Source organism: Hippoglossus stenolepis, chromosome 12, assembly GCF_022539355.2.
Source record: "Hippoglossus stenolepis isolate QCI-W04-F060 chromosome 12, HSTE1.2, whole genome shotgun sequence".
NCBI lineage: Eukaryota > Metazoa > Chordata > Actinopteri > Pleuronectiformes > Pleuronectidae > Hippoglossus > Hippoglossus stenolepis.
This window is the reverse complement of record NC_061494.1, coordinates 15,385,684-15,629,476: the sequence shown is the minus strand read 5'-3', so window position 1 is coordinate 15,629,476 and position 243,793 is coordinate 15,385,684. Positions and strand designations below refer to the sequence as shown.

At 41.7% G+C, this 243,793-nt stretch overlaps 14 protein-coding genes and 2 non-coding genes across 20 annotated transcripts in view; 7 read left to right on the top strand and 9 right to left on the bottom strand.

Moving 5' to 3' along the window:
- The first annotated feature begins 631 nt into the window (after positions 1 to 631).
- Positions 632 to 5,512, top strand: plek (pleckstrin). Its single transcript, XM_035173485.2, has 9 exons — positions 632 to 1,059; positions 2,882 to 3,037; positions 3,172 to 3,353; positions 3,639 to 3,730; positions 3,841 to 4,025; positions 4,450 to 4,554; positions 4,862 to 4,945; positions 5,044 to 5,113; positions 5,252 to 5,512. The coding sequence occupies exons 1-9, from the start codon at positions 1,018 to 1,020 to the stop codon at positions 5,389 to 5,391; spliced, it is 1,056 nt and encodes a 351-aa protein (XP_035029376.1). The 5' UTR covers positions 632 to 1,017; the 3' UTR covers positions 5,392 to 5,512.
- A 12,639-nt stretch (positions 5,513 to 18,151) lies between these two features.
- On the bottom strand, positions 18,152 to 24,639 carry prokr1b (prokineticin receptor 1b). Its single transcript, XM_035172918.2, has 3 exons — positions 24,476 to 24,639; positions 23,186 to 23,797; positions 18,152 to 20,305 (listed from the first exon to the last, which is right to left on the bottom strand). The coding sequence occupies exons 2-3, from the start codon at positions 23,650 to 23,652 to the stop codon at positions 19,600 to 19,602; spliced, it is 1,173 nt and encodes a 390-aa protein (XP_035028809.2). The 5' UTR covers positions 23,653 to 23,797; positions 24,476 to 24,639; the 3' UTR covers positions 18,152 to 19,599.
- A 5,935-nt stretch (positions 24,640 to 30,574) lies between these two features.
- LOC118119406 (filensin) lies at positions 30,575 to 39,180 on the top strand. The gene is made up of 8 exons (XM_035173364.1): positions 30,575 to 30,948; positions 32,029 to 32,089; positions 32,557 to 32,652; positions 34,269 to 34,361; positions 35,844 to 35,957; positions 36,743 to 36,963; positions 37,405 to 37,496; positions 37,735 to 39,180. The coding sequence occupies exons 1-8, from the start codon at positions 30,575 to 30,577 to the stop codon at positions 38,724 to 38,726; spliced, it is 2,043 nt and encodes a 680-aa protein (XP_035029255.1). The 3' UTR covers positions 38,727 to 39,180.
- Positions 39,181 to 40,967: 1,787 nt separating this feature from the next.
- On the bottom strand, positions 40,968 to 69,409 carry pcsk2 (proprotein convertase subtilisin/kexin type 2). The gene is made up of 12 exons (XM_035173365.2): positions 68,879 to 69,409; positions 66,817 to 66,921; positions 61,663 to 61,776; positions 61,085 to 61,193; positions 60,097 to 60,134; positions 55,115 to 55,191; positions 54,035 to 54,123; positions 53,135 to 53,310; positions 50,926 to 51,141; positions 48,546 to 48,646; positions 47,030 to 47,257; positions 40,968 to 42,064 (listed from the first exon to the last, which is right to left on the bottom strand). The coding sequence occupies exons 1-12, from the start codon at positions 69,077 to 69,079 to the stop codon at positions 41,575 to 41,577; spliced, it is 1,944 nt and encodes a 647-aa protein (XP_035029256.1). The 5' UTR covers positions 69,080 to 69,409; the 3' UTR covers positions 40,968 to 41,574.
- A 19,083-nt stretch (positions 69,410 to 88,492) lies between these two features.
- Positions 88,493 to 89,741, bottom strand: LOC118119038 (otoraplin). Its single transcript, XM_035172694.2, has 4 exons — positions 89,531 to 89,741; positions 89,232 to 89,371; positions 88,859 to 88,969; positions 88,493 to 88,748 (listed from the first exon to the last, which is right to left on the bottom strand). Exons 1-4 carry the CDS (start codon positions 89,643 to 89,645, stop codon positions 88,725 to 88,727), a joined length of 390 nt encoding a protein of 129 aa, XP_035028585.1. The 5' UTR covers positions 89,646 to 89,741; the 3' UTR covers positions 88,493 to 88,724.
- Positions 89,742 to 92,134: 2,393 nt separating this feature from the next.
- On the top strand, positions 92,135 to 101,779 carry LOC118118630 (GTP-binding protein 2). Its single transcript, XM_047342258.1, has 12 exons — positions 92,135 to 92,570; positions 93,584 to 93,610; positions 94,027 to 94,211; positions 94,405 to 94,513; positions 94,633 to 94,827; positions 94,932 to 95,106; positions 98,145 to 98,364; positions 98,501 to 98,636; positions 98,765 to 98,823; positions 98,909 to 99,080; positions 99,215 to 99,379; positions 99,520 to 101,779. Exons 1-12 carry the CDS (start codon positions 92,376 to 92,378, stop codon positions 99,700 to 99,702), a joined length of 1,821 nt encoding a protein of 606 aa, XP_047198214.1. The 5' UTR covers positions 92,135 to 92,375; the 3' UTR covers positions 99,703 to 101,779.
- trnal-cag lies at positions 96,268 to 96,350 on the bottom strand. The gene has a single exon. It is a non-coding gene; the product is annotated as a tRNA-Leu (tRNA).
- Positions 101,780 to 102,625: 846 nt separating the features above from the next.
- On the bottom strand, positions 102,626 to 115,730 carry polh (polymerase (DNA directed), eta). 3 transcript variants are annotated; one of them, XM_047342255.1, is made up of 13 exons: positions 115,339 to 115,729; positions 114,666 to 114,800; positions 114,349 to 114,581; positions 114,047 to 114,225; positions 113,830 to 113,933; positions 113,587 to 113,706; positions 113,194 to 113,317; positions 113,015 to 113,080; positions 112,700 to 112,872; positions 112,046 to 112,598; positions 107,672 to 107,680; positions 107,048 to 107,063; positions 102,626 to 102,981 (listed from the first exon to the last, which is right to left on the bottom strand). In XM_047342255.1, exons 1-13 carry the CDS (start codon positions 115,473 to 115,475, stop codon positions 102,626 to 102,628), a joined length of 2,205 nt encoding a protein of 734 aa, XP_047198211.1. In that variant the 5' UTR covers positions 115,476 to 115,729. The 3 variants fall into 3 exon arrangements, with proteins under 3 accessions (XP_047198211.1, XP_035027660.1, XP_035027659.2); XM_035171769.2 differs by lacking the exons at positions 107,048 to 107,063; positions 107,672 to 107,680 and having other exon boundaries at positions 102,626 to 103,132; positions 112,133 to 112,598; positions 115,339 to 115,730; XM_035171768.2 differs by lacking the exons at positions 102,626 to 102,981; positions 107,048 to 107,063; positions 107,672 to 107,680 and having other exon boundaries at positions 111,566 to 112,598; positions 115,339 to 115,724.
- LOC118118633 (GTP-binding protein 2-like) lies at positions 103,886 to 110,699 on the top strand. 2 transcript variants are annotated; one of them, XM_047342256.1, is made up of 7 exons: positions 103,886 to 104,138; positions 105,349 to 105,375; positions 106,633 to 106,811; positions 107,005 to 107,113; positions 107,231 to 107,428; positions 107,534 to 107,708; positions 110,560 to 110,699. In XM_047342256.1, exons 1-7 carry the CDS (start codon positions 103,950 to 103,952, stop codon positions 110,565 to 110,567), a joined length of 885 nt encoding a protein of 294 aa, XP_047198212.1. In that variant the 5' UTR covers positions 103,886 to 103,949; the 3' UTR covers positions 110,568 to 110,699. The 2 variants fall into 2 exon arrangements, with proteins under 2 accessions (XP_047198212.1, XP_047198213.1); XM_047342257.1 differs by lacking the exon at positions 103,886 to 104,138 and adding an exon at positions 104,876 to 105,035.
- trnal-cag lies at positions 108,870 to 108,952 on the bottom strand. Its single transcript has one exon. It is a non-coding gene; the product is annotated as a tRNA-Leu (tRNA).
- A 1,023-nt stretch (positions 115,731 to 116,753) lies between the features above and the next one.
- Positions 116,754 to 119,955, top strand: LOC118118631. 2 transcript variants are annotated; one of them, XM_035171772.2, is made up of 10 exons: positions 116,754 to 117,202; positions 117,356 to 117,679; positions 117,859 to 118,158; positions 118,285 to 118,330; positions 118,547 to 118,644; positions 118,781 to 118,815; positions 119,215 to 119,271; positions 119,378 to 119,389; positions 119,589 to 119,663; positions 119,809 to 119,955. In XM_035171772.2, exons 1-10 carry the CDS (start codon positions 117,157 to 117,159, stop codon positions 119,869 to 119,871), a joined length of 1,056 nt encoding a protein of 351 aa, XP_035027663.1. In that variant the 5' UTR covers positions 116,754 to 117,156; the 3' UTR covers positions 119,872 to 119,955. The 2 variants fall into 2 exon arrangements, with proteins under 2 accessions (XP_035027663.1, XP_035027662.2); XM_035171771.2 differs by having other exon boundaries at positions 116,756 to 117,202; positions 119,378 to 119,428.
- Positions 119,956 to 121,193: 1,238 nt separating this feature from the next.
- Positions 121,194 to 128,141, top strand: vdac2 (voltage-dependent anion channel 2). Its single transcript, XM_035172632.2, has 9 exons — positions 121,194 to 121,348; positions 122,565 to 122,636; positions 122,745 to 122,794; positions 123,545 to 123,697; positions 123,822 to 123,874; positions 124,880 to 125,107; positions 125,978 to 126,128; positions 126,232 to 126,289; positions 127,195 to 128,141. The coding sequence occupies exons 2-9, from the start codon at positions 122,570 to 122,572 to the stop codon at positions 127,284 to 127,286; spliced, it is 852 nt and encodes a 283-aa protein (XP_035028523.1). The 5' UTR covers positions 121,194 to 121,348; positions 122,565 to 122,569; the 3' UTR covers positions 127,287 to 128,141.
- Positions 128,142 to 128,861: 720 nt separating this feature from the next.
- LOC118119001 (neurofilament light polypeptide) lies at positions 128,862 to 132,486 on the bottom strand. Its single transcript, XM_035172631.1, has 3 exons — positions 131,489 to 132,486; positions 131,278 to 131,402; positions 128,862 to 130,757 (listed from the first exon to the last, which is right to left on the bottom strand). The coding sequence occupies exons 1-3, from the start codon at positions 132,389 to 132,391 to the stop codon at positions 129,545 to 129,547; spliced, it is 2,241 nt and encodes a 746-aa protein (XP_035028522.1). The 5' UTR covers positions 132,392 to 132,486; the 3' UTR covers positions 128,862 to 129,544.
- Positions 132,487 to 133,618: 1,132 nt separating this feature from the next.
- comtd1 (catechol-O-methyltransferase domain containing 1) lies at positions 133,619 to 136,375 on the bottom strand. Its single transcript, XM_035172836.1, has 7 exons — positions 136,265 to 136,375; positions 136,053 to 136,171; positions 135,152 to 135,257; positions 134,627 to 134,745; positions 134,129 to 134,183; positions 133,911 to 134,044; positions 133,619 to 133,813 (listed from the first exon to the last, which is right to left on the bottom strand). Exons 1-7 carry the CDS (start codon positions 136,317 to 136,319, stop codon positions 133,661 to 133,663), a joined length of 741 nt encoding a protein of 246 aa, XP_035028727.1. The 5' UTR covers positions 136,320 to 136,375; the 3' UTR covers positions 133,619 to 133,660.
- Positions 136,376 to 198,953: 62,578 nt separating this feature from the next.
- On the bottom strand, positions 198,954 to 201,941 carry znf503 (zinc finger protein 503). The gene is made up of 2 exons (XM_035172771.2): positions 201,229 to 201,941; positions 198,954 to 200,904 (listed from the first exon to the last, which is right to left on the bottom strand). Exons 1-2 carry the CDS (start codon positions 201,526 to 201,528, stop codon positions 199,483 to 199,485), a joined length of 1,722 nt encoding a protein of 573 aa, XP_035028662.1. The 5' UTR covers positions 201,529 to 201,941; the 3' UTR covers positions 198,954 to 199,482.
- A 7,300-nt stretch (positions 201,942 to 209,241) lies between these two features.
- lrmda (leucine rich melanocyte differentiation associated) overlaps positions 209,242 to 243,793 on the top strand; it is a 201,039-nt gene continuing 166,487 nt past the window's right edge. Inside the window, exons 1-2 of the mRNA XM_035172075.2 lie at positions 209,242 to 209,573; positions 210,625 to 210,725. Of these exons, the coding sequence (XP_035027966.1) occupies positions 209,532 to 209,573; positions 210,625 to 210,725 (143 nt within the window). The 5' untranslated portion in view covers positions 209,242 to 209,531. The remainder of the gene's footprint in view (positions 209,574 to 210,624; positions 210,726 to 243,793) is intronic.

Genomic DNA, 243,793 nt, shown 5'->3' with positions numbered 1-243,793 from the left:
CTACTGTTTATCTCTGGTGGTTTTTCTAGTTTCTTTCATGTTACAGAACAGTGAAGAAAAAAACGCATCAGACAAAATAACAAGGCAAATACTCTCTATCATACACAGAAATGAAAGAAGCATAGGAGTACAGATCAAATGCATAAAAACATTTTTTAAATTATACAAACAGAATAAAAGCTCAAGTAATCAAACGATTACAAATTTTAAATCTAATTAAAGTGCAAGAAATTAAGTCATTAAGTGAAGGCACTGGAAAATAGATTACAATTTTAATATAAAGCATAAAATATATATTTTGTGAATATTTATATATATTTATTTTCAATATTTAAAAAAATATATTAGTAATACAAATTACATCATAAAAAAGTAATAGAAAAAGTAACAGTTAAATAATAATAACAAAAATATAAGAACATATCAGCACAAATTGATGAAAGCCAATTTAGGAAATAAAAGTCAATTTAAATACAGATGGATAGCACAGAGCTAACGGATATGATTGGTTGGTCAAAGCACAGACACAATACGAAAAGTGCCTTAAAATGTGGGAGGGAGGGGCGTAGAAAAAAGAGGACATCAAGCAGAAATAGCTTGAGAGGAAGTCCAGTGAAGGGAATTACTCAACCATAGCCACAGAGGAGAAGATTAATCTATATTTGAATGTGGTTAAACTTGGCACATTTACTGTAAGACCATTGGTAAGATAAGTATTTTAGACCAAATTAAAAATGTCCATAGGCTAATCATGCCTATTTAACCCTAATTTATTCAATTTAAAGACATTAGTGAAAGAGCAGCACGAAGCTGTAACTAAAAACAGAGAAGAGGAAGCTGGGACACCTTTCAGTGCTGTCAGACACCAGCACAACTTCCTGCTTGTGAGTCAGTTCGTGTGTATTTTGTGGTTTTGACACGGACGCAGAGGTAGAGAGAGATAGAAAGAGAGGATTGTTGAGTGCAGTTCGACAGTCACTAAAAGAGTTGCAGCCGACAGCAGCGGAGAGCAGAAGAATGGAGCCAGAGGAGATCAGGGAGGGATATTTGGTGAAAAAGGTAAGAGCTGCCAGAAAACACTGTACGAGTCCAAGTTCCTCCTTCAGCTCCTGCATTTGTTTGACCTTGTTCAAGTCTAACAATTAAATTTAAGCAGAAATAACATTAAAATTGGAAACTGTATTGCTGCTAGAATAAAAAAGTTAAGACATTCTGACATTTTAAATCACCAGAGATACTTCACAGTAATACACTCAATATTTATCAGTGTATTAGATACAAAATACTGGATTCAAAGTTGCAATAAAAAGTGTGGGTCACAGAATAATACTACCACTTTTAAGTTTGCAAACCAAGATTAGGTTAGTATTGTTTCACATCACACCACCTACAGGAATAGTTGTGCCGGTGATGAAAGTTGCTGCATAATTCTCACAAATAGTATTCTGTTCCTCAGTTGCAACAAAAACTCAAGTTCCTGCTTCTCTTCAGAAACCACATTAAAACGAGGAACACGTTTTCTACCTACATTTCGTTTTATAGACTGAGCCAGGTGTGACTTTTTGTTTCACCAACACCCTCAACATGAAAACCTCATATATCTATTAACTTTACTTTAATCAACTTGCTTTCCATGCCCAGTTTTAATATTCTTAAAAATGTGTGAATCTTACTGTATTACCCTGTGTACACTTTATGTTGTTTTCATTTCGTTCCAAAGCACTTTGGTAAATCTTCTGCATTTTAACGTTATGGGCGCCACAACTGTGCGTAATGGGCACAGCTAAAGGCGTTGTCATAAAACATTCATCATCAAGGACAGAGTGGTGGAACAGTCAGAGGTGTCAGGAAGAGGTTGATGAGTGGTGTGTGAGCTCACACTTACAAAACAGATGTGTAAGTAACACAACATGTGTTAATTTTTAACACTAGTGTGTCTAGTTAAGGACAACACGTTTTGTGTTGCTTTTAACACAATCAGTGTGTTAGAAAATTTAACACATGACGTTGTTACATATTTAAACACAAAAATTTGGTAAGAATAACACAAATATGTGTTAAAAGTAACACAAAAATGTTTATATAATTTTTTTTTATTGTTGCTATGCTAAAATTGCAATAAAATGCTCAAATTAAAACAACTGCATAACATTCAGGTGACTTTTATTTAAACCATTAAATCATCTTACATACAAAACTGATATACAGATCAAATCAATTTCATTCACACAAAAATAATAATTTTCAAGCCAACAAACTCCCCCAACCAATCTTTTACAATATCTGTGGGATACAGCAACATACATTCTTGGTCAGTAGATGGATAATAACCCAATGTAAACTGGAATAAAGGTCTGTTTGACAAAAATGACCACTGTACACAAACCCTTTACAGGCATACAATATAGTAAATATAGTAACAACTCATTTGCAATTGTCAAGTTAGGTTTTATTTGTATCTATATTGTATATAAAGCACTTTGAGCTGCATTTCTTGTATGAAAGGTGCTATACAAATAAAGTTGTTTATTATTATTATTACTATTATTATAATTATTATAGGCTAAATACCAGTAAGGATCGATCAGGCTAACAAGTAAATTCTGTGCAGCTAAACCCTGGCTACAGTTGCCTGTTCTATATCAGCGTCAAATATACATCTATGTGCCACATTTACTCCCAAAGTTAGAATGAGACGTTCTGTGATATTTGAGACGAATATCCAGATCAAAATATGAGACACAAATACCTTCAGTGATTACAATGAGACGTTAGAATAGGTAGATCAAATACAACATGACCTTTGTAACAACTACTTCAACCTTCACTTGTGCACTTTAGCTAAAGGCCGCACACGGTCACCTGTCTCATTCATCTCCAGGGTACAGTGCTAAACTCTTGGAAGGCCGTGTGGGTGGTGCTGTCAGAAGATGGCGTGGAATTCTTCAAAAAGAAAACTGACCGTTCTCCGAAAGGAATGATCCCAATGAAGGGAGCAACACTCGTCAGTCCGTGTCAGGATTTTGGCAAAAGGACGGTAAGAAAGTCTTGAGTATACGCTATAACAACAAAGAACAACAGGAATTGTCACTGTTGTTGATTTTCCTCATATCTAAGACGAGAAGGAGAAAACATTTTAACAGCCTGACTGACTGATAATGCTCCGTTTAGCTGGTTTTCAAGTTGACCACGGAAAAGAAGCAGGATCACTTCTTCCAAGCTTCACATGTGGAGGAGAGAGAGTTTTGGGTCAAGGACATCAAGAGAGCCATGACCTGCCTGCAGGGGGGGAAAAAGTTTGCCAGGAAGTCGACCAGACGCTCCATCCGCCTGGCCGACACGATTAACCTCACGTACGTTCTGTGACATCTTGCTTGTGAAATGCTAACTGTTGCCAATCAAGACATTGAGTCACAGTTAAACTTAAGCCAACGTAACTGAAAAGTCAGAAGCTGATGAGAAACCTGCAAAAGGGATCCTATTATTTACTCACAAACATGATATGTGTTTCTGAACATCACACATTCACATGGTGTTATTTTATACACGGGGGGTTTTAACACAGGGGTTTAGTAAATGGTACATTTGTTGTACTTTGTAGTGACTAAAGACAAGTTGGGTTTACATTGCGTTTGCAGTGAGCTGTACACACTAATGAAAGACCAGGATGATGGAGTGAAAGAGTTGAAACTGGAGCAGGAGAACCGAGTCTTCAATCACTGTTTCACAGGTACTGTTGTCTGGGTTTTATTGATGCTACATGTTTGAAAGAATTTCTGTTTCTCTTTATAACCTCATAATGGCCTCACCATTTTTCTCTCCTTCACTGTTTTGTCTCAGGTGTGACGGTGGTGGATTGGCTGATTTCAATGGAGAAAGCAAGAAACAGGCCTGAGGCCCTTATGTTAGCAGCAGGGCTCCTGAATGAGGGTTTTGTGCAGCCTGCAGGTGACCGGGCCAAAGACGGGGCAGAGAGCGCAGAGCTGACGACCTTCTTAGATCAGACAGACGCTCTGTACTACTTTGTAAGTTCAGATGAGAGTCAAAAAGTACTCTCTGACAAAATATGTTGATATATATGATTGGAAATGATTTATTTGTCTTTTTCCTGCAAGACAAATACAGGAGAGCAATGGAAATCTGTATTCATGTGATTGGAAAAGAGCTCAAATATGAAAACTTGTTTGACAGAATAATATAAAATAATATAAAAAATATATTTCGTAGTATCTTCAAGTTCTATATATTTGGTTGTTTGTATTTTATATTTTATTAGTAGTTATCCATTATAAAGTTTATGGTTAAAATAACAAGCCCAAAATACATTAGCCTACTTAGTCATGAAGCTTTGGCACCTATAATATATATATATACTCTCTAAAATCGGTACAGGTGTTAGAGAGTAATCTATATCGGTCGGGTTCTTATATGTATGTATTTTTGTGACAGGCCGACAGTGGGTTCTTCTGTGAAGGCTACTCCAGTGATGAAGATGTGCTTCTGAAGGAGGAATTCAGAGGAAATATCATAAAACAAGGGTGTTTACTTAAACAGGTGAATTTTACTGTGTTTTTCTGATTTGACACTGTTGATTTACACGACTTAGATCTTTGACTTAGATCAAATATTATAATAAGTATCTCCAGATGAAAGGCCATCTCTGCTATACTGTCCAAATGCAAAACATGACACAGATTATATTAGCCGTCACATTTATACACTATTATGTAGAGTAAAAATAACACACACAGCTGGCCAGCTACAGTTATCTCAAGTAACATGTTACATCTGCTGTAAGAGGAAGTGTGCTTCACATTTTCTTTTTTACACTTCCTGCAACTGTTGTGTTCTTTTATCACAGGGACACAGGCGAAAAAACTGGAAGGTGCGAAAGTTCATCCTGAGAGATGACCCTGCTTTTATGCATTATTATGATCCCACCAAGGTAAAGAGGCAGTCAGCCATTACCCTCACCCACATACAGTGCTAAAATCTAGAAATGAGAAAGTCTGTGTATTTTCTTCCTTTCTTTCTCTGTGTCAGGGCGATGACCCTCTGGGCTCCATCCATCTCCGTGGCTCTGTGATTACAGCGGTGGAGTTTGTCCCTGATGGTGAGTGACAACAATGCCACGGGACACATGTAGCCCGCCTGCTTCCCCTCTGCGGCCGGGAAATATAAATAGTGTTTACTGCCAGTGTGTTTCTCTTCCCCTTCTCTCCCTTTTTAACACCCTTTCTCGTCTCTTCAGCCAAAAAATACGACGTTGACGGCAACCTCTTCGAGATCATCACATCGGATGAGGTCCACTACTTCCTCCAAGCTGCCACCATCGAGGAGAGAAAGGAGTGGATCAAGGCGATACAGGCGGTGTCAAAGAGTGGCAAATAACAGGAGCAGCGGTGCGGAGCAGCCACGGTTAAACCTACTGATTGTAAAAGCTTGATAGATCACTCATTACATTAAACTGTGTGTCAAACATAGACTGTATATAAACAACTCACAACTAAAACATCTTAATCTTTCTGCCTTCTAAATCAAACAATCTTTCTGTGAAGTATGTAACTCACCAAAAGAGAAATGAACGTTATATCATCAAATCTAACTGTATTGAAATGTCGAACTAATGCCTGATTTAAGTTTAGTGTGTCACAGTTCAGTGATATATTGTTAAACCTGTAGCACTTTACACTCCAGCTCAGTAATAACAAGGTTATAAGGTTTAACATCTTGGGAGCAAAGACCTGATAACATCATGGACATTACACAGTGAATTACATTCATATTTTGAAAACAATGACAATGTTTTAAGGTTAAGTATGATGTTTTTTTTATTTTCTATAATACAGCAACATTAGGGCAAGAACCTGAAAGTAACACAGGGAAGAACAGCTTTATAAAAAAGGAACAGAAAAATGGATGTAAATCCTATCGTAGAACAACAGTTAATACTAATAGTGAGACAACTAAAGGTTTTATTAATAGTGACACTACACAGTTAAGAGCAACCATGCTGTTATCTCTTTCATATAAATACCTTGAAATAATACCCTATTACAGAATTCAAACCTCATTATTATCAACAAGATATGACCTGTGTAATTACCCAGTATTTCTGTGTCCCCTAAATATAAGCCCATATTACCTTGTCAATAAAGACTCAAATTATTCTGTCCAAATACAATCATATTTTATAACTCATGCATCTGTACATACACAGTGTATTACAAGATACATGCGATAGTTTACTGGCTTGTTAAAATAGCGACTATTTCCTGAGATATATTACAAACATAGAAGAAATATAAAGCAGCTGTTTTTTCCTTGAACAACCAAACTGTCAGACACTGGAAACACTGCCTGTTTAAATATTAAAGGCAGTGACACAGTAAAAAAAAAAAATAGTTTTTTAGGTTCAAGGCCTTTTTTTCTGCCTGGTGTGGTTTTACTGATTCCTCCGTGTTCACTCATCTTTCTTCCTGAGTGTGAACTGAATCATTCACCGCCCTCACAGCTCAGTGTCACATTGTGGCTTGCACGCCTCCTGCATATGTGAGAACATTTATCAGTGACAAAAATGACTGGCTCAAGCCACAGTATGACTACATCAAAATGGCTACACTAAGAAAATACTTTGGTAGCATTTAAAATGATGGTAACTGAGGTCAAAATACAGGGGATGAATTCCAGTTCATTATTATTTCAATAATTTCAAAGTTTTCTTTTAATAGTAACAACATAATACCCTGACACTGAGCATAGCATAGTGTCATAAAATAATATAGTTATGTGTTTTGATTTGATCATACATGTACTTTTTGCTCATGTTTTGTAACCTTTAATAAAACTGTTTCCTCCAACATGTCATGCTGTATCACTATAGAGCACAACTCATTTTCTGTGACAATACCCAATGACACCAATCACCCACTTGCTCACTCACACAACTCGTGTTTCTTCTTCTTCTTCTTCTTCTTCTTCTTCTTCTTCTTCTTCTTCTTCTTCTTCTTCTTCTTCTTCTTCTTCTTCTGTTCGGTTTATTGGCGGGTGGCAACCAATGACAAGGTGCATTATTTACATCTACTGGATCTCAAATGTTGTTTTCTCAGTGCCTACTCTCCACTCTTCATGTGGCAGAGACCGGATTCCTTTGATTCAAAGGAAAAATTCAGAGATGTGAATTTGTTATATAAACTAAATAATATTATTCATGTTTGATGGAGGATGTTTTTTCATGAGAAGATGAAGAAGAAGACACAGTTGATGGCGGTGATAATGCACCTTGATGTTGGTTGCCAACCGCCAATAAACCAAAGAGTGTTTCATGGATTTTAACCATAATTATTGAATGTGTAGCTTATTTATAGATTCAGTGTGTTTTTTATAGGCATAAGCTAGTTTCAACTGCTGGTTTTAAAGCCATTGCCATAATCTCTTTTGAACAGAGTGTTTTTAGATTAATAAATTACTATCAAATATTATTGAATAAAACTAAAAAGAAATCACATGATGATAAATTTGCTTTTTTTTTCAAATAATTGTTATTGTTAATCGATCCAAAAACAAACATCAGTGTGGCTGCCAGCATGTGTGTGTGTTTTACCATTTAAACACATGAGGTCACTATACATCAACTTAAGTCTGCTGCTGTGACTCACAGCAAAGTGGGTTCTTACTTTCATTGGTTAGTGGACAATTTGCTGTACTTAGAAAACATGGTGAAAAGTAGGTGAGACTAATCAAACTGCGTACAGATTTGATGTACACAGGCTGTGATATATCAACACCCCGTGGGGCAGATCCCACATATTGTCTCATGACCTGGGTTTTGTACGTAGCTGCAGACAAATCAGAACAAACAAGTTACATTAAATTGGACCCCCCGGTGGTCAAATTCACACAACTAGGGATGTGGAGCCCATCACACTGGGAAGAAAACACAAACAATTCAATAAGGATGCTATCCCAGAATGGTCGCCAACTCACACATTCAGTCTTTGGTGGTTGTCGATAAAAGTCCTGAGTTCAACAACTGATGCCGTGACTATAAACCCCCACAACAATTGCTGAGTTCCCTGATGAAAACTATGTGAAAATACAGAATGCGGCTGAATGTGTTGTGTAGAAAATAAAGCCAAAGATGTTCTGTTGCACAGTGGGGCTTGATAGTTTCACAAATTGATTTTCAGAGGTTTAACCCTGTCTCTGCTATACAAAGTGAAGAAAAAGCAGAATCTATTAAAGCTCCCTCACTTGACACAAGGGAGAAATAAATAAACAAACAAGCCGACACACACACAGGAGAGCACTGTTCTCTCAAATCCTGCTCATGTGGATGTTTAAAAATGATTGTTTTTGTCTTCTGTTTCCAGCTCAACTTGGCCAAGTTGCCTACAATCATGTACCAGCAGCATTAATTATTAAAAAAAAATCGATTTTGTTTTAAATAACACTTTTTTAAAACACAGTTACAAAGTGCTTCACAATCAGCAAGTACAACAAATCTAAAAAAGACACGATGAAACAAATTAATTAGCTAGATCAAATCAAGAAAGGCTTTCAGAAGTATGTTTTGAAGTACTCATTTATACCTGGATAGATTTTACAACAACTCACATAAAATAATAATTGACTTTCTTGTTGAAGGACGTTCTGAGGTACTTCTATTAGCATTAAATATGGTAAATAAAATTAAAATAATTGACGTAAACAAACAACTCAGATAAAATAATAATTGACTTTCTGGTAGAAGGATGTTCTGAGGTACTACTTTCCGTATAAATAAGGTATATAGATAAAATTATTAAAGTAAGCAAACCATTAGGAAAAATCAGGCGTTTCAGTAGAAGTGTGTTTTAAAAAGGGGTCCAAATTAAGAGGTCATCATTGTGCTTCCTCCAGCTGTCAAGATCTTTTAATCTCGTTGTCATTAATTACACAATAATCATGATGCATCTTTGCGTCTCTCGAGTCATTTGACTGCACAAGTATAAAATATTGTTAAGTCTCAGTGCAGCATTGACTTACCTGGTTTGACAGATAGCATTTAAAGTGAGCAATACAATCTTTGTCTCGCCCATTAATACGAGTTGTGTTGGACCTCTACTGTGTGACTGACACTAAGGAAACACCAAAACAGAGATGACACATACTGCCATAGTAGATAACCAAGGTGACGCTTTGTAAATGAAATAAACAAACAATTATTTTTGTTGTTGAACCAAATGAGTTGCAAGTACAAAAGGTCTCGGATAAGGTCAACACTCTTTTGCGGCCTTGACACAGGCAAATTGTTCATTGTGAGTTTGTGTGGAAGTGCAGTCACAGAGCAGATAACTGAAATGACACGAAATATTAAACAACAGGTTTAGCAAGGAATACCACGTCTTTCTCTCTGGCCTGCAAAGAAACAACAAAAGTTTGTGTGTGGGATCGATGCAGAGTTTAATACAAGGGAGGAGTTACTTTCTCTGCAAGTCATACATGGCACTACCAAAGTCGAGGATATTTTGGGGCAAGGTGTTTTGAATGAAACCATCTGTGAGTAGCATCATCACTACCATGTGCCATCAGACATCTTGCTAAAGAGAAGCAGTTCCAACTGATTACGGGCGTTAGTGTGATATATGTTCATAAAATTGGTATGGCCTGTGAAGGATGTTGTGAATACTGAAATAGCCCTTGTTATGACAGAAAGCTCCTGATCCGCGGCTTAGTGCAAAATGGAAATGGTCCGAAAACATTCAGAGCCCTGTTTCGCTTGTAAATGGCCTTTTCAATGTACGCATTTATACCGAGATAGCATCAGGGACGTCAGACAGCTTCTGACTCATCTCTGAGGTTGTTCTGCTCTTAAACAACTTGGGCTTTTAGACTGAATCTGCACCCTGCTGTTGGATCATAGATTCTGCCCAGGCGGACTCTTTAAAGCATCTTCCACTAGCTGTTCAACATACACTGAATATGTCTGCGAGAGTGGACCTGTCACCAATAGAAACTAAAATGAGTGTGTGCTTTCTTTCTTTTATCTTCAAAGGTTGTGATGTGGGACTCACTGACAAACACATCGTCGTGGAGATGACGTTTTCTTTGCTCCACGGAAAGATGTACGTCATAATTGATCGTAAAAAAGTCATGTAGGTAGAAAAGAACACTACTATTGACATACTCTCATTGTTTCACAGGATATACTTTCCTACCCTGTCAAACATGACTACACAATGATATGCCACATGAAAACTGAGAGACATGACTTACTGATCTACAATGGGGCACTACCGTGTCTTTGATGAAAAGTAATATATTCAATTTGAAGCTGAGCTTTAATTCAATCATTCAATCCCACGCTTGAGAAAACAATGAATCCACAAAAACCTTCAATCAGAATTTAAAACAAAAGATCTGCAGAGTGAAGAGGTCTAACTGTTGAGATCAGGGCTAGACTTGCTATAGCTCGAGGTGGGACTCTGCTGAATGATGTGAAACGTTTACTTTGATCATCACAGACAAAAGATCTCTACCCAGTCAAACTGAGATTGATAGAGGCATAAATCAGTGTTGCATTATGAGCAGAGGACACAAAAGGAGGATGGGTGCAGCCACTTGGAAGAAAAGCAGAGGAAGATGTGGAGGGGATAGAAGGGAAGGAGGCTCCCTCCTGCATCTAAAGCAGATATGGAAAAAGAGAAAATTTCAGATCAACCATAGGCCAGTTTGACCTCCTGAAGATCTGGCTGAGGTGCAGCCTTGAGCTTCTTCATCACATGGTGACATTCAACATGTTTGCTCCTCCATGTGGAAATACTCAAGGTTCCCCATGGGAGGACACACTGTGGCTGATCCATTCCACCGGAAAGAGCTGTTTTACATATTAATGCCTCAGGTTTGCCGGGGAGAAGCTGCTTAGCATGATGTTTGGAAATAATATATCAAGTCTGCTGCCATTGATGGATACAAAAATCTTTAATGAAAGGACAGATTTGATTGAATTTTGTGCAAAAGTGAACACATGATTCGAAATAAATCTTTCCTCTTATCCCATTTATGTCCCTCCATTTGTCCTTGTCTACCTGCAAAACCAATTAATTAATGACGTGATCTCTCCCCTGACCTCTGACCTGTAATAATAACCCTTTTGAAACAGTGCCTTATCACAAGTGCACCTGTGATACTGTGTTGAAAATCCTTTTCCATCCCTGCCATCTCGATCCTAAACACAAAACAACTTATTTATCTTTCCAATATTACTATAACACCGTTTACCCTTTCCTCGACAGAGAGAGGGTGGTCATTATTTCAAGAGGAAGCTGCTTGTTAGAGACCAAAGCCAACATGTTTTTTGTCCTTTTTTCTGAGCAGTACAGTCACCCAGTGTAATGCACTTTGAGCTGCCATGTTTGATTTTACAACGAGGAACAGGTGAACAAGGTCATGGTGGAAGCTACCTCAGTCTGAAATATCTACTTTACACTCAATAAATATATATATTCTGACTGGATGACATCTCCTCGGTTTGTCTTTGAATATGAACCAAGAGCCACAATTCTATTATATTAATCATAGTATTGACATAGGCTCCTATTTCATGTTAATTATATCATACCTACAATAATGAAAATGATGTTGGTTACAGCACTTGGCAACAAGTGGATTAAAGTTGATGTTTACTTTACCAGAACGTGAATAACAAGAAGGCAATACTTCCTCAGTATGACTTTAATAGGATCACATTCAGAGGTTCATCTATTGACTGTAACATTGAGACTTAAAACCATTTTCTGTCGTGTTAAGTTACAAAATTCACAATTTGCTTTTTATCTCAACAACTTGAATTCTGTACTAACTGTCTGGATTGAAAGTCTAGTTGATATCCCATTAAAATTATCCACAAACAGAGCGTGTGTGTATGTTTATGACACTGTTCTGACCCATATTGTTATATATTATTAATTTAAGTTAACTCTTCTCTAATAGTCCTATTATTAATCTATCATAATTATTTACAAAGGATGTGATACATTTGTATCTGTATACCTCAATGCAACGCTATACATACATATACAAGCAACAGAATCAAGCATTTCTGTCGGAATGGGTAAGTATTTTTATTTGTACTATTATCCTGTAGGATCTTAAACATTTCACACTCACACACACACATGCACATGCACTATGTCTCTTATTTTTCTTTTCCCCTCTCTTATTCCTGGAAGGAGAAGCTATTTCCAAAGCCAACAAACCAAAACACTTAATTTTCCATTGCTCTGAACGCCTCTCTTTTGCACCAGAGGGGCTCATTGGATTTGTGCTGCAACTGTCCAGCCCGCAATAAATGACCGAAACAATAGAGTGTAAAGAAACGAGCTTGGTCAAAACAGCACGTACATGATAACAAATGTCAAAATAGTGCTCTTAATTATTAACCTTTTTGTTTAAGTTGAATATATAAACAATTGTTACGTTTTATCCAATGTACCTGAATATGTTGGATCACAATAGGACTAAAGGAAATTTTAAATTATGATAGAAGATTAAGGATAGAAAATCTCCGACAAATAGAAATCTTTTTTACGCTTTGATACACTCGCTATCCTAAAGTAATCAGAAATAAATTCCTCATATCAACAGAGTGTCTGACTATGTCTTTCTCTTTACTGCAGATGGTAACAAACAGATGTAATCGACACAGGCCTCAATCCTGCAGGTGTTTGAGCTGGTGAGATTGATATTGATGGAAGGTGCTGGCAGGGAATTGATACGTGATGAGAACACCTGCTTTGCTTTGCTTACTTGTTCCACAGTGGTTACCATCAGGACCTTGACAGGCTGTCATCACTACGCTGTCAACATCCTTAGAGCATGGAGCCACAGATACTTCTCATGACATCGTGGGACGGATGATTTATGATTGATGAGTCTAAAACAGTATATTTTGCTCAGCTGGAGGAAGATTTGAATGACATCTACACTGTGCCTTATTTACGCCCTGCAACATTATCACGGTTGAGTTTTTCCATGTGAAAAATTGTAATTATTGACAAACAGGACATTTTAATCAACCGTATGGTCGACATGTGCAGTACTGCAGGATCAATTTTCAAACGCCCCCTAAAAAAAGCAAAAAAATTTTTAAAGATCGTGAAACTCAGACAACATGGAGTAAATGCCGACCTAGTTTGATTTTAAAGAGCAAACATGTTATATCTTATATGTAAGTGAAAAATACGACCAATTTTAAGAACAATCAATAACAGGGTTGTGCTTCAAAATAAAAAGACATAACTTCCTCTGAGTTCAACCATTGACGTTTGGAGACGCCAGTAGAACAAAGGTCAGGGGGACAAATGGGCGGTTGTTCATTTAAGCTGTTGAAGAAACAGTATTGATCTAATTGTTCTCTGGTTAGCTCAAACCGAGCCTGAAATCAGGATCATTATTCATGATCGACCAATGATTTGCTGTCACACGACGTCTTCTTGCCGGCAAAGCTTTGGGCCATGTGAGGTTAGGGAAGAGCACATTAAACTGCTATTAAGAGATGGGGGCCTCGATGGCCTGGTTTGATGTCTAATTGTCATTTGTCTGCTGATCATGGTCGCTCCTGGCAAGATGTACTGATGATCTGCAGAGGAGAACCATGCCTCTGTTTCTTCATGAAAGGGAACGGAGAGTGGAGGGAAAAAGCATATTTTCCTTCCTTTAGAGGAAGCACTCTCCTCCTGGTCTTTTAGGAAGAGGCAGACGATGGTTGGCTTACCTATAATCATAAGAAAACGTTTTTCATTTCAGTCTTGAAACCAATAATTGTGCTACTTTCGAGCTTGCAGAGGATTAATGCACTAACAGAGCTTTGTGCAGTGAGAATTTGGAACAAATGAAACAAACAGAACGAGGGCAGAGAAGTGGGTTATGCTTTGTAATCCTGATTCGTGTTGACAGGGCTTTTTGCCGAGAGTCTGGGTCAACATTGGTGTGAATCCAAGCTGACTGCAGCTGTCAGCGAATATTCCAGCTAAGTTTTTAGAGCCAACTAACAGACATGCTGATTGCAAGACTTAATGCTGGATTTTCAGTGGATATGTTTCATGCAGAAATTACTTATCACAGTTGGTGGCATAATCAGGCTCATTGTAAGAAGTTGAGTCACACTGAAGATAGATGTGGCAGAATAAAGGAAGACCAGGGAAAATACAACTCATCAACCAGCAGATCGACATCGGCACTGATTGTATAGGATGCAGATTGAGCCCCTTGCTGAAGGTCAAGCATTGTCAGAATGCCACATGATATCTGCACAGTGTTTTCAGTCAGGTGTGTCCCGTCATGGCAGGAGTTCATCCACCTGCAACATGAGTATTTCCTGGTGCCCAACAAAAAGAATCACTCCAGAAACGTCAAAAAAAATACAATTAAGGGAATGTTGTGCCAGGTTTGTGATATTTTAATCCAATCTGGAATGTTACCTCACTTTACAGAAGATACAACTCAGGTTTGACCAGGAAATGTCGTACGTACTGACGTATTCCCACAAAATCCAATATTCATTCTTTTAACTCCTCAGTACGCATTGAACCCAATGGAAATACATGACACAGCATTGATTATAGTACAGCCTGCCACCAAAATCCCCAGTTGCTGGGGGGTACATGGATATACTGTCAGATGTAATCTTATAGAATTGTAATCCTGCATTTCTGCTGTAATGGGAAACAGGGGAAAAAAACACCTCAGTCAGGGGCCAGTGCACACAGACTAATGGGGACAATAAGCAAGGGCTCCGATGATGATACATAAACATTTCCCAGCATTGAGCAACAAGGCTGCGAGAAAATGTGCATAAGAGGCGACAATCCTCACAAGCTGTTGACAAACTAAACAGCAATGTAATGGGTCAGTTTGGAGAAACATGACTAATCTCATAGCGAAACAATAAGAGTGACACACACCATGCATTAGTCTGATAAGAAAAAAGGTCAGCGTGTGCAAGTCAATTTCTTCCAGCTAATATCTTACTAATACTGTTCACAGGCGGCAGCTTGTTAATCTGTCTGTGTGTGAATGAGACTCTGAATGCTCTGAAAAATGGTTGTAAGACCAGATTCTTATAATTCTACATAATTATTTCAATTCATTGTTCAAACTATTTGTAATTAATGAATTGTAATGAGATTGAAGCTTGAAGGTTCACCACTTCTCTGGTGGTTCACATCCAAGAGCAACTATAAAAGCACTGCTACTTTACTGGCAATATAGAACATGCTGTAATAGTCAACAAATCCCATGAAAGGACTGACACCTACTGTGCATTAGTCCACATCTCCCAACATGCATTTAGCTTCAAGCCGCAAGACCATGTGTGGCTAAAATACATATCACAAAGAGCCAGAGCTCAACATGAGTGAGCCTTTTGGGAACATTGAACATTGAAATGCTCCTGGTATTTCTGTCTAACATGTGTACATTCAAGTTTGTAGAAATATTTTTACTACAAATATTTGGCAATTAACAGTACAGAAAAACTATATATTTCTAAATGTTTTGGTCCTTCTTTTTTAAATCTATTTTAATCCTTTGTAAATTGGCTTTGAGTTTCCTTGAGAAGGGCTATATAAATAAAATGAAATTTTTCTTATATTATTACATTTGTATATGTAGTTAAACGATTAGAAATGCTTTTTTAATGACTGTAGTTAGTTGCAATTAATCACAAATTTATTTCAGCTTAATTTTGATTAATGAATAAATCCAAAAACGTGGTAGTGAGGTAATGTGAAGAGGAGTGGATATAATATTCTTCATGAAAATGTATTTAACAAGTTGGGTTACATGTTAAATATTAAAAACACATTCAAATATATAAGATAAAATACAATACATAAGACATGTCGACTGTACAGATTTATTCACCCACAAGGTTATGCAATATACATGAAAACACAAATTAAACATGTGAGATAAATAACACAAATGTACTCAAACTAACATTTGTCCATGTTTTGCTAAATCATGCTCAATAAATCTCACTCAAAATCTTACAGGAATAAAATGGACCACAATTAAAAGATATTTCCAGGTTGGTCTTTTTATGTTTTAAGATACACAATTTTACACCAGTTATACTGAGTTCAACCAGTTGCTGGGACACGTGTTGCCATTATTTCAAATGACAAAGGCAGCTCGCTTCTTCAGCACAGTTTTCCCAGAGAGGAAAAGCTAACTCACAAAGCACTGATGTGGCAGCTGTTGCCACCTGCTTGTGAGCAAGGCAGGGCACCTCGTCGCATGTGCTCCAGTGTGTTTGGATCACCGCAGTAGGGAACAATCCTCCATGCTAATGTCGAGCTCTACTTTGTAGCAGTGCACACGTTTGTTAATACAGTCTCTGTCCTTGAGGGATTCAGACTCAGAGATTCTTTATTCTGTGGAGGTTCAATCGTTTCCACTGCACCTCAGCTCCGTACATCCTTAAACCCAGAACCAGCAATGAACTTGTTTCATTGTTTTGTCCTTGTGTTTCTATATATCTACGGTGAGGGTCTGCTTGAACCTCAGTGTGAAGTGCCATAAAGTGGGAAGCACCACTGACCCTCTAAAACCTCTCTTACTTACTCTGCTGATAATGTCGCTGAAAGTGATGAGTCTCACCTGAGAGAGAGAGAGAGAGGGGAGGGAGGAGAGAGACGGGGAGAGGGTGAGGGTTACCTGCAAGGCTCCAGCAGTTTGTCCAGCTCAGCCTTTGTTGGCATGGTGACGCTGGTTTCCTGCACAGTGCCAGTGGATGAATTAGTGGCTGTTGCTTTCACTTAGACTCGCTTCCCCATCTCCAGAGTAGAGTTCCATCTCGTCGACAAATCTTGGGGGGACATGAGTCTTCAGCTAATGTGCAACTTGCTGTTTGTTGGAGTGCTGCGGGGATGTGCCTGAAGGGCAGAGAAGCTGTGACAGAGCTTTGGATGCTACTTGTGATGCATGGCAAGCGTTCACATGGCAGCTGTCTTTCCACTGCAATTTCATTGGAGGAACTCTGTGCTGAGTGCGTTCACTTTATTTTCAACGCCGCTGCTCTGCCACAGCCATACATTGTTTGGGTCACCTCAGCATGGTGCTTGCTTTGCACGACTGTTGAAGGATTTGATGGGAGTTTCCACCGTTAATTGATCTGATGAACTGTAACCTCAAAGTAGCCACGATTTTCCTAGTGATTTTTACACAGTGTGAGCCCCACCTACTTAGTTTGTTTTGTCCTCTCTGTTTCGAACACCTCCTGCATCCTGGTCAGTGGGTAAATGTTTACAACTAAGGGAGATGTGTTAGATGTGTACTTGGTTTGCATGTGTTAGTGTGGATGTTCTCCTGTGATAATTAAACTCAGCTTGACAGTAACCAGACACAGCTTCAGTTGAAAGGCTTTTCGCCATCGTGCACTAATTCAAATAGTAAAGACAGACTTCTTTTTCAATCCGCTTGCCGCTTGAACTGCAGGTGATTCCCGGTGTTAAATAAATCTTGCATTAACAGCTGCATATGTACATATTGTATTAAGAAATAAATGTATCGATGTCGAAAAGTAATGTCTGGGAGATGAGACATGTGTAAAGACAAGGATGATAGTTTGAAAGATATCTATTTTCCTATGGTGGCAGTGAACTGAATATTAATGTTTTGTGTGCGTGAGTGTGTTCCTAAGTTGATGGAATTCCAGTGTATGAAAGAGCAGATGTTGTTTGTCTGTTTGACAGTATTGTTGCACTGTTTCTAGAGGGAAAAAAGTAAACAGGCATCGAGTCATTAAAGTCACACGGCCGACATGAAAAAACTGTCCATGTCACATCTGAAAAGGTGAAGCGCTGTGCCTGAGGGACGGCAGGATGGTGATGACAGTAGCTGATACGCAGTGTCGTCACCTTCCCCTTAGGGTTGTTGAACTCTGACTCAGATGTTCTCCTGCTCGTCTTAATAGATTGGCGGCTGACCCATCGTGTATCATGCCTCTTAACCCTGTGTGCTGAAACAGGTTCAAATCCGACCACGAGCAGGAGAAGTGGTTTAAGATAGCCTGCTTCACATCTTTATCTCTGACCCTTGTGATCCTCAGAGAACTGCCCCAAACCCCCTTACATGTGAGGTAAATTACTTCATCTTGAGGGAAAAGAGAAGCTGAAAGCTTCAGCTGCTTTTTCCAGCATGAAAGTACATGATTCTAAACGCTTACCGCAAAGGAGAGAAGAACCAGGCAAGCACTTCTATCATTATTTAAATTAATTTACATGCCAAACATATTCAGTTTCATCAGTTTCCCATATTCCCCCCCACAAAAAACAATGTTCATAAGCTCTTGACAGTCCCACAAACGCAGCCATGCATAATCAGGTTAAAGTAAAATGTATGTGTTTCTACCCCGGCCTTCATGTACAACACAGATCTGACTACGAACAGACGAGAGACCAAGTGTCACAAACTGTTGTAAAACAGATTTGAAACATATATAGAATGTGAAGTACACATGTCCTAATAATTATCTTAAAACCAATAATATCAGCATTTCTCACATTTTAATCGAAAATACTAATATTTGGAATAAGGCCCGATGCAGATTATTCAAAGTGGATATGCCGTGTAGATGATCTTTGTCAAGTAACAATTCTTTGCAGCTCTCCAGACAGATGCTCAGAATAATAGTGTAACTCTATAGTGTACAATTAAATGTACTGTGTAAAATACACAATGCACCCAACAGCAGTTGAAAACTAAATTTACAGTTGCTAACTAGCTCTATTAGAACTCTTCTGGGCCTCCAAGGTGCATCAGCCCACAAATACTTTAGGCCAGGGTCAATGCTGTATGCAGTGAAGTATTATGCATTTGAAGACAACGGATAACTATGATAACTAATGATACGTTACACGTAACTTACACACAGTACATGAATTGTAAAGAGTTTTTCTCCCCAGTATCTTGTCATTTATTAAGCGTTTCTCTACAAAGAAAACATGCAAGCAAATGGTCTCTTTTTAAAGACACATTATCAGAAAAATAAATGAATCTATATTTCCCACTCTTTAAAAGAAGTGGGAAATATGCTGGATGTTTCCTGTACCTCAGTACACACAATTACACAATAATTACATCTCTACAGAAAAAGCCTGAGTATTTCCCTCTAGACAAAACATAACATTTAAAATAGGAAAGCGTCACTCAATAAAAGCATTTCTTTAACATTAATAGTTATTTGACATTACTGAAATTACAACAAAACAGGTAAAGGAAATACAATACAATCGATAGAAGCATCAAGATCTTCTATATATTTCAGAAATACAACAAGTTACAATATTTCCTAATGCATGCACAACAATCACATTCACATGATGGCCCGAACAAAAGAATTGTATGTACTAACCAACAAAGTTTGAGCTCTGCTGCCCCATTAAGCCTTGTAGTGTTCGGTTTCCACTTTTCTCTCTGGTTCATGGTGCTTGAAATCTATACCAACTATTTTAAACATGAGGGAATTGCACCATCGTTACTGTCGGTTATGTAATTTCTGTAGATCAATAGTCCCAATGACTCTGACTGTTCGATAACAGGTCTTCCTCGTCTTCATCTCAGCTGAATACATTCAATCTCCTCTGTCACAGGCATGGAGGAGGTCCTAATCTCCATCTCATCCACAGTCTTACTGGGGGCATACGTCGACCTCCAGCGCAGCAGCACGATCTTCTTCAGGTGCTTCACTGTGTTATTCTTGACGCTTACAAAACAGAAGGTATTGATCATGCTGTTGCTCATGGCGATGCACTCGATGATGTAGAAGGCCACCAGTGAGTTCTTCTGTCTTGAGATTAGTGTCGGATGGAAGTCCCTCAGGATGGTGTAGCCGTAATACGGGGCCCAGCACAGGATGTATGCCGTCAAGATCCCGATGAGGACCATCACCGTCTTGCGGCGACAACGCAGCCGCTTCCTAATCTGCTCCGTCTGGAAACCCGGGACATTCTTGAACCAGAGCTCACGGGAGATTTGGGCGTAACAAATCGCCATGACGATCACAGGCCCCACAAACTCCACGGCAAAAACAACCAAGAAGTAGGAGCGGTAGTAGGCCTGCTTGTCCACAGGCCAGATCTGCGCACAGAAGACTTTGTGAGTGGTCGGGCTGGTGCCACCATGAGGGTACATGGTCTCAGAGGCAAAGTAGGCAGAGGGAATCGAGATTAGAATGGGAACAACCCAGACTCCTGTTATCAGGCAGTAGGCGGTTTGGTACTTCATACGAGGCCGGAGTGGATGGACTATAGCCATGTACCTGCAGAACACAGACACATTGTTGCATTGAGTATATATAATATAATATATAACACAGTACAATGAAGCACTCTATATAACAGTCTGAGTGCATCTGGACGCAACAGATTTTGCTCTGACTCATCCATAGAAGATTGAAGTTCAATGCACCATGCTCCATTATTCAGTGAAGAGAATTTTCATATTGGTAATAAAGTTATTTTTATGGAGCTTTAGGCCCAAGCTGTAATCTAAATCTAGGTGAGATGAAAAGATTCATATGGATCAAATTTTTACTTCCACCAAAAAAAATGATGTTTATTGTATTTGGATTACCGTTTTTTTCACTTTCTTTAACATTTTGAGATAGGGTGTTTTTTTTGTTTTTTTTATAATTCAGGCATCTTGATTTAAAAATGAGGAACATATAAGGGACTGATATTTATGAGTTATGTCTGACGTCAAGTGAATTTAAATGTGGTTTAATAAGGGCACTGGGGAGGTATGCTCACTATAATGCCATTCTAGTTCTGCATTTACAGAGCTGGAGATGGGAGGTGTAAAGAATAGAAATGGGGGAGGGAGCTTGTTAGTCTGGCTCTGACATGATTGAAAAAAGTTATTTATCAGCGAGTGTGCTGTGTTTTTACATAATGTTCCTGTTTTTTAACCTTTACTTACACTGGAATAAAACAAACATCTACTTTAAATTCTCATGGCAGATGTTTCTCTGTGCTGAGGATGCTGTGGAATTATATTGTGTATAATGTATAATGTAATGTGTAAGTATTCAAATACAAGATATATTCTTAATTAGTGCAATCTTAAAATTGTTTAGTGGCCAAGACGTGTGATTGAAATGTATATTTTAATATTTCAAATTAATTATATTTTCCTGGTCTTGTCAACATGATCAAAATATAAATTTCTGATGTTTTCCTAATCAGTAATTTCAAAGTACTCTACAATAAACACTTCCCTTGAATACATAACATTTGATTATACAGAACACAACCACACAGATAGGTGATTGTCACTAGTTTGGCTGCAGCGCTGTGGATTCTCTGAATCAAGCTGCAGTCAGTAAGCTGCTGCTGTTTGTCAACACCTGAATGCTCCAACAGTCACAGAGAAATTATAGACTTTACAATAATTCATAGTCATTATTTTGGGGACAACATTCTCCGGCCTCAGCGTCGTGTTTCAGGCTCAAAACAAACACTCTTTCTCACTAAAGCATCTAAAAATCGGAGCCATGCTTCTTACGACTCCTCAGGTGTTAAGTGCACTCATGCTCAGAGCGAGAAGGAGTGTTATTATGGGCTGGGTTACTATGATCTGTTCCTCTCAAAGACAATGCAACAAACTTTGCTGTTGTTGCTCCAGTGGCCTTTTCAGTTTCTGTGAATATAGACGTTTTTCACCGCAGATGTTTTGTTAGCAGGAGAAGCACAGATTATGGCTCCGTTCTTCTCAAGTGCCCGAGGCCATGCTTGTACAATGATGAGAAACATGCACAATACCAGGACCCTTAAATCACAGAACGCGAATGAAACCCAGCCATCATTAAGCATATTATTTATACCTGATCTATTCTTTGATGAGTCAAGATGTCTGCTGGCCATTTGTGTTTCGGGACTGTTATTTCCTCTGTCCTCTAACTAATGGAACATTGATTGCACCTGAGCCCTGTTTTTCGAAGGCCCCCTGCGAAAAGCACTGACTCACATCTGACGGAGGGTGGGTGTTTCCTCACTTTTTATTGCTCCTGTTCCTACATGAAACTCTGTGAGCTTATCATCCACAGTATTGACTTGAGGGAGTCAGATCCATTCATTAAAAACACTCTGCTTGTGTGTCCACTAATGCATTTGACTTGGCACTTAAGAGACAATGCTTGAATGAAGACATGTGGACTCGAATTTAATCTGCTTCAATTGTATTAGCATGAGTAATGTCAAGACCTTACAAAATTATACAGAAACCCAACAGTTCCCTCAACGAGCAAACACAGATCAGAACCAGACTCAATGTGGGGATGAGTGCAAAATAATTTAATCTTGGCCTATTCTCTAAAGTCTTTTAATATTGGATATTTCTGCATGGAAACTACATGTGTTCCATGCGTACATGTTTTAGATACGTCTAAAGAATGTTTCAACCTGTGCCAGAGCGCTGCATGGACATAGCTGGCAAAGATAGAGAAGGAAACACAAATGAACTCAAGATACCTGTTGCATGCTGAGCCGAGTAGCAGGGGAGCTGATTATATGGGAAACTCGCAATCAAAAATGAATCAAGGCACATGTTTGTGGTCTCTGAAGTACTGGTGATAGCGTGCATACATTTATAAACAATAAATAAAATACTAAATCTGAACACTCAAATATAAGTGGCAGCATGGTGCCAAGAAAAGGATTTAATCACTGATGGAACACATCCGCTCCAGTGTGAAAATAACAAGTGGCTGTGGAGCAGTACGGAGTTGAACCCCTGTGACTAAGCTCGCAGTATGGGGCGGTTTACAGCAGCTTTGTGGTTCTTTTATAACACGCTCATAAAAGCCATCTTCATTCAAAAGAACAAGATCAAATCTGTTGCCGGTTTTAAATATAAAAAATCTTTGTTAATCTCTCAAAATCTCATGGATATGGCTACATTGATAATGTCAAACAAAAACCTGATGTCCAAAAGAGGAAATATTGCAGGAATAAAAAGCTATAGCTGTAGAGCAGTGTGATTATTCAGTCTTTGTGAGGACCCTTGGGGAGAGAGGAGAACACTGACACAAAAACATGGATTCAAATCTTTGTCAACAACGCCACAAGATATTTGTAAGAAGCAGAGACTCATTGACTTGAACACGAGGGCATGGTCACAGGGACATACTAACAAGACTCACCTGTCAACCGCGATGGCGAGCAGTGCGTTTGTGGACACGTAGAGTGACACAGTCCGCAGGTAGTTGACGGAGGAGCACAGCACCAGTCCGTGGCTCCAGGAAAGCTGTTTCACCACGTAGTAGTCCACCAGGAACGGGCAGCACACCACCGCCACAATGAAGTCTGAGATGGCCAGGTTGGCGAGGAGCAGGTTGGTGAGGTTGCGGAGCTTTTTGTAGCGGGTCAGCGTGGCAATGAATATGAAGTTTCCCATCCCACAGACGAGCATTATGCAGACGAGGACCGCTCCAATAACAATGGTGGCCACAAAGAAGGCCTGGCCCTGCGTGGTGTCTGGGATGTCATCAGGAGGGATGCCATAGTCCATATCGTAGCTGTCCATATAGTGATTCATTTCTCCTGTTGGGTGACTCTCCTGCATCTCTGTATATGCTGCGACCAAGTGGCTGATGTTGGAGTCCCCCATGTCTTGGTACACGCTCTTATTTTGGTTTAAAGGAACAAACAGATCCAACACATCAGGCGGAAAATGCTCATGGTTTCCTCAATTAAGTTGTGTGAGCACATATGACAGCGTGTCCATGTCTGAGTCATCAGCAGCACCTATTCACCTGGAACAGGAAGTTCCAATTTCAGCATTACTCATGCAAGAGCAACAGATCATCAAAAGAAATGACATGTTCTCGGCGCTGGCATGATTGACATTTCTGCAATATTTTTTGAAAGAAAAGCATTGGCTGGCTGAGGTAATTATATCTAACAAAGGTCTTTGTGTTATTGATTAGGTCAGCGAGCCAACGTCTGAGAGGAGGCTCAGCAGGACGGCAGGGCTGCAAAGGGGGTCACTTAAACACAGCCTGCCTGTTAACCTCAGCTAACCAGAAGTATAATGATTTACAAAAATAATTTAAAAGAATAAATTTACCAGATAAAGATAAAGCAAGATATGATCACAGATTTAAAATCCTGATCTTTGTGATCTGAGGTATTTCTGGATAAAATACACCTAAGTTTCTCTTGAGGACGTCACACACACGATATATAATACATAGTAGTGCTAATAAAATAAAATAAAGAAGCACCTGCTGAGCTGGATAAAAAATGGCACTAAGGGCTGTATTACGCTGAGGGGGGTCTCCATTTGGAGTATTAAGCTCTTCATCTCAGAAAGGAAATAACAGTGTGTAAATCTAAATTAAACAGCATGGAAAAGGTGATTCTGTTGTTTTCTTTGAAATAACACAAATAATCAAAACACAACACAAATCTTAAATATTTCAGACACTTACCAGAAAATGTTGCAGATGCTCCTTCAGCGCTAAACACTGTCAGGTTGATAATAATATTTTCTCTGTGTGTGTCAGATCCTGTATCATCCCTGCACACACACACACACACACACTGCTGCTGCTGCTGCTGCTCCTGCTGGACCGCGTCTTTCCTGTGAGGAGAGAGAGAGAGAGAGAGAGAGAGAGAGAGAGAGAGAGAGAGAGAGAGAGAAAAGGAAAAGTTGCCCGTTTTATTCTCCTCCTCTGCCTGACGAGCGCTCAAGTGAAGGAACAACATGTAACGCCTCTAATCGTGAGTGAGAGAGGATGCTGCGCGCGTGCGTCCGTGCGTGTGTGTGGGTGGTCACAGGAGTGAAATCAGTTAAAAGTTACATGCGTGTCTATAAATAACAAGCAGACTGTGCACAGGGTCATCTTTAGCTTCGTCTGATTGAAGAAACATCAACCAGAACACAAAAGGTGTATATCGGAGCTGCTTTCACATCTGAGGTGCATGTGTCATTTTTTACATGTATGAGCGTCACAGTGAACTTCTCTATAGGTGGAGATGTTGACTGGATCCCACTGAATGATGCTTTTAATCCACGTTCATTATACGGATAACCTGAAAGAACTGCTAAACTAAAAATATATTTTGAATTTACAGTGAGCAAACACTTGCCTCATATACAGCAGATATGGTGAAATACTAGCATACGGCTATCAGGTGAATTGAATGCACCCTCTAGTATTAGCTCCTATTCATCTCCTGAGGAAATGATCTTCCTGTTGTGCTGTTAAAAGCATGTACGTTTTCCAGGACTTTTGCTGCCAGCCCCCGCGTAAAATGTCTGGAAAATGTCAGAGGGAGCTCGTGTGAGAATACAGCAGCAAAATTCACAACAACATTTCTAATATGTGACAGACACCCGAATATCTCAGGGTTTAAAAGGTGTCTGATACATGTAGAAGACGCCAAAGACAATGTCAACTTGAAATGATGACAAGATTCAAGAGCTTTTTGTGGTTTTCATATGTGAAAGGAAAATGTCCTGAACCAATTTCCGGAGTTCATGTCGGAAACAACTTAAATTTCGACCCCAAATGCGCATCCAGTAGCATTTCATTACCCCAGTGAAGGCTCACTGGGAGCAAACCAGTCCCCTCCACTTCCCACTTGTTGCTGTGGACATGTTGGTGCTTGAAAGTTGGCGAGTAGCTAGCTCTCATGTAAATAAGCAACATGTACGAACATGTGATATTTTTGCCAAGTAGCATTTTGCATTTTGTTGTATCTGTAATCCTGTAGGATAGGAATCTTCCCCTTCACGTTTCAGACATGCTTCCTTATGGGATAAATATTAACTGCATTGCTTTCTGTTATCAGTTTTCCGGCAGAATGTTGCAGCTGCAGGCAAATTTCTCCCTCATTTGAATAGAATTGAGATTTTCCAACTTTTAAATTCTCCCTTTTTTGTCACATCTCTGCTCAGTCTTGGCTTGATGCACATTGTTTTGCAAGGTTTGTAATATTTTCCAAAGCAATTCACTTGTGCAACCAAGGAGAAATTTTGTGACACATTACACTTTGCTTAGTGGGTCTTCACCGTGACTATGTTTATTTCACTGCAGGGTGAACAGGGTGGAGAAATCAATTTCATGTGTATCTGAGTTTGTGGAGTAAAAAAGATATCGAAAAAGAAAATATCCATTCTCTACATCCACTCAACTCAACAATGTAGAAATGTAGAAATGTTTTTAGTTGCTTTGCCCCTATTTCGCCTCGTGCCCGTAATAATGATATTAAAGTTGTAAAAATGATTCTTTAAATCCACGGTACAGTTCTAAACCTCGATTTTTGCCCTCACTGTGAAGAGAATAATAACCTCATTCTTTACATATGTCAGAGTTTTAATCATACAATAAAAAAAAGTTTCTTTAACAGCAGTAAAGTAATTGGAGCTCAGTGGTGGCAGTGGTTCCAACATGAAATTGTGGATTTCTGGTGGGTGGGTTTCCATGACTACAGACGTGTGCCTGGGGGGTCTGCAATCTCAGAGTTATTAGTCCTCTTCACATAATCACGATTGAATAACTTATTTCTTTAAATAGAAATAATGACATTTTATTTAAATTTGTTACAAATTGAATTGTGACATGTGAACTTTAGTAAATTTGGAAATGAATGAGAGCTCAACATGCTGCTTCTAGAGCAGTGGCTGTGGGCTGGGGTATCATGGTTCTATTTCAGAATCTTTAGTATTTAAACCTCTTAAAATAGACATGTAACAAGAAGGAAATGCCAGCATGCATTATCAACACAATGAGCTTAAGAATGATTGAAAACGTCCAAGAGCTGAGGAGAACCGACTCATTTACTTGTGTAATGCTAATCCTGAGTACCTAGCTACCCATCATCATCGGGCCATTATGATTTTCCAATCTTTCGTGAACCGGATGTCATGTAAGTATTTAATTGTGATCCCTGGTGGCTGGTGCTCTCCTCCATATATTTAAAACAGTAAGATTAAGTGACTTTATATAGATTCCCCCCCCATTCTAATAACCCTTTGTTTAGGTTGAATGGATTCAGGATGAACTGCACCGCAGCATCAATAAGCCTGATTAGCGAGACATAATTACAACTGGTCTCATCTTCCTCGTTTTTCTGCGGCGGGTCAATGTGTGGACAGAGCTGTGAAAGGCTGTCAGGACCATATCTCTGTGGTCAACCATCCCGAACGGCAGATAAACAGGCCGAGGCAGCAGGACTGATGGCTTGTTAGGATCAATTTCTTTTTGTGCTTGTAAGGTAGTGCAGCTGTCTTTCATTTTCCCCCTGACAATTATTTGTCAATAGAGGCAAGATGGCTTTTCCCATCCTCTCTCCCTGACAGCAGCAGGCAAGCACATAGCATAGTTGTTGAAGTTCAAAGATAATAACGCACAAAACAACAAAAGATACAAGTCAACAACTCCCTCTGTCATCTATAATAGACACAGGTGGATACATCTACAGAACACAACACAACATATCCTTCCTCTGAGCTCACACGAGATGAGAGAACAGCTTCAGCATGTTCCTCTTAGTCTTTATTACCCTTTAGATATTAGCGGCTACTTCTTCAGCTTCGCTAGCATCTATCCCTTTGGCCCACGAGGTCTCAGCTCCGGATAAACTCCACACTCTCATTTCCAACCGGACAGCTCTCTAATCTCACCCAGGCCTCGGATTTACTGCCTCTCGTAACAGCTGAATATAGATGAAAATGTGAAAGTAGGACGTGAGATACTGGCATTCTCTCCTCATCCATGGAGAACATGCGTAAGACCTATAACTCATGGCGTCAAGGGTGAACAGAGAGAGAGGTAGTTTATTGATGTAAATGTTACAGGGGAATAAGCAGCGGTTAATCCATATAGATATATATGCGTGAAGGTTTAAATCTGAGGAGAGGGACTCTGATTTAAGCAAATGTTCCTTCATCTGACTTTGTTTGCTTGTTGGTTGATTTTTTTTGGGGGGTTCGTTTAAGCAAAAAGTACAGAACAAACGTCAGCAAAACTTGGTGGAAGGATGGAACGTGGAGATAGAAAGAACCCATTTAATTTTAGTGCGGATCTGGACAAAGGGGCAGATCCATGAACTTTGTTTCACTTTCTATAATGTTCATTTTTGACATTTTCACCAATAATTCATGGATCTAAATGAAATCTGGTGTATTTATTTATCTATTTATCTATTTATCTATTTATTTATTTATTTATTATTTAGGGATCTGGGCAGTACGGTGATGTATTGTTTAGCACTGTTGCTTCACAGAAAGAAGGTTCCCAGGTTGACTGAGGAGTTTGCCCATTCACCCCATGTTTGTGACTCCAGCTTCCTCCCACAGTCCAAAGACAAGGTGGAGGTTTGATTGTGAGTGTGACTGGTCTCTGTAGGTTGTCCCTGCGATATGCTGGCAACCTGTCCAGCATGTACCTCTTCTTTTGCCCAATATCAACTGGGATTGCTCCAGCTCCACCCACGACCCTCAAAAGGACAATGGATGGATGGATGGATATTAGGCCTTTGAAAAGGTAGGTACTTGACTGAGTGTCATTCTAGTTAACCCACCTTTTCCTTCTATGTTATGTGAGTGGCAGCAAATAACTGGGTGTACTGGGTTTACTTGCCTCTATTAGACATATTAATCTGCTTGTTTGAGTTCTTCACTTTCTTGGAGAATCACACGGAAATCAACTTTTTGTAATTGTCTACACGTTGAGGTATTACAGTACATTTCCTTCCATAAAAACCCCACCAGCGTACAGTAATATGAAAAACAGTGTACCCACAGTGACATGATTTTAAAACGTGTGCGGTCCTTGGGCGAAGATGTGTCTCAGTGGGATTTTCTCTGTAATGAGTGCAAATGCCACCACACACACGAGGAGAGACTCATATTTAATGAATGCATCTAGTGCATTAGCTGACTGGTACCGACTGGTGGTGATTCACACAGGCACAGTGTAGCATCCTGGGAGAGTTTCTGTTCATTAGCTGGAAGCAACATTCATGGGTTTGGTGCTGTGGGAAATAACTGAATGCTAAATAATATAAATCACGGTGGATGTAATTTTCAATGGGTAAGAGAATTGGTCTCTTGATCTAAGGGAGTTAATCTCCAAGATTAACAAATGTTGACAAATCTTAATAACTGTTGATTGCATTTTCTAACATTGCTCGTTTTTCGTTAAAAGAGAAATAAATAGGCTCATTTGTCAGTTAAATCTTCAAACATACTTTGAGGAGTTGAAGGTTATCACATAGACATATATGATTATACAGTATTGGTTTGATCAATTAACTCGTAACTGACTGACTAATGAGAAATTATACAGTTATTTTAAATCCGTTAAAGCGTCTATTTTGTTTTTGTTAAAATCACAGCCTGCCCTCGAGCCGCAGGCTTTGCTGGGGCCAAAATAGGCTGAAGTGCTGATCCAAAGCCATTTGACACGTGTAACATTCAGCTGTTTTACAGACAGCTTGCTGCTGGATGTGTCCAGAGGGACGTTTACTGACCTTGAACCACAGAGAGCGAGCCAACGCAGAAGCTGCTGTTCGCCCGACGCTGCCTCGCTCTCCTCTTTGCAGATTGTAACAATGGGTGTGTGAGGAATAATGAAAATATGAATGGGAAATAAAGAAATGTAGAGATGGTGGGCAAAATCACCTTGATGAAAACAACTACAGGCTCTTGTTATTGTTATCAAAAATACAAAAGAGTATCTTTGCCTCTGAGCCATTTTCCCAGCATTGCCACTCACTTTGCATTTTGAAAATTGGCTGTTTGATTGTTTCTGTTTAAACAAACAACATAATGTGTAGAGATAGAGAATTGAAACTTATTCTCAAATACTTAGTTTTTCAGTGCATTCTTATCTTCTTGTTTGTAATGTTTTTTTCATTATATTTTGGCAACAGATAAAACTGAAACAATAATTGAACATCCCTGTTTTGAGTAACCATGCATCTGTGCAACTGGGCTTGACTTCTAATCACCAATAAGGAACATGTTTCTGTAATGCAAGTGTTTTGTGAAATGCTTTTGAGGTTATGAGCCAAAACACAATTAGCTTCCACCTTTTAGCACAGCTCAGTGTGTCAACACTGAGCCACTTACGTCAGGAATAGTTTTCCACAGTCCACACAATTTACACTGCACGAAATTTCCTCTCTGTCCAGTGCTGGGCCAGCATCCAATCTGCTATATCAAACAGGGATCTAGAAAGCAGCTGACTAAGAACCCAAATAATGGTGTGTGACCACCCAGTGTTTTCGCGGTTCAGTCAATTGTTTGCATTTGGGGTTCTGCTTTGTCATCAACAGCATGGCTTTTGTAAGCCACAAAGGAAACAATGCTCCCTGGAAGGTCCCAGGCCCGCAGCGTGCGTGGCCACAGCCAGGGGGAGGTTTTGGGGGCTATTTCGCCGCCAGCCAGTGCTGTGCAGCGTTTAGTCTAGCATGAGACAGCCAAGGGTGACCATCCGAGTTTTCACACAATAAAGGTGCTGCAGGGGACCAAGCACTCCAGGGATACCATCTGCCCAGGGGGAGAGAAGCGTACCAGCATGTTCAAGACCAGCTACCTGCGCGAAGTGCGCAAGGAGAAGTACGAGCGCTCAGATGTCTTCACTGAGGAGCCTGAGGACTCTGAGACCTCTGCAGGTATCTCAGCCATCCAGGGCTGGGAGAGCCTCCAGGAGCTCAACAGCCGCTTTGCCCGGTACATCAACAGGGCGCGAGTCCTGGAGCAGCGCAACGCCGTGTTTCGCAAGCAGCTGGAGACGCTGCAGCGAATGGAAGAGGCCAGCGGCCTGGAGGAGGCCTTCACAGAGCAGACTGACGTCAACAGGCAGCGGATCCGAGAGCTGTCATCCGACCGGGCCAAGCTGGACCGAGAGCTGAGGGACGCCTGCCGCATGCTGGATGATTTCACCAGCAAGTAAGAGAGTGGACAGTGGTTGGTCTTATCAGTGTGTCAAAGGTCAAACTTTTTAAATTCAGAGATCCAGTAAAAGTATTAAAAAGTGAAGATGTTGATTGTAAAAGCACAGAACATATTATTTTCAGGGAAAATAGGAAACTGTGAAGAAATAGATTTACATTCTCAGGATGTAAAAGTTGTCATTATACTTCTTATATACTTCTATAGTTATAATCAGGTCGTTAATTAATTTATCACAAAACTTCATAAAACAATATTTAAGATGCTGAACTAAAATGATAGTTAATTAAATTGGCATGTTGACAAATGTACCTAGTTTTAAATAAATTTCCCCAGGTTCTATTTAGTCCTATTTAGAAATTAATCCTTGAGATTTCTGCCAATCAGCGGACGAGGATGTGATTTTGTTCGTGATGCTTCTGTAAAGTCAATCAGCATTTGGACGGACAACATTTCAGAAACACGTCACTCTGGATAATCCACTGAGCATATTGTGTTTACATGAGAATTATTTGTTCCATTGAAAACGGGCCACAACAAGGTTTAGGAATCACCCACAATAAACAGTTTTCAAAGCCGTAAACAGCACAAAACAAATCCCATTCTGCTCCAGTGTATTTAATGTGGCGGGACGTATCACAGAGGCCCTCACAACCCAGGCAGGGGAAGAATCTGCATGGTCATACACCATTAGAGAAAGAGAGAAAATGTTTTTGTGATTAATGTGTAGCAACGAATGTAATTACAAGTCCCTACAAACATATCTGTAGACAGATAAGCTTCACTACTGCAATATTGATGAGCTAAGAAATACACTGACCCACTGTGGTTATATCAGCTGGTGAAGAGAGACGACTTTCACCATGTGTAGTTGCGATTTATGGGTCTGAGACGTAACAGGCCTTTGTTAATCTGTGTTCTTTCAATGTGAGCACACGACATTAACTTGCAATTAGACTGAAAAAAAACCAGCCCAACTGTTGTTTGTGTGAGCAGCTGATTAGGACCCAGGCACTTAGGTTTCATCGTTAGCTTGTGGTCGTACAGTGATTCTAATCAAGATGTTTTATGTTTCAGATATAGAAACGAGTGTGATTACCAAGAGCAGCTACGTGGCACTCTGGAACAGCTAAACAAGGTATTGTATGGATGAAATTCAGTTTAATTACGGAAATGGAAAGAAATAAGAGCATTTCAATAATACTGCATGAGAGCATTTCCACAAACGTGTGAAACGAGAGACAGCAGAATGATTATGGGCCAATTTGATTGAAGAAATATAGTAACTATGCACAAAGAAAATGTATTTAAGTTTCTATATAAGTGCTGAAAAAAGAAAGTTAAGCTGATTTTAGATTGCCAGTATAAAACTGGGTTTTATTTTTAGAAGTTGTGAGGCTGCATTGTGTCGTTTCAGTTCTTTTTTGGGGCTTTTGTTGAACACATTACGCTTCACAATGTAGATTTTTCCTTGGTTCCCTTTTGTTGGTCTTCTCTTCTCTTCTCTTCTCTCCTCTCCTCTCCTCTCCTCTCCTCTCTTCTCCTCCTCTCCTCTCCCTCTCCTCTCCTCCTCTCCTTCTCCTCTCCTCTCCTCTCCTCTCACAGGAGGCTGACAGTTCGCTGCTGAGAAACCTGGACTATCAGATCCAATCACAGTTCCTGCAGGATGACATCAACTCCACCAGAGATCGACACAAGAAGGTCAGTGACCTCGAAAGGTTAATATATAATATACTCTAAGTAAACCATCAAATTGTGCCATGGTGCACGAAAACCATGCTCCTTCACATGACATATAACCCTGCAATAGAGATTTTGGATTTGTCCCACCACGTAAAAAGCTCCTGTGAGCAGGCAGTAGTCTGAGGTCAGGATGTGAAGATGTGGAACTATTAAATAAAATAAAATGCAATGAATATTGCATTTTATATTTATTGGTTGTGTTTTTATGACTGGACATACATTTCAATTACACAATCTATGTGGTTGTATGAGCCCACAGACAAACCCTGTGTCCTAGAACTTATTTGGATCCGACTTATTTGTTTTGCCAAATGCATTTTGAGGAAAAACTAAAGTTCACTGGCAAATCTACAGATATTTCAGAAATCTTTTTTTTTTTTTATTGTCAGTACTAAAAGTCAGTGCAGAGTCTTGTGGACAGGAAACTTTCTATTGTTGCAAACGACAGAAGCATACAGGAGTGAGCAATTGCCTTGATGCTGAAATTATGGCATCCTCTATCGATTGATACTGGGCCAGTAAGAGCCACTCTCTGACAAACGGCTTTAATGATTGCTTATTAAAGCAGTTACTCTAATATTCTTCTTCTTTGTTTGATTTATTGCCGTATTGTATTACCACTGTGTCTTCTTCTTCTCTAGCTCTGTTTGTCCCCATCACTTACTGTAATATCTCAGACACATTGCTCTTTAAAGGGTTATGGCATCTTGAAATTTAGTTTTACAGTAACTTTGATCTTTAAAGGCAAAATATTGTGAGTGGATTTCTCTGTAAGGCTATCACCCACAGTCTTATGTTTTTAATTTCTCAGTGCTCAATTTCTCTTGAGCACTGCTAACTGCGAACACCCCGTCTCTTCAAACTAAGACAAACAAAACCTCGACATGGGTGCCCAAGGAGGTGTTGTTACATTCATGGGGCTTTAGCAACAGTTCACTTATCCTGACATGAGTGAGGAAAGGATTGCAGAGACATTGTAACACTGTTTTTCACAGGCACTGTCAGATGACAAAAACATTACCCCCTGTGCGAGAGAAATTGCTTGAAGGTGCAGCAAGAAAGGCCGAGACGAAAAGAAAACTATTGTCCAATGTTATTGTCCAAAGAAAGGCAACAGGAATAACGTTCAGACTTTCATGAATGTGCAATTTCACCCACGGCTGTTTTTCATGATGAATAAATCGGTGGCAATATTGAGATAGCATATCAAAGGGCTATATTAAGGTTACTATATTAAGGTTAGAGAGTTAGAAAGAAAAGAGAGTCATCTCACATGATTATTGGGCTTGCTCTCCTGAGATTTGAAGTACTCTTGTGGAGAGAGGGAATATATTTTTGCTCCTTATTATTGAGCCTGCCATTGTGCAGGTACCAGTTTAAATAGAAAACATGATATTTGCTTTGAAGAAATGCCGGCACCAGTTCTAAATATATTTCAGATAAATGAAAACCTTTTTCCCCTGTGAGATGTGCATTGTAAATAAGCAGGAGGTTTGTGAGACAATTAAATACACAGGGATGTTCTTTCTTGTGCACTGTATGTTTTATCTTCATGTGATCTTCCCCTAACACAGAACCTCGCAGAGATCCAGACCTATGTAAACATTCTGCAGCAAATCAACCAGACACTTCCCCTCGTTCCCAATGTGTCAGTGGGCATCTCTGAGGTGAGGTCACTAATGCTGTCACTGTGTTTGTGTGTGTGTGTGTGTGTGTGTGTGTGTGTGTGTGTGTGTGTGTGTGTGTGTGTGTGTGTGTGTGTGTGTGTGCTGCTGTCTCCAGGCAAGAAGATGGTGTTTGCATGTGTGTCAGCCCTGGCTTTGTGTGTGGGGTTTGATGAGGTTACAGACTTGTGGATCCAGTTGGTTACCCGAGCCTGGATGTCTGTGTATTTTGCGTACGTGCCTCTCTCAGTGTGCGTGTGTGTGTGCGTGTGTTTGTGTTTGTGTGTACGTGTGAAAAGCACAGACAGTCAAACAAACAGTCGTTGGGACACGTGGATAGGCCCGCAGTTCGAGAGTGTCATGACAAATAATGAAGGAAGTGCCAGGCAGAACTGCCGTGCATGCTAATTCTGGGAGGAAGCGTGCCACAGTGATTTGTGTTTGTGTAGCAGATTGGATAGTTGTGCTCTGGAAGCTTGATTCAATGTCAGTGGGCAGAAACAAAGAGCCACCGCTTGTGTCTGCAATGCTGGGCAACACCTGAAATAATAGGGGATGAACACAACAAATGGCAGATCTCTTTAATTCTGAATTATACAATAGGCTATGGCCTTTACAGTCTGATATACATGAACAACTATGATAGACATCAGACAAATATGTTCTGACATGATGTTCTCGAACATTATTTAACACCAATAATATTATTTAAAAAAAATATGTTTTTAGGGGAGAGTAGTTTTTTCTTTTTTAGGTTGCATCTTATATATATTTCTGACTTCAGTGACTCACCAGAGAAATATAAAACAAAGCATACACTATTGCATACATCTATTTTAGCCCAGATTGTGTTGTTTTCCTAAATATAACCAACTGCATACATTATGTTTATGCATTTTAGCGAAACCACGACTGTTCCGTGACCTTCCACGTATTTAGTATTGTCACCATGACAGCGAACGTCGGGTACACTTGTATGGTTCGTACCCAATGGTAGAGACAGACGATGTAGACATTTAAGTTTGAGGAATTGCTGATAATGATTGATCCAAAATGTGGAAAAACAACAGATTGGCTTGATAAAACATTTTTGACGAACGTGTTAAACTTTTTTAACCGAAATGATTAAATATTGATAAAGCTAGGAACTATCACGTACAATAGTCAACATCAATCCAATGTACCAAGTGAAGCTCTAATGACACATCCGTCCAAATCACCATCATTATTTCACCTTCTGGGATAGAAAACACTCAGTAGGTTAATTTTAAAGTAGACAAACAGAAAACGTCACCACAGCCCAGGACACAATTGTTCTGATGCCATTAAACTCAAAAATCGATCAGTGAAGCTTTTAGGACTGAGATTTCAGATGCAGACTGGGCTGCCAGCTGCGTGAGAGTGTTGTGCAGTGTAGCCTTCGTGCTTTATAGACATTCTGCACGTCCCTGCATGTTCTCATTGATTTGTGCTCGACCTGTGAAGGAGCAGGAGAAGCTGCTGTCCCAGAGGAAAGTGCCGGGGCTGCAGAGCCAGCTGGAGGAATATAAGAGCGCCCTCTGTCAGCTCCAGGCTCAGAAACATCGCCTGCGAACTGAGGTGGGTCACAATGGTCACCATGACAACAACAGCGTATGTGCAGATTAATTGTTATTGCTTGTTTTATAGGCTATTAAATTAGTCTCTGACAGGCCAAATTGATGATAACTCAATATAAACTGTTGTCAATTTTGGTAACAAGAACATTATAGATTAATCTCCAGGTTTATTTAATTGATGACTCATTAATTCTATGAAATGTCAGAAAATCAGGATGCCCTCCAACGATACAAAATGTAAAGATAATCAATTTCCTGTGATTGAAGGAAGAGAAAACCACGAGTACTTATTGGCAGTAGTGGTGTGTGTTATTATCCAAAACTTCCTCTTAAAACAATCAAAGTTATTATTAATTAATTAATTAAAATAGGCCTCCTCTCTTGTACTAATAGCTAAATACTAGAGGCTGAAGAAACACCACTAGATGTCAGCCATGACCATTTTATAACAGGGTAGTAACGATTCCTCACCTGAGGGAGAACTCTGCTTCAATTGAGTATAATCGAATGCAGCACAATCAGATTTAGTTTTTTTCTGCATTGATTTCCACAGTGAGTCTTTCTTTATGTGGAAATGATGCTCAGTATGTCCCTCATCTATATGGACAATGTGATACATTAACCCCCTTCAGTTGCTGATCATTCTTCTTAATTTCTTACTTTCATTAGTAACACACACTAAATATATACACACACTGTATTATTAATGACATCATTTTCTGTCATGGCCCTTTGGGTATCAATCAGGATTTCATAATGAACCCTTGCCTCTGTCTCTTTGCTCAGACTTCTATGTTGGATCAGGCCATCAAAAACACACAGGAGAGCTACGACGACGAGATCCAGATGTACAACGAGCAAATCGAGTCTCTGCGCAAGGAGATCGAGGAAGCCGAGAGGTCCCTGGAGAAGTTCACCAGCGAATGTCGCCACCTGTCCATGTACCAGACGTCTCTTGAGAACGAGCTGGAGAGGTACAAGAGGATCATCGAGAATGAGGATAACAGGTGGGCTAACTGTGCCTGGATGCTGACACACACACAGACAGAGAGAGAGAGAGAGAGAGAGAGAGAGAGAGAGAGACAGTGAAAGACATTGAACAAGACATTCCACATTCCCAAAAATGCCTCTCTGACCTAGTACAGAGGTTGGGTCATCTTGCTAGACATTACTGTAACCAGGTTAATGTAAGGTGCAGAATCAGACAGCAGATGGTGCTGTGTGAAAGCAAATGTTTCCCTTCACTGCACTAGCAAAACAAAACCAGAGTGGGGTCTTTCTCATGTCAGATTAGTTGCATCAGATCCAATTACCGACACCAGATCAGATTAGTTGCCAGTTTACTCCTTTTTCTGACGATCGTGAATTATTGATTTCCTTACCCGGTTTCTCGTTGCTTGCTTCATGGAGGTTGAATTGGTGACATTTCACTGCTCTCTTTCCTGCAGGTTGAATTCAGCGATAATTGGCACTCCCATTACCCTGTTCACCACTAATTACCGCTACACTCACACACCCACTGCATCAAGCAGGGGGAGAGGTAAGAGCACCACGAGCACAACACAGCTGCTTTCAATTCAGAATCACTACTGGGTGCAACAATCAGCTGCCATTCCCAGAGACAAGCACTGTATGATTTCTTGTAGAGATTCCATTTTGCAAAGTTAACAAATCATGAATCAAAGTGTCTTTATTGTCTTTAGCGTCACAGTACATGCAGGTTTTTGTGTTTTCTGAGCAGTTCTAGGTCGTTGATGTTTGACCAAATTTTTTTCCAGATATCACTCAGGCTATCCAAGACATCACCAGCGTCAAGCCCCGCCAGAAGTTCCTGGCCAAGAAGGTCATGAAGAAGAGAGAGCTGACCCCGAAAGATGTGATGGACAGTGGCCAGGAGGAAAGAAATGGGGGCGCCCCTGGGGAGGCTCCAGAAGAAGAAACAAAGGGGATCGTGTCTGAGGAAGTGCAGGAAGAGAGGGTGAAGAGACAAGAGCAGAGGCCTGTTCTCACTGGTGCGTCTCCACAGGATGTCCCAGACGGAGCTCAGATCAGCAAAGCCTTTGACACTCTTTGTAACATTGTCAGAGACAGACTGAGGAAGTATAAGAAGCCTGAGCCAATCGCTGACTTCTACACCAAGGGTCGGTACGTCCTGGTCACCGGTGACGGCAGTTACTCAGATCCCTGCTTTTACACGTCCACACCATCAGCCGGCCACATCTATGTCACCATCAGAGATGGAATGGTGTCTCCCTATGAGCCTTATGGACCCATAATACCCACTCCCCCTCTGCCACCTCCTCAGCCCACTCCAGACCCCAGCCCTATCAGTCCCACCTTGCCTGTAAATCCGGGAGGAAAGGATGACAATAAGGGAGGAAAAGGTAAAGACAATGGAGGTAAAGGTAAGCATAAGAGCGGAGAGCCTCACCCTGACCCTAAAGACCCAAGCCCAGCCCCTCCACCCTCCGGCCCAGGCTCCAAAGATCCCACCCCAGCTGCTGATCACTTCAAGAAAAGCAGGGATGACAATGGCCCAAGTGGACCCACTCCAAAGCCTGCACCTCGTGGTGCCAGTACTAGCTCCAGCTCCAGTTCCAGCACTAGCACCAGCTCCGGCACCTACACCCCAGACGCCCTGAGCTATGAGAAGGTGGAGGTGATGGAGTCTGTGGAGAAGTTCTCCAACGGCCGCAAGATTAAAGGTTATGAGGAGACTTCCATGGTGGTGGAGACCATGATCGAGAAATCCAGCAAGAAGAAACATTGAAACCCAACATGAAGACTCAGTAAACTCCACCGGGGTCCTACATGGTCCGGGAAGATAAAATGATGTTGGTATCAGACAACATAAATACCACTGCTCCTCAAAACTGCTGTAATAAGACCAGTGTTTTGGTCTCTGAGGGAGACCAACCACGCTTGAAGACCACCTACACATTCCTGCTCTGATATTCAATGCTCTTCCATTTGCTTGCAGTCTCTGGTCTTGCGTCCAGAATACGTTTGGCTGGTTCCATAAGTGCTGCTGTTGTTCGACTTTAATAACCATTGCTCATGCTCATGAGTCCTTTACTGTCTGAAAACTTGGGACGATGAAAAACAAATCTCCATGCCACCAATATAAATTCAAAGAAAAACTCATTTAAAAAAAGAAGTTGTGCCACCCTTCTGAACTGTCTTAGAATTTCCCCTTTGAACTCATTTATTCAATTGGATGCCACTGCCTGCCCTCAGCACAATTTTGCTGTGTAATAATTTGCTTTGATATATTGATCAATAAATAAGATTCAAACATTAAAATACCTTGTCCAGTTTGTTTTGTCGACACTGTGCACCAATCACCTCACACACTTACATGATAGGTCATATATCCTCTAATGCATGTGCATGTGAGGAAAAATAAATCTATGTATTACAGTGTAATAATCATTCATTGGCTAAGAATGCGCGATATTCTTCTTTTTTTTTTATAACAACTGGCTGTTACAGTATCCGTTTGGGTTATAAATTCTTTCAATCTCAATGTGCCGCAGCATCCGCAGTGATCTCATTCATTTTTGATGTGATCTTAAGTAGTTCACAATGTCCTTTTGCATTTAAATAATCCACCCTCTCTCCAGAACCGAGAATAATAGGAAAAGGGTTGATGAGAGGAATACGTAAAGATAATCTCAGAAATGAAAGACGGCACGAGCAACAGATGTCAGAGGAGATTTGAGAGAAAACAATTCATTTCCAACCTTCTTAAACTACAGTAAGCTGTTTCAAACAAAATAGGCTTTTAGTATTAAAATGTCCAAAGACAAAGAAAATAGTGACTGTAAACAAAACAAAAAGTATTATGATCAAGTTGTGAGTCTGGTATATGTAGAGATTTTGATACTGGTTGAGATCATGTGTATTCCCCCCTGTGACAGTGCCATTGGTCGAGTTTCTACAATTGATTTCATGTTCCGTCAAAGTGGCACATTGGTGCAGTGGTCAGCACCTCCGCTGCGCAGTTAGAAGGTTTGGTATTCAACCATTCCTGGGTGAACCTTGTCTCCCACCCAATGTCAGATGGGATTGACTCCAGCCTCTCCTCTAACCAGATTAGAGATAATGAATGGGTGGATGTCCAATAAATCATGTGGCCCATGGTTCTTTCCCTGCTTTTGCCATTAAGAAATGTTCTTCTCCTACTTTGGTCTCATTTTATTACATCCTTATACATTTTTGGTCACATGTGACATATTATCACTTTATAAACTGATCTGGCAAACAGTTAAACTTGCACTTTAAGAGATACAAAGCAACAATAGCATACATTTTCTACTTTTAACTCCACTTCTACTGGATGTATCTGCTTAAGTATTTTAATGTGTTCAGCAGCTAGTCCCTATTTCTCGTCATTTGGTGTTTTTGGAACTTTTTCATTGAAAACAGGCTCCTCGTCCCTGGAAATGATGCTAATGTGAGCAATACGAGTGAGCCAGTGAAGCTGTGAGTCATAAAGCTGCAACACCGAAAGGCTAAAACATAGAGCTGAAGAGTATGAAGAGAAGAAGAAGAAGAAGAATATGCTAATAATTCTATTTGTGTTACACGTTGCAGGTATTTACAGATCACAGCCACTTTAAACAAATGAGGTCATGTTCCTTCACAGAGAGAGAATACATTTTTGAGTAGCCATCCTTTCTCTCTCTACACAGATTTATAATCAATACGTGGCTGAAAATGTAAATGAGTGAGGATTACTTTGGTATGAATTGCTCGGGGCTACAGGGACTTTTCCCTTTTCATCACAGTAAATAATACAATAAAAAAATTGAAAAATGAAAAGTGGGTATATAAACAATATTGTTTGGTAGAGAGTCCTTCTCAGAATATAATTTTGAGCCAAACAAAATTATACTAGCTGTTTTTTTACCTGACAAAGTTTTGGGTATTGAAATGACAGAGAATTCTCCCTCAGTATGTCTAGCTAGTGTCCAGTTAGTGTGCTGCAAATCACTCGAGTGCTTTAATAAACAGCTGAATAGATTTATTATATAGTTTACGTCAAAGATTATGAAATATGAACTGAGGACCACAGGCTGCAAAATGAATCACACATTCCTTTCCTTGTTTATATAAACAGTGCATGTCACAAAAATATAAACAGAAAGAAGTATCACTGCTCTGTTTGCAAGATATTAAACTTTAAGTAGAATGACACAGAAAATCATTTACAGTCACAAACTGTATAACAGTTGGCAGAAGAGAGGTGCAGGGCAGTCAAAGCAAGAGCATGAAAGAGTGGATCTTATTTAGCTTATGTACAATTCTGTCGAGTGTAAAAATTCACATGATAATAGTTTTGCTTTCTCTATGTCGAAACAGATTATCGAAGGTTACACTTTTATCATGATTGGATTACATGGAACATTCATCGAAGGCTGGGGGGCTAATTGAAACACTTGATAACAAAAAGCGGAGTGAAGAGGGGAGGAGAGGTAGACAAAAAGGGAGGATAATGAGGGAATGAGAAGAACCGAGGGGATGCTGTGAGATTCAGAGAGAGGGATAGAGCGAGATTGCAGAGAGGGAGAAAGAGAGGAGAGAAAAGAGAGAGTTGGCGACATGCAGATGGGATTTCAGTTGTTTTTACTCATCAAGCTCTTCAGACTTCTGTCTATCGCCTCATCCAGCTCCTCCTCTAGCTCCTCCTTTTTGGACATGGCGAGTTTGGACTGATAATCACGAACTATCTGGTCTATGTAAGGGGCACTTTGTGTTCCGTGCAGCATGAGAGTCCACTCCTTCATGACTCCGCGCTGTGGCTCCTCGCCTTGGAAGCCCACCTCCAGGACCCAGGTCCCGCGCGGGTCCTCGCCCCAGGTGTGGGTGGTCATGAAGGGCCACTTGTCGAAGCCCACCTTGGAGTCGTCGTCACGGGGCCTCCGGCTCAGTAGGATGGACTTTGTGCCCATGGGCGAGGTCATGTTGAGGTTGAGGTCGCCGCGGCGGGTGCCGTTGACGGTGACCACCGCCTGGACGTGCTCCAGGTAGCGGACAAAGTTGTCCTTCCCCTGGCAGGCTTCTGTGTTGATGGCCAGGACCAGCTTGTTGCCAGACTGGATTTTACTGGAAAAGCAGAAGCAGATTAGAAAAAACTGAGACTATGTAACAGAGAGATGGAGAAAAGTCAGATATCAATATGTCCAGACACTGTGAGAGCAGAGGAAAGAACGGTCCTTTCTTTCAGTCTACTTTCACCCGGCTCCGCTCCCCTTTCAACGTCCAAGTAAATACAGCTCTTGACCCACTTTTCCTATCGAACCATCCAACCCTGACAAAGCATCAAGGCTCTTTTTGAACCTGCTCCCTACTCACACAATACCAGTGATTATAGTTATGTCTGCCTGCTTCATGGTGTAATTTATCACTAGTGGAGGTGATCAAATATTTTGTGGTTTGGTCGACAACACACATTTCTTATATTTGGTCCCACACAGGTTTGCCACATAATTCTCCCACTAGATGAAATCATTTGAATGCATTCTGTCTATTATGTTTTCCTTTCACATAATTTACCATCATATATGTAGCACACAAATCTAATCAATAGAAAGATGTTTAATATCTATTGAATCATAGGTTGGTAATGATGCAAAAACCTTTTTAAGGATAAGCAGTGTAGATAATGGATGGATGGATGGATGGATGGAGGGATGGTGCTCTACACAATGCACAGGGGCAGTGGCTTATTATTTAGGCCTAATCTGGAAATTATTCAAACTTTAAACTCAATCAGAAAATAGAATTCTCATCTGTCATGTTATCTGTTTTTAGTTCGGTGTTGCCTTGTTTATTTTGTAGTTCTGATCTTCCTCATGTGTCTCTGTTCAATTCCCTCCTGCCTTTGTGTGTTTCCCTCCAGTCTTGATTGTGTGCTGCGCCCTGATCGGTTTCACCTGCTTGTCCTGCGACACCTGTTGTGAGTTTGCTGTTAGTTGAGTTTGTATTTAAGTCAACTCCTCAGTTCAGTCTTTGTTGAGTCGGCTGCTTTGTTGTCCCTGAACTGTTTGATTTCTGCCTGCTTGTTTCCTTCTGTGCCTGCCCCATGTTTTATTTTGAAAATTAATCCAACAAATTTAAATGGATATAAAACAAAGAAAAAGTGAAAATTGTTGCATGAGAAGCTGGAAACAGCCATCAGCAAAACTATAAGTGAAAGTTTAACCTCTGTAATATAAGGCCTCATTGCCCCTGAGGTAGATCTTTAAAACTTTGAAAAGTTATTATATAGTCAACACTTTCTCTCTGCTCTGCTGTAAATCTGCTTCTTTTTGTTCATAAACTGCACCAACCCCTGATTTCAGCTGCATGAAGAGATTCTTTTTATTTCATTCTGACAATGAACAGAACAGTGTGTAAAAGCCGACTCCTCTGTTATTGGAGAAACGCACGTCGTACTCATCTCTCTGTTTGACGGAGAGAGCGAGACTGAGGAGAACACAGCAGGGCAGGGGTGGCGACCAAAGGCTAAAGAGGCTTAATAACATTATTAGAGGCCGAAAGCAAATTGCGGCTGGTGGGAAATGGGGAGGGGGGGAGTTTAAAGAGAAGAGACAACGTAGATGAGACAAAAAGAAAACGAGCGAGACAGTGTGGTGCAGCGGCGGCCTCAGAAAATGATTAATAGAGCGCTATGCTGAGCACAGAGAGGTGAGGCCAACGGTGAGCTGATGAAGCAAATTACTATTCCCAGAAAAACAGAACAATTTCCAGTGGGAGTTTCAGAGCCCAGTACATCCTGCGTGCACACTGAGAAATTTGACATAACCAAATATGAATCTGTTTTTTCCACTAACATCACACATGTTGCGTAAAGAGATAACTTATATAAACTTACAATTTAATGCCAACTCTGCATTTTCATTGTCTTGGAAAATGGTCTGTATTTATATAGAGCTTTTCTTGACTCAAAGTGCAATTCACACACTCTTTATGAGATGGGGCAATTTTTGGGGTTCAGTATCTTGCCAAAGGACACTTGGGAAATGGGGAAGATGGGTATCGAACCGCCGACCTTCTAGTTCGAGGATGCTGTCATTAATTTTTGTATTTAATTCTTATCAGTTAATTAGGACGTATGACAGTGAATCTATATCTACTAAGTCTAGAAAATATCTGTCTGTCTGTATGTGGCTCACATATCTCGAGAACCGTTCATCTTACAGGCTTCAAACTTGGCAGGAGTATTTTTAAGGGCCTTAGGGAGTGCAGAGTTGAATTTGGTGCAATTTGGACGAGTGGTATGTTTAACAGTAACCCAACAGCTCTTTGTGCAGCAGTGGTGGCAAGGCTTCAGGGTCCTGCATTACCACAAGCCAAGCAAACACTCCAAACAGGTATGTTTAGAACGGGCACTGCAGTGATATAACTAAACATGTAATTTGTGTCGGGGTGCCTGTGAAGGACAGGACCAGCAGAGATTAAAAACATCCCCACCTCACACTGGGGCCCTACACGACAGCTCCGCTCATAATGAGAAGTTCTCCTCCAGCTAAGTAAGCCGCAGCCAGCCAGAGAGCAGCGGTATCAGATCAGTGCTGAGCAGAGTGCTTGCGAGCACGGCTATGGTGGTGTTTATTGCTTTTCTCTGGTGATACACTATCATCAGAGGTGGCTTGTTATAATTATATCTTCACCACAATAGAGGCAGGAGGAGCCCCGCGGTGCTGCTGTGGAAACAGTGAACCGATGAGAAGCACGACACAGCCGGCGACGCAGCTTTGAGCACACAGCTCGAAAAAGAGCTTGAACAACACATCGCATTCTCCCTCGTACACAGCACCTTAATGAGCAGTTATTCTTTCACATAATTAAGGTTTTTCTATGTTGGAGCAGGGAGATGATGTTATACTTTAATGCAACAAAACCCTGAATGATCATTGAATGTGTATAACCACAACCCTTCCGCATACAACAGCAAGTCCTTTCCATGCACCATTTGCATGTTTTGTCCTCAAGGATGCAATAAAACCATATGACTCCTCAGGGATGTTCCTTTTTTATCCGGCACTGCACTCAGGGAGGACACACACCACACACACACACACACACACACACACACACACACACACACACACTTATAGAGAGAGACTTTCACATCATGTTGTCGTGACTGCATCGTCTGTGGAGCGCTGATTAGAGAACGAAATGAGAAAACTGAGGTGTCGACGGTGGCAAAAAAATACACAGACGTACCGTATTCAGTCTGCTTTTTTATCTTCACCCACACATTGACACTTGACACAATGCATGTGAGCGCTCGGGGGTTAGGTCGCACACACACACACACACACACACACACACACACACACACACACACGCACACTTCCACCTGGAATCCCTTCCTGGCTGTAAGTCAGTTTAATTGACAGTGTTTTCCAGGGTGCGCCACACTGGACCATTTATGGTGCTGTAATTACAGCGAGTGAGAGGGCGAGTCACAGGAAACCACTGGGCATCGCACACGGGAGCTTGAAGCCCGGGGGTATGATAGATGGACGGATAGGACAGCCCTTGTTTGGCATGCAAAAGGGGGACGGGGGGGAGAGATAAAGAGGAGGTGAGAGTGGAAATGAAAAAGATGACAGAGATGGAGGCGAGAGGCACATATGACAGAGAGAGAGAGAGATGGAGGAGATGCAGGGAGGGAGACAGGATGTCGCTTTCCTAATGTGTGTGGACACGGGGAGGACACGATGACAAGAGGGATGCTCCAACCACAGCTGCAGCGGTGAAAGATGAGAGCAGATATGTGGCAGAGGCCAGACTGAATTGATTCAAAACATCCAGAGACAGATCGAGCTCTAACGTTATAGAACGAGACAAAGCTCACTTTAAAAATCTCATAAAGGCCTAATGGATTATTTATAATAGAATCCACATCAGAGATGCAGACTGTGCTCTGTTAAAAATTACTGTGGCAACACAAGTGGAGAATTATCACTGTTATTTTGATGATATCTTTTTGGGGCATTAAGCTGAAGTATGAAGAGAGGGGAGGACACACAGCAGTGACAGATTCAAACCTGTGACTGGATGAGCTACCTATGAATAAAATATTTTTTGTGGGCGTAGTTTGTTTTCTGTAAATAGGCCCTGCGGGGGGTGTACTCTGCCGCTCGCCCAATGTCAGCTGGGATTGCAGCTCCCCCTCAAAAGATGAGCAGTATGAATGGATATATAACTACTTGACCCAAGATGTCTTTCAACACTATGTGTGCTGGATGTTTCAAGTTTCCATGCCACACTTCCATAGGAGCATATAGGACCATGTTTGGCTTCCAAAGTAGTTATGATATGATCATGTGTTGTTTCTAGGTTCTGAGCTGCAAAATGGAAATCTGCTGTTCCGCTAAAATGCTTGACACGTGTATTGAAGAGGAGTTGTGGACTGACTCACTCCTTTAAGTTTGGTAACATTATTGTAATGAAACATTCATATGTAATGAAAAAAATGTGTTATTTGTCTCTCTTGAAGGTTAGAATGGTAAAACTCCACACACGCATCATTCAGCAGAGAGAAGGTCAACAAACTAAGAGAAGAAACGACGAGAAAATCTCATTTTAGAGTGAAGGGGGACTTTAATTTCATCTATCTTTTTTTATGAAACTAGAAAAAAACGTAATCAAAAGGAGAGGATACTAGATACCAACGACTTTGCTACATTCTTTTGCAGGGGTGTTTACCATTATCTGTGGCAGAAATCTAATTCAGACGACAGAAGACGAATGCACTATCCCACAGGCAGCGGCAGCTACGAGACTAAATCATTACAAATCTGCGGCACAATCAGACAGGCCGAGCAGCCAAACTAAATATCGCAGGGTTATGAAGTGGACACTCCCATTGCACATGTTTGATTGAATTAGGCCTTATTAGGATTACCCACTAATTAGATGAGTGTCTTTTATGCTCGGCTGTGTTTCCCTTCGACATCTTGGTAAGGACAGTGTGAGATCGTAGCATATACGTATAATGTGTACATGTAAAATGCAATATCCACAGTAAAAAAGAATGGAAGCTTAACTTACTGGGTATCCTGAAGGGATCCAGCTACACAGTGGAAACGCTCAGGCACAGTTTTCCAGTCCTTGGACATTTTCACCATCCCCCCAGCGTCCAGCACGCCGTAGCCAAACAGGTGGTTGAACTCCAGGCCCACGCCGTTCCTCCTCCACTGGTGGACCTCGTCGTGGAGCTGGTTCCTCTTGGAGGTCAGGACAGACAGGTGCTGCATGTCTCTCCATGTCAGGTCTGGGCTGGGGTCATGAGCGTTCACAGGGCAGAGGAACAAGGGGATAAAGGATAGAGGGATGCAGAAGAGATAATATTGTAAGAGGAACAAATAGAAACTCTCTGATTCATGATTGTGCCTTAATTATATTTGTTTCATTGTATAAACTTCATCGGTTTTGTATATGGGGCAGATTATGGCCTTTGTCCGTGCTTCCCTTATCTCGACTGTGTGTAGTGACGGCTTTATTCTGGCGGACTCGCTGGCCGATGCTGTTGCACGCTTCAAGTGTGTTTGGGCAGTAAAAAGGCGGCGCACTCGTCCTAACAGCCTCGTGGTTATTTGCCGCCGGACTGGGCGAGTATCCGCTCCTCCCAGCGGCAACATCATTACTGTGTGTGCAAAGCAAACAGTCTCTCTTTATTCGAATCCACTCGCTGGTGTTAGGTAACGGCAGCAGAGTCTTGTCAGCCTCTAATGTGAGAAATGAAGCATCTGAGGGGAGAGAACGACGCTCCGCAGGGATTTAAGAAGAAAAGTTCTCCAGGTTTTAGATTTCACATATTTGTTTTATAATGTGTGGCTGGGTTTATTTAAGTTGGCCTGTGTTTACAGTTTCTTTCTGTTCCACAAGGATTATAAAATCAACTCTTCTTGAGATCTGGTGTCGTCATCGTAGACCTTCGTTTTCATCAGATTGAGACGATCAAGTGCTGTGGTGTGTTTCATCATCCAGCAAAGTGTCTCCGCATCCATCATATGGGAAGTGCAGTGATAAATAAATTATAAGCGCTGAGCGCATCTCAACAATATAAACTGTGTTTTTCAGCCTTGTGCTGAGATAAAAATAAAACGGATCCAAATGTGATTTCTGTCCTTGGCACCAGCACAGTGAGTCTGTACTTTGTGGGCGATGGAATAAGTGCTGTTTTACTTTTCATTCAGCTTAATGTTTGATAAATATGCGATCTGGTGGAGGGCGGTGAGATGATTTGTGCTTCTGAGAAGTGTGGACGCACAGAGAGATAATGAGAATAAAGGATTTGAGGATGGAGATTGACAGATGAAGACATCAATGCCACATGAAAGCTCAAACTTGTACTTAGGAAGAAACGGCGGCTCAGGAATGAATGGCACAAAGAGCAGTGTTCTTTCAAATCAAAGATTATCTAGATTTACTGGTTGAAAGCATGTCATAAAATTAAACCTTCTGAGAGGAGTTGAACAAGCTGATATAATAATGTTTTATACAGACGGAGCGTCAAAATCAATAATGATGATTATGACAGGTGGAGGGGAAGTAAAACACATACTTAGCCTCAATAGCCAGAGCGAATACACCGGCTGCCTCCGGAGCTGCTGCCGATGTGCCGGAGTGACGCAGCGTGCAGTTCCCGTACAGGTCTGTAGTGGCCTGAAAACACAAGAGAGAAACAGACATGCATTTTTAATAAGGTGCTCCATGAAAATGAAGGGGGTGGATGATTATGTGTCACTTTGTATTCCTGCTGTCATTAGTGTTTTCTTGTGGGGTCTTTCCTTGACGATGACAAAAATGGCATCACCCTCATCCGTTTTGACATTGATAGAAATTTGCAAAAGTAACATTGTGATAGGATCCAAATTAAACCGTATGGAATGATAATTTCCATGTAGCCACCAAATTTAAGAAGTGGAGTCAGCACTTACCAAAATTATGCATATTTTAATATTATAAAAGTAGAAGGGCATTCGGAGAGCACCTTTATTATGCATGTTTCGAATCAGATGCATGTTTCAAACTGTTTATATTAACAACAGGTAAAATATCCGTTCTCTTATAAAGTCGAGAGGAATATTTGTTACCTTAACAGTAAAGATCGCCATGGTAAAAATACTTATTTTGATTCACAAAATCCGGTTCATTCTATGGATCTGCACCATATTTCACTTGTTTGTATATATAAGAACCCCAGATATGCCTGAAAACGCCCCTATCTCGCAATGTTCAAGAAAGCGGAAATAAATAAATATTGCATCTGAGGAGTAAAGATGTGTCCTGTTTACTCAATATATCAACCATACTTTATTTTTCACTTTATACGACACGTTTATATTGTTTGATGACAGGCCGTTACTTTGCTGTTGTAAACTAGCAGATCGAAGTGAAGGTGGGAGCTGCTGGTGACAAACGCTCTCTGCTCATGTTGTTCGTAAAGATAGAGTTCAGACACGAAAGATCATCGCTCACTCTCCCTCATAAAGAACTTCACACTTTCTTCCCCTAAAATACCGCAAAACATAACCCTTTTCTGCCCCCTGATAACTTTCATACCTTGTAATAACCCAGACATTCAATATTTTTAAAGCATTTAAAGACAATCAATATGATTCCTTGTTTTATGTACAGTGTACATTTTAAAATAAATCCAGGAAAGGATAAACAAGAGGGACGTGTGTACATTGGCTGAATTGCTATATAAACACCTTGGCCGACAAGTTGTGTTTATATTTCCTAAATAAGCATCTAGTCATTTAATTTGGTTCTTAATTAGAAATGATAACAGATTGACTGCAATTAGACGGGGAACCCCAGGGAAGATCTGTGGCTCTGTCAACAGCCAAAGGTGATTTGCATAATCACAAACACAAACCTCGCTCACTCTTCGTATACACGGGGAAAATTCTAAAGCATTATGCAGAATGTCAGCCTATATTCTCGAAGCAGACGAACACGAGCAGGCCCATTATCCCGACAATAACAATCCGTGTCTGGCATCTGTCCTCGATAAAAGGAAGAGAGCCTCATCCTTCAAGCTTCAGCTGCCTCATGGGTGGTATGTGTTCTCTCTGTTTGACTCTGGTGACTCATCCACTCCTTTTTTTCAGGGATCACCCGCTGGTGAAACGATTCCCCAGGTAAATGTTCAGGTAGCTCTGAGCCAGTTGCAGCTATAGTCCATTTGTGTGCGCTGAGGTCAGACACGAGATTCACTTGTTTGATTTGTAACTTTTCTTTCCAAACACCAAAAAAACAAACAAAAGCCCTTTGAAGAAAAGAAACTCTTTCTTTGGTCTTCCCTCTTGTCATCAGGACAGAGTAGTATGAACATATTAAAGGAAATTCTTGATATTTTGCAAATAATATCATAATAGCATGAGAATAAAGTTGTAATTAAGAAGAAAGTCATAATATTATAATGAAAAAGTTGTAATGTCATGTGAATAAAGTTGTAATTTAACAAGAAAAAGGTCATGATGTTGCGAGTATAAAGAAAAACCTGTTTACTTTAAGTGGCACAAATACTCTGTTGGGTAAAAAATCTCTAACAACAGGAACCAATGATAATAACGATTCAATAAAGACATTTTTCCAATTTTTTCTATTGGTCGTCACAGTACGGCGGCCTCTCTGAGCATCTACAGCAGAATGATGCACCTGGATGGAAGGGAATCAGACCTGTTCCTCCACCTTAAACGAAACAATTTTTCACAACCAGCCAGCAATTGCAGTAAAACAGGTTCTCAGCCTTTTATCCCAGGCCTCATCCAATCTCCTGAAAGTCCCAGGATGCACTGCTTCCAGGGCAAACAGAAAGCCATTTACAGCTCAATCTATGAATAAAGAGGCGAGTTCAAAGGCCACAGAAACAAGTCATCTTTGAGTGCATAGACCAACGGAAAAAGAAAATGGTTTGACTTAAACACACTCACCACGCCAGCCTCTGGGTTCCTCTTGCGTCCGTTGCTGAACGTGGAGGCCAGCGTGGAGGAGCAGCTCTCATCGTACAGGGCGGTGCGTCCGTCATTGATGGCTGAGTTGATGGAGATGGTCCACATGCTGGAGGCATAACCGTCGCAGTTGCAGTCGTCATAGCTACCGCCGTCTCCCGATGCCCACACGTAGATGCTGCCTTTGCCTCCGCGGCCCTAAAACAAGATCATTATCATCCTCATTAAAGTGGATTGAGAATATGTCACAGTTCTGCTTATTACGAGGGGGGTTTACATGGACGAAATGAGAGCTGGGAATTTGGAAATTTGGAGTGTAATTATCCAGTAGGTGCCAGCGTGTGCTAGAGGGTGAATTATGTACATAATCTAAATCCAACTGATCAAAAAAAGGAAACTGGATAACAAAGATAAAGCAACTGGAAAACAAATAAGCTTAGATTTCAAAGACATACAGTTTATCAGCATCTAGGTTAAGATGGTGATAACATTCAAAAGTACATAATGTTGTTTTTTTTGTTTCAAATTATTGATGAATTAGTTTGTTTATGTGCATCTGCGTGTGTCTGTGTTGGAGGAATTGCAGGATGGAAGCAGTTTCTGTTGCCTTTCAGAGGGTGGGTGTTTAATTTGTGTGTTATTTTGCTATAAATAACAATGAAGTGCCTCGTTCGACTTCCCACTGAGTGAGTAAAAGCCGCCATTGCTGTTAAAGTACACCATCGTAGTAATGATATCGTTAACACTATCAAGTAGTATCATAAAAGGTAGATCTTACCGAGAAAAAAACAAAAGCAGCTGATAGAGGAGCTGTTGTTCTTTTAAAGACGACATGATGACACTGATTATTTTAATTCTTTTGAGTAACATCAGGTAAACAGACATATTTAAATCAAACTAAATCGTGCTTTGTCCTGTCAGTAAATACTTTTTGCAGTGCAGCATGTAAATGAAATCACACAGTAAAAAGTCATCATAGTTACTGATGGAGCGCCTTGAGACACCAAACATCTGACTCTGGCCTCATTCAGTGTCCTCTCCACCAAACGCACCAGTTTCTACAAAAGGGCCGACGGCTTCCCGCACAGAACAAAGGATCAAGTGGAGGAGGAGTGTCGTGTCCTTCACTTCACCGCGCTTATTTATGTCTCTCTACTTGCAAAGATCTGAGCCTCACTGAGCTTCAGGCCTTCTGTCGCCGGCACAAGCCCAAAAACGCCACTTTCATTTTGCACAGCATGTGCACTTTGTCATGCACTAAAATCATAGGTGGTTCTCCGAAAAATCCTACTATTACCTTTAAGATGCAGACGTAGAGGCTCCCAGTGTGACTCAGTATTGCACAAAATGCTTAATTTTAAATGTTGCACAGTGCCCATCATCTTCAGCCAACATAAGCTTCTATAAGTGATCATTAGAATCCAAGAGGCAGATTGCAGAGTGGCTGCTTGATTAGTTGTGTTTACATGATCAGAGATTACAGTCAGTGCTGCTCCTACTCAGCTACCCCTGCCCGAGAGAGGGTCATTTCAGAGCAACGCACACCTGCCGGCACACGGTGCATGTGGATTAATCGAGCAAGAAATTGGCAGTGGCACTGTTAGCATGGCAACTCTCTGTGTGTGTATGTGTGTGCGTCTCTGCGTCTGAAATGACTGCAACCAGAGGGCTTACATTTAAGCCCCCTTAGCAGACCTTGGAGAGTTTTAACCTTGCAGGAAACAGGACTGATGCCTTTCGGGGCTCCAGAGGCCCTGAAACCTCTCTGTGGTTAGCTAATACAAAAATATTCCAATGGTGTCGAAGTACCACACATTATGGGATGTTATGATGGATGGACAGCCTCTAAAGAGACCTGATACTGGCGCTAGGTGAAAATTCAGGGATCACCAAAGTTTTTACAAGTCATTGTGCCAAAGTCTGTGCCAATCCATCACGTAGAGACCAGTTCACTCAAAACTACAAATAGAGAAGGTCAGGTGATACCAACTTAAACGGGTTTTATCCCTATGGAGCTAACAGAAACTGCCTACATGTCTAGATCACCATCCAAAGACAGTACTTTGAAAAATCCCAAAGCCAAAGGACAGCAAGTCCCGTTCATAGTTTTCAACGGGTTTTACTCCACTGGCTTCCTGACACTATACGTTACCTTGAAACCCTCAGCACAGCAGGTACGATGCGCCCTTACCTTGTTGACGCCGTCAGCCATAGCCTGCAGCGTGAGCTCTCTGGGTCCGTCCACCGTCTTGCCGTCATCGGTTGGTCCCCAGCTGGCGCTGTAGATGTCAATAACCTGCGGCATGTGGCTGATGGACGATGCCTCGATGATGTCAGTCATGAAGGGTTGGTCCAGCATCCTGATGCCTGACGGAGCAAGTTCTCCATATCAATCTGACATTAAATACTCAGTCTAATGTTGGTTTATTGTGCTATTATTGCTACTGCTACTAATCAGATTACACCTTTTGTGAGCATTTCCTTCCCGTTCAAAAGACGGACATTGTGTTTGTCCAATCAGCGACGAGCCTTGTCGATGGTGGGTACATCTCTTTTCCATTAGAAGTTATTATTTTTGTGCTTTGTATTTTGCACTTCAAGACCAGTGTACGCAGCTCAGTGTAGTTTAGCCAAATATAAAACCTAAAAACACTTGGTTAGATTTTCAATATCTACAGTGCCAATACAGTACTTATACATATTCTGTATTTTTAGCATCTAAACCCTTCTAAACTTTCTTTTATTTCTACCATGTTACTCGCAGAGCAAATTTCAAGAAAACTCGATATAACAGAAATTCAAAGCTGTCTGGATTAATGTCGCCGTCCCGTTGATATGTGGACTCTGGCTGAACTCTGCAGTAATTTGCAGTAATTCTATGAGTTCATCCAAACCAATGCCGCGTTGTTCTTCCACAATATTATACCTACATTTTCTGCCACACACAGCGTTTCCCCTCGGAATGAATCACCCTCATCATACCTTTGATCCTTCCATCATACCATTATCACAACGGTTGTTTGCTATCATCACTGTCGGCTCATTGTTATTCCTCTCACTGTCCAATACGCAGCTTTAATATGACACACACCTGCCACTTTTGAATTGTAGGCGACTCCCACGCCGCAGATGTTGTTGTTGGCTGCAGCAGACACCTCTCCCGCACATCGTGTGCCATGACTGGTGACACAGAAATGCAGAAAACACAGGATTTGCATTCATTAACATTCTTTTACAAGGGGATATATTGTGGGTTAACGTTCTGAGATAAGATTCCACAGATTAGATGGCTGCTTTTGTTGACCTTGTGTCTGAGTAGAATGAGGGAATTGTTAACAGAAAAGGTTTAGCATTTTTGGAGCCAAAAATCTATAAAAATTAGCATAAACAATCCGTAATTCTGAAACCTGAAGATTATTATAGCTCATGGACGGCGAGAAAAGATTCATCCATTTGTTTTTCTGTCATTTCCTTGAGCCAGACGGAAAGTGTTTGTGCACATATCGGTGTTTGCTTGTACCATGTGACGTGTGTCTATCTCTCCATCCCTCGGCTCCCCACAGGGACACTGCAGAGAGTCAACCCCTCTCTCCCAGCATGCTTTGCTACAGACAGGCAGCTATTTATAACAACCGACTGATTAGCCAGCGAGTTGTGCCCGACAGTCAGCAACTGCTACACTGGCAACCCCAAATATTCCCTTCTCACTCGCTCACACACACACACACACACTAACACGTCTAAGCAGATGGAGTCACGGAGGAGGAGAAGTGGCGGAGGAAGAATGTATTTCTCTTTGTTCCTCTCCTCGACATGTGTTGCGGTGGCAGTGGATCACCCAGCGTGATGGGAGATGGGAGGCAGATAAGGCGTTATCAGACAGCAGGTCACCACTGTGGACACTGCTACTCTGAGAGGAGACTAGACTTGCGTTAGTCCCCCTTTATCTACCTCACCTCCTCCAAGTGAGCGGCTAAAAAATAGGCATTATGTGTTCTATTGTGTTGTGTTGGACAACAGCTCTGTTTATACTGCACCATTATGTCTTAATGGAACTAGGCTGAGAGAAAATCAATAGTAGAAAAGCTGCCTGACTCAGGGGGAGGGCGTACACATGTGCACACAGAAACAAAGAAAGTATGTAAACAGGGGTTGGCTGAGTGAGCTTTACCTGTTGAACCAGTCGTCTGTGTAGCGTGGAAATGGGAACGGGTCATTGCTGCTGAAGTCGTAGCTGGCGTCGGCGTTCTGAAAGGACCAAATGGATGCATTTACCAAAACAACAACAGCCAGGCAGAAAAACAGAAGGAGAGACGGCAGAGGAACGTTTCATTGTGAAGTTCTGATCTGTTTATCACCTGGATGCACCTGCTGGGAGTGATTTGAGTCCAAAAATGTAACTTACTGTATGAAAAGGGCTGCTTATAGTTTATTTGTTACATTCAGAAGTAACTAACACAGTGTAATGGACCAGTTTGACAGTTTGAAATAAGATTAGTCACTTTATTGCTAAATGCAGCTGTTAGCTTAGCTCAGCAAAGGAAACAGGGGAAAACATATTGTGACCAGCTGTTTATCCAGGGCTGTCCCAGTTTCAAGCTTGGTGTCCCGAGTCCTGGCAAATATATATAAAACACTAAATATCCCAGGTTCAATGGTTATCTGTTATGCCGAGTAGACAGTCGGCCTTCTCTAAAGAGTTTGTGGATTTCAGTTTTTGCACAACTTTTAGAAGTGCTGGTCGCAGTGTGGAGTGTCTCTGGTAACTTTGTGCAAAAAAAGCAGATAATTACATATCACAAAATATTGATTACTTTAATACAGCAGACCTGGAATAATGTTTTTGTAATGCGAGGTGTTTTAATATTTAATCTACCTTAAACAACCAAAAAATCTGAAACAGTTCCCAGAACAACAACAGTTTAATTCAACAGCACCTCCAGCTACAGTTTTCAAAAATGACCATTAACGTTAAAACAACCTCTGTGCAACATTTTCAACAAAACCCCTATATAATAACCTTCATAAACATTAAAGGTTTATTCCAGGGCTATTGCACTAGAAATACATTTGTTTAGGCTTCACGTGATAAACTCCCAATGGCAAATAGTACACATGAACAATGATGTGAACACCATGCGATATGTAGTCGCAAATCTTTACTCTGGGGCAATGGTGCAATAATGTGTGATCACAGCAGGGATTTCAAGCTGAGAAAATGAAATAATTCCACATGGCCAAAAGTAATAGGATCAGAACGAACAGCAGCGGAAAAGCAGATATCGCAGACACATCATTAATGCAGTCAACATAATTATCACAACAGCCATATCTGGAGAACACACACACACACACACACTTGGGAAAGTCTTATACGTGTTGCTCTATCTTTCTCTAACTCACTGCCAAAGCACATTCAGGCTTGGAGTGCTATTTATCTCTGCAGTAGCCCGTAACAGGTGCTTCAGTGCGGTCATGGGTACGGAGAAGCCACGGCCGTGTTCGTAAGCCACACACCCCCCGAACACACCAGATCAATCCTGGGGGCTGTTTCCATGCTCCGGCCCGTCAGCCCTGCTCGCTGGCATTTACACAAGATGACTCAGTCAGCGACAGGGACAAAGCAAAAGCTTAGTGACCCAATGGAGAAACATCGTAATTATGAGGACGTGGAGCAGGTAACTAGTGGAAAGACGAAATGCTTGCTGCATGAGAAGTGGCCATGGAGAGAGATTCGTAGCTCTGCGATTGTTTAAGTAGACGTGGCCATAAATAGAAAGGTAAATGTAATTTGGAGTAACGTGCTTCTCTTTCTTTCTTTCCTTTTCTCTCTTTGTCTATCGGACCTCTCATAATCCACGCTTGGCAATGCACATAGCAACCATCTAGAATTTTCTATGCGCTAACGTTTTAGACACAGACAAAGCTAAATGCTGTAGGGCCAGTAAGGGGACCAGGTGAGGCAAAGACACTATACGTCACATTGTTGTATCCCATTTCAATGAATGTGTATGTGAGTAAGAGTTTTATATGTTTATACTTGAATATGAAGATAATTGAACATTTGAGATAACTCTTTACCTCATTCTCTTTTTAAAAAGTGTGGGCAAATTGACAAGCTAATTCTCTGGCCTTGTACATTTGTATGCACTACAATAGGGGAAATCCGAGTGTATCTTTGAAGGTTCATCAATAGCCATACCTTGCCGAGATTATTCAGAAAGGCTATCGTTGGTCAGGCCCACATTTTTGTATTTTGTGATCTTGATAACCTCCCTCAGATGAACATGAACATACAACATTACCTACAAAGTTACCTACAAATTTAGCAGTGAACAGGGTGGCCTGGGTTGGCAACGACTTCTACAGTCTAAGAACTGTAAAATGTAATTATTATATAAGAGTAGAAAGAGAACATGTTTTTGCTCACATCAGAAATAGAAATGTATGTTTTTTGTTTTTTTTTTCCTTTTCCTTTACTTGGAGTGAAAAGTGCTGAGCCCCAGTATTAAATGACCTAATGAGGCATGTCCATGAATCACTCGCGGCACTTCTCAACCTCATATCTCCTGCCATCAATCAAACTCTGCTCTTCCTCCGCTGTCCGGTGAGCAACCAGGTACAGGGTAATGGATGGTGCCCAGCGTCAGCCTCCTCACCTTTCCCCAGCAACCCTCGTCTGTCCACAGGAAAGAGCAATGACTCAATGCTGCTATAGCGGAAGCCATCATTGGCTTGTTTGTCTAGATTCAGATATGGTGAAAAGTTATTGTTATAAGGAGGATGAGGGTGACGTCATCAGCTAGATGTAGTAGAAAGTGCATTTACTCCACTTAAGTACAGCTGTGAAGTACTTGAGCAATTTTGAAGGCTGATATTCTCAATATTTACTTTTTCTATTGTTTAATGAAGAACTTTTACTGGTTTGTAAGTGTTACTTTTAAGGATTGAGTACGTCTTCCACCACCAAAAGGCAAATATCCAACATGCAGTCTGTCACTGCCTCTAATGTTCTGAATGTGTTTTATTCCTGCGTTGTTACTTTATGTTGATGTGGGCTAAGTAACATCATTGTGTATCTGCCTGAGTGCCATCCATCACGGCCATTTATCTGATGCTGATAACCTTATCTATAATCTAGGAGAGCTGATGCAGGATTCCTCTATAATGCGACCTTGAATGTCCTTCGCCAGATGTTTTTAAGTATCAAGAAAAAAATCGACAACATGAGGTCCAAGCTAACTTTTGAAGAATAGACAGTGAAAACAGATATTGTCCTTCCGTTGTAAATGTCTGTGAACGTTGCCTGAAGCCATCGGGTGTAATAATGACCCAACAACATCCTGTAAATCCCTTCAAGTTACTTTGACAGACACGTCCCTCCCGGTTGCTCCCTCTCTCCGTCCCTCGTACAAATCCAAACAAAAGCAACACACGAGATGAACTTCACGGTAATGTGACATCATAACATGTTGTCATGGTAACATCCCAGGGCGTACAGAGTTACATTTGCTACGCCATATTCCTCGCAAGGGGCATAAAACCCAATGACATACCTCAGCTCCTTTAAAGACGGTTCTCGTCCAGAGGGAAAAGAAAAAGCCTGTCCCCTGATTAATGCTGCCATTACTTAGAAATCCTTAGAATAATGTAGTAGCCAAACACACTCTCGATCATGTGCTTGTAAGTGTGGAAACGGAAAGACTACAGTTTGTGTCCAGGAATCAGATCACACTCCACTTATCTAATTGTCTTTTTGCCACCATCTGAATTCTGTGATCTGTTAAAGGCTGGATATAAGCAATACAGCATATCTTCCATTATATCACTCAGTAGTGTCAAACCAGAATCTGTATAGGTGAACTTGTTTATTCAGACCGCCTCAGCATTAGCAGCTAAACATACCATGAAATTGAACTAGCAAGTTTCGAAATTTCTCATCTCAGGACACGCAATCTCAAAATTGATTCACCGTGTCAAAATGTATCATATGGGCTGTTACAGTAGGACTATCACATCAGGGGTAGATCCTGAAAAACACGGCGCCCACTATCTCATAAACAGACACTTGGTTTTCAAAAGAAGATACACACATGCATGCGAAGACCCACAATCAGCTCTGATCTAACAAAAAAAATATCACGATTTCAAAATATATTCTATTTTTTCATGTGTTTATTCAGCTGAGAGTAGGAGATTTTTGTGGGTTTGTGAAACACCATGACGACGGGTAGCAAAATAGAACTACATACAGTGCTTCTGTCTCTCTCTTGCATGCACTCTCACTCACACACACACACACAGAGGGACACACATGCACACACACTTCAGATCTATGCACAGCAGGATCCATCTATCCAGTAGAACATGCTTCTGCATCACCCCAGCTGAGGCCGAGTGTTATTTTTGGGCCGGGGCTCATCTCTGTTCACAGGCAAGAAACATGTACACGCAGGAAAACATGGTGGGAAGTGCACAGGAACATGCACAGAGAGAAAAAAACCACATACATACACTTTTTATAAAGCACATTTAAACTGATTGCACAGTGTTGACATGAGCCGACGCGGAAAAGCTAAACAATGGGGAAAGAGGAAACTACTCCAGAATCACTGTGTTTAAATCTCTTTGCAACACAATATTAACAAATAGGTGAGATAAATAGCACATTACCTAAAATCTCACTCACAACATCAAATTCTGTGCAAGATTTCATTTTTCTGGATTCAACGACAGCACAATACAGTCGCACACTACGGACACAGCTACCGTCCCATCAAACTGCATTTGCTTGTTCCGTTTAGCAAAACCTCTTGTCCTTTAAGGTTTTATCAGTATTCTGGAGATAGAGCATCACATTATGCAGCGCCAACCACCCTGGCATTATCTCCGCTTGTGACAGATCGGCCTGCCATTGTGCCTGCCACAGTGCAGTGTGCATTAACATTAAACAGCTTGGCTGGCCGTCTGCCTGTCTCCGCGTCCTCCAGGAATACAAGGAGACTCGGCAGCCATGAATGCAACCCGGAAAGCACCTGTCACTGCCAATGGCACGCCGCGTGGAGCCCATGAAATCCACCCCTGCTTCACTTATTAACAGCACTTCAAACAAATGAAGGAAAGTAGGAATTTTGGAAACGCAGAGGTACTCACATAATTTGATGCCAGGTCTGGGTGTAGAAAGTCGATGCCTGAAATGTGAATTTGACATTAATCAGTGATTATGCATGATAAGGAATGTGTTACAGAGGATAGTACGACCTCAAGTGTCTTTTTGCTGTTACAACAAAGTTTCATGTTTGTTCAGTTTTAATAATGAATTGGATTCTGACAAAAACAAACAGATAACGCTGGATATGGAACGATGCTAAAACATTAATAAACAAATAATAAACTGATTGAAAGTAAATGGCTGACCAGAAGATTGTTTAAGTTGATTGATCAATATCATCAAGTTCTATTGAAAAGAGGTGGCTTTTCTTTTCTGGTCATATCATAAAATAAATATCTTTGGGTTTTAAACTTGAAATGTGAGCGTCACCATGAGATCTGTGTGGTCTATCATGTGCTCTTTTATTTTTTTTTACTTTACTTTTACTCATTTCCATTTTTATACTTATTTATATTCATCAATATTGCATTTGTGTATTGATATACGATGTATGTAAGTGTAAGTATAAGTAAGTATTATCCCTACACAATATTGCAGACAACTTTTCTGCCACTAGCTGCTGCTGTGAACATGAGCAATGGGCCATTTTTCACATTACAAGACAAGACAGTAAATAGATAAAAAAAAATACATTTCTAACTCCATACCTGGGGATTTTAAAGATTTAATGAAACGTAAGCTGAGACAATTCAACAACACTGAAGGCCTAAAAATGGAAAGTAAGTATAATTTAAAAATTTTGTACAGTTGCTGAATGGCAATTTAATCTAGTGAGTCACCATACAAACATGAATTACTAACCATTCTGTACCAGTACATATTTTTCCTAACATATTCAGCGCACCAGGGGTCACATATTCTAGAAAGTGACCTGTTGTTAGTCCTCATGGTGTTGTTAATTAAACAGATAAGAGCAAAGTATTTAATTGAATTTGTCCCGGGGACAAAACAACAGCACGTCACGCTCACCGTCGTCCATGATGGCGATTGTGACTCCTTTGCCCGTGTAGCCCAGTTGCCAAGCTTCAGCCACATTAAGATCCAGCCCAGGGGTTCCGTCTGCCTGGCCTGTGTTTATCTAATCATTCAGACAACATGGAGAACATCCATGACTCATGGCACCCAGGTGAGCCACCATTAGGAAATTAGTCAGTATGGAGGATGTGTGTGTGTGTGTGTGGGGGGGAGGGGAGGCAATAGATAAGGACCGTTCGGGGGTGGGAGAGGGAAGGTGAGAGGAAGGGGAAGTAAATGTCAGCGATACGCCGCATTCATCGGACACGCCAGATGAATGACAGCAAGCTCGCCGTGCCATAAAAGTCACGCTTGCAAGTTAGGGTAAACAAGAGGGGAGGAAACTAAGCGGGAGGAAAGCAGCGATGAGATGGCGCGCACAATATTGTCCAGGCTAATTAACGAATGAATAACAACATTGATTCAGAAAGTAGTGGGGAATATGCCTGGCCTCCGAGTAATTAAGGTGGAAGAATGTGGATTGGTGCGAAAGGTCAGGAGGCACGCATGCAGCTGCCGGGCTGATTACTCACCAGATACCACTGTTTGGTGAATAGAGGGTCGCTCATGTTGACTTCAATGTCATTGAGATCTCTGTAGCCTCGCTTCTGACGACTGAAGCCGTCTTGGTCAAACACATTCTTCACCTGGAGAAAAAAGAAATGCGAGATCAGGGTTGGTTGGAAGTAAATGACGGTCTTATAAAACATTTACATGGGGATTATGCAAAGAGCAAAAGGTGCAGAACAGCTGAAAATGTAAATAAAAGTGGAATAAGAGCAGAATTTCTTGCAACCGGCTGAGACGTAGGCAGCAGCTGCTCTCTGCACAAAGTCAGCAAACCCAGCTCGACTGTACCAAACAGGCAGAACGCCTTAAATTAAAGGGGCTAGTCATCCTCTCCAAATCCGAGGGCCAAGGCTTCCAAACTCACCTGCCCCCTCGAATGATGGAGATATTTTTCCTCTGACGACATTCTCGGCAAAAAAGCCGCAGCAATTACGATCAGAAATGCCCAAGACACGAACAGCTGTGGTTTATATTACAAATACTTAGCGAAAGCTGCCACAATACCTTGAAGATAAGATATGACGGAGCCAGTAAATGACGGGGATAAATGTCTTACACGTAAATACAGGTGCTCGATTAGCATGGGGACTGTCAGCAGAGCGATTATCATTATTTATACGGTATTTACCTCTTCTACAGATTACACTCCCAATGTTTCCCTGACATCATATTTGCCAGTAGATATGAGGTCAATAGTGATCAACGCGAGCCCATCAACGCAGCCGTGCTAATTGGAAATCCCCGTCCCCTGTGAGGTTGTTAGTGAATTTAATCAGACAACCACCTTCATCAAATGAAGAAACCAAACTGAGGAGGTGAGGCAGAGGTGAAGGAAATGCAACTCTAGTAATCAATAGCTAAACCAAGCCTGAAGAGAAGCTCTCAATGTGCAATGTATTACCAGCTACCAACCAGTAGAGCACATAACACCGCCAAGGCCCAACAGTCCCCCTCTGAAACCACATCTGGATTCATTGCATTCTGATTTGAATTTGGATTGAATTGCACAAACTCATAAATATCCCCCGAACATGCCAGATTTTTGGGATCCGCCCCCTAATCCGGACACAAAACACAATTTAATGGGCTCGTCCCCGACTCATTCTGCTTCCTTCCACTGAGTTCCGTGGTAATCCCTCCTGTAGCTTTTGCAGAATCTCGCTGACAAACAAACCAACAAACAAAGAAAACGGAAGGGGGACACAACCTCCTTGGCAGAGGGAACAATCTGTTTGTCACAGATCAATGTCATTGATTTGATATGAAGGTTTAGATCCTTCTCTGTCTCTTAATGCGTGTGCGGGGGTGTAGGTTAACAAGAAAGGCTTGAAGCCGGCCTTTCATTTCACAGGAAATTCTCAACACGACAAATAAATCCATACCTCATTGACAAGAAATCCCTATAATGCCGCTTCCATACCGGAGTTATTGATGCTAATAAAAATGAAATGTCGTCTTTTCACAGTTCGAAAGCTGCGTTTTGAAAACGTGCTCCTGCCCACTAAATGTTCCTGTTGTGCTTATCCCTGAGCAAATTCACTCTCGTGCATCTGAGGGAACCAGGCATTGTCCGCTGTGTTTACCGCCACAGATAAGAGAGCGGAGCAGCACTTAAGACAGCCTTTTAAAGCGGCCACAGCCTATTCATCCACATCTTTCTTTTATGGCACACTCCAGGCGGCATCAGCATCACCATCAGGAGGCAAACACACAGTGTAAATGGACTCAGTCAGTAAATCCTTTAAATAACAAGTCGGCCCTGGAAAGTACAGCTACATTTGCATGTTTACTGTCTTGGAGGATTTTGAAACGCTGAGGGGAAACCAGTGTTTTTGAATTAGCCTCATGTTACATTTGTCATCACATCATTTAATTCACATTCGGAGGGAGACTGCCAGTACACTTCACATTATAGCCCGCCCTCCCACTCCGTCCATCATCCATTTATTCCATCACTTGGCAGGAGAGCCGGTATTTCCCTTGAGACAGCATGTGACACTGCCCACTCACAACATCAAACAGTGCCCGTGCACCACCATCACTCTCCGCCTTTGCCTGCTCGCAACTCACAATGCTTCGGTTCACCTCAAATCAAAGAGCCACGGCCGCCTCGCTCTTTTCGGCTTGTCCTTATTTCCTTTCTTCCCCCAGACATGTTCCTTTCAGGGTCAAGGGATACTGCTCATTCACAAAGATTTCTTCTTCTTTTTTTATTATTATTATTATTATTATTACTATTTTCCAAATGTGTTAATTCAACCCCACTTCCTAATATGTGCCTGAAACAGACTTTGAATGCATTTATCTCATGTGAAAAAATATGGGAGGAAGGAATCATGCATGGATGGATGAATCGATGGACGGATAGATGGATGGATGACTGGAAGGATAGATGGATGGATGGATGGGGTGAGGGCAGGGATGTGTGAATACATGGACATCACATTTGCAATCAATGTAGCGCTTGAGATGGAAAAGGAGAAAGATGAAGAGAGTGTAGAGAAAGATGAAGAGCGTAGACACAAGGAAGTGGGTCAACAGGCCACATTAATAGAGTCCAACATGGCTCCTGGGAAACTGAGCAATCCATCCAGTTCACTACAGTGAATTCAGTGCTACAATAAGACATGTTGTAAGTATGTTGAACGAGTGCGTAACGACTCCTTTTAAATATAAAAATCACTTAATAGATGACAGCAAATTGTGCAATTCTATTCTATTTTTAACCTTTATTTTTTACCTTTTTTACAAATACATTTTCTAAAGCATCAAATGAGCTCCTTCCTTGTTGACAGAACCACACGAGGAAGACTGAGATACGTCCGCCCTTCTATCTTGAAAAGTGGTGTGGCGGACACTTCAGCATGATAAACAGTCGACGTTAAATGAGACTCTCTGACCTCATCCATCCACGAGATGCACAAAAATCAATAGCTGCAGTGTCGCATATGAGCACGTCAAGCATCTGATTAAAACCCGGCACTGGACCGTGGACCCGAGCACTGTGTCCACGCTGTCTCACTTCCATTAGCTGTATTAGCTCAGTGGAGTGGCGCGCATTTATTTTCATTAGTGCCTCTCACAACTGCAATTAGATAGGTTGGTTGATTGTCTGCAGCAGAGACCTCCACTTTCACTGCACCCAACTGTGGGCAGAGCTCATAACGCCCAGTGCTTAGATTCAGATAAGACGCAGCAGATCTTTTATATCACAAAGTCAATAAAATGATTATTTTGAAAAATAAGTGAACAGTCTCAGGCCTTTTTTCAAGCAAAAAGGCAGAATATTTACTGGTTCCAGCCTCTAAAATGTGATAATTTGCAGCTTGGCCTTGTCTTACAGCTGAATATCTTTGGGTTCTGGACTGTAAAAAAAAGTAATTGCCCACAAGCACTCTGGGTAATTGTGAGGGACATTAATTTTCTATTTTCTGACCTTGAATAGATTAAATACCATAAAAAAATAAGCAGATTCATTGATTGTAAAATAATAATGAAGATGAAGTAATAAAATGAATGCAGCTTCTCATAAAAGATGTTTGTCTCTCATTACCACATCTCAATACATATTGTTACAGCTTAAATCTTGCAAATAATTTTAATGTGAGTTGATACATTTTAAATAACATATTAGAAATGCATGATATGATATTAGAACATTACTGATTATATGACTTAGTATAATTTGAAACACTGAAATTCTCAAAATCCAAAGGTGAAGCATGAATAGGAATGACATTTAAAACAATATTTAGAAATGGATATTGAATCAGTGGCGTCTCACCAGGTTTTAAGTTGCCCTGATAACTGAGATAAGACCGAATAGAAAGTCAGAAAGTACCAAGGATCTGTGACAGTATAACTCTTTGTTGATACTTAAAGAAAGACCAGAACATGCAATGATTTATTTATCTATCGCAAAAGCAATGACCCCAACAATCAACAACAGTGTTCTTCGCTCCCTGTATTCAACATATCGACTACAGTTCTTTAATTTTCTTGGTCACAAGGGAATTCCAAAGATTCTGAGAGGAAACAGTCCCACTCAGGTGCTATAATAAATGTTATAAAGACAACAAGACGAGTGGGGACTGTGACATCATCAGGTACTGTGAACAGGCACACAGTTCACACTTTCTTATCCTGCTCGCCTCATGCTAGCAGGGTGTTGTTTTCACCCATCACAAAATAACTCAACACTTCATGGGCAGATTTTCACCAAACTTGGTGAGCTTACCATTTGGGCGGGTTTCTCCAAATTATTCACTTTTGGAGTTGGTCGGTCAGATGTCAAGGTCAAAGTCAACCAAAATATGGCCTGAACATTTTTTTTCAAGATATCCCCGCAAATAACAGAGAGAAAATCCAAAGCTTTTATTGATCAGAAAATGATTCTGTATCATGTGACGTCATATGATAATTGATGGACTGTATAGTTAAAAAATGCATTTTACAAAGGAAACATGTACCTTTGCTTCCTATTGGACTGTGGACATGACCTAAGGCTCATATAACCTAGATCTGAAAATGAGTTATGAATTACATCATCATTACATCACTATGAAATCAGACTCTGACATCATACAGAGCAGTAATGTATTAACTGTTGCAACCAATCAAATTTGAGACACAATAAAAAAGCTTCTATAGATTAACCAATCAGTTGTCATCAAATAATGTCAGTATGAAATGATATTATTACAATATAAAGAAGCCATCATTGCCTGATTGGAGTATATATTATGCATGCAGGGTATCCATCGCCCCTCCAATACTTTTCACTTTGCCATGGTTGTGTTGATTCTCTTTGTATCTGACTATTGTTGCCACATTTGGAGCATAAACACAAACAGACTATCAAAGACCCAACTATGGAGGAAACTAATTCTTCATCTCACCATCAAGAACACAATGTACTAATTTCTTTTTGCAAGGTGCATCCAACTTCCATACGGTAACATAAAGAACCGGATTTCCCGCTGTACTTAACATAAATACTCGCCTCAAAATAAGTATTGTCATGCAAAGTGAAGAGGTAGCCATGCTGCTGTGGGCACATGTAGACAAGAAACAAACGCTGCTCTATCCTCAGTGTGTATCTCTGTGTGTATGCTCACCCTGCGGTCTTTTTGGAGCCGCTGTCTGCTGCGGATGCTGCGTTTGCTTCGCCTCTCTGAGGAGTCCTGAGGATAGAAGTGAAAGAGCCCCTCTCCAAAGGAAAGCTGGTTTTAAAAAAAAAGAAAGGAAGACGATGGATGAGGAGTACAGAAGCAGAGATTAGTACAAACACAGAGGCAGCCGTTAGACACTGTGAGAAAGGCAAATCAAACAATACAATAGAATATAAATGGAGGAGAAGGACAGAGGGTCATCCTCCAGGTGGGAATAGGGGCGCTGATTCCCTGGATTTCAGCGAGGAGCTATTTTAAGGCACTAGAGAACAATGCTGGAATCAACCATAATAAATCACAAGGGCAGGGAATGAGACGCATCATCCAGAGCTTTCCCTCCGGCACTGGGCACAGATTAAAGACCCCCTTATGCTTTAGTAACCACCAGGGTGCAGGTCAATCCTAAAAATAAATGCTCTCAGATGCGCCTGTCACATCTAATGTGAAAATGTGAAAAAGAAATTGTTGTGGAAGGATGAGGATTATTCTTATCTAGCACTGCTCTTTAATTCTGCTTCTGTTGCCCCAGTAGACAAACACTTATGTGATGCAAAGAGAGAGAAAAGCAATTAGAAATAATGCACTTATATTGAATCTTCTTACAGCAATTAAGATTTATTATTGGATACTGGCTGAGTACAGATGTGTCTCTCTCCATCTCTCCACTCTGTTTGTGCTCACATCTGTACGTGTGTCCCGGTTCTGTGTCCCGGTCTGCTTAATTAAGCAACAACAGAATAGAATTCAAACCACACAGACATTGTTTAATGATGCATATCCCATCAAGACAAATATAGCTGCCGATTACATAACCTGGGAGGCAGGGAGGCAGAAGATGGGGGTGGGTGGGTGGGAATGGGGGGTGATCTGGAGCCTATACAAGAAAAATAACAGGCAATCACAGGAGTGGTGATGCTGCACGACCACGACGCAGATATCACAACGTGACGAGTTACAGACTGGAAATGTTTTATTTTTTTGTGGAGGTATAAAAAAAAAGGTGGAATCCTCATTCACAGCAGCTCAGACACTCCTCTGTTCACCGCTACGCCTCACTGGCTACGGCTCCAGCCAATTTCACCCAAACATTTATTTTGACATGTGACAAGGCAATCACACACACACACACACACACACACACACACACACACACACACACACACACACACACACACACACACACACACACACACACACACACACACACACACACACACACACACAGTGTCAGGGAATAATTTCTATTAGTCTGCCATTAAAAGCTTGTTATGAGTCTTTGACATGTTGTGATGTGTTTGTCAGTCTCAGGTGAGTAAAAGGCCATGTCTGCGGGCAAGGCCACGTATGTCACTAAAAGCAGTGAGTGAATACATTGTGCACTCAGTGTGTGAGAGAGAGAAAAGGTGTGTTTTTAGGGGGGAAATCGTATAATTAAACATAAAACAACAAAAATAAACAAGCTAGTTCTCATCCATTAATGGGATTTAATGACTACAAATACAAAAATAAAACATAGAAAATCCCAAACTCCATGTTATGAGAGAAACCCTGTTGTTCTAATAGATTTTCCCTTGCTTTTCAGGGGTATTTAGCTTTTCTGGACATTGGATCATTTCATTGTTTTCACATAGCCTATTAATGAATATGGACTGGGCAGAGTTGAATCAACAGCCATTGGGCCACAAGCCAATGGGCAACCTACTTAATAGGACCTGCATTTTAGTAGGAATGACGTCATCAAATTGGGAAAAAGTATAATGAAGTCAAAGCAAAAGAAAACACAGACAAGCTTTTTAGTGTCTTCTCCTCTGTTCTGTGCAAGCTGCTGAATACTGTCTATCACTGTTTCTGGTACAAGACAGAAAAACAAACGTTGCCAAACAGCCTCGTGTTTTAGTGTTTGATTTAAATAGTAGATTCGCAATTATAGATTATTAATTGATGTTTGTTTTCTCAACACTATACGCTTATGGTGCGAGTGTAGTGCATGGCAGTGGAGCACCCCTACCTTTCGGGCACTCTGGAACCCATGTTGTGTTGCAAGTTGGTGCGCCTCATCCTGTGCGTCCTCGTGCAACTGGACCAGGAGATGGTCCGTCAACACTCCGTCTGCAGCCTGCGTCGCCAGCAGCAGCAGCAGCGGCGGCAGCAGCGCGTTCAGCAGCACCGTAAATCCCGCGGCTGTCCCGTGTCGAGCTGTTCCGCGCATCGTGTCTGGCTCGTGTCAATCAGCCCCGTCTGCCTGCAGCCTGCCTGCCCGTCGGAGTGCGATCAGTGTGCGGGATGCTCCTCGCCGATGGTGGGAGGAGGAGGAGGAGGAGGAAGAGGAGGAGGATGAAGAGGAGGAGGATGCAAAAGGGGGGTCGAGTCAAAGCCTTTGCGGACGCATCTCCCTCGTTGCCAGCTGATGGAGACCACTGGGAGTTGGATTTCACTCCGCTTCTGATGTGCGCGCTTGTGCGTTGTGCTGGACCAAAACCTGCATCCTCAGCTTTCTGTCTCTCCTCCTCCTCCTCCTTCCATCTGTAATTCATTTACCTTCCTCGCTCGGGTAGTTTCTGCGCGTGACGTTGTACCAATGGGCTCCGGCGGGTGTGTCTCCCGGTTTCCTTCCCCGGATGAGCTCGGGGACACTTTTCAGCACCTTGGAGAGTTCCTCCCATCATGATAGCGTTTTTATTGATTAGTGTCTGCAGCTGATTGGACAACACGTCCACCTAATGTCTCATTGAGGACTAGAGTGGCATAGCCTCATGATGACCTCTTCCATATTCCTATTTAATCCTTGCATGTAGATTTACATAACTCAGTTCTACACCAGGCCTATCCCTGCAGTTCTTTTTTTAGATTTGACATACTGTATATAACTCCATGATGACCAGATTGACCCTCACTGTGTGGTGGAATGTAAGAACAGTCCTGCTGGATGATAATTGGTCATTTGGATGAGCAGCAGGTCTTTAGGGGCCTGTAGAAGGACTGCTCTTACAAAGACTGGCTCATTAAAAGACTACAGCTCGACTGCTTTGCTCCTGCTTCCCTGCTGCTATACGCCGATGACCTACATGAATGAGATACAGAGCTGCTGCTGCTGAAGGATTTAACAATGACGTGTATGTAAGTAAAGTAGAGAGCGAGAGAAAATGAGGATTTCCTTGAAAAGGACCATGCATGCCGCACAGCCAGCAGTTTCTACCGCTTAGTTCTTTTCAGTTCAACCCTAAAGGCTTGGTGGTCACCTCCTGCAAGACTTCTCTACAAGATAGTAAACTATTCCGGACCCCCGGATGTATGTCTCTTTGATTAATTTGATATGCCTGTTGTTGTTTTTTTACTTAATTATATCAATCAATCAATCACATTTTATTTATATAGCCCGTATTCACAAATCATTATTTGCCTCATGTGGCTTAAGGTGCAATATCCTCAGCCCTTAACCCTGAAGCTCAGAGAGAGTTGCAAATGAGGGATGTCTCTCCCGGGATGGACAGAAGTGCAACAGATGGGATCCATGAGAAAAGAGATTGTCTAACATAAATGAAGGCGTGTTGTTTAAAGTACTTTTACAAAAAAAATGTCTAACAGAGATGAAGCAGCATTACAATTGTAATGACAGCAGTACTGGTGGAATATGTGAGCAGGCACATTGTATATCTAAGCAATCAAATTGTAATCACAATCGACGATCAGCTGCCACCACGATCCACGATTTGCGATCCATGATCACAATCACGATTTGGTCGCAGCCTCGATCCTGGATCTACAACGATAAAGCACAAGGACTCCGGGTAAGAAGTCAACTCAGTAACATGTGCTGATGAGACATTAATGTGATGACGAGGAGGAGAGGAGGAAAGAGAAGGAAAGGAAAACACAAGAAATGTCTTGGAAAGATATAGTGCAAGTATTCAAAATATTGTCAACATAGAGCACCAGTATATTGTGATAATTTTAAGGGATATATGTGGAAACATTTCACGGTCTGGCTTAAAGTGTTTTGGCAGATGATCATGAGGATTAAGTGCAAGTGCAAGTTTTTCTCTTTTTTTTTCTCTTGAATAAAACTAATAAGATCTCCTGGGGTCTCGTATTTTATTCTGCCCTCAGAAACCCTAATATATATATTTAAGTATTCAGTATTGCATACATTTCATAGAGACAGTTTCGTAAAATCCAATTAAAATCAATTCAGTGATGAGAAATGATAAGTTTTCATGCTCTGCAGTCTTATTGGTAAATTATTTCACTTGTTTGGTAAAAAGTGAGATAAAGTGAACATGAAGAAAATAAGAGAAGCTTTGTAAAATATGCATTATGCCCTATTTTGTTCTTAAAGAATCTAAAGATGCAATTTATCACAATAATGGTGCAATGTTCGCTCTTTCATATTATTATCTGGAATGCGTGGTTACAAGGAAGTGCAGTGGCACAGGAATCGGTTATCATAGATGACTGGAACAATAATGAAGGGGGGTTTTCTGTAAGTGGCTCCACTTTACTAATCACTGTTTCCATGCTCCCTGCAGACCTCTTCCCACACTGCTGCCATCCTGCAGCCCAGAGATTATTTATTTAGCTCGGGCAAGTCCGCATCCTTCCCTTCTCCATCACTTCACCATTCTTCACCGCTGGGCCCCCTGTGACTGATCCACAGTGCTGAATCACAGGCACTGTATCCTCTTCATCATCTATATGTCTGAGAGAAGCTATGGAGAAAAGCTGCAGCATCTGCTCCTTTTAGACAGCGCTGGGCTTATCTGACAAATCAATAACAATTTATGTTGTGAGAGGATGTTGCTCTGCTTCAGGTATGATTGTGATTTCTAGTGTCATGGTGGAAATCACGTCACTCAGTTATGCATTATATAATCTACAAGCAGTTGTGTATAATATGGTTATTTCTTAGCACTTATGTTGAAGAATAAGACTTGAATAATAACTTTATTTATGTAGTGATCTTCTATATTCTAGCTTTTATGCACAGCACTTTCATTCATACACCGTAAACATAAATGTCAGGGGCTTTTTTGGAAGTGCTTTTTAAGTATTGCCCAAGGACACCTCTGCGTACGGACTGGAGGAGCCAGGAATCAAACCAACAACCTTCTGATTGTTGGACAAACCGCTCTACCTCCTGTCCATAATAGAGTAATAAGACAGTAAGTTGGAATCCATTTGAACCCTAATGCAGACTACAGGCCTGTTTTTACACTGTTTTAATGCTTTAGCACTTCATAATGGTTTATTATTCGGCTAGAATTGCTCATAAATTAGATTTTAGAGCCATAAGGACTCTGAACTCTTTGCAACCATGACATGCATGCACTTTAAATACTCTGCACTGTCAACACAGTTACTGTATGGGGTATTGTCCTGTCCATATATTGGGTAGTGTCACCACTGTCATGCTTTACCAAAATGAATTCCAACAACCTGTGGTCATTAATACATGATTCTGATTCATCATTAATAGGATACAGTAGGATTACTGTGTCTGTGAATGTATTAACTAACAGGATACATATCTGCAAATGCATAATGTGAAACATATAAGACCAATATCTAAAACCAATGTTTTATGGTCATTTCTATATTTTATCACCTTCATCAAATGTTCAAGCTCTGTTTATTTCAATTAAGTGCAGGAAATTAGTGAAGACTTTAGGGAAATACCTAATAAATACCTGTGGAATATCTAATACATTTATTATGTTTCTGATTAAAATAAATTCGATTGAGCACATGCTTGAAAAGATTCAGCTCATAATCATTTCCAAAGCAGAGGCGTCTCTGCTCATGTTCATGAAATGAGGAAATGTAACTTTATCTTACCAACTGGATTAGGAGTTTTACAGTGTTTGCAATGTTATCACAATAAGAATTTCCATGTTGACATTTTTTTAACCAATTATTTTAAGTATGGGTTTCACACAAAATCTTGTGCACATCCAACCCTCTGCTTTCAAGACATTTAGTTATGTTGATATAAATGTGTCTTAGTCTTCCCCATTTTTCTTATTACAGACATTTTATTTTATAAAAATCCTTTATGACTTGTGGACTTCATTGAGAACTGATCTGTCCATTAAAATAGTAATAACATGTCTGTATTATGGTTTGTTTGATACTTGTGACTTGTTGGAACTAGAAACCTTAAATTATTGATTTAAACTGTACCATCAGACAACCCTTATAGATTAGCTGTGAAGTGATGGAGCTGTTTAGAAGCACGGATGTGTTTCAGTATCGTTGGAGGAGGAGCTGAAAAACACAGATCTTTAATCTTTCATATTCGCCCCGAGGCTGGAGTGGAGGCCTGTCAGTGTTTCCACTGAGTTTCAGCGAATGCAAGAGAGATCATGTCGGCACCTACAAGCTGATACTCAGCAGATAATCAAGCATGCATACGCACACACACACACACACACACACACACACACACACACACACACACACACACACACACACACACGCACACACACACGCACACACGCACACACACACACACACGCACACAGACCAAAACACGCAGCTCACACAACTGTGACAAAGCCTCTGAAATATCTGCCACCAAACTCTCGACCAGACTGGAAATGTTCACTGGCTCTCAGAGACGAGAGCATTGATCTACACTTGGTGGCGTTTTCAATGTTAAATCAAATCAACCAATCAATCTACAACAAAGCAGACTGTCTAAATGCAGAGTTTAGGATTAGAGCTCCCATTTTTTTTTAGATGGTGATGCAATTTAAAGTCACCGATCAAAAAAACCACTGACACCCACTAACCTGCCTTTTGTTTGCAATATGAATGGATACAATCAGCACTCTCGGGTCAGATGACTCTGCAGTAAACAGGTTTGTACTGTTTCCAATTGGCACTAACAGAAACATGACACTCGGATGTTCTCCAGGAAGAAGCTCTTCCTCATTCTCTCATACCCACTAATGTTGGTGTAAAAGAGGTCTGAGAGATAAAGTCCTGCAAATGGAGCCGTGGGCCAGTCAACATATAAGAGCCTCTAAAAAACTCAGAGAGGCAGAGATAAAAAGACAAAAGCAAAAAAAGGGCCTTTCTTGTCCCTCCCTGTAGTTAAGCTGTCATTTCAGAGGCAGCTCCACACTCTGCTGCTCTGTGAGCGCCGCTGCTCAAGTTGTGGGACGGGATGTCTCTGAGTGAATGGAGTAGAGGGGGGGGGGGATTGTGGGTACTCTATCTGCATTGATTGCAGTGTGGATAGTGTCAGGAGCCGCACTTCTGATGGTTTCATTCGCAGTCTGGCTCGCTCTCGCCTCTCTCTGTGGCCCGCCTCTCTCTCTCTCTCTCTCTCTCTCTCTTCTCGCTCTATAGGAAGCCGCCGTCTGCCTCTGGCTCCGCGAGATAAGATGTCGGCCTTCACAGGTAGACGGCTATCAAAACCCGCAGACAGCACATGGGTCATCACGATGTCGGAGGGATGACAGGTGATGACATATCATTACTCCAGTGTCACTTTGCTTTAAATCCTAGACTTCAACTGTGGTCTTCTATAGACAAGGGAGCCGCCTGTTAAATAAGTCTCGGTTGAATCATGTGTGAAAATCAATTCTTACTCCTGTGAATAAAGGGACACAAAACTTTTGGACTGCGTGCACAGCGGTGTAAGCAGTGGAAAGTCTCATAGTTCTGATATTCAAGAGCGACCTGCAGCCGCAGTGAGTCACTGTGGAGGAAGGGTTTAATTGCAGCCTCTCTACAAGCAGACGAGGCTGTAAAAGTGTGATGTACAGATCCATTACTTCTATCAGGCCAGCTGGAAGAGCAGATAGCAGGGAGCAGAGGGGACAGCACGAGGGTATGTTGGAACCTGATGTGACGTGAGGTGCGGCAGACAGAAAAGAAAGAAAGGCCAAGTACCGTCTCGATTTGCCCCGGATCACACAACCTGGCACAGAAGATGATTAAATTAAACTCATCCTTCAACTTTATTCATTCACACTTTTTATGTTCCTCCGTGACCCCCGTCTCCTTCTCGCTCCACTCTTCCATCTCCGAAAATTGTCAAGTCGCCGCAAGTGCTGTTTTCATCCCCCCCTTCCAGGTCTGTGGGAGTCTCAGGAAAGACTCTTCCGACTGGTGGGAGAAGATTTAATTTGCGTTACCACAACCCATAGCTTTGATTTGTGAGGTCCAGCACTACCCTGTTGTGTGATGTTTTGATTTTCTCTCGGCGGGGTGCTGGCTAACCACGGACACCATTGGTATTCCTGCGTGTGCTCCTTTATGGCTTTGAGCTAACCTTGAACATAATAAAATGTGTGAAGTACTGTTGTACTTCAGAGAGTCTAACATGTAGTCTATTCATGAAGTGAAGAGGTTGCAGCGAGTCACTTTCCCACACAGATCTGACCCCAACTTGACAAAAGCTATTAAAATTTTTAACAAGTTAAAAAAGGGATTATTGATTGATACTTGATTAGTTTTCCTTATTGAAATTAATATATTTCAAACAGGAGAGATTTTGGCTGCTTTTAGACACTGAACCTTGGAATATCCCCTGAAATTATCTTGAGGGGCTGAGTGAGAGAACCCAAATGTCTGATTCAGTTGCTGAGGACATTCTCCAGGTTTTCTCCTGCCACCGGTAATAACTCCTGAGAATGTCCAAGAAGTTATGTGAGAAAACAGCAGTGTGATGATGACATTCCTAACATGCGACTCACGAAAAACTGATAAAAATACAAACAAAAAGACAACAACTAAGTTCCGGGTGAAAAAGAGGTGCCACACATGTAGGGGATGCAGATGAAGATGTCAACTTCGAAAGAATTCCAGATCTTTTGGTGTTAAGGGCTAATGTTAAGGGCTAATGCTGGTGTCGAAAAAATACAAGTGAAAATGAGGAGATTAGAATAAGATAACTGTATTTTGAACACAGGAATATACTTTGAACACCATGGAAGCAGTGAATTAGGTGCTTTTGAATAGAAGGAGACTTCTACCCTGATCCTACAAACACTAGGTGGTGGTGATGAAGAATGACACAGGAACATGTGGCGTCTGATGAAGGGATTCTGGTTGGACGTTTTGACGGGAGATGACCCAGTATCCAGAGTTGAGGTGGTGTATTGGGGTGGAGGTGGATCACTCATTGGTCTCAGTACTGAACAGACAGCTAAATGACGGGATGGGGAGAGAACATTTTAAACTGATTGGTTCAAGGTGATCGTGCCAGGTTGTGATTGGATGAAAAGAGAGAAACGAGCTGGTGGAGACTAGAGATAGCAGCAACTGTGCATGAGACTAAGGAGGCATGATGTGCAGAACAACTTTCACTAAGCTTCATATGTCAAATCTTAAATATGCATTTACTTTTGAGCCACAGAAACAACCACTCGGATACTTTATATCCTTCTAAGTTGACACGGTAAACTTGTCCGCAGAGTGATGCCTGTTTACACATCCAGCTGACACAGAGAAACATCTTCTTTCATTCATTCGGATGATGTCCACTAGCTTGTTAGTATCTTTGCCTGGCTGCTGTTTGGTACTGTAGTTGGTGGGTAGTGTACAGAGGGGTTAGTGTTTGCTATAAAAGCAGTTAGAGTGAACATAATCATTAAAGTTGTGGGCAAAGAAATGGAAACAGTGAGTGAAAAAGTTCCATTGGGTTCCACAGTTGGCTCTGTGGGGCAATGAGTAACCACTAAAACGTTGTTATGTAAAAAATACTGACCGCAACTACTATTAAAAAGCCTATTACCAAACAAACTACAAACGATAATATTATCATATACTGTTTCATAATAATGTTGCAATCACATAAAGTTTGTTTTATGATTTGTGGGCATCATTATTTTTTATCTCCACACCTTTGCTGTTCTTTTTAAAAAGCAGGGAACAAATGTAGGAGCCATCACAAAGTTATTTCACCTGCTGCGTTATGTTTTATTCACCACCTGGAAAGATAAACTACGCAATCGTTTTCCTTATTTTCCAGAAATAAAAAGCAGCCATTTTTTTCTCTTTCGCCTGCTCCTTCCATAAATCCTTTTACACATAAACTTGCCGAGTTCGTGACAAAGCTCAGCCATGGGGAGAGGGAATTTTATTTTCTTAATATTACGATATTATTAATAGTCTCTGGAAACCCAATCCGCCATCACAGCCTGTAGCAGAGCAGTTCTCCCCACAGCTTTCCTCACAAACAGCGATGGAGGTGCAGCGAGAGAACGCTGCCACCTGCTTTGTCATTCAGAGCATACTCGGAATATTAATTTAGTTTAATTGGAAAAGAAAAACAACTGCGCGGGCAAAGAATATGCGTAATCACAACAATTATTTCCCCGTGTGTTACTTATTTTGAGGTGAGTTCGCTGCGATGTCTAATGAACACGCCACCTAGGAGGGAATGAAAGAACATACAAATTAAATTCATGGATGAATCACGTTCATTGAGAGAGAGAAGGAAAAAACACCTAGTCTGATTTTGATTAATTATCAAACCCACACATTCACTTTGGAAGAAATTGCATCTTTCACGTTTCAACAGAAAATGTCCCGGGCGACATCATAAAATGGGGACAGATGGACTGTTTATAAAATGGGGACAGATAGAGACAGTTCAAGTTTGCCGTTTTCCTACCTCACTTAAACAGTCAACGTCTTATTTATTTGGCTTTCATGAATAGTTCAGTGACACTTATAGATTCAAGATTCAAATATTTTTATTGTCATATTACTCAGTTGCAATAAAATTGTAAGGGGCCTTTTCATCCAAGATATATATATATGTAGCAGATAGAATAACGATTTACCTTATTTCAAACATTTGAATTGAAGATGTTCATATTGAGGCGTGTTGTAAACACACACACTTTGCTTCCATAAGGTCACTGGATTCCTGCTTTGCTGCTAATGAAAAATGTCCAAACTGTGTCAGCACCTGTCTGCGATAATTTGATTCGTGTCACTGAGGAACAGTCAGATTGGCATTTCGGGAACATGTGTTTTGACCTTTTTCAGGTAGAAAAGCCCCAGGTTGTTTGGGCTGTGTCTTAAGCGGAGCTCATTTGCCAGCAGCTACGACTGTGTCACATAATGTGCTTTGTCAAAAGCGCTACAGTAATCAGCTAAATGATATCAGCGGGTGCTTCAGAGTTTACAGTGAGTTCGTGGATGAGCAATTCTCATCTTTGAGGCACGAGTCTGTGCCCAGCGTGGATTCAGAAATTATGTTGTTGTCAGGGCCGCAGGGGTTTAATTGCCATTACTAGTGTTTCATGCTGAGTGTCCCCCAACACGCCGGCATCAAACACCTCGAACGCTTTATGCTTCTGGGGATTTCGGTTGGTCACTGCGGAAAAAAATACGTCAAAGTAATTTTGTTTTTCCAACCAAAGCCTCCTGAGCTGGACCTGTAGCTGCAGTGCGTTCACAGCACGGCCAACTTTCCCATTTCCCCTCATGCGCTCATTAAGTCACCAGTGAAGTCAGCCACCTCCAATCTGATGCCTGTGATGATTGGATGATGCAGTGTTAAACGTGTGCCATTTTGTAGAGTGCGATGAGGCAGCCTGACCTTTGAGGCACAACAGGAAATAATCACCATGTGACTGTCACGAACCGTGTTAAGCTCCGTGTCTTAGCAGGAGAGGTCACCCTTTCCATCCTGAGAATTCACTGTGATTAGAAGCAAGGCGCGCGTGTATCTATGCAAACATTCGATTTTTGTCAAAAAAGATCTAAAGTATTGACACAGGAGATTGGCTGCACAGCTAAAATGAGTAGAGATGTACTAGAAAGTAGAGTGTGTAATGTTCAGCTACAGCTCATCAAGGTCAGAAATGTTCCTTATTTCTAATGTGGGACTACACAAAGGGGACAGGTCAAGTGACCTTGGCAGGAGAGGATGACAGTGGGGCTGTATCATGCAAACAGCATACACAGCAATCTGTGTGTGTGTGGGTGCTCTGACGTGCTTTCCATTTTAAAAGGACATTAGGGCTAATGGTAATGGTATCTCAGAGGTTTCGTAACCTCTTTCCAGCACTGCCATACAGTATAGAAGGAGCCAAAGAGCACAGTCCATTAGGAAAGCAAACAATGGATATTTTTCATAGGCCACACAGGGCACTGAGTAAACATAACTATGCCACAGGCAATTAGCAACATATCACTTGCTTTAGCACTAACAGCGTCCTTTAATAACAAACCGGCCAGGAGGGAAAAGATTTTTGGGATAAAGAAAAGGGTGATAATGAGTAAATAATTCCAGGAACCTAGAGACAAAGCCATTAATAAGACAACTTGACATTTAAGCCTTGGCTGCTTGGAACAAAGGTTACAATGGATGCAGAGAAATGCTGTGTAAAGAGAAAAAAATATCTTTTGTACGTGTGCATGTGCATCACGCGCGTGGATGAGCAGGTGTTTCCATGCCGCTCGGCCGAGAAGCAGTGACTCTCACGGAAACACGGAGTTTAACACCTTTCATTAAACTCTTTGCACAGATGTGAGAACCTGCATCGTTTGATCCAGGCCGGGATTAGTGACAGCCACAGTCTCTTTACGGCTCAGTGACTGCACCGAGTCGACAGCAGCTCCACGATAAGCCTGCCATTCCACCGACTGTCTGTGAAGTCAGCACAGCTAATTAGAGGCTCTGTACTGTGCTGCTTAATTTATTTAGTGTGGCTTCATTTATTTAATCGAGCGAAGGTAATTCATTTGCATGTAGTTTAATTGTTTTCACTCTGCAACTTTACAAACCATCGCCACTTTATATTAGATATTATTAAAAGCTAAGTTCAGTTCATTATAACCAGTCAACTGTGCAGCGGATGATGTGCGATGCTTCCTCAATCACCCTCCTCACAGAGTCGTCCCGCCATTTTAAAAAACAGGCAATGAGCAGGGTGTGTAAATAAACTCTGCACTGGCCGCTCCAGGAGGGTCAATAAAACTACAAGCTGAAATGCGTTTAGAGGACCTCAATGAGGATCTCATTGTTCATTCTGCCCCTGCGATTTGCGAGGATATCCCAGCCAATCAATACAAGGACCATTAGGCTTAACAAACCTGGTTGGTCTATAAACAGCCCCTGCGTCGGCTCTGCAAAGCCACAGCGTGTACTCTGGGACAGCCTGCTCACCTGTGATGGCTCAGAGGCAGGTGGCTTGTACAAAGCAGGATGTGGCTTTATTCTGACGTACTCGATTCTCTTTTCTCATTTAACACCTTTATCATTTCACAAGAGCATTTCACAAGTCTCGCACAAAAAAATCCACATGGTGACGCAGATAACCTCCCGCTGCACGCAGTAACACCTCTAATGTATGCATGTGCACGCGCCGTTCATACTGCACTGTTTGCTATGATAGGAAATATAGCAAATGGAATAATACATGACTATTTTTCCATAATGGGAAGTATTATTACAGCATGTTTTTCTTTCTTATCACCGTCAGTCATGTCAGTCTCTGGGAACAAGCCTCGGGCGGCTGCGGGACTGAGATATGAAACTCAAAGGAAAACATGACAAAACCTAATAGACGAACCACGGCCTTATGCAGCGCGCTGACACAGTGCATCTAGATTAGAGTATGAGCCGCTACGCTTTAAATACCATACTATAAATTATAATCCAATGATCACGAGTTGGAAAGTAAATAAATTGTTCATGGCTACACAATTAATCTCTCAAGGCCTCATTTTATAGGTGTGCTTTCTCCTAGATCTAATACCGACTAATTCAATCATTTGATAATGTTTTACTTATCTTACCTTTCTCTTATCTGTAACTTTTTATTTATTTATGCATTTGTCCTCTAATGTTGTGTGATCTTAAAATTGCTTAGTTGCTTTTAATTGTTTCTTACTGTTTCCTATTGTTGCCTTCAATTTTCATTTTCAACATGTAAAGCACCGTATAACTGTGTTTTGAAAGTTTCTATATAGATAAAGTGTATTATTATTGTTGTTGTTGTTGTTGTTGTTGTTGTTGTCGTGTTGTTGTTGTTGTTATTATTATCATTATTATGTGTGGCGTGTACGTTTTCAGCCTGTCTTCCCACTTGTTAGAGCCTATTCACTCTAAACATTACTGTGTCACTGCTTCCACTAAATAACCAAACATAATGTAGAAATGTGATTATTAGTATCTGCAGTAGAGCACAACAGGGGTAATCTTCCTATAGGAAAGTCCACGAGAGAACATTTAGCTGTGTGTTCGTGCACATACAGTGAACAGGAACAGACCGAGAAATCCTTGCAACACACATTTTTGTTTCAGCACTTAATTGCCTTACTTAGCCTCACTGCTTTTGTAATGGGTAATTGGTTGTCATGACAAACACGGGATCTATTCATAGCTCAGAGGCTTGTGCAAAAAAAAAAGAAAAACCCTCTGCAAAGACATTTGAAGACAGGACGTAGACGATCTCTGATGGAAGCGTTCCTCCCCTCACAACTCCCAAAACTAGAGCGAGACATGAAATGATCGCCTTTTTATTTCTCCTCTCCTCAAAGCAATCCGTCAGCCTGATGCAGGGAGACTCCTCGAGAAAAATGGGCCTCAACAGCATAGTCTTATAATAAGACACTGAGGTATTCTGTCTCTGTCTCTGTTAAATCATTTAAAGAAAAAAATCTGAAGAAAAACAGTGAATCCTTTCCATTGGTGCCACGCTGATATAATGTAAACGCACTGAAAAGCCGTCCTTTACTTGGATTTCAAGTGTTTTTCTTTGTTAGGTGTAGATTCTGTCGTGACGCGTAAGCATCAAATGCAGCCGAGAGCCTTTGCCAAGACCTCCAGCTATGTGTTACCTAAACACATGTATTATTTATGTTACAGGGAAGTCAATAGACAAGACTGTGAGCAATATGTGACCTTCAAATCACAATCATACGACTCAAGGAATGAATAGAGGAGGTTCTTTTCCGCTTTCAGTGTGTTTAACAAGGTAAGTAGCTATGATATAAAAGAACATTTCAAAGCTTTGTGAGGCCCAGACGTGATGGTTGGATAGTGTGTTCATTTGGTGTATCTCAAGAGATGTTTATCCCAAAGCTCAGAGAAAATGCAATAAACAAGTAGAAAAAAATTAAATCATGATTTTAATATGATAAAATGACTAATAAAAAACGTGTGGAATAAAAACGAATTTAAGAAACTAAAATGAAATAAAATCAGAAAAACAATAAGAAGAATAAAAATAATGAAAAGATTAAGGAGACAGATAAGGGGATCTATGGTTTTTCACTCCTCTGCAAATCTGGCATTTACACATCCATTCATTTCCTATAACCACTTATCCTTGCAGGCGGCTGGAGACAATCCCAGCTGACAGAGAACAATAGGTGGGGTGACACCCACACATGGAGACATATAACACTCATTTACACCCATGACCAACATACAGTGGAGTCGCTAATTAACCTGAGCTGCATTGTTTTGTGAGAGGAAACCTTGAACACACAAGGAGAGACTCCAGATCTGATCGACACGTCCTCGCTTCCTCTGAGTAAACAGTGACTTTACTGCATCACCACAAACACAAAGCATTATCATGCATGTGGAGGCATGTTTGTGGCCATCTGTCACAGAAAAGCATGTGCAGATAAGCACCCTGACATGTTTGCCTCACTGCTTGGGGTCAGATAACTGGCTCTCATAAAATAACATGTGACAAATGGGGAAATACTTGGTTTTTATGTACTATTTACAAGCATTTGAATTTAAATTATAATTTAAATCGTAATCTAAGGATCCAATTGGCTGATAAACATGGTGATCTGTAAAATATATGTTTCGAGCAAAAGAACAATAAGTGGAAGAAGTGTGTACATTTTATCTGTACGGCTGCACACCTATTGGAACCTTAATAACTTGATGTATTTTTTCATCGATACATTAATTCAGTGTTCATTAATATTAATGATTCATCGGTAACTAGTGTGTCAAACTAGAAAAGGGTATCTTGATTTCCATTCGCTAAATATTGCAAGCCGGTGGCTGCGTTTTAATTTCCTCGTTCATTTCCCGTCTTTTTCTTTATGACCTTTGACCTGTGAGAATGTCATTAGTCAAATAGAGATTGTCGGCTACTTTACATAAAGCGTCTCTTGAATCATTATTGAAGGTCTTCTCATACACTGGCGACCCCTTAACACGTGCGCGCACACAAACACACACACACACGCACATACACACACACAGAGTGATCTTACCCAGAATCTTTTAGCCAACCATGATGGGAAAACTATAGGGGGAGTTGGAAGGAAGTTGGTGTCTTTGGATGGGAAAGACAAGAAGAGGGTTGTTTTGCATGAAGGGGTTTATATAATATTCACTCCTGAAACGATCCTCTTAGTCGGACAGACACACACTTACAATACTGTACTATTTAGGAGATTTGAGGGACAAGACTCATTGGAAGTGTGTAGACTCAATGAGAACTTTATTAGGAACACCTCTGACACTAGCTTATTCATGCAGGTCAGGAGCATCCGGTAATATTCACATTTAACATATGAATGGGGGGGAAATGTGGTCTCAGTGACTTTGATAAAAGCATGACTGCTCGTGTCAGACAAATCGCTTTGAAACTGCTCATCTCCTGGGATTTCTTTGCCAAGACTAGACACAGCTCTGCAGTCAAAATCAGCTTATTAATGAGAGTGATCACAGGAGACGGGTCAGACTGGTTGGAACCATATACAGTGTATATAAAGATGGACTCCACTTCCTCCCACTATCCAGAGATTAAGCCAACATATCCTGGACACGACCGCCGCCATCTTGCACATTTGGAGCCAGAGTTTCCACAGTAGCGCTCAGTGGATGAAGCCGTGGTAGCGAAGTCTTGACGACACATGCACTCAACCAATCGTGAGTCAGTCTCAGCCGTCAGTCATGAAGTTTCATCCCATTGCAACAGCATCAAAAACGAATCTAAACCCAAAATTAGCACATGACACATCAGTGTGATAAGAAATGCACAAGGATCTATTCTGCAGCCAGCCACCAGGCGGTGATCGAGAGAGGCACAACACATTGAACCCTGAGCTGGATCGGTAACAACAGTGGAAAGATCATGTTGATATCCACTCTAGTCAGTCATTGACAGACATCTGAGGCTGCAGTGGGCACAGACTCACCAACATAGGACATTTGAAGGCTGGAATAATGAACTCCAACCTGAATCTGGATCTCTGCTGAGGCTGCAGATGGTCTTGTGTCAACAGTCCAGGCTGTCATGGTGTGGGGAATGTTCCCTTGCATCGATCACTTTGGGCCCATTAATACCAATCAGCCATGAGTGCTTGTTTGATTGCTACGGCGTCTTTGTTCGTCCCTTCATAGCCACAGTTTACCATCATCTAAAGGCTACTTCCAGACACAACATGTCACAAAGCGGTCGAGTCCCATGAACGTCTTAATCCAGTACAACACCTTTGAGATGTTGTAAAACTGGAGATTTGCAGCAAGAAAGTGCAGCTGCAGAAATTACTTAATGTCACAGGTCAGCACGGACCAGAATCTCATAGCAATGCTTCCAACATATTGGGGAATCCATGCCACAAAGAGCTCAGGCCGCTTTCTATGCAAAGGTAAACCTAACCAGTAATAGTGCTCGGCTGAGTCCATGTACTTTGATTAACTGAAAATGTGAGTATACAGTGAAAGACATGGCGCAACTGTGAAGAGGACCTAATTTCACCTCGTTTCATTTATCAACTGTCCCCTTTCACCTCAAAATACAATGTTATATGCAGAAAATACAGGGTTTTATCCTCACATGTCTTTTTTCCTCCACCAGGATAAAGCAGTAATCACCCCAGTAGGAGATACAATGGAGTGCTGAGCTGTTTAGAGGGTTGAACACACACAAAATGAAATCAATGGTTTCTTTGTGTGGTTATGTGACAGAGAAAATGGATGGAATCTCACTATCTTGTGCAATTGCATGAGTCAGAGACATGAAACAGACACACAGACAGATTTCTGACAGTAAGGTGGATAAATATCGAAAGACAAAGAACACTTTGGAAGTTGGATTTTCTTCTCCATCGATCCCTTATATGGTCACTTTATTCTCTTTGTGCGGCAGCAACACATATGGTGTCAATGCCAATTGGTAGTTAGACATTCCTGACACGAAACTAGACTTTAATACTAAATGAATTGGACATTAATCAGGCGAGAAGGACACAGCTGATCCTCAGGCTCTAGCAGTGACTGATTCATCCTGACTGACTGATTGATTTAAATCAAACAAGCCAAACTGGCCTTTTCTGAGACGAAAATCTGAGACGACAAACCCTTTCGTTCAAGCACCTTTAAGACACTACCGATTAGGTCAGTCACTATAGACACACACACACACACACACACACACACACACACACACACACACACACACACACACACACACACACACACACACACACACACACACACAAACACACACATGCCTAAATGCCTATAGCCTATAGCCATCACTCTAGAGCAGCGGTATTAAATACAAATTCAGAGGTCAAGATAACATTTCCTCAAGCAAAGGTCTAGAGCACCATGATTTCAAACTTGTGTTATGATCCAGTGCAATATATATTGAAGTATTAGATGTAGTCACATTTGTGTGCATTCAGCTACTCAAATCACTTAAAGTCTAATGCAATAATATTTAGAAAAAAAATGTATATATTGTCAGTTTTCCAATTGAATTTAAATAAGCATCCTCGTAAAAAATTGAATGCTTTCTTCTAATGTCAAGTAAAAAAGAACAAGTTTTTTTAAAATGTGCTTTTTCTTCTTTTCTTATACAATTTTCTTCGCATCTTAACAACTGAACAGCTTTGGTTTTCTTACTTTTCTCTGACTCACTTCTCTCTGTCTATTTTTCGTCCTGTCGTATGTGACATCACGTGAGATGATTAACAATGGATGAAATTGGTCTTTGATTTTTCCCGAAGCCACCAAACCAGTGCCGTAAATGCTAGCGAGGCTGCGGCTGTTGAAGTTGAGAGGCTTTGTCAAAATTTGAAGGATTTATCAATTGTTATCCGTGATAGGTCCAGGTCGGAATAAGACAGCGTCTGAACCCAGACCGCGACCTACCTATTAATAACCTCTGTTCATAACAGATTAACATTCTCTGTGTAATTGTTCTGAGTGAACATCATCTTTCCCCTAAAAGAACAATCCCACTGAGTCATCCCATGTCAAGTACGTTGAATACGATGCTCTCCGGGTTGTTCATCTAACCACAGTCTTCAGTTGTCAGTTCTGCTAAGGTTGCAGTCATTTTTCTTCACAATAGAAATGATCTTTTGCTGATTTTATATTCTTTTTTCCTTTTTTATAATTGCTTCAGAGTTGTTGGCTGTTCTGATTAAAAGCTTTTAGACTACTTTTCTTTCACAGTATCACACAAACATGCCAGATGGGAGTTTTTGGGATGTCGCCTGGAGGCAAAAAAAAAAGAAAGAGACTCTGCCTCTCTGGTCTAAAATGTCACGCTCAGATGCTAACCAGACCTGAAGCTGCTGATTTCCCAGCTGCACGGGGTTCTGTGTTGCCGGGTGTTGAGGTGTGGGTGTGACACCGGATGGGAAAAAAAAACGTATTTACTGTAGCCTGCATTTGGCAGCTGCTCCTTTAAGCAACAGGAAACACACACACAAACATGCACGATGCACATCAATCTCATCTGTCACAGTATACCAGCCTGTCCCCATGGTAACACCCTAAAGCTACAGCTGTCTGATGGAAGATTGACTGTAGACTTCTTAGATTTTCGTTTTGTAAATACACATATAACTGTAACTGGTAATCAGATGAAAGGGTGCCGAGCTTTTCACCTCTCTGAGACAACTGTTAGTCGATTCAGTTCATCTGTACATGCTGTTTAATGATGGAAAATTAATTTATCCAATGTGAACTCACACAGAGATTTTTCTAAATTTGTTTCCAAAAATACATCAGGAAACATAATAATATAATGATGATAATCTTGTAATCCTCTCCTCTCCTCTTTCAGACATGCCCCAGGTGTCTTTCTCCTGAGCGGCAGTTTGCGGGAGATGTCCACGTCTGAAACAGGTTTGTATTGATCTGAGGGGAGAAGGGGGACGGGGGATTGATCGTAATTTGTGACAGCCCTATTTCCTAAACTCGTAAGCCTGCCTTTCTCAGAACGCCTGCAGGTCAGAGAGAAACAATCTAACGAAAATGACATGATTGTAGAGTCCTCACAAATCAATGCATGCAGCGGTCATGTAAGACACCTCCTGAAATGTCAGAGAAATGCAATGGGAGATCCAAATCTCCGACTCTTCCTTTATCAAAATGAAAAATCTTTGGGTTTGATAATCCACCATTATAAACGGCGAACATTTGATTGAGATGTTGTATTCACCACTGGGTGGGTGCTGCGATGCATAAAGAAGAGAATCTACTGATGATTCACAACCAATCAAAAAAAAGAGATTAAAAATCATTCTGTGGAAAGAGTCTTAACTATGACAAATACGTCATATTTAATCATAGCAGTGCTTTGGAAGCTGCGTGTGTGTGGGTGGACATACGGACATGAGGAGGAAATAATCTCAAATCATATTAGACTTGGACAAAAGTGCTGAAGTTATTGCTAGCATATGTAACGAAACTTAATTGAAAATAACTTAAACATGAAGTAGCTTCATTCTAATCAAAGCCAAGGCTTCAAAGGTCAAATTACATTGATGAGTGACTTCTGTGAGCTTTTAAGACCTCCCTGAATACTTTGATATATTTCAAAGCAACATGAAACAGCTTATAGAGCTTTCAACAAACTTGCAGGTGTATTGATCTAAAAGAAGGGAGAAAAGTGACATTCAATTTGTTGCTGTCTCATAAAGAAAATAGGCAAAGCATAATCACAGAATAAAACCCTTTATAACCAATTTGTTTCGTGGACTGTTGTCATTTTAGTTTGACGAATATTTAGGAAATAGTCGCCAATAATGATACTGTTTACGATTGATTATGTAGTCACCAGAGTTCCCGGGTTATATTCATCAGTCTTAGTTTAATCATGTTGTTGTTGCACATTATATCACCAAAGCAAGGCAGCATCTTATCTGCATTTACGCCCCATTTCATATTTATCACAGTTAGTTCGGAATAGTTGGTTGGTTATGGAATGTGTGTGTTTTAAAAGAGCAATTGGCACATCAATTGGCTACAAAATACATAATGAAAAAAATATGTTGTGTTTAATAGATGATGTGACTAAATGTGGTGTTAAATAGGCAAATATATAGTGCAATTATTTTGAATGTTACATTTATTTTCAAAATGATGAGATAAACAAAACTTTTTTCCCTGCCTTTATAGAATAAATCATAATTCACTGTTTGATGCAGATGGCTTTTCGCATGACAAAAAATGTCTCTAACAGCATCATGAAACCTTGAAACTGCAATAAAAAACCTACCTCAGCGTAACAAATTGAATTTGATAATATTAACAACAGGAGAGGTTATTCGCAGCAGCTACTTTGCAGTTATAGCAATTTAAAAGAGCTCCTAGTCGTCAAAAGTCAAATAAGCAAAACAAAACAGATTCTTATCTTCTCAAATAATCAACATTATCGACATAGATAAAAAGGAGGTTTATTTAGAAAGGTCTCCTGAAAAGACAAAGCAAGGAGAGACAGAGGAGCTCACTGAACAGCAGGGGTCAGGCTGTGGACAATGAGGTGTGGAAAGTGTCCAGGTTTTCACTCCAACTGGAGACAGACAACACAACAGAATGTAATGGCACACTGACGAGAAGAACTGTCGGTTTTTCGGTGTGTGCAGTCTACGCTTCAATCTGTCAAGTCTTAAACACAGTAAAAGTCCATGCCCTGAAAGAAGAAGAAGTTAAATTAGATATATGTCAACCACCACATATTACTTCAGAAAATAATATTGTGGATCTCAAATATATTCCTATAAATAAGGCAGGAACACGCACGGTTGTGGGGATCTTAACTGTGACCTCTGTAAACTTGTATGTCTCCTTCACCACGGTTGCAGGGAAGTATCCGATGATGCCCATCTGGTCCACGTACCGCTCACTGTAAACCTGCCAGTGAAAACAACACGGCCTCTCTAACAAATTAACATCACATTATATATGCTGTGTGCATTTAATCTTCCTTCCTGAAACATTAATTAAATGTTTGCTCAGATTCAATTAAATATTTAACCAAATTCATTGTTGCTCTTGTCACACATTCTTGAAAGGTCACACCCGTCTATCCTAGCTGCTGCACATCCTCTGTGTCTTATAGTAACTGATTGGAGGTTTGCACTGCTTCACTGCTACATAACAAATACGCACGTACACTTCCAGACCAGAAGACTCCGGCGCCCTCCTCTGGCACGAGTTTAGAATACACATACACCATCTGACCCTTCTTGATGTTGATGAATCTGCAGTCAGGAGCTATGAAGTCATCCAGGGCTGTGGCCAAGGAGAGAACATCTGGTAAAGGACAGAAAAACAAAAGAGGAAGTGGAAACGCATAGTTCAAAGTACAAAGTTCAAAGGAACATGCATTTGGTTGCAGGGTTTTAACACCTAACAGATTTCAAGACAAATTGTACATGTGATGTCATGCTTTTGCTCCATCTACTGACTTACATGAGCATTCTGCATCTCCACAAATCTTGTCGTCTGCTAATTTATCCATAACGACGGCCCTCACAGTCTGGTGCAATAGTCCCACACAGAGCAGAATCACCAATGGATAACTCATGCTGACCAAAACAGCGCAACCAAGGGAGTGTTTTGTATGTGTGTGCAGATGTGAATGTGGACGATTGAAGGAACTTAAGGCTATAAAAGTCTCCAAACACTTCTCCCAGCCAGGGGTGGATGGGCTGAGCCCCTGCATCAGAGGTCGCCTAGCCAATCGGTGTTGAGTTTCAGAAACGCCACATTCTTTCTGGAAGTACTTATTTCCCCACTGGGGAGTTGGCAGACCTTTTTCTTCCTTGTGTTTTTACACTTCTCAAACCTCAGTCTCTCGGCAGGGACACGCAGTCACGGTCCATGTGATCTGTGTAAGATCCATAAGCTGCAGTAGATTCATGTGTAGAAATACAACATGGTGTTCTATCAGCAGGTCTTTTTATTGTAGTGCCACATTTGTAAACATACTAAAATGTTAGAGAGAAGAATGAACTTTTAACATGTTTTATGTAACTAGAGGTAAACATCGATGGTCTGTTCATGAAGTATAATTCATCTGCAGTTGCATATTGAAAAATGTCCCCTCAGGGGGGTATTGCTTAAATTCATTGTCTTTTGTCTACAGATGGAAATGAATGTTGATGGGTGTGATCGTATTGTTTGATAGCTGTTGTAATTTTGTTACTGAACATAGTAACTTTAAAGTGATGGTGAAATGTCGTTTATGTTTTAGAAGTGACTCAGTTACACTTAAAAGCAAAAGTGTTTTGATCATGTAATAAACCAAGATTTTTTAAATGTCTTGTAACTTATAATTATTATATCAACATTACAGAGGGGGATAGAGAAAGTGGGTTCTTAAAGTTCTCGATTAAAAAAAAAGTCAGAAAATGGTTTGGAGTCTGTCCCTCTCCCAATGACACAATCTGTTGTATGAAGAACAAAGTATCTTTATTCAACACATCACACTCAGAACAAAGACTTATTTCTTTCCTTTATTCTGAAAATGAATTGTCACAAACACAAACGTTAACAGAGTTCAGACAACATCATCTATGGGACAATAAAATCCCACCCATCAACAGTCATTTGCATCTGTACATGAAACAGACAAGGAACTTAGGTAATACCCCTCAAAAGTGGCATTTTTGAATGTGCAACTTAAAAAAAGGCTGTTGAATAACTCATCGTGCAGAGATTGTTTAAAATGATACTAACATTTAACTCCTAATCCTCAAGTCACTGGGATGAAACATGTATCACACTATTTTTTTATGGAAAAACTGTTGGCAAAAATAAAGTTGCAATTCAATGTAAAAAAATAAATAAGCTTGGACTTAAGATGATGTAAAAATGCTAAACAGCAGCAGGAGCAAATCTAATGTAGCTAAATGATGTTTGCTGGTGACAGCTGGTTAAGATCTGTCCAGGAAATGATATTTACAAAACAAAGTCTCGCAAAAGAAAGAGAAAGAAAACAAAATGTAAGCAAATATTTCCAACGAAGCAGAACCAGTCCGACGCCACATTCAACATGTTTAGCCTGCACAATCAGGAAATGGTGAAACCGACTGCAAGAGTAAGACACCACTCAAACTGTGACAAAAGCTACAGCCAATATACTTGTTATTCAATTCCAACCCCCGAATTAGAACTATTTTGTAATAAAACCCTCCAAGCCCCCAAAGTCATGGTTTAAACCAAACACCTGGTGGCACCATTGTCCTGTAGCTGTGGTTGAGAAGTTGCAGGAGATTGCACCAGCAACAACCTCTGGTTGGTTCATAACCAGGTGAAAAAATATACATATAATCTTTCATATTCAAGTATTAGCTATTTGATTATTATGGGGATTCCGTTTAGAAAACAATTTTGTTGACAATTCTTAGGCAGTTTATTGTAGGATAATCCAACCAAAACGCAACAAAGATAAATTATAGGCTTTTACTTTTAGCCTTTAAAGGTGTAAAAAATGTCTAAGATAAGATCATCCTTTATTAGTCCCACAATGGGGACATTTGCAGTATTATAGCAGCGACAGTCAAAATAAGCATCTGTAAGTAATAAGTAACATGCAATACTTGACAAATATGAGAAAGAGAAGGTGAAAGAACTTGAGTGATGGCAGAATGAACACTGGCGATACCGAAAAGATATAAACTGTGTTTTCAGCGTTTTCATCAGGCTTTAAATATACATCTTGTTTAAAAGCCTATAAATACGGAGCTGATATTGAAAATCTATATTGAATGTGATTAATTCTACACAGTTTAAGTTATAGGAAGACTTTAGTTACACGTTTCTCGCTGTTGTTTCATCATCTTATGTAAACAACGAGCTTCCTAAAGTCCTTTTTTACAACGATGTAATTTCTTTCCTCTTCCGTCTGATGCAAAGCCCCGCAAAACTGTGTGCGTTCCTGGATGTGCTCGCTGTGTCTCACCCAGCTCTTCAAAGGCGGGCGGTGCTTACGCCTCCACTCACTTTCACACAGTGTCAGCAGAGAGAACCGCTCGCTGGCGCTCTCCTGTTTGTGAAATCAAGCGTACCTCTTTAGCCTTGCAGGGCAGTGACGTGTATACACTGGCAACTCGAAGCGCTCGTCCCGGACGTCGCGGTTGTTGTTCGGTTTGAAGAGTTGGAGGGCGCCCGGTGTTTTGTTTTTTATATCCGGGGGGTGTAAGCTACCACACGGCGGGCATCTGCATGTCTTTGCGGGGGGTTATTTTAACACTATAGCGCCATTTTTGTCCAGGTCGTGGTCAAGCTGACAAGTTCGGTCCCGGGGTAGCTGATGGATGAGCGGGTATCGGACTTATTTGGCTCGGGGAATGGACTCGGCTCCGGGTCCTCAGCTGTCGCCTCCAACGCCAAGTCGGGGAACGGACACGGCGCAGCCGGCAAGAAAGCTTCGAAGATCAAGAAGTCAAAGGCTCGTTACACCCGCAACTTCAAACCGAGCAACAACATCCCGTACCTACCTCCGGAGGTAAGACGGACCACCGAGCACCGGTGACCCGCTGCTGTTCCTCCACCTTTAGCCACAACAAGCTAACAACAATACGAGCTGAAACTAGTGTTTTTATACTGGGACGTGTAACTCGTAATAACTGTTTTCACGGGTTTCCCGTGAGTTCGCTGCCCGAGTCTCTGTCAACTCACAATGACACGTAGCTGCTCGGTAACCCAATGGAAATGAATGGGTTTGGCTATATTCGGCTAACATTAGCACCACTACGTTAGCCCGCATAGATTAGCGGGGGTTTTAAAAGCGCTAAGCTAAGTGAGCTGCTGGTGTTTTACAAGCTAGCGGGAGAGTAACAGCTGTGTTTGTAAATACGTAGCAGGGGGCGGGTGTTCACTCGGGTTGACTGACATGTAGCTACAGCCACATTCACCCAGACAGGCACTGTTACTACACTGTAATGTGGTACTTTGTTTAGGGGCTGAATTCAAACTCACTCTTCAGCTAATGTGATCACTGTTTTCTCAGTAAAACGAAAGTAAAAAGCATTGTTTTTTACCTCAAGTTACCTAAAAGTTAACCCAACTTAACCTTAAGCAAAATAACAGCACCTTTTAGGATTGTATTGTGTTTAAAATAGTAATACAGGTTTGTTGCAGATAGCTTTTTTCTTAAAGTTGAATATATCTGAAATCTCCTGGAACACCATGGCCATGAACTCAGTGTTCGAGGACAAGTCTGGACATATTCCAGGACTTGTCCCAGCTGATCACCACCATGTAAAGTGCCTCTCTCCTGTTTCTTTACATTTGACCTATTCCTCCCGTTTAAAGATATCGATTAGTTCACTTTAAATGTCTATTGATGTGCTTATTTTTTTTCTTATAACACATGAAGTAGCATGTATATTAGGGCTGTCTAAGCAGTTAGTCAGATTGCCTCTCTTTGTGTCTTTTAGCAAATCAATAGCCTGTTGTCTGACTTCTCTGCAGCCTGACAGTTGTTGTCTCTGTCCCTTCTCTCTCTCTGTCTCTTAGGCTGAAGAGGGAAACATAGAGTACAAGGTAAGCACATTAGCTGTTATGTTCAAAATACATTAATGTGTCCCTCAAAGGGAGCTAGCAGCTTCATAAAACATTCCACCAATGAACAGATCTTAGGTCAGCCTCTTCGTGACAAAGGTGTGGATGTCATCGTCATAATACGTCATATCATTATTACAATAAGATTCCAGCAATATGTAAGTCATATGTCATAATATATGGGTGTGGTGTCAGGTGATCTACCATGGAAATCCAACACCCTGGTGGATTAGCGAGAGCATTTTTAGTATCCTGACAACTGCTTCCCTCACCACATCAACAAAAACCTTTAAAATGCTAGTTATTTGCACCTTGGCTATTTAACCACTGACTAGACCCATTTCACCATGTTAATATATAACTTAAGCACTGATAACTAAAGTCTTTCCCTTGTCTAGCTGAAGCTGGTGAACCCAACACAATACCGCTTTGAGCACTTGGCAACACAGATGAAATGGCGACTGCAGGAGGGTCGAGGCGAAGCTGTCTATCAAATAGGTGTTGAGGATAATGGCATGCTGGTGGGGCTATCAGAGGAAGACATGAGGGCATCACTGAATACGCTCCATAGTCTGGCAGAGAAGTAAGTCAAGAAAGTGCATTTTATTTGCTTTTAATTTTGACATTACATCTGTTAATCCAGTTCAAGAAGGAATTATTTAATTGCTCCCCTGTAACCCTACTAGAGCTAAAGGTAAAGATACTTAAAAATAGATAATTGGTCCCTGCCAAGTGTCAATTTACATAATTCAAATACCACACTTTATTTCTGACAGAGTTGGAGCTGACATCACTGTCCTCCGAGAGCAAGAAGTGGACTATGACTCTGATGATCCTCATAAGATAGCGGAAGTTCTCATTCGCAAGGTGCCAGATGACCAGCAGGTCAGTGAAGCTTTTTGTGTTTCGATGATGTTTCGATGTTCTTTTGCTGCTGATCTGTTTTTTAAATTTATTATTCTCTTTTTTTTTCTCAATTATTTGTTTCCCTTGGTGCTCTTCAGTTCTTGGACCTGCGGGTAGCTGTGCTGGGTAATGTGGACTCGGGCAAGTCCACTCTGTTGGGTGTGTTGACACAGGGCGAGCTGGACAATGGACGGGGAAGAGCGCGGCTCAACCTCTTCAGACATCTTCATGAGATCCAGACTGGACGGACTTCAAGCATCAGCTTTGAGATCCTGGGCTTCAATAGTAAAGGAGTGAGAAAAACTCAACACCAAAGAACAACTGATGTGTGATGAGGTTTTTTAGAGTTATAAAGTAATGAAGATGATGCTTCAGATATTATTACTGCTTCTCCTAGGTTGTGAATTACAGTGAATCTAGGACAGCGGAGGAGATTTGTGAGAGTGCCTCTAAAATGATCACATTCATTGATCTGGCTGGTCACCACAAGTACCTGAAAACCACAATTTTTGGCCTCACCAGCTACTGTCCAGACTTTGCTATGCTTGTTGTGAGCGCAAATACTGGCATTGGTGAGTATTTATCTATCCGCTGAATTTCTCTGTGTGCACTTTATCATGTCACTGACTATTCAGAAAAGCCAAGTTAGCTAACTGGATCTGTCACAAGGGGACCGGTTGGTAACAGACACTTGCAGGGCCAGTCCGGCAGCGCGCCTGTATTTGTGTACAACACAACTCCCTTCTGTAGTAGTGGACTTCACCAAGTCTGGCTTAGCACTTTGCAAACATGTGATATCTGAGCTTATGTAATAGGCCACCCTTCCTACCACAGCCACTTTATCCCTCCTAGTACAAAAATATCTCAAATACCTTCCATTTATGTCAGAGTCCTCTGACCCACTAGAGGTAGCTCTGTGCTTTTATTCATGCAGATTTGGTGAACCTGACACCTGCACAAGGGTCAGTAAGCGACTGTAAATGTCAGCAATGCTAACTTTGCAGAAAGAACCTGACTCTTAAGATTCAGCAGAAGTTAAGCCCCAAATACTTGCAGGTTTAATTTATGCACAGGATTAATGATTGGTGGTTTCTGTCTGCTGAATATTTTTTTTTTTATGAAGTACATCAGTATTGGCTGAATTCCACCAAAGTTTTAAGTCTCTTCTCATCCAAAAGTTGTTATGTTTTCTGCAACACATATATCCGGTTTTCTGCAGTTTACAAGGTGAACCAGGTCATTTGGGGACAGGTGTCAGCTCAGTATTTACTGGTAGTTCTAGAGCTGAAGGGGATGTAGAATAAAATGAAACAACCTCATCAAGTTCTTCACAGCACAAAAACATAAATATTTCATGTGTTATTTGTGTCACAAGCTTTTGATCAATATTTTACCTCAAAATATTTTCCGATACATTTCAGATCTTATAAAAAACATTCAGCCTTACTTGAGCATTATATTAGGACAGCTTGCTTTACTAATATGATTAATATAAAATAATAATAATATTAATAATAATAATATTAATAATACAAATTATTAGTGCATAATGTGCATTCAGACCTTTCATGATAACAGTGAGTAAGACTGAGTCCAGAAAGCTTGTGCAACACACTGGTACATAAATAACATGCTGTTAAATTAGAGTTGTCAAACTGGTGGGACTGTCTGTGCCGTGAAAGTAGGAAACATTGGATTTGGCTCGTGGTTTATTTGTATTCTAAAAAGGTTATTGTCAGAAGTGGGATTCGAACCCACGCCTCCAGAGGAGACTGCGACCTGAACGCAGCGCCTTAGACCGCTCGGCCATCCTGACATACTGCACTGTGGAGATAACACGTGTTAATAACTGCCAAGAGGGGGGGAGGGGCGCTGACAGACAAAAGAAGTGGGGCCCAGATAGGAACCCACTGGTAATTCCCAATTGCCCCAGGCATATTTGTTTTTGCTGTGCTTTTAAAAGCAATGACTGTAGATAATACTGCTTTGTTAAGAAATATTTCGCTTAGCTTTCTTTATGTAAATGAGAAGGAGGAATGTGGAGGAAATATGAGCCTTGGAAACAACACTAGTTACTTAGCAGTTCAGCTCACAACACTGCTGGAGTTATCAGGTGAACTAAAAGCAACAACTGTAAATATATATATATATATATATATATGTGTTCGTGTGTGTATGTGTGTGTGTGGGTGGCTACAAACAAATGTGACGTGGAGCCTATGTCCTGTGTTTGTTATTTTTATACAATTGGATTTGTTTCCTCACCACTAGAATAAGCTGAATATTTTACAGGGAAATATAAGTGATAACATCTGTAATAGTATTTGGTCATAAAAAGGGCATTGATATGAAATCAAAAGTAAACTCTTACTGCACTGCAGAGGGAGGAGAACTGACATCTTTTCTTCTTTTTTTAAGCCACACAGTTTCGGAGTTCCCCTAGAATGGTAGATAATGCACAAGCTCCACATTTTAAAAAGCACCCCTTAATATTCTTTCAGTTCGTATGTATTTTGAATTTCCGTGCTCGTTGTACTGCAGGCGTTGCTGTGTTTGTGTGCATGTCTGCTTTGAAAGAGGGCACACTGGGTAAATGGGGTCAAGAATGAGGATCACTTCAGCAACGCTACAGACAGAAAGGGGGGCATAGTGTCTGCAACCCAAGAGCTACAGCTTTAATTATGAAACAGTGTAATGGATCTCTGTAAGGCATAGGCCCTGTCTCAGGTTGTGACGATCCAGAATCGTCTTGTATCAGTATGTTATTTTCTCTTCAATCACCGCCTACGTAAGACGAGGAGCGTTTATTTTGATCATGCACCATTACCTTTGATGCACTGAAAATAACTTAAGTAGCAAAACACTTTGCAGCTCAGCTGACGGGGGGTCAGGGTATTTTGAGTCTGTCAATCTTTAAATGTGTGTTATGGGTCAGTACCATAGACTGTATGGTCACTGCCCTTGAACTCATTAGTGAGGAGACCTATTTCCAAACTGAGAGATAATCTAATAATATATATGTGTGCATGTATATAAATATGTGTATGTATAGTGTATATAATTTTTTTCACGTGCCAACATTGTTTACAAAGAAACATGATCCACCAGGCATGTAAGACTCTGCTGCCTCTGTTGGTGCATATTTTGAAAAAAGTCTTATTCGGCGTTCCTGACACCCAAAGCATTAGTGACATAACTACTATATATGGTTGAATATTCCTGCCCTGCAATCCTATCTACTTTCCCTGCTGCCATAACAATCAGACGTCATGGTTAATTCAAGCTGGTCTTATCAGTAATGTTATCTTAGGTCACAACAGTCCTCAACTGTAAACGTTTCCTTTATCTTCCTCAGACTCTGTGTCATAGCTGATATCATACCTGATATCAACCCTAACCCTAATATTGTGTTTTCTGCAATTTTTAGGCAAGTGACTCAATCCCATCCTGCTCATTTAATGGAACTTGCTCTGTAGAAGAGCATCGTATTGAACGCATCAATTAAACATTGCACGTAAAAGCATTTGTGGGCATGTAAATCAGTAAATCAGTGTGTAGCTGATGTGGAATGACCTTTTTCCTTTATCCTCTCCTTGGCACCCTTTTCCAGCTGGAACGACAAGGGAGCATCTCGGGCTCGCTATGGCCCTGAAGGTGCCCATCTTCATCGTCATCAGTAAGGTGGACCTGTGCTCGCGGACCACCGTGGAGCGCACAGTGCGGCAGCTGGAGCGCGTCTTGAAGCAGCCGGGCTGCAACAAGGTGCCCATGGTTGTAGGCAGTACTGATGATGCCGTCACAGCAGCACAACAGTTCGCCCAGTTCCCCAAGTATGAACTAAATAATAGTGTATGAACCTGATTTGAATTTGGTGTTTTTGAATAAGTTCTGTTTTATCAAGAGGAGGGGGGAACTAGCCAGTGACGTCTGTGTGTGCTGATTACATGTGTGTGTTCTCCCTGCCAGCATCACACCCATCTTCACCTTGTCCAGTGTGTCTGGAGATAGTCTAGAATTGCTGAAGGTCTTTTTCAACATCTTGCCCCCCCTCAGCAACAGCAAGGAGCAGGAGGAGCTAATGCAACAGCTAACTGAGTTTCAGGTAGGTCTGAGATGAAGCTTGTGTGTGAGCAAGGGATCAGCTGACACGAACACACTCTTCCCCATGCTGTTCAAAATGTATAAAGACTTTGGACCATATGCTTGACAGCAGTGTTCATGCTATTACAGGTGGATGAGATCTACACAGTGCCAGAGGTGGGGACTGTGGTGGGAGGTACTCTGTACAGGTCAGTATGTCGAAATCTTCCTGATCTTCCATTCAGCTTGCTTTTGTTGTTAAGCCAGGCCTCACTATTCTCTTTGACTGTGCAGTGGTATTTGCCGTGAGGGAGATCATCTTATAGTCGGGCCCACAGACTCTGGCCAGTTCCAGGAGTTGAGCATTGGGAGCATACAGAGGAACCGCTCGGGATGCAGGGTTCTCAAGGCCGGCCAGGCTGCCACACTTGCCCTCGGTGACTTCGACCGGTCACTTCTACGCAAGGTTGGACACGAAGTGGCAGACAGAAAAATCTGCATATGTATTTTCTAATGATATTTAGGTAATTATAACCAAAGAACATGTTACGCAATTCTAATCTATTTTGGTATATTGTCCATGTGTTTTTGCATGTGCAGGGTATGGTGATATTGAGTCCTGAGATGAATCCAACCATCTGCTGGATGTTTGAGGCTGAGATTGTGCTGCTCTTCCATGCCAAGACCTTCCACAAGGGCTTCCAGGTGACTGTGCACATTGGCAACGTGAGACAGACCGCCACTGTGGAAGCTGTGTATGGCAAGGTTAGTTCTTCCACTGCGCTGCAACTGGTCCTGAAAATTGTCCTCTACATCCAAAGCCTTGGTTTGTCCCAAGTGTTCTACTTTAACTAGATTATGTTCTTAAATGAATTATATTCTCATGATACATTTCTGTGTTACAGGAGGAGCTGAGAACAGGAGAAAAAGCGGTGGTTTGCTTCAAATTCATCAAGCACCCAGAATATCTGAAGGTGGGAGCCAAGGTGCTCTTCAGAGAGGGCGTGACCAAAGGTATCGGCCACATCACAAAGTTGCAGCCCATCAGCCAGTACCAGCCATCCCATAGTGAGGATGAGGAGGTCTGAACCATTTCAGACAACCTCAACAGAAAACACCGTCCCACTCCAAAACAAGGTGCTTTACAACTCCCGGGCTCCTGCTTTTTTGGAAAGGCCTCTTTGCCCTGTTCTTTGTATTTTTATTGCCCTTTTCCAAAGCCTTGTCGCTACCATCTTCCTCATTTATCCTCTTCAGCCTTTTAAAAAATACTGCAGATTTTTCAGTCTGCTTTCTGTTGTTGGGGATTAAAGAATGTTGCTTTTCGTGGCACTGACAAGAAGAAACACCTCAGCCACCTCTACAACACGTTCCAAAGTGATGACGAGTGTCATGAACATGTAGTTGCGACGCACGGATTAATGAGTCGCATCCAGGAAATGCTTTCTTACCCCAATGTTGAAGTGCTGCCTACACCGTTTACACCTAAATGCACTAACTAACATACTTAAAAAATGATGCACACACACTTGCACTGAAACCTAAATGCCAGTTTTGATATGCGGCAGATAATCATTTACAAACTTGGTAGTTGCAAGTTTGAGATGCTTGTACATTAAAGGTCCAGTGTGTTGGCTCAACATTATTTGTTTTGTTTTCATTAGTGTATAATCAGCTTAAAGTAGGAATCTACTTAGAATGACCCCTTAATGTCTACATCAGGAGAGGTACGGTAGCCCAAAATGGACAAAACAAAACCTGACCTCCACATTTTTATTTTACTTAAGGCCACAGTATGTTCTGCTACATGTTAGGGGCAGTCAGTTGGTTGCAATCTGCACACTCACCACTAGATGCCACTAAAGCCTACACACTGAACCTTTAAGGTGTAAGTTGTATCACCAGAGTCATTTTTATCATCAGAGCACAGCTTCTGTGTTTTACCAACGTAGTGCCTGACTGTCTTTTTCATAATACCTGCTAATCATCTAAAGTGAGATAGTTGTAAAAGCAGTGAGAGGCACATCCTGTCAGTCGTATATAAGATTAACCAGCTCACTTCAAGCTATATTACTGACAAAGGCACTTTCTGAAGCTAAATAGGTAACACTGCGAGGTATGCAGAGTTTGTATTTGTATTCTCAAGCTGCCATGCATATTCACCTCATCATAACAAATTTTTCTGTGACAATTGTGTGTTTTTGTATTCACAAGTAATGCCTCACAATGGTGCAGTGCGATGGTAACGATCTCGCTGCCCATGTTTTAAAGTGCTTTAGTTACTCAGGTCAGTGTCGATGTTAGACTGCATTCCACTCTCACTCAAGTACTCCCGCGAACGATTCTGTTGCTGACTTGTTGTGTGTCTGAGTGTGAGTGTGTAGCTGAAGGGGGGTGTATCCCAAAGAGATGAGCCTGATTACATACATGAAGCTGCCTACTGATGCAGCTTTAATTAACAGCAGTTCTATTGGAGGTGCTTGATGTCGTCTCTCCACTGATGTCACTGACTTTCAAGGGGTTTAACACAGTGCCTGATGCTACACTTTGAGTGGCCTTCCATTACGCCCCAAACCTTTACAACGTTGTAATCAAAAACATCTACTGAAGTTGGTGCCATCACCAGAAACACCTTTTGTGTCGAAGACTACTTTTAAAAAATGAATGTTAACCGCACCTCTGTTCGAGGCTGTTGGCCTTAACATCTGTTACATTGCATGATGATGTGATTTATACACAGGTCGTAGTCCCACTGACATCGATGATAGACGACACCTGCACTGTGTGCCCTGTTTTGTTGCACCCACACAGTTGTTATGCACCCGTTTGTGTGCACTCAAAGAAACTTATAATGCATTTGAACCAAAATACTTTTTAGCCTTCATGAAGAGTTATACCAGGTGTTCAGGTTTGTTTTAAAGCAGCTGAGAAGTATTTTATAGATTTCTAGTAGTTCTCAATTTTACAATTCTGTACAGCTTTTTCACTGTTGCATTCTTCTAAATCAAACCAACACAGTTTCACTCTTTTACAATCATTTAAAACCTGTTTTCCTTTTGAATTCAAGTGTAATATTTTGATCATTATTTGGGTGAAATGCAATATTTATGTACAGATCCAATTTGTGTGTCATGATGTACATGAATAAAACTTTTATTGTCTTTATTTGTTTTGTTGTCTTAATATCTCCGTCATGTCACACATCCAGTGTTTTGTCTATTGACTCACATGTCAGAGGCATCTCTCAATCCACAAAATTTAGTTAAAAAAACGTTATTTCTTTTCCTGGAAGGGCTCCTCCTTATCTGCTCCCTAGCTTATGCAAGACAATGCAAGAGTAATCTAGTCAATAAACTGTCTTTCAGTGCTTGAGCACAACAGTTGTAGCAGAGTGGAACCAAAACAGGACGACAAGGCACCGAGAATATTAACGGTCTAACCAACCCATGGTTTTACATTATGTATGGCATTAAATTATAAAAGAATTAGGCAGATGCTTTTATATCACAGGCTTTAGAACAAACATTCACTTTTATAAGTCAGTTTCCATTTGTAGTTTGAATTGTCTAATGTCTACGTGATAAAAGATGAGAGGTTTACAACTGTTTTGTATATGTTGGACAGTTCTGCCGGTCTTTTTAACAGTAGGACTGGTGTTGTGTGTTTGTCCCCAGACAACCACTGAAGAAATGTTTATTTACAGTTATGTTTTGATCCCTGAGTGCACGCCAGCACCATTTATATTCAAATCTATACTCTTGCAAAACATTTATCTCTTGAGTTCAGTAATATACTAACTAGTGGCCCCTGCTGGTAGGTCAGAATACTACAAGAATCCTAAATATACTAAGACTTTAGCTTACATAGCTCATGAGATAAAGCTTATTACCATCAATCATTCAAGGCACTGTTACATTATGGCTTTTCATCCATATAAGAGCAAATTACATAATCTTGTAAGCATTTCCATTATTTTAATTTTAGTTAAAAAAGGTTTTCTACAGTACATGTTCAGTTCCTCTTAAAAAAATAATCCAGAGTGGCCGTACTTCCACCCTGAGAGCGGTTTTTTTTCGGTTGTGGTCCTGACTGGTCTCTGGTTTTTGTCTTGCCCCGGGCGGACTGGGTCGTGCCGGCTGCAGCCACCCTGAGCGGAGATGCAGAGGAAGAGGAGGAAGAGACAGATGATGAACCCGCAGATGAAGAAGAGAGTGAATTTTGGAGGTCCAGGGCAAAGTGATAGTCATTGTGTTCAGGCATTTCCCAGACCAACACGTCCTGGCCACAGCGTTCACAGTTTAAGAGGTCCTCTCTGGCCACACTGGCAGAATGGGGATTTGAACCAGTGTCCACTTCATCCTTTAACTCTTCACATGGCGTCTGGTGAAATGTATAATCTGAGCCAGTTTTTTCCTGCAGGCCTGACAAAACAGCAACAGTGTCTTCTAATTCCTCTTTTTTATTGACACTCCCGGGTCCGACTTCTGCTTCAGTGCTGCTCAGTGTCGGTGCTGAGGCCTGCTCGCAGAAAGGTATAGCAGGGTGAGAGCTGGAGCCCTGGAGGACATGATGCAATAAAAATAAGTGTGATAAAACATTCAGGATTCCTTTAACCAGATACTTAATATATTTAACTTTGTTATTATTATTCTAATTACCATGTGGCCTGTTGTTTTCCTGCTGTGTTCAGGCTCTTGATTATGGCATAGATTTTGTAATAAAACCCTCCAAGCCCCCAAAGTCATGGTTTAAACCAAACACCTGGTGGCACCATTGTCCTGTAGCTGTGGTTGAGAAGTTGCAGGAGATTGCACCAGCAACAACCTCTGGTTGGTTCATAACCAGGTGAAAAAATATACATATAATCTTTCATATTCAAGTATTAGCTATTTGATTATTATGGGGATTCCATTTAGAAAAACAATTTTGTTGACAATTGTTTTTTTTTAGGATAATCCAACCAAAACGCAACAAAGATCAATTATAGGCTTTTACTTTTAGCATTTAAAGGTGAAAAAAATGTCTAAGATAAGATCATCCTTTATTAGTCCCACAATGGGGACATTTGCAGTATTATAGCAGCAACAGTCAAAATAAGCATCTGTAAGTAATAAGTAACATGCAATACTTCATTGTAAGGAATATACAAAGTAAAATAAAAATAGAAATATAGAAAAATATGAGAAAGAGACGAAAAAAAGTGAAAGAACTTATGTGATCGCAGAATGAACACTGGCGACACCATGTCTTTTTGGGGGGTTATTTTAACACTATAGCGCCATTTTTGTCCAGGTCGTGGTCAAGCTGACAAGTTCGGTCCCGGGATAGCTGATGGATGAGCGGGTATCGGACTTATTTGGCTCGGGGAATGGACTCGGCTCCGGGTCCTCAGCTGTCGCCTCCAACGCCAAGTCGGGGAACGGACACGGCGCAGCCGGCAAGAAAGCTTCAAGATCAAGAAGTCAAAGGCTCGTTACACCCGCAACTTCAAACCGAGCAACAACATCCGTACCTACCTCCGGAGGTAAGACGACCACCGAGCACCGGTGACCCGCTGCTGTTCCTCCACCTTTAGCCACAACAAGCTAACAACAATACGAGCTGAAACTAGTGTTTTTATACTGGGCGTGTAACTCGTAATAACTGTTTTCACGGGTTTCCGTGAGTTCGCTGCCCGAGTCTCTGTGAACTCACAATGACACGTAGCTGCGCGGTAACCCAATGGAAATGAATGGGTTTGGTTATATTCGGCTAACATTAGCACCACTACGTTAGCCCGCATAGATTAGCGGGGGTTTAAAAGCGCTAAGCTAAGTGAGCTGCTGGTGTTTTACAAGCTAGCGGGAGAGTAACAGCTGTGTTTGTAAATACGTAGCAGGGGGCGGGTGTTCACTCGGGTTGACTGACATGTAGCTACAGCCACATTCACCCAGACAGGCACTGTTACTACACTGTAATGTGGTACTTTGTTTAGGGGCTGAATTCAAACTCACTCTTCAGCTAATGTGATCACTGTTTTCTCAGTAAAACGAAAGTAAAAAGCATTGTTTTTTACCTCAAGTTACCTAAAAGTAACTTGAGGTGCGTTTCGCTGCCCCTTATATTTCGAATCGCACGCCAAACCCGCGAACCATTTCCTGAATCAGTCACGTGGTACGGCCTGCTCGCGAGGCTTTGAACGTCACTTTACAAAACTCTTACTGGATTAACCGACACACGCTTCGAAGCCTCGACACAGAAGGACACATCACTACTTTTTAGGATTGTATTGTGTTTAAAATAGTAATACAGGTTGTTGCAGATAGCTTTTTTCTTAAAGTTGAATATCTCTGAAATCTCCTGGAACACTATGGCCATGAACTCAGTGTTCGAGGACAAGTCTGGACATATTCCAGGACCTGTCCCAGCTGATCACCACCATGTAACGTGCCTCTCTCCTGTTTCTTTACATTTGACCAATTCCTCCTGCTTAAAGATATCGATTAGTTCACTTTAAATGTCTATTGATGTGCTTTTTTTTTCTTATAACACATGAAGTAGCATGTATATTAGGGCTGTCTAAGCAGTTAGTCACTTTGTGTGGCTCTCAGTCACTACCTATTCACAGCAGTGCAAAGACTTATTCACACAGATTGCCTCTCTTTGTGTCTTTTAGCAAATCAATAGCCTGTTGTCTGACTTCTCTGCAGCCTGACAGCTGTTGTCTCTGTCCCTTCTCTCTCTCTGTCTCTTAGGCTGAAGAGGGAAACTTAGAGTACAAGGTAAGCACATTAGCTGTTGCGTTATGTTCAAAATACATTAATGTGTCCCTCAAAGAGAGCTAGCAGCTTCATAAAACATTCCACCAATGAACAGATCTTAGGTCAGCCTCTTCATGACAAGGGTGTGGATGTTGTCGTCATAATACGTCATATCATTATTACAATAAGATTCCAGCAATATGTAGATCATATGTCATAATATATGGGTGTGGTGTCAGGTGATCTATGTCGTGTTCTTTTATCCTTAGGTATGAGAAGAGTCGGTCTTGGTTTGGTTAAAAAAGTATTTATTTAGAAGCAATGAAAAGCTACAACATAGCTATGGGCACTCAACGTACAGCCCCGGCCGTCTAACCGCACGGGGTAGTCTAGAGTCGCCCCGAACGGACGGCGGGTGCAATATTTATAATAGTAGGTAGAACTTCATTGGTCAATAACGAGGGGGAGTTACCGTGGCTAGTGCACAGGCTGGTCCCAGCCTCTAGGCACTGGAATCCGCCAATGATGAGGAGCCGCTCCCAGTTGCGCCCCTCCTCTGACCGTTGCTGGGCAAATCTTCACATTTCTGACAGTTTGGTTTGGTGTTTTAAAACAAGCCTTGAATCGGCTGACGGCTTGTGAGTCTTCAGTATGGCATGGCAGCTGCTCACAGTTTCTTAAGAAAACTGTGCATTCATGTATGTGTGATGTTTGAATAAAGCTAATGGAGTTTAGGCTGTAATATAGTAAGTTAGGTATGAGAACAAGTTAAAGTACAGTGTATTGTATGCCACAGATGTACAGTCTTCTCAAACAGGCATTATCAGACAGGTGCAAGACTGAACTGCTATGTGACGCACACACACATACACACCAACCAACTTCAAGATTAAAACCAGCCAGCAACGGCTACTAACAGTCACTCTGTGAAGGCCACACATTCTCCCACATATTCAGCCCAAACTGCCCCTGCCCCCACCCCTGTCTAACCTACTGCATTTGTTTAGAGTTTAGTTTCATTGCCATCTTCACAGACACACACACAAAGAAAAACATAGATTTTAGTCTTAACATCTACCATGGAAATCCAACACCCTGGTGGATTAGCGAGAGCATTTTTAGTATCCTGACAACTGCTTCCCTCACCACATCAACAAAAACCTTTAAAATGCTAGTTATTTGCACCTTGGCTATTTAACCACTGACTTGACCCATTTCACCATGTTAATATATAACTTAAGCACTGATGACTAAAGTCTTTCCCTTGTCTGGCTGAAGCTGGTGAACCCAACGCAATACCGCTTTGAGCACTTGGCAACACAGATGCAATGGCGACTGCAGGAGGGTCGAGGCGAAGCTGTCTATCAAATAGGTGTTGAGGATAATGGCATGCTGGTGGGGCTATCAGAGGAAGACATGAGGGCATCACTGAATACGCTCCATAGTCTGGCAGAGAAGTAAGTCAAGAAAGTGCATTTTATTTGCTTTTAATTTTGACATTACATCTGTTAATCCAGTTATAGAAGGAATTATTGAATTGCTCCCCTTTAACCCTACTAGAGCTAAAGGTAAAGATACTTAAAAATAGATAATTGGTCCCTGCCAAGTGTCAATTTACATAATTCAAATACCACACTTTATTTCTGACAGAGTTGGAGCTGACATCACTGTCCTCCGAGAGCAAGAAGTGGACTATGACTCTGATGATCCTCATAAGATTGTGGAAATTCTCATTCGCAAGGTGCCAGATGACCAGCAGGTCAGTGAAGCTTTTTGTGTTTCGATGATGTTTTGATGTTCTTTTGCTGCTGATCTGTTTTTTTTATTATTATTCTCTTTTTTTTCTCAATTATTTGTTTCCCTTGGTGCTCTTCAGTTCTTGGACCTGCGGGTAGCTGTGCTGGGTAATGTGGACTCGGGCAAGTCCACTCTGTTGGGTGTGTTGACACAGGGCGAGCTGGACAATGGACGGGGAAGAGCGCGGCTCAACCTCTTCAGACATCTTCATGAGATCCAGACTGGACGGACTTCAAGCATCAGCTTTGAGATCCTGGGCTTCAATAGTAAAGGAGAGGTAAGAAAAAACTCAACACCAAAGAACAACTGATGTGTGATGAGGTTTTTTAGAGTTATAAAGTAATGAAGATGATGCTTCAGATATTATTACTGCTTCTCCTAGGTTGTGAATTACAGTGAATCTAGGACAGCGGAGGAGATTTGTGAGAGTGCCTCTAAAATGATCACATTCATTGATCTGGCTGGTCACCACAAGTACCTGAAAACCACAATTTTTGGCCTCACCAGCTACTGTCCAGACTTTGCTATGCTTGTTGTGAGCGCAAATACTGGCATTGGTGAGTATTTATTCATCCACTGAATTTCTCTGTGTGCACTTTATCATGTCACTGACTTGACTATTCAGAAAAGCCAAGTTAGCTAACTGGATCTGTCACAAGGGGACCGGTTGGTAACAGACACTTGCAGGGCCAGTCCGGCAGCGCGCCTGTATTTGTGTACAACACAACTCCCTTCTGTAGTAGTGGACTTCACCAAGTCTGGCTTAGCACTTTGCAAACATGTGATATCTGAGCTTATGTAATAGGCCACCCTTCCTACCACAGCCACTTTATCCCTCCTAGTACAAAAATATCTCAAATACCTTCCATTTATGTCAGAGTCCTCTGACCCACTAGAGGTAGCTCTGTGCTTTTATTCATGCAGATTTGGTGAACCTGACACCTGCACAAGGGTCAGTAAGCGACTGTGAATGTCAGCAATGCTAACTTTGCAGAAAAAACCTGACTCTTAAGATTCAGCAGAAGTTAAGCCCCAAATACTTGCAGGTTTAATTTATGCACAGGATTAATGATTGGTGATTTCTGTCTTTTCTCTTTTTTTTATGAAGTACATCAGTATTGGCTGAATTCCACCAAAGTTTTAAGTCTCTTCTCATCCAAAAGTTGTTATGTTTCCTGCAACACATATATCCGGTTTTCTGCAGTTTACAAGGTGAACCAGGTCATTTGGGGACAGGTGTCAGCTCAGTATTTACTGGTAGTTCTAGAGCTGAAGGGGATGTAGAATAAAATGAAACAACCTCATCAAGTTCTTCACAGCACAAAAACATAAATATTTCATGTGTTATTTGTGTCACAAGCTTTTGATCAATATTTTACCTCAAAATATTTCCCGATACATTTCAGATCTTATAAAAAACATTCAGCCTTACTTGAGCATTATATTAGGACAGCTTGCTTTACTAATATGATTAATATAAAATAATAATAATATTAATAATAATAATATTAATAATAAAAAATATTAGTGCATAATGTGCATTTAGACCTTTCATGATAACAGTGAGTAAGACTGAGTCCAGAAAGCTTGTGCAACACACTGGTACAAAAATAACATGCTGTTAAATTAGAGTTGTCAAACTGGTGGGACTGTCTGTGCCGTGAAAGTAGGAAACATTGGATTTGGCTCGTTGTTTATTTGTATTCTAAAAAGGTTATTGTCAGAAGTGGGATTCGAACCCACGCCTCCAGAGGAGACTGCGACCTGAACGCAGCGCCTTAGACCGCTCGGCCATCCTGACATACTGCACTGTGGAGATAACACGTGTTAATAACTTCCAAGAGGGGGGAGGGGCGCTGACAGACAAAAGAAGTGGGGCCCACTGGTACTTCCCTATCGCCCCGGGCATATTTGTTTTTGCTGTGCTTTTAAAAGCAATGACTGTAGATAATACTGCTTTGTTAAGAAATATTTCGCTTAGCTTTCTTTATGTAAATGACAAGGAGGAATGTGGAGGAAATATGAGCCTTGGAAACAACACTAGTTACTTAGCAGTTCAGCTCACAACACTGCTGGAGTTATCAGGTGAACTAAAAGCAACAACTGTAAATCTATGGTTATATATATATATATGTGTGTGTGTGTCTGTGTTCGTGTTCATGTGTGTGTGTGGGTGTCTACAAACAAATGTGACGTGGAGCCTATGTCCTGTGTTTGTTATTTTTATACAATTGGATTTCTTTCCTCACCACTAAAATAAGCTGAATATTTTACAGGGAAATATAAGTGATAACATCTGTAATAGTATTTGGTCATAAAAGGGCATTGATATGAAATCAAAAGTAAACTCTTACTGCACTGCAGAGGGAGGAGAACTGACATATTTTCTTCTTTTTTTAAGCCACACAGTTTCGGAGTTCCCCTAGAATGGTAGATAATGCCCAACACCACATTTTAAAAAGCACCCCTTAGTATACTTTCAGTTCGTATGTATTTTGAATTTCCGTGCTCGTTGTACTGCAGACGTTGCTGTGTTTGTGTGCATGTCTGCTTTGAAAGAGGGCACACTGGGTAAATGGGGTCAAGAATGAGGATCACTTCAGCAACGCTACAGACAGAAAGGGGGGCATAGTGTCTGCAACCCAAGAGCTACAGCTTTAATTATGAAACAGTGTAATGGATCTGTGTAAGGCATAGGCCCTGTCTCAGGTTGTGACGATCCAGAATCGTCTTGTATCAGTATGTTATTTTCTCTGCAATCACCTTCTACGTAAGACGAGGAGCGTTTATTTTGATTATGGGGGTATTTTGAGTCTGTCAACCTTTTAAATGTGTGTTATGGGTCAGTACCATAGACTGTATGGTCACTGCCCTTGAAGTCATCAGTGAGGAGACTTATTTCCAATCTGAGAGATAATGTGCATGTATATAAATATGTGTATGTATAGCGTATATGATTTTTTGTTTACAAAGAAATATGATCCACCAGGCATATAAGACTCTGCTGCCTCTGTTTGGGATCGCATGTTTTGGAAAAAGTATTATTCGGCGTTCCTGACACCTGAAGCATTAGTGACATAACTACTATATATGGTTGAATATTCCTGCCCTGCAATCCTATCTACTTTCCCTGCTGCCATAACAATCAGACGTCATGGTAAATTCAAGCTGGTCTTATCAGTTAGCTCACATAGATTCTTGACCCTCAGACTGTCTTTAAGTGCTGGTCAAAGGATAAGAAATGTTATCTTAGGTCACAACAGTCCTCAATTGTAAACGTTTCCTTTATCTTCCTCAGACTCTGTGTCATAGTTATCAGATGAGGTACTGCCTTAATCATTCCCATAGGTTTAACTCTGTCTGAGGCAATATTGTGTGTATTAATACTGTGTTTTCTGCAATTTTTAGGCAAGTGACTCAATCCCATCCTGCTCATTTAATGCAACTTGCTCTGTATAAGAGCATCGTATTGAACGCATCAATTAAACATTACACATAAAAGCATTTGTGTGTCACGATGTACATGAATAAAACTTTTATTGTCTTTATTTGTTTTGTTGTCTTAATATCTCCGTCATGTCACACATCCAGTGTTTTGTCTATTGACTCACATGTCAGAGGCATCTCTCAATCCACAAAATTGAGTTTAAAAAACAAACAATTTCTTTTCCTGGTAGGGCTCCTCCTTATCTGCTTCCTATCTTATGCAAGACAATGCAAGAGTAATGTAGTCAATAAACTGTCTTTCAGTGCTTGAGCACAACAGTTGTAGCAGAGTGGAACCAAAACAGGACGACAAGGCACTGAGAATATTAACGGTCTAACCAACCCATGGTTTTACATTATGTATGGCATTAAATTATAAAAGAATTAGGCAGATGCTTTTATATCACAGGCTTTAGAACAAACATGACCTTTAATAAGTCAGTTTCCGTTTGTAGTTTGAATTGGGAATGTCTACGTGAAAAACAATTTGTTTTACAACTGTTTTGTATTTGTTTTTAACAACCTCAATGTTGGACAGTTCTGCTGGTCATATTAACAGTAGGACTGGTGTTGTGTGTTTAACTATGGTTTCCCCTGACAACCACTGAAGAAATGTTTACTTACAGTTATGTTTGGATCCCTGAGTGCACGCCAGCACCATTTGCATTCAAATCTATATAAATATATATACACTCTTACAAAACATTTATCTCTTGAGTTCAGTAATATACTAACTAGTGGCCCCTGCTGGTAGGTCAGAATACTACAAGAATCCTAAATATACTCAGGTTGGCAAGATAATTGCTGAAGGCTTTAGCTTACATAACTTATGAGATAAAGCTTATTAACATCAATCATTCAAGGCACTGTTACATTATGGATTTCCAGCCATTTAAGAGCAAATTACATAATAATAATAATTACATTGTAAGCATTTCCATTATTTTAATTTTAGTTAAAAAAGGCTTTCTACAGTACATGTTCAGTTCTTCTTAAAAAAAAAATCCAGAGTGGCCGTACTTCCACCCTGAGAGCGGGGTTTTTTTGGTTGTGGTCCTGACTGGTCTCTGGTTTTTGTCTTGCCCCGGGCAGACTGGGTCGTGCCGGCTGCTGTCACCCTGAGCGGAGATGCAGAGGAAGAGGAGGAAGAGGCAGAGACAGATGATGAACCCGCAGATGAAGAAGAGAGTGAATTTTGGAGGTCCAGGGCAAAGTGATAGTCATTGTGTTCAGGCATTTCCCAGACCAACACGTCCTGGCCACAACGTTCACAGTTTAAGAGGTCCTCTCTGGCCACACTGGCAGGATGGGGATTTGAACCAGTGTCCACTTCATCCTTTAACTCTTCACATGGTGTCTGGTGAAATGTAAACTCTGAGATAGTTTTTTCCTGCAGGCCTGACAAAACAGCAACAGTGTCTTTTAATTCCTCTTTTTTATTGACACTCCCGGGTCCGACTTCTGCTTCAGTGCTGCTCAGTGTCGGTGCTGAGGCCTGGAAGCTTCTCTCAAGACTCTTTTTGTGGAAGAAAGAGGAAATGCCAGGATGGGGTCTGATCAAACCATTTTTAGAGTGAGATGAATTTGACGAAACCGAGCTATTGGCATCTGTCTCCAACTGACTACCAGTTCCAGATGTTTTATGAGAGGAGGAGGAACATGGGAGAATTCCTTTGGAGACTCCATCTTCATCCTCCTCCTCTTCTTCTTCTTCTTCTTCTTTCATCACCTTCAGTTTTTGTTTCTCAGCCGCCTTTTGAAAGAAGGACTGAATGGTGCCGGGTTGTTTGCATGTCGAGTTATTTTTCAGTTCCGAGGTCGGCTGGGTGGAGGACTGAGTGGTGGAGAAGAGGCTCTGGGTCGAGGTGACATCACTGGAAAGGAAACCAGCGATCCCCCCTGCTGATGGAGCATCACTGAATTTGCTCGCAGAAAGGTGTAGCAGGGTGAGAGCTGGAGTCCTGGAGGACATGAAGCAATAAAAATAAGTGTGATAAAACATTCAGGATTCCTTCAACCAGATACTTAATATATTTAACAGTATTATTGTTATTCTAATTACCATGTGGCCTGGTGGTTTCCTGCTGTGTTCAGGCTCTTGATTATGGCAAAGCTGTCACTAGAAATTTTGGTTGCTTCGTAGCGCACTAAAGCACAACAGCGAGAGAAGCTGCTCTGCCTCTTATCCCCGAGCTGACGTACACCAACTGTCAGCAGCTTAGACACTCGACCGTTCTGTAATGTGTTAAGAGAGGAAAAAGCCCCAATATAGAACCAAGAGGTATTTACTGAAAATGACATCAGGGAAACCCAGAAGAAGAAATAATGAATACTGCTGTAATACAGGAAGAAATATTACACAACGCTTTTTTCTCACCACTTCTCTGTCCTTGGTCAGCCTCTCCTCCAGCTCAAGAGCCAGTTGATGAAGCCAGTACTGTACCTACACACAGGTTATTAATAATCAGCATGAAAACAAAAAAAAATACTTTCAGTATCAGTCGAAATGAGACTATAAAGTTAGATCCAGATCCTGAAGCAGTTAGTTATCCGTACTTGCTCTTTCGTGGTCAGTGATGTTTTCCCAGGGAAGTTTTTACTGCAGCCAATTGACTTGGGAAGCTGTCTGGGTTTCACTGCTTCGAACTCAATCCCCCGACACAAGTCATACAACCATTGGCTGCAAAACAGAGACATTTGGTAGTGAATGCAATTGGTAATCAAATATTTTTTGTACGAAAAAAAAAATCTTTTTTTATGGGGCATCATGCAAACTGGGCCCAAAGACTGAGGAGTAAAAAGTAAGTTGGGTAATCCACGTTATTCAATTGTTGTCAATTCCACTTGAAATTCTGATAGTGTTTGAAATAATAAATGCAAAGACTAGGCCAGAGTTATGTTAACCAGTCCTCTCAAGAGACTTTTGACCTTGTTCTGTTCTCAGCTCACCCTGTTTTTTCTCCAAAGTGCTGCCCCAGCTGGGCCTGCGAGAAGCGAGTCAGATCTCCCATGTTCTCTATTCCCAGACTTTCTTTAATGGAGGCTCCCAGCTTACCCCCCAGGTTACGACTGCATGGATGAAATACAGCATGTTGTAATTAAAAAATATCTCTTTTTACTCTTTTATGTCAGAATAATTGAAAAATATGTGATTAATAAAAACTTTACGGCAAAGTAATCCTTTGAACTCACATCTTGCTGATGGGTAAAGAGTTGAAAAGTTCTGTTACAGAGTCCAAAGGCAGAACAGTTTGTCTGTTAGGTTTGTTCAGTCCACAGGCGAGTTTGGCCAGTACCTGTAGAAATAGAACATGTGACGATAGCCAAGATGACTGCAGCTCTTTAAAGTGAACATTTAAAGCATTATACACACTGTACATAGGAACTAAACAATAAGACGTTTTCCTACCTTATTGTGTGATATCCCTGCTGAACAGCTGAATCCTGTATGTTTCTCCACGGCTGCTCTCATCTCCTCAACAATGATCGCCCCCACAGTCAGCTGCACTTCTGCAGAGCTCTGCGCCCCTGTCAGGGGAACAGGTAAGGATTCCAGCCACTGCTGGAGACCTCTGGACCTCAGCTCCTCTGAGGACAAATATTACATTGTTATGGAGGGATTCATCCTACTAGGGTTTCCTCAATACCGGCTTCCTCTGTCCAGTAGTGAAACAATTATTTGAGTAATCAGTTAGTTTTGGTTATCTATACCTTTATTTAACACAGACTCCTCTTCAGATGCTTCCAGTTCAGGTGAGCTTTGTGGGTACCCCTGGATGTAGGTGGCCCTCAGCAGGTGAGGCTCTATTTGTTTGTCGGCCATGTCTTTCAGCCGCTGCTGGACCGCAGCCGTCAGATCCATGTAGGCCTCATCGATGCTGGCTCTCTCAATCACAGCAAAGCGAGACATCACCTCAATCACCTCCACACTCGCATCCCTGTAACTACACCAGGAGTGAGCTATCAAAATAACATATTTACAAGGCCCGGGGGGTGCAGAGGTTATATAGTTCATCACCAGCACTTACTGCGTTAGGTCTGCCTTGCCGTGAGACTCACGCACTCGTGCCACCTGGAGGTCTGGGCACAGTTTCTTTGCGTCGTCCACCCACATGTTCCTGGTGACCCCATGGGCCCTGGCCTCGTAGCTCACAGCTATAATGCTAGTAGGAGATATTTAGTTGAGAACCACATCAACTTCAGTTTATATATCGGAAAAGCATGTTAACAGTGAAAACATCCAGTAAATGGATCTCGAGCTCGGATTTGTGTGTCTGACTCTTATTTCTGACTGAACTTGAACTTTCCGACGCTCTAGTCAGTTATTTCCTGTCCTGTCATATATTTCCCTCTGTAGCTCCTGTTGGGGCTGGACCATTATAACACAAGCAAAAATATATCAGGATAAAACTTTACAATTGATAAACAACTAACCATTTTACAAATAGGTGGTGGAGAAATTATGATTTATACCTCTTCAAGCATTATATTCTATTGATTAAAAATAACTATGGCTATAGTTTTATCGCCCAGCCTCCTGAGTTCATTTAGGTTCATCATTCCTCACAGCTTCAAACCCCTTTGATTCCATTTCCTCCAGACACTGAGGGACTGTGGCGATTTGCTGAGCAGTGATCTACACATTCAGAGGCTTCAGTTGCATGAACCAGCAAGAAAAGTGTCTCTGTGTCAGGAACTCACCCGCCTCCTTTCCACGTCTTGTACTGGGCCACCACACAGGGAGTGTTGTTCAGAGCTGCGTCCAGCCTCTGCTCCACCTGCACGTAGAAACAGTCCATGTCCACTAGCGCCACCACCCGCTCTCTGCCGTGCTCCATCGCCGGAGAGGAGGCTCGCTCAGCGGGAGGGAGACGTAACGAAACACCGGCTCCGGCTGCTCGACTCGCTGGAGTTGAACCGGGCGCCAGAGTTTCTTTTTCCCGTCGCTTTGTTTTTGACGCAGTCGACCGAAGTTACATAATGACGTCATCAAATGTCGACGCGGAGGTCGGTCGTTTTTGGAGGACATTGTGGTGAGGTCATCATCATCAGAGCCTCGGTGAAGAAAAACACAACAGGTTTTTATTTAAAGAATAAAGAAAGAAAGAAAGAAAGAAAGAAAGAAAGAAAGAAAGAAAGAAAGAAAGAAAGAAAGAAGGAAGGAAGGAAGGAAGGAAGGTGAAGAGAAAGAGAAAGAAAGGAAGAAGGGAGGGAGGGGAAGAGAGAGATAGAAAAAGAGGGGAGGAAGGACGGAGAGAGGGGAGGAAGAAAGAAAGGAGGGAGGGGGAAAGAGAGATACAAAAGGAGGGATGGAAGGAAGGAAGAAAGGAGGGAGGGGGAGAGAGAGAAAGGAAAAAATAAATAAAAAGGAGGGAGGGGAAGAGAGAGAAAGAAAAAGAAAGAAGGGGGGGTAGGGAAAGGAAGGAAGGAAGAAAGCACAGATGATTTTTTTTTTCCCTCAATCTTCACCATAGAGTGTGATAATTAGGTATAACGACCACTGGGCTCTAATGCCACACACAACACACACACACACACACACACACACACACACACACACACACACACACAAACAGAATAACACTTCTGATATATCGGCCATATGTTAAATAACTGACACAAATTTCCAAGATGTTCACATCAAACCTTTATGACAGAAATGTAATTGAGACTCGATATTTTACAGTTCAACCTTTTTATTGTAAATAACCATAAATAAAAAGAAAGTGTAAATACAACCAAATTGTAAAACTTTTGTGACAACCCTGGGGTTGTCCTGCTGTGGTTGTGCTTGTGTCTGTGTTTCAGGCTCCTGTAGGCGGAGTCAGACCCTAGTGATCAGCAGGGATGTGGCACACCTGGGCTGACCAATATTTAAGAGGCCTGCAGACTGGGCTCTTTCTCTCTCTCCTTCACCAGGTCTACCTCCACATGGACATCCCAGCTTGGCATTTTCGTGACTCTGGCTTCTATTCACCCACCCACAGAAGTGGTTACCATATCTACCTTTAATTTAGCTTTCTTTGTAAAATAAATAGTGGCACTGCTGAACATTGTGACCTTCCTTGTTTCTTGTTGCACAATGTGTAACACTTTTTTTAACGTAAAATGTAAACAAAAATCCTTTTTTTTTTTTTACCATCAGTAATGACCAGTATCCACACAAGTAGGTTGACAGATATTGTGGAAAATGTTCGATCCATTGATCCTGTAGAACAACCCCCAGCTCACCAGATAACAGAGGGATCCCATGTACCATGCTCACATAGCCCCAAACCCAACCAGGCCATATTGCTTCACCCAGCAAACAACTGTCATACCTAAGAGAAAGTAGAATTGAAACATGCAATTGCATATTAAGTGAAATTTGGAGGTAGCAATCATCCATATTAAAATGTACTTACCAATGTAATGCAACTTCCTCAGAATAGGAGGAAGACAGTTTTGGTAAACTAGGAAGTAGAAAGTCAGTCTTTCATTGCACTGGGTTCATGTTGTTCAGTCTCCTCAATCTCTGCCATGGCTCTTCATCTCAGTGTTCTTCTCATCATCACTGGACTCACAGGTCAGACGCAGGGCTCATGTTAAATTTGTTCTTATACATGTGTTTATAATGACTGCAAATGTATTAGTTTTTATTAAATAAATTGGAGAGAAATTGTGATTTGGTGTGAGTTGCCAATCGTTTCTGTTCAAACACTATTTGTTCTTGTTGCAGGAGTTCACAACACCGTAACCACCGTCAGTAAAGTGTCGGTGAAGGCTGGAGGTTCGATCACCATCCCATGTCTCTATGACTTAATGTACAGAAACAACGTGAAGTACTTGTGTCAAGGTGAAACGTGGAGGGGATGCAAGTATGTAGTTAAAACAAACATACCACATAATTCAGGAAAGTTTTTGATCTCTGATGCCAAATCCCAGAGAATCTTCATTGTAACTATTAAAGATCTGATGAACACGGACAAATATTTCTGGTGTATTGTGGAGATCGATAATGGAAGTGATGTTGGATCGCGATTTCTCCTGTCGGTCACCAATGGTAAGAGCCTTCAACTCACCTTTGAGCACATTTCAAATACTTTGGACTGATTACTTTGTTTTAAGTTTTATGTGATTCTTTATATATCAAATGTTTTTAAATATTTCCCCAATTCCCCAATACCTACCAGTTATTCCTCCCACAATTTTCTTTTAAATACATGTTATTTTCCCCCCAAGGTTTGCCTGGTCTTTATGTGGATAATCAGGAAATCAGTGGATTCATTGGAGAGAGTATAACCATCAGTTTTAACTACAGCACTGCTGGAGAAATTCAGTGGTGCAAAATGGGCGGGAGCTGTGTGAGGGGGCCGTCGGGAGCAATAGATGGAACAAGCGTAACCATAGACTCTGGGCGCCTCAATGTTTTCCATGTGTCCATGAGCGGACTGTCAACAGAAAGCGTCGGCTGGTATTTATGCGTTAAAGGAGACTTACAGATGCCAGTGCATGTCAATGTTATTGAGAAACCCACCACTAGTAAGTGCTCCCAGTGATTATGAATATAAATGTATTCCCTGTATAACCATTTGTAAATGTTTGATTAGTTTTTAGGATTAATTATCGTATTACTCTTTTAATCACTGTCCTGTTTTTGAATCATAGCCACTCTTGCAACAACCGGATCGAACGGAGACCCAACACAGCACAGGTCAGAAGTCTTTACATTTTAAAGAACTGAAAAAGTCCTGCCATGTATGTTTTTAAAGACACTTTATTTGAACTTAGATTTGCATAGGCCATATTAAGAGATTAATTTGTAATAATTTTTAATATATATACTGTATAAGAATGATGTATTTTACATTACATTGTACCTATGTACATTGTGCTAAGTTCATCTGCGTGCACAAAATGTACTCTGCAGCACTTCAATACACCTAAAGAGCCTCATCATCACTCTGAGTTTGTTGATCGTCATTGTACTGGTGACCTTGTTCGTCTGGTTTATGTTGAGAAAGCACAGTAAGTCTTAGCTGAACTGTGATAAATACAATTCATAACAAATTTGTTTGTGGTTTTTAAATATTTTTACTTAATATCTGGAGTACGGTGAACATTGAGAGGCAGTAACATGAGTTTTTCACTGTTTAACTTTTAGAGCAAAACAAGCCAGAATCATCAGCGATCACAACGGTAAGAGACGCCTGATATTTCCCATAGGGGGGCCACAATTTACACAGAGGGGCCAATTATATGTCCAACATCAATGCACAATTCCAGATTCAATAAGGTGCACATTTAAGTCATTTCTTTTTGCCCCCCTGGCTGCGTCCCTGATTTATATATAGGTGAAGGTTAATGGAAAATACAGAAACACAGTGAAATGTTAATACCATAGGGAATGAGCACAATTGAGATGGATTAAACAGGTGCTTGTAAGGTTATAATCAGTTTTATAATGTGTTGGCCTTGGACCTATCTGTTTAAAATGGTTCAAGGTGATGATTTTCTCAAACATATAGATTATGAATTTGAATGTGAGGCACAACTGAAAACTTCTGAATCCATCTGTTTTGGTTTCCTCTTTCACAGGCTGAAGCGGATGTAACGTACTGCAATGTTAAACACAAAAGAAAAACTTCAGCGAAGGTAACACAGTTATTTCAAGAAATCAAGAGTGAATTTGACTAGTTAGTCGACAGAGTCTCTGCAACAGAAGTTACGATTTACATTTTCCTTTCCCCTTTCGAAACAGTGTGAAGAGGAAGTAACGAACTCGACTGTTGGGTTCACACCATCAGACCAAGTAACCTTATAAATCTAAAATTTGGATTAAACTAGAAGACACAAACATGCTTAAACATTACTTATTATTTCACCAAGTGCAGCTAAATATAATCCGTTTGAAATCCAAAACAGAAAATCTTCCATTTCTATATTTTTGTGTTTGCCCTCCCCCCCCCCAGATACCATGTGCTGAAACTGACATGGATGTGTTGTACAGTTCTGTGGTTACCATTAAACAACAACCAGAAGAAAGGGTAAATATTAAAACTACTGATCCCAACTGTACATTGTTTCTCATGTTCTGTATTTCACTTGTTTCAAATATTTTGTGTTCATGGTCTCAGAGTATTGTTATTATCTTTTTCTCTAATTGTCAAATTTACTTCTGTTCTCCAACAGGCTGAAGCACAAGATACAGATGTTACATACAGCAAATTGGCTCTGACCGGCCAAAATACTTGAACTGTTCTGTATCTGTAAATCACTATTAGTGGAGTTTTTCCAGGATATACTGCACGATTTGTTTTAAACTGTTATTGCTTTGTTGTGCTGTAGTTTCTTTCTACCTTTTTCTACCATCCACTAGAAAACATAAAGAAGCATTGGCCTGTTTGTTTGATAAATGCAAATTTTTAATTTATACCATTTATCAACCAGGGGATGAGATCATGTTCATAGTCCATCTCACAACAACCTCATACTGGGAACATACATTCAGGATTTTTGAAACTTTCCAATTTGTGAGAGGAGAATTACTGTAATATATTGTTTGATTCATAAAAAAACGATTTAGTGAGTAACACAATCAAATGAAATATGTATTGCTTAATTCCCGAGGCCGCCAGACCGGTGCTCGGCGTGTGGCCGTCCTGTGGCCATCCAGGCAGGCCTCCCGAAAAATATTATTTTGCCCTTTGTCTAGAATTATTATTATATTTATTTTTACTATAATTGCACATGATCAAAACATTCAGTATAAGAGACTTGCAGGTCAAAATATTATTTATCTATCAACAGCCTATATTCACTTTGTTTATACAGCGTTTATAAGATATTGTCTGTAACTAAATGTGATTTCAATTGTAGTGGCTCATTAAAAAAAATACAAATAAATGAGAGGATACATGCACTTATGGAGGACAGAAAACCATCTTGTCTGCAGCCAGGTACTCTTAAAGGTTCAGTGTGTAGAATTTAGTGACATCTAGTGGTGAAATTGCATGTTGCAGCTGAATACCCCTCGACTCACCCTCCCCTTCCAAACACGAAAGAGCACCTCTGGTAGCCTTCAGTTGTCCTAACAACTCAAAAGGTGTTTAGTTTGTCCAGTCTGGGCTACTGTAAAAAAAAAACATGGCGGCCTCCGTAGAGAGGACCCTCTCCTGATGTAAATATAAAGTATTTAAATATAAAGGGCTCATTCTAGGGTAGAGAAAACAATTTGTACAATGTAGATAAAACACATTAGTGAAAACATCAGTAGGATTATTTTATATTAAATTTCTGCCAATAGATCCCTTTCACCTAAATCTTACACACTCATAAGTCATAATTATGAGATAGTAAGTTATAATAACGAGATAGTAAGTCATTATTTTGAGAACGTTTCTGACTATAATGACTTACAGGATCTTTATTTTTTTCATCACAGTGGCGGAAATGGTCTTCCATAGGTATCCGGTGATCATTGTAACAAAAAACATTTCAACATTGACTTTATTTTTTTTATTAAGCAGCCACGCTGTGATGTAAAAGGTACTTTTACTCAGGCACATGTGCGGCCGCCTCGGGTCCTGAGCCGCGGCTGTGATAGGTGTGGGTCTCGTTGCGGTACAGTCTCCTTCAGCTCGCCCTCCAACCGGTGACGCCTTCCCTCGGCCGTGCGGTGTGAGGAACATCTTTCTGGAAGTCACTTTACCCCCAGCCTCATCTCTAACCGGTAAGAGAACCATCTACGCGGACTGACACTGTTTTGTACCCGTTGACGAGCGACAATCTGCGGCGGAGCGTGTTTGACACATGCCGGTACTCTGCAGGCTAGCTAAGCTAGCTAAGCTAGCTGCAGTCGGCGTGCTGAGTCTGACACATGTCGAGTAAAACCATGGCAGCTTTTCTTTGTGTTACACGCTTCATTTGTTGCTGATGAGCCGGCGTTTGTTTTATTTAAAGTAAATGAAGTAAATTAATCGCAACTTTACTACTTTCATTTCTACGGGGCGCTTCGTTAACCTCCCTCTGGCCTAGTTGGCAGATGTGAGCTGGAACTGCGAGTGAACACTTGACTTAACACATCGCGCTAATTGTCACCGGCGTGTGCGTGGCCCCGCCAAGCGGTGCCTGCCAACTCGCGTGGAGGAGTAGTTTTAACGGGAGACGGGCCTGAACAGGACAAAATGGCTCCTGTCTCCCTCAGTGTAACCTTGTCCATCGGCTGTTACACACTTGTCCTCCCTGTGACTGTCCACCTGCAGCACCACAGTGCCGGGTCTGCGTCAGATGGGATATGCACAGCGACGCTAGTAATGTTTGTTCATTTTAAATGTGCGATCAGAGGCAGTTAATGTCCTCAACTGGGACAAATGAAGCTGATCCCGTAACAGAAGGGGTTGGACAGTGTGCCCCAAAGACTGCAGTCCCCACAGTCTGCTAGAAAAACCACCGTGTCATCTACAGGACGGTGGATAGTAGTGAGGTGTTGGATGTAAATGTCGAACCCGCTAGTGCAGGGCCTTCTGCAGCTGTCCACTCATCAGCTGTGGCCACTGCAGCAGGACGGGATACAGCTTCATGTCGACATCCTCATCTTGACCATTTTTGTTAGAATTAATACTATTTACTACCACAGATCCTGCATACATATAAGAATAAAAACTGACTTTAAAGCGAATTTACATTGTTTGCATGCAAATAATTCTTATGTCTCCATGGATTTTGTATACTGAATGAGTGGTGCCCATAAGTTCAAAAGTCTCAACCTTCAGTGGCAGTACTGACATTTTGTATTCATACAGTAACAGTTGGGATGCAATTATAAAGTTTATTATTGAAATCATACAAAAGCCATAGCATTACTGTCTTGCTGTGTAACTGGACACACACAGTTGGAAATGTACCGCAAGAATAGTTTAAGCATTTTATTTCGCTTCTGTTTACAGATACAATGGCCGTGCCTCCCACATATGCTGACCTGGGCAAGTCTGCCAAAGACATCTTCAACAAAGGCTATGGTATGATTCTCCACAGTCTGACCAATTATTTCTGTGATGATAAACATCTTGTTCTGCCAAGTATAGTTGATGTTGCAGACAAACTCTGAAAAACGTTCTTCTCTCCAGGTTTTGGCTTGGTGAAGCTCGATGTCAAGACAAAGTCAGACAGTGGAGTTGTAAGTACATTTCTTACAATTGTGGTTTCACAACATTAATATAACTTACTGTACTTCATATTTCACAGCCAGTTAAGTTAGTGACATTTCCTGACTCTGCTTTGAAAATACTTATTGTGCATTGTCGGCCATAAAGGTAAAAAGCTGCCACCCAGAACAATGAGGCCCATCTACAATAATTCTGCGATAAATTAACTGTGCTCAATCATCAATTGTCCTCAACCTCTTGTTTTTCTCCAAATAACAGTAATAAATGACCTATACAGTTTCCTGGTATTGTCTGTCTCTGTGTATATATGCATGTGTCTGTCTGTTACTTGAGTGTGGTCCTCAAGTCACCAACTGTAGTGGGATTTACCTCAGAGGCAACTTTGAGCCCACTGGCAGATGTTTGTGTGTTTATGGACAGATATTGTCACCATGGTGGTGTCACTACTGTGTTAGATACATTCACAAAACTTAAAGTTGTGTAGCTGTGATCAAAATGAAGGTTGACTTTAAATATGGGTGTGGTCCGGACCCTGAATGCTAAGTATTACTCATGCAAAGTAGTAAAGACTGCTGAGCACTTATGAGTCAGAACATCAACATCTCAAAATTGTCTTGTTTGCTTTAAAAGCAACTTGTATGGTAATGGTATGATTTACTGTAGAGTTTATTTCATTCGTGGTTGTTTCATCCAGAGTCACTTGTCTTAATGTTCTTTTTTTAGTTATAATTTTTTTTTTTTCTAAAAATCGTCTCTTACAGGAATTCAAAACATCTGGATCCTCCAACACTGACACCAGCAAAGTTGCAGGTAGCCTGGAAACTAAATACAAGAGGTCAGAATATGGTCTGACCTTCACTGAGAAGTGGAACACCGACAACACCTTGGGAACAGAAATCACAGTTGAAGATCAGGTTAGATTTACCGATTTCCTCCATGTGTTTAACAACAGCTGTCTGAATACTCTACACATTTCACCTGACAGAGCAACATTCATTTCTGTAACTGTCAAATGAACTCTGTTCTGTTTTCTCACAGATTGCCAAGGGACTGAAGTTGACCTTTGACACAACCTTCTCACCAAACACTGGGTAAGTTCATGGTTAGAATAAAGTGTTCATGAAAAAGTTAGGTCCGTGTTACTTTAACTCAAATGTAAACCACTGCGCTGCCTCTCAACTGGAATTATGTTGGTAACCTGATCTGTGCTGCTGACAAGTGGAGTTGCCGTGTGTGACCCTGATCTGTGCTGCTGACAAGTGGAGTTGCCGTGTGTGACCCTGATCCCAGTATGCAGTTGTTCTACTGGAACATTACTACAATTGGCTGTTGGGTTTTACATATTTGTACGTTTGGATGATGTTTTTCAGTTTGTGGTTCTCGGGGAGGAAATTAAAAAGAGACTAGTGGGTCCATGAGGGCACATGACTGCTTTCATATTGAGTGTAGGCAGGTTGTCGAGGTTTGGGTTATGTGGCTACATTGAGACAGCATGTTCAAGGCTTCAGTGTCGTGCTCCGACTGAGAAATAAAGACCAGCAGCGAGCTGAAGGCTGGTTTGTAGAAAGAGATGTGGAAGTTTGGCAAATTCTACCTTCACGTCAGCCATTATTCAAACCTGGTGATGTGGCTGATAATTTTGTTATCTTCCACCAATGTTGCCTCTGAAGAAAAATAAAATCTGTTGGCCTGCTTGCAACATGAGTTGACAGTAGGCATTCAGCCTGAGTGTGGAGTTAGCTCTATGGGATCATAAATCTGAGCCAGTGGTTCCTAAAGTGGGTGCAACAACACTGTGGGGGGGTGCTTATGTTCCCCAAGGTTTTTCATTTAATGTTTATTTTTCTAAATAAAACAACTTTTCATTACAAAAATACATCTTTAAACATATTTAACAGGACACTATAAAATCAATCTTAACAAAAAGTTGGTTTGGGACCCTTGTAAGGTTGTATAGTTTAAATGTAAAGTCTTTGCAGTCACACATGAGCTTATTGTTTACTGCACACGATTAACCTGACCCTCCTTAAAAAGCAATACTAATCTGACTTGATTGGGTTTTCAGTTTGAGGTTGACCAATGTTTCTCACCAACAGCAAGAAGAGTGGCAAAGTTAAGACCGCCTACAAGCGCGAGTTCGTCAACCTTGGCTGTGATGTCGACTTCGACTTTGCTGGCCCCACTATCCACGGGGCTGCCGTTGTCGGCTACGAGGGGTGGCTCGCCGGCTACCAGATGAGCTTCGACACTGCCAAATCCAAGATGACCCAGAACAACTTTGCCATTGGTTACAAGACTGGAGACTTCCAGCTCCACACCAATGTGTAAGTTACTGACTCCTCACTAACGGGGTGGAATCTTTATGCCACTTACATTCAACGAAGAGAAGCGTAACTTTTTAACTTGTATATAGGTAGCTGTACATGTGTGGTCATGTGCAAACCATTGGTTAAATAACGAATAAAACATTTAACAATGGAAAAAGTCCAACACAAAACCTCACATGGCTTTATGGAGGCTGCTATGGTTAAATACAAACCAATACATCCCGAGGAGCTTTTACAGTCTGAAGGAAGAAATACAGCAGAGCAGCTTCATGTTTGACCTAGAAAGTAACTGAATGTGAACTTGTTCACTCCTAAAGAATTCTGAGTGTGGTTTAAGTAAAATGCACCAGTTTCATCCAAATGAATGAACCCTCTAAATGGGTGTATGGATAAAAACAGTATCTCTTTAGATACATCACAGGAAAGATAATAGGTTTGTTCATTTAGCAAATCCAAAATGACAATAAAATTAATAATAGCTTGAATTTATATAGCGCCTTTCAAGAGACCCAAGGACGCTTTACATGTGTCCGTGGGGACAGAAGAGAAAGTAATTCGTACAAAACAGGATAGAAATAACTAATGGCAGGGTGGAGCCTATAAATAACATTGACTTTGAGCCAAAGCTGCAGCTGTAACTAACATTTCAATACATAAATATGCCATCACTGTTCATTTATTAAAACTGGCCTGATGGATTCATTTTCTGCCACAATGAATCAGTTTGTTGGTTTTGTAGTTCTTAATTTCTGACTGAATTAAAAAAATATAAAATTAAAGGAAGAGGATGGAGACACCTTCAACACACTTAAAACCTCTTTAGCTTCCAAATATTTACTGTAGCTGGATATTTCTCATTTGTTTTAGGAATGACGGAGCAGAGTTTGGAGGCTCCATCTACCAGAAGGTGAGCGACAAGCTGGAGACAGCCGTCAACCTGGCCTGGACCGCTGGCAGCAACAGCACACGCTTCGGTATTGCAGCCAAGTACCAGCTGGACAAGGATGCCTCCATCAGTGTAAGTAGAGCAGCACAGACTCTCAGAGCGAGGTGGATAAGGCAAAAGAAAGACGTGACCACTACTTATCATCTACTGACTTGTGATGTTTTGTTTTTTCTAGGCTAAAGTGAACAACAATAGCCTTGTTGGTGTTGGATACACCCAGACTCTTAGACCAGGTAAGTTTGTTTCCTGCAGGTTCATGAACAGTGGAAACATGTGTCGTACAAAACGTTTGCAGTTAACATTCATTTTAGTTAATCCCCTACATGTTTAGTTCACCTACTTAACACTTCTACACTTTGCTCCCGAGTCCTTGTATTCACCACTGAAACTCTGAGACTAGGACTGTACCATTAAACCATAAAGATAATTATCGCAAAATAACATTTCCTCGATAGTAATATAAGACATGGTCGATAGAACTCATTCCATCCATGTTTTGACAGACAACACGAACAGCCAATGATAATGAGTATAGTGCTGCACCGAACCAATCATGTGGTTGGAATAGAGCCATATCAGGTTAGGTTCACGCACGCGAGTGTAGGCGTAGCAGCCAGCAGCAGCCCACGTGCTAATGTTTGTGGTACTGTAGCCGTGCACACCAGTACGTCAGGAGTGGGAGCGAGATAAAAGAGAAAATGACGACAGAAAATGTTACCGAAAACTCGAGCGACAGCTTTACCGCAGAAGACTCCACAGCCAAGGCTCAAAAGACGAGGACTTAGTTGAAAAGAAGGGTCAGAGGAATTCTGTAGTGTGGAGATAGTTTGGCAATTTAAAGCTGAGTGGCGTTCACTGCAAATTTGGTCAAAAGCATGTTCCCACAAAGATGGGTAATGCCACTAATCTTTTTTTACCATCTGAAGAAGAAATGACTGTGTTGACTGATATTTGTCATAAGATTTTTTTTCTCCATAATTGCCCAGCCATAACATTCTGACCTAGAATATACTCATTTATAGCTACAAGTAACTACCTACGTTTCCCATCAACCCCTAATCCCCTACTTTCAAACTCTGACAATCAATTCAGTGTTTGCACATGAAATGCATAACGTTGGTTCCTCTTGCCCATGCAGGCGTGAAACTCACCCTGTCCGGACTGGTCGATGGAAAGAACATCAACGCCGGAGGCCACAAGCTCGGTCTGGGCCTGGAACTGGAAGCCTAAGCTTTCCTCATACTGCAAAGGACTAGGGAATATCAGAAGAATCTGGCCTTAAAATGTATGTCCAACTCAAACCAGCAAAGGGATATCTGGGAGAGATCGAGTGAAAGGCTACAACAGCAAACTTCAAACTTGGGTGCCACTTCCAACTCGGTGCTTCTGTCATTTTACCTTTGTTGCTTTTTTGCTTTGTAACTGCGTCTATTCAAGAGACAGTTGGTGTACTATTTATAAAACATTGTCATTGTTCCTGTCCATCACTGCCATAATAATGAAATCCAATACAATCCCTTTGCCTGTCATCAGCTGTGTGTGACTTTATTTGGAAATTATCCCAGACACTCTGTTTTTTTTGGTGAGAACATCGGGTGATGGTTTGTGTGGTGAGCGATGTCATACCTTCTCACTGATTTATGCACTCACAATCATCTGATATTCCTTTGTCATCTTTTGCAAACCTTGTTAAGTACACTAGGCTTTTTTCTGCTTTTATTTAAATACTGCTGCACCCTTTCTGTCATGCACACAAGGACAAACTATAGCTCTAATGTTTTGTTTTGTGTCGGTCATCTGGGTTTGTGACCTTTACCTGGGAGGTTTCGTGAAGTTGGCTCCTTAAGGAACCTGTAAACGTGGCCGACCAAGCAGAATTTAGTTTTTGTTCATTCTGTACTAACAGACAACCGGGGCACACAATGTTCACAATAATGCCAAACTATCCTTGTCCAGAAGAGGTGTGACTTAGTTGCACACATGCACTCTTGGTTTTTCCATGTACCGGGCACTGACTGAGCCCACAGGAAGTCTTGGAGGTCCTTATGTGTATGTATAAGTTTTCAATAAAGTCTTTGAACTCCACAGATGCATGTTTTATTAATGTGATATTATAGTTTCACAACAAAAACGGCTCATTTACTAGTTTGCTTAATGTTCACCATTAGAAGTCTGGGATCAGTAGTTAACAGTGCTAATCAAAGTAATTAATAGTCTAGTTTTCAGTTACATCCAATAGCTTATCTGACCTGTTAAGGTAACTTACTTAATGGAAAAAGTTATTAAAGACTCCAGAAACATCTTCAGAAATTTTTCAGAGGTCCTGCAGTCTATTTAAAGACCAGTCGACCTATAATTAGACTGCACAGTGGTTTTTTTTTAGTGTCACTAACAGCAGTCTCATCTTAAGTCTTTAATCTCCTGCATCTTTGCTCACTAGAAATGAAGCCGTTTCTGTCAAATCATCTCGACCTCAGTCATATTTAAGCAGTGAGTCTCCATTTCCATGTCCTAAGTTGAAGTCCTTGACGGGAGGGTTTCTGCGAGTTAGTGATTCGTTTATTTGAAGGATGATGCCTGCAAACTGTTTCGGACTTGGTTTGTGGAGTACTGAACAGGTCTTGTTATGAATACCTGAGATGTGTTGGCTTTAAGAGGAAATGAATAAAAGGCAAATGAAACCAAATAGACACTTTCTTACAAAGCATTAATATAGGAATTAAATTCTACAAAGATATGAGAAGTAAATGAAAGGACAAGGTTAATTTATACATTTAAATAACAATAAAACCATTGAAAACCAGCTGAGATGAAATGCCTTTATTTATTACACATCAATGCTCTGCTGTTCTCTACAGTCACTTATATGCTCATGCATGCCCCAATGCTTTGTTCACATACTGAGTTAAAGGGAATGACATAGATGACAAGATCCACTTATTGCTGACATATGAAAAGAAGAGTTGAAATCAGTCAATGAATTATGCACCTTCATCACAGCAAAAAACAAATTGCATCAAATTGCAGTGGCATACAGTCATTTATATTTTATATCAACAGGACTGACTTATTTCAAATATTAAACATCTTGTGTTCTCCTTTGCAGAAACATATTACTATAGATTATATTATATTCAAAGTGTAGCTCAGAATTACAGTACTTTTTGATCTTGCATTTGTGTGTAAGTAAGATAAATTCACTTTGCATTGTTCACATTCATAATCATGTTTGTGTGGTGAGTCAAACAATTTGAATAGATTACAAAGTGACGTAGGAGTTTAAAGTCGGATCTGCTGCAGACGGAAGAATCGTGCGCTCTCTGTTTTTCATTTTCAAGAAGAATTACAGCAGCAGCAGTTTTCTTCTCTTTGCTCCGTTCAGGCCTTGCAGTTGCATCTCCATTAGTTTAACCATTCCCTAGTTTCAGCTTCAATTTCCCTGATATTTGCATTTTATTTTAATCCCTTTTTTAAATTAAACGTTCCTCTTACTTCTGCGAATTATTCTCCATTTTGTCAGTCTGTTCTGACTTCGGAACCTGGCTCCTTTCTTTCCCAGGCATCTCATTGATTTCTTCGCTAGTTGTCTTTACATTTGGCAAAACAATTCGGTCTGTTTCAGTTTTATCTTCACTGTTTCTCTCGTCCTTTACTTCAGCTAAGCTGCTTTTGTCAGATGTGTCTTTATCTCGGCCTTGATCACGTCCAGCATCTTTAGTGCTTTTTGCTACTTGTTCTTCTTTTTCTTTCTCACTTTCAGATTTATCGATTTCCTTCCGCTCAGTACGGCTGTTTTCCTTTTCCTCTCTCCTGAGTGTTGTGCTTGAAGTTGCTTGAGCCTTTTCTGAAAGCTCCTCTGTCTCTAGGGAGGCAGTGCTCTTTATCTCTGTTGTAAAATCACTGCTTTTCTTATCCTGCACTTCAACAGCACTGCTCAGCTCAGTTTTGCCTGATTCTTTGGTCAAGACCTCATCAACTGGCTGCCTCACTTGAATTGAGATAAGATTATCTTTAAGCGCATCTTGTTTTTCATTATTCACGAGTTCCTCCTCCACAGAGACCTCCGATTTTGAGTCTTTCCGAACTGTTGCCTTTGTCACTGGATCTTTTTCTTCTTTAGTGTTTTCAGCTACTTTTTTCTGTTGCTCATTTTCTTCTTCTTCACGACTCTCACTTAATATAACTTTGCTTTGAGTGTTTTGGTCTCTGCCACTCACACCTTCTCTGTCAGCTGCTTCAGTTTCCTCTGACTCCTCTCTTCTATCTGGACCCTTCTCACCATCCTCCACCTCTCCAGGACTCCCTCGATCCCCGTCATCCCCTCCGTTCACTGAGTTTCCTTCTGACGGATTCTGCTGACTGTCAGACACCTGCTCACTTTCTTCCTCTCGACTGTCTTTATTATCCTCCTCCTCCTCCTCACTGCCCCCTCTATCCCTTTTGGCACGCTCCCACTCATCTTTCCACGCTTCTGTCTCCTCTGATCCCGTGTCCTCAAATTCTGACATCTCAATTTCCCTGGTGGTCTCCGTTATGATCTCCTCCACAAACTTGTACTGGGGCTCCGCTCGTCTGTGCGGGCCCCCTGGCCGGCTGAGGCAGGGGAGGGTGTAGACGGGGGACTGGTGGTAGATGTAGGGCAAGGAGACGTGGGTGTCTGACAGAGTGGATAGTCGAGCTTCCTCGCTACAGAGAAGTTTCCTACAAGACAGAAGGGACAGATTTTATCTGTGCTAACCGATGTAGAAGACATTTTAAAAAGACTTGAGGGAAAGAATAACACTGAAGCATTAAAAAAGGTGATTGATGGTAACATTAATGAAATCAATTTATTGTGTAAACTAAGGAGGTGTAGAATTGACCATTACAATCATGATTGTGTCAGAATGGGGTTTTAGTTCCCAGTAGATAAACACATAGTACAAGGAATTTGTTGTGGTGTGTCAGTGCAAGCACTAAAACACAATGCACATTTTGAAAAAAAAATAGTATATATAGTATTTCTACTTTATTGTATATAGTATTTCCTTTTTTTTTTCATTCTTATTTCCCCTTGCACGGCTACTTTTTTGTGCTGCTGTGTCCTTTGTGGATTCCCTCTGTGGAGGATCAATACAAATTCATCTTATTTAAAATGCTAATCTTATTCTTAACACCCCCAAAAGGTTGCCTTGGTTATAATGATCTCTAATAATACAGAGCACTGTTTTCCATATCTCACCTGTAAGACAGTATCTCCACGTCCAACGCCATCTTCACATTTAACAGATCCTGATACTCCCTCAGGTAACCAGACATGTCAAATTTACAGTCTATCAGCTCGTTTTCAAGTTCTTTGATTGTCGTCTGTAGCAAGAGAGGAGAGAAGGTTTGTCACTGGATACCATTGGCACATACTGGGAAGAGGCTTTATGATTTAAAGAAACTTTTACCTGATAGTGGATGATTTCCTCCTCGTGTCGATCCTCGACCTCACGCAGCTGCTTCTCCAGCGCGTCCCTGGTGCCTTTGGCGCAGTCCAGCTCGGTGCTTCTGGCCTGCAGCCGCCTCCTGTACTCCTGCACCTCCTGCTGGGTCGCTTTTAAAGCTTCTCTCTTGGACTCGGCCGCCTCTGTTAATCTTGCAAACTGGGATCTGAAAGTTTCTCCAACCTGCCAGACTTCGGACACAGCATGACCTTCCAGCTGCGCTCTGACGTCCCGGAGTGCCGCAGTGACGCCAGGTGCGCCAAATCCGTGCGCCTCCACATTCTCCTGCAGATCCTGGATTTGTCCAAACATCTCCGACACCTCGGCCTCATGGTTTCCCTTCAGGAGGTGAAGCTCATCCACGAGGGACTGAGATTTCTTGTCCAGCAGCAGTTTAACCCGATACGCGTCATCTATGTCCTTCTTCAGGGCCACGATGTTGCTCTGCGCATCTGATCTGCTGCGCGCCTCCTGTTCGTGTTGTCTCCTCACGCTGGACACCTCCTCCTCTAAATCCTGATGCTCGATTTCAATCCGGTGCTTCTGCTGAGTGATGTCCTGAACCACGCGTCTCAGCCTCCCCAGCTCCGGTCCGTACTCCTCCTCCAGGCAGGATGCGGGCTTCGCCTTCCCTCGGAGCTCCTGGATTTCCCGCTCCAGCAGATGATTCTGCTGCTCCAGCTGGTGCACCGTCCCGATGAAGCCCGCGAGGCGATCGTTCAAACCGTGCATCAGCTCCTTCTCGTTACACGGTCCAGATAACGGGCTCGTCAAAGTGCTGCGCGTCCCCTTGATCACGACAGCGGCAGAATCGAATCCCGGCCATCTGGGTTGGATCCTGCTCGGTAAAGCTGCTCTGTTATCCATGCTGCGGTGGCTCGTGCTGACGCTGTGGGTGCCCAGATGTGCAGAGACGCTCCACGCGCGCTTTTATAACCGTGGCCATGTGCTCGGTGCGGACCGGAACTGTCCACGGTGCTGAAAAGGTGAAGCGTCAGCTGATGCCTTAATGAGCCCGAGTCTACATTTTTTTGGCACAGAGCAGTGACGTGGATCAACTGACTGTACATGTCTTCTTCAAACACATATACACACGCTGTATATAATAATATCAGTAATAATGAGATGCAGATATCAATCCCAGAAGACATTATTGTGCCAGTTTGCCCCAAGATTACAATATCAAATAGCCCATATAATAGAATAGAGCAAACAAGCCTAAATATATAAGCTGTTGAAATTTAAAAACCTAAATAATCCAGTGAATACAAATTGTGCATATGTGCAGTTACTTCTCATAACTGTTTTAGATTCCACTACATCTTCAAGAAGTTTGCTGTGTATCCTTACATTTTATATTTGTTTACAATATAGTTTTACTTAGTCACATTTTAAATGTACTTCTAAACTTGTTTATCTACTTTGAGCAAAGGATCTACATACAACCCACGGACATGCTGTCCACTTCTGTATAGTCACAGCAATATATTCTCTAGAAGGTATTTTTACATTGTAGTATTTCTACTTTCTCTTAACATCCATAATGTCAACATATTCACTGTAATTCTTCTATCATACCTGTCATACATTAGATAACCCTAATATGCCCATAAATGTAAACACAGGCTCATATTAATGTGAATTACTTTTTTGTTTTTTAAAACTTTTTCACTCAATCATCAGTCAATTCTTCTTTAAACACATAAAATTGTACTTTCATCTTTAATCAAAATACCAAATTCAACACTCATGTTATGTGGTCTCATATGTGATCTTTGACATGTCTGTAGTCATAATAGTCCAAAAGGAATCCTGTTTGACTGATGTTTCAGTTTTGAGCAATTTTCCAGTCTTATCAGCGACTCAAAGTACTTTACAATACAAAATCGTATGCAACCATTTGCATACCTTTCACAAACTGTCAGCACAGCCGTCAGGAACAATTTGGGGTTGAGTATCTTTCCCAATGCAGACTGGAGGAGCCGGGGATCAAAATACCAACATTCCTGTTTGTGAGAAAGCTTCTCTAACTCCTGAGCTGCCCAGGAAGTGTCATGTGGTGTATATATGAAATAACACACAAAATGTAATATATTAAGTTTTCCTCTTGTATTTAATATAAAAACTATAGTGACTTTAGCGTTTAATCGCAATGGTCAGTCCGTCGCCCACAGTGAGCATGCTCAGCTCAATCCTCTGGTCGTGATGCAGCTTCTTATTGAGAGCATCCAGAGCCTGGGAGGTGAGGTCTTCAGGGGCAGGATTCACCACCTTCCCGCTCCACAGCACCTTCACACACAATAACAACAGAGATGTTTCATTCAGTTCTCAGTGACGATGTGTCGTACCGCACCGTGTGCTCTCTGACAGAAGCTTGTGTACTTACGTTGTCAATCGCAATGATGCCCCCCTGTCGTATGAGCTTGAGGGATTTCTCGTAGTATCTGTCGTAGTTCAATTTATCAGCATCGATGAACACAAAGTCATATGTTCCTGCTTCCCCGGCTGCTATCAGTTCATCTGATCAAACAAAAATCAAAGTCAAGTTGAAAAGAAGTTCCACTTTTATTAGAATTCATGACTGAGATGCATAAAAGCACTTACTCAGAGTCTTCAAGGCTATTTGATATCGTACATCAATCTTACTCTCCACTTCAGCCTAGAGAGAAGGTTAGAATGTGTGAGTTGAGAGTTTGTTGTGGGCTGTTTAAGCTTCTAATTGTTTTTTAAAGAGCATGTTAAGGAAGGTTGAAACAGGTATCGATTTTCCTGCTTGGCTTCGACATCTTTATGTGACCCAGTTTCCTGAGTAGACGCCTTTTCCCTCTACAGCCTGCAGCATTTTGAGAAGATGCACCGACAGAGGGTGGACGTGCAGTTTGCTGTCTGCTGCACAATTTCCCCTCTGACAGGCAACAATCAGTCGCACTTTACTTGCAAAATGTCAAATACAAGTGTTGCACTAGAGCCAGGAATTGGACGTTGTGTACTTAAGTATCCTAACCTGTCCTGAAGAGCGAAGATTTAAGTTTTCATGATCCAATACTCATGATCTTGTGTGAGCAACTTGAAGCCATGCTGTTTGGAAAGACGTTTTCTCACCTCTTTAAAAAATGGTTTAGCAATGTCCACAAAGGTGTCTGTTATTTCACAGGCGACCACATGTCCGTTCTCCGGCATGGCCAACGCCATGCTCAGTGTGTTGTATCCTGTGTACATCCCTGCAGAATGAAAACAATGTAAACTGGATCATCTTAGAAATATATTTGTAGTACTTTCAACAGGATGAAAAGACAGGAGAGTGTATAGGAGCAAAGACTCAATGTCTAATGTTTATATATGAATACAGCTAAAGTCATGGCAATGAAACACTATCTGTCAAAACCAACATGGTTTGAATTTCACTGATTTAATTACAAGCAGTTTCAGGTTGTGTAATTCCAAAAGCTATGACGTAATTTTCACTACATGAATTTCTATCGATCAGTTAAGTTATAATTATGCATTCAGTTGCCTTGAACCAGTTAAAATACTCACTTTTAACTTCGTGTTACCTTCATGTGCTCACAAAGTCATTGCATTTGTTCTTGTACTGTGTCTATTTATGTTCTCTTTACTCAATCTCACCTATTTCAATGGCTTTAGTTGCGTTGATCAGTTTAATGAGATTTGCCATAAACTGGGCTTGTTCACTGGCGACCATCATAATACTCCATGGGTCTTCAAGGGTTCTCTAAAAGGAAAATATCAAACAATTTCATCTATATCATTATAATGAGTTTGATGACTATTGGGATAAACAACATATTTATTTCCACTGGAGGCGAGGCCTTATGAGACCTCTGCATAGTGTTCTCTTACACTCTGCAGCCCTCTAGTGATCAACATTTGTACTGCTCAATTCCAGTACTGTAATTGTGTTAAATTGTGTATTTTGTATATTTGTGGCCTAAATAACCTTCTGATTATCGGTATTTGGTTTGATTTTGGTTCCTGTCCTGTAAAGGTGATCAATTCCATCCTGATAAGAATTGATTAAGAATCTAGAGTCACACTCCACCAAGGCCCGACAATCCCCTTATGAAAATGCATTAACAATCACTAGATCTGGATTCATAATTATCAGTCCCCTAAACTTGTCAGATTTTTTTTAATGAAGAACCATGAACTATTCTCTGAAAGTGTTGAAAAACGCCTCATCTTGTAATAACTCTTAAAGAAAGTGAAAAGAAATTCTCTGATCCAGATCCACAACAGAATGTAAGGTCAGGCCTCACCCCTTCACAACATTCATGGAAATCTGTCCAGTGGTTTGTGCGTAATCCTTCTAACTAACAAACACACAGAGGAGAACAAAACCTCGTTGCTGGAGGTGGAAAGTTTGGCTGACACGACCAGATGCCATAAACAACACAGGGATGATAAATAACTCATTAACAATGAACAGTGTGAAGAAATCAGTGATTGATTTATCATCACCACATTGGATGAGTGGAGGATTTCTCCCTGGTGTCTGTGGCTGACTTACCAGTTTGAGCTTGGTGAGGACCGGGTGCTCCCTCAGTGAGTTGTTCACCACGTATTGCAGCACAGGGTCATCCTTCCCTTCGCTGTGGCTCTTCCCAACAAAGGCCGACTGTCCCACGCCTGAGCAACGACAAACACAACAGCAGCTCCTGTCAATCAAACAGATCTCTGCTAAAAACCAGGTTACCCATCCTCCCCTCGGTCATCTCGTACCTGTTAGTACAACAGCAAGTCCAACACAAAACAGCATCTTAATGTCTGCAGCCATTATGTTCTGGTTCTATGTTCTCGTTAAACAGCTTTCATTTGAATGCACTGAATCTCCCGTGTCAGTCCTTTTAACTGCGCCACCTGTGTTTGTTCTGCTTAACCTTTGAGATGAAGGTTCCACTTATTGATTTTTGAGTTACAATACGATACATTGCATAAGTAGGGAAACTTCTATCAGGCAGATACATTTTGGACAAACGTGTCTCAAGATATTTAGCTTTAAAAGCATTTTAACAAGCAACCAGGAAAGTTATAGACTCAGTGTATGACTTTTAAAAAAGTTAAATACGTAAGATTAGATTCCTGAATATAAAGTTCCATGACAAACGCCCCAGCACTGACCCCGTTATGTTGTAATCCAAACAAACAAACTTTGTCCTGTTTTATCTGAGATTGTTCGGGCCATCCTCCAGAATTTACACGATTACTCAAGGCTGTATATCACTGTGACTCATATGTGAAAACTGTTTGTTTATCTATTTTTACAAGAAAACGCTGTCCTCGTTGTAAAGTCCATCACATCAAATGGCACATGGAGCCCTGGTTTGTTCTGGATGTGTATTAGAATGAATAAAATCAATTGAAATCAGTAATAGAAAGAAGAAATCCACAATTGTATTTAAGTGACTTTTCTATCCGTGACAATTCTACTCACGAGAAAAGAAAGAATCCAACATAAATTCCAATTTATCAGCTATTTCTGACGAGGTGCACATCACGATGAAACGACTCAAATAAATCTGGGATCCAAACACAAATTTGTTGACTTTAGTTTCTGTTATTACTATATATATTCATTTTTTTAAAGAGTACATTTTACATAGTTTGACACTTATCCTAACGTACTGAGGATATGGCACATTACTAATAAACTGTATCCTACACAATGTTGCCCCTCAGTGGTAGAAAGGTGGAATTGCTTTTTCCTGCGTTTTGTGGAATAGTAGTGAGATGATGATCTTTAATTGTAGTAAATTAACAGTGTTTTTGTTCAGTCATTTTCTGAAATCCATTTTTAAAATTCAAGTTTGTTTACTCTTAAAGGGAAACACAGACTTGTGGACTTTTAACAGCAAGAAGAAAGTCATCAACTTAAAAATCCTCAGTTATTGTTGGTGAATGTATAAAAATCTCTGGATTTTTTTATTTTGCTCAGATATAAAAATTCAGGTTGCACCATAAGTCAATGATATTCATTTTCTGGGTTTATATGCATCACTCTCAGCCTCTAAAACTTCAGGCCCAATTCTGCAGCACATTCACTGACCAAACTCTCTTAGGTCACCTGAATCTATAATTAAACCCCCACAGTTTGATGCCAAACACAGGAGGCCTTTGAGGGGGAGCTGAGTAAGTCAGCAGTACTGGTCTGAATCTCTCTTTCCACCATCTGGACCAGTAGTAAATACAGGTGGGCAAACAACTCGAGCTGTTACCTGCAGCCAAGGAACAAGAATGTTCAAATGAAGAAGAAGCTTTAAGCAGAGGCAATGTAACTTTTCAAAAGTGGAAATAACTCATTGAATTTCACATTAGGATTCTGAGGTCAACTTTTTAAACTTAAAAAGAAAAGCTGTACCAACTTAACTCCTTTTTTAATGTTTTACCAGATAATTTATATTTCATAATTATAAATCCTTCTAATTTGGGGTTTGACCTACTAAGAATTCCAAACAATCAACTGGACCAACTTTAAGCAACTTCTGTTCCATATGTACTGAGTTTCCCCCGCAGATTTCAAAGCTTCATATTATAAAGCATTTTTCTAGTCTTATTAATCACTCAAACACTTTTACACTACAAGTCACATTCAGTTGTTTTTCATCATTCATTAAACAGTAACTGCGGAGTGGCAGATTACTGTTCCGAACGGAAACAATACAAAATGTAATTGTACAGCCGTTATGACTAAAGTGCATCGTCCCGTGGTCATGGAATCAAAGGTTGGGGCTGCTCATGATAAGTTAAGCACCTAAACACAATCTTCTTCGAGCTCACTCACATTTCCATCCTTCCATTCAATCAGAGCAAAAGTGGAATTGTGAAAGAAAAACCTGTCAAACTGCTGTGATTTCCTGTGTGTGACAATGACACCGCTCCTAGACGCACACTTTACATATCAGAAAAGATTGTGACTGGAAATTTGACGGTTTCTAAACACAGAGTTGATCAAACTTGCAGATCTATCTCAGGTTTAGCACAGCATCACTGTATATGGGGTCAAAAGTGCATTTAAATACTCTTTAAATAGGAGATTCACCGTACGGCACATGTCAGCCATTGCTACCTGTCTTGTAATAATGGTTTTAGTGAGGAAGCTCTGTCTACGTCAGCCGTCTTTGAGCTGTATAATGCTGCCGTTTGCACCCGCGTAACATTTAAACCGCAGAACTCTTCCACTTAATGAGAAGTCAGACAATCCACAGTTTTTTTCAGATGTGACAGTCGCCTGCTAGAGGTGGAGAAGGTGAGGTTGTTTCTGAGATCCTTAAAAATCTTTGTTCTCCCTTAGTCTCTCTTCCTTCTTCATTTCATCTCCTCCATCAGTTTGTTGAATTCTAGTCTTGATGATGTTTTTGTCCCAACAATCCTGCAGCTGATGTGTTTAAAAGGCCGTAGAATGTCTAGATTGACTAGAAGCGATGGAGTCCTACATAAACACACAATTGTGAACCAGATTAGGAAATAGAAGCCGAATTAGAGTCTGATGACAGTTGTTGGGTTGTTTCGGTAAAAATCCGATGAATCACACTTTTTTTTTCTAACTTCAACTTTGACCTTTGTTGTTGCACATTTAGACTCAGTTTTCATGCAGTACTCAAGTCTTGTTATTTCTTATGAAAGAATTACTCAAGTAAATGTACAAATAAATAGACAAAAATGTACTCAAGTAAAAGTAAAAGTATCACATTAACTTCTCTACTTGAGTAAAAGTAAGTAAGTAGTTGCTTTTACATACATTTAAAGTATTAAGACTAAAAGTAGGCTACCTATTTCCAAAGCAAACTTCTACTACATCATTGGGGCTAAGTGTTGGTGGCAGCCTCTTCTGAATCCAGCAGTGAAATGTTACCTGCACGCTCTGATTGGATCAGTGGATCACTTCACCTCTTTTTATTGATTATTTTTAAAACTAAAAAAACAATATGAATATGTAACAAAATGTATTTAAGTGGAGTAACAAACAAAATGTATGTGACTGAGTTTGTTTTTTAGATGGGAAAATCATCATTTTATCCCAATCATTTTTGGGATAAAATACTTCAAATATTACAAATGTAAATGTAACTTCTTTGTGTCGTTGCAGGTGGAAGTACAACACAAAGGTGTATTTTTCTCAGATAACTGATAGATGCTCATTTGAATTGACAAACCCAGACAGATCAAGGACTGTGGAGTTTGTTCTCCCTCTCTAACAGAGTGTTTGTGGTTCACAGTCAGTAAAGAGAGGAGGAGTGATTACAGTAACTCTGACATACGATCATGTGAGGATTATATTAAAGCATTTTAGATTTAAAACTTAAACACTTTACATTTTCTTTGAGCTGTGCTGTGGGGCTAGCGAAGTTTAATGAGCAATGTTTGCAGAGCAGGACTGGGAGAGTGTCTTCATGAGCCACACTTCAGATCGTCTCCTTTTGCAACTTCAAAAAAAAAACAAAAAAAACACAGGAACACAGAAGACGGTAGCCAGCAATGTTCAAAAAGGGAATTTTGGGGATGTGAGTGGGATGTGAGGCCTCTCCAAGGACAAGAGCTTCCTGTGTGTGCTCCCTAATTAAGAATGCACGGATACAAACAAAAACACGCCACCAACAAGAACCCATCAATTAAATGAGCCCTGACACCGACTGTCTCTAAAAAAAATGTTTGAGCTCGTGATGAGGAAAAGTGAGCACACGGCTCTGCTAAGGTCCTCTCAGTGCAAATGAGACACCATGTTTTTCCACCACCACCCCCCTCTCTCTCTCTCTCTCTCTCTCTCTCTCTCTCCTCTCTCGCTGCTCCGGGCCTCTGCTTATGTGACGCTAATTGTTTCTGCTACTCGTGCCAAGTACCTACTCTTCCCCAGCACATTCTACAGACAGGCCCCTGGTCCCTCAGCTGCTTTTTGTGTCTGTTTAAGGAATGAAAAAATGTGTGCTGCCATCTGCGGCGAGCGCACCACTGTTCCTCCTCCCGGCCGTGACTGTCAGAGTGCCACAATGATACACACTCACACACTCTCTCAGAGGTAGAGGGGGGAAATAAAACTATGGCGGGAGAGAAACAAGAAAACAACACTGACACATACAACTGCTAATACGAAGCAAAATAATTCAAGAGGTTCCTGTTTTGATGCATTTTGAGCGCGTGTGTGAGTCGAAGACACCGCACGGGCCCTTTTAAATTTTGCAAACCATGCAGGAAAGAGAAGAAATGTAGAAACCAGGCCTGTCTCAACTCGTGTGCTGCTCTGTGTTTGATTGTTTGGGCTTTAACTAGAAACACGACGCTCCTGAAATAAGTCCACAAATAGTAATGATTTTTTTGGGCCTTTCAGCACACAGGCTCATTTTAGCTGCATTTCCCCTTTACTCTGTGTTTTATTCGTGGCTTAATGTGACCAGCAAGTGGCAGTGTTGTTTAGCTAATCCACAAACACGAGCCCCCCTGCTGCACAAAGACAGCCAAGCCTTCACTCCCCCTGTCTGGGAAGTAATATCACTTTCCTCTTGTTGAATTGACCTGTGACCCCGTCGCTGAGTACACGGGGTGGCACATATTGACACGCTTGTAACGCCACTTGGCTGTTACATCATCCGTGTGTTTGTCACGGGGGAGGCTGCGTGTGATGCACTCTAATCACAGCAGTCACTTTAATGGCACCGTCTCAGCAGCTCAGATAAGCATTCATGAATATTAAGTGATGATAATCACAATGGAGAGACCGACGTCGAGACGACTGACAGACATTTCTCAGCATTCAATTGACATCCTCAGATTTGTCCTCGGCTCTGACAGCCGCGTCTCCCAACATGACAAGTCTGTTTAAAGCTTCCGGAGGAGGCTCGAGAACACGTGCACGATTAGAGATGCACTGACACTGATGGTTGGGTTTGTTTTTTTTGTTATTGCTCAAAGTGGGCCAATGTGCTGCTGTGCAAGACCAAAATGCACAACATGCACATGTGCACGCAAGGAGTGTCAGATTTAGTGGGCCGCTCGCAGGGGCTGCAGAATGTAGATGAGGATATGCCACAAAAAAAATCCCCCAAAACTGTTTTTCAATCATGGAGGTTTGGATTTATCGCTGCTGTATGGAACTACGGTGTATTTTGAATGTGGAGGATAAGCCGTTCAATTCATTATCATCCTCTCTTTGTGTGTTTGTACGGAACAAAACAGTGGATCTGCTGCAGAGATGAACGGCAGGTGTGGTTGTCTGACTTTCAAATCACTTAGGCATCTATTCTATTAACCTGCCGTGTAAATAAATACAGGATTCAATTTCCATGGCGTCGACGCAATCAGTTGACAGTCCCTCAAAAAAAAAAGCCAAACATCAAACAGGCTGTTCAGGGGCACATGAGAAAAATAAAAAAAATATCTTGGGTAGATGAAAGGTGTCGACACCTAGAGCGAAGACGAGACAAATGTCATATCCTCAGGAACAATTACAGAGTGAACCAGTGGTTCTTAAACCTGCAGGTCTGCTCGCTGTATTATTCTCTTTACAGTAGAGCTGCTCCCACAACACCTCACCGTGGTGCTCAGCGTCACACGAAAGAAGCTCAATGTACTTTCTCTAGTCTTGTGTTTACGGAAACTCAAATCTTTTTTACTCGCTCGTCTCCACAAAGACAAATCAATCTTCGCTTCGGTTCCTGTCCACAGTCACTACATCCTCCCTCCCTATTAGTGTCACTCTCATCTGACTGCCGTGTCCCATTGTGACCGCACTTGAGGCACTAATGATAATGTTATAACCCAGACCAATTTGCCGTGGCAATCAGACCCACTTAATTGAGTTGATTATGAGCTCCCCGTCTGAGATGACCCCTGCGGACTCAGGAAAAGACACAAAAGCGCGGGGAGAGACGGAGGGTGCGGATGGAGGGATGGATGGTTTCTCCAGGCATTCCATCAGTGTGCAGGAGACACATGGGATATGACTGTTGGGAGGCATATGTGCGTGCGTGCGTGTGTCCGTGACGATTCTTCATGTGTGGGGTGTCGGGAGATGGCGTGTAGGGCAGAGCAGGCCTTCAGGGAGGTGTAAAGGAGGAGAGGGATGGGACAGTGGCTGGAGGAAGAGGGGTGGAGGGGGAGCTCGGGGTTTGAAATCACAACACAGCCTCTGTAATAGACCCGGACACAGACCACATCTGAAGTTAATCCAATCAGCGAGAAGCATGGCGCTCCCATCCGCTAAAGACACACAAACATAAGGTCAGGAGCAGCTTGTATTAGCGCGATGATGTCAGGGAGAAGTGGTGTAGATAATTGACTTTCAGCGTGTTTCTTTAAGGCCGAGAGAGACGAGGGGAAGCAGAGGGTTTGCAGCAGGTCCGGCCAAGCAGATTTAAAAGGAAGAACAAATGAAGTCAGTGTTTTCTAGCAGGTCAAAACCAAAACCTATAACAACTCTGACTGCTTCACTGTTTGGCTGTTGCAGGTTTTCTCTCAGTAGGGTATAGGGTATCAAACATCACGACTCTGGTGCAGACTGAAATGAACCAAAAGCTGCTAATGTCTGATTTGAAATTTGTTTTTTTAAAGTATTTTATTATATATTAGTAGTTTCTGATCTAAATTCAAATTTTGCCAATTTGTGAATGGCAGCTTTGTCCTCATTTGATCAAATAACTAAGTGTGTTAAAAATATTCCTTTTTGTCAGTTATTAATAAAAGTATAATGTTGACATCCTTACCAAAGCTCATATATTAACAGGAGCATTTGTATGAGTTCTAAGAAGTTCATAAGACATCAAATTACAATATTAAAAGCAAAGATGGCAAATAGCCTCCAGTCTGATTGAAACAGTAGTAAAAACTGATCATTTAAAAAAATGCCTATAAGAAAAGTACAAAGAAAAAAATACAAGAGAAAATATAAGAAAAAGCATAATAAGAAAAAATTGAATAGAATAAGAATAAGAATTTGAATAAGAAAAAATATAAGAAAAAGTATGATGAGTAAAAAAATATAAGGACAAATGTAAGTAAAAATATAAAAAACAGGAAAATATAAGAAAAATTGAATAAGAATAAGAAAAAATATAACAATAACAATTAAAATATGTGGTTAATTTAGCTCTGTAGTACACATGCATAATATATTCTATATATCACCATCCAACACACTTACACACAGTTCTGCTTTAGCTCAAACCTAAAATGTACATGAATACACATCATATCTACATGTGCAAATGCCTCATTTGGAACATGACAGTGTGGGACAACCGTGCAGGGCTTTTCTGAGAATTGTTTCATCCCCAGTGAAACAGGACACACTAATAAGGGACACACGGCACAGCGCTGTAATATCTGGGGATGGAAAGCAAATGTGCTTTTGAGAGCCAAGTATACTGGTCCCTTTCATAGGCGACTTGGTTCCACCCGTGATCGAATGAAACATTCTAAAAGGACTATTTACTCTTTTCATTTCCTCTTGTGTATTACAGACGGAGGAGCGTGTGGCTTGCTGTATGAAAACAGGGCACGGCCTAATGTTGCATGAAGACCATGGTGAATTCATATTGATGGGAAAGCTGCCTCTGAAGCCCAGCAGCCATGATTTTTTCATAAGCCACCGGGAACAAGAAGTCAGTCAGCTGACAGGTGCTAACGCCGCCAATTGTGCTGTGGATAAGAGATGGGACATGGAGAAAAGAGGCAGAGAGAGGGAGAGAAAGCGGAGGCAACAACTCGCTCCTCTTTTCTAAGCACGTGTGTGTGTGTGTGTGTGTGTGTGTGTGCAGAATGTGTACGTGCTGCGTTTGTGTGCTCCCTGCACCCCGTTCCCTTCTATAGCTGCAGAGGATTTTACGGAGGAGACTGTGTAAACACCAGAATGCATGTCAAATATGATGAGTCTTGATAGCTGTAAAACATACCCAAGGACTGCTCCTCACTTATTATCTACAACCAGAGCCCTGGAGCTATGTCTGCATCCTTCTGCCTTCCATCCACGCATGTCGCGCCACAAGTCCCTCTCTGGAAAGCATTGATTATTTTGGCATGAGCCGAGGAGAAAGAAAGGTGTGATTTCTTTTGTGTTTCCTCGAGAAGAAGAAAAAAATCAGCAAAAATAAATATTTTCGAGAGCATGGTGCAGCCACAAGAAATATATGAGCACATTGGGGAAGAAATAAAGATGATGGATTTGCTGGCTGACGTGTGCGTATGCTTGTGTGCCTTGTGGAAGAGTGTGTTTGTGTGTGTGTGTGTGTGTTTTGTGTGTGATTGTGTGTGTGTGTTTGGGCTCTGCAGAGTTTTTTGGTTGCTACAATTGGTGCATTGTATTTGTTCATGCGCGCGCCACTTTCTGAACTGTACATCTTGAACAGTATTATCTGTGTGTAATTGTGCGCCTGTGTTTGCTTGTGTCTCTGACTTTGCTGTGTGTGTGTGTGTGTGTGTGTGTGTGTGTATTATATGTGAGAGAAGCTGAAAGAGAGCGTGCTGGAGAGAGCGACCAAAGCTGCAGGCGGTGCGAGGCTCCGGGGAACCACTTGAGATTGCAGGCAGAGGGGCTGATAAGGCAGCTAGCCATTCATCAGGCCAAATGAAGGCAGTAAAGTTGACTGGAGGAACCCAGGCATCGCCCCAGGATGGCAGTCGGCCTCTCAGTGGAGACCTGTGACTAACACATGCGAGCAGGCGTGCATGCATGTACATCCACATACAAATGGCCGAAGAATTGCGGGGAGAGGGAAGAATGAGTGGACTGGGAGGAGGTGTAGGAATCAGGATTCGGGCTCAGGAGAGAACGGGGATAGAAGCATAATGGACCTCCAGGAGCAGAGGCCCCATCTCCAGCGGCTGCCGCTCCTGTGTGGAGTGCACGCGGCCCGCTCCACTCAGAAAACATCCATCACACAGATACTACTGTAATCCAGAGGTGATACATTAGCTTGGGTGCCAGGGGGACAGTGTGTGCCGGTGATGGATACCTCCAGAGCTCCCTGCCGCTGTCAGAGGGGCCTCGGAGAGAGAGAGAGAGAGAGAGAGCTGCTGGTGCTGCTCAGCTCGGCACAGCTCACGCTTTCCCGCTTAATGTCGCCGTTTGAATTTATACCGATGCATTGCTCTTTGTATTTTATTCTTAATCACACCACCCAGAGGATGGAGACATATTTTCACCAGCAGAAAGTGCTGCGAAGTTGCACACTTATGAAAGCAATACATTACTTAAGCACTTATACGCCAGCCGAGGAGGAGAGATGAAGCTACTTTAGAGTGTTGCTGGTGTGTTTATAAGACTGTATTAGTGTCTCACTGGTGCTTTGATAGAGCTTGTACCATCAATTTGCACAAAGACTCTATCTTTGCTTACATAAATCCCACCTCGGGGTTATTATGAATCTGATTTATTTGCTCCGCTTATGTTTATTATTGTGTTTTATGGTTTATATTCTGTGTTAAACGCCGTCAATAGGACTGCAGAGTATGTGTGTCTCATCCTGCGAGGGATGAAAATGGTTTATGGGGCTGTGAGTGCCAATAAACAGGCAGCCACAGCCTTTTGGATGTACATCTTTAATGTTTTATGCATGATGAACTCAATATTTAGCACAGGTTCAAGGCCAAATGGTAAGCACTGACAGGACTTTCCAAAGGCAGCTCCACGCTACAGGCACCAGGAGGAGATTGAGCTATGTGCAGGGGGGGGGTCTTGTCATGTTTTTGTCCATCCGTCTCTATGAGCGCCTGCCAAACGGACACAGTGACGCAGATCACGAGACACACAGAATGTTTGGCAGGAGAGGCCCAACGTCTTCTTCGCCGCCTCCTGCATCCAGTTGTGATGGTGATGCTGGGTTGGACCATTAAAGAGATGTGGTGTGGGAACTGTGGGCCATATAAGCGATCTGTCTCTGGCACGATGAAAAGCAGACGGTCCGCCAAGGACGGCGGGACAGATTGATGTTATCACCAGAGCGCCGTGCAGTGACACACACTCTTCAAAATGCTATGTAGCAGGCAATAATAAGGGAAAACAGGTGACAAGTGAGGGATTTTCTCCTGATAGATCAACCGCCCCATCGATCACGATATCGACCATTGGAAATATACGACTGCGCTGCCTTCTATTGAAATGTTTGCCCATGCAGCTCAAGTGCTCCGAGTGCATAACTAACTGGTCCGACCTGTGCTGCACAATGATTCGTCACTTGAAGCTGCTAAGACGGACCAAAGGAAAACAAATCAGGTCAGGAGAACTGTTGGTGTGTGTTCTGGGAACGATCATGTGTTATTCCACGGATATATTATGTGTCTCCACTGGTTTCCCATTAAGCCCTCCACACATGGTACTTTTTATGATGGCATGAATGTAACTGCTGCCACTTTCCACCTCGGCATTTATCAAAACATTAAAGAGCAGCATTTGGTTTCACAGCTGAAAGCTCAGCTTGTTTGGTTGTAAACTCACCTTATGTTTTACCTACATTTTTATCAGCAGACATGTTTATAAAGTGAGACTTAAGATCCATTGATCGCAAAGAAAAGCTAAACAATGCGAATTGCGCTAGAGGAAGGTTTGCACCTTACTAGCAGTTCTGCAGCTATCTATCTATCTATCTATCTATCTATCTATCTATCTATCTATCTATCTATCTATCTATCTATCTATCTATCTATCTATCTATCTATCTATCTATCTATCTATCTATCTATCTATCTATCTATCCATCCATCCATCCATCCATCCATCCATCCATCCATCCATCCATCCAACCCATTAGTCCCATTATTCCCATTACCACTGTTTAACAATTAGTTACAACCATTGTTACAACCATAGTTATTTGATGCTATAAAAATGTGGTGAAATGTCATTAGTGACAACTGAGACTGACTCACGATTGGTTGAGTGCGTGTTTGAGTGCGTTTATCCACCCCCCCCCGATCGCTACTGGCTCCTAATGCTTTATGATAAATGAACTTTATTTGTAGAGCACATTTCTAGTGTTGACCACTCAAAGCGTTTACAGTACAGTTCACCCATTCACACACATTCTATGCATCTATGTGCAGCACTTTCTCAGGCATACATCACTTATACTATACTAGCACAGCCTTGAGGGCAATTTGGGGTTCATTATCTTGCCCAAGGACACTTTGGGGGAATGGAATTGAACTGCCGACCCTCTGGTTAGTGGCCTACCCGCTGTACCTTCTAAGAATTGTTCCTATCTGGGATTTTTGGTTTCATTTCTGGATAGTGGGAGGATTTGGAGATGCATCTTATATGAGAGTCTATGGTTACAACTAATAAACACTCATCAAGTATGAATTATTAGAACGTGACAAAACTACTGAAATAAACAAAATAAAATGGACATTAAAACAATTAACAATTAAATATTTTTCTTTTCTGTACAAAGATTTATTAAAACTCCTTTGCAATTCACAACATCACATCTACATGCTCATTGCTTCAAGGCCAGGTGAGAACCATCGGCTCCGTCACAATTCACAGACCCAGATTTCACAAAGTTTATAAGGTGTAAATGAGAGCATGTGTGGATTTCCTCGTGTTTTCCACCCCGGCGCCTGTCTCCGCTGTGAGTGAGTCTTTGATAGCTGTTACACTGCGAGACAGACAGGCCTGTGCCGAGACGATGGCATCAAAAAAGCCGACGATTGACAGCTACTGACAGCCATCTTCCTCCTAAACACACTTCAGGTCCCCTGCGCTCCCTCTCCCTCTCTTCCCCCCCCCCCTTTCTCTCTCTGTCTTTTCTCTCTCTGTCGGGGGAAATTGAGGAGACTCAGAGATAAAGAGCGGGATGTCATAAACTGGCACCTGTCATCGTGTTTTGTTTTGGTCAGGGCGCAGAGAACATTCGTAAAGTTTTAAAAGACATTTTGAAGGATTTAGTACTTTCACAGCCACAATTTGAACCTCAGGTGATCCACTCGTTGTTTTGGGGGTGTAAAACCCGAGCGTGAGGCGATGGCTAAATAGAAATGGATGTGAGTATTGTAGTTTTTGGCTTTAATTTGGCTAAATATGCTAAGACGAAGTATTCACTGCAGATATTTAGCCATCTTGGTTTTTGTTTTCCGAGACGTGCCACCTCGATGAGAAACGCTGTCACCCAGACCGAGATGCCTGACATGACACACAAAGAAAGCGAGAAGGCAGATATGTTCATTCATGCACACGCTGACACACAACAACAAGCACACAACGCCGGCATCCGCATCTGCACACTCCGACACACACCTGGATTTCTCAGGCTGTTGCTGCGTTTCATCAGCGTCTCCTGTTTCTCCGCCATGTTCAACCTGTGGAGCCATTATCTTCTGACACACTTATCCTCCTCTAAATGATTTCTCTTCATCTCCTGCAAGTCACCTAATCAGAGTTGAAAGCTCAATGCCAGTCAGAGCTCCCTCAGCTTTCAACTGCACTCGCTGTCGTTATGGAAATGAATGGCGGCAGCTGAGGCCTTAGATGTTCTTTCACGTCTTGACGGAGCGCCTCGTAATGCGTCTTGTGATCTTCACCGTTGACTGAAGGCTTTGGTCGGGGACTCGACTAATCACATTACACATCCTATACATTGCATTGGGTCTCTTTATCTGCTCTGTTCTCACCTGCTCTCTGTCTCGGCGGCACATGTGCTCGCTGTGATCATTAGTGTTGAAGAGAGCACGGACGGAAGTAAAATCTCGTTTCACTCAACTTGACGTGGTGGTTTCTTGGCGTAACAGCAGGACGACGGCTCCGAGGAGTCTAATAAGACGAGAATTGTCAAGGTGCTCGGTGGACGGAGGAGAAGGATGAGGAGGAAGGAGAGGATTTGAGGTGTATGTCTTTCTACACAGGAAACGTGGCATTGATGTTCTCAAATGTTACTGTAGTGTTACGTCTCAGTGCTGCGAAAACAACAGCAGGAGCTGGAGTGACTGACTTGTTTGAAGCTGTTTACAAGGATTATCTTTGAGGTGTTTCCTAGAGTGATCCGTAAAGACAGCGATATTATACTGGAGCAAGAAAAATGAAATGGAATCTCGGTGTAAACTCGGCGTGACACTGTAATTAGTTTCCAAATGTTTTTGTCGAGCAGAGGTGTTGACTGTGTGTTTGTCTTTGGGGCGTCGCTGCCGTTGTGACTTCAGCACGGTGGAAATTTATTTAGAGACATTTTTTTTATCGAGAGAACCCATCACCAGCTGCGTTTTTCAGAGTTATCTTCCAGATGTGCCGTTGTGAGGACGGGGACGACATCTCCATCTCACCCCTAATCCGCAGCCGTCTGCTTGGCGTGTTTGCTCAGGTTTTATGTGTGTTTACAGAGAATGTAATTACCTCTTTTAGACATGCAGCTGTTAGAAAAACTGATTTTATGGATCACGGCCATTGCCAAAAAACATAAGCTCCCTGGGCTTAATTTGTCAATTATTAAATCATAATTACATTTTCTTTAAAGCCATTAGCTGCGGGGCTTTAACAATCATTTTGTGTTAGGCCACTAACTTTTTCTGTGCTTTTCACAAAGGACAAAAAATATAATAATTTACATCTCAATGATGTGTCTGAATTCTTTCCCCCAATTTAGCAAAGAATGTGCAGAGATGATTCATGGCAGATGAAGGCACACTTGGTAATTAGATTACAGCTTGATGGACTAGAATTTATTAATGAAGAAGACACACACACACACACGAAACACTTCCCCACGCGTCCTCTTCATCGGCACATTGCTCACTCATCTGCAGTCGGCTGCTGGGTCGCGTTACCAAGTTGTGGTAACACATTGTTACAAGTAATTATGCGCGGGCACGGACAGGGAGGCCTCCAAGTGATGGCCACAATATGCATTTGCCTCTAAAACTTAAAGGGTGAGTTTAATTTATCGAGGGTGTCACATGGCAGGAGTGAGTAATTATTCCCAACACCCCTGTGGACCACAGCGGTTAATGTATTCCAGGGCCCTAGGGGGAGCTGTCAGGAGGAGGACACCCTCGCCGCCGCCCTGCTCACTGACCATGGAGGATGGTTCAGCACAAGATTCTCAATACACAACCACAAATCAGTCTCTCAGGCGACGTAAGCCTCCGCTTTTCCCCCTTAACTTCTGGTTTTCAACTTTTATGCAGCTCTACAGCACCAAAGTAGAGCTTTTATGTTGTTTGGGAAACGCATGGTAAAGTTTCATGGAGATATTTAAAGCTGTGAGAGGCACAAGCTGCTAGATTTGTTTGTTCTTGCACACAGCTCTTCTAGATTTGCTGTTGGTTTTGAACCTCAAACGTTTGCGTTTATCGCTTGAGAAAAAAAAAATGTTTTGTTGACTTCCTGTTTGCTGTTGAGTGTGAGGTTCATGGCAACTGGTCATTTCTTGTCCGAGCAGCTGTTGACAATAACCTATGAAGTCAGAGAGTTCCACGCCGTCACTTTGATCGGAGCTTTGCTTGAGGAGACGGTCAGTAACTGGGTCAAACTGTGTTTACACACAGGTCTGCTTTTCTTCTAACACACTCCAATGTGCCAAATAGGTCGGGTTTAAGGTTCAGTCATTTCAACAGGGACCTTTTGTTGTTTTTGTTTGCGTTACCATGTTTGTTTGACTACAGAACACCTTTAATTTGTAATAATCATGCATTTTGTTATTGCCTCCACCAAGGAAGTTATATTTGCATGTATCAGGAAAGAACCTGGTATGTTTTGTTTCTTTTACATTGTGAGATACCGGAATGTTTTTTTTACATTTTCACTAGTTTCCTAGGGAATAACAAATGGATCTTAATGGAACATATTTTGGGAACTGATATCTGAAATGTGGTGCAGCTTGACTGAGTTTAAAGGGACTGTTGGGCCTTGGCAGAGGTGCTCTTCTGTTTTTTAACCTACGTTTAAAGCTGCTATGATCAGTATTTCCATGTTATCGATGGATCAAATGACTATGTGTGTGTGAAAAGTGTAATAATAGATAATTAAAAAAGATGATAATTTCATCGCCCATCTCAGTTTCCTTCATCTCAGAGCGTTTCAGCATCTTTCCGCTGATTGTTTGGGTTTTAGTGTGAATGTCTTGATCCTCTCTCACTCACCAGGCAGCTGTTTTCAGTAAAACTCTCTGCTGGATGTCTAAAATAAGAAACAAGTTTGAACAAGTTTGCCACATCAGCTTGAACAGAAATGATATGTCAGTGTTTGGTGTATGACTTGTGACCACTGGTGTGTCTTCTTCCACAAATCAAGTTTGAATGAATTTGACATCATATGCTATTGCTGTAAAACACAAAACACTTGCTTGCTGGTGTCCTCCATTTTCATGGCCAAAATAACTACTGGGTTACTTTACAGACAGGTCAAGAGGGTAGGCCCTGGATCAAGCTGATAATGAGCGCCCTCTGTTGGATCATGAGGTAAAATACTTCAAACGGTCTGATAGAGACTGAAAAGGTTATTTCGGTTTGAGTATGAACTTTTCTCCCCACATTCAAATGAATGTTTATTTTGATTTTGAATCAAAAGTGAGAGTCAAGAGAGAAAGATTTCAATTCTGAATTCTGTTATTTTATTCAATTCATGATACAACATTTTTTAAAATATGCTCCTGAATCAAATCTGCATCAATTTACGGTCACATCTGTAGTTACAGTTGCCTTTTTTCCCATTCAAGTAGTTCCCATAGCGCATAAGAAAAAGCCTTAAAAAATGACCTACTACATAATATCCGTGAATCTTTTGAAATGTTTTCTGATATTCTACTAATGGGCAAACAAATGTAAAACAGACGCTTCCTTCATGAAGGTGACGACTGATATCAAAGCAGAGTCACTGTGAAACTGCACATAAATCAAAGTTCACCATGTGCTGCAGAGTCCTCCTGATGCACAAGAGCTTTCTTCATATGAGGGAGTGGTGATAAGGGTTTGGAACAGTCAGTCACTTTAAAACATGGTGTTTGGGGCATTTGTCTGGAACCACTGTGAAACCACTCTCACAGGGTTCAAGCAAAGTGTAACTTTTATTTCTAGCCTCCTCGCTCCCCGTTAGTTGAAGACAAATTAAGAGGCCTTGCTCTCTTAAACAGCACTGATAATAACCCTGCCTTTTGCATCCATGAGAAATCTCCCATTATCTATTGATTCAGTCTCACCCTGTGTCCCGGTGACTTACGTCTCCCTCTAATTCCCATTACCGGGAACACTGTACCCTTATCAAGGGAAACAATAAGCCACTTGTCAGCACGGCAGGAAAATATAAGGAAGCATCTGCCCAGTCCAGAGGAACTCATGACTCTGTGGTGAAAAAGCGCTCCGCCTCCCTCCCTCACATCAGCCCTCCCCTCAGTCAGTCCTCCATATGACCTCTAGGAAGCCAGGGTGGCAACTGTGGTGTGCAGGCAACTGAACAGCGGAGGGAATCTGATCATCAGGGGATAAGTCAGAAATTGAATTTTTGCTCCCTCCACAGGGGGCAGGGTCTGCTTCTTGGGGATGCGTGTGGGATGCACAGGTGGTAGTTAAGGGAGGGGCGGACTGGCGGAGGAGGAGGACACCCACGCTTTCCTTTCTTCCTCCCCCAAATAGAAAGCCCTGCTCCTGAGCCGTAAACCTGTCATGGAGATGTGTGTCTGTCGATGATGGCATCCGACTTTTTTTTCTTCCCAGCCACCCCTGTGCCGGGCTGTTATCTCCTTCCTGCCTGCTATGTCTCCCTGCTCTTTAAGACAAAGGGTAATAAAGCTATAAATTGTGTGGTCTGCGGAAGGTATGGACATTCTGTCTTGGAGACGCTGTAAGAACTGCCATAAAGCACCCTCAAAGTCATAGCTAAAGATTTACAGTTATTTAACATCCTCCTCTTCCCCTAAATCACAGTGATAAGAGAATTAAGTGATGGCTATAGGTTCTTTGTCCTTAGTCTATTGATTTTCTTCGCCCCTCAGAAGGATCCTGAACATTATAATTATTGAGCCCTGCAGTTTGATGCAGGTTTACAGAGTAGGAGAGGCGCCCTCGGTTCGATTCTAACACAGTTAAAACAAAAGGCAACCATTTTTCAATTTGGTAATGGGCTTCCAATTATGCTTCATTTACCTTGGTTGGCCAGAAAATGGTTTATCCGATGCCTTTGTGCCATAAACAGCTTCTTTGTGTGATGACAAACCCAGAGTTACTGCTCGGTTTTATCTTGATTCCAGGACCCGGCTTCCTCAGCTACTACTCAGCCGTTTGGATAGAAGGATTTCAGTGACACATTATTTTCATTAAGACCAATTGTCTCCAGTTGTTAGTCATTTTCTCAATATAGCGATCTGTGACATCATGAAAACATCTCTGTTAGATCAAAAAAAAATAATCCAGATCAGCTGATGTGTGGGGTGTCACTGTTTATCCTCACGTTACGAAATCGTTATCCTCACGATAAACTGAAGACAGAACATGTTGTCCTTCTGCCTGTGTGTGTTTTCAGACACTTTGTCACCAACAACATTGCTTTATCCTCCTGAGGTGTTGAAACTGTGGTTGTGAAGATGAGTGTGATTTTTTTCTTTCTCCCGATAGAAAAGCTCTCACGTGAACAAGGCCTCTGAAACAGTAAATCATCAATATCGTACACAGAAGACTGTTTGTGCTGTGTGGGCATGTACTGCATGTGCAAATGTACATTTGAACATGCATGACATTTAAATGTAATTTTATTAAAATGGATGTGCCCATTATAAACTATTTTACTTTAAACATTTACAGAAAATGTAGTCCTCAGAGGTCATGTCACAAAGTAAGTAAAAACATTTTCAGCTTTCGATATAATATATTATGATACAGTATTATGTGAGCAAACAAATTACAAGTTAAGGTTGAAATTAAAAGTTGAGTTTCAAATTTAATGTTTTTACAATGACAACTTCACTAATATAGTACTTTAAATATGCTGTATGTATTAAAGCATGGATTCTCCAACTGAGAACAGGTTTGTACAAAAATGTAGGAATGCTATTTGGGGTTGGTTCAGGTCAGAACAGGAGGCAGCAAATATTTGACTTCAGATCTACTGATTAAGCGATGTCTGCTATTTTTAGGATGCTAACCAGCTACCCTAGCTTGTCCCATATCGTACCACTTTGTATGTCAAGAGGCGATAGTGAGTCACTGCAGCATTCTGCCCTTTGTTAAACATGAGAGGACGAGGAAGAAGCAATTTTCAAAGAGTAGGAAGCCATGTTTGATGGCAAAGGTAGAAAGTAGAAGTAAGAAGCAAAATGAAAGTTACCATTGGCGTTGCTATCCAAACGCTGGAGACAGTTATTGGTTTGTACAAGGATAAGAAGTTTCTCGCATAACAGCTTTTCTTGCCGTTAATGCTAATGCAAGCTATATGGCAATAGCAAATATTTAACACCTCAAGCATATATTTGCAAATTGTACTTACTGTGGTCATTTCTCAGCAGGAAACCAGCAACGGCCTATTCTAAAAATATGCAGATTATATAAGCATGCTAGCCGACCAGGGGGGAGGAGGACACAGTGGATGGGGGTGATGCATCTTGATGTATGTTATCAGCCGCCGATAAACCGAATAAAGAAGAAGAATTTTTGTTACAAAGAAGAAGGGAAGAACACACAGTAGGTGGCGGTAATGCAACTTGACGTTGGTTTCCACCAATAAACAAAACAAAGAAGAAGAAGTCCTCATACCAAACGAGAGCTTAAAGAAGTGTACATATTGGACTTGAGAGACAATGATAATGAGTCTGTATCTGGTGGATGAGTAAATAGACACCAACATTTTCACCGTATTTATTTAGTGAAATCAATGTTCAGAGCTTAATGCAGTGCCCCTCGAGATTGAATTTTTTTTTACGTAAGATTAAGTTTTGAAAATTTAAACCACTTGGTTAAAATAAGAAAAAGACTGTGGTCATCTTAGCAAAAAGAAAACAAACATAACGAAGGCGACTGTTGGAAAGAGACGGGATGTTCAGCGTTCGGAGTCACAGTCAAACCCTTTGTGCAGCCGAGGGATTCGCTGCTGTAACGTCACACTACTTCTGCCTCCTCATACGGACAGAGAACAGCGTGTTTGACTAAAAGAGGTCACTTGTCACGAAAACATAAACACGGGCCATCGTTAGTGTTTGAGGAGGTGACTGATTCTATAGTTTGTCTGTTGGGGACTATCTCAAAACCAGCGAACGCACTGCCACAAGTAAACCCTTTAAAGTACACACAGATGTTCGCTCTCCCTCTCTTTCTTTTTTCTGCAAAAAGACACACACGGACGCAAACAAACACACATAATCAGCAACACACACACACACACACATGCATGCCCCTCAGGCGTCACAGAGGGCCACAGCCCCACTTACCACGGCCTGACAGTTGGCTTCTTAACAAAGACGCAGGGAATATAATTAAATCATTTACCTTTGATACCCAGCCAGCTTTGTAATTAATTAATTCACCCAGGGTGTGCAGGAATTACATTCACTAAGAGACGAGGGAGGAAGGGGAGGGGAAACCCTGCCTACTTTGGGGACAAAACCCAACACTGTCCCCTCCCTTTCTCTCTCCGTCGTCCACCTTTTGGCGCAGCGGTGTCCTCAGAGAGTCGAGAGCGGGGTAAAGAAGTTAAGTGCTTCTCTCGTTGAAATAATGACCCTTTGCTGATGTTTAGGCCTCATCAGCGCCAGTGCCTGGGGCCAGTTCAGGCCGCGGCTGCAGGACGACGGGCCCGGCTTACACGTCCCTCTCGTTTGGTCTGACCTTTTGCGGCGGTTGCGATGTGGGAAGGCGATTGCTGTCAACATCATCAGTGTCGCGCGGCACCAGAAATAGCTCCTGTGGAGATCAGCGGTACCTTTTCCGAGGAGCAGGGCAAGGAGGCTCACACGGATATGAGGTTGTGATGTAAACTCCAAATATCATGTCAAATGTTGCGAAACCTCCCCAAGACGAAGCCAAAACCACAAGGGAAACTCTCCGTATATCATACTGTCATTAACTTATAATTATATCTATCATGAACTTGTTTCTGGAAGAGAAATCTCTTCTTTATGCAGGTAGATTTCCCAAATAAGCCCTGAGTCATAGGAATAAGTGGAGTTTTTCTGCTATTAGAGTGCACTTTGTGCTGTCTGTCAGTTGTTTGCCTTGGGTGAGTTTTTGCTGGAATGAGTCAGACTACCTCTGTACGGCTCTCTGTAAGACATTTAGAACGCCGCCCGCAGCACATTCTTCAGTGTCATCCCTTTTCCCTTCCAAGAACATCAAGCATTTGAATCAATGAGCCTTCATCAGCTATCTAATTTTTTACCCCTCCATATCACTTAGCCGCCGCGCTGCCAGTCAGGTAGAAAAAAATACAGCAGTGTTGTTTTTCCCCCCGCGCTCAGTTTGTAAATTACTGCCACGGCAAAGTTAAAAGCATCTGAAAACCACTTCTGTAAATTATTGTTGATGAATTGTAATTAATCATGTGGACTTGCGAGAAGTTTGATTTATAATTTGGGGCCTGCTGCGTGAGGATATATTACCCTGAGAGCTGCTGGTAGGATTTGGTGGAATCCATAGGCACATCCATCATTCTATACTGGAGCATTTTGTTTTGTTTTCTATGTGTGCTGCCATTAGAACTTGTACTGTTCCACCTAATATAGGAGCATATACTGCAGCTGTCAGTACCTCAGTCAGCTATAGTTTAATACAGTGTGGTCTCTCTCAGAGGACTTCTCACTTTTATTTTAACACTGTGTCTATCATGTGCTGCAAAGGCTCACTTTTAGGACATTATTAGGACCATAAGATTCACCTGAAACCACCAATGAATACGTTATTTTAACTAATACTATCTCCAAGGTTAAGAATGAACCTCGATGTGCAATTTAATTTGTTAAAATATTAATGAGACTTTATTTTAACCCATCCAGCTGTATATTAACTTATTAACATTTTAATATGGCTGCTGGCACATTTATGGATAGGTTTTTGCCTGCACACTTTATCATTATAATCACTTTGTTATCTGAATGATGAATGAAATACATCGATGTAGAATTTAAAGCACTGCATTGGTGACGTACTCACAATAACAGTGGGCTCCTTTTATTTATTATTGTATAAAATGTAATTAGATTATTATGACTGACTCATCGGTGCACACACAAAGTAGTACTTTACTCTGAGGTTTAGTTGACTGGAGGCATAATAATCTAGTGGTGCCGGAACCTAGACTTGAACCTAGAAGTCGGGCGCCACAGTGGGTCACAAGATACACCTAAGGGGTCGTGAGATAATTAATGTGAGAGGAAGGAAAAAAAAGGAAAAAACACTTTCTATAATCATTTATTTTTGGATATATACTACAATATTAAATGATTCATGATCTTATCATAGCATTTTAAATATACAATTTAATCCCCCAAATTGTAGCTTTACAAATTGTCAAACAAAATGTATACTCATATATGTATATAAGTATAAAGTAGCATAACTAGAGCTTCAGAACTGTAGTACTAGAGTAAATGTACTTAGTTACTTTGCACCAAGGATTATCACATGCTATGATATATTTCAAGTCGTTCATCCTCTGAAAAAGACTTAAAACATCTGCCGAGGATGATTTAGTACTGACCATGAGATGAAACCGTACAATCATGACAGTCATAAGATGCAGTAAGAACCTTTTTTTCCCCTTTGTGTTTGATCGCAGTCGCACGGCTTCTGTAATAGCTACGAGCATTTGTCTCTTAGGGAAGTGTACGCTCCTCCACCCAGGCCTCCAGGTCAAGACGTTGCATGTGCTCCGGATGGTTGAGAACGGGGGCTTTCATGTCCCGTGGCCATGAGCAGAGCGAGGACGACCATGTGGTGACAGCGTTTACATCCCTCTGAGATCTAAAGAGCATTTACCCGAACCATATGCTGCCTTCATAATGGTTAGTGATATTTGTGTGAACGCACCCAACAATTAACAAGGGAGAAATGCGGCCGGCGTTAACCTCCGGGTGTTCCTCCGATGTTAACACCCCTCTCCCTGAACCGCGTCTCTCCCTCCGCTCGCCCTTCTCCCCCCTCTCCTTCATCTAACTCCCCTCGCATCTCCACCCCACCTCCACCCCTCTCCTTCCCTTCCCTTCCCTGTGCTTGAGGTCCAGTGGAAGTGATTTATCTTAGCGTGAAAAGACTTGTGATGACGCCGAGACAGGAGGCCCCAGGCCCTTGGCATTGAATGCTTCGATGGCGTTTGCATGAAGTTCACGGCCCCGGAGCCACGATAAATGTCAAGTGCAACAAACGTCCTGTAAATAAGATAGAGCACTGCCAAAGCCACAGTCTGCTTATTGACTGCCCGAGCAGAAGGCAGTGTGTGTGTGTGTGTGTGTGTGTTGCGTGTGCAAGAAGGAGAGGGAGGGAGAGTGTGTGTGTGCCTGAACGTATAACCCCAACCTTATCCTCCCTCAGAATAAAAAGCAACAAATCTTGGATTTCATAGACACAGCCTATACTTTCAGAGCAGTTATGAGCTTTCCTCTGCGGGGGTTTTTATTCGACAGCTACGTAAAAGTGAGGAAATGTTGAAGGTGAGGACCATTGTAAACGTGTCATTAAAACGCTGTGTCTCCTGCACACTGCTCCAACACACAATCTGCTTTGCTGTTTCGTATTGCGTGGCAGAGCTCGTAGCCACTTACGATATAAATGTTCTTCCCTTTTCACACTTGATTTCTAAAAACAATACCCTCCTTTTCATCAGTGTTATTATAGAAGCACCTTCAATTTTAGGTCATGCTCAGTGCTGCCACCCAATGGATCCCAGCAGGAGTCAAATTCAGCAGGTAGGGATGTTTCAATTTTAAAAGTCTCAGAAATGTGGTATTTGTTGAAAAATGACTGCATGGTATTTCCAATCCAGAACATAGTGTACATACAGTAGGAGCCCGCATCTGCCTCGTATATTAGAAGACATACTTCCACCATGTGCTCATCCTTTCTTCACGAGCACTTTGTGGCCCCAGGCCAGCGCACACATGTTGGCCTCGGTCATAACACACATCATGGCTGTTCCTTTACATTTACATATACACGTACTCGTTTGAAGTGTTAAATCTGGTCAATAAGACAAAGTGTAGATCAGGTAGAGACGTGCACATTAACTGCTTGTTAGGCGACACTCTCAGATAATGTCAGTCCACACTTCTCTGGCCTCTGTTTGTCTGAGGTGCAGTTTTATTTATAAAGCTACATCAAGACAAAACATAAAAAAACGTTCTTCAAGAGGAGACATACTAGACACAGAGGCCCCCCCCCCTCCTTTTTTTCCCGACTGAGATGACAAGGTGCCTTTATTTAATTCTGAGATGCCATTCGAGGACTTGGCGAAGTCTTCGCGGGACTCGAGTGTATACTTCAAAGTATCATTTTATTTGATCATCCTCCCCTACCTCAGGAATTTCCCTGTTGGTTGAAAACGAGGAACAGGGCTTCATGCTATTAGAGTTATCTGGGGAAGTACGGCCGTGCATATATCACCTCCGCCGGTGTCATCCCCAGTTGATAAACTGCGTTTCCTGTCAGTGGAGGACACTGAAGGTTATGGCTGAGATTAAAAAAGAGGAAAACAACCTCCCGACCGCGGCGGTGACACGTACGTTCTACCTGCTGCGGCGCTCCAAATCATTTTGATAATGCAGATGAGCAGGAGCGTGCGAACTCCTGATGAATCCCCCAGAGGCCCCTAAATATGGATGTAATGACGGCTTTTAACATATTTGAGACTTTCCGCATGAGTGAGGGCATCCATGCACGGGGACATGTGCTCATGCACTTACACCTGACATAAAACATGCAGCAATATGCAAACATTTGCCTACATGCACTCAGCTGATTAAACAGACGCATAAATTATTGTTCCTTGTCAATTGTTGATATAAAGGCACTGGGTTGTTCCTCCCTGTGTTGAATTGACTCACAAACATCAGCGGCAGCACTCGGGAGTTGGTTCTGCCCAGGGAGCGTGGCCTGCTGTATATCCACTCTCGGTTGTGACCATAAGCTGCGTTTGTTCACCAGCTCCAGACACACTGAGGCGATTTATGAGCCTCTGGCTGCAGGCTGATTAGAGCAGTACTTGTAAAATGTATTTTGGCATGTATGCAGGGTTTTACTGGAGCTCCCCCTATCACACATCAGCCATACATCACCACTGAGAGGGAGAGGTGGAACAAGAGCAGAGGGAGGGTGGAGGTGTCAGTGTCGAGGGAGGGCATTGTTTAATCCTCAGGAGCCTCCATTTTGGAAATGGTTTTCCTCAAGCTGTCAACAGCTCATATTTTTTTTGGTGGGATAAGATGAAGTTTGAAAATAATTGATTTCCTTCAGCGCTCCTCGTGTTCAGTTTTAACTACTGTGTTCATTGTTCACATGATTCTGAAATACATCTCTTAAAACATCCAGGATAATCTTATGGCCCTTCACAAAATCAATGTTTCCTATTTTCAATAAATCTCTTTAAAATCACATCTCTTCTTCTCCCTCAACAAGGCTAATGCAGCTCTTGATTTTCATGTGCAGCAATGCCCTGGCCTCCGTCCAAAACTAGTCCGGGCTTCTCTGGAGGTATCCACGAGCTCTGCTACCTGTCACCCAACTTCCTGCATGATTTGTGACATCACCATCTGACCAGAACAATTGCATTAACAAGCGCCGGAAGGCCCTGCCTGTCAGGCTCCGCCGATACCATGTGAGATCTTTATTAAATTACAATTATGAGACGACAAATCCTCTCATTGTTCCACCTTGTGGACTGTGCTTGGACATGTGCCACTGTCACATGAACACAGGGTGAGTCATTTCTCAGGAGCGAGTCTTTACCCTTCCGGCGTCCTGTCCTCCGTAGCAACAAACCTTCTGGGGGAAAATATGAAGTGAGCTCATGCTATGTCGAAGACAATTAGATTTGTGAGAGAAGAAAGTACATTTTCTTCGACTAAACCATATTTCTGTTTGTACGCTACTTGTTTTCATCAGTAATAGTTTCACTTTGAGCCAACTTCTGACGTTAGTTAGATAAATGGGATTGCCAAACGACACTTTACAATAAACCACTTTCACTACAGATATTTTGAGTGCATTGTGATTTGTTGTATAGAGACAGCAGATTCATATGTTTCCTCTAATTGTAGGATATATTCTTTGAGATTTATTTTTGTGCCTTATGGTGAAGTGTCCTTGGGCAAGATACTGAAAACCAAACTGCCCCTTCTCATACAGAAAGTGCTGCCTATTGATGCACTGTATGAATGTGTCTGTGTGTGAGTGGGTGAATCTAAAACTGTAAAGCGCTTTTAATGGTCGTCATTTAAATTTAAAATTTAAGAAAAACTTAAAAGCCATAATTCGCAATGTTAGAGAAAAAAACTCCTGGAATCCAAATACATTTTTCTCAATATAGTTAGGTACCACACTAATGTTTGTCCAAGTGTTCATTTGTCCAGTAAGTCAGGTTTTAATTCGTTATTTGATGCTATAAAAATATAATCTCATGACTGACTCATTTTCGTACAGTGGGAGGAAGTGGAGATGCTATCTTCAAATACAATCTATGGTTTTACTGATTCACACACATAGGCTATAGCCAAAGTCAGATGTAGTGTACTAGCCAGAAGGCTACTGCCATCCTTGTGGGAGGATGTAGCATAGTATGCTCTTAGCTAGGTTGCATAAGCTGTTTCCACATTCCACACAGCTAGCCAGCATTCACATAGCTAGCTTAAAGTTTCTCTAATCTTATCTTTATTTGAATATTGCATTTCATGAGCTCAATTTGTATCACGGTCACAAGTTGATACCCATTCTAAACAAAGCTTGACAGTGGAGCACCTGCAGTCTAACACTCACATGCAGCTACGAATAGGGAAAGTCACACATGTTCCGCTTGTGAGTGAGTCTGATCAAATTCCAAGCCCGACATTGAAGTGTTCATTAGCAATATTGTCAAGCAAGTCGACCAGGAAGCAAATAAACAATTACTCTGACCAAACCACCTGGGTGCATTAGTGTTATTTATGACCCTCGCGTAAATATAAATTGAGGTGAATAGGAAATGAAGTCCTCTCTGGGGTGTCATTCAAGTCGCACTGGCAAGCAGTAATTCTCCGACGTGGAAAACAATACAGTCTGCATATGATAATGCCTCTGGTGGATAAAATATGCTCGAGACTTGGCATGTGTGTGGGCTGAGGCAATCACATATGCAGAGAAGCGGCGAGCGCTTCGGAGGGATCAATAAAGTGCATAGGATTTGGGATTTATGATGACATCCTATCGATCAATTAGGAGCCGACTGTTGGAGGCACTCAAGGATGCCAATGGGTATTATAACTAAATCGGAGGTTAGACAGAATTACTGTATAACAGAAGATGAACTACAGCACTTTACTCTGACAATTACTGTCGCACCTTCCGAGCGGCTGATGAGTGTAGACGAAGACAAACCAAGGTTTTGTGTGTCTCCAGGAAAACATTTTGTTAAAGGTTGTGATGTAACAGCAGGTTGAACCCATCAAAAGCTGGGAAAAATCTGTCTTCACTGTTAACCATCTCAAACGTCAAACATGCAAGTCAAGTAATAGTGGGCCTATGTTGCATTATGTGCATCGCTTGATCTTCTATGAGGCTTTGTAGGTTTTGAGTCTCAGCGTTTTCCACTCATCTTCAAGAACATACAAATGTCTGCGAGACGGCCAGAATGAAACAGACAGAGGTTTTTTTTTTTTAAAAACACCTTCTCCTGTGGCTTCTCAGGGGGGATGGAGTCATTTAGTAGATTTCTCACAGTGCGCCTATCATTCAAACCGAGCTGCTTTCACCACAGAGCTGATAATCATACATATTCTATGCGCCGGAGCACGATAAATCTCTGTCCCTGTTTCATCCCGCCGTCATTCATCAATCACACGGGGAGCAGGATGAAACGCCGCCTGCTCGAAAATATATCATATTAGTACCTGGGATGTTTACCAAGATAATGTGAGACAACAGCAGAGGGTGAAATATAGCACCCGCTGCATTCCTTAAATTAAAACCACTCCTCCTCCCCTTCAGACCACCCTCTGCCGTGGGAGTCTCACACCCACCAGAAGTCCTGAAGATGGGGTCCAAGAGTCGGTTTACCCTTCACTCACCTTGAGACATAACTGAGCTTTGAAAGAGGACGAGAGAGTCTTAATGAAAACTGAAGCATCTACTGTAATGTTTGGTTCAACACTGGTGAACAAAATATAAATGTGTGTCATGTTCAATGTGCCGTGACGCAAATACTGTTGATCTAAAATCAAGCTACACATATATTTTGTCTGAGTTTATTGTTTAGCAAGATTACCAAAAAACTACTGAACGTATAACCACGAAACTTGGTGGAAGGATGTGTTATGGAACAGGTACCAATTTGGTGTGGATCCGGGTCAGGAATATTCTCTTTAACTTTGTGAAATAAGGTGTTCTCAAAACATTTTCCTTGATTGCTCAGAGAATAATTCATTGATGTTGATGAATCAAATCAGGCATGTTTTAAGATTTTTACGAATCTGTTCAAAATCTGGATCAAGTGGATTTACAGTGCTCATGGTCTGTTTCCACTTTGCCTCATGTCAGACGCACATTTCAGAGTAAAAATGATATTACGTATTATAGTAGTAGTATTACAAATAATAGTATTATAAATAAATCTGGCTTCATGAAACTAGTACTGACAAAGATAGAAAGATCGGTTCAGTGGAAAATATCCCTGCACCACTCTTGCAATATACCATTTAATTAGTCATTTAATTCATAATTTATGAATGTTTTAAGATAATTGGATATGGTGAAGTATAGAGTCACGCTTTCTGCCAAAGTCGGAGCTTAACAATGCCCAGAGTGTTTCTATAACCTGTAACACTACATTTGAATACAGCAGGGGATGTAATAATACATAATTTGCTGTGGTTATTGTTGTTAAAGATGACAAGCGTTACAACTCATATTGTCTAATTCCAGAAGATTTGTTTTATTCTTAAATTTCACTCTGTGCATGTCAGCAGTACTTTTCAATCCAATTGAGTTTACAAACGACCCACTGATACATGTATTAACAACATTTTTACAATTGGATATCTATTGCATACATCATTCTCAAAATCATTAACTTAGGCTAACACCCCTTGTGCTGTTCACCAGTGTTGAAATAGATGGAGGTCCACTGCATCACACTAGATTTCTTCATTTACCAAAAGTTCTATGGCTGGATTTATATTTTTCATGATTTCTGCATGTACATTATAAATAAATTACAGTACTTTGTTTCATTGGTCCTTTGGATTTTTGAGAATACTGGTTCTTTATATATTACAGTTTTTTCTGCACCACAGCTGAACCAAGACAGTAAGCCACCGGCGGTGTATAATCCTCCGCTCACACTGAAGGTCCTTCCCTTCTCCGGTTTATCCCCTTTTAAATTAGAAATGTAATTTGGGGAGATAAATGCATTCTATTCCAGTTTGCTGTGATCAGGAGTACTGCTGTGCGGAAAACAGCATTGCTTCCCGATTATTGAATTTTTATGGCCAGGTAATTAATTGCAGATTCCCTGTTTTGTTCTATTTCTTCCTCTGTGACATTTTAATTTCGACAAAAAGCCACGGTCTCCACACGGCCCTTCTCCGGAGATCCTAATGGCCTATAAAACATGATGACTTATAGATATGGCAGAGCCTTCACTTCGCCAATGATTGTTTGAAACCTTGCTGATCACACAGAATTTAGTCCCCCTCTTGCTTCCTCCCGCCCGCCATCTCATCCCTGCCGTTCCTTCCCAACCTCCTGAATTCATTTCTTGTCAATTAAACTGCAGCTACTGTGTCCCATCTGAAGAATAGGAATCTATCAATGTGTCATCGACCGAGAATTCATTATTGGATGCGGCCCGGTAACTTTTCAAAAGCAGCGATCGGGCCATTATTCCTTAAAGACGATTGTCATTACTTGACCAGGCAGGCGAGTGTCCTTGGCTTGCATTGCAAGCACTGCATTTAAGGGTAAGGGGGAATCAATCGTAGCGGAGGCTGACAGACACCATATCTCAAGGCAGACAGGTTTGAATGCTTATATCATATCAGAATCCTTTGCTGGCACAGGAATCATTAGTTACCGTGGTGTCAGGAGCACATGTAGGCCACAGCCAGGAAGAAAGAAAGAGGGGGAAGGCGTTTTTTTTTTTTTATGCTGGTCTGCTAAAATGTCCTGAGATATTGATGAGCCCCTATAAAACATCATTCTCCTCTTGCATAATAAAAGCCAGTTCAATGCATTGGCATTTGCAAATTGTATTTCTTTTATTTTTTCATTGCAAAGATACGGTTTCACTTTTATGTTCCTTATGTGGCAGCTGGAACTGCCGTGCAAATATAAGGCAAAAATCTTCAGAATTAATAGGGAAAATACTGCAGGTTATAAACGCAAATTCAGCAAGATTATGAAAACACTATGGCTCATTACATTAGGTATTGAACAGACAATGTTACAGTAAGATACAGAAGAAAGGTTGATATGGATAAGTCTCATCATTAGCTCAAACACTAATCTCTCTTGTGTTCCCCATTACTTGAATATATGTCCGCTGGAGTGTTTATTTATCAACCCTCCTTTCCTCCCTGCTTCTCTGTGCTGTCCCCTCGTCATGGTGCTCTTTTCTGCTGTGTAAGCACAAGTCCGTGCAACATATCACTCCCGAAGTATACCCCCCTCCTAACCTTCAAGAGTTCTCCCCTGCACAATCTCCATGGCTCTGTAATGGCCGATGCAGTTACCATATTTCAGCCCTAATTGGGTCGAAGCTACAGAGCCAATTTGGGAGGGTAGTTTGGAAAAGAGTTCCTCTGCGACATTGTTAGGCGTCGGGGTGTCTCCTGTGTTGCCAGGTGTGGACTGTAATTGCCACTGAATGTAAAGAGCACCTCCGAAGTGGAGGGCCGCTGTGGTTTGTTGGAGGGGGTGTGAGGATGCTCCATCCACTGCAGTGTTTTCCTCTGTCTCTGCTCAATAAGTCAATACAGACAAGATGAGATTGGGCGACTTGTCTTGTTTACATCTTTTAGGTTTGTTCTTGGGGAGTTCTGTTGCCCTGAGAGAGCAGCGTTTGTTCTGTGCAACCAAGCTCCGCACTCATCAGAATGACATATTACTCACCTGTATTCTATTTGCTGCCTCCACCCTATTTTCCTCCGTGTGGTAAATGTGCTATCTCCTCCATGACGCATTGCTCAGAGATGAAAATGTGTCTCACTGTCTGACCTTACACGCTGCTCCTCCAGAGTCAGGATCTATGGCAGCCATTTTCTCTCTAGCCAGTCATGAAGAAGCAAGAGATGTAAATGTCAGTCTGTGTCTCCTTAACACTCAATAAAGGGCTGGGATTGGGCCCTCCGCTCTGCCAGTCGATTGGCCATCTAATGAGGAGAGGCCTTACCATAACTCTCCAAGATTCACTACTGTTTGTGTTTCACCAGAGGCCCTGGCACAGTAATAATTCCAAGTGGATAAATGTTTTCCCGATAACAAGCTGAAATAACCTGTCGGGCTGAAGTTGATGTAGACAAGAAGAATCACACAATTAGTGATCAGTGGAGATTTATCCTGGAAGCAGGGAGACGGGAGGCGGGAGGAGCTTAGTGCTTTTCTCTGTCTGGCAAATATCAAAGCTACCATGCTCGGATTCTTCTGTATTCCCCCAACATAGGAGTCATCCGTCACAGGCTTTACCTTTGCCGCAGCCCTCTGTGTTTTTACCTCTGGATGCCCCCTCGCACTAGCATTTAGCTCGTTAATGTGATCGAAGCCACTCTGAGGGAGGGTGTTATGGACGACGCGTTTGCAATGAGACAATGCCGCCTAATCTCCGTTTATCTAGAGGCTACTTCCCACCTTGAAAAAGGAGCGGAGAGGTAGCGCGGAAATCTACTTAGGTTTGTTGGGAAGATTATAATACAGATCATCACTTATTCCAACTTACGGTAATGGTTTAACCTACAACCGCTTTTTAACACCGCCGATTATTCCAAAGCAGACAAAACTGTCTTTTATAGCAGCTTATTTGAATCTTTGATTGGGTTCGTTAATCGCCACTGTCTCTGCAATAGTTTTCAAATAAAGGGCTTATTTAAGTATCCTAAAAAGACAGAGACTACGTTGAGTCAGGCCATTATGCGTTTCCACATCTTATAATGTTACAAAGCACTCTAAAGTTGATTAATAACAACCAATTTCATCATAAAGAGGTAGGACTACTGTAGCTATTGTAATTAACCTTTAAGTGTGATGGACCTCGCCGTATATTGCCCATTTCTATTACTGACCCACATATATCACAGCAGAATTTGCAGCCTCTCCTTGCGTTCCAGGCCTCCCAGGAGCCTCGGCATACTCTATGTGTCCGATGACATCATATCCCCGCGGGAGCGTGAATTATCTTGTTTTTACCAGATCTCTCATATGTATTTTCTCTGCTGTTCTTGCACAAATGTATCATTTAAACCATTAGCAGCACCAGGCTCTTTCATTACAATGAACTATATCATCCCCTCCCCAGTGGCACCCGCAAGCCACCAGACTGTGAGAATACATTTCACTGAGGGGGAATATTGAAGGCGGCAACATGCCTAGGTAAAGTATTACTTAATTTATACTGCTAATGTATAACATTGATTCTCTGTGGGGAAAATAAAGGACAACATATTTTCAGGGCCCACATCATTAAGGTTTAATAATTTAGACCCAGTTAGTGTGATAATAAATATACTCGGGGAGCTAAAGTGAGGGTTTTGGTGATGAATGCAATTAGAAAACGTTGCACTTACACAGAAGAGTAATATGAATGGGGTGTATAAATTAATTGGAGTTGGAGCAATGGTGTGGCCTGCGGTGTTTCATGGGAGGGATAAAAAACAGCCTATTTTTCCAAGAGCCCTATCCAGAATACTAACTGTCCTCCGCATGCTGAGTTTCCTTATCGATATCTACATCGCTAACAAATGGCCGGCCTAAAAAATGGGCTCCCGCTTCCTCTTTTCCAAATGCCGGTTTGCTCCCTGAAATTAAAAGGCGGTGATAATGTGCATTTGTTTAATTTTATTGCTGTTTGGACACATGGCTTTATATCTCACCCATCCTGCTTCTTGTATATCATTAGCTGGGGAATAATAGGATGACAGTCGCTGGTGCACATGCAGACCCCAAGATTCATCCACTTCATACAGTGTGTATCAGCAGGACTCTTCACAGACTGTGGGCCTCCCCTCAGACAGCTTGGGATAATCTTCCCCCTAATTTAATTTAGGTAACTTGCTATGTTTTGCTTGGTTTCTGATAATGTAACTAATGTGATATTGTTTTCAGCTCCATTCACTGAGCTTCCACAGTTTGGCCTCCCACTTTTAACACCTGTATTTTTATATGACACATTTCAGCTGCTTATAATGAAGGTGCTTAAAAGGTGTAAAATTGTAAAAAAAAAAAGTCAAAGGGAAAGTTAAAACTAACGTCTTAAACTTGTGTCCTATTTTTGGGGAAATTATCAATACTATTCTTCTCCCTTTAAAAAAAAGTCATTCATGTTCTATTTACTTCCATCTACTTCTGTCAATTGTTTACCTAACGGGTTCAAAACAAATGTCATTGTGTTGAACTGGGCTTCAAACTTAATTTGATTTAATTTCTTTTCGATTGTTGCCTTATTTGAAAGGTAGATAAGTTATAAACAAAGAGTATAAAATAGTCACATAGCTAAGGCAACTTTAGCGATTTGTGGTCACTATCGACAATTAGCTATGCTAACTATGGATTTCGTATAAAGGGTTTGAAATTTGTATCAACAACCTAAACAGGATTTAGGGTTACAGATCTGTAATGAGCCATTACAAGTTGAAGGTTTTTAATATTTTGGCTGGTGCGTTTTTTTTGTGTTTATTACTCACATTACCTACAATACGTTTTTACTTTTTACTAAAGTAGTTGCCCAAGGACCAGCAGCACTATCGCACTGCCACTGAAAATTATTAAAGGCACGTCTCACAATTTTGTGAAATGTAGCTTGAGCTTCTTCGTATCCTGATGTGTACGAAAAGGTTGTGTTATAGAAATCATAGCTGTGAGGTAACATTTAAGAAAAAGTTGCAAAATATTACTTTGTGTAAGTAACTTCAGTCTTCAGGTCCATAAAGCTGCATTCCTGAAATCATTAGTAGCCTATTCTCAGTGACTGGTTTACACCAAACAGAGACTTCTAAGGAGCCTGAGGTATGAGCAGTAAACGTTGTAACATTGATAATGTTCCAGTCAAAGACCTTGCTTCTCTGAAAAAAATGTGGAGGGTTGGCAGGTTTTTGAGAGCTTTCCCAGAGCTCGATTTTACACCCCACCAAAAGATTAATAGTGCGCCGCCCTTGAAAAATGAAAATCAAAGGTATCAAAAAGCTCCCAGGGATTAGAGCCACGGAGTCTGATATCAAGCCCAGTTTACTCTTTATGATGTCATTTTCTTTTTATGGAGGAAGCAGGGGGTGAAAGCTCAAGGCAGATATGGGATCCAGGTTTGGGGGTAATCTCACATACACCACAGTGCATAAATCTCCTCTGCTGATCTCCAGAATCATGCCTCTATTGACAAGAGCTCTCTCTTTTTGAAAAGTGTGCAGGACAGTCCCACTAAACATTTATGGATGTCATTCCTTGGTCTGGGCCCCTGCTCTGTAATAGCTTTTAGTGTCATGTAACACTTCTACGTGTGAGTGAATGCACAAATGTGTCTGAGACCCTGCTGAGTAAGTTTACGCTAGCCGTTAATCATTGTCTGGGCCAGTTGGCTGTAGCCACTGGGCAGGTGGGCCTGTCAGGTTGGCAGCCTCAATCATGCAGCACTGAAACCGGAGCCCTCAGGGACGACCATGCCCCTGGTGTCTGTCAAGTCCCACATCAACTGGTGCTCACCAAGTGCTATTTTGACTGATACTTTAGATAACTCTCCAGTGTGTTGAACTTGCCCGAGAGCGGTAATTAAATCCCAATGAACAGACACATAAAATTTAACCGGAAGACATAACGGTTTTATTTTGTCTCTGATTTCGTACAGTGAAACATTAGTGGGATCATTTCACTAGCTCGTGGAATTGGATATTTTTCCCTTGTACTGTAAATATGGTCTCGACAGAGCTCTGTACTTTAAAGTAGCCGTTACCCTTGTATTTTTGTGTCCTAGCTGTTCAAGATGACTCATTCACGTTTAATGGGGTGACTTACTTCATTGTGGTTCCATTGCATGTGGCAGTAGTTGAGCACCAGTCAATCAATGTTTAAACAAACACTCTGTCATTGCAAAAGAGGAGGCAGAGGCAGCTGGCGGACCTGCTGTTTGTGGAGTTTATTTCCCATATATACTTCTCTTTAGCATTGCACTGATAGCTAGCATGGTATGTATGCAAGAAAGCCATCAGAGTTGTGTGTCCCAAGCATGAAACTGTGATTATTGTTGTGATGACAATCGTACTGGCACCAAAGCGTCAGCTGCGCCCATGCAATGAATATGTGGGTACAGGGTTGGGTTGTGGCTCTATTTTTGGACGGTTGAGTGTAGCCTACATTGGCTAAAGCTACACTGTACAACTGTTGTGCAGTTTGCTACAGGGATGTCAGGGGGACTATCTTTTCAAAGGGCTGCTAGCCATCATTGGCATTGTTCCTGCCAAAGTCAAAGCTATCAGGTTCTGGAAATCAAGCTAGGGCTAGCATGAAACTCAACATACCTCCCAAACCAAACCTTCCTGCTACATCCTCGTCGTGTACACTTTCTCAGCTACTGCAGGAATCAGAAGCTTCCTCGTCTGCAACTCAACCACAGCAACGTCTTCCCATAGCTAAAGACCCTCATGTGAAGGTCCTGTTCTCAAACCACCCTGACATTTAACTAGCTCAATGATGGACAGAGGGTCAGAGGTGTTAAGCATTTTCCACTGTAAGTTAACACTGAGGAGATGGAGAGCACTATGCAGCCTGTCCATCGCAGTGAAGTGGCTCTGACAGGAAAGCATCTGTGACCCCAGGAGCTGACAAGTGTCCTGTGAACCAGACACGAATACTTGGACCAGGGATTAGCACCGTGGCTGACGATGAGGATGTTCTTGGGCTGAGGATGTTCTAACAAAAAATATCCAAGTGTAAAAATAAGTTTGTTTTTTATGGGGGTACATGCTGAAACTAATGGAAGTGACTTTCTGTCATTGTGACGTTTACCAGGCAAAAGAAACTTAATAAACCTCTTGCCGGAAATTGCCGACTTATCGGACACGATATGATTGGAGAGTGGAATCACCGAACTCTCAGCAAACACAGACATATTTCAACTAGGCCAAGCATGTAAATGATCTGTAGCATTTGTTTACCTCTTTTCATATGAATAGAGTAAAATGCTAGTTTGTAACACACAGGAAACCCATGTTGTGTTGCCACATTTACTGCGTTGCGTTGTGTTGTCACTTTTACTGTGTTGCGTTGCGTTGTGGGCAATTAAAGTCATCAGTGAATTAGCAGCTCCTGTGCAGTGCACATTGGTACAGTTTATAAACAGCATGAAAACAAACCAGCTCGGCTTCTCTTGAGTTTCACACGGCCATCAAACTGTCAGGTCCAGGAACAGACATCTACCCTTTACTGTCTCCTCGTCCCTCGCTGTGCCAGTAAATTCTCCACAGAGTATAGACTTCATTAGTGCAATCTTCAGCATCACACTGACAGTTATCACTGCCCTCCTCTTTTTACTTACTTATAGTAGCTGCTGTTGTAAATCTTTAAGAGACATATTAATTAAACAGTCTGAGACAACACCTACTTTCTGTGTATTTTCAGTTGAGAACATGCTAAAAGAGCCTTTAATTCAGAAAATAAAAACATGGATTTGGACACATAACGGTGCCTTTCCCTTTGCACCGAGGTTGTTCCTTCGCTCACTTCTCAATATGAATTCTCTGCAACCCACAGCAGTTATAACTCAACCCTGGGCTTGATACGATCTCCTGAGCCCAGTTTCTCTGCCAGAGTTACACTGAAAATTGTGATCCTGTGTAACGAGAGTTGAGGGTGCCACAAGAAATCGCAGCCATAAAGTTAGGCGCTTGTAGATTACATTGACAGCATACACACATGCGCGTTGCACACATATTCACATCACTCACGGCCCCCTGTTTAGAGCCGTGTTCGTGCGGCGCAAGATTTATACTAACGCCAGTGACAACACGTCCTACTTGGCCTTAGACCTACATAAGTGGTGCTGTGCGGAGGCCAGCTGGGTATTGATAGTTGGCATGGGAAATGTAAATTATTGCTGTCTCTTACCAAAAATGTCATTCAATCCCTACCTCTGCTTGTCCACTTGAACTTCTCAGTAAATTAAACCATATGTTCCACCCCAAGAAATATTTCAAATCTACAGTCCCAGCAATTGCCAAATCAACAAATCAATCAAACCTTGCGCCGATCAGTTTTGTTTCTCGAAAGGGGCCTGTGTCCTCCACACTGTCCTCTGCTCTGTAACTATCACGTCCATTTTCTTTAATAAAGACACTTGGTGGCTCTAAGGCATTCAGTTAGCTGCCACGTCCTGTTGACCACCATGTCACAACACCGGTGTTCAAGAGAGAGACCCAGGGCCTATTTTTAGCTGGGATGACCTCGGGGACAGTTGACAATGAGGCCAAAGTGTGAAGGAAAGGACTGGCATCGTGTTAACATGAGCTCACCATGCGACCAGCATGGCCACAGCTGCAGTTCGGCCCTCAGTGATCATGTTGGACATCTAGATCCATGAACAAGATGAACATTGGAAATATGTTCACCTTGAAGTAGAATGGCACTCAGTAGAGCGTACACCTCCGCCAAGGCCCAACCGTCCCCTTGATTTTAAACAACCTGCACCAAATCTCACTCACTCATAGACTCATAGTTCCCTAAATGACTTGTTTTCATCAGGATCCATGAATTATTCTCTGAGAAATAAACTAAAATGTTGAAAAACGGCCTGTTTTGCAACGTTAAAGAAAGTAAAAAAAAATATTTCCTGGAACTAAGTATAATAACTGTTGTGTTTAGTGATAAAGTTTGAAGGTTTCATCATCATGTTCTTCTTTTTCTTTTTCTTTTTCTTTTTCTTCTTCTTCTTGCATCATCCACATTTTCTAAAACTAGAAATACTGTTTTTACAAAATGTCAACTTGTCAAACTATTTTTTTCAATATATGAAGAATATAGGCCATTATGATCATGTCGGTTATACGAGTTCTTAAAATCATCACTTTGTCAACACTTGAAATATCAAGAAGGTTAATACGTGTATCCCTCCAAACCATTTTGAAAAGAGCCAAGCATAATCTAGTCTGCTGGAAATGGGGGTCGTTTTAAATGTAGTTAGCACTGATGACACCCGGGAGAAATCTTTACCTAAATATGATTTAGTGAAAAATGAACTCAAATGTGTCGTTGTCCTCCGTTCCGTGTGTAAATCCTCTCGGCATCACTGCCGAAGCGGTCGTGAGGATGGGAGCGGATTCCCTCGCTGGCCTGTGAACATCTGCTGGGCCATTTAGCCAGCTAATAGATCAACCTGGAAAAAGAGAGAGAGAGAGAGAGGGAGAGGGAGAGAGGGAGAGAGAGCAGACGTGCAGGTGTTCCTGGCCAGAGCCAGAAGACATCAAACCATGAGTCCCGGCCAAATCCACCAGAGCACAAGCTGAATGACTCACGGTTTCTAGCAGATAATAAAACAAGCATAAAGTTTGCTTAAGGTACAGGTGGGGGTATTTTGCACCATACACAAGAGAGACCAGGCACCGGCCCCGTACAGGGAGAAAGGTAATTGGATGCATATGGGAAGAGGTAAATGAAAGAATTTTGAGAATATCTCCGTGGAATACAAAATGAGGACAGGACAGAAAAGGAAATTAAAAATTATTTGAAGCAGATGGACTGTTCTTTGAGTTTTTCAGGGGAAATTTATTAGTGCCGCGAAAGAAATGTGTCTGCTTATTTTGTGCTGCCACAGAATGAATGGCCTGCTGAGTTGTGCTTGTGTTAGTTTATGACCGCCTGTTCATTATTCATAATTTAGAAGGCATTTGTTATCGATTCGTGATTTAGTGTGATTTATCGGTGCTTGTCAGGTTTCATTCAAAACTCCACCAGTTTTATTTCAGCAGCAGGCCCAGAGTTTATGAAAAATACAAACAAAGTTGGGCGATATGCGGATACAGTTTCATTTGTACCTGATTACATAACCGCCTTGGCTGGATTCAAATAGTGCCTCGCCGTAATTCATTTGTTCCTGTTATTTCTTTATTGCCAACAACAATAAAATGAAATGTTCGAGAATACAATATCAGTCAAGAAACACTTTGTAATGGAAATGCTGATGTGAAAACATCAAAATCCCTCCAAGTTCAGACCCTGTTTAAAGTTCAGTGTGGTCCGGTAGAAACATAATATTACCAATTGATCAGGAACAGCGGTTATATATTACAAGCCTCACCCCGAGAGAAGAAGGTGTTTGGTTCCTACAGCCGGCATCGTTAAATCGACTGGCTCCGGGCATCATGGGAACATAAAGGTTAGCGCTGATATTAACCCAACATATGGTTTGAATTTGGCAGCAATATCTCAAGATTAAAAGTCTCAACATGAGAGGGCCAGCTCAGTCTGTTACACTTGTATACATTCTGTTGTGGTTTTAGTCCTAACTTCAATTTCCCCAACATGGCTGTTTGAATCCACTGTCCTCTGAATTCTGCTTTACTTCTCACAAAGATTTTTAAAAAAAACAGTCACTGTTGCAAAGGAGCCGAAACCAGGCTCGTGTGTTCATGTGGTGTCAGAATAATTGGAAAAATGAGATCCCGACTGGGAAAATTCACAAGAACGTCATGTCGGAACTACAACTCGGAAAGTTGGTTCAAATTTTGGTACACGAGCTGCTGAAGTCATCGCTTATAACCAATTCATCATTTTACAATCTAATCGCAGCTTCTAATGTCAACTTGTCAAACGTTAGCCTCATTTTGTCACTTGCAAACTGTCCATCTCTCACAAGCGCCCAACAACAGACTTTTTAGCCCATACAGACTTTTGTATGATTTACGTGCAGACATTTAAAATTATTTATTTGCCTCTCACACCTCCTTTGCGCTTCGTTATTATACTAACATTGAAAATTGGTGTCAAGATGTTATTTCAACACATAAATACAACACATTTTGTTTACAGCGTCCAGCCAGTAGTTTCACACATGTGCCTGCTATTGGTAAGAAAAGTGAATGCACCAGTACTTAACTGTAGGCTATAGGCTAGATGAGCCAAAAGATGAAAATTATACATGCTCCAGATTTGGTACTTACACCACCTGCAGGCAAAGAGAGTCACAACTAGGGGGTGACGTCAACACGTCGGTCTGAACTGCTGCTTCCTTTCTGGTTGGTGCCTGCAGGCATCACAAATAATATAAATGATGGCTGTATTCTATTCAAATGTCCCAGTAAGCCATGGGTGGGACAGTGATGGTGACAGTGTGGCAGCGTGCAGCAACACCAGGACCCTGAAATCGAAGCAGCTCCGTGGAATTCAGCCATCGTGATCTTTATTATTTATACCTGTGTTGTTCCCACGGTGACAGGTCAGAATGTCGTCCATGTAGAACACATATGACTGAACCGCTCCCCTGCCGAACACTGTACAGCATGGACATGCGTGAGTAACTCTATGAGTGAGTTACAGCATTAGGTTTCAAGATATGATAGAGATTGTGTTGTGCTACTGTACTGTCGGATCACAAAAACACACTCTAAGGTAAAGATTATGTCTATAATTCAAGCCAAGAGCTGAACCAAAGGCCTGCAATACACCTTTGTTCCCGACCGGAGAAGAAGAGACAGACAGGGCTGTCTCAGTCTGAATCATTTGCCTCCTTTTCATACGTGCCCCTCGGAGCTGCGGGTGAAGAAGGGAGATGTGTTGTGCGAATTGTGAGAACAAAAACAATTCTCACCTTGAGATAAACAAGAGGCATCGCCGAGGCCTGCTCTCTTCCTGCTGTGCTCAGCAAACAGTTCCATCCAGGACAACCAGGAATTAAAGTAACAGTGGAGTTCAGCCGCTGTCAGTACAAATAAAGAAACCAGATCCAGCGAGTTCTGAAGAAACAGTGCGTAATGGGATGTGATGTCTGCGGGCACAGATGAGAAGACGGAGTTTGAATCAATAGAAAAAATAAAACCGCAGAAGCAAAAATCAAAAAGGCGAGAAATTATGAAGTTGTTTGCGTAGCTGGAAAAAAGCTTTGTTCTCCTGCGAAACAACAAAATCACCTAAGCATTGTTCCGTTTGACGAGGCCCTGAATGTCACAGCCTGAAATTAGCATTTTTCTCTTAATAGACCCAAATTAGGTTGGGCAAACATAAGGGCAGATACATGACTTGTGCGATTATGTACTTGTGCGATTGTTCTTGCCGCGCGCAGACAGCAGACACAGCCTCACATCACTGGACCGTGCGCGTTTCATCTGGATCTAAACCGAGCCGTACCTTTCAAGTCTCAGATCGACACAGCTGACGGAAACAAACAAAACCCCTCCTGACAGCTCAAACGCCTTTCTGTGTCTCTCTGAGGTTAGTGACGCTCCACGAGCTGACACATAGTAGAAGAAACAATTGCTTCATTAGCAAGAGGTGAAATACTTTCAAAAAAGACCTTGTTGGCTGCGCCGCGAGGGGAATTAATAGACTCCAGATTGCTGCCGTAACTGAAGTAAATTAAGTTCACGACAAAATCATTCGGTGACGGAGATTATTTTCTGTGTTTAAAGGTTTTTGGCATCACTGACCAAAAGGGGGCAGTGAGTGTGATGTGCGGATTGACCTTCATTAGAATGTAAAATTATGAAAATTAGGTAAATTGGCGGTAAAGTGCAGGGGAGGTGTTAAACTAAAAAGTCCAAATCTGATCAGATTGACCACATGTTAGTCCAATGAAACCTTATAAAAGATTAACGATGATTCATTTACGATGAAATGTGATGAATCTCACACCTAATGCCGAGATTTTGCTAAATCAAATATTTCCTCTGCGTTTGGGCCATTCATCCCTAAAAGAGAGATTTTAACTAACAGCTTCCAAAGTGCAGATTTTCAAGTTGTGTGTACTTAAAATGCAGCATTCGTGGAGACGATGACATCACCGCTTACTTCGCACATGCCCACTGTCGCTTTATGTAATGAGCAATAAGTTCATTGAGAATGCTCAGAATGTTGTTCTCTGTTATTTGATAGATCCTTGATGTAGACTTTATCGTATATTATATCTTTGTGTTCTCATCCCAATGGAGATATTTTGTAAGATGAAGGTCGTGGGGAAGGAGAATTTTTTTTTATACGGAGGAGAAAATATCTGTTCAAAAAATATCTGCAGTAATGTAGACATGGCCTCAATCTGCTATTTGCTTGGTTGCATTGTAAACTCATACATTGCATGTTTGACAGGGTAACTGCCCAAGGCAAATTGTTACTGCCCCCAGTGGTAATTGAACATGTTTGGTGCCAAATCCACAAATGATTTCACAGATTCCCTGGGTTCTACGCTTTTCATTCATATTTTAGCAAAAGGTCTCTAATAAACCCTCTCTTTGCTACCTGCCCAGCATCGAAAGCCAAACAGACAAAGTTAGCGACTACCCGTTGAACAGAGTGGTTCATTTAGCAGCTAGTTGGCGGAGACCAAAACAGAGCACCAAGTCAAGAGGTAATCTTCAGGAAGGTTGCAATTAGTTACAGTATGTGCGATTCTCATTCACAAGCACAACCATCCCTCTATCCCATAATGAACGAGAGGTTTGCTTGAATTGAAGTGGCACCACAGTGACAGAGCAGAGCTTTGTCATTGTAATGGTTGCCAACATACTTAACCCCACCATTTTAGACATTAGCTTCCACCACTGGAACTCCAGAGAGGGCTGCAGCTTCTGGAAACACTTTTCGTACCCGGTCCGCTTATAGCCTCACCCTCCCACCCCCACCCCACCCCTCTGAAATGCTTGGCAGAGAGGACGATCTCATGATTATAGCTGCTTTTTTGTTTTTTATCCTCACCGTGCTCGGATAGGTTTGAATTTCTAAGACGTTCAAGATGCAGCAGGCAGTCGGGGAGATAGAGAGGCCAAGCTAAGGTGAGAGGGAGAAGAAAGCCGAGTGGAGAACAAGACCGTTTGAACTGAGGAGTGTAATGTAGTCAGGATGGAATCTGTCACTCAGCTTATTGCATGTTGATGACTCAGGGTAGTTCCAGCTGTAAGCAGCTCCTGATTTATGGACAGTCAGTGAACTCCTGCGGGCAGCGAGGTAGGGAGGAGAGGAAGATCACACCCCCACAACTGCAACAGGGCCAGAGCAGAGAGAGAGAGAGAGAGAGAGAGAGAGAGAGAGAGAGAGAGAGAGAGAGAGAGAGAGAGAGAGAGAGAGAGAGAGAGAGGCAGGGCCTGCATTTTTCCCCATCATGCCAGACTGCTTTGCACGGCAATTAGCTGTGTCCTCATTTAGTTTGCCCCGTCCCAAAGGGTAATGAAAGTCATACATCATCTTCAGGGCCTGCTAATTATCCAGCTCAGTTGCAGGTAAGCTTTGTAACCATGAGAAGGCCCTGTCGCCCAGATATTTATTGCTCTTCCAATAAGCGGGTAAAAAATACTCTCTTGAAAGGTTGCCTGTACCAGGCACCTCACATCCTTGACATACCTTTTCGCAAATGTGCTAGTCAAAGGGGAAATGTCTTCATTCCACATAAATCATCTCTTCTAGTGCGGCAACAAAATGTTCGGCCAGAGCAGTGTGCGAGTGCTGGAAACCGGAGAACATAAACATTTTGGGGGTCAGCTTGTCTGTGTTGATTTACATGTGGATGGCTAATGGAGGAAGCACAAGTGAAATACTGTAGTGTGTAACAGTATGGCTGAGGGACTGCTCCTGCTGTTTCAGAACCTATTATTGAGAGACATGTTTGGATTGTGCTGCTCAGCCCTGAAGTGCATTACTTTCCTTGTCACACTAAACATACTTATTTGGATAACAAAGCCTAATATTTGCAGATAATCTTGACTTGATACTAATGAAGACAAAATACTGAAGGATATATTTAATCCTATCTTGATTTAATCAAGTTTGAGGAAATGATTACTCCACACATCTGTGGAGATTTACTCGAAAGCATGAGCGAAGTCAAATATTATCATTGTTCAGCCACAAAATGGCCGAAAAGACATTTTGCAGATTTGGAATGAAATTTTTAAATGATCTTCGGGTTTTGGTCGGCTAGGTCACATTGGCTGGGATTATTTTATGCTGCGTGTAATCGGGGGAAATCAAGCAATAACAATGCATATCAGGGACAGGGAGCGACAGATTCAGTGCAGCTGACATTAACTGCATTGGGCTCGGACACAAACATAAGAACGGCTGTCAGGTTTACACTGGACGTAGGGCTTTAACCTAACTCTAATACAAACTTGGGACATATTGTTAGACACTTTATACTTTATTATACAAAACTTACAAAGTATATACACAGACAAAGGGATCATATGTATATTGTAGAGTGTAGCATCATTTGTGCAAATCAGAGCTGGTGTGTCTGAGAAAGACAGGCAGGAGATGATGGTGAACACAAGGTGAATGAAAAGGCATCAGAGAGATCAGTAGAGTGTTCACCGCCGTCCCAGCTAAGATGACACTACAAAATCCAATGTGATGCCCTGACATGTTTGGATGTTTGGGCCCACATCCGCTGTCACCTACGTACACAGATAGGGAATCTGTCTCGGTCCACTGATTGTGGCCGTCACTCCTCTCTGCCTTCCTGCTGTCATCCTCGCGCCGCCATCCGATCCACCTTGAGCCTGGCAGCTAGTGCAGTCTGGGTATTGGAGTCTGGAGAGCGCGGGGTGAGAGCTTGAGGCAGAGAGGAGACTAATTGTCAAGGTTATGCCTCGGAAGATGATTGATGCCAGGCTGGGCTTTCCTGTCAGCCTGTCAGGAGGCAGGAATGTTTAATGTTCTCATTATTGGTTACGCTGTTGTGTATATTTCTCTGTCAGCGCCGCCGAGCCATCTGAACTGCCAAAGCACTTCAAAGGCCTGCAGGTCATTTATCTTCCCCTGACGCTCCCAATGCTCAGCCTCAGCTGAGTGCCAGTGATTTGTTATGACTTGAGAGCTGGCTGACAGACAGGTCCTCTGTACGGAGGGGGAAAAAAGGAATCCTTTTTGTCACACTGTGAAAACATCAATGTTCCCGTAATGGGCTACAACTGTCAGTGGAGGCCAGCACCTGACAGTTGTGTGGCCTCACTAATTTGCAGTCCCGGTGACTTGCACTCTTCCCGGTTTAGATTTGGTTTTGGTGTCACATACAAACAGGCCGCCATCTGTTGTTCACCGCCACAGGGAGGGCGGAGGAGAAGAGGGAAGGCTATGCTAATTGAAGACACCTCATCATTTCGTATTAATCATCGAGCCTACCCGTCCCTTTCTTTTGAAGTCAGGGCCGAGCGATGAAGGGAAAAATAACTCTGTCTCACCAGAAGACAGGGAGGAAGATGTGGCTCAGCAACGCTGTCCAGAACACGGGTGAAAATAGAGAGAGAGGGGAAAGGCGGGGGATAGGAGATAGAGGAAGGAGGTGGGGAGGAGGGAGGTCTCACAGAGGGGATGAGAGGAGCCTTGAGGGGAAGCATAGGAGGAGGTGAGGAAAGGGGAGGGGCATGGGTGCAGCAGGAGAGAGGGAAGAGAAGAAAATCAGATCTTTGTTTCCTTTCCCAGGCCGTGACATGATTAATCGTTTTCTTCTGATCTAATTTTGGAACATGAAAAACAGCACATTTGTCTTGAAGAAAAATGATGTGCCGCGCTGTGCAGATGGAAATTTCAAGCCCTGAAAAAGATTAAAGTGAAATTCCACTCCTTAGACCTAATCATGAGCTGTACATTATACTGTCGTCTTAACCAGATGGTGAGTTTGATTCCCCGGACCCTTCCTCATATTAATGAATGCTAGACTGTTATATTTGACTATGGTAAGTGAAATGTCTATCAGGCCTAATGGACTGCCATCCAGACTAACACACGCTACACCTCTTTCTGCTCGTCCTGCATTTTTCATGCTGCAGACTGCCGCTCTATGTGGAACACCGTGCTTCCCCCGCGTCCATTTCTCACACTGTTGTCGCCCGCTAAATATTTTCACACTGGGGCCGGAGAACAAGAACAAACTTGTGTCCACAGCTAATTTCCTCCCATAGGTTAGGGCCATAACTCTGGACTTACAAGTGTCACCTGGGGCAAGCGGGGACGGGAATTCAATAGTAATGTGATTAAGCTTCCAGTCAATATGACTGCATACACGGCAGTATGTTAACCAACCTAATTATGAGAGGGGTGATAAAAGGAGAGGAGTGGGTGGCCGGGCATTTCATCTCGGCACATATACGGTCGCCCTGTGGCACTGTCCTTTTCCTACCACAGAAAAACCTCAAGCACACACACACACACACACACACACACACTCTCTCTCACAAAGAGTCCTGTATTTCATTTCCAGAGGAGCTCATTTCTCACTTGCCACAGACAAACTGGGTTGTACGATTAGTTGGTTGCAAACTACCCGCTGCAGAACTGGCTTCTGTCTGTATATTTCTGGAGAAGAATCGGATACATCTGTTGCGTAACGTCTTGTTATGACATTATATTCCCATCAGAGTGGGATGTGATGACAGTGCACGGTATTTATTAAGCAACACTGATGCTAATTTCAGTATCTGTGAGACTCTCTTAGCTCGGCTGCAAAAAAAAAAGAAAAGAAACACATCAGCTTTATTTAATGTTGCTCTGCATTATTCTTTTGCACCATCTGTTTACCGTAGGGGAACAGTCCCACCTCGTGAAAATACAGAAACAAGACTTTGGACGGTTGTGTGGGTCGTTTTGGCTGCTGCTGGAGCACTTGGAGGCCTTTTCATCGTTTTCGTGCCTAAACTAACTCAGCTCGCATTTTGTCTCCTGAGGTAAATCCAGTGTAATGCCGTCCACTTTCTGCTCTCACCGTACTGTAGCTTTTCTGTCCGTTTTTTGGACGGCCCGAGCTGTAAAACCTGGGAGTAGACGAAGCCTCGTGGCAGGCTGCCACTCTCTTTGTTCGCTAATATAGAAAATGCAAATGTTTGGAGGAAAATCTGCGACCAGGGAAAAGACCAAGGGGAGCAAAGGGAGGGAGCCAGCACAAAACTTTATTCATGGATATGCCAGACGCAAACTGAAAACAACAGCCCCCTGAAACCTGGACGGCATCGCCAAGCCACGAACATGAACGGAGCGAGACAGAGAGAGCACAATGCCAATATGTCACACGCTAAATAGTTTTAAATTAGAGCCTGTATACGCCTGTTGGAGACTACATTCATCATACTCAACGTTGGTCTGTTTCTTGCAAACTTGGCAGTAAGAGCTTCCACATGCCAGTGTCGGCGCTGGGGAGAAACAGAATCGGGTTATCAGCAGAAGTTTACTTGTCTTTAATCAGCCTGTAGCTAATTACCAGGCTTCCACACAGCGTGGCCATAAGTCATTAATCATACAGGGCGTCTGGGAGCTCTCAGCTTTGTCCCGGACCACTGCAGCAGACAGGAGCTCCCTTTTCCATGATGGAGCTCTCTCCCTCTCTCTCCTTCCTTCCCCGTCTCCTTCAGAGCGGCGATGCCTCCAGCAGCAATGGCGTCGCCCATTAGGGTGTAAATTACAGGCCTCGACGTAGATACCCAAACAAAGGCCATCTGTTGTACTTCCTGTTTCTTTCCCCACTAGCTCTCTTACAAAAGATGACTTCAGCATCACTTAAACACATCAGTGAAATGCGTGTGTGCTTGCCAAAAAAACGTACCGCCGCTTGCCTGTGCTCGTTGACGTGAACTGTCAATCAGCAAATCAACAAATCAGCGCTGCAGGACGACGTCAACGGACTCTTGGCAAACCCACTTGCACGTTAGCTTGATTGACGCTGGGTTCGATCAAAAGTTGCCGTGGAGAAAAGTGCGGCGGTAATTTTTCGCAGTGAAAGTGGCGGTGAGAAATAAAATTGTCATTTAGCCGGACCAGGTGATACATCATTCTGTCTGCGCCGCAACACCCTCGCTCACCAGTGACTAAATGGGCCCGGGCTGTTTTCAAATTACAACACAGAGGTGCTGAGGTCTCGGCGAGGATCCATCCATGGTGCTCTGACGGCAACATTTTTAATCTGCCGTCCGTACAACTGAAAGGTTCATCTGCGTGACAGCCGGAGACAGATTACTCTGTTGAAATGTTTCCGATGATTATATCTAACCGGCCAACACCGTGTGTAAAATAACTGGACAACAAGAACGAGAGAAAGAGGGAGATGAAGGACACTGACACAGAGAGAGAGAGAGAGAGAGAGAGAGAGAGGATGTCTTCCTCCATCACTCTGATCCCTCGGACAGCTCCATTCACCGTCCTCCATCACTCTTTGACAGGGGATATTTCCTGCGACCCTCCGACTCTGTTTTTTTCCCCCAGTGCTCCTGAAATTCCACGCTCAGATGTACACATGCGAGGAAAAATATCTGAGAGGAGCTGGCAACTGCAAAGTGAAGCTTTCAGCCGCTTTTCATGCTAGTGCATGACAAACTCCCATGGTTGGCTGAGCGTCTCCATCGACCAGGTGGAACAAAACATCCCTTTGTGCACCTCGGAGGTCAACCTGTTTCCCATCATGAATGACACACACATGCAACGCACAAAATACTGGGTGGTAAGTGAATTTCTCTGTGCTGGATGCACTCGTGTCAGGAGCAGAGAAAGGTTGCAATTTCTTCCTTACTCTTCAACTCTTTGAGCACAAGGTTGTGAAGACAGATGGTGCGTCATGTAAAAAGCAAAAGACTGGCATCAAATGAAAGATTGTTTAAAGTCAGAACTGCCAAAGCTTTATGCCCATCATTTATCTTGTTACCAATAGATCAAATTCACTTCATGGCAGAGTCATAAAAATGTATGAGAATGTAAATGACTGAGTGACCCATTCATCTTGTTTAAAGTGGCAAATGTAACATGCTTCTCATCCAGGGTGATAAACTCATACTTCACTCTTTCATGAAGGATTCATTGTTGATGGTGAAACGTCCTGAATTTCATTACAGCAGCAGGTAGAGAGGCTCTGTCAAGGTAGTCCTGTTGCAGTACACTATGTGTAAATCACCCACGCTTTGTTATGCACAGGACGGACCAGGATCTAATTTTTTATTGCAACAAAATAAATTGGACCTCAGCATTTCTTCCTGTTGAGGCTCACGGCTTTTATCCAAAAGTTAAACCGAACGCTCAGCCCTTTAAAAAAAAAACAACACACCAAGATAGTGTGTGACGTTTTTACTTCACGTGTTTTTCTTTGATGCCGTTTCCTGAAAAATAACATCAATCATTCTGATTTCCTCACGAGAAGAAAAACTGCATGTGAGTGACTCCCATTTGGCTTCAGCGGCCTGAAGAGTTGCGTTTCGAAAACCTCGGAGGACAAAAAAAATGCAATCATGCCACTAAAACTCAATATTTCTGCTGGACACAGTGAGTGGTGAGTGAATCAAAGGGCAGGTTTTTCCCTCGCACACACACACATACACACACACACACGGACATTCAAAGTGCCCGCACACACACAAATAGGGATACACATATGCTCCTAGACAGAAACATACACACATTAGTCGACAGGGCAGTACACTGAGGTGGTTTATGCTTCTTGTCAGTTGGAGGGCGTGATGAAGTAATGATTAATATGGGGGATGTTTGGAAATGTAAATCTATGCTGCAGCACAAATAAACTGGGGGGGTTTCTGGGGATGATTAAATGGACATTTCACAGTTGATTGAGCATGCAAAAAGTCATCCATTTCCCCCCTAACTCTGTAAACAGCGATGGCTGCCCCCTTTTCCTGTGAAGTATATGATGGTCGTTGTGGTTTTATATGCACACACAGGCCATTGAAGACGAATGAGTGGCTCAATTTATATAACCACTGGGATCTCCTGATTAGGTAATTTATATGGGGGACAGGTTTATAACTGCTAACTCACCGTCGTGTCCCGCAACAATTATTCCTGAAATCCAGCTGTAAAAGCAGACAGTAAATCCTGCATTTTTCTTTCGCTGTCATCAGGGCCCATAACCTGAGATCTGATTTTCAATAAATCTTTCTTTTTTTTCTCTTTGCTGTGAAATGGAGGGCAATTACGCCGAGAGAGGGAGACTTTGTGAAATTGATCCAAGCGGTGAAGTATGCATGTATAGTGTCTATCTAAGATTGCCCTCCGCGACCTTGGTGCATCTAAAAAGCTTGGGATTTATAGCGTGTCCCACATATTTGAGAAAATGGAGTATTCTCCCTTAATGGGTCAGGAACTCATCTACTGCAGGTGAAGGTATACACAGAGGATCATAAATTCACATGAGAAGCATTGGATGAAGACTAAAATGTCAGTAATCCGGTCAATACATGACAGTTACAGTGAAATATCTCAAACAATAGGTGTGAGGAAAATTGCCGTTGGATGTAAACTCCTGCTTCCTCTGTTTACAGCCAAGCTACAACACCGTGATCACAAAGCTGCATTTATCACTGAGCGTATACACGACCGTCGAGCAGTTTATTTTGCCGTTGATTCAAGTCAGCGTACATTACTTTCAGCGCCTCCAACAGGGGGTTTGTGACTCCAAACAGGGCCAGAGTCATCAAGAAAAATAAAAAAAATCTAAATTTAGAATATCAAATTTAACAAGAAAGAACGCCATTAAATTAAGATTATTCACATATAAATGTCAGCACTGTTAAAGGTTAATATAGTGACTCGTGAAACTTAAATAAGGCAGTAAAAGTACATATGGACATAATACTGCATATAAAATGACATACTGTATATCCTGCAGTTGAAAATTCCAGAGTGAAAAGATCATGTACGACTTGTACTCACCTTACAGTTGACAGGAAAATACTCTGGACAGGTTAACAGTGAGGTTCACTCTCTTGGGTCGGTGTCTGTAAGACCCTGGGTTGTTTGGCTGGAGCACAAAGTGAGATTTCCTGGACTTAAAATTGGATATTTTTGGCAAAGCCGAGTAAAACTCAGAAGACAAGCTTGTCTGTTTGTCAGCAGACCTATAAACCATGAAGAATATATCCACAAGCTACCATCTACTGGTTCTTGATTTATTTATTTCTGGTGTGTTTATTTTGTAATATTTCTGTATTCGTCAAACTGTTGTTTATGTGAAACTACCGAGGGCCGATTCAAAATCTAATTATAATTCAGAATAATGGCATCATTGCTTTATTTATTATTAGTTTAGTTCTCGTAAGAATAATTATCGTAAAGCCTAAAAATATCTAGGTTATCCTATTTTTCATCTTCTTATTCACTTACTTATTACTTAGTCACTAAAGGGTAATAACGTGGTGTAATTCACCAGTATTATACAGCACAACTTGACTGGGGATACGACATGGAAAAAAAGGCAGCGAAAACATGCAAGTAACATTAAAACTCCTCTTAAAGTTTAACACTGTGGTCGAGCGTTCACGGTAAATTGAATTCGACATCTCTCTCAGTATATGTTGGTTTGTTCTGGACAGCATCTGGTGAGAAGTGGATGTGTGCTATTAACAAGTCCTCCGGTTGGGGTCCCACCCCAGCATGGCTGCTTGTAAATGGCACTCTCTTATGGAGACAAATCACCCACTGGTTAGGGTTTCAATGAAAGGGGATACAGTTAGAGTACATAAATATAGCCGTAGGAAGCACCACTAACCATGTAATACTCAAACGATGGACTTTCTGTGGCCGAGCGCCAGGCTTCATTCCGAAGAGACTCGGCTACCGGCGCGGCTAAAAGCTCTCAGTGTACAGTGTGTATGGAAATTAAATCTGAGGCAGAGGCTCGGCTCAGATAGCTTTCAACAAGCACATTTAGCCGAACAGATGAGATGGATGAACCATTAAATAGCACACAGAAAATACAGGGACAACTGTGTGTCGCCGGCTCCGCGACGTGCAGAAAGGCTGCAGCGTTTGATGGCTGCGGGATTCTAATTTGTATTTCAGCCAAATGGAGTCAAAGAGACGTCTGTAGAGGAAATGGAAAGAAAGAAATCAGGAGACAAGACAAAGATCTGCCCCTGTAAGCGCTTATTAAAACCTGACGTGCAGAGTCGTGTATGTGTGTGTGTGTGTGTGAGGAGAGTGTGAACATGCATATCATGTACAAGAATTAACTGATACAGAAATAAATAAAATGTAGAGAATCGCTGCAGCTCTTTTGCCGGAATTGCCAGGGAGGTTATGTTTTCACCCCTGTCTGTTTGTTTGTGAGCTGGGGCACGGATTACCACGAAACCTGGTGGAAAGATGCGGTACAGGTCAGGGCAGAACCCATAACATTTTTGGAGCAGTCACTATCTTTAACATTGTGAAATAAGTCGTTTTTTACCTAATGTTCCAGTTTTTTTCACAGAATAATTCATGGATCTTGATGAAAAACATCAGACATGTTCAGGGGGCTGTTATCTATAAGCGTGTGCGATTTGGTGCAGATCCAAATAAAACTATTGAATTTAAATGTGGTTTCATGAGGGGACTGCCGGGCCTTGGCAGACGTATATGCACTCCACTGAGTTGACCATAAAACATCATGTGCAGAATTACTGTTTGTTGACATGAACGTTATGGATAGAAATAAAAAGGCTGTTGCCCCATAAGTAGCTGTGCGTGTGCAGAAGTGATCCATACAGGATTAAATGGATGATTGAGTGTTGCAGTGATAACTGTTATTAATTGAAAGCAGTTTCCTGGTTCATATATGAGAGGAAGCCTACAATGAAGTTAACATGAGGCCCGATGTGGTCTCTGCACTCGGTCTGGATCATCCCGAGCTCCAGCCTACACGCTGACAGACAGTGGAGCACTTTACCATGAGACAGTGTAACACGAAGCTCATGGATCAAATTAGCGATTACAGCTTTGAAGTTCGCAGGATTTAAGGGGAAGGGGAAAGAAAGAAGAAAAAAAAAAGCATTTTGCATCTCACATGGTTGACTGCCCCATCATCTATTTGTTCACAGCTGTCACATTGATTCTCTTTCTTTTCGCCAGGAACAAGGGGATATTGTTCTATCGCTTCAGAGTGAAAGCATGCAGGCACTCAACCTGTCGAAACCATGCTGGGCCGTGTTGAGCTCTGAACTGGAAAATGCTGGCTGCCTCCCCGCAGTTTTGGACTGTCTGAGGCAGCGGCTCTCAAACATTTTCATGTCACTGAGCCCCAGATAGACACACATTTGGCTACGGACTCTGCAGCCGGTGGAATTTTTCTTTCCCCTGACAACCGTATGGTAAAGTCTTTGCCACCGATTTGCCACAGGATTACATAACTGTCTGCAGCCTGCTTGGATCGCCCTCTACACGAGATCATTTCAAATTATTTCCCATGTAGCCAATTTAAAATTCACCAGATCCCTCCTTTAAAGCAGGCCAAGGGTCTAAAGGTGAATTCAGGTTGATGCTATTGGCAGTTGTCAGTGTACATTCCTCAAAAGAAAAGGGCGGCTCAATTCTTATCACATCACATAATCAACAGGTGCTGTACAGTAAACACTCAGGAATGATTCATAGTTTCACTGCAAGAATATGCTGATAATCCTCTCAACTGCCAGACACATTAAACATTAACAGGAAATAATATAAAAAAATGCATCCACCTATTGCAGTTTAAATGACATTGCAATGAATAATACTCTTTGGCTTTGTTTGCAAGTGGAGATTAGTCACTGACGGTGTGACTTTGAACGTTTAGACCAACAAACACACACATTTGCCAAAAAACATACAAAACAGACATGATTTTGATTACATTCATATTTCATAACAGGGCTCCCATGTAAACCCTGGGGGTGAATCACATCACCCGCCAAAAAAGTTCAAATGGATCTATTTTTTCAACATGCCCTACATCCACATCTCCTGTATTACCTGCAGAGTCCTGGACTGAGGCCTATTCACAACACACCCACAGCTGCACCTCGGCTGCTCCTGGTTATGCAGTGTTTCATGGCGCCGTGTTTCCCGTCAAGTGCGGCGCTGCTTATTAATCAGCGCTGAGAGGCCGCCCATCCATCCAGGCATATGGCTGCTTGCCTGTGGAACATTTTAAAGGCGAGCGGGTCTATACAACAACCATTAAAAGCACAGAGAGACGTATCCTGTAAATTATTTAGCCGGGAGAGGGTGGTAAATCAGCGTGAGTGTCATATACCGAACATGCCACATGCTGGAGTGAAATAAAAATGCATACAGAGCGACTATTCACACGTGGCGCTGAGCATGGCATTTAAAACCCTGTGTTGTCCGCCATCCCTCCAGTGCCCTGTCAACCTCAGTCACAACTAATTCATTGAAGTTGATTATGAATGAACCTTTGGGGGGAATTTTCACAATTGCACTCTGCTGACTATTAGGCTTATGCGTAGCGGTGGATTACGCCGTATTTCGATTCTACGTTAGTACTTCGAAGGACTAGGCGAGCAGAAAAACTCTCCTATGCGTTGTTAATGGAAAACTGTGTTCGGCCTGAAACCTGTGATGAACAGAACGCAGACTTAGAGCATTTTTTTGTTTGTGGCATTAATGGTTTTGTGTGGAAAGCCTCGCTGAAATTTGTGTTTTCAGAACCGCTAAAGCCTCAACAACCCAAAACTAAACATTTTTGTACTTTCGCCACAATCAGTCTTCACACAGCTATTCAAATATTCCATCTGTAATTTTTGAGGCAAGAGTTATTCCTGAACATCAGTGCTTGAGATCTGGCTTGTCGACAGGCTTCACTGTGACTGACACACTCATCAAAATGAGAATCCTTCTAGCCTGGGGGAACTGTGATACCTGTCAAATGGTGGATATCTTTTAATGTTCCTGTCTCAAATGCATGTCAGAGCAAATGCCAAGTCATAACATCAGTTATTACCTGGATGTTCAACGCCTGATTCCGCTTATTTACCTAAGGTTTCAAAGGATCCCTTCACTTGTCTTTCCCGCTTTCTTTGGGGTGAGAATCCTCCTCGTGACAGTTTTTCTATCTTCACATTTTCAGTAGATTTCATCTGTTTATTTTTTGATTGACTCCTTGGGTGCGCGCCTGTGTGTGTGTGTGTGTACATAATGTGTGCTTCATCCTCTCATAATAGTTAAAGCCCTAAAGGTTGATAGCTTGCGTTTGCCTGCTTTCATCTCAAAGAAAATTAACCATTGCAGACTTTCACATCAGAGACACTGTGAAGCCTCCTGCGTGACTTCCAGCTCGCTCGTACACTGTCTGACTGTAGGGGGGGCAGTTCAGCATTTGACTGTCACAACACTTTGGCTTTCAAAAAGCTCTGTAACCTCAAGTCTCACAGTCAGGAGAGTCTCTTGTCACATGAAACAGTCGCACTTAATTCAAACTCTGGGGGATGTCGTGCACCACCGAAATCTGTTATTTGAATACCGCACATTTTACAGTACAGTACGTGTGCATTGTTATATTTGAGAGCCTTTCCGCATTAAAAATAATGAAGAGGAGTCATCTTGGCACGACACAAAGTGTAGCTGTGCGTCACACAACACAGACAACATATTATAGACAGACTCTGCACCATGTGGTCTGCAGCTGTCTATCTTGCTCTTTCAATATCTCTTTGACAGGAAATGAAGACAGGCAGCACAGGTCTTCTTTATCTTTCACAGGACGTGCCATAGTTGGACAGATGTGAGGGTGTGAGATATTTTCCCCAAACAGTCTTGTGACCGACATGAGGACCCCCAACACGGGGGCGTGTGCCCACAGCTGCGCGACATGTACAGTGCAACGCTCTAAAAGTCTGTAAAGGTTGTTGGAGGACCACATTCAGCCACTAGGGGTCTCTCGATCAAAACATTAGCAAAATATACCTAGTTTGATGATGTCGTGAAGCAGTGTGGGATCTTGGGAGTTGTTTCTTTCGCTTTGTTCCCCAGTGAGGACAGAACACAGAGCAAACGTCAATGAATAATCGTGATTCGCTGTTTTTTTACTAATACAAACAGTGCAAGGAAAAAACTGCCAACTGGCTAATTGTGTGTTTTTCCTTCTTCATACTTTGTTTGCCCCGGAAGTTATAGCAGAGACAGACAAAGCCACGTGTAAAGCTTATATGATGCAATTAAAAGTCCAAGAAAATGTCCTGTTACCTCAAATAAAAGTGTGGATTTCTCTGGGTTTGAACCTTTTTGGAAACATTTTGGATCATGTAAGTAAACAAGTCAACAAAATATAAAACACAGGTCTGTACGTTGTTGCATGTCACACCATAATAACATCAGGTAGCTCAATATACATGAGATCACTCACTAGAACTCAATCGGACACCAAAGGGTGATTAATGTTTTCTTATTTAGTTTATTGAAAATCAAATTACCCCCAAAAATAAGTAATATTCATTAATCTGCTAAATTAAATTTCCTTTGCTGTGGCATAATGTCCCAATAATCATAATATAAAAGAGCTTTCCTTGAGTTTCCTAAACTTTACTTTTTACACAACAATATCTCTTAATATTTGAAATAATATATAATTATAAATATATATTTTAAAAGGAACTGAGAGAAACTTTCTTGTTCAGCATAGGGCCACATATAACGTTCTCACTATACCTTCTACGGGGCGGAGGACAACAAGAGAGGGAAAAAACAAATGGATTGTGGGTAATTTGAGGTTCAATTTCACAGTTAACACTAAAATGTATTAAAGCAATAAAAGTGATGTGAGCCACCATATTTCCTGGGGCTGTGTTGCTGTATGTCTGGCCCAATTTGTCTCCCAGTCAGGCCCATTAGTCTACTCCACTCCCTTCTTAATACGCTCGGCTCCCCCAAATGCCTCAGATCAATGTGTGATACATCGCAGCATCATCACTTACTGCATGTGGATGAGCTGAGAAATGTCCCCCTCTCCCATTATTTCCTTGGAGAAGTCTCTATTGAAAGTCATATGGCCAGAGGGAGGGAGAAGTAGTTTGGTTTGGGGTTGCCGGTGCAGAGGGGAGGGAATTGTTTGGTCCGCTGACGTAAATGAATTGCCGGAGTAATGTGGAGGCTGGTAATAGTTGAATAGTTTATATCAATGTGATAAATATAGCTCTCATAAATCACATAAGTGTTATATATTACTGTTTTTCACACTTGGCTCCAGCCAGGAAACTCTGGAGAATATCACAGTGGAGTGTGTGCTTCCTTTTTCTTTTTTTTTCCTGTATAGAAACTTCTGGATCTTCCGCAGTTCCTTAAATTAGATAATAGTCCTATGGAGTGCCACCATTACACAGAGAACTTTTAATGCATCCATACGGTGCGTTACAGATTTGCAACTGATTCTTGACTGTGAAATTCTGCTCAGTGGTGCAATGGAAGCAAAATATATTTGTTTAGGCTACATATCAGTTGGCTTTAATCCCCGTCCACTAACATGCCTGAAAACACGCGACCACTCACGTACACTGGGCTTGCGTGTGCCAGAGTACACAGGAAGCATTTTGTAGTTAGCTGCAGAATTGTCATAGATTGCTAAAACAACAGCTAATCTCCTGTGCGTGTATTGTATGCATTGTTTGTATTGGTTCCACCCCTTACCTGAATGTTCTGGATGCTTTTCCTGTCGTCGTAAGGGCGTCTGACCCAGACAATCTACTGCTGCGTTCTTTGCAAGTGAGGGGAAAACTTGTTCATGTCTGAAAACAGCTTGAGATAGGATTGCTTGCAAGCTAGCACATTTGCTAAATTTAGCAGAATTTAGCCCTAAAAGGCCAAGCTATAAATAAAAGATTGTATCAGAAAGCAGAAGTTTTTGATTTGCAGTTCAATGAGGGAAATCAGAGGGAGTTAGCCACTCAACTGATCCCCCTCATCCACGAAACCCTGCTATGGGCACCACTGCCAGAAATGTGATGAAGTTTTGTCGTGTAACTTTTGGTTGAATCCACTTTCCTTCAACTTGACTCCATCTTCCCGCCCACTTCCGTTTGTGATTTTCTTTGAAAACCCCTCTGGGAATGTGCCTGATCTCTCTGCATCCAGCCATTAGTTTGACGCGTAGGTGGATCAAGCAACGACAGCACGAGCAGGATTTTCCACTGAAGACGGGGTCAAAAAGCCAAATAGTCACACGACTCCTCGGATCCAGCACATGCTGCGGCCTCACGGACCTGTTACTCAAACAGTATCGATGTATTTCTCACAGAAAAGAAATCCATGAAAGTTTCGATTTTTCCTTTAAAAGTCATGTAATCGCATATAAACTGTTAGCTGCTGTCTAATGTGTTCACAATATTCCTCAGTGTGATGTCTTTTAGTGTTTGTGGAGGTATTATAATGTTCAAAGTACTGAGTGATACACAACAACATGTACAAATCTTCATTTTATTACAATGAAAACTCTGCAGGGTAACTTTGATCTGCTTTCATGTGGAGCTCAGTCGCTAAGTTGTTTGTTTTGTCCTCAAGCTAACTACAGCAGTGTGCAACTTGGATTTCAAGATTTTAGGAAAACTGCCGTAGGTATTTTTCATGTCTTTTGCCACATAAAACATTCCCCTGAACAAATCTTGTTCCGCATCTTACTTTTAACCATCTCCGTGTTTGTTCATGTATTTATTACAAATGATTTAGAGTTAAATAATTGTCCCATACAGTAACTGGGACTGACTTTTATTTTCCAGTCCACTGTGTGGTCATGTTTATTTATTTCAAAACCAGCTGTATTCAGCTCTGTGCATAATGTTTTTTATTCATTTATTACTACATGACCTTAATACAGCGTATCATACAGTCAGATCGGAAACAGCGTGTTACATCTTGTGTGTTGACGGTCAATGAAAAATAAAGACAATAAAATAAAGTGTGAAAAGATGTTGTTCATTTTGAGCATTTGGTTTCGATTCGAGCAAATCGCTTTGCTAGAAATCTACACTTTTAAGCAGAAGAGAGAAGTTGCCTAAGGATGGAACCATCATTCCATCACAATATCTGGTAATTACTGACCGACACATTACATCAACAACACTTTACTTTAGTTGTACATGAAGTATTAACTTACATTGTTTTTTTCCCAGGAGTGTAAGTTGTGGACATTCCCTGGAAGAAACATCAAACACAAGAGTGTTGACTAATTATTATATCTGCATCGAGACCTGGGTTCGTAAACATGTGAGTCATTCTAATTGGTGGCCCACACCCATGGAAATGACATCATGTGCTCACACTGTCATGTAGGGCCCGCGACACGCCATCGGGATTTACTCATAAAAGCGAGCAAACAGCAGAAGACAGCAATTATGTGGCAGAGTAAAACCTCGACCTGTCAAAAAAAAAAAATCGCCTTTATCTCAAATTAAGTTGGATGACTCCGTGTTTGATAGACCTCAGTGCGGCCTCACATACAAGACACACGCTGCGTCTCGTATACTGTATTCACACAGCTCCAAACAATTAGAGTAGCCTTGTGATTGTGTGGCGTCCTGAAGACACAGTGCTCAGGCATCGTCGATTTCGAACCGAGGCGAGGAGCCCTTTGGAGCTGCGCCCATTCCTGACATTTCCTCTGCTTTTTTACATTTATCAGTGACAGACAACAACCTCATCAGCTCGCGCACTACTCCAACACACTCCATTAAGGTGCCCGGAATAAGGGTGCATTTCCATAAAATATTCTTTGTCGGGATGAGAAAATGGGCAAATTATCTGAACACTAAAACACCCCAGCGCACTGTAGATCCCAAAGCAGACAGAAATGACCTCAATTAGGCTGTCTAAGCACAAGAAAGTGCCTCGCTGGTTAGAGATGTGAGTGGCACAGAAAGATCAACACTGCCACTTCTCTCACATCACCTGGACGAGCACTTTACATTTGTAAATCAATGAGGAGGGTAACCACATGTAGAGGAGCTGGGAGGGATTCCTCTCGGCCTTGGCACCGATTTTCGAGAACCAAATTACCTTCAATGCGGCTCTCAGTCGAGGGATTGTAGGATCAGTTTGTCGGGAGAGGGTTGATGGATGTGACACGTGAACAATGACAATGTTGATTTTTTTCTTTCCTTCTCTCTTTAATCTCCCGGATAATATGCAGATCCAGTGCAGATTTGCCTGAAGCAGAGGGTCTGTTTACGACCACTGACTTCCCGGCTTTGTTTCATTTCTTCTCGCTTTATGGCTTCATTACGACAATCGCAAATCTGTGGGCACCTCAACAGCCTGTGTCGCCATAAATCACACGCTGAGATAATGACAGGCGGCCGTTGCAGTGAAGCTGACACCTTTTACTGCAACTGGAGTGCGGAGGCCCGTTTGAGATATAGGTGTGTGTCGTGTATACAGTCGCCGATACACACGAAGGCTGAGACGGTCACACACAGAGGTCATTCCCATGTGGTATCTGAGAAGTAATCAAAATGTATCCGAAAAGCAGCAATCTATACATATAAAACACAATTACCAGTGAGAAATATCAAGTGCCCGTAAAGTACAACAAAGCCCTTTTTGATGGGCATCTTTTTCCCATCACGGAGAGCTTTTATTTCGTAATCGCAGCCTGACGAAGCAGCCTCACATACATAAAAGATAATAATCACTCTTTTACTTATGTCTGACATGGCACTGAACATTATAGAAACTTCCCCCTTATTGACACAGCTGTTACCGAAACTATAGACTTGCCACTGCAGACGGCGACGCGTCTTTATATTGTGCCACACACCCACTAATGATGGCTTTAGTGCTGGTAATTCAGTCGGGTTGAATATGGGGTTAGGTGTGTGAGTCACGTCCCGGGCTGCCCCCATTTGCCAGATGTCCTGCCAGGTTCTCTGTAGTGTCTCTCTCTCCCTCTCTGGTGCAAGTATGTCCCAACAACCTGAAACGTCTTGACCGGAAATCGGAAGAAGTACAGTGGACTTTTAAGGAACTGTGTTTATAAAATACTTTTTACATTTTTCCAACTACTTTTGTGTTTTGTGTTGTTTGAATGTTGATTAGCTGGTTTACACATTTTTGTGACCACAAATATGCGGCAAAACTGTGAGGCAGAGTGAAAAGTTAATATTTATAATCTTATTTATGTAACGTAATGTCTTGTTGAGTAAGACCGCACCACTTCATTGTCTCAAAGTTACGCAGTAAAGTTTTGGCTCCACTGTGCAATGTTCACAATTTCAAATTCACATAGTGTTAATGAGGAAAGGCTCAGAAAACCATGTGAAAGTCCAGGAGCTATAACACTGTTTATATTTACTTTGCCAGACTAGCTCCACCTCACTCTAACTTCAGCTCCCTGGCCTGTGAGCCCCCTTCAGACCCTCACCAGACTCTTACTTATATGCTTAAGAAGATCAAGATATAAAATCAAATCAAGTAAAGCCAACTTAATCCCACTGTTTTTTGTTTTTTTTATAATATCTGCATTATTAAATCGCTAAATCCAGCATTATGGTTTTATGTGCACCTCGGAGCTCCAGCACTATAAAGCCTTGATGGACAAAGTGAATACACACTTTACTACTCCTGCATACTCTAATCCCCCATGTTCCTTCTCCTCTGTGTCAAGTCTCCTCGGTGAGAGGGAGGGCTGGGGTGGGTGGGAGGCTCAGTAATTCATGCACACATGTGCCTGCCTGTTCCTGCAGTGACAGGGCCAGGGGGAGGGGCACATGATAAATTGCCTTCCACCGGGGACCTCCGAGCACAGCCACCATGATGTGGGTAAAAATGGAAATTGCTCCCTTTCACCATCATTACATCAGTTTAGGGCGCGTGTGGGCCTTATACACACTTTGAGAGGAGTTTGTTTCGTCTGACAAACCGCTGCGCCATAGACAAGAGCCAGCACCGCCGAGGAGGTATATCTAAATAAATAATAACAGCTGGGTCAACCGTTTGCCCCAAAAGAACTAAAAAACACTGTTAAAGCTGTTAAGAGTCGAGAGATGGATGCAGAAGTTATTTGAATTGTTATGTTGACTCACATTGTGGATGAATAACTGTGGCTGTGCGTAAATGCGCATGCACCGATGCTGGTGTGCGAAGTTTTCCAAATGTTGAACTTTGAAACTAAATCAGCTGTAGCAAAAATGTCCCGTTATCAGGGCAAAAGGGAAAAAAAGCTTTAAAAAAACATTCATAATATATTAATGTATATTATTCATATGATTTGTCATTTTAAATATATCTGTAGAATATCAATACGCGCCTGATCTTTGCAAATTCAAACCACGAGTTGTGAGTTTTTATAAAAATTAAACCTCCGATGTTTTTATAATCAGTGTTCTGTACATTAGATTTACAGGCGTGAGGAGATTATGCAAGAATGCAAGAATTAAATACTGACATCCAGGTGACGATGATCCAAATCCTAAAAGTATTTATGTATTCTAATATTATTTAAACCACAAACCAAGTTGGCCTCCATGTCGAAATTTCACCCTGGTGGAGCATCAGTCTTTGTCATGAATAAAAAAACGCAAGCGAAAAATAAATTGTGGAGCGTTTATACTTGAAATTCATCAAATTATCCAGGTCAACGTCCGCTTTTCTCTAAAGGCTTTAGAATAGATTTGTCTTCCTCTATCTATTTTTATTTTGAATAATTTATTTCATCTGTTAAATATAAAATTCATAGGTTCACTGTGCCCAAAAACGAAGAGAGAAAAGAAACAGCTGTGCTTGTCGAACATTATTTTTCAGACATATTTCACGGATGTACTTTTTACGCACAAGTTACTTTACAACGCCTGTCAGAAACTGATCCATCCCAAAACAACCTGGTGACAAAATTCACCCACCAGCAAAGTCAATTCTCTCACACACACTTTATAAACTCTGTGCACACACACACACACTCACTCCCTCCCACACAGTCACCTCCCTTATTAAGCTGCGTTTTAAACTTTATAGTTTGCTCTGATTAAAGTCAACTTTTAAAGCTTCTCGATCATTTGGCACAATAAGGTTATAATATCAAGAATTATAGAGGCAATACACTATGTGGATAAATAGTCATAATTTGCCTGTAAATAAAAGTGTAACAGTCTAGAAAATATCTAGGCCTGTTTCGTAAAAAATTATCAAGAGATTTTCCTAACCCCATTAATTTAACAGACCGATTTCTTGTTAAATACCAGTGGGAAGTAATTGATTTCAAGACGTGAGAAAAGGAGGCACACAGATATATATTGAACAGAATTGTTTCTTATTTTTTTTCCAGAATACATACAAAAAAATACCAATTCTCTTTCCAAGGTGTACACCTGAAAAATAACGGCAATTTAAAATGTGGACAACTTCTTTTTTTCTTCAAATTTAAGAAACAAACATGCATGTAAATTATTTTTCTTCTCATTGAGACATTAAATAAGAACAAATACAATCATAGCAATTTCAAATTAACATCGAAATGAAGACCCCTACTTTTAATTAGTACTCTAACATGTGTGTGTGTGTGTGTGTGTGTGTTTGTATGCGTGTGTGTGTGTTTCACTTTACCTATAGAGTTCAGTTTCAACATAATGCACTTTTTGAGTTGCTCAAATAATTTTTTTTTTCTCATTTGCAGCTATTATAGCCCGCTCTTAAGCCGACATATAAATAAATACAGTTGAAGTCCACGGATCCCGCCCATAACGTTTTTAGCGCAGTTAATATAAAAGTCTTTATATTTGCATTCTTAGTACTATAAACTTTTCAGTCTCTTGTTCTCCTCACTGGTATCCAAGCGCTGATGCTGTGGTGAGTCTCTGGCCGTACAGTGCGTAAGGGGAGTAGTAAGGGCCGGTGGCTGCGGGGACGGGGACAGGGCCACCGGGGGCTGGCAGGGGGCTTTTGGAGTACGGATGGTAGCGGCTACTGAGTCCTAACGCGTGGTGCGGGCTCCTGAGAGCCAAAGTCCCGGGACTCCCTGGAGGTCCTGACTGTGGCATGTGCATATGGCAGGCCATGGCCGCTGCAGCGGCGCTGGCCAGTGACGAAGACCCGGGATAACCAGATATCAACTTCTCCGCCCCGGTAAAAGCAGTGTGTGTCCTCAGGTGATTCAGGAGCTCCTCCGACGAGGAGAAGCGCTTGTCGCACGGTCCATTTGCCGACACCCAATTACAAATGTGTGGGAGAGGGTCGTTAGGGAGCATGAAACCATATGGGTACAAGGGGTGTCCGCCAAATGACGGGTGCGCCGAGGGGTGGACGCCGTGCATGGGGTGTGTCGGGTACATTATTGGGTAGCTGGACTTGAGGGCGTTAGCGGCCGCTGCAGCTGCAGCTTCGTGCGAACAGGACGCGCTGGCTGCGCCCGCTAAGTGACTGGCACAATGGTAACTGAGGCAGTAAGGGTCTCTGCACAGGCTGGCTGACATGATGGAGGGTGGAGAAGCCCCAGCCAGGGGACTGGATCCAGCCTTACTGCAGCCCAGGGAACTAGCCAGCTGTGCGTTTACCAAGCTCCCTCCGTGGGGCAGGAAGTGTTGAGGGTACCCAGCATAGGCCCCTAAGCTACCTGGGTAGGTCATACCAGCAGGAGGCAAAGGGAAAACTGTCTGCCCCGGTTTGTAAGGAGAAACCGGCGCCACAAGTCCTGACCCGAGAACGGATGCGGAGGATACAGAAGTTACAGATGGAGACTCCGAGGAGGAGGTTTTAGTGCCAGGCGTCGTCTCCTGGTGTTGGTTCACCTCCACGTTAATTCCACCACAACTCACGCTTATCCTGCTGTGGCTTGTGGTGCCAGATCCGTCCATACTGCCATTTTTATTACAATCAGACTCTTTCTTGTCATCCCTGTCCCCACATTTGCCCTCCGATGGCATAGGAGAGGCTGAAGTGCTGGAGTTGGGGCTGCCTGTCCGCGGCGTAAACGGCTGACAGGTGGCGCTCGGCACTCGGAAACCAGTCTTCTCTCCGCCTGAGCCGCCTGAAGACGAGTCCTTCTTATCTGAAGGTTTAGAATAAGGTTTGAAGCTAGATTTGTCATCCACACCGATGTCACTCAGTTTCAAAGGGCCGGATTTAGATTCCTTTTCACTAGATCCATTGGATGAGGACAATTTGGAGGAGGGTGGTGGGTCCGGTTTGCCGATTTGCGAGCAGGTCTGCGCCAGAAGAGCCAGCGGACTTTTCTTGGCATCTAGCTGCAAAAAAAAAAGATTAAACAAATGTATGTTATTAACACGCACAATAAACGCTTCCTGTTATGATAATGAAATAAACAGCCCGAAAGGAAGCAGCTGGCTGTTTGCTGACATTTCCAAGCGGAAATATATGAAGCGTAATTACGCACGGCTCCTCAGCGAAGACAACTACAGTGACTGTGATAATAACAACAAACTGCGGGGCGTCATGCATGAATCACAGCGGGAGAGTTACGGGGAAACAACATTTGCTCGCCAATCACCTATAAAGAAAATACGCACCATTCTGCGCTGACTTTAAGTATTGAAAATGTTTTCCCTTACCTCAATGGGACTGATCGGGGTAGAAGGCAAAGGCTGCAGATACTCCGGGTGCAAAATGTGTCCTGACCGTGCAGTAAGCATTTTCAAAACCTTGATGGGAAGTCGCTTTGCTTGCCGTAGTGGGTCGCACGGAGGTGCGGAGTGGAGAAACGGCTTGTTGATGCTCGCTGAGCTGCTATTCCGAGAACTGCTGCTGCTGCTGCTGAGGCTGCTGCTGTGGCTGCTGAGGCTGCTGCTGCTTTCCCAGGCTACACGAATATCACTATTTTTCAGGGCAGACACCGAGGGCGACGTGATCATGTCCCAAGTGTCAGGAAATGAAACGGCGATGCTTTGGTCAGATTCATTAAGAAAATCAGAAAAGCACCGAGCCCCTCTCTCTCTCTCTCTCTCTCTCTCTCTCTTTCTCTCTCTCTCTCTGCTCTCTCTCTCTCTCTCTCTCGGGGTGGGAGCAACAAAAGGGGGGAAAAGATCGTAAAATGGTTCAATAATCGGTAATAATCCTGGAGGTGAGGGCGCGAGGCGCGGCGGCGGCGGCTGGAAGGGAGACCGTGCGAGGTGATCGCAGATCCGTGGCTGCGTCTGGCACCATGGGCGCTGCTCCTTGCGTCTGTGTGCAGCTCCTCGCTCTGTACTCCCGAAGTACGAACTGCTCGAGAATCTCACTTCAAAAGCAGCTGAATTAGTCCGAGATTAAAGCCTTTGCCGCCTTCCAATCAAATGGGACCCTGAGGTGATTGGAGGGTCAAGGGGATGTGACGTTCTCCTCTTTGTAAGCGCCTCTATTTTGACAGCTCGGGGGAGGAGACAGGCTTTAACACTTTGGTTGCCGTGAACGCTTACGCTCTTTTTTTTTTTAAAGATGTGGGGCTACGGGTTCGGATAAATAATGAATATAACAATAATTGAATATTAATAATGCGATATAATAGGTGAATTATATCCTCTTTAATCTTTAAATTACGCACTGTAATACTTTGATTTGATCTAATATGAGCGATGTAATTTAGTTGTGTGTAGGATACAAAGTATAATGAGACTTAGTTTATTATCAGTGTAGAGTTAGAACATGTTTTAAAATCTATAACGCATTCATTTTCATTTTAGTCTGGTATTAAATTCGCTTATGTGATTTATAAAGGCACAGTCCCTACAGTCATTAACCAACCTTTTCATTCCTTCTTTATTTACACATTTATGTCTAAACTATTGAGTGAGAACATGTTAAAACTCTTGTCTTTATTTTAAAAGATGTTTTGGTTGTTTTTCATCCAACAGCGTGGAGCACGAGGTGTGCGTAAATTACGCACGTCGACCACGGGGACTTTTCTTCCTTCCCCTTTCCACCGGCAACCATAAAACCAACCACTTCAGCTTGAATTCCCTTAACAGACAAGCGTTGACAGGAATAGACCAATGTAGTGATGGAGGGATGTGAATGTCACATGTTTTCAGTATAATATACACCGCCCTTCTATTTCTATCTCCACCCCTCCGTCAAGTGTCAATTCTGCTCCACCGCAATCAATCAGTTATTTGTCAGTCGCTGTCAATCCGCCGCTTGATTTATGTCAGCTATTGTGGCTGATTACATGCCAGTGTGACTGCAGGGAGAGAACAAATGGGGGAGAGAGAGACATCCTGCGAGAGGGAGAGAGAGACAGTGAGTTTTCAGAGGAACTAAATCAGATTCACGAGTTGAGCTTTAATTACTAGATGCATCGACATTAGCCTCGACGTCCTCGGTCCAGACCGGGAGGAGGTGGGAGGAAGACGGCGGCGCGCACACACCGGACACCCACTGTCCTGCTCCTCAAACCGAAGAGTGGAACTTTTGGGAGTTGCTCATCAAACCACCTCGGAGGTGGCACATGTGATGGGACCGTAATAAGTTGCGGAGAGTCCGGCTCCCATGTTCCACTCATAGTGGCTGTTATTGTGCGTCAAAGTGCAAAAGTTCTCTTTGCTGAAATCGGGCCGATTATGGTGCCAAGAGAATCAAATAAAATACGCACACACAAGTTGTTAAAAAAAGGAAAAATATAACATGATTTAAAAGGGAAAATTTAAAGTATCTATCTGTCATTATTAATATTAATATTTTTTTATAGCATATTTGACAGGGGCTATAAAACGGGTAAGTTCGAACAATCTGCAAGCATTCATTCCAAAACATACATACAACAATCCAGGGTCTCTCCAAACACAGCCGTGTCCATTTCGGCTAAACGCGTCTGCTATTGTGCTGTTAAAACCTGTCATCCGCCTGGGGCACACTGTCATCTGCAACACGAATAACAAAGAGCGGCGGACAAAACAGAAATCCGGACATTTTTATATTGATGTCAGCTCGATTTTATTTACATACAATGGGAATGATTTATTTTCTTTGAGCAGGACAGGGAGAGAAAGGAAAAGAGGAATGGCGCTGTCGGGCCAAACCCCCGAGAAAAAGAAGTTGGAAAATGCCTTGAACTATTCACCGCTGAGATGGCTAATCAGTATTGAGGCTGCGGGGCAATCGGGCAGCTTTTCAATGCGGTTTCCCTTTCATCTCAATCGGGATGGAGGCGCTCAATTAAAAGCCTATCAGTTTGTAAGTAAATCAACGCCTATCAAAGTTGTCACATCAAACAAAACGATTATTATTGCAACCCGCCTCTGCCATTAATCTCCCTCTGTGGTAATCTGCTTGACAGGTCAACTTGGAGAGCAAGAAAACCTGGAGTGGACGGTCAAGGGGGCAGAAAATGTCCTTCCCTGGAAATAAAAAAATAAACAAATACAGGGGGGGAAAAAGTTTTCCTAGAATTTAAAAAATATAGACAGTATAACTAGAAACATGCAGTGTGTTGGAGTCCATAATCTGCCGCAAAATACAATTTGGGATGCAGGTTATGGTGAATAAAATAAAACCAAACAGACATTTTATCCACATGGGCAAAATAAGCAGAACGTAAGGAAACAATTTATAAATAAATCTAATAATGCACAAAGAGTAAAAACACACTTATCCCAACAAAGAGTATGAAAAAATAGATTGAGCTCATATATATAGGCCTGCGCTGGTAAACCGTGTATGAACAAATAAAAACAAGCTCCTCTTTCTTATGAAGACATAACTCATAATTCTGAGATAATTCAAATGAACAAAAATGCTCCAGTGGTTCTTTTCAATTTCACGTGAGAGTTAGAGATGAGGGAAGAAGAAGAAGAAGAAGAAGATAAAAAACAGGACAAATGATTGGAGATTTAATTCCTCCAAATGTTTCCAGGGTTTTTTTTCCTGGCAGACACAAAAAATAAAGAAGGTGATGTGTGTGCGTGTGTGTCTGTGTGTGTGTAGAGAGAGGGGGGTGCGTTTCACAATATGCAAAGATGTGTGATTGATAACAGGCTTGCTGTTTTCTGCAAGGGCTGTCAGTCCGTGACACAATATGTGAGTTATTAGGGCAAAGAAGGGCGACCATAAATTTCCACTGTCAGGCGAAAACCCTCTTTATTGTCCCGCATGACGAATGGGCTCCTGCACCAGACACCAAAATACTTGGCGTTCCCCCTTAAACGGGAACACATTTTCTTGGCCATAATTCACGATATTTAAATAGAAAGTTTTTAATATCCCACCATATATTTCATAACGCTGACGTGTTTATGAATAAGTCCCCGCATGCAAATACAACTATTTACATCTCGTGAGGAAATATTGTGAAGGATTCACTTTGAGCTGCACGGGCCGACTGAGGAAGAGACACACTCACAGTCTTACGAGCTAATTTTGATGAACATATAAATATAAGATACACAACTACTTTTTTTTTAAATGGCAAACCTTCAATTTGTGTTTTTACATGTTTTCATAATTTAAATAAACTGCACATTTCTCACACGAGGTCTGTTTTGATGCTGTTAAAATTAAGTTATCTATTTTATTTTGTGTCTACCCCTGCTCTATTATTTACTTTGAGATAATAACCTGAAGCCAATGTGTTTTTTCTTTTCTTCTAATAATGGACGCATATTATTTCCCAACTCGCAGAAACAGATCAAATAAGATGCAGGTTGCACAGGAGACTATCTAAACCATACAAACGCATGCATGAAAAATATTCTTGCCCGCAAACTCCAAGGAGGAAGGACAGGTTTTACAGGAAAGTCGGTGACACGACATTACCTGGACGCACTAAGCTCCGGTGTAAAAAACCTCAGAGGGGGTAAAGGGGAAAAAAAAGCGACTCAACAACGAGTCCCTCTGTGTGAAAGAAAACGCATTTCGCATGAGTCTAACACGAGCTCTCATTGCTTTCTGTCAGATGTGAAACACCGTGGAGGAGAAGCACGGTGGAGCAGAGACTGAAGCCATGCGCACACACACACTCTCTCTCTCCCTCTCTCTCCCTCCAGCAGGGGAGAGCGCGAGCTTTTCCGCGTGTGGGAGGTCCCACATGACGTCACAGCACGCGCATAGAGGCAGAGGAGCAGCGTGTTGCTCCCTAAACTTTCACATCACCTTCGAACTGTGAGGGATCGTCTCCTCACACCAGCAAAGTCACACAACAGCTCTATTTCTACTCGTTAACACAGCAGCTTCTAATGCGGCACAGTCACATAGTGCACAATGATACAAACATGAATGGATGTAAGATATTTTGTGAATTAATTGTCAATTTCAGTTTTTTCCCCCATTTATTAAATCATCACATCAAGGCTGTGATATGTTTTGTGTTTTCCCCAAGAATACACATTACTTCACATTACGTTAACTACAATGAGTGAACATCTCCAATAAGGCCCATCAGTCGCATTAAATTAAATCAAGCTGCACACACTCAGTGCCCTTAATATACCAGATTTTATTCATCAAGATCTGCAGATTATTTAATGGGAAGTCAGTGAAAATGACAAAATACATTTTGTTCTTTCATGGTCCTTATAAATTTTTATATAGTTTTGTGGAAATCAGTCTACTAGTTTTTGTGTGATCCTGCTAAAACACCAACCAACCAACCAACTAAGTAAACCAGCAACCAACAGTCCATCCATCCATCCAGCCTTCCAACCAACCAACAAACCATCCATCCAACCTTCCATCCAACAGGCCAATCCACAAACAAACCAACCAACCCACTAACTAAACCAGCAACCAACAGTCCATCCATCCATCCATCCAACCTTCCAACAAACCAACCATCCATCCATCCATCCATCCGGCAAACAAACCAAATCAACAAAGCCAACAAACCAACAAAAAACAAATGGACAGGGACAAAACATAAGCTCTTTGGCCGAAGTAAATATCTGTGACAGTTTCCATAATCCTGTATTGTCAGTAATCCGAAATGCATCATCTTCATAAAGTTAAAGCTAAAGTTGATATGCAATGTTTAACAACTATCGAACATGACTGACAATCAAGCAGGCAAACTCATAAGAAACAGACATATCACAGTTTATGAAAACTATTGGCCCGCAGCACAAAGTGCTTTTAAATGACCAGCAAAGCTACACAAAGTCATGACTAAGAGTAAAATAAACATGGGTCATATGGTTTATATGAAGCTGTGAAGGTTTGTTTACATTCATATTACAGTATTTTCTGAAAAAGTCACACCTCTGACTCTTACGGTATAAATGGAAAGTAGTGCAAATACTTTCATCTTTACTTACATTTTATTTAATTTCAGAAGTTTAGTAAAACAATATTGTCACCACCTCTGTGTGACAGACTTTTCACATTAAAAGCCTGCATTTGAATATTTATTTTTCCACCTTGGATCTTTTGTGGAAGCAAGTTAGAGTGAAATAGATGTAATAATTTTTCAATTACAATTATGCCATTGCCCTCAGGTCCATTTAAGTAATTTAATGGAGACCCAGTCCCATTATATCTTTATCCAGTTATCTCTAATAATCCATGTGAACTCGGGTCATTTGGATCTTTTTCATACAGACTGACAGACACATGGAGTTATTAGGAAAATTTAAATTCAGAACAAGACTGCACAGAAAACCCCAGTTTATAGTTACAATTACTGTAATCTTATACGACCGAGACACACAGGTGGGAGCGAGGTTATAGACATAAGTGTAAACTGTCTCAGAAAATATGCTGGGATTTTTATACAAGCCTCTCCGCTTCAAGGTGTTTGAAGAGTCATCATTCTTTTCTTTGGGTTATACTGCTACACCTTTGTCCTGGTGTGTATATTACAAGCCAGAAATGCCACAAACAAGATGGGGCTGGGTTCAGGGTTGGTTCATTGTGGAAAATAATATCAAGCAGTCAGAACCAGTGTATACAAGGTTCACCCGCCGTAGAGTCAAGGATTGCATGTTGCCCAATATAGTGATATGAAACCATCATTATTGTGCCAAGTTCAGGGTATCAGAGGCAGTTTGTGTCCTTATCTACGCTACATGATTGAAATGTATATCTTATTATCCCAAACTATAGACACATTGACAGGTCTCAGTCCAGAAACAGGGGTTTGAAGACAATGAGATTTGTATTCCTACTTCTTCAGCGAACTGCATTGCAGATGACTTGGCGTATTGTTTAGTCTCAGACACGCGTGTTTCAGTATCGAAACCAAAACTGTTACATTTATTGGTTTTGTGATGTGGTCTGGACCGAAACCAATCCCAAACAGAACGTTGCAAACCTTTGGTATCATGCTTGGTCTTTGAGGCAATAAGAAAGATACAGCAGCCAGGTCACACATAACTGTTGTCAAAACAGTTTTCATAGGGACTATTTCTTTGGTAGTAGTTCCAAGAGAGATTAGTTTCGCGAGTTTATCTCAGGTTAATCTCTAAAAAGATTCTGCATGAGAATATGTGCTACATGTGCTAATTCGTCGTCAGACAATAGCCGCTGGGCTCAGAGATCGATTCCAGGTAATCCCCCAGTAAAGAGCAACACTAACAAACTGGGCCAAAGGTACTGTAGCTATTTAAATGTTGGTAAACAGGGATCATTGAAATGAGCTTAATTGGCTGCAATTACAAGGACAACAATATCCAATATTAACCAGATTAAGATAGTAATCTGGATAAGACACTACCATGTAAACAGCATTTTCTGTTTGCCATAACCCGAATTAGGTCATACTCGTAATAGGCCATAATCGAATTCATACATGTGGAGTATTCTGACGTGAGTCTCATTGTGTAAACATGTATATGTCCTAATCACAGTATAACATCTTATTGGAGTTTTCACAGCATTTCGCAACACCAACATGCAGCAGCTGCCAACTGTTTGATGCCCTGTGTGTAAACAAGATGGACAAATACAAATGAGTTGTAACTTTTCAAAATTAGAAAGAAAACACCCAACATGGTGGCATCATACATTAAAGGGATAGTTCACCCCAAAATGAAAATGTACTCATTATCTACGCACAACTATGCCGATGGAGGGGTGGGTGAAGTGTTTGAGTCCACAAAACCCTTTTGGAGTCTCAGGGGTAAATAGCGTTGCAGCCAAATCCAACACAATTGAAGTAACTGGGCGACTGCAAACATAAAAAAACAACAGAAAGAAAACCATACGTCTCCTGTGCTGTCATCCAAGTGTCCGCAGGCTCCGGACAGTGGCATCATACATGAAACTATTTCAGGTTGGGGCTTCAAAACAGGCGGAATAACGTTGGAGTTAGGGGTGTATTCAATGTAATGATGTGTATGGAACATTTAAACAGGATATGAATGGAATATATCTATGTACAACAACAGAATTTTAATGTTTTTTTTCCACGTTATACAGTTGGAATATAATGTTTAATCCATGTAAGATTGAAATGTATTTTTTAAATCACTGTTTTCTTGCCTCCCTGGTGTAAAAACAGGTGTCAACAGGTGCTGAATGTCTGATCTAACACATCATCTGGTTTGAAATGATAAATTCAGACTTTTTTATATAAAGTGAACGAGTTTACTTGGGAACAAACTAAATGCTAGTTGCTAAACACAATGACTTCACTCACGGAGCGAAGGAGGAACCAGGCGGCTTCATGTGTAACGAACTCAGCGAGTAACCGCGTGCTTCCGCACCGCGGCGGGTCAGCTGATGGAGACGGCACGCGGAAACTGGAAAGCCAATTGGAGCAGAGCGGCGGTGGACGTGGAGAGTCACCGGAGCGTTTCTGCACGTTAACGTCACCGTTTCATGTCGACAAACCGCGGGGTTAACTCTTAACGTGAGCGCACGACTCTCACCTTCAGCTCAGGCAGCGTCTCTTAACGTGAGAAACAGAGAGAAACAGAGAGAGAGAGGGGCTGGTGATCCTCAGCAGGAAGTTATGGCGCACAGCGAGTCGTTGGTGGCGTTGAATGGGACCCAGGTGAGTTGGTTGTGGGGGAACTCTCGCTGGGACTTGGGCTCCTCCGCGTATTTTCTCGCGGCTCCTTCGCGCTCCGTGTTTATCAAGTAAAGTTTATTTGTCACGGGGGTCATGTGACTCCGTTGCTATAACGACGCAGGCGGGACTCTCACTGTTACCTCATGCAGCTTTAGAGAATATGCAGTAACGTGAGTTTTGTGCACACACACTGTTTAAAGTATTACAGTGTGTGTACTGATGAATGGAAAACACACATCCAGTTACTATGTTCTTCTATTTTTAACATCATGGCTGTTCACAGCATCAAGACAGCATCAATATCATTAGTATAGTAATCTTTTTAAAGATGGGGTATCCTGCATGCTGTGCTCATGTCAAGGACTGGCCAATAAAACAATATCAATACTCATTGTAATAAAAGTTTCATTAATAGAAGAAGAACATTAGTCCAAACTATATCAATATAATGATTGTGCATACTTCAAGCACAATAACACAATATTACAACCCACTGTGTATCTGCTATCCCTGCCTGTTTGCACTGTTTGTGTACTCAACAGCACAAAATATGCAATAACTTACATATATGTGTACTTATATTGTATCCACTTGTCACTTGGGTTTTTACCTGCATCCTCTAATGTACACAGGAGGCTATTGCATTGATTTTTTAATATTGAGCTCTTTTACTTTATTTAATTTTACTGTACATTCTCTATGATATTACTCTCAGTGCATTGCTGATCTGCCCTGTTTGTCCAACACTTTTCATTTTACCGTTGACCCTGTGTTAACTTACATTCAAACAATAAACTTGGAACTGGATCTACCTCAGAAATGTTTCGCTCTTTGTCAACGGTTTGTCAACCTTCACTCAGGAGGAAATTATCTAAACCTACCAGAAACAATAATGTGACATTTATTGTCATAATTATCAATATCGACTAGAATACTATTATTTTATTTTTCTGTAATCTTTGACCCTATCGTTCATCCCTGTTATTGTATCACTGCTACTTATCTCACAATTATCTCTTTTATTATTTTTAAGATTTCCTTCATCGGACATGACTGTAAAGACATTCCAGACTTCCTTGGAGACAAGTACGGCCACTTTGCAAGACGGCTGGATCTCAGCTTCAATCTGCTCAGGTAGGTGTTGTATACAGCATGTAATCATCTGGATGCATAATGCTGTCCGTTTCTTATATAGCTGCTTTTACACATTTATGTTATATTCTTTTCACGGGCATCAGCCCTTGCCCGGGTGTTCCAGACACGCTCCTGTTGTTGTGAACGTGACCGACCCGCACAGTCTCCTGCCTCATTCTTCAAGCATCACAGGCAAAGTACAGAAAACATCCGGACCTACTTTTCCACACATTGTCCATAGCTCATGTGTGAATACGGCTTCTGTCTCTCCATCCCCCTTCTATCCCTCTCAGTATGCTACTTTACATCAGGTGCAATTTAATTTGCGCCCTCAGTCTGGAGGTGGCCAGAGTGTCATCAGAGGCATCAAAGAGCTGAATGAGTGTTGGCGCTGGGCGGGTGTCACACTGCAGCGAGATAAAAGGCCTGATCGATGAATGTGACATGCTAATTCAGGGGGCAAACAGAAGACATGATTCCTCTGTCAGGACATGAAGGAACACCTCGTGGCAGCTGCTTCAGAGGGGGCTGCCATTTCAACAGCGGGGCGAGTGTAGTTGATCTGGCAAGCCAAAGGAGGGAGATGATGGTTATAAGGTGCTTTTGTCTCTGAACCCTTTTCATGACTGTCAGGCCACGAAGCCGAGGCAATTTTATTTGTTGAAGATTGTCGTCTTGCGGTCCTTGCCTGTGCTGGAGATGTGGAGGCCTCAATGAAACTGATTTCATTGTGTCGTTTTGCTAAATTCCTCATTAGCACAGTGCTCAGCAGCGGTTTATGGATTAATGAATAAAGAAACTCACTGGTGAAGTGCCTGTGAGCAAGGCAATGTGAATATGACTATGTGTAACTGTGTTAGTGTGAAACAGATGCTGCTCTCAGGATGCCTATGACCTACTGACCTTAACTGTGTTCATGTGTGGACACAGTTTAGCTTAGTGAGGGGATCAGCTTTACATAAGAGCTTGTGTGTTTGTAAATGTGCTACAGTGGTTGTTTATTTAGATTATTACGAGCACTGTTGAGTTTGTGGGCTGCTCTTGGCTATTAGAACCAAGTAAAATTGCACGTGGAGGCATATTTTATATATATATATATATATATATATAATATGAAACAAGTTGAACTAGTGAGAACACTTAAAATATATTTTTATATATATATATATAAATATATTCAGAGTAATCATTTTTGATAAAGTTTTTTAGCTCATGCTGTCACGCTACCACATGCTACTGCGAGCTACCGCATGCTCTCACTAGTGTCCATAACGTTTTTAGCATCCACGCAGACAATCAGACCTGAAGGTTTCAGCTGCAGATGTTGCATGTGATTTTTTTTTCACTCTTCACTCTTTACCTCTACTACTGAGATAGTGTGAGTTTTCAGTTTTATTAAAATCATGCTGCCGTCTGAGGCACATTTTTTTCACATGCATGCAGCAGTTATGATCTCATAGCAATCATTTGCTAAAGCACTTGTTCAAATACAAAACCAGATTTTTAAAAAACAGATTTGGGGAGTAACTCAAAACGTTGAAGAAATTAAACAATGACATGAACATCTTGTTTGCTGTTAGCTGCACGATAACACTAATATGCAGCTAACAGTAACCTTTTGAGTCAGTGTCCAAATCTGGGTTTCCATGAAGAGAAGTTTTGGATGTACGCTTGAGTAAATCTTTATTCTTTACACAAGATGATATCTACGAGATCATAACTGCAGTATGCATGCTACAATACCCTTGGACAGCCAAACAGTCAATGTCTTGGTGTTACCCCAGAGGAAGCCTTGTTTTGTCTGGCAAACAGCTTTATGGGAACTGACTGGAACAACCCTTATGTGTGTTGGTTTCGGGGAGATCAAGGCTAGCATTATGATCCTCGCCCTTGAACCTGTCACATTAAGGACTTGATGTTTAGAATCAAATATTTATGACCAAGATCGTACTAATTTATTATTAATTTTCACTTCGGCTAATCTCACATGTCAGACATCATTACTGAACTTCAAAGGGTGGCATGGGCAGGGAAGCGGTGCAGAAGTAATGAGGTGGTGCTCGAACCATTTGGGGCTCAAATCCGCGGACTATTGATTGATGGCTTGCTAGTGGGCAGAGTGATCTGTTACACAGCGCTTCATCTTTTTCTCCTCTATAGACTGTGCGTTTAAATTTAAATGGTTCACATTGACATCCTGTATGCCGGGTTATTATCAGACATGTCTTGAGGTAGTTTTCCTTTATTGTAAATGTTTCATACATTCATCTCCTGCTGACTTTCAAACTTGCACATGTTCTATATCCGTAATAATATATTGAACCTGATTCCCAGGAGTGAGTTGTCTTGGCAACATTACCTCCCACTGTAAGTTGTCTTAGCTCTGTATCTTGACCTATAAAGTACACATCACTGACCTGCTGGTGTAGTTACGTAAGCTTTTTCCACCATTTACATACATGCACTCCATCCAGCATTCTCCCTCTCTGTTACCACTGGTTTCTGTGGGCGCTCACATGACAACACCAGAAGGTCATGGCTGGGTGAGTCTGTGAAACCCAATAAGCAGCTCAACATGTGATAATGCTACATGCTAACTAAGGCCTAGCAACCCCTCAGAGTAGTGTTGATCCCCGTAAGAATGCACCTGACAGACCGAGGCCCCCGACTCACAGCTGAGAGCTGAAAAACCTTTTCCTGTAAAGAGTGGTTTTCCTGCCAACTAACTCTACTACTGATGTGTCTGTGTGTCCCTGCTTTAGTTGATATTGAGCGGACACAATCATTTTTTTGTAAAGTGCCCCTTGCGATCGATAACACCAGTGTCATGTCATCACTATTGTATATTTAATCAGCCACGGCTTATGATAGGTCAAATTCATGTTAAGTCACACTTTCAGCCCCGGAGTAAAGAAGTGAATCATTCACAGATCAAATACTGTAAGTGTGATAATGTTGGTTTGTTGATACAGTAATTTACTGACAAAAATAGTTTATTAAAAGTAATATGAATACTATAAAAAAATACTTTAATTATTGCCCTTATTGAACTGTAATGTGGTTTAAGATCCCATCAGTCATCCAGAATTCTATCTGGTCCCATATCACCTCAATCCTTTCATGGATATTTCATCTTCAGCGTTTATATGTGTAGAGGTTTTGCTGCCCATCACTTGACATTACATGTCAGACATTGGAGACATGTATTGACACCATGACCCCGTTTCAGTGTCAGCTCAAGCGAACCAGTTGTAAACAGATGCACATGTTAGTGAATCTCGGTGGACTGCCTTCAGCATCGAGCACTCCTCTGTGCTGCTTGAGTCAAATCGAGTGGGAGACATTGCCGGAATTTGCTGTAGCTAATATGCTTATTTCTGTCAGCTCAATTGACAACACTCATCCAGCAACCTGACAATGAGTCACAATGAGAAGCAAGCTACTGGCATCACCTTTTAACTGAGTCCTGTGCGCTTTTTTTGTTTGTTTTCGTGTGTGTTGCACGTAGGTTTATGTTTGTGTGTATACTCGCGCGTGTTTGCTTGCATGCAGTGTTTGTGCATCTGTCTCTGTGAGCATAACTGTGAGTGGCTGGGCAGGTAATGGCAGGATGAAATAATGGTAGCGGGCTGTCACACCCACACCTCTCCCTCCGCGTGCTGCGGTGTCAGCCTGTCTCATCAATGTGTTGAGACGTGTGGCTCACAGCGAGACTTGTGTCTCAGGACGGGCTCGGGTGGCATTGTGTTGTCCACTTTGTTCCAGGTCAGGTGTGTACACAATGCGGCGAGTGGGCATGTGCTGTGTTGACATGGTTCTCCGCTGTGGCTGGGGTGCCTGCATCTGTTACATGCAGCACTATCACCTGTGGACACATGAGGTTTGAGGAGGACGCGTGTCACAGGAAGAGTCTCTTTCTTCTGACATCTTGAGAAAACAAATCACGTCTGTGCAATGCCAGCATTCGTGAAACCTCAGGCCAGAGCTGAAAGAGAAGCCTGCACTTTTTGCACAATGTTTTTTAACGTGTGAGTGTGTACTGCGCATGTGATATGAAAATACTTATTAAAACAACTGTGACATATTTTGTTGGTCATTCTAGTTGATAGTATTTTCTGTGTGTATGTGTTATTTTAAGCAGCTTTAAATTAACATCAAAATATAAACTATTATGATACAATTAGCACATCTCAACTCTATCATTTTAGTTTGTGTCAGTGCTGTAACATTGTGAGTATTTTTCCAATATTTGGTTCATGGCAAAATATTATAAATATGAAATGTCTTTTGGAGTTTAAACTGATCTTGTGCAAACTGAGATCAGTTAAAAAGTAATGTGTTTGTGTTATTTGACTTCATCTTTATATTCACTGCATCATTCACACCGAGAACAAAAAGGAATTTGTTGATAAACTGAACTGGTTATTTGACAGTAAATAATTTTTGGACAATAGTGTCATGTCAAATCCTGTATGGGATTAACAAAGTTCTTTTTGGTGTCACAGTTTCAGAAAGTGAAGCCTGGTTAGGACAACAAATTTGAAATGATATTTGGGTTTGGTCGTGGTTGTCTTTTGATTTTACAGTTAGAAGTGATACTTTGGTAAAGTTGGTACAGATATCGAAGTGATGCAGTTGCTTTTAAAATTTCAGACCTTGGATTCAGTTGTTAACCAAACCTGAGTCGTATCCAGTGCTACTCACTATATGACACAAAGACCAATGAAACACTGAAATGACTGAGTTCTGAATATCAGATTTGTCTGCAACAAATGAATTCCTGACACTTTAGCCTGCAGTGAAGAAAGCATCCATATTGGACTTCAGCAATGCAGATGAACCTCAGCTACCTGTGTGTGTGTGTGTGTGTGTGTGTGTGTGTGTGTGCAGTATGTGTGTGTCTGTGTATAGTGGTATGCACTCACCCAGGCTATGTTGGTGATGGCAGGCGTTTTGCATTTTAATGACAAATCAAGTATGCTAACTCGCGTTTAAAAAACGAAAGTGCTCTAAATGTCGCCCGGCTGTCAAAATGAGATGCAAGTAGTCTGATGAAAAGAGAACAAAGAAGACAAAGTAGGGAGGCCTGGTACACTGAGAAATGAAATAAAACCGTGTATGGCCTGTCAGCTGTGTCGTTTTATATTCATATCTAAAGAACATTATAGTATTACTCCGGTGCTCATGCCTCACTCATCTGTCTCTCTTAATTCATCACAGGCACCGCTCTGTCTTTCAAGTCGCTGTATGTCAACACAGGAAGGGGCCTGCTAATTGACAAATGAGTGTCACAGACATCAAGTGCTCCTTTTTCCTGAGATAGGTAGACTCTGGTTGTTTGATGGTGAGGAAAGCAGGAGGGGAGGTGGGGGGGGGGCTGGCTGGCTCTGTTATTGGCACAAGCCCAGTAAGAGGCATTAGACTGGTCCTAGAATGAGAAGTGACAACGGGAAGAGAGCCTGTCATTGTCTTGCCTAAGTGTTCAATCTGCAGAGATGCCGGTATGCAGATAAAGTGTCAGTTAGGAGGAGAGGATATGAAACATTGGCAGTATGAAGTCCTCAAATCACTTAACTGGAAGCATAGTGTGTGTGTGTGTGTGTGTGTGGGTCTGGTAATAGTGGTGGTGTACTCTGCTCTGCTAAGGAAATATATTCCATATCCGATCTATCAGGCCTGTTATGGCCGATATACTCAGATAACCTGATCTGTGTCTCATAAATTAAGGAGGATGCAGAGCTCTCCCAGTCCTAAGTGATTTAAACCAGAGGGATGAGAGGGACATGGTCTGGCAGGAAATAACTTATTCATATCAAGGACATTGATATTTGGTATCATCCTGTGGTATTGGGGGGGAAAAACCCAGCTGCTTTAATTTTCACTGGGATGCTTTCTTTAAATGAAGCACCACTCCAGGGAAAGCGACGGAATGACAGAGAACCAAGGTTGTTATCTTTAATGCCTGGCTCGTCTTCATCTCCCATCTCCTCAATTTGAGGTTATATCCGAATTTTCTTTTATGAGATTGCGGCAAACTCTTCTCACTTTCGAGGAATGTTAAAACACTGCAGACAGAGAGTTGTTGATTCCTATAATGCAGTAAAGAATAGATTTGTGGTATGTGATGACTTTCATAATTTAGATGGTGTTCTATTTTGGACAGTTTAGACCAAGGTGGCTGATAAAAATTGGTATCTGCGTTTATTTTTGTTGATATATAAAAGATTTCATGGAAAAACATTTACAAAAGATTCGCATTTATGTTTAAAACATTTTTTTTAAGTTCTATAAATTTGCTTGTGTTTTTGTTTTGTTTTTATTTATAATTATTTATAGTAATAGTTCACTTGTAAAATATTAAGGCTGAATTACATTTCTTTCTTTATAGGGGTTTGATAACAACATCTTAGGAATCATTGTGAAATTATTCTAGTATATTGGCCAATATATCGGTATTGGAATTCTTTTACTTCTTTTAATCCATATTGGTTGGTTTCCAGTTTGGACAGTTCCAGTTTTTGAATCGAGCTTCAAAAGGTTTGATGATCGGCATCCGACACAAAACCTCTGGCTGCATCAAGTTAATTAAGACAAACATCTTCATTGTCACTCAAAGCCAAAAATCATTCTCCTTTTTTTTTCAGGTAGATGACTGACAGCACAACTTGCAGCCAAACCACAATCATGTGGCCTTCATTATGCCTTGAATCTTTCAATGGGCCATTGTTTTTATTATCTGTTTCCAGCAGTGTATCTTCACTCCAGCCAAATTTGCTTTAATATGAATTTGCCTGAAGGGCAGATGATGTTTTCAGATGAACTGCATAACTTATCCTCATATCCTCACTAAAGGATCTCATCAAATCTGGTGCATGGGCTCTAGCGATGTCAGAATTGGCCAAAAATTACGTTTGATTATTCCCTTTTAAAAACACATACGTTTGGACCTTTCAAATATCTTTTTTTGTGCCTTATATCCATAAGAGGTCAAACCAGTACAATGAGAGGTATGACTAAATTATGGTGTAAAATATGAGTCAAGACTTGACTGTTTGGTTGGAGTCCCGAACATCAGGCTGTTCTTATTCGATTATATATTTTCAAATGTGCCCTCAGGTTGTTAGTTATGAAATAATAAGCTTTAGTTTAAATAACTTGGATGAAACTTTATCTTCAGATTCAAATTGTTTCTACCACTGACAAACATCCATAGTAGTTTGACTTGTGGGTATTATGAAATGAATGAATTTGTTTTGTGTAAAAACTCTATAGCAGAGTTGGGCTGTGAAGTATCTGCTGTCAGTACACTTGAACTGTTATGGTACTGGTACCTGGGATCTGGTACTGGTACCTGGTATTTGGTGCTGGTACACAACGCTACCTTATCTTGTAGTTATAAGACTTGTTGTCGTTGTCCACCACCAAATATAATACAATTCACGTACTATTGGTTTGTTCAGCTTTTTGGATACAGCCAGTGAAACCAGCCAAACCTTATTAACACACAGTTGGTGTTGAATCATCTGCTAACTTCGAACTGTTTTTCTAAGGTGTCTGTGGTTTCACTCATGGATATACATATGTATATATCTATATAACGTCTGCTGGCTTTGTTTTAGGAAGTTGTGGGTATAAACTCTCCAGAGACACTGCACATCACTACATTATGTTGCCTACAGCATTGCAGAAGTATGCAACAGTGAGTTATACATTTATTCTCTCAAGAGACGGCTGTCGAGGGAGATCGATTAACTCGACAGACTCGTGTCTTTTTGCAGATAGTCACTTAAATGGACGGATTCACTGGAATGGCCAAATACAAAATCAGCAGTTTATGAATTTAACAGTGATGGTCTGAAGATTTGATTGTGAAACGATGCTGAAGCTGCTTCTCTGTTTTTCAACTTCCTCTGTTGTTTGGAAATGTGTGTGCAACATCCTGGCAAGTATGAATTTGTCTTATTAGTGGATGGGGGCTGGGCCCAGTTATACGCATAAGACAGTAACAAAAATGTCTTTCTCTTTATTTAGGATTGTATACAAATTCAGGATAAAAAGCCAACAATGTGTTAATCCATCTGGATCTTCCAACTTCTTTTCCCGAGACGACTGAAGATGTAAAACTTTAAAGTGGGTTGCAAATATACACATTTATCTTTAAATCAGGATCCAACTTTTTTTTAAACTTGTGGGCACTGTAGTTTCTTAGCAAATTATACAAAAACAGACATAAACAGTGTGCTCATTGGGGACTATTTTTTATCAGTGGATTACTACAGACTGTGTTTGGTGCTCTGGTGGGTATTTCAAGCAGCAGAACAAAGGTGGAATTGACTCAAAACAAACTACAGTGCCCAGATTAATCAAGTTCTTTTGAGACAATATGCAAAAAAAGAAGATCGCACGCCTTGTCCTCTTGAACAGCCGAGCAACTAGTCTATCAGTTCCTTTAGCCATGTATCGTAAAAATCTTTATCTTTATTGTTAAAACGTAACTAAAGCAGCCTGAACCATTTGTTGATCACTGTCAGGAGCTGCCTGCATTCTTCTCGACCATCCCACGCTCCCCTCTCTCCTTCAATCTGGGTCCATCTTGTGGTTTCGGATTCTGAATGGAATGGAACATCTTTATTTTCCTTTTGTTCACATTATATATACTGGGCAGTGATGCCATTCCTTTTATGACTGCGTCACATTTTTTATAGTATATCCCAAGACGGATGGCGTGCCACTGACACGGAGATTTACAGGCCTTCAGCTTGCAGTGGCAGAGCATTAGAAGGGCCTGCTGACATCTAGCCAACACTTTTGGAGGAGGAGAATAAAAGCTGACATTTTATTGGCTTTAGGAGAGAAAGAGAGAGAGAGAGAGGGGAAGAGTTGGGGCAGGAGAGAGGAAGGGAGAGAGGGAAGAAAGTAAAAGAGATTCTGTTTCTCTACTTTATATTTTTCTGCCAGCTGTCATGGGGACCCTGCTAAAAAGAGGGAATTTATTGGGTATTATTTAGAAACTTGTCAGTGGTAATGACTACAGCTATGATTTCAATTATCACCCACTAAATATAGCTTAATTTACTGCCGTGCGAGCCATAATGAGCCGTCCCTGACATCGTCTTTTCAAAAATTCAATCCCGTACTATTTTAATATTTTATGTTGACCACCGATTTAATTTTCCTCCCCGGTGCTTGGCATGTGGCAAGGTCCCACTCCCTCATGCACAGTTGGATAGTCGGAGCTATTGAGTTCAAAGCTGTCCCAGGGATATATATTTTTTCCATTGACAGAAATCCAATTAGTTTTAGTACACAGTCTGGCTGAATAAAAAGGGTCTTAAAATCTACAATATGTTTCCTTAGCGTTTTAGCAGAGTGCAAAGCCAGTGATGGATCTTTATGATTTGACCTGATGGGGCCCAAGTGGACATACTCCCTTTTCTATTTTGGCAAGTGAAAAACAAACTGTCCATATGTCTAACTCATTTTGACAGACACGGCAGAGTCTTTTGATATCGCGTAAACATCGACTGTACAGGGCGTCGTGCGCCGGCTCAGATCTTGACTCTCGTACATATTTAAACACTTTTTAAATACTTTACAACTACTACACAAATTCTGCTGAAACGCCATGTAGATATGAGATATGGGATGGGGGGGGAGTCTGATGTATAATTAATTAGTGACATGTTTAGTCAGTAGATGATTTGGGGAGAGTTAATGTGTACTCGGGTTTTGACACGAGGGTGTGTGTTTTTAAGCGAGCATTAAAAGGGGGATGATTAGGACTGGCACCCGGCTGTCAATAACACGCCCGCTGCTTGAAGTTGAGGATGTGGGCGAGTTTCGATATTGTAAAGCAGCTTCCTTGTCTTCAATCCTCAATCTTCAACTTAAAGCACAGAACATGAAGCCGTTTAGGAGAACCGCCAATGATTTGGACCGTTCTGTGTGAGCGGTTTGTTATGGATAAAAAAAAGAAAAGAGGGCAAACTTGTGTTTGAATCACAGCCCATGCCTCTTTAAGCTCATAACTCCAGCTCTGTTTATGTTCACCCCATCACGCTTACCCATCTCCCAGATTGATGATGTAAGCAACTGGAAGGCATGGAACATATTAGGACAGAGCATGGAGAGGAGCAGCCATACTTCTACTTCCCCTGGCCGAGTCTCAAATGGAAAAAAGAAAGGTTTGGAGCCTGTTTTGGAAGAGGAACAAAGAAGTTTCCTTTGGTATAGTCTAGGCAGTTTTGGTCGCTTCATGGCTTTCAATCTCCCACAGTCTTTCCTAGAAGGCCCGGGGGTGAAAAGTGAAGACAGATACATGGTTGTGTTCATGCCAAGATTTTAGAGGATGATTGCAGTTTTTGCCATGTTTCGAATTTAAGAAGAGGACTTTTTTTTTTCAGGAGACTTCATGATAAACGTTGTCAGTAGATGAATAAATCCTATGACCATAAAAAGCACTTGGAAGCTGCTATTAGAGGTAGCAGCTCTTCAAGGCCTTTGATTGCTTAAGGAATTTGCTGCTACGTTTTGGTGAGGATGAGTGTGTAATGGCTTTGAGTCAGGTTTAATCATAGTTTGCCACTCGTGAAGTCATGAACTACTGTTACACGCAGGTCATCTTATTTGCTTGCCCTGCAATTTCAGGCTCCTAAAAGCCTTCACGGGTGAATCTTCTTCTTTTTTTTTAACCCCGATGCACTCCTGTCCAAACCATCTCTGGCCCTGGACAGCTGTGCCACATTCTCAACACAGCTGTAACTCATTTCCTGTTTCCATTTCGGATAAACTTACTCACATCTTTCACAGCTTTTGCTTATAAAAACCACCGACTGTCCTTCCAAGCCGCCAAACCCCGAGAACGTGATATCGATCAAACAGGGAGATATACACAGGAGATAACGGGCCGTGTGCTCTCACCTGGATGCACTCCCGTTCTTTCCTCAATAACTTTAACTGGTTTAGAGTCTTTATTTACTCGTTCCATTTGCAAAGCACGGAGAATAAGTTTAGAAAGCTGTACTTGGGAATGTGCTCAGAAATCAAGGGTAAGCGATGGCCTTTTTTTTTTTGAGGCTCCATCTGACAACCATCAGCATGGAAATATGTTTTAATGGTCAGGCAGGCTGCAAGACATCAGTGGGCTGTTGCCTCACTTTTCCACCCTGGGACACATTGAGATAAGAAACAGTGACGGCATGTTTCATGTTCGTGCTGCTGACACGTCTGTGCTGGAAAACTACAAGGAACAACCCTTCCATTTTGGGGCCAGCAGTCTATGTTGTACAGTGTTCTTGTTCTCTGCTTTCCCTCATAAAACGCTGTCTATCCATTAGGATAAATGCATTGACTCCCATCATAGTGGCTCCACTGTGAGCTGCTGACTGCACCATTAGCTGACAGTATGATTATGTGAACAACAGACCAAACACTCTTCTGATCTTCTCTGTCTGTCCAGACGTTTGGTGATATTTAAGAGTTTCTCCCCAATGGTAGTGGTGAGATAGCTTTTGTACCGGGGGCACTGTAGAGTTTCTTTATTTCTCTCCCTCTGTCTGGATCTCGGGCCCCTGGGTCCTCCAAAGCTCTGAACATGTCTGCACTCAGATGTTTCAAAACACCGAGCAGCAGAGGAAGAGGAGGAGAAGGAGGAGGCAGAGGAGGAGGAGGAAGGAGAAGGGATAAAGGAGAGACGAAGGGGAAATAGGAGGAGGGTAAGGAATCCTCACAGGGACCAAGTGTACATGTACATGCAGACCAGGCAGAGAGGCCCAACAGGGTCTGAGCGCTTGTGATCTGAGGGCCGTTTGTGTGTCAGTCAGATCAAAGTCTTTTGAGGAGGAGGAGAAATCCCTTTACCTTCTCCGACTATGGCAACCCTTATTGGCAGCTAGGTCAAAGGAGTGGGATGATAACAGAGGGCTTCAGTGAGACACTTCAACTTGGAGATGGTTTTTATAGTTTTTGTTTCACCTCAAATAAAATACACATGAATCCTAAGACGTTTTTTCATACAGCTTTAGGCTTGTTGTTTTGTACAGTATTAATAATAATATAATATTACATTTGACAATTTATTGTGAATACATATGACCACATTTGGTTTGACAGTTTTAATCGGATACATAAATATGTCTGGAAAGAAACAGCCATTGCTATGGAGTCTGCTGCTTTGCATTTGCTGATGTATTTGTTACAAGACAAATATAGAAGGAGATTAATTCAAACAAATATTTTACCTGGATTTTGTGTTTTCACACATCCGAAGGTAGCTTTGGTCTCTTCCTGCAAGAAGACAAGATCCTCAGCTCAGAATATGAAGGTGAAACTACAACATATTATATAAAATATATAGCCTACTTAAAATTTCAGTTAAAAATAGAGGGAACACAAATGACCCTAGTTATGCTGCTTTTTTTTGTATTTCCAATCAATAAAACCCGTAACTCACTAGCAGTGCAATACCCTTATATTATTATTATTTTTCAGATGTGGTGTCTTTAGTTACACACAGCTGTTGTCTGGGGCTGCGTAAATACTTGTCTTCTCTTAATATTGTGACTTCTTATCTCAATATATTGTATGAAATAAATAAACACTTAATTAGCAGGTGACAGTGTTGATACACAATCACCTTGCAGTCAGGCGGTTTTCTTAATTTCCCCGTGACAACTGCTTGCTTTGTTTGCAATTATATCATTAATCCTGTTTTCCTCACGCCGCCTGACCAGGAACAGCATGGTTGCTATTTTCTTTACACACATTTATGGCTGTTCTTGAGCACTTACTGTATCTTTATGACCTGTTGTAATGATTCCAGAGCGGTTTGAACAGGGGACATGTGTTATTATCAGTTTGAGCTTATCAGCTAAACACCCCCCTCCACCCCCCCACCCCCCGCCGGTCTTAATTGGCTTCTGCTGAGGCTCTATGACAGTTTAAGTCATTAAATGCAGCCAAATGGTTAAATACTTCCAATTAACGCTACATATTAATTTGTTGCATGAACTTTTACAAATGTGTAGCGGTGGCCCTCTGGGGCTACAGCAAGGCAGGGGTGCGACTAGGAATCCTCTGAACCAAGTTGAACATAGAGTAAGCTCATATATATATACACACAGGTATTCCTTTCACGGAGTGCCAGACAGTCCGTCACTCATCCTCACCCCCTCACGCTGGGAACATGTAGTGAGTGTATCCTTCCATGGGCCCGGCTGTTTAAATTAATTATTAGTTTTATAGCGAACCCCGAGGCCTTGCACAGGCAGCTAATCCCTGTAGATGGCTAATCCGACCCGGCGTTACACAAAATCAATGCTGGTCTTTGGTGTTGGCATGCCATCAGGGCACGGGGACACATGTCAGACAGGCCTCCTGATTTTTTCATGAGGTGTGTGTTTGAAGTGGTGGAGCCACTGGAGGATGCTCGAGGTACCCAGAATTGAAAAGAATATCCGGAAGCGAGAAAAACCTTGTATGACCAAATTTATCTTGGGGGGGGGCGGGTGCTGGTGATGCAAGTGTTTGGTTGCAGCTGCATTATTTGAACTGAAAATAGATGAGATCCAGCAGAATTTATATTGGCAGATTTATACATTTTGGGATTACAGTGGCTGTAATAATAATAGGGTTAATAAATAAAAATTGTAAATGAGTATGTTTGGAGCATAGCTTTCTGCAGGCCCTCAAAATTCTAAAATCCAATGATCTGAATATAATATTATTATATTATTATACATTTAGTATATATAGTGTTGTGAAACAGCAGCTAGTGATCAGTGCATGGTCAGGCTTATACAACATACCAATTCCCACTGGATAGTGTGCTCAACGAAATACAACATGTTAGTTGTTTAAATGTTGAGTTTGTAATGAACCTCCAAGAAGCAGTGGGCTTTCTTCATTTCTGCTCCTTAAGAGTTTTTAAAGCAGCAATTTTGTCTTTGCTTCTCAAGAGAACAAAGATGTTATCAATAAGTAAACATTTGACCCATTTCCTGTAACATATTAAAGTCGAAAATCGGAATTGAAAAGCAGAATCGGAATTGATCAAATTCAAAGGTCCTAAAAAGTCTTAAATCTAAAACCTGCAGAAACCCTGATAACACCCCCACAGGATACGGTGTCTCTCTATCTCACGGTGCTAACTCGTATTTGCCGATAATCATCTTCAGGATGTTGGATGGGCAGTGACTGTTATATGAGAACCACCAGTGACCTTCTTGCAACCTCTGTGATGATGGATGTGTGTGTGTTGGATGAGTGTCCTGCCGTCATCAAGGATTTGAGGGGATTTTGTTTTGCACCGACTGACTGCAGATCAAGTAGTCTGTGAGTTATGTCATGCCTGCTATTTTTTCGTTGGTTTGGTGTCTGAGGATCAGCGCCAGTCGGGTCCAGCTGTAAACATCAAGCTATGCTATTTGGTGGATAATTTGATGAAAGGAAGGAGTTGGAGGAGTCATTTTGAAAATGTCAATTTGTGTCTTTTTAGTAATAAATCTTGTTCTGTCTTTTCTCTTTTTTTTTGGACCGAAGATGAGAACATCCTATTTCGTCTTGGTAATGATACAGACAGTCTGTGTTTTGAGATCAGTTTAAAATCTTGTCAGATTTGATACAGTGTCAAAATTGAAACCACCATCCATTTTCTTTGTCAGGGTTTAATACTATTCAGAAGAAAAATATGAATATTTCTCATTTCACAGTCTCATTTCATATTCCCAGCTGTCTGTCAGTAATTGGTTGAGAGAGAGAGAGGATCTGACCCAGTCCCCTACTTTTTCTGCACCTCTCATTCTGCCTATTAGTTTTGGATTACCAGCTTTCTCTCTCCCTCACTGAGACTGGCAGCTGAAGATAATAGCTTTCATAATGTGTGGAGTTTCATTCCAAGCTCTTCTGTGTTTCTCTTTATGAGAGAACAAAAAATGTCAAGCCCAGTCAGTCTATTCATTTCCTCCATTGGGAGATTAATGAGAGGAACAGCGCTGTCTCAAGCCTTTTTGTGACAGGCTTCAAAGTCCCCTGTACAGGAGGACTTGTGTCTGTTCGTCGGCGAAGTTCACACAGGCTGTCTTTCACTCGCGTTTACACTGTGGTACTTGATTAGGGAGGCGAGCACATGATCAGAAGTATATGCTACAATTAGCCCCACGTTTGTCGCACGTTTTCTTTTAAACGCAGATGAAGTGAACATCTGAAAACTAAATCTTGTTTGTGAGTCGGACTTCATGAAGTGAAATCTTTGTGGGCTGACAGTGGCTCTGGTGGGGGGTGCCACTAATGAGGAAATGACGTAGACAGAAATATCTTGCGTCTAGTCATGGGACCTGTGGGTTTCACCGTTTGTTCCCCTTCCTTATCTAGCACACAAGGAAACATTTTGTTTTCTGGTAAATTCAATATTCCAACCTGTCTTTAACTCAGGCCTAGGAGATCAATCGAGGACATAGACGAAAAAGTGTGTCGTGAAAACGGAAATGTAGTGAAGATGAACAAAGCCACCTCAGCAGGACCTCCATGTACAGTACTCTATGTATAGTGAAAACCCCCCATAACTATAAATCCAACCAGATATGAAATCTTGAAATTGAACTTTCACAGCTGTTCGGCTGCTGCTCCAACCCCATGCAGTCTATGAAATACCAGTAAAGACCCTGTGACAATACAAACCATGCCAGTTTCTTATCATATGACTGAAACCGCAAACAAAATCAATCACTTTTTATTTACCTAAAAATAACTGGAAGTTGCCACCAGGACACGCTGTGGGAGACTTATTTAGTTTGTGTTATTAATCTATGTTGAGGTGTCTAAAACTACTGGACTTTGGGATAAAGACTATTAACTGCACATGGAAGCAAAAACTCTTTGCTAACTGTGTTTCTCGAGTCCATTGCTGCAATTAAGAGAAGCTTGTAACTGAAAGCTGTGGTCGTTGCCGTAGGTTTGTGGAGAACTGCAGTGGTGCATAATCTGTCAAAGAGCATGTAGACAGATCTGGGTGTTAACAAACAAATCTCTTGTTTGTGGAAGCGATCAAATGCGCACAACAGTAGCTATATATCCATATTTGTCAAATAAATTGTTGATTTACACAACATGAGCAAAAAACTAACATATACCTGTATTAAACAGAGCAGAAGAAGTAGTCGTCACAAACCGTAAACAAAACAAACTGTTAACTAAAAAGAAGAAGTGTAATAAAAAGACCATCTTGGCCGTCTACAAGATATATTTTCTTTCAATAGGACATGTTGTTATTATAGAAACTTACTGATGCTGCTTGTTTTTCTTAAGCGGAAACAGTCGATTTAGATGTTTTTAGCTTATTGGAGAGTTTGGTCACTTTTCCAAAAATGAGTGCTATAGTCAAAAAAACATTATTGCGTAGAAACCTTGCTACATTACCAGTGATGGCATTGTTATGAGCTGCTGGCAAAGGGTGTGCTGAAGCTATAGTTGTTAAGTAATTGAGAAAAGTTTGTATATTTGACGTTGCTGCGCTCGTTGGGTGCCTCGGCTAGGCTGCTTCACGCGGGTGGCTGGTGACTCCGCAGATTTGAAGTGTAAGACAGCTGCTTTGTGCAAAGTAGACCGACGGTCTAATCTTTGTTAGTTAGTTTGATACCTACAAAAACTTATTTGTCAAGCTTAACTTGAAGTTTCAGAGTGCCCTCTGCTGGATCACATTACGTTATGAATATTAATGTTTTTTATCACATTCAAGCTGATGTTTGAATTGGTATATAAAACGTGTCAGCCCTATTTCTGGCCTAAGCATGTCACTAATAAAGAAAACAAAACAAACTCTTACAGATGAATTACTAAACCAAACGATTTCACTTCTCTATTCTTGTGGAACCAAATGGCGATTAACCCAAACTCAAATGGGAAACGGCCTTTTTAGTGGTAAAGACAAAAACTAATACTTGCTTTTACAAGCACTGATGTTTCATCATGACTGTGCAAAGTTCGGAGGAGAAAGTAAAAGAAGAATTTGTGGAAAACATTTCTTTTCTTGCAGTACACAGCCAGCAGAGTGGTGTTTTTGCTTTTACATGGCTTTGATTAAAGGTTTTGAGAGAGAGGAGACATTTCTTTTGCTTTATGGCTCTCTTTGCCAGCTTGGCAGCAGCACTAGCATTTAAATGCCCATTAACAACCTTTTAACTGTCAAGATCTTTTGAAATATGGATATTTGCCTTCCTCTCTGCATCAGAGCCACCAAAATTACTTTTAATAGCACAAGTGTTGGTATTAATATGTTCCTTCATGAGCAGCTAGCTAGCCTCGTGTCATTCCAGTGTAAAGGAGTTTGCCAATGATGTCTGATTAGGAGTGCATGGGGGAGATTAATAGATGTTTCTTCCCCTCATTTGTTATCACTCTTTTAGTGCATTGAGTGACTACAGCGTGTGATAAATAGAGGGAAGCCTCTGCATTTCCTGAGTGTGACACTATCTATCTACTCGTCAGCCCAGCGCCGTGTTGATGTGATGTCTCCTCTGACAGCACATCCAAAGTCAGCTGCCTGGTCCTGTGCAATTTCCAGCGGCAGAGGGGAAGGTGTTTGGGATCTGCATTTTAATCCTGGCCTGTTTAATGTTTGCCCCCTGACAATCTGGGCCAGACATCATTTTAATGGTATGTACAGTGATAAAGCCAATAAAATGTCAGAATGATTGATAATCTGAGCATTATAGCAATATGACTTTCCAGTTCTCCTCTGCGCTCCAATGATGGTTTCCAAATTGAATTCTTTGTGTGCATGCACGCGTTTGCAGGCGTGCACATCCACACTGCGTGCATGTGTGCGTCGTCGCTAATCCGTAGGTGAGAAGAAAACACAAGAAATCTTGTTAGTTTCTAGTGAATCGCTTTTTAGTGCTTACGCAATACATTATTTCCAAAGTAACAAACCGTATCGGCTGAATAGATTACCTCAGAACTTTTGGTCTGCTTACTGTATTTGTCTGGAAAATATGGATTGGAGTGGGAGCAATTACGAGGGCGATTACCATATTTCTTCTGTTAAATAAATGATATGAAATCTTTGCTCTCTCCTGTCAGGAGCTGTGAATGCATGAACCAGGCCTCTGAGGCCGGTGTGTGTTTCGTGTCAAAGCTCCGACTCTTGTCTACTGGGGATGGGTGGGAGGTGGGGGAGAGGATGTCGTTCATATCTCTTGACTTATGAACTTGTCAAAACACAGGTGGACATTGACACACCGCAGGCGCATGGTTAAGCAATCAAATGCTACAGTTGCATTTTGTCATAATCCTTAGATTTTCATCCAATATGGAAATTCTCAGTAACATTATAACAGTCATTTTCCCATTGGTGCTGTTTTCATCCATTTACACAATAACCTTCTTTTAATAAGTCGTAAGCTCTGTCCTTATGGATGAGATCAAATAGCTCTGGTTCATTGATTTATTGCTGACTATTTGCGAACCAATAGCAGTGGGTTGGAGATTGACTGCACATGTCGGCCTGTAGTGCAGTCGCTGTCTCCGAGGACCTATGAAACAGCTTCTTTTATCTTCAGCAGAGTCAGAGCGGTGCTGCCTCTGACTGGCAGTCATAGAAAGCTCTTTGTTTTATGTAAATGGTGATTGATGACACGTCTGGCACAGCCTGCAGTTTTTGACAAAAAGTATTGATGGCTGCTCTCAGTAAAGTGTTAGTCCAGGTGACAGAGCAATCCATTTCAAGATGAATGAGGGAGGGAGACAGACAGAGAGAGGGAGAGAGAGAGAGAGAGAGAGAGAGAGAGAGAGAGAGAGAGAGAGAGAGAGAGAGAGAGAGAGAGAGACTGAAACAGGAAGTCATCAGCACTTTCAGGAGAGAGTTACATATGTGTAACTCTAGTTCTGTGATCACAGGCTTTCAAGTGAAACACATACACTGCTATCCTGCTTTTGTTAATGTTGGTCAAAATAAAGCATTTGTCTCAGTGTTCAATCATGGTACTGCAAGACCAACTTCATTGTGTGCACTGGCTACACTAACATACAAAGATACAAAAATACATAAATTAGTAATAAATATACAAACAAAGACTGAAAGCAAACTTTGGTATTTGACACATTTCTTAATTTTGCATGATATGCTAATTGTCTACATTAATTAGAATAACAGAATAGATGATAATAAATGTGATTACAGCACCGAGAGACTTGACTACATTTTTTAAAAGATATGTGAACAGATATATTGATTGGTGGCTTTTTCTGAAACTTGAACGTCCATGCTTTATTTACACAGTTATTTGGTCATTTTGTGGAATAATAATGATGCAGGTATTTTACTTTGATACATTTTTAAATAACAAGCTTGGAGATGATAAACAACACTTTAAATAATTTTTTACAAAATTGCCAAATGCTTTGACTCAGGTGTCTGCAACATTTTTGAAAAATAAAGAATATAGGTTGATTTGAATGTGTACTATATATTCAAAGATAAATCAACTCTTGTATTACTCTGGATTCCCAGTACTGATGCATTTATGCTGATGTCTAACCCCCTGCAAATGTTAGGCCCTTTGTGAATGTGAGCATTAAATGTAAAAGCTCTCATGCTTTGTCAAAATATATCTGACTGTCAGTTAAGGCTTATTTGGTGCCCGTGAGACTCACAGCATTTACAGCCACTGGATTTGTTTGAGTTAGATAATGATCCACAGGGGCAACTCCATCGCCTGCACTCCATCTCCTCTCTGACTTTCGGATGATGAATGTGAATTTACATTTGGACTATGTGCTTTTACACTCCACAGTAATGTAATTTCACTAATGGAGCCACTATCAAAGAGAAGTTTACTTTTGGATCTGAGCGGGGAGGAATGTTCACATCGGGCCGAGGCAGCCAGAAGCTGTGGATAGCAGACAGCTCTGCTGAAAACAAGTCTGCATATGTGAGGAGAGTCTAAAACAAAAACTACTCTAAAATGGACCTGGTGCTGACGTGTGTCTGACAGAACCAGATTTAACAGATGCTTCAAGGGGACCTTAACCCATGAAATCACGCTGTCCTGCATCCAGAGCCCCACCCTCTAACTGCTGTATAAATAGATTCTCGTGACAGGGTAATTCATCTCTGGCCATGAAAACATCAGCTTTAAAAGACAGCTCGCTGAGACCCCGCGCTTGTTAGGGGCCAGATCAGCAGCCCAGATGCCTGGGATGTAAACTCATGAAGAGAAGATTAATTTATCTGTCATCCCTGACTTTGACAGTTGTTGTAAATTTGACTCTGGCCTCTGCACACGGAAGGAAGGGGAGGGGGGGAGGTGGGGGAAGAAATGCGAGACACGTAAAGATGTGGAGAGGAGTGTGAAGAGGGAAGATGGCATTAGCGAGGGAGGGGCGAGGCGAGGGTGGGCATGCGTCAAACATTTCAAACGTACGATATCGACAAGACAAACTCAGTCCGTCTCTCGCGGCGCACACCTGGATTACATCTACAGCCCACCTCTCCAGATAATGTGTTTGGAAACCTATTGTTCGGGGAATGTTTGGCAGTGATTTCAGACAACCTTCGGCTAAAAGCAGCCCTTCCTCTTCACCAATTTTTTTCTCTCCCCCCCCCCAACTGCCTCTTTTCAAGATGGTCGCCACATAAGGCACACTGGAAAATGAGTAGTGGTGGTGTCAGGGAAGCCATTTGGGGTCTGATTGATGGTAGCAGGCGAACCGCAGCGGCCATGTTCTCTGATCTCCCTGTGTGCGAGCCATGCCTGGCGCTCTCTGGGAAACGGGAGAAGTTTTTTTTTTCAAAGTTAATGCCACTGCCAGACGCATTGCATTAGATTTATCATCATATCTGTGTCAGTGTTTCAGAAAATAGATGATGAATTGGGACGCGTGAAATGTTTTATCATTTGAGAAGATGATGAGCTGGCCCGTGAAGAAAAATGGAAAGGAAAGTAATGATGCGATCATTATAATCTTGGATACTGTGGCCCAGAAAAGCTACTCTCTTTATTTTTTTTGACTTGAAATAATAATTGTTATCATAATTCAGTTGGAATGAGTGGATTAATAAGTTAGGGTTTTACATTCATGTCAAGGTTTGCCGATGTAAGATGAGTGATTTACAGGATAAAGCCCAAATCACATAATTGCATGTTTTGTGCTTCGTGCAGCATTGCAGAATACCAACGGACTGTTTTTAAACTTTTGTCTCCAACCGCTTTCCCACATATTTTGATGCTAGCAAATCTGGCCTGGTTTTAGGATTTATAGAGCTACAGATGTAGATGTAGTTATTTCCTTTAGCGTTGATACAAGCCTGGTGCTGTCAATAAAGAGCCCCCGGGCTTTGGGTCCGCAAAAGAATTACGATGTCTGCCTCTTGATTTCATTTGACCCATCTCTCTTTCCGTAGCCCTGCCATGACTGTCACTTTATTCGCGGCAGCCGTCCTTTCTACTGACGTGCACCCATTACACAAGAATCATTTATTTTCCCTGAGCATTTTAGGAGCGTCTACTTTTAAATAGTTCACCTCCCGATTGGATTTATTATGTTTCTGATTGGCGCAAGTTTATACGTAGACTCTGGCGTTAAATCAAATAGGTTGAATTTGGTTTATAAGTTATCAACGCCTCCTTATACGTCTGATAGGACCTTGGGGAAGTGACAAATATAGCCCAGAAGATCTTGAGCTTTTATTGTGGATTAGCATGCTAATAGGCTTTCGACTTGATTTGACAGAGCTCGCTTCCCCCTGGAGAGGGACAGCCTCGAGCCAGGGAGAGGGGTTCTGTATGGGGGTAAGCAGCGGAAAGGAGGAGGGGGAGAGGGAAGAGAAAAGGGAAAGCGGGTTTAAAAAAAAAGAAGAAGAAGAAGTCCGTATAGGCGGGTAGAGCGGGGGCGGTTGTTGTGGTGGAGGTTTTGGCATGGGGGGGTGGATGTGGAAGATATTACCAATTAGCATGTGGAAGAAAAAAGGTTCTGACAGGAGCGGTAACCCAGTCATGATAAATATAGTGACTTAACGGTTTCTCCCCCGCCCCCCCTTTTGTTTCTCAGACCCCACAGCTGTGGACTTAAGAACTCTTTTCACCTAAAAGGAAATCAAAAGATAATCCCAAGTTTGATGTCGGAGAGAAACTTTGAGTCGGAGGGGAAAAGGGGTCACCGGCGTATAGGGCAACGGGTTTAAGCTGTAAACCCCTCACAAAAGGTTCTGACAGAGCGAGTTCCTCCCAATCTCTCTTGAGTGTATTTGGAAACTTCTGAGCACCTTCTCCGTGCATGACTAAACCCACGGAAGAATAGACAGATAAGGGAACTCACCGGCTTAAAAAGCAAAAAGTTTAATTTCCCCGTGAAAACAAATATCTGGTGTCGATCGGTGAGGCGGAATCGAATCCTCTCCCCTGCTCCGTGTTTGACAAAACTCCTCTCGATGATGCAAATTGCCTCCTGCTCGTGACTGACACTCCTTCCTCATAGTTTAGTCAACATCTATTGTTGGTATTGTTGGAGTGTTTTGGCATCTTTTTCCAAGAGGATAATGAAATTAACTGGAGATTTGTCTGGATAAACTGGAGAAAGTCTTGACTCAGCTCTTATTTTAGAGTTATCATACAGAGGTGTTCTTGAGAACTAGTTGAGGCAGGAGTCTGTCGTATAAGTGAAGTGGGAGAGACTTTGCTGTGCTGTACATTTTTATTGTCTCCCATTGAAAAAGATGAGGGAGACAAAGGAGCCGATCAGCCATTTAACCCGTGGATAATCTTGCAGGGTTAGAAGATTTTCCATTTGTATTGTTTGTATCTCAAAGGCTGGTAAAATATTAACATTTACCCAATAGGAATCCTCCCTTATACTGGTTTAACTGTATATGTGATTTATATGACCGAGTTTCTTTTATTCCAAACTTTACATACTAAAGCTGGAAGGATATGGATTTTTGGGGGTCGATAATCATATTACAGAGTAAAAATGTACCTAATTTAAATGATACATTTTGGCAGTGATGCCTTATATGTCAGTATGAAACTTTTACGACAAATAAATGTGATTGAGTTTATTATAAATAACCTAAATAAAAAAAAACTATTACAAGAAAATAAATGTAAAATGTAAACATAAATGCACATCTTCATTGCATTGCTTATTCTGTAAAATAAGAGTTTTCATGTCTGCAAACATACATGCAGATACTGATTTCTCTGTAAAATGCTCATATCGGCAGATATTCATTGGCCGACTGATGCATCGGTCGGGTTCTAATACGTACATATGTGAAGATCAACTGTCCGATTCCATCCAAGCAAAGCACATAAAAAAAGAACTCAACCATCTCTTGACGCTTTTCACCTCAAGGACAAAGCTGCAGTACATTAGCTGCCTGTGTGAGGAGATAATACCTGTGCTGATGATGGCAGCTGACCTTGAAGAGCTTAGATGACAGTAACCTTGATATCATCCCTTGAACCCCAGTTCTCCCAGCTAGGTGCACATATATACACCCACCCACATACGCACACGCACACATACACACACGCACACGCACACACATTCAGATGCATGAACCCACACTGTGCGTGCCATATTTTACTTGCTGAAACCCACACAGCAAATGACCTCTCCTCCTTTCCCTGACAGTTTCATGCAACTGGCAACAGCAGCATTGCTTTGGAGCACATTTGCTTACCATAAGAATGTAATTTTCAGTGATAAGGTCCTGGAACTTGGCAGGGGCTGTGGGGGGGGAGAGAATCTGTCGTTCTGTGCCAAAGCTCTGGTCCTGGATGATCCAGGGGCTTGCCCTGAGGGACAGCTCAGGGCTGAGTGGGCCAAAGTAATGTCATCCTGCGGAAAGATGATTAATCTATCCCTGTCCATTCTTTATTCCACAAGGAAGGAAGGATGCACACCAACATGCAGTTGAATAAGTGGCCCAACGGTGCATATGTAAATTTCATTCATATTACATTAGGCTATTGCTAAATTGCCTCATCATTATAATTTTGGAGTAATTGAAAATTGAGACAAGGAAAATAACCATTATATCTATTTAATTCTGTAAAATAACAGTCCACATGGAAATGTTCAGCCGAGCGCCTGCAGGGGTTCTCTGTGTACCCCTTGACGGGCCATGTGCAGTGCTCATAAAGCACCCAGAGTGAATATCAGAGCTGAGAGCCTCACCATAAATACCCAGGTCAGAGCTGTCAACCAGAACACTTCTCCTCATAATCTGTCTTCTCCCTTTTAGTTTTAATCCGCTGATCATGGGGTGAATGAGAGGGAGAGGAACGGACGCAGGCCGAGGCGGCGAGCTAGCGCTACCATAACAGTTTGGAGTAGAGCTCGAAAAGTAGGAGAAAAACATACTCTAAAGTGTGCAAATCCTTAAAAGCACCACTTAATGACACAAACTATCTTCCCTTGCTGTCGGAGCGAGGCTCGGCTTCCTCCGAGCCTCAGACGGCCCTCTGTTACAAAACAGAAGACAGTAGGGCTTTGACAGCTCCAAGTGTCTAGGGCCAGGGAAATAATTGATAGCAGGCTGCCTGCATCCAAGGTCCTTTAGCAGTAATTGCAAGCAGAATCTGACTCTCTGATCTCACCAGTGGTATTGGCTATGCCAGAACAGCCTGGCTTTGACAGATTGCCTTCCTGCAGTAATAACTTAGGCATGTTCCCTGTTTTCTCACACAAGGCCATACAGCACTGTCTCTACCACAGAACTAGCCCAGAATCATCAGTGATTATTTTAGATGTGTATTTTTCTTTTAGCTCTCGGCAGATTTTTTCTGACAGGATGCTCTCCGAGTAATGGTTTTGCCTGCATCCAGATGCCCCCGTACATTGTTTTCCACTGTGACTTTTTTAGTCCCCCCCCCCTCCTCCTCTCTTCAAAATGAAATTATTGGTAATAAAATCAGTATCGTGCACATGTTAACGTACATTTGCGAGACAGAAAACATTCAGCGGAGCTTGTGAAAAACAAATAGTTGCAACGGAGCGCTTCTTATTTCTAATTGCCTCGTGAAATCCGACATTTAGTAGCCTTAAAAGGAAAGTAATAACTGTGACCGATCAACTGTGCTCCGAAAATCTTTTCGTTACAAGAAAAAAAAAAGAAAGAGGAATTTCCAAACACTTTCCGTTGCCATGGCTCTTGCCCTGAATGACAGCCTGAAGGCTTTATGGCCTTTTGAGGGATTGTCCTCTTGCCCCCCTTCCCTCATCCCCTTGCCGCCTCCCCCTCCTCCCCTCTCGCTCTCAGTGGCACTCTTCCATGCTCACTGTCTGCACTGTAAAGCACTCAGGGATTTATTGTCAGCTGGAGTTTCCTTGATGGGGTGTAATAATACTGTGCCTTTCTCACCCGCTAAGGTGGTAGAATCCCCTCCCTCTGCCGATGAGAGGACCCCCGCGGGCTGCCCTGTGTGCGCCTGTGTTCTGTGGCAGACTTATAAGCCTGGCAGCTCCACCCCATGGCTGTCCAAACAAGGTTTCTCAACAGGCGCCCACATCAAAAAGAGCAGCGTATGGGGGCTGCAGGAAAGTGAAACGGCAGGATGTTGCCTTTAGTTATTTATTTATCTGGCTTTTCACAAACAGAAGAAAGGAGTTAAAAGCATGTGCGCTCTTTTGGCGTAGTAGGATTTTTTTTTTTTTTCGTTGTTTGTTTTGTTTTTGTTTAATGTTTTGGCAGCAAAACAGCAAATTCTATGCTACTGCTAATTACAGTTGAGTAGTTTTGTGTTCAACGTTGCCAGGAACCATTCCAGGCAGGACTGATGAGTGTAAACACTAAACTGATTTCTGAATGAAAATCATTAAAGGAACTGAAGTCTAAACAGACACGATCCCCATGACACCCTGCAGTAGGAAATGTGATACTGCGGTTTGTGCTCTACTGCCAATGTTTGCCAGTTAATCTAATTTAATCTTTAAATAAAGGCTTAAATCAATGCAAATAAACATTAGTAAATGAGTCTGGGAATAACATGTGGGAAAGATATCATACACAATGTGAATGAAGTCCCTAAATGGCTCTGAGCGCGCTCGCAGCACAGCAGGTGAGCGGCAAAGGCGGCTGCCGGATAATATAAATAGAAACTCCCTTCACCAACCTACAATTAATAAAAGATCCTTTGAGTGATCCTTGAACAGGGGAGGATGTGAGCGAGCAGTCGGTCGGGTCAGGGCGGGATAAACTGGTCCCAGCTCCCTTTCTTCTGTGAGAGCGTGGCAGCAAGATAGATTGGCGCGTCGTGATGCTTTGAGATGTCCAAACATAGACGTTTCAGAGCTGGACGCGGCGTGAAAATGTAAATAAACTTTATAGGAACTTGGGGTCAGGCTAGGGTTGGATTTATGGTTTTGGCATTCACCCCTGAGACCATCCGTCATCCCTTTGCCCCAACCTAGCCCCTCGGTTCCAGCTCCTCCTTCCTGGAGCCAAGTCCCTCCTCCCCCGCCCCACACACCCCGGATCACAAGACCCTCAGCTGAACTGCAGCCGACCTGCTGGATTCAAGGCCAGCTGGGCTTCAGATGCCATAATAAGAACCATTCAGTGCCTTTAACGATTCTCTGACTATTTCTACCAGCCTTTTTTTTTCTTTCTATCTCTCTGGTTATCTTTTCATTTTGCCATTCTTTCTTTATCTCAATTGCTCTTAATTGTCTTTGTTGCTCTCTCGTCCTTCTCCGATGCTCCGGGGCCGCTGCTGTGTCTTATTCGGGAGGTCTTGAGGGACATGTCGAGTTTATAGGCTCTCGTCCCGGAGTGGTGTCACACCCGAGTGTGTGTTTTACTTATTTACAGCACCAATGCTTGTCATGCCAATGTTCCCAAATTATCAAGACATAACGGGACTCTTGTCATCAACTGTGATCTCAAAGTAAAAAACATCTGACTATTGCTCTGTTGCTGTTTTGGGTAAATAGCAGCTGTTAGAAACACAGCACAGCATACAGTTTTACATTATTATTGTTGTATAAGTGAATTATTTTAAGGTTATTAATTCATAGTGAATTACAACTCTGCTTTATGGTCAGATTTGCATTTAAGTCGGCTATTTTATTAGGATTTTCCTTCAACACTGTTAATTGCATGAAAAATATAAAGTGTCATAATTTTATTCAAACATTCTCATTCTATATTGTAATTATTTAAAATTCCAGGTAAATAGGATGTTCTATAGACTGGTGTGTGATATATTTGATAATAGAGTGAATTTATTTAATGAAGACACCCTCATACAGTAGATTAAAGGGCTCAATGAGGGATAAATAAAAAATCCTGTTCAGATTTACACATTGCACTTCATTTAACATGACTCACTAGAAACAAATCCCCGGACGATGATTCGTCTCCAACTATGGCAGCTAAACAATCCTGCGGTACCTTTGGTACAACAGCTGAGTTCGTGCACTTGTCGCTGCATTACAATATGAGAGGACACCTGCCTTAAAGGACACAGGGTCAGCTGGGAAACACTTTGATCTGTGTGACAGTTTGACTGCCTTGATGGGAGTGGCACTGATAATCCCTTTGCTTAACTCGTGCTTTTTGGCCCAGCCGGGGTCCTGTCCAGGGATAAAGCAGTGGGCTAAGTCTTAATCAAACAGCAGGGCCGGTGGCTGCATGAAGGGAAGGGTCTTTGAGGGTTAGAGTGCGGAAGGGCACATTTAGGACAGGGATGAATACACACAAATGGAGGATTAGAGTGTTTTGCCTACTTGCAAATAGAGGAGGTTTAGCAGGCAGTTCTCCGGTATTGAAAGAGTAAGTCGGCGAGTTGAGGAGAGAAGGGAGTTCTCTACACCAAAGACCTGAGTTGACAGAGTCAGTCATGATCCTCGCTGCTGAAAGAAAACTCTGTATCTGTACATTTACTTTCTGATAATTGTGGCAATCAATCTCAGCTTAATGACCCATGTGAAAAGACAAAAAAACACACATTACCAGTTGTCAGATTGCATGCAAACTGTGCAGTTTCACACAAAACAGCCTGCGCTGCAGATTGAGTCTGGTCCCGGTCATTGCCTGCAGCAATCTGACACTGATCACAACCCAGCGGTAAACAAGCACGAGAAGTGTCATCGGTCAGTTATGTGATTCCTGTTTAACAGTGGGAGCGTGCCGAGCCCAGCATGGACGAGTTGCAATGCGTGGCCTGCGTGACCCCCGAGCTGTTATCAGCTGATCTTCCCCTCATTGTTCCTTAAAGTGAAGCCAAACACAACAATGAGAGCAGTGTTTGTCTCCACTGTCACATCTCTTGCTTTTTATCTAAATGAATGGTTTACAGAAGGCATACGAGCCGAGGTGGAGCAGCTAACAGCCCCATGTCAGCAGCATGTCATGTTATAGTTTCTAATTCAAAGAACGGGTCAACGGTGACGGGCACATTTACAGAAGCGTAATCATTACATTTGTGAAGAATCGGTCTCGAAAGAGAAGCCATCATCCCTGCTTAAAAAGGAGAGCGACAACTCATTTAGAATTATAAACCCTTTTCTCTGTTTGTCACTTGTATTGATTTTCTTCTGCCCCCGTCTCTCATAGTTTATATCTCGCTATAAGATATACTCCTGAAGAGGATTTATTGCAGCTATAGGCCTTGCCCGCCAGCTCTGCCATTACCAAACAGATGAGAGGCAGGAGGGACGGGGGAGGCAGCAGCGCCGCAGCGGTGTGGTGGTGGATATTGTTTAAATACCGTAAAAAGAGCCCGATCATTCACCCAGCGAGAGGCTTGAGAAGCAGACTTATGTGATAATCCTGTGAGTAGCAGGTGGTGCTGCTTTAATATTGGTGTAAAAACAATTTCCATTTTCTGTCCATTCTATAATCTCTAAATAAGACGATTGATTGCTTGTTGGCAAGAAAATGGTATCACCAGTTCTTATTCAAAGTGGACCTGAGGAGGGGATTGATGGTTTACTGGCAAGAAGGGAAAAAAGGATCCATATTGTCTTCTGTTTTTTTTGTTTTTTGTTTTTTGTTTTACTCACTATCCCCTATCTCTCTCTGTCTCCCTCTCTGACTGGGCTGTCAGGAGTGAGGAAGAGGAAGAGGCCTTTCTTCTTCTTCCCCCACCACTTCCGAATTACCTGCTGGGTCCGAGCTCTTTTATGCTCTTGTTGTGACAGGTAGATTTATAAGGCTTGAAATTTGTACAAATCAGTTGTCATTCAGCGGCAGCTGTCAATGTGTCAAGCTGTCAGGGCCTGCTGTGAGGGAGATGCCTTAGGGGGCTGAGCGAGGGGGCAACCGCCCAGAAAAGAAAATGAGTTCAAACAGACCTGAGAAGCTCCTCTATTCCACAGGCCTCCCTGCCCCTGTGGAGGCGCCATCGATTTCTCTTGATGTTGAGCAACAGCCTGCCCGAAAATGACACGCCACACCGCGCTCAACCCAGTCAGGCTGCGACACGCCAACGCGTGCTGTGCCGATCCCCTCAATCTGCAGACGCCTCTTATTCTCTTCTAAATGGCTGGAAATGTGTAATCTCTCTGAGGAGGGAGAACACCAGAGTTGTGCTTGGAGATTTTTTGGCAATGCCTGTCTTGTATTTATGCGCTGCTTAAGTAGCTGCAATGGAAATCTCTCAGAGGAGAATGACAAGCGTGTTTAAAGATTGTTGTCAATTGTTGTCTTGTTGTCTTGTTTTCTGTGGCCTTGTCTCAGCGTGGGCCTGGCTGTGTGTGTGATTGGCGGGCATGCTGGGGCAGTGATGGGCATGACAGCCTCTCTCAGTCAGAGTACCCCAGGTGACACGCACCTTCTCCATCCTCTATCCTCCTACCCCGCTCTTCACAGAGGAATGGGAAAGACAGGTGCTGCAACCAGTGTGAGGTGTGTGGAAACAAAAGACAACAGCTGACAGAGAAGCTGTGCCATGCGGCAGCGTACACGTCGAGGTGTGGGATGACACAAACACGCTCATATATCTCTCATGCACGTCGCCGTGGTATTATTGGTGCTGTTGTCACATTCAGTCTGCGGGAGCAGATGGTGGCGAACAGGTTGTTATTGATAACACATTATTAGCACACTGTCACGGCTGTGATTTGAAGCTCATTGTCTAGGATTTTAAGTAGCTGTATAAAAATATAATAATTCACAATAAAAGTAAAGGTTTAACCATTTATCAGTTTTCCTGAATTAATTTATTCACATTTTCATACAACTTCTGAATTATTTTATGTTAGAATCTTAATGTTGGTTATTCATTCATTTATTTTCACTCAGCTGACTCAGATGTGTCATATGTCTCCTTTTTGTGTAAACATGTTTTTATTCTTACTAAACACTGAAACCATTGTCGACTGTTTTCGGCTTAATGATGTTGTCACATTCGTTGTCAGCCTTTTGCAGCTGTGAAACCGAACATGATGTTGATATTGAAGGTTTTTGTCACCTTGCCCTTCCAATTAATGACAACGACATTAAAAAAAAGATGAAAAAAACTCTCAGCGGAACAGAACTGTTAACATCCAGGTGTTGTCAGCCATGTTTGTTTTCACACCCCGTGTGCCCGTGTTTGTTATGTATCACAGCCAAACCCCCTCCCCTGAGATGGGCCGCGTATGGCCCGCTGATTCTGATTTAAAGGTTCGACCACAGCACGTGGATCCTGAGCAGGAACATCAAGGGACTGATTTGAATTCCGCTTGAGAGCTGCTTAATTTGAAAGCTGACAACTCCATTTGTGTGCCTAGCGTCCAGCACTGCTGACCTGGCTCCAGTCCAGACCTTCACCTCAACATGTGTGTGCACGCAGGCACGGAGGCAGACATGCATCAGAGCTGCGTGGCTACACCGTAATTAGCCTGATGAGGTTTTGGGGGATAATCCTGTCAGATTTATCATCTCCCACCTGGGTCCCTGAAAGAAAAGGTTTCACGGGACACTGTTTGGAAGGTGACACTTGCTCAACAGCCCTGCAACAAGGGGTGAAATATTAATCAAAGTTTTTTTCATCCGTGCAGTCCTTAACAGCTGCTGGCCTTGGCCTGTGCGTGGCTCTGGGTGTGTGTGTGTGTGTTTATTGTGTGGCAATGAGCAGCGAGTCGGTCCGCAGAGAGATGAGTGTGACGTGTCTGAGTTTGTCTTGTAAAAATGCAGCTGTCGAGGACATGACAGCTACAGCGTTCGAGGGGCCATTACGGGGTGTACAACATTTCCTGGGAAATGGGCTTGAAAAATGACATTGCGGCCCGTGTAATATTAATTGCTACACTGTCTCCATAAATAAGTCAAAAAGCTTTAAGAGAGGAACAAAGTCGAGCAGCGCTGGTTATCCATTGATCATAAAAACAAGAGAACAGCATTTAATCTCATGCATCGGTTATTTTTTTTCTTTTCTTTTCTTAGTAATCATATTTTAGAAACAATCTTTTTGTTTGCGCCGAGCCGTTATATTTCACTTACTGTGGGTTACTGTTTGACTCTGAGAGCTGCTGGCTGTTTTGGAACTGTAGTAACATATTGACACTGCTTCTGTGAATCGCTCCCTCTGTCCTTCTCTGACCTTTGTGACTCTACCCTTGTTAAATGTAGGAGATTTGTACTTCAAACAACCAGCTTTGGTTTGCAAATGAATTCTTAAATGTGCTCTGGGCTCCCATTTAGTTGCAAATTAACAGTTCATTGTTCCGAGGCTGTCGGCACATGTTTGGCAAACGGTTTTCACGTAATGAATAGCTCACACACGTCATTAGGTCATAAGGCAAGAAAGAAAACATTTAGTCCTTACAATTACAAACTATAACATATAGTACCTATTTTATAAGTTACTTACCACGCATAAATATTCGGTCACTTTGGTTTAGTCAGTAATGTGTATCTTCTTTCTTCCCTTAAAAAAAATCATATATTAGTATGTTACGTCTTTAATAGTCAAATTATTCTATTATCCTTTACAAGCAGCGCATTCCAAATTATTAATATGACTTTTGAGATGTGAAATAATTTAATAATACATCAGATAGAGTTAGATCAGAGCCTGTCTTTTTTATTTCTTAATTTCTGCACATTCAAAGGGAGCTGAGAGGTGCACGCTGCAGCCGAACGCTCTGCAGTTATTGTTTTCATGTCTTGTTTCTCACAGAGCTTTTGTCTGATTTAGTAACAGGCATATGTTGTTTAATAGGAAATTAATTCTCACCCCTGCCGCCAACCCCCCCCGAGTAAATCAGCCATGTAAACCAAAAAACCTGAACACAGTGACTAATTAGAATCAAAAGGGCTGGAATCCATAATGGGCCTCCTTCACTCAAAACACTACTCTATAATTGGCCATAAATAAACCCTTGCTGTTTTTGTGTGAGCTGTAAACAGCTGAATGCTTCAATTAAGCAGAAATATACCCGCGCCATGTTAAATGCAGGGTGCTTGGGAGCTGCTGACATATGGATATGATCTGTGCTCGCCCCCCTCTGCTCCAATTCAGGCCTTATTTTGCAGAGTGCGTGAGAAGCACAGATAATTTCTTTTTCTCTTGCCGGTGTAATATTATAGTGACTCATAAATAAATGGTTACCTCTTTGGGTACTAAAAGTTTTCATTAAAGACGCCTGAGTTTTGTTATTGACACCACGGGTTGCCCGTGCAGGGAAACACAGTAAAATTTATCAGTGCTCTTTTCCTCACCTAATAAATCATCTAAACAGGGCAGACCATATGGCAGATAAGACCTTGGAAATGTGGCTTCGGCATGGCGAAGAGTCAAGTTGCTTGAAATCAGTAACGATCACAGACCCCCTCCTTCTCTCTCTCTCTCTCCCCCTCTCTCACAGAATATCTCCCAGTTATTTTACACGCCATTTTCTTGTTCACCTTATCACCTCTCTGTCACTTGTTTTTTCTTTTTTTTCACTTTCCCCCAAGAAGAAAGAGCGAAGCAATTCCTGTGTGTAAAGGACTGGGAGTAGATAACTCTCTCTCTTTCTCTCCCTCTCCTCTTTCTCTCTTGTTTCTCCCTCTCCCTCACTCTCACTTCCACCTCCCCCCTTCCTCCTCCTCCTGCTCTTTCCTCTCTCTCTCCCCCTCTGCCGAGAGGGTCCTGGGAGGT

Excerpts from the sequence above, each read along its gene's own strand:
- polh (XM_035171768.2), bottom strand. The coding sequence starts at position 115,475 with ATGGAGCACGGCAGAGAGCGGGTGGTGGCGCTAGTGGACATGGACTGT. Across the intron at positions 113,934-114,046 it reads CAGGGATATCACACAATAAG|GTACTGGCCAAACTCGCCTG; the intron begins GTAGGAAAACGT and ends CTATTTCTACAG. Across the intron at positions 112,873-113,014 it reads TGACCAAGGACAGAGAAGTG|AACGGTCGAGTGTCTAAGCT; the intron begins GTGAGAAAAAAG and ends AACACATTACAG.
- LOC118118631 (XM_035171771.2), top strand. The coding sequence starts at position 117,157 with ATGGCTCTTCATCTCAGTGTTCTTCTCATCATCACTGGACTCACAG. Across the intron at positions 117,680-117,858 it reads TCTCCTGTCGGTCACCAATG|GTTTGCCTGGTCTTTATGTG; the intron begins GTAAGAGCCTTC and ends TTTCCCCCCAAG. Across the intron at positions 118,331-118,546 it reads GGAGACCCAACACAGCACAG|CACTTCAATACACCTAAAGA; the intron begins GTCAGAAGTCTT and ends TGTACTCTGCAG.
- comtd1 (XM_035172836.1), bottom strand. The coding sequence starts at position 136,319 with ATGGCTGCAGACATTAAGATGCTGTTTTGTGTTGGACTTGCTGTTGTA. Across the intron at positions 136,172-136,264 it reads ACTTGCTGTTGTACTAACAG|GCGTGGGACAGTCGGCCTTT; the intron begins GTACGAGATGAC and ends GTCGTTGCTCAG. Across the intron at positions 134,746-135,151 it reads AACTAAAGCCATTGAAATAG|GGATGTACACAGGATACAAC; the intron begins GTGAGATTGAGT and ends TTCATTCTGCAG.
- prokr1b (XM_035172918.2), bottom strand. The coding sequence starts at position 23,652 with ATGGGGGACTCCAACATCAGCCACTTGGTCGCAGCATATACAGAGATG. Across the intron at positions 20,306-23,185 it reads CTCGCCATCGCGGTTGACAG|GTACATGGCTATAGTCCATC; the intron begins GTGAGTCTTGTT and ends TGTGTTCTGCAG.
- pcsk2 (XM_035173365.2), bottom strand. The coding sequence starts at position 69,079 with ATGCGCGGAACAGCTCGACACGGGACAGCCGCGGGATTTACGGTGCTG. Across the intron at positions 53,311-54,034 it reads CTACAATTCAAAAGTGGCAG|GCATCAGGATGCTGGACCAA; the intron begins GTGTGTGTCATA and ends TTGCTCCGTCAG. Across the intron at positions 48,647-50,925 it reads GGAACCCAGAGGCTGGCGTG|GCCACTACAGACCTGTACGG; the intron begins GTGAGTGTGTTT and ends TTGTGTTTTCAG.
- LOC118118633 (XM_047342256.1), top strand. The coding sequence starts at position 103,950 with ATGAGCGGGTATCGGACTTATTTGGCTCGGGGAATGGACTCGGCTCCG. Across the intron at positions 104,139-105,348 it reads ATCCGTACCTACCTCCGGAG|GCTGAAGAGGGAAACTTAGA; the intron begins GTAAGACGACCA and ends TCTGTCTCTTAG. Across the intron at positions 106,812-107,004 it reads CTCCATAGTCTGGCAGAGAA|AGTTGGAGCTGACATCACTG; the intron begins GTAAGTCAAGAA and ends TATTTCTGACAG.
- LOC118119001 (XM_035172631.1), bottom strand. The coding sequence starts at position 132,391 with ATGGATAACAGAGCAGCTTTACCGAGCAGGATCCAACCCAGATGGCCG. Across the intron at positions 131,403-131,488 it reads AGGAAATCATCCACTATCAG|ACGACAATCAAAGAACTTGA; the intron begins GTAAAAGTTTCT and ends CTCTTGCTACAG. Across the intron at positions 130,758-131,277 it reads GTGGAGATACTGTCTTACAG|GAAACTTCTCTGTAGCGAGG; the intron begins GTGAGATATGGA and ends TCTGTCTTGTAG.
- znf503 (XM_035172771.2), bottom strand. The coding sequence starts at position 201,528 with ATGATCACGTCGCCCTCGGTGTCTGCCCTGAAAAATAGTGATATTCGT. Across the intron at positions 200,905-201,228 it reads CCCCGATCAGTCCCATTGAG|CTAGATGCCAAGAAAAGTCC; the intron begins GTAAGGGAAAAC and ends TTTTTTTTGCAG.
- LOC118119406 (XM_035173364.1), top strand. The coding sequence starts at position 30,575 with ATGTTCAAGACCAGCTACCTGCGCGAAGTGCGCAAGGAGAAGTACGAG. Across the intron at positions 34,362-35,843 it reads TGTCAGTGGGCATCTCTGAG|GAGCAGGAGAAGCTGCTGTC; the intron begins GTGAGGTCACTA and ends CGACCTGTGAAG. Across the intron at positions 36,964-37,404 it reads ATCGAGAATGAGGATAACAG|GTTGAATTCAGCGATAATTG; the intron begins GTGGGCTAACTG and ends TCTTTCCTGCAG.
- LOC118119038 (XM_035172694.2), bottom strand. The coding sequence starts at position 89,645 with ATGAGTTATCCATTGGTGATTCTGCTCTGTGTGGGACTATTGCACCAG. Across the intron at positions 89,372-89,530 it reads TGGAGATGCAGAATGCTCAT|ATGTTCTCTCCTTGGCCACA; the intron begins GTAAGTCAGTAG and ends GTCCTTTACCAG. Across the intron at positions 88,970-89,231 it reads GAGTCTTCTGGTCTGGAAGT|GTTTACAGTGAGCGGTACGT; the intron begins GTACGTGCGTAT and ends TTTCACTGGCAG.
- vdac2 (XM_035172632.2), top strand. The coding sequence starts at position 122,570 with ATGGCCGTGCCTCCCACATATGCTGACCTGGGCAAGTCTGCCAAAGAC. Across the intron at positions 122,637-122,744 it reads CATCTTCAACAAAGGCTATG|GTTTTGGCTTGGTGAAGCTC; the intron begins GTATGATTCTCC and ends TCTTCTCTCCAG. Across the intron at positions 126,129-126,231 it reads ACAAGGATGCCTCCATCAGT|GCTAAAGTGAACAACAATAG; the intron begins GTAAGTAGAGCA and ends TGTTTTTTCTAG.
- plek (XM_035173485.2), top strand. The coding sequence starts at position 1,018 with ATGGAGCCAGAGGAGATCAGGGAGGGATATTTGGTGAAAAAG. Across the intron at positions 3,731-3,840 it reads CTTCAATCACTGTTTCACAG|GTGTGACGGTGGTGGATTGG; the intron begins GTACTGTTGTCT and ends GTTTTGTCTCAG. Across the intron at positions 5,114-5,251 it reads GGTGGAGTTTGTCCCTGATG|CCAAAAAATACGACGTTGAC; the intron begins GTGAGTGACAAC and ends TCGTCTCTTCAG.
- LOC118118630 (XM_047342258.1), top strand. The coding sequence starts at position 92,376 with ATGGATGAGCGGGTATCGGACTTATTTGGCTCGGGGAATGGACTCGGC. Across the intron at positions 94,828-94,931 it reads TGGGCTTCAATAGTAAAGGA|GTTGTGAATTACAGTGAATC; the intron begins GTGAGAAAAACT and ends TGCTTCTCCTAG. Across the intron at positions 99,380-99,519 it reads TGGAAGCTGTGTATGGCAAG|GAGGAGCTGAGAACAGGAGA; the intron begins GTTAGTTCTTCC and ends TCTGTGTTACAG.